The sequence below is a fragment of the Labrus bergylta genome, chromosome 14 (assembly GCF_963930695.1).
Source record: "Labrus bergylta chromosome 14, fLabBer1.1, whole genome shotgun sequence".
Lineage (NCBI taxonomy): Eukaryota > Metazoa > Chordata > Actinopteri > Labriformes > Labridae > Labrus > Labrus bergylta.
The window spans coordinates 24,117,910-24,361,702 of record NC_089208.1 but is presented as its reverse complement, the minus strand read 5'-3'; the positions used below and the strand labels follow the sequence as shown (position 1 = coordinate 24,361,702).

General features: G+C 41.2%; 11 protein-coding genes across 16 annotated transcripts; 8 read left to right on the top strand and 3 right to left on the bottom strand.

Moving 5' to 3' along the window:
• Positions 1-2,179: 2,179 nt before the first annotated feature.
• On the bottom strand, positions 2,180-17,829 carry mogat2 (monoacylglycerol O-acyltransferase 2). The gene is made up of 6 exons (XM_020631159.3): positions 17,630-17,829; positions 15,077-15,255; positions 5,234-5,438; positions 4,402-4,576; positions 3,956-4,155; positions 2,180-2,573 (listed from the first exon to the last, which is right to left on the bottom strand). Exons 1-6 carry the CDS (start codon positions 17,721-17,723, stop codon positions 2,419-2,421), a joined length of 1,008 nt encoding a protein of 335 aa, XP_020486815.2. The 5' UTR covers positions 17,724-17,829; the 3' UTR covers positions 2,180-2,418.
• Positions 17,830-21,765: 3,936 nt separating this feature from the next.
• Positions 21,766-46,863, top strand: map6a (microtubule-associated protein 6a). Of its 4 annotated transcripts, none has more exons than XR_010668655.1 (5): positions 21,766-22,783; positions 38,421-38,634; positions 38,801-38,978; positions 43,015-43,125; positions 46,357-46,374. XR_010668655.1 is itself a non-coding variant. In XM_020631190.3 (5 exons), the coding sequence occupies exons 1-5, from the start codon at positions 22,110-22,112 to the stop codon at positions 46,508-46,510; spliced, it is 1,368 nt and encodes a 455-aa protein (XP_020486846.3). In that variant the 5' UTR covers positions 21,769-22,109; the 3' UTR covers positions 46,511-46,863. The 4 variants fall into 4 exon arrangements, 3 of the variants coding, with proteins under 3 accessions (XP_065818857.1, XP_065818856.1, XP_020486846.3); XM_020631190.3 differs by having other exon boundaries at positions 21,769-22,783; positions 38,801-39,015; positions 46,357-46,863; XM_065962785.1 differs by lacking the exon at positions 43,015-43,125 and having other exon boundaries at positions 46,357-46,863.
• Positions 46,864-50,685: 3,822 nt separating this feature from the next.
• On the bottom strand, positions 50,686-68,168 carry umodl1 (uromodulin-like 1). Its single transcript, XM_020631220.2, has 17 exons — positions 67,855-68,168; positions 67,381-67,623; positions 66,955-67,116; positions 66,395-66,525; positions 66,065-66,248; positions 65,043-65,183; positions 63,537-63,797; positions 62,752-63,009; positions 60,899-61,011; positions 60,596-60,815; positions 59,298-59,435; positions 57,990-59,203; positions 57,679-57,839; positions 56,680-56,916; positions 55,379-55,535; positions 55,195-55,279; positions 50,686-52,846 (listed from the first exon to the last, which is right to left on the bottom strand). Exons 1-17 carry the CDS (start codon positions 67,928-67,930, stop codon positions 52,659-52,661), a joined length of 3,969 nt encoding a protein of 1,322 aa, XP_020486876.2. The 5' UTR covers positions 67,931-68,168; the 3' UTR covers positions 50,686-52,658.
• Positions 68,169-71,148: 2,980 nt separating this feature from the next.
• Positions 71,149-82,181, top strand: zbtb21 (zinc finger and BTB domain containing 21). The gene is made up of 2 exons (XM_020631170.3): positions 71,149-71,347; positions 75,493-82,181. The coding sequence occupies exon 2, from the start codon at positions 75,495-75,497 to the stop codon at positions 78,552-78,554; it is 3,060 nt and encodes a 1,019-aa protein (XP_020486826.1). The 5' UTR covers positions 71,149-71,347; positions 75,493-75,494; the 3' UTR covers positions 78,555-82,181.
• A 1,093-nt stretch (positions 82,182-83,274) lies between these two features.
• atg101 (autophagy related 101) lies at positions 83,275-85,406 on the bottom strand. Its single transcript, XM_020631181.3, has 2 exons — positions 84,689-85,406; positions 83,275-84,059 (listed from the first exon to the last, which is right to left on the bottom strand). The coding sequence occupies exons 1-2, from the start codon at positions 84,938-84,940 to the stop codon at positions 83,655-83,657; spliced, it is 657 nt and encodes a 218-aa protein (XP_020486837.1). The 5' UTR covers positions 84,941-85,406; the 3' UTR covers positions 83,275-83,654.
• A 322-nt stretch (positions 85,407-85,728) lies between these two features.
• Positions 85,729-107,794, top strand: LOC109982106 (C2 domain-containing protein 2). 2 transcript variants are annotated; one of them, XM_065963167.1, is made up of 14 exons: positions 85,729-86,958; positions 88,510-88,605; positions 91,511-91,630; positions 95,287-95,388; positions 95,945-96,061; positions 98,880-98,988; positions 101,637-101,745; positions 101,859-101,923; positions 102,006-102,121; positions 102,216-102,384; positions 103,268-103,509; positions 103,633-103,900; positions 104,134-104,170; positions 105,676-107,794. In XM_065963167.1, exons 1-14 carry the CDS (start codon positions 86,695-86,697, stop codon positions 105,860-105,862), a joined length of 2,001 nt encoding a protein of 666 aa, XP_065819239.1. In that variant the 5' UTR covers positions 85,729-86,694; the 3' UTR covers positions 105,863-107,794. The 2 variants fall into 2 exon arrangements, with proteins under 2 accessions (XP_065819239.1, XP_020486836.1); XM_020631180.3 differs by lacking the exon at positions 104,134-104,170 and having other exon boundaries at positions 85,746-86,958.
• A 1,276-nt stretch (positions 107,795-109,070) lies between these two features.
• Positions 109,071-127,255, top strand: prdm15 (PR domain containing 15). Of its 2 annotated transcripts, XM_020631160.3 has the most exons (24): positions 109,071-109,278; positions 109,901-109,940; positions 110,046-110,139; positions 111,933-112,086; positions 112,194-112,346; positions 113,057-113,165; positions 113,571-113,654; positions 113,806-113,997; positions 114,802-115,035; positions 115,996-116,090; positions 116,188-116,275; positions 116,376-116,543; positions 116,735-116,829; positions 117,743-117,874; positions 118,440-118,580; positions 118,723-118,886; positions 119,985-120,064; positions 120,454-120,573; positions 120,701-120,832; positions 121,797-121,880; positions 122,714-122,889; positions 122,963-123,043; positions 124,864-125,085; positions 126,206-127,255. In XM_020631160.3, the coding sequence occupies exons 1-24, from the start codon at positions 109,180-109,182 to the stop codon at positions 126,740-126,742; spliced, it is 3,474 nt and encodes a 1,157-aa protein (XP_020486816.2). In that variant the 5' UTR covers positions 109,071-109,179; the 3' UTR covers positions 126,743-127,255. The 2 variants fall into 2 exon arrangements, with proteins under 2 accessions (XP_020486816.2, XP_020486817.2); XM_020631161.3 differs by lacking the exon at positions 113,571-113,654 and having other exon boundaries at positions 109,072-109,278.
• A 4,765-nt stretch (positions 127,256-132,020) lies between these two features.
• Positions 132,021-145,538, top strand: ripk4 (receptor-interacting serine-threonine kinase 4). Its single transcript, XM_020631162.3, has 8 exons — positions 132,021-132,306; positions 135,517-135,808; positions 137,800-137,948; positions 138,705-138,754; positions 141,231-141,389; positions 141,634-141,749; positions 143,548-143,788; positions 143,872-145,538. The coding sequence occupies exons 1-8, from the start codon at positions 132,125-132,127 to the stop codon at positions 145,119-145,121; spliced, it is 2,439 nt and encodes an 812-aa protein (XP_020486818.1). The 5' UTR covers positions 132,021-132,124; the 3' UTR covers positions 145,122-145,538.
• An 8,751-nt stretch (positions 145,539-154,289) lies between these two features.
• Positions 154,290-176,051, top strand: c14h21orf91 (chromosome 14 C21orf91 homolog). The gene is made up of 5 exons (XM_020631237.3): positions 154,290-154,417; positions 156,537-156,670; positions 168,984-169,478; positions 170,874-170,936; positions 173,101-176,051. The coding sequence occupies exons 2-5, from the start codon at positions 156,544-156,546 to the stop codon at positions 173,274-173,276; spliced, it is 861 nt and encodes a 286-aa protein (XP_020486893.1). The 5' UTR covers positions 154,290-154,417; positions 156,537-156,543; the 3' UTR covers positions 173,277-176,051.
• A 2,441-nt stretch (positions 176,052-178,492) lies between these two features.
• btg3 (B-cell translocation gene 3) lies at positions 178,493-181,608 on the top strand. The gene is made up of 5 exons (XM_020631216.3): positions 178,493-178,603; positions 179,655-179,861; positions 179,964-180,101; positions 180,261-180,453; positions 180,703-181,608. Exons 2-5 carry the CDS (start codon positions 179,689-179,691, stop codon positions 180,898-180,900), a joined length of 702 nt encoding a protein of 233 aa, XP_020486872.1. The 5' UTR covers positions 178,493-178,603; positions 179,655-179,688; the 3' UTR covers positions 180,901-181,608.
• Positions 181,609-182,955: 1,347 nt separating this feature from the next.
• On the top strand, positions 182,956-235,589 carry cxadr (CXADR Ig-like cell adhesion molecule). Its single transcript, XM_020631208.3, has 7 exons — positions 182,956-183,119; positions 214,397-214,566; positions 221,741-221,945; positions 228,496-228,651; positions 228,742-228,864; positions 230,866-231,004; positions 232,678-235,589. The coding sequence occupies exons 1-7, from the start codon at positions 183,068-183,070 to the stop codon at positions 232,958-232,960; spliced, it is 1,128 nt and encodes a 375-aa protein (XP_020486864.1). The 5' UTR covers positions 182,956-183,067; the 3' UTR covers positions 232,961-235,589.
• The last annotated feature ends 8,204 nt before the right edge of the window (positions 235,590-243,793 follow it).

Below are 243,793 nucleotides of genomic sequence, written 5' to 3'. Positions count from 1 at the left end.
CCGGTTGACTTTGCTGTATTTTGGCTCCCACAGTTGCATGTCGAGGAATTTTATGTGGCATGTCTCTGTATCGGGCTTGTGTGTGTGGGTATGTGTGTGTGTAGGTCTGTGTGAGTGTGTGTGTAGGTCTGTGTGAGTGTGTGTGTAGGTCTGTGTGGATGTGTGTGTGTGTGGGTGTGTGTGTGTGTCTCATGGGATCAATAAAGTGTTTCTTTTATAGCTAACCTGAAATAACAATACAAATAATAACTGTCTTACCAGCACCTCTAAAACATCTTCTTTTTTTTTTTTTGCATCTAGTAAAACATCCAAAGCGTTAAACCTGCGTGCTTCTCCTTTGGGTCATTGTCTAGACGTGTTCTTGACCTCTTGGCTCCTCTCACTGTAAATGCTTGGCTCAGCTCACAGTCTATTGGCTCCAGTTTTATATTTAATCAGATATGAGGGTGGTATCAATATTTATCTATCTGTATTACATAAGGGAAGAAAATGCTCTATTGCACGTGAACGTCCTATATTCAAATACGAATAAATTATAATAGTAATACAGGCCCCCAATATGTTTAATATAAGGAAGTACTCCAGAACTTTACTGAAAGAAATTATTTGAATGAGCTAATTTGACTTTGAGAGAAAAGTACTGAAAAATGCTTCTTCTGCTGAGTGTATAATAACTGGATAATTTGACCTTTCTGAGGCTATTCGACCTTTTACTAATGATTCTGCAGAAGTCACGAGTCATATGATGACATAATATAATGCACCATTTAAATTCCATGCATTAAAATTAAATTACATGCACAAGAATGATGAATAACTTTTAGGGCTGTCAGCATTAACTAGTTAATGGTAATTAGTTATGGTCAAAAGTTAATGCATTGGGTTAGGGTTAGTTTATCTTGTGCTATTTTGTCCCTTTAGGCTCTCCATAGATAGTTGTCCTCAGTGTCTCTCTGTCATCACAATGATGTAAAAGAAGAACACTGCTGCATCTTTGAACGTCTCATTTAACAAACTCTCAGACAGCTCAGCTGACGAGTCCAAAGTAATATCCACCTTATGACATCACACATTGACCTGTGTTACCGTTCCTTTGAGGTGTCTGACGTCGGTTTTTGATCAGTAATGAGTTTTTTTTTGCCATGGTTAAGTTCATGTTGTCGTGGCTTCCAGATGATGGAACGATGGTTTTGATATTATTGATGATGTTGATGATGGTAATGACGATGGTTTTGTTTTAAGATGGTTTCTATACTGATCAGAGCTCTCAAGAACAGATGTTGATGTTGTGCTCTACCTCTGGTCACTTCCTGTCAGCACCTGAAGCTGATCGTTTGCACTTACTTGAGTTGTTTCCTCTTTTCTAGATCCTTGCTTGTATTGTTCTTATTTTCTAATGTATGTTGCTTTGATAAAAGTGTCTGCTAAGTGAATTGTAGAAGGTTCTTACTTTTTTTCAAAATAAAAGCAGGGTTGCAGGAGAAACAGCAAGTAAAGTACTCCCAGCTTAAGACTGTACAAAGAAAATTAAAAAAAAAAAAGCCTAACAATTTTTACTTTAAAATGCAAAATAAAGTGAACATGTGGTTAAAAATGTGATTAACTGGGGCGCTGGTGGTGCAGTGGTCAGAGCGAGCGCCCCATGTATGGAGGCTGTAGTCCTCCAAGCAGGGCGGCCCAGGTTCAAATCCGACCTGTGGCTCTTTTCCTGCATGTCATTCCCTACTCTTTTTCTCCCTGATTTCTGGCTCTATCCACTGTCCTGTCTCTCTAATAAAGGCACAAAATGCCCAAAAATCAATCTTAAAAAAAAAATGTGATTAACTGTTAAAAAATATAATCATTTGACAGCCCTAGTTAAAACCCATCAGATCATTTACTGAAAAACATAACACAATCTCAGAATGCTGGCATCCTAATCCTCCCTATCTTATATTACACTTTGATGTTGTTATAAACTACAATGCAGTACGATATCCCTAAATTGTGAGCTAGCGTTACATTTTGTTAGCTAACAGTTATGTGAGCTAGAAGTGCTTCGAATGCCAAGGTTAGCAGGTTGTTGTTTTTTTAGCCTTACGTTTGTATGTTTTATGAATCCTGCAACAAACGTGACTTTAACATGTACGAGCTTAACATCTGTAAAAAAAAAAAAAAAAAAAGATGGTGGCCATATGAATAGGGTGAATCTTGTTTATTTCCTCTCATACAGAAGTTACAGAAGTCATCTCATACCTTTTACAAACAGATACAACAGTGTGTCTTGTTGCAGAACCAATATCAGTTTATCTTCTTTAAGAAACCGGTCATCAGAGAGCAGAGTTTGGTGTACAGAGCTTCTCAGAAAGTAAAACTATTTGAGCCTGCAGCCCCAGAGCTTTACCAATAAATATGCATCCTTTCCATCTCGAGTCCACTTTAGACAAAGTTCAGGTGTGTGTCCTTGTCCACTCCGTAGTTTCCTTTGTGCTCATCAAACAGGTTGCTGAGCTCCTCCATGTAGAGCTGATGGAGGGCATCCAGTTCCTCTGCTGTCGGCTTCTCGTTCCTCTCCACCCTGATCGGCCGTCCGACTGCAGAGAGGTGACAAGGTGAAGGAAAACACACTCGGTCAGTTTACTTTATGATTTGCAATATTGTCTGTTTGATGCAATCTAAGGTGTGTGTTTATCCAAAGCGTGATAGCATTAGGGCTGCATGCTTGTCAGCTATTTGTGTAACTGTTGCTAAGGGCGTTTGCAGCAGACTGGGCATCATCTCTTTTTTCAGTTGACAAATCTTGTAACTTTCTCTGATTTTCTTAACGCTCCCTGAAACACTATTTGCCAACTCGGTGATATGGATGCCCTCTGCCAAAATCAACAGCTGCTTAGGAAATACATGAGCATGGATACTGTAGACATAAAAAGTGGACAAAGCCTTGAAGCCATTGCAGAAGGTCTTTAAACCTGCGTTCTTCAAATGGCCAGCAGGGGGGGACTACACTGATTACAAAAAGAAGTCAGATTATATAAAACCAGTATGTTCAGTACATTTATTATCTGAAGCAATATTTTCCTGATGACTTTATATTCTTAACTTGTAGTTTTCACGCAGCACAGACCTGAAATAATCTCCGAGCTGCGTTTAGACTCACCCCGACTCTGACCATCTTTAAATCTCTAAACATGACTTTGTTACTCTGCCTACTAGGGATGTAACGGTGTCGTCAATTTCACAATAATTAAGCTCAAAGGTGTCTTGATCCCGTCTTATAGCAGAGCAGAGGGAACTGTTTGAGCATACATTACCTGAAAAGTTGAGCAAGTAAAAGATGGAGAGGATGGACTTTTCTCATTATTTGGGGGGTTCGTAGACAGAATAGGAATACATATAAGAGTTCAAAAAACACGATTAAGTGTAGGCTATTTGTCGTAATATGTGACCTTAAAAGCTCACTGCCGGGGCGCTGGTAGCGTAGTGGTTAGCACACACCATGTATGAGGACTGTGGTCCTCCAGGTGGGCGGCACGGGTTCGAATCCACTATATCCACTGTCCTATCACGACAATAAAGGTTCTAAAAGCCCCCAAATGAATCTGTATTTTTAAAAGCTTGCTGCCTACAGACATAAATGGAGGGCCTCTTTTCTGTATCTAATCTCTAGCGTTTATTTTGTCTTATTTGACCTTTCATTCACTGACTGACAAAAAAACAATAAAACTAAAGTTGCAATTTGATCTGTTGTTGACAACTTTTGAGTTCTTCTGTGTTGCTTTAATTTGTGATTTGAAATACTCTGTGCAGCACGTTTGCATGAGAGGTGTTTTATAAGTCAAGTTTGGTGGAGTTGAATAGTTGACCCAGTTCCACGGCATCCTCAGATTAAATCGATCAGTAACATAAAATACAGACAGCTCACTTTAACCGCAGGATGTACTGTGCTGTGGTGATAAATAAGCATATGTTTACTGACCCACAGTGTGGATGGGTTTTCTGTAGGGCATCAGACCGAAGGAGTACTGGAACACACCACGTGCATGGAAGAGAGGCAGGGAGATACCCATGATGCTTTGTAGCTTCTCCTGAGTCCACCTCAGCCAGGTTCCTCGGGGGTTTCCTACTTGATCAAACACTTCGTTCTCTCCAAAAGAAAACACTGGCACCAGATGAGCACTGAAAACACATTTTTTTAATTAATGAACTATTTTGGTATCATCGTTAAATCCAAAGTTGATCCTGTGAGCGTTTCAGTGTTTTCACAGGAACTTCTACGTGACAGAGTTGAATGAGCCACTGTGTGAAGAGGATACGCTGAAACCTCAAATGAACAGATTGACACACAATCCTTTCAAACAGCTACAGACCTGAACCGAATGGAAAAAAACTGTCCTCTTTCCTCCGGGCAATCTTTGTTCTTACCCGTGCTCCATGGCCATTTTGATGAAGCCTTTCTTCTGGGCCAACAGGACATTAAAGGTACCGGGGTGGGCGTCCAGGGCCTCCGGGGCCCCACCAACAGCTATGACCACGGCGTTACCACCTTTCCTTTTGCTGAGAGGATATCGTGCACTCTCTTTGTCCGAAGGAATCAGACCTGTTGTAAAAAAAGTGTATGAGGGATTCAAATAAAAGACACAGATTGAAGTCGCTCATATACCAAAGATGCTACAAATTACCACAGTATCACAGCCCATCCTGAAAAAGTTACAAATATTTTATAGGGTTGTATACGTGTCAGAGTTTACAAATCCCAAATCCTTTCAATTGAAAAAATATGTTGTAACTCCAACCTGAGAGCTACATCACTACATGGGGGTGGCACAATATTGTGATGAGCTAGGATTACTGTTCTTCAGATATTTCTATTTTATTGAGGCTGTCTCTGCTGTTGGGCCATTTGAAGCCAGAGGTCAACATTAAGGGTAAGGTAAGATAAGGTAACTTTATTTGTACCCGTAGGTAGATATGGTTTGCAGCGTGAGTCTGCCTCTTTTTACACACAAAACAACAGCACAGGACATGATAAAACATGATAAAGTGACAACAGTGATGCTCAGTACTAAAGAGAAAAGCCTGTCAGTAAGGAAACACAGATAAAGTAACCCATCTTAAGAATAAGACAAATAAAAAAGGCATATTTTATTACAAACGCAGATCTCTTTCTCAGCCAAACCAGGAAGTTTTGGTGCAGACTCAAAAAAAGAATGTGTTACATGATTAAGCGGGATTAAGATTTTGTTCTGGCCCTCACCTGCACACATGATGTAGTCTCTGAAGAACGGGGCTCTGAACCAGAGGGGTAACATGAGCAGGTAGGTGGTGAGTCCAGGAAACAGCTGGGTGATGCCTGTGGCATAGGTGCAGAAGTTGGTGAAAGCTCCGGCCACCAAAACACCATGAGGATGGAAGCCCAGGACGTAGTTGTTCCTGGGGTCGAGGTCAGCAGTTTTCACCAACTGAGGGGAGAAAAGAAAAGAACAATGGGAACATTTTAAAGTGTTACGGCAGTCCATTTTCCTGTCAGTACATCATAATTGTAATCATTCTGGGTTTTTTTTGTAGAGAATGTTTTAGATCATCAGATCATGATATTGTTCCTGAAAGAGCTGAAGTTGCAGCATAATGGTGACCCAGCTGGCCGCAGCCCAAACATGTGCCCCAGTATCCCAATTTAAACTTCTGTCTTTGACCTCTGAATTCTCCCTCAGTCCTCCATGTCTGCAGCCTCTGCAAACTGTGTGGAAACATCATACTGTAATCTCCACTCATAAACCTGCAAAACCTTGAATGATCAATTTTGAAACATCTTAACGTTACTCTACTATTTTACATTTTTGCTACAGATTCTGGTATTTTGTCTGCCCAATCCTTTGCCATATAGGATCTCCCAAATAATGGATCAATACAGCATTGGTCACTCTGCCTCTACAGCAAACATCAAAAACACAAAAATAAAAGTCCATGTATGCAGACCGACTTGCAAAGTTTACCTTTGAGCTGCTATTGCGGCTCCCGTTGCTCATGTGAGCTTCTGAATGTCTAAAATATTCCTCCTCCCTGGTGTCAGTCTGCATAGTTCCAAATCATTCATGGCACACTTCAAATTTTTAAGAATAAAAAAAATCCTCCGGGAAATAATTTCACTCGTGATATATTTGGAGTCATGATGGTTTTAAAAGGATCAATTGGTGTGGCGCCGGTGGGTGTAATGTGCAGAGGCTTTGGCGTGCAGCTCTGGTTTGGATCCAGCCTGGGACTCCTTTTCCACATGTTATTCCCCTTTCTCTCTCTCTTAGCAGTGTCTGACTCTATCAGATGTCCTATCTCTAAATCAAGGCATAAAAGCCCCAAAATAGGGCCAAAAAGATTCAGCTGAGTCACAGATATAATCTTTATCACTTCATACATGCTTTAAGGACGGTCAACTTTCCCAAGTCTGATAGTGATTCCTCTGACTTTGGTGTTCTCACAAACTTTTTAAGGCCCGTTTCCACCAAGCGGTCCGGTTTGGTTCAGTACAGTTTGGTTCAGTTCGGTACGGTAAACTCTGATTTTGCTTGCATTTCCACAGCCAGCTGTTCCCTTATTTGGTAAGCGGAGTGTGAGCCAGATGGAGATACCCGCGTCAGCTCTGTAATAGTGTGACATCATAGCAGCCCGACACAGTGTAGCCCGCTATTAATTAACTTAAACGAAGAAGAAGAACCGGAGGCAGTAAACAAAAGGGACCCTTTAGGGTCAGATTGGTACCCTTGGCACCCCAACAGAAGGGTACCAAAAGCAGGACGGTAAGGATCCCTTATATTGGTATCATTCCCAACTTTAGACGGTGGAAATGCCAATAAGATACCGAACTGAACGGGACCGCTTGGTGGAAATGGGGCTTAAGTCCTAATATGTTAAACACATGAACACAATAAAATGGTAATGGTTTTCATTAAATCTCTCACTCTTTTATTGCCGTTTGTGTCTTCCTGTTACGGTATATTAAAAAAAGCAAGCTTCCCTGAGTGTTGACAAAGGGCTTCTGTCAGACATGTACTTGTAGGGATCACATGTATCATAAAAGCAATCAGCCTGACCTTTATGTTCTAAGAAGCAGGTCAAGATTTTTGACCTTTACAGAGAGTGTTGTTTTTGGTCCCCTGTGTTTGTGTAGCACACTGCCTCCGGCTCACAGAGTTAATCATTGTCTTGTTTCCCTCTTGTGGAGGCCGTAGCACTTTAAAAACAAAGGACCTGTCCACTCGTGACCAATCAGAGTCCTCCTGACAGGCTGTCAACACGAGGACTTTGGTCAGATTTGGCCTACTTACCTGTAAACTTTCTTCCACTTAGTCCTTTTACTAATTGCACTGAAACAGCTAATGTTAGCCAGTTATTAGCTCAAGGAAGGCTAAAAGAAAGATCTTCCCATTTCTTCCCTTTCTGATAACCTCGTCTTTATGCTAATATTGACCAACAGGCCAAAGCTCCTGATTTCTTCTACAGACCTGTTCACACTTGCACAAAACTTTTCTGGGTGGGCTGCATGTGTGAATACAAGCTGTCCAATTTTCTGTGGACTCTGTTGCTTCATCAGACTTGTGTAAATCAGTGTACTTCTAGTGATGAAAGATGCAACAGGAAACTCAAAGTACTTGGTCTTTTTCGATTCTCTCTTTTTTAAAATTTTCTAAATCCAAATCAAAAAACACCAACCAGAATTTACATTTTAAACACTTCACATCCATTATCACCCCTTTACCTTTTCTGAAAATTATTTCCTTTTTGTTATACTAGATAGTAATGGAAATAACAGGATCAAAATGTACTGTTTCATACTGAAGAATTTAGAAGTGACACAAAATATAGCAACCGGTATTCCCAGGATGAAGTGCAATAAAAAAGGCGACATTTTAGGAGAGGGGCATGTGTGAACGGCCAGGTCAGGAGGATTTCAGGGGCAGTCCTCCTGAAATTCTCCAAAAACTTCCAGGAGTGCTAAGGGAGTGATATCCATCTGTCACTACCCTTTGCGAGAGGATAAATGATGGTGAATAATGGTGATAGTGCAACAGCAACATGATGAAGATGCTAAAAAACTGTGTGGTCATGTTTGTGACTCACCTAAAAATAAGTGTTGTGGGCTACTGCATAATCTCTTCTTGCGTGGAGTAAACCAATATGTAACCAAGGCAGATGAATGTACTCTGTTAGTGTTTTACTTCTGTATAAATATCCATCCTCTCCCTGTCTAAATATGTTCTCTACTTCTCTTGATAAACAAGCGAGGACTCGTCAGCTGGTGACTTTTGAGTCTGAGCTGACGGTGGTGAGATTAGCAACGGTGGGAGAAGACTCACCAATGAAACAAATTCTCCTCTCTGAAGGACACTGCTCCTCTTTACTCTCACATTGACTCTTTGTTTCAGAGTTAATGCGACACACAGTCAGATGATCCTTGAGATGATTCACTTTGAGAGTGGTACATGAGAGCAGGAGAAACACTCAGAGGTTTAGAGGGTTTTTTTTATAATTCTTAGAAATGAGTCTACTTTTATTTTCATTATTAGTGGTATGTTCTGATATACTTCTGTCTGACATGTATTCACACAACAGCTCTAATTTGAGACTGACACAATTCCTAATTGCAATATGTCTGACCTTACTCTCTCTGATTAGTGCTGGATATTTACAGTGTTACTAACAATGTAAAGATTTCTCATCTCATTCAGTGTCTTTTATTTTAAGATCTTGTTCTGGCTGTTTTTGCCTTTATGAGCTAGAACAGCTAAAGACAGAGATGTTGGGAGGAGAGAGTAGAGGATGACATGCAGTAAAGGTCAGAGGTCAGATTCTAACCCACAGCCTCTGCGATGAGGACTACAGCCTTTGTACACGGGCTGCGTGCATAACCACAAGGCTATGCAGCGCCCCGTCTGATTCAGTTTCTAAGGGAGAGTTTACTTTCATGTCTGCTTCCTCTGTATCTTTCTATGAGAAAGGTTTCTGAATTTAAAATGTAAGGGAAGAGACTACATGAGTCTGCTTCAGAGCCTCAGTTGCATCATCTTGACCCTGACCGGATGCAGGGAATGAAGCTCAGCAAACAGCTCATAAGGATGTGTTTCTTTATCTGAACTTAGTCAGGAAGGTGTTGGATTTCTTAATTTGCAGTGTTGCAAACATTGTCATTTTTAGATGCAGTTTGTTTATTTTCGATATGGTCTGCATGTATCATCTCTCTAACATCTTTATGGTTGTTACGCCCCACCATTAGGCAGCCCTTTGGGGTTCACAACAACCCACAAATTGACCCAATGAAGTGACATCAAACACCTTAACCTTAAAACCCAAACCCAAGGATTCATTATTAACAGACAGCTAAATCATATGACAAAGATAAACTCAAAACTAGATGAACAAAACAGAACACACAATCCCTGACTGAGAGCCACAGCAGCCCCAACTCCAAAAGTCTCTCTGCTCCTGAACTGAGCGCTATAGGCTTTTAAACACTGAGTCCAGGTGCAGCTCATTGTGTAATCAGTGGGCAGAACTGGAGACTACGGAAGGGGAGAAGGGACAAACAGCACTTATAGTGTCATGTAAGTTCTATCGTGGACATTTTGTCAACACAACAAAGATAATCCTGCAGGCATCCATATTGCTTTTCTGAATTGTTGCCAAGCCGTTATTGGAACGTTACTCAGTGCGCCGTCATTTCTAGTTCCGACTTCTTGACCGGTCTTGATTAAAAATCCGGAGTCCGCCCAGTCTGAGACCGAGACAAGACGGTTCAGAGACGAGCCCGAGATATTCAAACTGAATACTGAAGTGAACTTCACACTAACTTTCAATCAACCTGGTATCAGGCCAAAGGGTGAAGCTGAGCCAGGCCTTAAAACACATTTTCTCCCCAAACAGTCAGTGCAGATAAAGACATGAGCTGTTCAGACTGAATCAGTTTTTGAACCAGGCTGTAAACATGTTTATTTCTGCTGTAAAGAAACAGACGCTTTTGAATAGGTGTGTATCTCACTTCCAGAGCTTTTGCAGCCAGCCTCAAGTGGACACTCGAAGAACTGCAGGATTTTGCACTTCCTCATCGGCTTCATTTTTCAAGTTCAGATGTTAGCGCTTGGTGTGTCTACAGGAGCAACCTGGGGTTTCATATTTTACCCAAAACAGTTTCAGCCTGCAGATATGAAGATCAAGGCCCAGGTGTTAAAAACATAATCCCTGAAAATCTTGTTATTGTTTTGTTATTGTGTTATTATCAGGCTTATTAGGCTGATTTACTATATTCTCTGCCTCTCTGGGTTATCTCATCTCGTCTTTATCTTTAATTTTACAGCTCATATGTTTACCCTCTCGTTCTAAATCTCCTGACAGATATGACAGATGGTTATAAAGCTGTTTGTAACATGTACAGAGATAAAGTATGATAAGGTGTAAGTAGTAACATATATCATATTTCTCTCTCATCTCATCTCTGATCTTTATTCTGATTTAAGAAGATTCAAGTGATTTACAGATATGGGTTACTATGTTACGTTCATTTCTGTGAAGACAAATATAATGAATATGTTGAGTCTTGTTTACAGAAATAAGAAATAACTTGCGGTATGTAAAGAGACAAATATATCTATGTCATGGATCAGCTTGTTTTGTACACTTTGACCTACTTTTCTTCTACTTTACCATACATAAAGAAAAAGAGAAATGATATTCAAGAGCGTGTTCTATTAAATGGTTCACACGAGTTAAAGGGCCACAAATGAGAAGGAGGAGCTTTTATTTTTTAGATCTCTAACAGAAAGTCGTTATGTTGAGAATAAAGTGGACATTGCATTGCTTTAGTGTGTGAGTAAAAATCAATCACAGGAGGATGATTTGTTTTCCATATTTCCTTTTCTTTTCAAAATTAAAGAACACATCTTCCTTTGCTGATTTTTTTAGCTTTAATTTCTTCTCCTAAGGAAGAAGTCTGAATTTTTGTATCAGTGCGAAATAATCATATTTAGAAAAGAGTTCAAAGTTAAGAAAAAAAAACATTTGTCTTTCACTTTATTTTTTCTTACACCTGGCTCTAATAATGAATGTTTCCCTCTTCTTCTTCTCTCTTCTCCCCCACTATACCTGGCACTTTTACTCCACCATATAAAAAATGTCCTCTAAATATTTAAAGATAACCTAAAGATAATTTACTCCAAGCAACAGAAATGTTGTATCTGTTGGTGTTGTTGTTGTTGCTCTCTGTTTTATCAGCCAGTCCACAGTCCAAAGGTGAAGTTTCGCCTAGAGGCGATCTGTAGACTCAGTCATGTTGTGTCACGTTTTTTGTATTTACTGTATGTTGTTTGTATTTACTGTATGTGTGTAATTTTCAGATGTGTTTTCTTTCTTCAGATTTTACAGTATTTTAAATGTCACCAGTCAAACACAGTTAAAGATTGAGCGGATGTTTGGGTTGTTTCATCATCCAAAGCAAAACGTCCAGAGCTGATATTGGTGCACTACTCATGCGTGGCCACTAGAGGGAGGCAGGCAGAAAGAGAGCAGTTAATACTGATACCAGTCCAGTGTTTTATAGGCCAAAAAATGATTAACTTTTTAGTCTACAACCCGCCCCGGCCCCTCAGGTCATCAGGTGGAGGTCTTTTAACCGTACCCAGAATTAGATCAATGTCCGGAGAGGTTCATCAGATATCTGTTCATACTTCGTCTGATTCATTCAGTGTGGAAGTGAAGTCATGAGCCCGCCTCATGTAGCAAGGTGGTTCAGTAAATAAAACAAAACTTCACATTGCATGTAAACAATTGAACAACTTAACATTTGAAAGGCGTGTTACCCGAATTGGACGCATCCATCCTCGTTTGATTTGATTTTGAGACGCATGTTAAGTGACGTTTTACATTTAATTTCGCACAGCATTGTGGGAGTTAAAACACGACTCCTGAAAGGATGTGTCCAAACTAAACTGCACAAAACACGGAAGTTAGCATCCATGCTGAAATGTTCAGTCTACTGAGGTGGAACAGAAAAATGACCACTGAATGACCACGAGGGTTCAGTGTACTGAAAAGTCTGCACTCCATACTAAACTGTGGCTTTTCAGAAAGGGCCGTGCATGTTGAGTTACTCTACATGTGGTTACCTCCACAGGTGCATCCAATCACTCATTAAAGCTCTGCAGGTGAAGAAGCTGCTGCACAAGTGGCAATGTGTTTGAAACATTACCAATCATCCCACAGAAAGGTTAATTTCATCGTGCTTCCTGTAATGAAATGTGCTTCATAAATATCATAGATTTTGCTTTTTCTCTGCAGCAAACTTATTACAAAACTAATTCTACGAAGTTGTTAAGTTTTGAAGTACTAGTATGTATTAATAATCAGTTATTCGTAGCTTCTCTGTATCCTTAGAAAATGATGAAACTTGTGATAGTAGCCTCTGGCAGAAGTTCATGTTCACTAAATTATCTGAGTCATCTTCAGCAGGAGGCAGGAATGGTTGATGCGTTCACAGACATGGCGCTAAAAAAATTAAACTCTCAGATTTTACAGCTCTCTTTTGTATTTTAATTATGAATATTGAATTTTTGCTTCGGTTTACAGGTGCATAAAGGAGACACCTGATGAGTCAGTGAGGCTTTACACAGAGACAAAACATTCACATTTTTGGTGAAAGAATTCCTGATATCTGCAATTGTGCATAATATTCTTATTCCTGGTGCAGCTAATAATCCCTTTGCTTTTTCCACTTCTCTGCAGCCGTGTTAGTAACCAACATAAGACACTAAAACTTGTAAAAAAAGGTCTTCTATGACAACTTCTCTCTTCCACTAAATGAACAGCTTGGTCTGTGTGATGTTTGTTCTGTGTTTGTTCTATGTTCAACCATTGAGATGTACGATGTACAAGTACACAACACAACTTAGACAAACCACACGCAGAACTGCTGTAACGAGAACATTCATAGAGACGCAACGAGTCAAAAGTACAATATTTGTCTTAAATGTAGACGTGTAACAGTCATACGTTCAGAACAGACCATTCATTCATCCATCCATTTTCTTTACCGCTTCTCCGCTACCGCAGAAAAAGGAGCACACTCAAACAGTCATAAGACTTCAGGTGCACGACGGCAAAAAGACTTCAAGAAAACTACTTCTGAGATAATAAAAAACTTTGAAGGACATTGAATGAGCTGACTTTTCTGTTTTCTTGCAGGAATATTTATCTGAAAAAAGCGATGACTCTCTGGACTTCTTGTGGTTCAGCAGTCCAGCAAACAGTGCTGTCGTAAGTCTTTATGCTAAGCTATGCTAACTGGGCAACGCAGTCTGGCGCTATAATGATCATTTTTTACTTTATATGCAAGTATACCAGTTCTACCTGTAGCTCAACATTTTCTCCATATGAAAAAAAGAGTGGAGAATATTTCCTGCTGTTACCTCACATCAGCTCACTCTGACTTCCACTGAAAATTTACTTCTGAGTAATTTCAGATTGAGGAATTCATCTGATTTGGTTTGGTTTCCTGGAGTTTTGTGCGGGTGTGAAATCACAACATTAGTCTTGTGTTGAAAATCAGAAAATGAAGTCAACAAAAAGCTTCAGTGTGATTTTTAGGAGGTTATGTGACCAGACTTTCATAACAACTTTGAAATCTTATCAATAATTTACATGGCTTTACAAGAGGAGGAAATAAAATACTTCCATAAACTTTTGACTTCTTATTGTCCAGAAAAAATCCTCTCAGACCTGCTGGATTAAAACCTGATTAGGACCTGCTGGATCAGGACCTGCTGGATCAGGATCTACTGGATCAGGACCTGCTGGCTGTCAGAGTCCAGGTTCAAGTAACGGGGAACTTTTCAACAATCTCACCTCGTATTCAATCAGCGAACACTGTTTCTGTTTTCAATCTTTTATTATTGAAACACATTTTTTACATAACTGCCCTTTTGCCTGACAACGAATCTCACTTGTTTCCAAGTTGAAGCGACCACCTGATTCTAAGTTTATGTAATCACTTTTGATTTCGTAACTTTGTTCTAAAAGGTTTTTGAAATTGTTTTTTTGTACTTCTGGCTTTGATTGATGCTGATTGCAATTAGTGCTCCTAGTATGTAAACATATAAATAAATAAATATATATATATATATATTTTTTTTATTATTATTCTAACATTTAAAAAATCAAAAAACCTTGAAACATGACTTTACAGTATGGTGGCCTCAAAGGTCAAAATACAACATTTTAATAATCATTTCATAAAACACAAAAAACTGAAATATTTCAAATTTGACATCTTTGTGTTTTCTGAAATTATTTTGTGTTTTGACCTTCAGGGCCACCGTAATCGATATGAAATGCGCTTTTCTAGTCTACTGACTACTCAAAGCACTTTTACACTGCAGGTCACACCTACACATTCACACACTGACTGAGTAAAGAGTCCATCAGTATTAGCTAAACCATTTTCATACGCTGCCAACTAAGTAGTGGGAGAAACTTGCACAAGGACACATTGGACAGCTGCAGGAACCCCCGAGCTTCCAGTTGAGAGACGACCGACTCTACCACTGAGCCATAGCCGTGCTGATTGAATTATAATGTACAAAGCAACCAGGGGCGTGTCCAGAGGGGGGCCTCCCTTGAAATCCAATCAGCCCCCCTGAGTGCAACCCCAAAATCCTTAAGAATGATTGACTTTTGCCTTGTCAGAGGCGGGACTCAAGTTAAAATAAATAATTTCAGCTGCAGGTGTAACCCCATAGAAAAAAAAATCACAACATTTGTGTGCTAAAATGTAGTTAGTAAATGTATTTTAGAGATTTAGACAGATAATTTCAATAATTTAAGTACTTAAAATAGTGACATTTTTCATCTTCTTTTTGAGTTTAAAATTAAGATAAGAAATCCTGTATGTCACAGTCTATCGTGTCACTTTTTAAAGTTCAGAAATGAAACATTAATGCTCTTCATTCATATCTTTGTGCACACAAACTTCATGCCAGCCCTGCATAATATTTCCACCCCAGTCCAATAAAGTCTGGACACGCCTCTAAAAAACACAACTTTCTCCATCCCTCCCTCTCACCTTGACAGGGAAGTAATCCCGCATGTGTTCCCATAATTTCAGACGACATAAGTATGGCACCCTGCGGCCTCCTCGCGACGGTGTGTCGTAGTCGAAGTACCACCAGACGGCATATAGCACGCTGATGAGCCAGAAACGAGTGAAGAGGAGGTAGAAGAAGAGGACGATGCAGGTCGGGGCTGAGGACACAGAGAAGCAGGGAGACAGGTAGAAGGAATATTATTCAAAACATAAATAAAACAACAAACACTTAAATAGATGCTTTATGCTTCATACATGATTTGTTTTCTGTTAAAACCAGATCCAGAACTGTGAATACACACATTATACAGAACAGACAAAAGTAAAAACATGTGATATGAATGGTTACTAGAGGGTCATGTGTTTGCTATAATGAGCTCTTTTATGAATGGAGGGCGTCGGCTCTGCATCACAGTGATCAGTTCTCCTGTGATGACATTGGAGGTGGTTTAAGTGGTGGCTGAAAGTGGAGTCATGCTGTGGGAGAACATGTTGGATTTATACCAGTAAACTTTTAATATTTCACACTTATCAGTGTTGCAGGTTTTATCTGAGCTCAGGTCATATTCATTTTTCTGCGTGCACACAGTCAGCTGCCAAATCACTTTTCAAAACAAACAGCACAATAAAAATCCACATTGATGCCCAAACAGTATTCAAAAGCTGAGAAATAATTTGTAGGCCTCATATGAACATTTCTGCAGATATGACAGGTGGAAAGGGTGACACTTCAATTACTCCCTGGGGTTTACTCGCTGATGACTTAAAAGATGCTTGAAAACAGTTCACTACACACTCCACTACAGTAGGGGGCAGCATGCACTTCTACAAATGACCCAAGAAAATGAAATGTGTAAATGAGCCCTGGCATCAGCTCAAGGCCTGGGTCCCCATGTTTAGATTATTTGCAGTAATTTTGGTTAAAAACCGAAAACTGATTCTGTCTCAATGGAATAAATGTGGCCTTACTAAATGAGTCGAGCTGAGTGTAGAGCAAATAAGATGTGACTTGTTAGTTTAACTTATTGTCTGAAAGGTCTGATTGTTTAAAACACAGTGATTCCCAGGACCCCCGGGTCAGCATGGGGAATCAGCTAAGATGATAAAATATGTGTCTTTATTCTGCATCAGGCTCCATCTGCCTGAGAGCTTCTGCAGTGACCGGAGATGTTAAAGGACACAATCTGGTCTCTTTTTAAATCATCTCTCTTCCACTTCTGATTTAGAGATTTTTAATGGTAAATGGACTTGAGCCTTAATGGTTTCTGCAGGTCAAAGTAAACTATTCAGACCACATTTACACGCTGATGATGCAACAACAGGGGCAATTTGAAATTTTGTATAATTCTTCCTTGCTGAATGTTGTGACAAAAAAATGGCGTTGAGCTGATGTTAAGTGTTTTGGACGACAATGAGGCGCTGCCTGTCATCAGGCAAGGCAGGCAACTGCTTGGGGCCCCAGACCAGAAGGGGGCCCCTAAGGGCTCACAAACTTAAACCAAAGCAATGGCCCAAAATGTGAACATTTTTGAAGGTACCAATGGACGTCCCTAAGGGGGCCCCATCTGATGGGACTCACTCTTGTTGCCCTGCAACCAGTGAAAACCAAAAATTGTCATTGAAAGTCAACAAAGAAAAAGGAAGAGGAATGATCTGTCTACAGGAGAGAAAAGTAAACAGGAAAAGGAGGAAGAGGATTAATTGTAGGAACACTGGCAGACATAAGACTTTAGACTTTATTGTCCCCAAGGGAAAATTATTTTTCTTTTTAATGGTGATGAACGCTGGTTGGAGGTCCCCCCCAATTGATTCTTGCTTAGGAGACTCTAAAATCGCATCAAGCTGACAACACACAGGACACGCCTCCCTCAGTCTCCAATCAGCTGTTACACCTGAACAAAACCTGTTGCTGTCTGACTTTATGGAAAATAATCAAGCAAGCAAAATGTCTAAAAAAAGAAAAGAAGTGATGGTTAAAGGCTGCTGTCCTATAGTAGGTATAAAGCCATGAACCAACCATCTTAAATATTTGTGAAATGTATAAGAACTCTGTCTTTTTTCTTAAATAAATGATGTAACATTATTTATGCTTTAGGGTCAAATTACATCCAGTTTGTAATCATTGCAATGCAAACATCTGGAGCCAGACAGTAACCATAAATGTACAACATCTGTATTTCAGAGTTTAACGAATACGAACTCTGCATTAGTTTGGGTTCATTAGCAATTGTTTCAAAGCATTTCAAAGGTAAATTGAGGTTAAATCAGAGGGCAGACTTTGTGCAGACTGCTGCACTGTTTGGCTCCCTCTTCTGGATGTTCAACAGCTTTGACACTTCTGAAAACACTTGTCTACTTCTTATTTTCCATCAAACCTCGCGAACAAGCAGCTAGAACAACATGTTAGAACATAAAGAAAACAAAGAATATCTTCAGATGTGTCCTTATTTATCCATTAATGTCTACACACAGAATCAGTATACTAATTTCTGGAGGTTTCCATTAGAGTGGTGTATAAACATGCACACTAACCCAGGGCCAGGAAGGAGTAGACCCACTGCAGCACCGAGGCCGTCTGCAGCCTCCTGTTGAGCGAGGTATCCAGAGGGGCAAAATCTATCTTCATGTTTCCACGAGAGAAGAGAGACAAACTGAGGCGCTGCAGCCGGCGGACAAGAAGAAGGAGAACGATTGAAAAAGAAGTGAAGTGAGTCCAAAGTCTTCATCTCTCACCTCTCTCCCCATCACCTCCTGCTGACTGTGTTATCTCAGAGACACAATCAAAGGTTTGATTAGTCAATCCATATCTACAACATCTGACCCTTGACCCTGCAAGGAGGGAGCTGCTGAAACACAGAACAACAGAACACTCAAACATGAAGCACAAGCCAGTGAAATACACAGATTTTAAAGACATGTGCATGTTGCTTTTAAATGTTTGTTTTCTCAACCTCCTGCACTGCAACAAAAGTAAGTATGAAGGTCAGCAAAATAATAAGTATGTCTTCATTCTTGTAAATGTAGCTCCATGTGGTTGAGCCACCATATTACAGCATCTCAGATATAGCTCAGTCTGAAGGGACTCGGATTGGGAACCAGCGGGACTTTAACTGGACCAAAAGTTGCTGGAGAGGTGCCAGGTCACATCCCGAGTACTGCCGAGATGCTCTTGAGCAAGGAACCGAACCCCTAACTTCTCTGAGACTCTCTCATGTGCAGCCCCTCACTCTGACATCGCTCCATTAAAACATGTCCACAGGTCCTGTTTGTGCATGTGTGTATTTCAGGCCTTTGTGTCTCTCAATAAGAGAGTGTAGACCAGAATTTACACTCTGGATTGATAAAGAGTGTAATATACATTTAAAAAAAAAACCTTTGTACAGATGTGACAAACTTTTTGTTGTCACATAAAACTAATACTGGGGTTGTTTTAAATGATTTAAATATTACTGAAAGCTCATGTGTAGAGTTCTTAGCTGGTCATGAAACAGACTGAAATGGATACTGGTGACCTAGAAAAACAAATCATAAGATCATAAGCAAGAAAATACATTTCTATACAGTTATTTTAACGCTTTTGTTACCACTGCTGCAGGGTAGTGGTCTGACGAGGTGATTAACAACACGCTTTAGAAACAGTGTTTTGTTATCTTTTATCAGCTTCATTGCCCCTGACCGTCGTACAGGACGGCTGCTTGGCTTGTTTATGCTGCTAACAAACGGTTCTCCTTTATCCTGCATACAAAGCAGGAGGAGAAGCAGAGTATATTTTCTGAACTGGGTCACTTTATTCACTGACACTGTAGACATTTACACACTCATACCATAGTGGGAACATCAACCACAACTCATCTCATAGCATACATTACCCATAAGCCACCTACCTAAAGGGACAGACTCAGGTCGGTAACAGCTTGTTTACATTTTATGAGGCAATACGTTTCAGAAGACATCAGATAACACTACACATGTACGGGACAAAATCAGCAAAGAAACAACAGGCAGAGTTTTGTCCACAGGGGGCGCCAGAATCGCTCAAAAAAAATCCCTCACAAGAACTTTTAAGGAGGAATGTGCGACTTTTTGTTCCAGTAGATGTCGCCCTGGAGCACCAGGATGAAACCAAAACAAACTGCTGTTTGACTACACCTCCTCCATACTGTAGCCTCCGCTCTCCTCCTTCCCCTCACACTTGCACAAAGGAGTCAAAATTCTCCTTTGCTCAAACTGCAAATGCCTGTGTCCTGCATTGTTGTGTTAGCACACTTTAGTTAGCTCGTAGCTTCACATTGCATTTAAATTGGTACAGAATGACTATGATCTAAAAACGCTTACGTGTCATTCAAATAATCAGTGAGTATGTTCATCTTCTTCTCTCTAGTCCTGAACAAAAACAGCTTTTACACACAAGGGGAGGAGCCGGCCGTCCCGTCCATGTAAACATGACTCTGACAACAACACAGCCAGCGGGACTCGAGCTTCTCCCTCATTGTAGACAGTCATGACTCAGAGACACATTTGCAGAGGATATATTCAATTTCTGCTTTTGTGTAAAATATCATACATTCTTCCTTTCAAGCAAAGTATTAGTTAGTAAAGCCTTATATAAGTCAACAATCACATTTTCTGATTAAAAAGTTGGATGCTCTTCAGAAGTATTGATAAAAAAAAGAACGATAACAGAAGATAGTGTAATAAAGCCACCCAGTCCTTGAAACACTGAGACACACACCTTTAATCTTCTTTATATCTGTTCCCCTCGTTAGCTTTTATTAGACTGACATTTACTCGAGCCGATGGGCATGACAGCCATGATTGTTTTGATTACATCTTCATTAATAATTGATTTATTCAAGGCCTATGTGATATAATTACCTCATTAACACAATGCTCAGTCTGCCTGTTAATGTTTACCTGCAACTTCTGACGAAACAATGTAAATATAACTGATATGTGACACAAATAAATAATAATAAATCCTAACAGCATTGGAGTGATCATTTCTTGTTAAACTGAGCCATCAGCCTTCATTGTGACAAAGCTTCACTCTGATTATGTGCTTGTCTTTTGATTGCTTAAAAATCATGGCTCAATATGACACCGAGCCTCAGGGTGTGTAATGAGTCGGCATTATTCATGTATTCTACTATTTGCTGGCACAGTCGGCCTCTAATGGAAAATCTTTGTCACAAAGGCAGTTCAGCATGAATCAGTAGTTTACACTTCAAAGTAGATCCATTTGTGGCTTTGGCAGGTTGTCCTATTTAAATAAGATTACTATTATCATAAGCAGCGTGCATGTCTTCCAATTAAAATATTTTTTTATATTCATGAATTTTACTTTGCAAAGAACTGCATTGCAATCCTAAATATCAGTGTTGTAGTCAAGACCACACTAACCGAGACCAGAGTGCTCTGAGACCAAGATAAGACAAAGACATTTAGGGATCAAGACCGAGTCAAGACAAAGGCCAAGATAAGGCGAGACCGAGTCAAGACCAAGACAGGGTGATCTTGATTAAAATCTGGAGTTTGACCAGTCCGAGACCGAGACAAGACCGAGTAAAAATGCTTTAGATTCCGAGACAAGACCTAGACCTCCAAAAAGTGGTCTCGAGACCAGACTGATTTCAAGTACTAGAACAACACTACCAAATATTAACTCTGTCTAGTATCATAACTCCTTATCCTTCTTTTTTATTAGGAATTATTGATAATAAAACAGGCATGACATAAATCACACAAACACTACATACTTATATAAAAGACAAATAAAAAAAATACAATATGTTCAGCGAAAAGAGGGGGGAGGGGAGGGGCATTAATAAATGCTTATTGACGAATGCTTGAAAAACTTCTAATTGGGTGTAGGTTGGTTTCTTTTGTTGATGTTTTTAAAGCTCATGTGAGGAACCTTTACGTTGTTTGATTTTTTGGCGCCCCCTTGTGGACAAAGCAGTAACTCATCCATTTCTGACTTTGTCCTGTGTAGTTTTTTTTAACAACAAATTCCTGCATGCTTTTAACTGTCAATCAGTCGCTGTAAATATTTGCTTTGGAAATGTAGACGAGCTGCGTGCTGTTAATCACTTTGTTTACAGGCAATTAAAACAACTATTGCAATTCATTATATTGCTGACACTTTATTAATGAGTTCGTTTCCTAACAAGATATTTTTTAAAACTCCTCACCATGAGCTTCAAGGTGACATAGGGATAGTCTGTTTCTTTTTCTGACCCGCATTTTGTTCTTGTTTTAAGACATTTTATTTAATATCAGTGTTCAGTGATGGATGGACTAAACGTCCCTCCTCCTTTGGACTACCTCTACGCACCGTACGTAAATGAAAAAAAAAAAGAAACATCACCTAGACCTATGTCAAGTTCTCTGTGGTAAATAGCCATACCGGAATTATTTAAACACTTCAAAATAAAAGCAGCAGAATCAATTGTGTGATTACTACAGATACTCATTGTTATGAGCCAGCCTATTATATATATAGGCTATTTTCTTTCTTGTACGTTGTCTTCTGGGTGTGTTTTAAAAAATCTGTGAGTTCTTGTCTGTTTGACAGGAGTGTTATACAGCTCTAAATGGATATTTTTAAACCGGAAGCGCTTTCATGTTGCGTCTGGCTTGTTGTTTTCCACCTCGGTGGCACCACTTTGGTGTCTCCGGGATGCTGAGCAGGAGGGCGGGGCTGTGATTCTTGCAGTGCCATGGAGTGATGAAGCAGGACGAAGCGGACACAGACAGGAGCAGAGCAAACGTCGCTACGGTTGTTTTATCGAAGTGAACTCGGTCAGATTTTAGTATTTTTTAGATGCACGATGGATTTACTCCGTAATTACCAAATTTAACGCATCGAAACGTCTCAAATATTGGAGGTATCCGTGCAGCCTGACACACGGACATCTTGGTTCCCTCACATCAGGAGTGTAGGGACATATTTTCCTTCACCTTGGACCCTGTGCAGGTTGTTGTGTGGTTGTGGAGCTCTCTTTAGCCCATCATGGCGTGGCCCTGTATCAGCAGGGCGTGCTGCATGTCCCGCTTCTGGAACCAGCTGGATAAGGCTGACATTGCGGTGCCTTTGGTCTTCACCAAGTACACGGACGTCTCTGAGATGCAGCACATCCAGCTGCAGCCTCCCCAGGCCCGGGTCGCCATAGAAACGCAGCCGTCTCGCGGACATTCCCGCACCCCGGCGGCGGGTCGCGCGCCGCGAAGGTGCGTCTCCGAGGAGCGCGTGTGCAGCTCGGTGATGCGCGAGGACTTTAAACACTGGAAAGTGCGACCGGAACCGAGCTGTAAACCCAAGAACGAGTACCACGGACCCGAAACACCGTTCAACGGCGAGACCCAGTACATGAAGGACTACAAGCCCTGGCCCATCCCGAAAAGGTGCGACCACCCCTGGATAAGCAAACCTGCAACCGACGACCGGCCCCGGCACGAGAAAAAACATCTGGCGGATGCGGACAGCGGCGTGGAGAAGAGCGCGATAGCTGACAAGGTCCAGGAGAAAGACCTGCTCCAGGGCCAGGAGAGGAAAAAGAAGTCCAGTAAACCGGAGGGGGTGAAGAAGGTGGTCGTGAAGGTGGAGGGAGAGGGCAAAGGGAGGGCAGCGGCGGATGCTGTGAACCGGCAGATCAAAGAGGAGATCACAGCCGGCAGCTCGTACAAGTGAGTTCAAACACTGACGGCCATTAAGGTCAACACTGAACAGGTGCAGAGGCAGCAGACACGAGGGGGTTTGAGAGGTCCAAATTGGTACCACAGCTAGCCTGCTTTACATGTCGAATCGTTTTTAATACCCAGAAAGACCTTTATGCCCATCATTGGTTTACACACTATTACACATTTAATCTGTTTTCAGGGACTTTTTTTTTTCAAATAATAGTGGTGGGGAAGAGAGCTGAACATTAGGCTAGTTTCCCCTTTTTCAAACAATAAAGCACTCTCTTGCATTATTGATATTTTCTCTGAAGCTCCTTCTAACAGTAAGAGACTTATAAGTAGTAATAAAAACAACATTTATGAACAATGCAAGAAGGATGATTTTATTTCAATTTAAACCCTTGATTTGTTTAGCCAACCGACTCTACATTACAAAACTTAGAAGGAATTTCAATGGCCCAAATTTTACTTAAAGGAGCAGTATGCAACTCTGACACCTAGTGTTTAAAATGTGTACTGCAGTCCAAATTCAAAACCTTGTAGAGAGCTGTTTGCCACCGCCCACTCCCCCATAGAGTCGAAGGACACACAGGTCACCATGTGGTGAACACTGAAGCTTCAGTGTTTATCCAGCTCTGCATCAGTCTGTAAACCTTTCTGTGTTCTAACCTCTCTCCATTTTTCAAAATCATCTCCAATATTGATCCTAGTTTGAGCACGTTTCTGCTCGTGGAGCTTATTAGAAACACACAGAGGCTTTTTAGGTCGGGTACAATCACTTCTATCTGAACCACTTCTCTTGCCCGCTTCCATCACTGCAACACCTGTTGACCTGATAACTGCTCTCATATCTGACAAACCGAGGGGCGTCCAAAACGGCTGTGTGGGGGGTGTCTTAAAACCGCCTAGCTTCTCTGGTCCAAATAAATCCAGAGCATTCAGGACCAGAATCTAAAGTTAGAAGGAGGACATACTGACTGCTGCATTGTTGTCAGAGAAGCCAGCACTTCAACATAGCATGTTTCCTTAATGTCTGATCAGATAGTAAGGTCACTTTATCATTCTATTCAGTAGTTATCTTACAGATTGCTCCTTTAACATGTCCTGTTTAGCGGATATAAAAGACACAGGAACACTCTCTGATTTGAGGACCATGGACAAGTTGGCCTTGGCTCAGATGAAATAAGAAGATGCTATTTAAAGGAAAACATCAGTTATTTGTTGCACTGCTAGCCTCTTTCCACTGTACAAGCGTTAATTGGGGGTGACTAATACACTTACTAATCTCAGGAAAACAGCTGTTTCACAAACTCATTGAAGGCTTGTTTTCTTAGCATAAGGCGGAGCGGTTCATTTCTATTTTCTACACAGCAGGTATGATGACATTTAAAAGGTTAAGGTGGATTTTGTTGCCAAATACTGTTGATGTTTACGTCCACGGGGCTAATCTCTGTGTGATTATGCAACGTTCCCCCGAGGATGATGGGAACTGGTGGATGAATGAGCATCGAGTCACGCACGTCACAATAACTGTACGCATGAGTCCTGAAGCTGTGCTTTGATATTATCTGTTGCATTTGTGCTTCGGAAAGACAGTGAGATTATGGGATAGTTGTGATCATATCACTACGTTCACATTAAAGGATACACATCAGAGTTTTTTTTGGGCTCCGTGTTAGATCTGTGCTCTTTGGGCTGATCTGTGATTGGCACTCTGTGAGTTCAGTGAGTGGGTCTTACAGATGTTTGGAGCCCTGCAGTCCTGTCTGGGTCGTTGAGCAGTCAGCAGGGTGCCGCCGGGGGCTCTCCCCCCCCCCCCCATGGCAAGAAATGGCTGCAACGTGACAAGCAGCATCCCTGGGAAGTCTGTGTCTTCATTTGCAGGCAGAGACTCAAAGCAGGTCAGCTGTGGGTTAATACCATGGGTGGTGGACACAGTGACGATGACAGGCACACACACGCACACACAGATGCACACATGAATATCCTGTATAGAGATGTCCTAATACTACTGTATGTCTTCTTTTGGCCCTACAGTACAAACCCTACATGATTACTATTATAAAACTAAATCCTTGCATACTTGTCACCTTGTTGTTTTACTGGTGGGACTTTGAGTTTCACACATTTTGCGAGTTTGTTTTTGTGCTTACACCTTTACTGGCTCTGTGTTGTCTGCTGTCTTGATGTGATAAATTACCTCAGTGGTCAGTTCTTCTTCTGTTGAAGACCTGATGTGTCCAGTGTCATGACTTGTTCAAAAGGCATGGCAAATAAAGGGAGACACACAAAAAACTGAGGTTTGGATGTCCGTAATGTAAGTGAGTGGGTGTGTGAAAAGTGTACTGTGCATGTGTTGGATGAAAATGGAAGCTGATGACACCGAACACAGTGCCTGCAGAAAGTCTCCCTGAGCAGGCTGAGGTGGCAGCTTTTATAAGGACTGTTAGGATTGGGCCCAGGTGCTCTCAGTCAGGCTCATTAAGCAGCCACACCTACTAATTACATGTACCTGCGACACAAGAGAATTGAAGACGCCTCCGAACAGGCCACAGGGCCGTTACCCCCGTGACAGGTTTAATGAATCAATGGAGGCAAAATAACCTGTGTAGGTTTCTGTTTTGAAACAGCGAGAGGACTAGATTTCTGTTGGAACAAGTTGAAAGATTTGTTTCGAGGGCCAAGGCTTATGAATAACTTTATTGCATTTATCAGTGTGTAGACTATCGACATCTTCCTCTTTCTGACTTTCCATTCTCAGGTGGAACAGCTGACCATCTATCTTTATCGAGGAGCTACAAAACTGATGGCAAAAAAAAATCATTTTAATATAAGTTTTGGTGTGGCATCGATAATCACTCACATCGAGTCAGTGCAGGTGTTTTCCAATGTGGTCCAGACACTGATGCATCAGATGCAGGACAAATTCCACACCAAGCTCTACGATCAGTTACACAAAGGTGGGAATTAAAACTTCTGTAAAAATGTAGAAGCAATTACATTTTTTAATGGTTTATTTTGAGGCTTTTTATGCCTTTATTTTGAGACAGGACAGTGGATGGATGCAGAAATTGGAGAGAGAGAGAGAGAGAGAGAGAGAGTGGGGAATGACATGTGGGAGGGGCCACAGGTCAGATTCAAATCTGTGCCGCTGGCTCCAAGTACTTTAGCCTCCGTACATGGAGCATGCACACTATCCACTAGGCTACCGGCAGCCCAAAGAGATGACATTTTTTACCCAAGAATATCTACAATTATACAATTCACTTAGCAGACGCTTTTATCCAAAGCAACGAAAAAAAACAAAAAAAAGCACTGTCTACAGTAGTCAACATGTTTGCTTGTAATGAAGTATTTGAGCTCAGTCCTGATGATGAATCTTGGGTTCACATTACTAATAACCTTCAGACATCAGAGCGGCAGAGTGTTTTCTGTCTTTAAGGGAATTGTTAAACAGACCGTAAAGTAAAAGTGATTTTAATACACAAAGACTTGCTCCCTTTGGCTTTTTATCCTGTTTAAATCGGGGCTATTTTAAGGTGACCTGGGCCAGCCTTGGGTCTTCATTTGCTGTATTCAGAGCGAAATTGATAAATCAGCCGGATAGAAGTGTATCAGCCCTTTAGGATCACTGCAGATATCAACAGCGGATCATCAAGACAACATATCGCAGCACAGAAAAGCAAGAGATATGTGAGAGTTAGTGAAAAACACTGCCATCACTTTAAAGTTCACAGTTTACTTTATCGATCCAGTGAGGGGAAATTCAATTTTTTACACACACATGCACAAACAGGATCCTGTGGACATGCACTAATGGAGAGATGACAGAGTGATGGGGGCTGCCCACAGCAAGCGCTTCTGAGCTGGTGGAAGAGTTTGGGGGGCAGGGGGTTCAGTGCCTTGCTCAAGGGCACGTTGGCAGTGCTTAGGAAGTTATCCCTTCAGCTACCAGACCAATTTCCAGATTTGGTCCGCACCAGGATTTGAACCAGCAACCCTTCAGTTCCCTACCCAAGTCCTTACAGACTCAGCTACTGCTGCAGTAACCCATAGAGATCCTGATGAATCTGTATGCTTATCTGAAACATTGTTTCTGTAATCAAAATCAGGGAGAAAAAGATCTATTTTTATCATAAAAAGTATGTTTTTTTTATACATGATCATGCTGTTTCATATGACTTTCAACTTAACTGACAAATCCATGTGTTTGTGAGCGCTCCATGTCAGTCTCAGACAGGTCCGCAGGTAGCTGTGAAGTCATCAGACATAAATTACTGAAGAGACATCAGGTGATCACAGTCGTCAGAATCCTCCCCTATAGCCAGCAAGGTTATCATATCATCAGTATAAGCAGATAATCTTTAGAGCTGAGAAATAAGGATTTCAGAAGTCAGAGCTGTGGAGAAGTCGGTCTGTCAGTGTGAGAAGTTAACTCAGGCAGAAACAGAAACTTTGGTGTCAGAGTCTGTCTGATCAAAACACTGTCAGACGTGACTTATCCGCAGTTTGTCACCGCTGCTATGACTGCCTCATGATGCAGCTCTTATCAATACATTTCAACAGTATCAAAAGTCTACCTGATGTATCTTGATGCATCAAAACGTGTTTCTTGTACACACTTAAGTTTCCTCAGAAATGACGAGTAGTACACAAAGATAAATCAGCTGCTTTCTATTACCCGCTTTTGTTTATTGACTCTGCTTTAAGTCATGCGTTGTACAGTCTTATAGCCTTTATTTAATAAGATAATCTCATTGAGATATAGATCTAATTTACAGAACAGACCTGAGAACAGTAGAGAAAAAAAGAAACAACAAACAACCAGACAAATAGAGGCAGGTACTAGGGCCCGAACAATATGGGATTTTGGAGCCAATACCAATATTGATATTGGAGAGGATACATATATCAGCCGATATCTTTCATAGATTTATTTCCAGTCTGTAGATATAGATATACACTGTCATTGCGTTGATCGTTTAAATGCGGATCAAACGCTTGTGGAAAAGATGAAGACAAGATGGTCACTCAACTGGAAAGTAGCTGTATGTACGTGCATCACCCCTTGACACTCTGGAGAGTGATAATGCTTTTTGTAAGCCATATAGCGCCCTCTTCTGGGAAAAAAAAACTGCTAGTGTGATATAATAAAGCTCAAATGAAATGCTGATGGTGAATAAAATATTGATGCATATCTGCTAGAAATTGGATATGCAAATATCAGCCGATTAATCGGTCGGACTCAAGCTATACAGCATCAGAGACAATATGAGAAAGATTGGAGTAGAAACGTTTGATATAGACTTGTTAGCATTTGACCTTCATGTTCTAAAATGATTTATTTAATACATTTCTGAGATTTAAAGTAGTGGAAGGCAGTCTCTCCACGTTCAGCATTTACCTGAGGAGTAACCAGAGTGAAGTAGACCTGAGATCTGCCCTGCTGTGGGGTGGTTTTTAAATCAGAGGAGACGTGATCATCATGTGCATGAACGAGTTTCCTGTGTCATATCATACACCAGAATGAGTACCATCTTGGATACACAATGGTAAAAGTTAATTTTGCGATGTATGGAGCTGACAAGTCAAATGAGACCATCAGCTGTTTCCCCCTCTGTGTGGGGCTGTTTTGCAGTCTGTTTTTGGTGGTTTCTGTTTGTTTTTAAGTGTAGTTCTAGTTAGTCAGAGTACAAATGGACTCTCCAGCGTCATGCAGCTTTGCTTAGGGAGCTATATTCAGTGTCCATTCAGAGCCAGTCTTCTTTATTTTGCAGTTGTTTTGCAGCAGGCAAATTAAACTCTTGAAGTCTTGCTCCCTCAGCTCTATTTTTCCCTTCTTATAAACTTTTTAGACTTGTATTTATGCACAGAGAGCTTTGCTGAACACAAAGACTCTTTTCTCCAGAGCACCTGGGAAATGCTAAAGGCAGCTAGAGTTCTTTCATGTGAACCTCTGTGTTGTGCTGTATACATTTGTGCAGAATTTTCAGTCAACAGCCTCGTAGTCACAAGTCTCCTGCAGCCTTCATTTCACTGCCAGCTCTTTGCTTCATGTTTGAAATGCCATTTTTCTGCATGACAATAAGTCTGAGACAGTAACTGCAGCAGCCTTTGTTTGTGTTTTCTTGTTGCTACCAGTGCTGCTGTAAGAGACAAAGGCCATCCTTCATCTTGTCAGCTTTATTTGTTCCATTATTCTTACATGTGGTGGCTAATAAAAGAGCAGATAGGAGGAAAAACTACCAGCAAATGACCGAGAAAGACAAATGAGAGCAGAGTTACAGGCAGGTTCACTGAGTTCAGGAGAGAAAAGAAACAAAAGAGGAGTGAATTTTTAATTTTAATTTGATTCACGTATCACAGCTCCACATTATTCACTCCTGAGGTGGTACAACATCCCGAGCTTCTGCTTTTTTTTTAATTCTCTCCTCTCAAGTTTCTCATTTGGGCACATCACATCCTGACTTTCTGAGTTGCCTTTTAGGTCACGTTTTTTTTTACAGGCCGTTCACTTGTGGTACCAGACACTAGACTGTAAAGAGGCCAGTGGATTCTGGTGGATTTAGAAATGATCCTCTTAGAGAGCCAGAAAAGCCTCGTGTTCCCACTGACGAGCGGTGAATGGAGAAACAGAGGCGAATCAGACACAGGCGGGTTCTTATCTCGCATGTCTGAAGCTCTCTCATCTGCATTTGATTTGATTTTTCTGAAAATAAAGCCGCCATGGTTCAGTTGAGGTGTGTTGTTGGGTGACTGTAGATCTGTGCTGATATCCAGAACTCATTTGTTGCATCAATTCAGATCTCTGCCAGCTAAAGCTTTCCGTCTTATGTAACAAATCTAATCTGCCTTAATCATATCTGATTACAGTTAATTTAATTCAAGGAAATGTCTCATTAGGATATGAATTAGGAGTTATGTAACCAACCTGCAGCTGAAAGAAAACTTTGACAAATGTTAGTGACAAACCTGCTCTCCGGTACAGAAAGGCTGCGTCATTGTTAAAAGCACACAACAACAAAGCAACAATCATCCACTGTGAGATTTTAAATGGTTGCTCAGGGTTTCCACCAGAAACGTTGTCAGAAGTCTCTTTTAATGGGGACAGCACGCGCCAGGTTAGGGTAGCCCCCCCCTCCACAGGCAGTGCAGATTATAGAGTCTGTTGGAGTCCTAGGCAAAAATCAATTGGGGGGCCGTCCAACCAGCGTTCATCACCATCATGTCTTCCAGTGTCCCGACTCTTAATCCTCTTCCTCTTTTTCCCCCGTTTCTTTTTTCTTTGGTGTCTTTCATCGACAAAATTTGGTTTTCACAGTGGGCAATGAGAGTGAGTGCTGTCAGATGGGGCCCCCTTAGGGAGGTTTCCGACTGTCCTTGCAAAATCTGCATAATTTGGGCCACTGCTTTGGTTTAAGTGTGTGAGCCCTCAGGGGCCCTCTACTGGTCTGGGGCCCTAAGCAGTTGCCTGCCTCGCCTGTTGACCAGCAGCGCCTCTGTCCACAGGGTCCTACATAACGTCAGCTCTAAAGTCTACTGGGGAGAGATCCAAGCTTTAACATACACAGGCACAATGAATGATCTGCTACTTTTGAATTACAGTCTAAGAACACTGGCTACATTATAAGACCTAATTAGGAAGGGTTTGATGCTGATTAGAGGCCCCGCTGGAGGACCTTATCCTCCTTACATGGGGCGTGCGCACTAACTACTAGGCTACCTGCACCATTCTTGTTTTTGAATATATATTTTGCCAGAGTTGCTCTGAGAGCATTGCCTTCTACACTGATTGCAGACCAAACCAAACGTTCATTTTAAAATGAAAAATACAACGATGAGGATCCCTGTAACACAGTAACATGCTTCTGCAGCTCACACTGTACTCTAGTCGTTTCCTTTGAGAGGCTGCAGAGCAGCTTCGAGATAAATATGAGGCCAGCGGATCCCAGAGGACGGAGGGAGTATTGACCAGCAGCCAGGCCCTGACACACCAGGAAGCATTGTCAGGAAGTGAGGCTACAGCAGTGTGCGTGGGCAGATTGATTCCCCGGGAAACTGTGAGAGAAGCAGGCTAGCCGTTTATCTCGGAGCAGCACGAGTGAAGAAGAAAAGAAAAGGAGCCCGGATCAGAGAAGTTTGTGCACAGATGTTATTTATGGCTCACAGAGTTTCAAAGCTTGCTCTAACAGAGATGGATTCCATTTTTAAACTGCAGCCAAATATAGACCGACTGGTTATGATGTTATACACGGTTTGGCCTCAAAATTCATACTTCATTTAAACATGTACAACACAAGATATTCTCTTTATCATTCTCCTTTTTTACGGTTTTGAAGATGATTTTATTTCAAGCCTACACACCCAATATCTGCCAGATCGAGAGCTTCTTTGAAAGAACATATTATGCAGAAAAACAAGGTTTGTAGGTTTAGAGACTGTCTTCATACAGCACGAGGTGTGGGTCGATGTTCAGACAATCCTCTCTGCACTCTCTGCAGCACATGTAGCAGATCATTACAGCTGAGCAGACAGGAATTATTTTACCTTATATACGACATGTAACAGGGTCCGATATGCAGCCTTATCTTTCATTGTCTTTGTTATTATTCCACAAACATTAGTAACTAAGAGGACCTCAGAACTACAAAGAGTACTAGCTTTGTAGTTCACAGTCTGCCTTCCTGCTTTTCTTCTTCTGTGATTATTTTAATATCTTTGTTTTGTCCTTGTGGGAGTGCTGGGTGTTATTTGATGACCCACCTCCTCTTTTCCTTTCTCTTAATATAATAAAGAACTGCCACAGGAAGATAGTCTGTTGGGTCTTGGGTTGGGAACAGGATGGTCGCAGGTTCGGGTTCCAGTACAGACCAAAGTATGGAAAAGTATCGCTCTGGTGGCTGGAGAGGTATCAGGTCACTTATACTGCTTATACAGGGTTCCCCCAAAACAACTCTGACATCTCTCTCCTGTTTGTGCATGTGTGTATTTTGAGAGTAAACCAGAAATGTATAGTTGAATTTAAAAAAGGAAACATTTTAAATATTCTGTAACAACCTTTCTTGTGCAGAAAAGCAGCTTCTGAGTACCTTTGAACAATCATGCATGTGTGAAATCGCTGCACAGTCCAATTGAATTTAGCTTCACTGGCATATCTCAGATTTCTATATTTATTGGGATTAGTTAAAAAAATATCCTTTAGTGAAAAAGAGAGAGACAACAGGAGTGCTGCTGGTATCCCTCAAACCACCGGTACTCATGGAAAGGAAGCGTGGAGGAAAACTGCACCCTGAAGAAGGCGCAGGCCGACACGCGTTGGTGTATTTGGTGAATGTTTCTAGCCCAATGATTTAAAGGACTTTTGTATTTTTCTAACCATCTGGAGTGCCTGGACCTGGATTATTTATACCTACAGTACGATTGTTTTGGTCTTAAATTGTCCTCGAGACCACATCACTCCTGTCCTGGCCTCCCTTCATTGGCTCCCTGTCAATTTTAGGATCCATTTAAAAAACTTTCTGTTTGCTTACAAAGCATTGAACGGGCTGGCTCATCCTACCTCTCTGACCTTTTACAGCCGTGTGTCCCATCACGGTCACTGAGGTCTGCTGATCAGTCACTTCTGGTTGAAGCATAGGGGAGACCTATGGGCCTTCTCAGTTGTAGCCCCTAAACTGTAGAACCAGTTGCCCCCCCAGGTTATGCCGGTTGCCAGGTTGCCCGTGTTTCAATGTCCTTTAAAAGCGTATCTGTTTGCTTTGGCGTTCCCAGACCCAGTATAAGAGTTTGTTTCTATGGTTTTTGCTTTTTCTATTGTCATTCTACTTGTTGTAAAGTTCTTTGGTCAACTCTGTTGTTTTTAAACGTGCTCTATAAATAAAGTTGGATTGGATTGGATTGGAAATTTTACTCCACTTTTTTTTTTTTTTAACTCCTTTAGGGTTGGGCTTCAGTAGTTTTTATTTGGTCATGATTCACTGCAGTATTTCTTCTTCATGTTTTTATAATGTTCCTGTATGTGATGTTCAGTTGAGCAGTATGTGTGTTTTATTTCTCGTCCTGTTTGTTGGAAGAGGTCAGCGTGCAGTAGAAGTCCTTTTCCACATTATTGATTTGTGGTTTTTAAACACCTTTTGTTTTATTCTTCTCAGAGGAAACATTTTACTGAAGTAGATTTTTTTTCCTCTGCTTTGTGGCTGGGTTTTTTTTCTGTGGCCGGCCAATAACCTGTCATCGTACTTGTAACTGTGATTATCAGTCTGGACAAGTCGCTCACTGCCTGACCCCAGAGCGCAGAGAAATTTGTCTTCATGATATTTTCTTGTATGACTCGTCCCCGGGTTGAGAGGTCCAGATTGTGCCGTGTTAAAGCAGGGCTGCGTGAAGCTCAGCGGTGCTGTACTCTGGCGCGCGTCCACCCTGTCAGTGCCAGTGTTTGGTGGTAGCGATGAGGCCTTTCTCTCCGCACATCCCCTCCACCACAGCGGGTCAGCGGGGTCAGCCCTCCAGAGCAGATTTAGTCACACAGCAAGAAATCTCGGCGCTTCCCGGGCCTCAGTGACTCATAGAAGGAAATGTTGTCCTACATAATAAAGCAGAGAAATGTTAATAATAAGAGAAGTAACCCCAGAGCTGATTTCAAATGTATGCAGAAAACTTTAATGTGGTTTTTCTTCAATGTTTTGTGCAGCATTGTTTTTGTCCCTCTAGACGATATTTTAGAATATTGTCACTCAAACAATACGTCCATTAATGAATCATTTAACAACACAAACTTCTAGAAAATGAGGGAATGCTTTTGATTTTCTCTCCTCGTCTTATGTGTGTAAATATATTTAGTCTTGAGTAGAACCAGACCGATAAATCAGCCAGCAGCAGAAGAAGATATATTTTATTAATCCAGCGAGAGGGAATTCAGTTTTACACTCTGTTATTGAGACATGCTGCACACACACAGGGTGAAATACACACACATGCACAAACATGATGCTATGGACTAATGCAGTAATGGAGAGGTGTCAGGGTGAGGGGGGCTGCCTACAGCGAGTGCACCTGAGCTGGTGGGGGGGTTCTTTGCCTTACTCAAGGGCAGCTTGGCAGTGCTCAGAAAGTGAACTGACACCTTTACAGCTACCAGAACAATATCCAGATTTAGTCCCCACCAGGACTTGAACCAGCAACCAGTCCCTACAGACTGGGCTACTGCCGCCCCTATTTATTAGTAAATATTAGCATATCATGTCTTGTATATGCTGATATGATTTATTCAAGTTAAGTTCATTATTTAGTTTCATTGGGCTTTCAGTGAGAACATGTTATTGAACTTTTGGATGTTACAGAATCAGTCGTATCCTGGATTTCTCTGTGTTCTCTGACTTTTGTTGCATTGTTTTTAATTTATGTTTTTACTGTTGTCGTGACTTGTGTAACATTCAGATATATTGGTGTGAATGTGCTAATTGTATTTGTTAGAATGTAAACGGTGCACAGAGGGAAGAGGAAACAAACAAACAAACAAACTCGTCAAACACAGTGAATGATGAAGGTTTAACCTGAACGTTTCACGGCCTCAGTGTCTATGAGGTCACATCTCTAGAACTGAAGGGAACAGCCTAACGTGAACGTCACTCTCCTGTTTTCACACTCCAGATGTGAAGCCTCGATGCAGCTCTGTGACATGACGAGCGCTGAACCAGGAGACATTGATTTAAACAAGTGCACCCAGAGCTCAGAGACACAGGCTTTATTGTTACACTGTATGTCCATGAATGGCAGTAATGTTACAGTACAGACCGGTGTTTCACACTGTGAACCCTGCAGCCACAATCTGTCTCTGTCTCTGCATTTTAAATATATACACACACACACACACACACACACACCCTTTGCTGTCATATGAGTGCTTTATACCCTCGGCCTCGGACGTCGTTGTGTAACCTGTCTTTGTGGCTTCTTGGCCCATTAGAGCATTAAGTGGACTTCAGACCTGTTACGTAAAGGGTCTCTCTGTGACTTTTCCCTCTTTACTCCACAACACTGGAGGGAATACTGTAAGCAGAGGCCGTGTCACCATCACAAGCCTTTATATCACTGATACTTTTCACAGTTTAGTGAGATGACATTTAATGCCTTCGTTTTGAACTGAACTGTTAACGCCTGGCAGCTCATCAAAGTTGAAGTCGAAGAGTATGAAGTGTGAAAATATGTTAAATCATTTGTAAATGTCAGATGTCGTTATTGATATTCACAAAGATTTGGAAGAAAAGACAGAAAGTAGCAGCATGCTAACAAGCTAAACTAAGATGGACAGAGTTTAATCATTCTCATCATTTGGACGGCACTACAGTCAATTCCCTGTGTACTACACAGTTAGGGCTTTGACACCTGCAGAAAACTCCTGAAAAACTCCTGATATTTGCAGAAGGAGCTGTATGTGTGAATGCAAACAGCCAAATTTTAGCCAAAAAGCAAGTCAGAGGAAGCTGATATGAGAACGCAGCAGGATATTCTGTGGAGAATTCACCTCGAGCCAATAGGAGGGGGAAGTGACATTTATTACTTGCATTCAGTGCACAGCCATAGACCGTAGGCTATGCACACGACCACTTCTGCCTCATGTTTTTAATGTCATGTTTTACCTCATGGAGACGCCACCGGCCCCCCTCCCATCTGACAGGGAAAGTCTCCAGCTGTTAGGAGCATATGTGAACAGCCAGGTCAGGAGAATATCCAGAGCTGTCCTCCTGAAATGATCTAGATATTTCCTTTTAAAAACGGCTAGTGAGTGGGACAGACAGACACAGCCTCTGTCTTAGGTTTATTCATCAGTTGTACCAACAGAAAAAAACCAGAGAGGAAGAAATTCATGGTAAAAACAAGACTCATAAGTCCTCTGAATATTTGCCTGTAGTTGTTCATCGTTTCACTCCCACATTCTCCTCCATGAGAACATTTGAGGTCAGAACACAGATGTCACTAATAAGCATCAGTCTATGTTCATGCTCTCAGTGTAACACATTATTAAAACATGTTAAATCAGTGGTCCTGTCCCTGCCTCATGCATTACATTTAACACCATCACAGGGTCTCACACTGTGTTTTAATGCTGCCAGTTATTGATTTGATGTCCGTCCATAAGACTTGGACTACACATTGTTCTAACGAGTCTGCGCTCTCACAGGCCGACCTCGTCTCCTCTGTCCACTCTAAGAGCTGTTTCCTAATATAGAGCTGTCCTGCACTAACAAACAGAACACAAAGTTTCTACTGAGCTCGGCTGCATTCGCATGTCTCTCTCGATGATGTCACTGAGTTGTGCTGTGTTATAAAGTTTACTTTGTTTGTGACTGAACTGGAGCCACAGGGGACACCCGATGGGTGTCATCTGACTGGCCCAAGCCAGAGAGCTGCCTGTTCTCCATCTGTAATCAGCTGCAGAATCACGACATGTTGTTGCAAAGGAGGGATGACAATGAACAAAATGTGACTCTTCAAATGCTCACATGTGATGTGTAGGGGTAAATATTTACATTTTCTTTTTTTTATATTAATGTGATACTAGTTATTCTTTTAAAGAATAAACTTGTTATGTTTTCATAAAGATTTACAAGCCAAGCGCTGCTGCCTCACAGCGAGAAGATTCCTGGTTTTATTCCCGTCTGACAGGAGCCTCTCTGTGTGGAGTTTGCATGTTCTCCCTGTGTATGTGTGGGTTCTCTCCGGGTATTCCAGCTTCCTCCCACAGTCCAAAGACATGCTCGTTAGGTTAACTAGTAACTCTAAATTGCTCATATGTGTGAATGTGAGTGTGTTTGTCTCTATATGTGTAAGATCTTTTACCTGTTCTTTTGTAAAGCGTCTCAAGGTAACATTTGTTATGAATTGGCGCTATAGGTGTGAATATGAACGCTAATCAAATAATGTTTGATTGAAGTCAGCCCTGTGATGACTGTCCAACAGTCCAGGGTGTACCCGGCCTCTCACCGGCCTCTCACCCAATGACAGCTGGGATCAGTGTCCTGCGACCCCAAATGGGAAAACAGAGGCGAAATGCAACTCATCTTTCCTCCAACATATGAATTATTCTTTGGTGAAGTCAGCTCAAACAAACATTTTTAAACATTTAAAATCTCACTTTAGAAAAACCTACAAAATGAGCTCTGTTTCTGGCTTTCCATTAAGATCTTTTTCTGCTTTTCTTTGTGTGATTTGTTTAGAAAACTCAGCATGTGTAGTCTGATATGTTGGAAAAAGACAAGAAATTGTCTCTTGTTAAAGGTTCGATGGAACAACTAACAGAATGATAAAGAAATGAATCATGAAATGTATTCATCTTTACAGTTTGTGTTAGTTGCAGCCTTCACACAGTGGAAATATCAGTGATCAGCAGTTTCTGTCGCTGGAACATATGGCTGTTTGCTGCACATTAATAAATGAGTAATGGGGAGGGACTTCAGGGAACTGCAGAGAAATAAGCAGTGTAAAGGAGGCAGGGAAAGTGAAGCAGTGTGATATATGATGTTAAAGGACTTTTTATATGTACCTGACATTAAGATTTGTGTTGTCGTCATGCATGCTGTTTGAACATGATCAGGCTGATACAGAGCTCACGCTGCAGGCACAGCCGTTCTGCTGACCTTCTTCAGAACTGCTGCGTGAGGACTTCTGAGTTTCACACCATCAGACTGTGGTGCAGACCTCCTCCCACCTACAGTACAACCCCCCCCCCCCCCCCCCCCGACATGCTCTGCTCTACTGTACTAATGCACCAATTCATTGTACATCTTCAAATCTGCCTAGATATTAACAAACAGACACACCACTGCTATGCAGTGACCCAAAGTGATCACTGATTTCTAAAGGAGTTGTCAGAGTTCGTCTGATATATCAGTCAGTCGATGTTATCAGCTGATAAAGGTTCTCAGAACAATAATACGGAGCAAAATGCTGAGGGGGAATGAAAAATACAATTTTACAAATTACAATGTTATAATAGCATTTAGCAGTCCAAATTGAGAGGTTTATTTTTGGGCTTTGTATGCCTTATTTAGAGAGAGGACAGTGAATAGAGTCAGGAATCAGTAGAGAGAGAGAGTGGGGTATGACAAGTGGAAAAGGAGCCCCACAGGTCAGATTTTAACCAGGGCGCCCCGCTTGGAGAACTGCAGCTGCAGTTCATGCACTTAGCACTACGCCACTGGCACCACGATAAATCGTTTTTTTGGGTGGCAGAGCAAGCATCACGGTGGACGAGTCTCTGGTCGCGCTGGCCAGAATCGGATGAGTGTTTAATAATGTTATTTTGTTATTTGTTTGAAAAAGCAGCTTCCTGAGTTCCAATATTCAAAACTCTGCAAAATTGGTGCACAAAGAAAGCTCAGCTCAGTTGGTAGAGCAGGTGCTCCATATAGGCTATAGTCCTCTGGTCCCCCGGCCCCTGCTCTTTGATGCAAGTCTAACCCACTCTCTCTCTCTCCCCATATATTCTGTCTCTCTTCAGCTGTCCTATCAATAAAGGCAATAAAGCAGGAAAAAAATCTTCTTTGAAATAAATATAAGACACTTAGATATATCTTCAATCTTTTCAATTAAGTATGTATGGATATATATAATTTTTTTTTTACATTTTCTTTTTTCCACACAGCTCCGAGTACAAAGCTTACAGAGATGTGAAGCCGGCGAAGATGATCCGGGCCAAGTCCCAGTACCTTCCCCCGGATGGAAAGACAAGTGGAGAGACTAGCTACAGCGCCACCTATAAGGGTCAGGCGCCACTGCGGTCTTCTGACAACAAAGCCCTAGAGAGGAGGAGGATACGCAGTCTGTACAGCGAGCCTTACATAGACCCCATCAAACAGGTGAGAACACACATTTCTCACTGTGCACAGATGAATCCAGGGAGGGAGAAAACAAATACTGTAATGTTGTGAGGGTCTGGCTCACACTCATCTCATCACAGTTTAACGACTGGATTAGAGGAGGTCTAAGTTCAGGAATCTCATTTCCACTGTCTGACATCCTTAGGTTGACAGGTATAGTGCCCTGCGCACAAAACCCAAAAAGCCTGGAGCCGCTGCGGCAGGCCCGGGCAAACCAGCGAAGAAATCCAAAGATAAGCAGAGTGCCGCGCTGAGGGGCTCCAAGAAGACGACCTCGGAGAACCAAGCGGAGAACCGGCCGGCGGTGGGGGACAAGGAGAAAAGTAAAGAGATGAACAACAAACTGGCTGAGGCAAAAGAGTAAAAACCATTTAGCACTACTTCTCCTTTTACTTATTATTTTGGGGGAAAAACAAACAGAGGCTGCAAAATTATTTCAGAGTCTTTTTTTTCCTCATCTTTCCCTCTGTTTCCCCTCCAGTCTCTTTCTTCTTCTTGTTCAGTCATTTCATTCTTCCTCTTCTGTCCTCTCTCACTACCTCTGCTGAGTTTGTACAATAACAATATGATAACAATAATAAAATGTTGGGGTTAAGACATGACATGCTCCGCCCACCTCATGCTTTATCATCTCTCTATAGTAACGAGTAGGCGGGAGCATCGTCTTCCTCAGCGACTTGATGCGGCCTACCACCCCCCCCCCCCCCCCCACTCTGCTCTGCTTGCCTCCATCTCCAGGTTGCCATGGCTACTGCCTTGTTAGCCAATGGATGGCTCTCGTTGCATGGGCTCAGAAGCCGAAAAAGCAATTCTGAAGTGTTGGCTTTGATCAACTGAGCAGATTGCTTTGTTGGCTTTATCAAGGTTTTTTTTTTTGTTTTTTTTTGTTTTTTGGAGAAAAGATGATCAGATTGGCTTTTTGGATGTGATTTCTACATGTGCAAAAAATGATCAGCAAATCTGAAAATCTTTGATAAATGCTCCGCTTGGTTTGTCCATGGCTTGTATTGTTCCTGCTTTCTCATCTCTGCTACTGATCTCTGTTCATGGAGGAGCTCAAAGTGTGTGTTGGGCAATGTCATTATGCTTTGTTAAATGTGATTTTGTTCTCCAGTGTCTCATTGCTAAACTCTGTTGTAGGCTGCAAAAAAAAAGGAAGATTTTGTCAATTCATCTAAAGGGAAACACCCTGCTGTCCCATCCATTCATACAATGGTACTTTAATTCACTCTAAGCTATTTTGTAACTAAATTTGTTGCCAGCTCCCCATCTGGGTCCCACTCAACTGATTATGCAGAAACACTAGTCATTTGCAAAGCAGATGAGTGTTCCCACTGAACGAGACAACGCTGCTGTGCAGTCGTAGTTTCAGTGTAACATCGGAGTAACAACATTTCTCAGAATCAGAGAGGGATGAGTTCACTGGAGCTGGACATGTTGTGTGGACCGGTTCAGGTTGTATCTAGTCTGCAGAGCTGTCAATCTGAATGACCATAATTCAGCATAATCACCCCCAACATAGTGAGAATTAACAACACTGAGCCCCCTGCAAAGCCTCACAGCAGTTATGCAATTTAAGGAGCTCGCACACAAACACAAACACACACATACAGACACACACACACACACGCTTTTGGCTTATTTTGAAATGCACTCTGCCGAGGGTGACCGTGACCGATGTGATTAGGCTGCAATGGGACGATAGCAGACGTCTGAAATGTCTGCTTAATGGCTGTCTTTGCATCATCTTTAAAGAAGGAGCTGTGTGGTTGTAGCACTGATCCAAAGAAATGATCAACAATTCTCAACCATTTATCACATTTATTTACAACCAAAAAGAGTTTTTGATGTTTTCTTTTTTAAGGCCTTATCTGTTAGAAATCATGATAATGTCACGTGTATTTTTTGGTTGTTTGCTTGAAAAAGGATGTTTGTCAATACACTATCAACTTAAAGTCACCACAGAATTAACGACGCTTTTGTCATTACATTAAATAAAAACAAATCAGCAGTACAATCCTGTATATGATGACAAAAAAACATGTTTTTAAATTACCTTAAAGTGCTTCTGTGGCTGAAAATAAAATCATTAACTCGCGTCTGAATGCAAACCCTGCAGTGACTTTCATCTCCTGAGAATTGAGTAAACAACATAAACTGTTTCATTCTCCAGGTGTCTGAAAAAGACCTCCTTCATCCATCACAACTGCTGACAGTTATCGACCACAGAGCTCTCTATCATCATACCACTGAGAGTTAAACCCCCCCCCCCCCCCCCCCAGTCTGCTAGCACCTCTTATTTCTTATTTTTTCACTCAGTCCAGCACTTCACTAAACTCCAACATCAGCCCAGATAAGTCTTGTATTTACCTGACTAGAGTTTAAATTCCTGCTTTTTATCCGCGTTGCAATAAAATGTAGATTTCCTCACCCATAGATGGAATAAAAACATGCAACCTGCAAATATTTAATAATGAAATCACAGCACAACACTGCGTCTCAAACGCTAACAGTGATACAGTGAGCTAAAAGAGACATAAACAGAAGCCATTTTCAAATGTGCACTCCTGAAAGTTTCAGGCAGGCTGCCCCTGAAATCTACCTGAGCAGGTTGTTCACACATGCACCTCACAGCAGGAGACTATCCCTGTCAGGAGAGGTGGGAGGCTAGACATTACGTAAAAAGAACGACAAGTATGTGGCTGAGTCCGTTATAAGACACTATCATGAGAACTTTTTGCCTTTATATTGATGACAAAAGCTTCTCTTGGTGTGCGCAGACGGCGTGCAACACAACCTCGAGGCCATCCGGCTCCCCACTGCCCTAAGTTCTGATGTCGTATCTTTGGTTTCAGCAGTAACTTTATTTCTTTTTTTCTTTATTTCCAAACCCTGTTGTTTACTTTATCCAGGCAGCAGTCACTAATAACCACAACCTAAATAGAAACTTAGTTTAGTTCTATACCAAACATAATTTATTTTTTAATATCTTTTAAACATGGCAATAAATCTGATTCTGATTTTGATTATTTGTACATCTTAGTATGGACACAGTGATGTCATAATCAGTGTAACTTTTTCTGTTTTGGACTCCACCATTCATCACTCTCTGTTTCTGAATCCATGTTGTTCTGTTTCTCTAAAAACCCTTGGGCTGGAAAAGTATGTTGGTTTGATATGTTGAAGAAAAAAAGGGAACATAAAGTAAGTTGTTTTGTATGTGTTTAAACCAATTATAAGCTCCCTTGTATATATAGCTTGTACCTGTCTATATGTCAAACAGGGCTACATCCAGTTATACTTTCTCTGAGTCTTGGCACATACATGTAGAAAGAGACGCCATATTCTCAAGCCTCTTCACCACTAGAAGAGCACTGTTCTGTCTTTTTATTTTTACATTGACTGTTTTCATGAGTTCTGCTTCTCAGCATCCGTCTCTCCATTTTGAATGGATGCCTAAACCTTCTCTATTTTCTGTGGTGTCTGAGAAAGCGAACATCTCCACAACCGCCATGTCTACCCAAGCTGAGCCCAATCAGGGATGCCTCAGTAGCATTTTGCAGCCTTTGGTCGGGGGACTCTTTGTCATATAACACGAGGGAGGAGGGGGCTTATAGGTGCAGTAAATGTAAACGGTGCTTAGCACACCACACACCCTGTGCTATCTTTGTGAGTAATAGGCCAATAAGGATAGAAAGTATGGTGAAGAAAGTTCTGTTTTGGGCAAAAAAAAAAAGAATTATTGACTGTGACGTGCTTGTGTTTCTATCTGCTTGCTCATATTTAATGAACAAATAAATGCAAAAAGCAGAAAAAGTGTCTACTTGCTTTTTTTTTTTTTTAAAGATTAGAGGTTGCAGGTATCTGTCAGCATTTCTCCTTCCTGTCCCAGTCTTTGTCCTTGTAAGACAAACATTAGAATGAATCCACATGGAAGAGAATTTGCTCTCACAAACTTCTTTCTATGCTTATCCTAGTTTGCGCCACATTCTGGCATGAGCTCTGGCATCCTCTGTAAAACTGCATGTTGTGTGAACTGAAGAATATATTAATTTTTTGCATCGTGTCTTTAATATATTCCAAGAAAAGTCATCTGATTTGTAAAGCAACATGCATGTGAAAGGATGTCCAGACACTTATTCCAGAATTGAATGTCTTGTGCTTCTTCAGCTTCTAGTAGTACAAACATTACACACAAAAAAAAGAAACTGCCACAAATGTGTGATATTACATTTGCTGAGATCACATTGTTCTTTCTCATACTGGTATCATGGTTAAAGTATTTGACGATGTCACATTTGGATGATGCTGTGTCCGATTTGTCGTGTGCTAATGAGTGACATTCTGATTCATTTGAAGGGTTGTGCTAAAACAGTACCACTACATACAACTCTGCCAGCCAATCCGAGATATTGGCTGGGTGCAGACTCTAAAGCAACACCTGTGGGGCTGTGCACTACCCAATCCCAGGTAATCGCTCACCAGAGCAACGAAAAGAAACAGAGCCACAATTGCCACTCATTTCCATTCATACATGCTCATGGAGATGTGATTTACTTTTGTTTTCTATTACAGTGGCACAGTTTTTGTTTTTCTGGTGAACCACCACATTATCTCTGGTCTACTCCTCAGGTCATAGCACCTCTGTTTTTCTCTTCCATATGGACACTAGAGTAGTGGGGTTGGATGGGGCTGTTTGACTGCCTGCCGTTTCATCCCACATGTAAGGTTCCTTAAGGTGCCTTTTCTTAAGGAGGCCTCAGGTTAAGTCCAGTCATCTCCAACCATCCCTGAACCTCCGCTGTTATGCACACACTCTTCTGCATGACTTTTGAATGATACATCTAGGCATTAGAGAAGGAGAATCCACCCATTTCTTAGACAGGTCACTCATGTAATCACTAGAGATGTTCCGATACCGTTTGTCCTTACCGATACAGATCCTTCAATTTGTGAAGGCTGATTCTAGGTACCAATCTGATACCAACAACCGTATACTCCTCTACCTTGAGGAGGACATGGTCAAATACATGCAGAGTTAGAATGCCGGAAAAATATCATCTTTGAACCAGTCGGTGCTGATAGGGATCAGCATGCCAAGGTCCAGACTTTTCCTTGATGCAGGCTTGCACTGTATCCAACTCCCTTTCCTGTAAGTGCCTGTGATGAGCCCCTCATTTTTCTGGCTTTGCCTTGCCAGGACCATTGGGTCATTGCCTGCTTAGGTCCAGCTTTAGGAGCCTCAAACACAGGAGAAACAATGTGAGTTGGTCCTGGCCATGCGGCAGTGGAGCAGCTCTCTTCTCTTGCATGTTTTCTTCAACAGTCTACATGTGTTTTAAAGAGACCATGTCCCATGGGCAGTCATGTTGGGGTTACTGTAGAATATGGGGTACTAGGCTGTTTCTATGGGCCATCCAGTCTTTGTATAATCAAAGTAAGATATGTGTTGTCATCTTAAGCACAGAGTCAAACAAGTATTGGGATGCTGCTGCTAGCTGTTGAGCCTCCCTGACGTGTCATGGGCCTTACTCCTCTGAACACGGGTGCAGGGAGGTGCCCACTTGATAACCGTGTTGATGTCTACATGTTTGGGTTATTGGGCCCATTGGTGCTATCTGTGTTGTCAAAACCTGGAGCTCACATGTATGGAGCCTGGGTTTGTTGAAAGTAGCAATGCTATTTGGGTTTTGGTATCCACAAGGGCCAGGTGGTTAAGTAACTTATCAGTTGACCATGAGTACTGGGAGGAAGGAACAATGGGAAGCGCTTATCCTTCTCATGAGGGCACAAGTATGTTTTGTGTATAACAAATTGTTCCCAGTGGGTGTCTGGCACAAACAGACTGTTCCCTTGTCTAGACTCTGTTTGTGATTAACATGGACAGGATTTTAAGGCTTCCAGTTTGGAGACAGAACTGCATTTTGCCTTATTGCAGATGATGTGGTTCTTTTAGCTTCATCAAAATTCAGTGAGTACCTTGCAGTCTGAGTCTGTGGGCCAGAAAAAAGACTGCTCCAAGACAGGGAGTAAAGTAGCATGGGTTCCTGTTGAAGAGAGAAAGTAAAATCAATGTTGAAGTCAACAGATGGGTTGGTGCAACCTCAGCAATAATTTCTTCATTGTACTTAATCTTCTTGTTGGAGAGGTAGCTGACCAGGGAAGGCAAAGCCATCGATTTACAGTTGATGTACTTCCAGAAGAACCTCTGCAGCTTCACCTCTAAATGATCCAGTTGAGCTTTGGGCATTCGATTAGAAAGCTTCCTGGGTGTCTTCCATTGGAGGTTTTTGAGACGCTATCAGGTGGGAGGACGCCCCCTTCACTAGAGGGATTATACGCCCCACCTTCATTAGATTTGCCTTTGACAAATACATTTCTGACCAATAAGCTTAGCCTTCTGCCACCTCAAGCAGGACTCGATAACAAAGTTTTATTTTGGAATATTAAATCATTACAAACCTAAAAACATGCAGATCTCTTTGATCCAAGCTGGGCTAACTTTCGGGGTAGCTCGACTCACAGCCACTCAAGGCATGCTACATCTGCTAAAGAGCTCATTCAAACTGCTTGATCCAGTGTAGCTCAAACTAAGACAAGATTTTAGTTATAAAGGCTTTGTTGTTGTTTCCTATTGTCTTATAATGAATGCCCTAAAATTGGTTCTTTTCTGTCGGTCTTAGCGAGCATGAGTGATTTGCTTCATGAGTGATGTTGTGGAGAGACGTTGATAATAAGTTGCGCCATTGGATCTGTGCTTAAACGGTCTTATTCTCTGATATACGATTAGTAGTATAGGCTGAATAACAAAGACTTCTTACAATCCTCATATCGGTATCGGAACAACTCTAGAAATCCCAACGTATGAACTGTTCCACAATGCATCTTAGCTCACTGGGTAAAAGTTTTCCACTATGTTTTTTATTTCCATTCAAAACCTGTCACTGAAGCATGCTGCCACTGTTTTCTGTTGGACCTGCAATCTGATGTTTAGACTCTGCACCTAATCTAGAGTATCTGAGTGTTAGCTTGGATGTAAGATGAGGGGTAAGTATGAGTGGAGTGAGAGAAGCCGATCTGCTTTGGAAAGACACATTTCAGAGGAAATTGTAAGTGCATGTTAATAACTTTTACTGACTATTTGAAATGCTAAATGATTACTAATCTGTGTGATTTGGATTTTCTTTTTTACATAGTGTACTGCAATTTGTGGCTTTAATTTCCCAGAGCACCCCGAGACCCTCATCGTGCTATCGGCATCCTGTCGTTTGTAATTTCACTGTGATTAATTGAATCAGTTAAACATAGATTTAAACCACTGGCTCGTATCGAGCTGAACGCAAAGCCGTCTAACGCAATGTTACAAATGGACGATAAGCTTTACTTTAAATGTGTATTCCCACAACACAAAGGGTCATGTCAGGTTTTTAGAGTTTTCTTTCACATGACTCATTGGCCACTTCATCCTATCAGGATCGCCTTGAAGCCATCTTTGTAATATTTCTGATAATCATCCAGACAAAGAAGCCCCAAAGTCATGTCGGAGCATTTTGGATTTATATTCTTGTCTGAAATGAGCGGTCACAGGGTGCTCAGCTCAACTCAACCCAATGACTTATCTCTGCCTGAGAGAAATGCCTCATTGTGTGTCTCTTTCTGTCTCTTTCCTCTCTGGTATCTTAACCATGTGCTGCCTCCTAGAGATGCTCAGGACGAGTCTCTCCGACTCGGTCATCATCATTCCCAGGGTGCTACTGGAGGAGAACTACCACCACCACCACTGCTGGAGAGACCTGAGCCCCGGAGGAGCGGAGGTGTCGTACGCTTTGCCCTAGACGGGAACCAGACTGACTAGGTCTGCCTGTGAGGACGGAGGCAGATACACCGTATACACAGACTAGAGCTCTGTGTTGTAAATATCTAGTTTTTGCAACTAAGATGGGTGCGGTGAAAGAGGGGAATCCCACAAAATAAGGAAGCACACACATTTGAAACGCATGTTTGAAACAGCCCTTGGCTGTTTGATCCACGGCATTATCACAAAGGTGCTACATCATTTTTTCAGGTTTCATGCAATTAAGTTGAAAATAATATGTCGATATTATTAGATATACCACACCATTAAGTGCTTATACAACATCTAAAAACACTGTACTGTACATTGATGGGTTTTAGTGTAAATAAATAACCAAAACTTGCAGATTGCAATTCTGTACTGTAGTTTTTGTTGTATGGTCAGTCATTTATCAAACAGGAGTCTGTGCGGCTTGAAATGATGATGACTTCAAGGTCATTACTGATGCCTTTTTATGACCTACAAAAGCAAATCAGACCATCACAGAAAGGAAACATTATTTCTATACAGGTTTGTGTCCAGACTTTTTTGACTGGGATGGCCCAACCCGGGAACAAACATAATGTAGAGCTGGTACAATTTCTTACTGTAACTGAAAGTGACACGATAGAGTAGCAACATGCAACTCTATCGTCTTAATTCTAGTCTCAAAAAGAAAATGAAAAAAAGTCACAATATAAAGTACTTAAAAAATTGCAATCATCTCTCTACATAAATTGTAGACAATTGACTAATTACATTGTAGTACAGAAATGTTGTGAATTTATTATTTTTTGTGAGGTTGCTCCCCTCTTCTTTGCACTTGTGTTATGATGTAAATAGTATTTTTCTACAATAGAAATTATAGCATAAAGAAGGTGGGATTTTAAACGCAAATAAATGACTGGCAGTCTGTCACACCTGCAGCTGAAATAGTTTATTTGAACTTAAGTCCCGCCTCTGACAAGGCAAAAAGCCAAGCGTTATTAAGAAATATGGGGATGGCACTCAGGGTGGCCAATTAGATTTCAAGGGGGGCCCATGACACCCATCTGGACACACCTCTGGACACGCCCCTGTTTCTATATCGTTATTTTTTATGCCTGTCCCCCTGGTAGATGTCAGAAGACAAAATGCGGCCCAAACAGCCTTTTCCCAACATTTCCACACCATCGAGTCATTTTAAGTTGCCTGTTAAGACATTTTAAATCTAGGTTTGTTTTTATTGATATGAAACACTACTTACACATGTACAGGACAGGACAAGCAAAGAGATCAATAGTACCGCTTTGTCCACCAAAATCTCCTCCCCTCCTTCAAAAAGAAAAAAAGATCCTGGGAATATTGTTCACCCAACAAAAAAAGGATGACCGATTCTTCTACACTGCACTCTGTCAGAAGTCCAAGTTGGCAAGAAAATGAAAGAGTGATGAATTACTACTCACCTACTTTCTTAGAAAAGCACAAGAAGCATTTCTGGATGAAATTTTTGGCAACTTTTTTTTTTTTGGTGCCCCATTAATGCAGGTTCTCATTTTTTATTCATGACAGTGCTTCAGTGCTTGCAGATTGTAGACAAAAGGATGCAGGACAGGAACAAACCAATCAGCTCGTTTGAGGTTCTCATGTAGAGAAATTGCTGTTTTATTTGTCCAAGTTAATTTTTCTTTCTTTCCCGCTGCGGTCATTACAAACTGTGAAAAAACAATGAATATGTTTGTATAGCAGATCCCCTCACACGCACTGGGATATAACACATATAGTGCATACGTGAGCGGGCTGCTTCAGATATTGTGTCTCGTGAAGATTTCTGTGATTCATGTAAGTGTGCACAGAGAGACTGCGGTCTTCAACGAGCACTGGGGGGGAGGGGGACAGACGTAACACTCAATCTGTCAGTCTCAATCAGGAAGTCAGCCATCTTCATCAAATACCCACAAATTATTCAAAACCCACACACACAGTACATGGCCAAGAGAGTCTATCACCATCACTTGTGTTGTGTTACACTGTTTGTATTTGTAAGTAAGAGAGATACACGTCACAGGCTGAATCCAAAACCTCTACTTTCTGTTTCTGCTCATTTCTCTGTCAGACTCTTAATTCAGTTTTCAGATTTGATAAGTGAAGACTCCCTGAAAGAAAAAAATCAGATAGGGAACATATGATACCTGCATCAACAGCAAATCCATCAGTGGTAAAGGTCGCTTGATGCTTATAAGTAAAATGGTGTAACTAGTGCAGAACGTGCTTGTTTGTAATGTGTTTGGTGAAAAAAAAAACAGCTAGGGGCAACGTGTAGTTCTGTGGTCAGCCAACGTGCCCAAATGAGCTTTGAAGCGAGGGATTTCATTCGCTTTTGTTAACGACGGTTAGCTAACATGTGCCTAAACACTGCATTGGGCGAGTCTCCTTCTGTGAGTCGTTTACAGAAAGGGGTAGAAGTACTGAAGATAGCCTCAATTTAGCAAAAATAAACGGTTAAACTTACATTGCAATCTCGAGTGTGTCCCGTTAAGTCCACTCAGCAACTTAAATAACATAACCTTCGGCGAGGCGTCTCCTGCGCGTGCACCGTTTGTGTTGTTACCTCTCGCCCCGTGTTTGCAAAACTATTTAAAATGTTTTAGAACCAATATGAGCTCATCTAAACTTCACAATCAGCACTGCACTTCCTCAGGTCGACAACAATACATCCGTCAAGTCTGACATCCACACACACACACGCACGCACGCACGCACGCACGCACACACACACACAGATTCCTGGATTGATAGAGAGATAATAATTTAAAAAAGCAGTACAGCACAGTAAAAAAACCTGCATCAAAATGGTGTTAAAAACTTCTGAGTGGAGGAGAAACAATTCTCTTTAATTGTATAGAATCAGATGAAGATATTGAAGTGAAGTAAAAGTGAGTAAATGTAGTGAAACCACCGACATGCCTGAATGAAACTGATGTAGCGACGAAGCATTTACAACCCTCCAGAGTCAGTGTAGTTACACTGATTGTAGGTTCAGAGCTGCTCTGTAAAAACACAATCAGGACGTTTAATTAGTAATGACCTAAGTGAGTGAGCTTACACACACACACACACACACACACACACACACACACACACACACACACGGTGTAGAGATGATGAATAAGTGTGTCTCCGTGCTCCCTGACCTGGATGAACACAGAGAGGTGGATGGGCGGAGGAGGAGAGGAGGACAGAGGAAGGAGACATAGATCATGTTGCAGACATTAAGAGGGATGTGTCTCAGCTGCTTTCCAGAATAAAGTCGTTCAAAATGGAAAACTCATCTCTCCTCTCGTGCACGCCCCCTAATCTCCTCTCCCTGATTTACTAATACAGGAATCACTCCCTGGATGCTTGTTCTGTGTATTTAACAATGGGATTATTGCTGGTTATGGCCTCTCTGTGAGCGAGAGTGAAGGCTATAAATAATGAAACAGACCGCAGACATCATTGCTTTTACAGAACAGTGCATCTGAATGCCGGCACAGCAGTGAAATAAAAACAGGAAACCTGGAAGTGAAAGTTTGAAAATGTTTTAGAGTTAATAGTAAAAGTAGATTTCAGCCAATTTCATGCTTTTAAACTGAAAATATTCCCTGCTCCCTCTCTCCCCTTTGATCCTGGTTACTCGCTCTCCCTCCCTCCATCCCTGCACTGTGCTGTTGCCATAGTGACGGGTTGCCAGGCCTCTTCAGACAGTGAGGCTGAATGGGTTAATGAGGAGGCGGAGCATCTGAAGCCCTCCAGATGGTTGTAAGCCCTCCTTGCCTGCAGGTCTCCAAGGACCACCACCTCTCAGAGAGACAAAAAGCCTCTCCTGTTTAGTATTCAGACCCTCGCCGTCAGTCCAGGAGCTGCTTTTATGACCCTACTGTCACCAGTGTGGGATTATGGGAAGTGTGGGGTAAAAGCCTCATTTTTAGCTCTGCTCGGCCGAGGAAGGCTTACTCCAGATCTGTTTTTAAAACTCTGATTAAAGAAGCAGCATGACCGCCCCCTCCCCTTTTTTTACAGCTCCCACCCTGTCAAAATAAAATGAAAAAAATCACCTTTAATGCAACTTTAGCTTTCTATTCCCCTGTAAAGATGTAAATATGGCATCTCTCTATACATGTAGGACGCCATCTTACCTTGTTTTTTTGTAAATGGAAAAAACATGTCAGCAGCGCCCCCTTGTGTCTCAACTCATACAAGACATGTATTTATTGTCACAACATTTACAACACAGTAAAAGTTTGAACAAGTAATAAAAACAGGAGATATTTCACATGCAGCACACATTACAAAGTACAAAAAACAACATTTATTTTATAAAAATAGCAGCTAAAAGAAAGTAAAGTGATAACTGTGCTTGAACAGTACTGCAGATTCTATATTTCACGACCATATTTGACCATACATACATCACTGTATATGCAAAAATATGCAAAACAAGCTGGTTTAGTGCAAACTCGTTCCTTTACAAATTCAAACGTCAAATATAGTGAGACATTCATCATAGTCAGCGGGTATTTATGAATGTGCTTTTTATAATCTGAGGTCAGTTTGGTACATTTACACTCAAGTGTTATAACAGCCCATGTTTCTGTAAACTGTTTTAGTCTCAGCTTTTAAAAAGTAAGGCTTTCTATGAAGACCATGTCTGTAGTGCTTTCTGGTTTACTGTTGGTAGAAAGTAAAGTGAGATACGTTTTCATACACAAGCGTCCTTCTCTCATGTACATGGGCACAAGTGTGTAAAGCGGCTGGTGATGAATTTAACTTGTGCAGAGGCTCAAAATGTTGTTGGTTGAATGTTGTTAAACACACATTTTATCCTATAGTGGAAATAAAGCCTGAAATAAACAATGAAGATTTATTATTTAATTTAAGTTTTATTCTCTTTTATTTACGGGAGAGGATTAGGGCCATGGGCGTGAGGTAGGAATAAAGAGAGGAGGAAGATTGTTAATTGTTTAGCACCAATACACCAAGTCAAATTCCTGTCCTGTGTAAATGTACTTGGCAATAAACCTCGATTCTGATTCTGTTTTGTTTCAATTCTTAACCTCGAGAATAAAGTTTAAATGTCAGAAAAAAAAATTGAAATGACGCAAATTAAATTGCAATACAATTTAGAGAATGAAGTCAACATTTCACAGAATCTAGATTCTCTTGATTTTGACTTTTTCTCAATATTTTAAATTAAATTCTGAAGTTGTGTTTCGACTTATTCTCGATATCTTTTTATTTCTTCATAGTTTTACTTTTTTCTCTCCATTTTAAATTTATTTCCGGAAAGTATTTTGACTTAATCTAAATATATCTAACATTTCAGAATGATTTTCAATACTTTTCTACATTTTGACTTTTTTCCTCTTGATTTCTAGTTTCTGTTCTCAATACTTAAAAATTATTTTGAAAATTATTTTGGACTTGATATGTCGACTTTTTCCTCTCTAAATTTCAACATAACGGTGTATAAAATATTCCTCCTCTCATTATTTATTTTTCATCATTTTTGGCCCTAAAACTGATTTTTCATAAATGCATCTTCATTCACTTTACTTACACACACAGTTAAACCTTATGTTACTGCATGCTTTACAATGCACACTTTACGTGAGTCCTTTCTGATGTTTGTCGAGGTCAGTCATGAACCATCATGAGTACCATCAGACGGTCTCTAAAACAAGTCAACAGCTTCAATAAGATACCTGAACTCACGATATTATGAGTAATATCTAAAATATTAAATCACTGTTGATGAAGTCATCCAAACAGCTTTATGCATGTAGTCATTCAACTTTAAGAATGCACTACAAATCCCACAATGCACCACAGATATGGTCTTCATTTTTTTATGAATAGAAAAAATAAAACTTCTACAAAGTGTTTGCATTTCATCCTTATTGATCTCTTAACTATTTAGGAAAAATCAAAGACTCCATATTCTATAGTCCAGTGTACATCTACTATATTATTTTAATATATTATGTATATGAAGAGTGAAGGTGAAATGTGAATATAATCTCTATTAAATGTAGAATGTGCAAAGATTTGCAATGTTTGATATTTAATAAATAAATGATGCAACAGCGACACCCAGTGGTAACTAGAAGGTATCAGCCTACCAAATGTCCTCTCGTTGCAGCCAGCCACTCTAGGTGTTGAAGACCAGGTAGGTGAAGTTCTCCTGTTTGGGTTTGACGCTGAAGTTGTAGTGTCCGATTCGGTTCCTTTGGTAGTAGAAGAGGCAGACGAAACCAATGATGAAGATGAGCGAAACGCCGATTCCAATGCAGGCGAGCCCGGCCACGTACAAAGTGTTGAACTCCTCCTCCAGGGACTCTGCAAGAATAATGTCCAGTTTAAAGACTAGAAGAGAAAGCAGGCATGGTGTGGGTGATGGATCAACACCAACTGGTTACAACTAACATTTAAAGTCAAAGATCAGTACAAAAGCAGACAGTTTAGATCATAGGTGGAAAAATTAGCTCAAAAGTACAACTTGTGGGCGTACATGGACTAGTGGGTTTGTTTTACACACCCCATGCAGAGGCTTTAGTCCTTCAAGCGGCCAACCCAGGCTTCCAATCCAACCTGTGGCTCCTTTCCTGCATGTCATTCCCCACTCTGATTTCTTACTCTATATCCACTGTCCTGTCTCTAAATACAAGCATAAGAGCCTTAAAATGAACCCAAAGAAAGTCATAACTTCATGTGATATCTATGTAGCATTCAAACCAGAGCACACACTTTTAAAGTTGCTTTTTTTTATTTGCTTGAAATCCAAGAAACAGGCAGGTTAAATCTGAGTGCAGGAAGACACCTCAGATCTCTAAAATATATGAACCAGCTGGGAAGAAAGTAGAGGACCTGCTACCGTTAGATAAGATAAGAAGGTATCTTTAATTAACCCCACAGGGGGGAAATTCACTTTTACACTATGTTATTGAGACATGCTAACACATACTAAAATACACACACAAGCACAAACAGGATCCAGACATGCACTACTGGAGAGATGTCACATGACAGAGCGCCTGAGCAATTGGGGGTTCGGTGCCTTGGGATTGGATGGGTTTTTTCACATGTTGTGGGTCATTGGACACTCAGGTTACCCAAAAATATGTTCAAAAACACTGAAGAAGTGGATTTTATATAATATGTCCCCTTGAAAAACTAACATTTATAACTAAATCTTCCATTCAGCACACTTTAAAACAGCTCAAACTTTAATATCAACTCCATCACAAAGATTAATCATTTGTTTCAAATGTGAATACTGATTCTTTTATTATGTGAGCTTTTCAAACTCTCCTCTCCACCACACTAATGGTAGAGATGGCTCTGCTTTCAAAAGATAGATGGCCTGTTCAGATTTTAAAATGTACTCAAGTTCATAATGGATCCTGAAAAGCGTGACATCTGCTCTACTTCAGTCCGCCTGTTAGTAGCAGAGTGTGGAAACTGAAGTGTCATCACGGCTTTAGCTGGAATCACATTTTAGATTCAAATTCTAACGCAGAGGCGCCCAGACTCTGGACTCCTCACTGCAGATATCTTTATTCTACAGGTAAATAGGTTTTTTTTGTCTGCTCACAACCATTGTGACTGTTCTCTGGTCTTTATAATAAAATATTTGTATGGCACTTTTCAGTACAGGTAACAAAGTGCTTCACAGCAGAAAATAAAAGCAAACAGACAAATATAAGATTCAAGATTACAAAACAAAATAAAATCACAGAGTTAAAGGTTTTTTGTGTCTTGAGTAGAGAAATAAAACAAGGGATGGACGCTGCAGGTCTGATCTCCTCTGGCAGGCTGTTCCACAGTCTGGGGGCTCTGACAGTTTAGTCCTGTCCCCCCTTTAGTTTTCAGCCTGGACATTCAAACAGCCAGCAGAGCTCAGGATCTCAGACTGAGTCCTGGTTCATGGAGAGATAAAAGGGAGGGACCAGCCCATGTTGTACCTAAAAAGCACAGTACAGAATCTCGAGCCCGTTTCAAACATGCACTCCTGAAAATTGACTCGTGTGGGTGCATGTGTGAACACAAACTGCCAAATCTGCACACCGCATACATTTTGGCCATTTAAGACTATTTGTACCAGAAAAAAAGTTAAACTATTGATAAATGCGGGGATACGGCAGGAAGATGGTCTGTACATTAGAGCTGAAGGTGAGCAGTTGTTATGCTTCCTTCTTCAGGCACCTCGCTTCCCAATTGGCTATTGATTCGTTCTACATGATTATTCACAGAGTGTGCGGATACCCTCGGGTCTCCTGTCACAGGAGGTCCTGAATATTGATGTTAAATGTTTATGATTTTAAATCCGGGTACCTCGTATGTCCTTCTGATCAGACCAGATCTCTCTTAACACACCTCTGTAGAATCTAAAAAAAGAGATTCTGTGGAACCATTAAAAAATCAGGACTTAGATTTGTTGGAAGGGGCCTAGACTGGTTAACTAGTCTGAGTTTGAATACGGTTTAATCGACAGTGAAATTAGTCAAGAACATCTCCCACTCTGAGGTGAATTCATGAAAGATGGATCTGGGAAAAATAAGGACCTGGATTTCCTGAAATCATCTTGAACATGTCCGGAGTTCATGTGTATCAGGGCCTATCAGAGGTACTCATCTCAGCAGGAGAGTGATGGTGTATATTTTCTTATTCTGTTTAAAAGTACTCACCTTCGTCTGACCTCAGTATCGGCCCGAATGTGCCCAAAGCTGTCCCTATTGTGTTTGAAGACCGAGCTGCTCTTTGAAGACAATCCTGACAGAAAAATAAAATTTTAACACCACACCTGATGCTTCAGACATTCTCACCGAAACTGCAAAGTTGATTTTGACTATTTTACATAGATGTACTCACGGGCACACAGGTATCTGATCCCATCTGCACACAGATCTGGACCTGGCAGTGCAGATAGATGACGTCCAGGTCGACGATGGAGAAAATCTTGACAGACAAACGTGATGTGCTGGAGTTCCCGTTTGTCAGCACTTTGGTGAAAGAGTTCAGGGAGCAGCTGAGGAGACGGAGATCAAGGAAGTGAGAAACCTGAAACAGCAGTTTTTTGTCTCTAGTCTTTGTTTAGAGCTAATGTGGTCGTAGACTACACTGACACCTACAATAATCCCAAACCATGTTCAAGGTTACATTTTCATGTCATGATGAAAAATGTCTGACTCAGCTGCTGTTTATAACCAGCAACCAACACTGAGTTACCTATAACATGAACTAGCTGAATTGTCTAGTCATGGTCATCACTTTTCTCAGTTGCTTATTTCATTTAGAATTTAAAGGATCAGAAACTATCTTTCGACCATTAAGGATGCAGAGATAGGACCATGGAAAAAGTGTCCATGAATTGATTAGTTAAACACTTTCTCTCATCCTAAAGTACCTGCTCATCTTCAGACCAAAGGCTGACTGACAACAACACCAATAGGGTCAAATAGCAACAATAGGAAGAGCATGGAGGTGGCAGTAGCTCAGTCTGTAGGGACCGAGGTTGAGGACCAGAGGATTGCAGGCTCAAGCCCCAGTGTGGGCCAAAATATGGAAGCCAGGTCTGGCAGCTGGAGAGGCACCAGGGCACCTCCTGAGCACTGCTGATGTGCCCTTGAGCAAAGCACTGGTGCACTATCCTCATGTTTCTCTTTTCCCTTTGTGTACATTTCCCTAGATTAGTCTTTAGTGTTTTATTTTGTAGTTCTTGTCCCCAGTGCTTCTTGACTTCCTCCCTTTGTCTGGTTTCCCTCCTTTTTGATTGCCCTGATTCCTGATCGTCTTCACCTGTGTTGTTGGTCTCACCTGTGTCTGATTACCCCAGTGTGTACTTAGCTTCAGTGTACCTTCCCTCTTGTTGGACGTTCATACGTCTATCTACCAGTGTGGCTTAGTCTAACATGTCTGCACATGTTCTGCCATGAAGGTGATGGAGAGGACTGAAGACCTCTCCCTACAGTCAATACGGGAACAGTCTGTTCTCAGACTTACACAGAAAGTGTTGTCTGACCCGTCTCACATCCTCCACTCTAAGTATGAGCTTCTACCTTTTGGTAGATGATACAGAGTCCCAAATGTAAACTGAACCGTTTTTGTAATACACCAAGTTTGAAATATTAATGGTATCATAAATAGATACAGAGCATCAGGTAGAAGCAGACCTGTTCTCCAGGAAGGTGTGGCTGTAGGTGTCTCCAGGGTTTGGGGTGGGAGTGGCCCAGCATTTGCTGATGACTATTTTAATCTGCTCGGAGGAGGTGTTTAGGCTGACCTCCACCACCACATCCTCCTCTGACGACATGCTGTAGTTGTGGGGCAGAGGTATTGTGCCGTTCATCAGCTGCACTGTCACCTGGAACACCCCAGAGCCCGTGATGACATCTTTGATCATGTCATACCTGAGGAGAGGTGAGAAAAAACACATCTATTCAACAGGAACACTCTGATGAAAAGTAAAATAAAAAAAATCTTCCTGTGTGTTTTACGGGGAAATGTTCTAGCCTATTTCTTGGGGGGGGAAACCAGTTGCCAGGCAACTAGCAGAGACTGTAGATAATGGTGAGCAACTGGTTACTAATGGAGCTCAAATGTGCTGAAAGGCTGATTTTTTTTTTTATCTTTCAATACAGTCGTAGATACACTTGGGCTTTTTGTCACTTTTCACTGTCCATTGGCTATAAATGGTTGAGCGTCCAGGTCTAAACTTGCCTTCTGTTAAATTCACACATCTGGCCTCTCACATCACAAACAGGGTTGGAAATCATGCTGTTGTGTTCCAACTCATAAATTGCAATGCAGAGTATCTGACAAAGGAATAGGTCAACTTTAAGAATCTATTACCTATTTGCATTGTGAGGTGCAGGAGCTTAAATATGCTGATATTAAAGGGAAAACACCATGAAATGATATTTTATGTGTGTGTTTTAACCAAATGATTGATGTCTCTTAAAAGGATTTGGAAAATAACAAGTCATTTCAAATGCATTTTTTATAAAGAAGTATCTGTCACATATCTGCAGTGCAGATTATTCCCAATAACAACTTGTTTATTGTGAAAATTGGCAAGGACAAAGCTCTATATGTCATTCTCCCCGACTCATTTCAACAGCTTCAACTGCTCTGAGGCTATCCAGGAAAGCATGACATAAAGTAAATCATACCCTGTTGAACCAAAGTCAGCGGAGATAAGCATGCTCTTCATGTAGGTACACACGATGGGAACCTCCAGTCGTAACTTTGGAGCCTCCACTGCTCCACTGGGTAAGACGTATGGATCCATGGAGTTAAACAAAGTCACAGATGCTGTGAAGAATGTTTCATTCTAAAATACCAAATGTTGAAGGCCGTTTTGGGTTAATTCAGAAAAAATACAAAGTTCCTGAGACCAAATACATGCAAGCATAGTGTCGTTAAAACATGTCAAAGCATAGCATAAAATGCTGCATGATCCCAGTTGCAAGAGAAAACTTACTTGCACAAGCCTGGTGGCACACTCATTCCAAGCCACGGTTAGCTCTGCATGGGTGGTATTCCTTACATTTAGACCACATTCAGGCAGTCCCAAGTAAAGAGTGCTTTCCCTGATGTTGGCGCTCTGAAGGAAACCTTTGGCGACAGTCACTGTGATGGCAGCAGCCCTACACTGGGCCGAGATGGCTCCAAGTATAGAGACATTGGTGGTAGTACTCGGGGCAGGAGATATGGTTGTAGTGATGATGGTGGTTTTAGGGATAGAAGTAGTGGATGCCATTGGAATAGCGGAGGTTGTTGAGACAGTTTTGGAAGTTTTATGGGGAGTAGCGGGTTTTCTAGGGGCAGTAGTCGTTTTATGAGCAGTAGTTGTTGTTGGGACTTTAGTGGTTTTGATTTGGGTCTGTGTTGTCATCACTGGAGTACTGGTTAGAGGAGGAGTAGTTTTTGGGGTAGTAGTAGTGGTTGAAGAGGCAGTTGTTGCGACAGTAGTGGGGGGTTTGGGGGTAGAAGTGGTCGCTGTAGGTGCAGGAGTGGTGGTCTGAGTTATAGGAGTGGTGGTTTTAGGAGCAGTTGTGGTTGTTAATGCAGGGGTGGCAGTTGTTGATTCGAGTGTTGGGGAAGTCATGGTGGTTTTAAGCATAGGAGTAGTGGTTATTGATGCTGTGGTTGTGGTTGCAGGAGAGGTAGTTTTACGCGCAGTAGTGGCCATTGTTGGAGCAGGAGTGGTTTTATGTGCAGGAGTGGTGGGCGTTGATGCAGGAATGGTAGTTGCAGGTGCAGGAGTGCTGGTTTTTGATGTAGGAGTGGTGGGCATTGATGCAGGAGTGCTGGTTTTTGATGTAGGAGTGGTGGGCATTGATGCAGGAGTGGTGGTTTCAGTGGTCAAAAAGGCGGTACTAGGAGGAGTAGTGGTTGTTGCTGGGGTAGAACTTGTGGTTATAAGGATAGGGGTGGTCACAGTCATAGCGGTGGTCACTTGCACATGGATCACAACTGGAACAGCTGTTTCTTTGACTGGACCAGTGGTTGAAACTAGTGTTGTAGATGTGTCTGTGTCACTTGTTGATTTAATGACAGTGGTTTCCCCTGGAGTGGTGGTTCCAGGGGTTAAAGCTACAACACTGGCCTGGGTTGTTAATTGAGAGAAAGGGATCGTACTAACTGTAGAGAATATTGTGGGTGTCACAGATGTCGTTGTCCCCGTAGTTTTGACTGCAGCACAAAACAAAACACTCTTAGTATTATTCAGTGACAGTAATCTTAGCAAAGTCAATATTACCTTTACAAGTACATTGTGAAAGTGTACCTTGGCAGGCTCTCCCTGGCCTTTCTGTGCTCTGGTCTATAAATCCATCCAGGCAGACACATGTGTAGGAGGCCCATGTGTTTGTGCATGTAGCCCATTGGGAACAGTCATTTTCCCCTGAAGCACATTCATCAAAATCTATGAAAAGTAGAATGTTTGGCTCAGTAAGGGACGTTTTATGTTGTTCTTTAGAATTGTATGCGCGGTATCTTGCTTTAAGATTATTTATACTTAATAACCAGACACCAACAAGTTCTCTGAATAAGATATGATTAAGAATGACACCTGTGAATTCAGCATTTCTTGATTGCTTTTTCATACAAAAACGTATGTTGCTGTATGACACAAAACATAGAGGAATGTCAACACAAAGAGTCGACTCTCTCTACTTCATTTAATACTTTTTGTTTCAAACGAATAAATGTGCCATACGTGCTTTCCATCTAGCAATATGTTAATGAAAATATCAGAAGACCAACAAACCGACTAATATCTTGTTTTTGGGGCTGTCAAACGTTTTTTTTCTTAATCACGATTAATCACTAAATTTCAGTCGACAATCTTGTTTAAACACGTTTTAATCACATGTTTGAAATGCCATTATTTCACATTAAAGAATAGAAAATGTTAGGCTTTTATTTTGAAATTTCTGTTTGAGAGTCTTTCACTGGCTCTTTGAAATAATAATAAATACCTTCAGGTAGATCGAAGACAACAACATAAACTCGTTCCGGATCAAAAAGTAAACTAAAAATCAGCTCAAGAGGACGGTCAAAAAGTAAAAAGGTTTGATTTCATAAGGTGGATATTACTTTGGATGAGTTTGTTAAAGTGAAGTGAGACGTTCAAAGACGCAGAAGTGTCCTACTTTTACATCACTGTGACTACAGGGAGACACTGAGGACGAATATCTAAGGTGACCCCGAAGGGACAAAATAGCATACGATTAATCGGGATAAAAAAAAGTATGCATTAACTTCAGACTTAATTAATTGCAATAACTAGTTAATGCTGACAGCCCTATAAGTGTTCACTGCACCTGTGAATAATGTACCTTAGCCACTGGTATAAGTCATGATTTAGAAACTCTGCATCCTGGAATTACCAAAATACCAACATACAGAATCACTTTATACCCTCAAAATCTGATCGAAACTGTCTTTCAAACTCCAGCCTTATTGTGTAACAGGGGATTTGTTGCACAGTTGGATGACACCAGCCCTTCTTACATTAAATTTGACACACAATAAAGACAAAGAGGAAATAGGAAAGAGCCGAGAAAGAATAGAGAGACCTACCATTAATGCTTGTGTTGTTTATATCCACGGTGTATTTGGTGCTGTTTTTTAGGGAGTTTAGCACAGCTGCAGACACATTACTGATGTCCTGGCTCTGACTCGGGGTGACAATGAGGGTGAAGTTGACCACCACACTCCCCGGAGAGAAGCCTTTGATCACTATTCTCACCAGGCCTGAATCCACCATGGCCTTCATCTCTGCAGAGAGCGACTGGTAGATCTGTTGGTGACGAAACACAACATCATGTCAGACATGTTTACAGTGTGTAAAATCTCACTGGATAATCCTCGTGACAAACGCACCTCATCTGTGAAACTCTCAGTGAGGTTTCTGAACGCCTGGCTGCTGGTGTTTTGCAGATCAGCAGTGAAATTGATGTTGGTCAGTCGTGCTGTAGCGTCAAGAGTCTGAGCATCTAAGGAGAAAAACAAAGTTACTGGGTTCAGTAAATACAATTTTTGCAATTAATTATCAGCACTGGGCAAACAGGTTCATCATGAAGTATTGTCCTGTCACACACTAGATATTAAGTGAATGTTATTACTGTACTTACTGTGTCTATTTACTCATTCTTAATCTTAATCAATGGCATCATTGTATTTTCTTTAAAAAAAAAAAAAAAAAATCATTTTTACTTTGAGATCAAGACATACCCGAGACCAGAGTGCTCCGAGACCAAGACAAGACCCAGACCAAGGCAGGGCAAGACAGAGACTGGACCCAGACAATAAATATCACTGAAAACTGAACATCTTGTGTGCAGCGGGCGTGTCACTCACTTAGACCATAACAGTGGGAAACATTGGTATCGACTGTTCTTGATTAAAAAGTCCACCCAGTCTGAGACAGAGACAAGACCAAGTAAAAATGCTTTCATTCCAAGACCCAAACCTTCAAAAAGTGGTCTCGAGACCGGTCTTGAGGCCAAGACTGATTTCGAGTACTACAACACCGATAACGATATTAAGAGAAAAAATTCTGATTCCCTCAAATACTGTTATCAAACACCTGTGGAAAAATATTTATATTAAAGGTCCCATATTATGCTTTTTATGGTTTTATATGCCCTTCAGTGTGTTTTCCAAGTGTCCTGTGCATGTTTAGGCACATCAACAAAATTCAAAGTCTGCGGAAACACGGCTTCTCCTACCTCCTCCTGTTAGCTGTAGCATTAGCTGCATGTAACACTCGGTTCGAGCCCCCCTCGATAAAAAATTTGTCAGTGCGACGTCATTGTCAGTGTGAGATCACTGATCTAAGCTCATTGGCTCGTTGTGGCAAGCCCTGCAGCTCATGTTGAAATTTCCGAGAAGCGTGCTGAGCAACTGACCAATAACGACAGAGCAGATTGGCAGACCAATCAGAGCAGACTTGGCCCACGTGGGGTTTAACAGTGTGGGCTCAACAGAGTGCAGCTGATGGACTCAGAGCGTAGAGGGAGCAAGGAGGAGCAGTACATGAAAACAGACACTTTTTTCAAACTTTAGCTATTGTGAACGTACAAAAGTAGGTGCACAGATTAAATATACAAACCCCAAAAAGGGCAGAATATGGACTCTTTAAAACAAGATTTATTTTTTACAGTTGAACCAAAGCCTTTACTCTCCAGAATAACAACAGTTCACTGAAACTCTCATTTTAACTTTTCACTAACCCTAACCCTTACCCTATGAAAATAAATAATAAACCTCAATTGAATGAACCTAGTTTTATCGGCACATATCGGAGATAAAATGAGCTGATAACGATAGTCACTTGATATGATAATATCGGCCGATGTTATCGGCTGGCCGATTAATCGGTCATCCTCTACAAAGTAGGAATACTTCTGCAAAGGGAAAGTTAGGATTTTCAGCCATATAGTTATTTTAAAAATCCTAAAATTTAAGTTTGATTATAAAACCTTATACAACCGTAATAACACCTTAATAGGCTGTATTTTATATTAAACAAGTAATACAATTAAAGCAGAAGTGCTGTACCATGTTCGTCTCATGATGTGTAAAAGTAAAAAAGAAAACTTCTGTTAGATATGAGCTTGGACCACACAAACATTCAATGCACAATCTTAAACTTGAAGACAGTATTGAGTATCTATATTGAAAGAAATATATACTTAATTATCAACCTCGTTTTTTGTGTGCACATGTCTTACCAGTCTTGACAGATATCGAAAATGTTCCCCCTTGGCTTCCACAGGCACAAGGTGTGACGGTTACATTGTAGAGCACCCCAGGCTTCAGTCCCTGCACCTCCATCATTGTGTCACTGGTTCCATGAAAATGAACGACGTCCGACCCCCTGCTTACAACAACCTGGAAAGTCTGGTTCGTCTGAGACTGGCTGGACCAGTAGACGGAAAAGGAAGTTCCAGTAACTTCAGCCGACCATACGCTGGAGACGCTTGAAGGAGCTGGAAGGTGGTGGTGGTGGAGGGAAGGGCAGGGACAGAAAAGAGGGTAATTATTTATTAATTGTTGGGTAATACATTGATTAGACTCTTCTCCTCTGTCGCCCCCTGGTGGTGGAACAAACAACTGAACTCCAGTCAGTCTGCAGAGTCCCTATGCACCTCTAAGAAAAAGCTAAAGACCCAGCTCTTTCATGAACACCTACTGTACACACATGATGATATTGATGATGACGATGATGATGATATTTAGGATGGTTTTGTTGTATTTACTCTGTGTTGTTTGTCACTTGGCTAAATAATTTGTAAAATTGTACAATTTGCCTCGTTGACAAAGATTACATAAAGAAATAAACCACTCTATGTTCGTGTTAAATAAAAGGCTATATAGCTAGCTGCTCTGCCACACGTTTGCAAACTTCTGATTGACTTAGATGTCAGAGTCATTAGCACCTCTGACACTGTTTTTTAACACCTTTCAAAACATTTGTGGGGATTAAAAGCTTGAGATAAATTAAAATATTTCATACAGCACGTGGTTGTTGGGGGGGTTGACTCCACGGTTGACCTCATGGTGGTTTGAGGTGCAGGACTTGTCCACTGTGGAGCATGTGAGGAACTGGAGGAGACGCTGCTCATACTCAGATCTGCAGTCACGATGATCTCTGTGGAGGAGACAAAACCTACAGTGCTGCTCTTCAGAGGCTCCTGTGTGGTGTCGGAGGCCGGGGTGTAGGTTGTGTTCATGGGTGGAACGTAGGAATGTGTGGGCTCCATGGTCGTCGACTCATCTTGAGAGAAAAAAAAGAAGCCAATGTTGGAATGAAAGCCAAAATATTTAGCATTTAATGTTTGATGAGAGCTGGTTTAGTCTGTTTATTTATCATCTGTCTTTATAGCAGAATATCAATTAGAAACTTCTCATGTGTTCTTGTTGAGTTATATTTAGAATCCGATTTTGGTTGTTCTTTATGTTTCCTGTTTTATTTGGTCGTTTCCTTCCTCGTGCCTGGTTTGAATTTCCCTTAGTGTGCATTTTTGTATTCCCACGTCTTCTCTTTAGTGTTTCCTGTTTTACTTAGTCATTCTTGCCTTTAGTGTTATCTCTCTGTTAACCTGGTGCCCTTGTACTGGTTTGTATCTGAGTTGAGTCTTTTGTGTTTCCTGTTGTATTTTGTAGGTCTTCCACTAGTGTTTATTTTCACCTGTGTATCTAGTCACACCTGCCTTGATGAACCCAGTGTCTGTTTAGTCTCTGGCTGTTTTTAAAAAGTCACCTTCTAGTAAAATGTACTGATTTAGCCAAACTGCAGTATGCGAACAAATGCGAGATCAGCAGTTTGTCCAAAAACACCCGGCTGTGTACTACTAAAGGAAAAATCAACAGTATGCATCAGAATGGTCTTCCTCGCGTACTGTTTCCCACAATGCAAAGCGCCAGGTCAGAGATCAAAATGTTGGATGGAAACAGATATCATCATAACAGGGGAAATCATCACAGTCCGACCAAACCACAAAAAGATACCACCAATAATATTTTGGGATTCTCAAAATCATGAAAATCTAAAAGAATATTTTTTCCAGGCTATAAGTGGACGCTCCATTTGCTGTCAGTCGGGCTCAGAGGTGCTGCTAGTCAACAGGCAAGGCAGGCAACTGCTTGGAGCCCCCCTCCCCCCCCGCGAGGACTGACAAACTTGAAGCCACTGCAGAGCATGTGCAAATTGTAAAATGAATTTTGCTCAGGGCCCCAACAGACTCTAGAATCGCCACATGCCGGGCTCATTCTAAGACCAGAAACCAGATTAGCTGTGCCTAGCATCCTGCAAAATAACCACCGACTGGCAGTCAGACTACATACTGTCGAACGCAGTAAGCAGTACATTCTTTTGTTTCGGGAAATGTTTTTGTGTTTGAAAAACGTTTTTGCGCTTAATTAAATATTTTTATATTCTATGAAATGTTTTTGCATTTGAAGGCCACAGTCGGTTAATGACCACTTCTTTCACCACATGCTAACTCATACTCAGCCTGACCTCTGCAATGAGCTCCAGGGTTGCTGGGGTCCTCGTCTGTGTATCCTTGGAGGCAGGTACAGTGATAGGAGCCCTCTGTGTTGGTACAGTTTGCATGAAGGGAGCACTGATGCAGAGCAGGATGTGAGCACTCGTTTATATCTGTAAATAAATGTACAAAAATATGAAGAGGTAACAGGCAGAGGAAGGAAGGCTGTGATTACAAACAAGGACTGATAACAACAGTTCATATTTAGAACTGGAACAAGTATGTACCTGATAATACAAACCTAAAAACATGAATTATATGGAAAGGCATAGGGTGTTATAATTACAGACAAACGTTTTGTTTCAAGTTAGAAAAATGATTCAGGAAAATAAATAACAAGTTGTTTTTGAAACATCACAGTCTGCTTTTCCAAAAAATGCCAGACTCTCTTCTTTCAGCCTCTGCTCCTCTTATTGTTTTCGGTCTGTCCCTAACATGTTGAAATTTTAGACACCACTCTTACGGTTTCAGGTTTGACTTAAATACAAACAGCAAGTTGTCTTTGATGAACTTTTCTTCTTGTTTCCTCTCTTTAAAAGTCATTCAGAGGAAAATAATAAAAGTCTGCTTTCCCGCTGGAAGAGAGTGATGAATTATAATTTTGCTGTTTGAATGTATGCATGACGGCTACACTGCTGTTTTGTCTTTCACGCAAATGTAGCAAGTATGTCAGATTTATGATTCATATCTGTGTGTGTGTGTGTGTGTGTTTGTGTGTGGGATCGTGTGAGTTGGTGCACGTGTGTGTATGCACATGCTCTCATGTTATTTTCCGCTATTGCAGGAAACAGCCCACAGATGACTGTCACTCAAATAGAAGTGGTGGGAGAAGGAAACTGTGGTGCGGCTGAGTCATTTTTTCCCTCACAACGTGTTCTCTGCAACGTGAATCATTCTCAAAAACTCAACGAGAATGTCATTTCTCTACAGAAGAAAGAGTAGCCTCACTGAGAAACTGAGTGAATGCTGTTCAGCTCAAACAGGCCCCCCTCACCTTCCACTGTAACAGATGACACCTCCTGTATGTACACAAGGAGAAGGTGCAGCGCAGCCGTGACATTGTGCAGGGAAAGAGTGCTGTTGCATTCGATGAGCAGGGAGGTGGCAGTTCTGTAGGGATGAACAGGCCGGGAGCCCAGGTAATAAACAGAAACATCCACCTGCAGGGCTCCAGTTACCTTTGAATGAGACACAAATAATATGAACAATTTTGTTCTCTGCATATCTTTGTTTTTTATCATTTCAAATGAACAGACCTATCTCAGCTGCACAGTTGTTACATAAGCAGCAGTGTCACTAGCAGCAGTGTTAGCAGCAGTGTTACCATGGCTTGTAGTAATCTGATGTGATTCAGATGTCCGTCTCCGTCTTTGGACATCACTTGTTGGTAATCTGCCTTCACTGTCACTGTGGCATTAAAATGGCGTCCTTCACTCTCAGAGTTATTAGCTGGACCTGAAAGGGTTAAAAAAAATAATAATAATATCTATATATTCTTTACTACACCGAGTGCAATCCATCCCATGAGGGGCTGTATGAGCAGAATGTCCCTATATTTGCTGAAAATCCAAGTAGCATTTGACTCTCCACCATGCAGGAGGTGACATCATTTACTCAGGTTTTAGTTTTGTGATTTTTTTTTACTGTGATTGTAATTATTAGCCACAGTTGTACAGTTCTTTCATATAGTGCACTCAATGTGAGTGTCAGTGTTTTGAAGATGACAACCAAATAATAATCTTCAAATCTGCTGTACTGTGAAGTGTGTTATTTTAAATTTGTGTTAAAAAAAAAAAACGCTTTGGCAAGGGAATGACTTCACTTAAGAAACAATTTTAGTTCATAACAACCCAAAAAAAAAAAACAATAAGAATGCATACTAACGTGCAGGATTGGTGCAGAGATAATGATCCAATCTGTGGCAGCATTTCTGCCAGCCTGGACAGTCCATGTCCCACTCACAGGCCTCCTCAGATCCAGCATCCAATCCATCTGCAGTTGGACAAATTCCTGGCTTGGCAGTAAACTCCCCGCTCCTGTTTACAGCTTTGTTTGAAAGAAATAACACGTTACAGGCCATATATTAGCAGCAGAGATGTTTGCAGCAGTGTGGTTGCTGTGCTTCTATCTGGTGTCTTGCACACAGCATCACACACTGAAAGGTCAGGCGGATTACTCGTCAGTCACCTCACCACATTTACAAACACTGATGCAGAGACACTTCAAATCTAACCTAAGAAACCAAAAAAAAATGTGATCTGTTTCTGTGATTGTTTTGATAAAGAATATGATAATGTGCAGCTAACTCACGCAGGGCACAGTAACGTCCAACTTGCTCGTATCCATCGCAGCACCTGGTCACCTCCTCCATCACTGACCTGTACTCGGTCTGATGGAGCATCCTGTAAAGTTTGACCGTACATGTCTTCAGCAGGAGCCAGTCTCCACACTGCTTTGTCACGGTGTAGGGGACCTTGTGAATCGTCAGGAAACTCACATTCCTCGTCTCGTTGTGGTTACACAGATGGAAGCCGGACACAGGCTGGCTCATTCCTGAAATAAAAAAAAAAATACATCCAGTAAATAAAATGTTACTGTTGGCTGTAGTCTCTGGCTGCAAATAAACATCAGATTCTACACTCTGAATTAGTCATTAGCACATAAAAAAAACCTTACATAACTGTCATTCAAATGAGGACATGTAATTCCTCATAAATGCTTTTTTTTCCTGCTCTGAAAAGGCATAAATTTTCATGCTAATCCATCATCTGCGTAGAGGCCTACCTTCAAGCACTGTGCTTTCTCCCATGCACAGAGCCAGCAGGGCTGCGGCCACCCACATGGAGAGAATCCAACTCATTTTTCACAGATCAAAATCCACCACATTGTAGGTGCATGTTTCTCTTTGAAATGATGCTAACTCACTGTTCAGAGTGTGTGCTCTCAAAGACCAACTCCTCTGTGGCTCTGTCTTTCTCCTCCCCTCGCAGCAACATCAGTCCCTGATAGACCAAACAAATAATGGCAGCCAGATGGTAGATTCTTAGCTTAATCCATGTGATATTTGTGATAAGATTGGTGAGCGTGCAGAAGGAGCATTTGTTTAAAAAAAAAAGAAAAAAAAAGAAAGAATCTCTAGTGTTGTGATGAGGTATGGGGGGGGCATGACAAGCTGATGAGTCAGTGCATAAAAAAACACAGGAGCAACTTTATCCAACATGACTTTCACTTACAAAAACTCAGGCCTTTATTCAATTTCTGTTGAGTAAATCCTTTTGCATTTCACTCATTCTCTGCTGCCGCAGTCAGGGTCTGTAAACATGTTTGTGATGCCAGGCAGAGAGACGTGGGATGGGAGGAGTCCGTGTCCCTAATGACTATGGTTTCCACACAGGTAACCATAGCAGTGCTCGCTATGCTGCCGGCTTTAACAGCCTGTGTCAGCCATTAGTGTCGAATAAAAAGGAGGAGTGAGAACTTCCCTGCCATTTTCCCACATGTCTTCATTCTCATTATAAGGAGGAGCAGCGGGACGCTGAGGCTGTCACAGCTTTGTGCTAAAAACGGACTACATCAGGAGTCTGTCATCATCACTTTGACATTATAAATCATTTTCAGCTTGATGAGAAATTCCTCTGTTTTTTTAGTATTCTTCTAAATCTGTGCATGCATTGCACAACATAAATGTAGTCATTCATAAAATGGTGTCCCTTCATAGTAATGAGGTGTGAAAATGTGCCTGATTACACTTCATTAAGTCATTAAGAGATAATGGATGGTTACACGCTGGAGCATGCAGATGCAGGGAGGCTGCAGGGCAACAGGCTGAGTCAACCAAGGTAATGTTCAACACATCAACACTATAACATAAAGTAATTAACTCAAACAACATGATCTCATGCTGTCTTTCATGTTTTTTGAGTGCTTTCACACCCAGTGCCACGCCTGAGTTCTAATACAGGTACTGCTCCTGATAAAGTGTTCCAGGAAGAAGCCTGCAGGCAAAATAATCGTAGCAACAAAGTCCCCAGTGGATGCCAGTAATGACACAAACCTACGGCTGTACCTGACTTGTACTCAGCCTCACAACTAATTAGTTTCATTGGGGCTCAGGGGGTGCATGCAGTTACATGTATCTTAAATCTGTAACTCATTTAACAAATCGAAAACAATCTCTTCAAGGTGAAATACATGAAATTGGATTTGAACACTTCCAAAAAGACAATATTTGACTCTGATTTAAAATTATTTTGGTGCTTTTTCTTTTACATTTTTTAATGAGATAACATGACTCAAAACATTGTGTGAGGGGCGAATGAAGAGTAACATAATAATCAGACATGGAAATATTACATTTACAAGCAATACTTTGAAATGTATAGACTTATTGATATTGGGAAAAAAAATTACATTAAACATTGTACTTTATAAACCCATGTCTTGTCTTTTTAATCAAGATGGTAGGACTTTTGTAAGCAGAGGTGTCAAGCGAGCCAAAATGCTGGGGGGGCTAGAGAGGGGTCAAGGGATCCTTCTTTGAAAAGAATGGGAAGAATGCTACGTGCTGACATTAAACAAAACAAGCCTTGAAATAATTCTCTAGAAATCTACAGAATATTTAATAATGGCATGTTTTGTGTTTGTCCTTGATTACCAGTGATATACTTTCGTCCAATCAACAGACTGCAGTGTGTCTAGCTGCAGCCTTTCATGTCCGATCGGTTTGCGTTGCACCCCGACAGAAGGAAAGCTGAAAAGTAGGACAGTGCCGATCGGGTATTTTGGTACCATTCCCAACTTTTGACGGTGGAAAAACCAATAAATGCAGACCATACTTTACTCTACTATATACTCTCAGCTTTTTAGATACCATGGGGGGCTCCAAGCAACAAGTTTGGGAACCATTGATTGTATGCACACATAAGCCCCGTTTCCACCAAGCAGTCCAGTTCAGTTCGGTACAGTGCCCATTTGTTGGCATTTCTGCCGTCAAAAGTTGGGAATGGTACCAAAATAAGGAATCCGGTACGTTCTACTGCTGTTAGGGTGCCAAGGGTATACCAATCCGACCAAAAGGGTCCTTTTTGTTTACTGTGTCCCTGTTTTTCTTCTTTGTTGAACTTAATTAATAGCGGGCTACACTGTGGTGGGCTGCTATGATGTCACACTATTACATGGCTGACACAGGTATCTCCATCTGGCTTACACTCCGCTTACCAAAAATGGAAATGCAAACAAGATCAGGGTTTACCGTACCGAACTGTACCAAACTGTACTGAACCAAACCAGACTGCTTGGTGGAAACGGGGCTATAGGAACCTACTACTTTTAAGTGAATTATAAAAATCAGAAGTAGCCGGCAACTGAACAAAGAGCCTTTTTTAAGCTGAGAGAGCCAACTCGTACTGTTTTGTTTATTAACATTTTTGATTGAGTATTTCAAAGGCTTGCTACATGGTTTACACACACTCTTGTTTCATGGCATACATGTATCATGGAGGCAGAGTACACAAGTCCAGCGAACATAAACGCCTAAAGCAGCAGAAGAAAGAGACAAAATAAATATATCAGGCATCAAAACAAGTAATAAATAGCCTAATGCATGTCACAGCAAGGACAAATCATGTCACACACATATGAGTGATAGCCTACTACAGGATCCCTTCAGGGATTAATCTAAATGTAATTGGATTTATCGTCCACTTTCATATAAATTTCAGGAACAGGGAGACCCCTTCTCCACCTGACTATCATTATACTGTATGTACTCAGCTTACAGTCATAAGATGCTGTTTCAGTCATTGCATTGGTCCAGTCTTTCACCTGTGGAGCCTTTGATGTCTACTTGTGTCTTAAAATAGCCTGTAACTCAACAGGCTGTTATTCTACCCATAAATATACAGTGCATGCACACTTGGATGTATTAGGCATTTGCAAACTCTCTAACTTGATGTCTGAAATAGATTTGAAATGTCCATCAAAATTTGCCACAATAAATAATTAAAAACTACATAAGTATTACCAGCTGAAACGAAAATATGACCTATCCCTTTAAATTAGCCTGTGTCAGGTCTTCCGTTGGCCCCGCCTCCTGGTCCTTTATTAGCCTATCAGTGCGCGGTGCACGTGACGAGCGTTCTTTGCGATGACCTCATCCCTGGTGTGGGATGACGTCAAATTCAAGATGGATGGAATCACGACCAGCGCGCAGAAATCCACACAACAGTGAATAAAGTCCCGGCTGTGTGGAGGAAAGAGCATATTGACGACGGGCAGGGTAAGTGTGGACAGAATACCAAACTTAAGAGTGAGAAAGAATGAGCAGGGTGGGTGAAATGCAGTTGGTAAGAGTGCAGTTAAGGAGACGCTTTTTCCTTTTCCTCCCTGACGTAACTCGAAAGGGGGGGGGGGGGGGGGATTGTGCTGTCTGTGAAACCGGACCAGCTACGACCTGTTTCTGCAGCCAGAACCCGCGCCGTGTCAGGCTGGGTTTAAACGTTTCAATAGAGGAGAAAAACAAAACACGTCTACCGGGGGTAGCGGCGGGGAAATTGACTCCCCCCCCCCCGCACGCACACACGCACACACACACACACACACACACACACACACACACACTCCTTACAGCCTCTCTGTCTGTACTGTGTTTTCATTCCGGGATTACCGCGGGGGAGTCCATTGAACGGCGATCAACTTTTCCTCACTTGATTTAGTAGAAAGCTTTGAATGTTATCTGGTAACGGAGGTAGCCTCGGTTCTTCCCGCACAGAGAGAGAAGCTGCATGACTAATATCATAACCGAAAGCGGGTGTCTGTCTCTGAGAAGTTATCTGACACGTCTTTGCGGGTTGATCACATGCTGCAGTCTTTACCTCCTCAGAGAAACAAGACGCTAACAAGAAAACCTTACAGCTCTGTGAACGCTTTCTGAAAGTTTGGACAAAGACGTAAGCAAGCGGTGTTTAGTTTTTGATGAATGAATGAAGCTTCAAGCGAATAACCGACAGTAACAAGTGTCAATGAAGGCAACATGGCAGCGTCCCTTCCGGTTAAGATTTTCGAAATAAATGTCTCAAAGTGCAACGTGTCGAGTATGATTATTTTACACTTGGCTTTGGAAAAAATGAGTAAACCTTATAGCTTATGCAACTGATACTAGGCCTAAGAAATGTATCGAACAATTACAAATTTAATAAGCCGACAATTAAGGCTTTGCACAATCATGAACACATGATAATGCTGTGTGTCATGTGTGCTTAATGTTTCAAAGTGTTTGTTTGTATGTGTTGGCTTTAGCCCCTACCTCAAAAACATAGTTTATTAATATGTATTTATTATACTGTATATTAGGGTTGTATTTTTAGAGCCTAACTGGTTAATCAGTCGATAATATCGGCTGATTTTAACAGATTGTTACATGGATTACAACAAGCATTATCATCCTCCAGAGTTCAAGTGGTGATACACATACATGCTGCTTTCCTGTCAAGTGACCATCATGTCTTCATTGTCTTTTCCACAAGTGTTTGATAAGTGCATTTGAGGGATCACCTGTGTGTTTATGTTTATGTGATTAATGCATGTAATGATGCAGAAGTTGTAAAATCAACGAGTAATCGTGTTTAATAATTGTGATCTGAATATCAATCAAAATCATTGTGATTAGAATGTTTTACATAATCAAGCAGCCATACACAGAACTGTGCAAAGGCATTAGGACACTACTAGCTTTGTTGTTGTAGCAACTTTTTAATGACCATATGCCAATGTGCCACAGACTTTTGAGTTATATTTAATTATCAGTTAATTTGTCAGAGACAATACATATATCTATTAGCATGTTGGACTTTTAACCATGGCTATTTAGTTGTCCCTGGTTAGGCTGTGAGATAATGACACACATGGTACCACACTGTGAAATAGAAATAAAAACTGACATTTACAGCCCACATAAGTGCACAACATTAAAAAAACAAACTTTTTCACAAAGGCCTCTACAGGCTGAAGTCAGTATTTACCTCCCTCTGACCCACGGCGGCCACTGTAGCCTTCGTACATGGGGCACACAACATAACCACTAGGCCATCCCGCGCTCTAGGAGAGACTGTCTTTAAGATAGAAGTAATCTTCTGGTATATTATCCCAAGCTTTCTTTTGGATTTAGGCTGTCTTTTATTTATCTATATAATCCCACGCTGCCACTATCATATTGATATGTTAACTCTGCAGAGGCCAGTCCATGACCGACATTGTTTCATCAGCTGTTTTTCTCTCATACTGTAACATGATTTTAGTGCTTTGTTCAGCAGTGTGCTTGGGATGGTCGTGATGTGATGCTGAAAAATACACAGTTCTCAATCAGCTGCTTTCCAGAAGAATCAGCTTGATTAATGACGATCACATTCCTAGAAAACAGGTGTCATGGCGGCCTATATTGCACAGAAATGTAGCTTCAGAGTAAATAATAGAGGCCTTTCATATCATACTGTAATGCATGTTCTCACAGTAATTGCTACTCTCCAAACAGTAATTATGTCTTGACATGTATACATGAGAACAGTGTAAACCAGTGAATGAACAAGAGTGTAATTACTGTGTAAGGATGTCAACATTTTCAATACTGTGATACTTATGGTGCACAACCATCTCAGATTTGTTTCAATGATGAAACGTATCAAAAGTACTGAAGCTAAAAAAAAAAAAACATCCTCTGTCACATTTTTTAACCCAACGTTGCAGTGAGAAGTAAAGGGAGACCTCCATTGGTCCGTTCAGATTTACAGATCGGTAAATACTGACTCTTCTTGAGTCTGTTTGTTGTCTCATAAAGATATAAAAGGCATGTCTCCTACAAACAGAGAGACAGCAGAGGAGCTGACGCTGTCTAAATTGCATCAATACATCGGTAACTAATATGCGTTTGGACAGTTTCAGCAGGAGTTGAAATGTTTGGTACTTAAAAACAAGAAATGTGTTGTTCCAAGGTCTTTTATTTTTGTTGCCATGGCATCTATATGGTTTGATTTTTGTTAGTATCATATCAAAGGTTTAACATTCTGGTACTATAGTCTGTCCTTTCAATCAACTAAACTAAACATGATGCTAACATGGTTGTTAACCTCTGTTGTTCTGTAACTTCTCCAGAGTATTTCCTTTTTTAATACGCTCGTAAAAATATATTGAGTGCAATAGCCTTTTTATCTTTATTTCTTAACTGTTAGATTGATTTAAGTGTCTAGAAACCTTAAAATACAGGCTCATATAGATGTTTAAATAAGTTGGAGGTTGTTTTCATGTGAAACTGTTCCCCAGTAAAAAAAGATTTTCCCAGGAAATTGTTTGGGGTTTGTGGTAAACCTGCCAAATCCTGACATAGCCTGTCTCACAGTTCACTGAATAAGCAGACGATTATAGTCAGAGTCTAACATCACTCTTTTCTCTGAAGTAAATGTATCATGAGAGGAATATTAGAAGTAGAAGTTAAATTCCAGCCTGGTTCTAATTTTCTGTGGGGAATGAGTTTTATTTTTAAAGCAGACTTTTCAAGCTTCCTGTTTCAGTCTGTGTCACTGACGGTGACTTGATCGAGCTGCATTTTTTATAACTTCTGACTAACATGATGTAATGCTGAAGAATTTGTTGTGTGTCCTTTAGTATGTGTTTACAGTGTACATCAAACGGTAAAACTTAAAGGGATCATTGTTAGAGGAAACAAGATATTAATCCTTCAACCTACAGTAACTCAAGTGTTACACAACTTTAAGTCTTTTTTGTCATTATTTAAGATTTATTTTTTGGCTTTTTGTGCTTTTAATGGAGAGATAGGACAGTGGATAGAGTTGGAAATCAGGGAGAGAGCGAGTAGGGAATGACATGAGGGAAGAGAGCCACAGGTGGGATTTGAACCTGGGCCGCATGCTTGGAGGACCATAGCCTCATTAATCACTGCGCCACCAGCGCCCCAATTTTTATCATTATTTAAATAAAAAAGTCATCATGAAACCCGGCATTTAGTAAGCCTTTAACTAGTGATGTCAGCAACATGTGAATTAAGTCTTTTAATGTGTTCATTTTCATTAAGATGCTTATAGGGTAATGATATTTGTTCTTTTTTATTACATATTTAAAATAAGAAACAGACTTTTTTGCTGAGGTAAATTGAAGACAAGAACTAAGTCTCTTAAAGAAATAACAAAGGAAGCTCACAGGGGATGCTTTCTCTGACACTGATGACACAGGTGTGAAAAAAAGAAGTGTGTGGGGTGGGTAACACAACTCCAGCAGGCTGTGATTGTTTGTGTGTGTGTGTGTGTCTGTACATGCTCATGTCTCTAAGCAAAGCAGCCATGTGCAAAAATAATTATCACATTTTTATTAACATTCATTTAGTGTTTACATTCCTCCTCTTGTCCTGTCTTTCAGCCATGGAGAGCCTTGTGCATTACAGCAACCCCTCCCATGCCCTGTCGGTGCTGGGGGTCCTCAATGAGCAGCGCCTGCGGGGTCAGATGTGTGACGTAGTCCTTGTTGTAGCTGACCAGAGGTACCAGGCTCATAAGAGTGTTCTGGCTGCCAGCAGTGAGTATTTCCAGACCCTGTTCACACGGAGAGACGCAGAGTCCCTGAAAGTTGTAAACCTGGACTTCTGTGAGCCTGACGCCTTCGAGATCGTTCTGAATTACATCTACTCCTCCTCACTGTTTGTGGACAAAGGCAGCCTGGCAGCCATTCAAGAGCTGGGCTACAGTCTTGGAATCCCTTTCCTCACCAACATTGTGTCCACAAGGCCACATGCATCCTACTGTGTGTCCAGAAAAAGACTTTCGTTTTCTGAAGGGGAAGAGAATGATGTCCAGACAAGAAGCGTCATTGTGTGTCGGGTCCGGAATGAGACAGCCCAGCCATCTCGCTCAAGTTATCCCAGAAAGACATCAGAGAGAGCCTCGCCTCCACACTCTACACAGGATTCAACGCAGCCTCCTTCAGAACGAATCTCATATGAATCAGTCAGAAACTCTGAATCCATCAGCAGGAAATCTTCTGAACAGTCTGAAGCTGCTGACAGGAAGTACACCTATCCATATGCCTCTATATTAAAAGGGAATTCATCGCACATCGCATCTGTAAGGCCCCAGCTGACTTCCTCGGTGTCCTTCAGTGATGCAGAAGTGCAGCACATCAGACTGCAGTCTGCCATTGACCAGGACCCTAAAGAGGAAGAAGAGGAGCAGGGGCACCACTATCACTCCAAAGTGTCCTTTCAAGGTCAGGCCAGTGAGCCAAGCCCGACCATTGACCGGAGCGGACCACTCATAAAAAGCCTCCTCCGAAGATCTTTATCCATGGACAGCCCCGTTCCAGTTTTCTCGCCCACACTGGAGCTCAAGGATTTGCAAAACCGTGAACAGTCAGTTGTTAAAATGGCATCCAAAGCACGTGGGCCGGAAACATCTGCTCACAACGGCAGTTCAAAAAGAGTATCTCCCTTGGTTCTCGGGTCAAAGTACCACAGCAGGTATGATGTAGAAACTCAGGTAGAAAGAGAGCTCAGTGTGAAAGCCGAGCCCAGCAGTCCACTGGCGGACCCCATGGACATTATTAGGATAACAGTCGGAGATGTGTTGCCTGTCAATCTTAAAAACATGCAAGCAAATTACGACCAAGGTCCAAGGCAGGATTTCAATTCTGGGAAAAGAAGGGACCGGCCGGATAACAGGCGGTACCCGTTCAAGAAGAGCAAAATATTCAAAGAAGACCCCCTGACACTTGATGAGAACCTGACAGTACCTCAGAGCGCCTGTGACGACTTGAACGAGAACAATGTAGAGCCGCCTCAGAACAAAATCTTCAAATGCTGGAACTGTTTAAAGGTTTTCAGGTCCAGTGCTGGCTTACATCGTCATGTAAATATGTATCACAACCCTGAAAAGCCATATGCTTGCGACATCTGCCATAAACGCTTCCATACCAACTTCAAAGTGTGGACTCACTGCCAAACTCAGCATGGTGTGGTACAAAACCCAGCCTCGTCCTCCAGCTCCTCTGTACTGGATGAGAAATTTCAAAAGAAGCTGATAGATATGGTGCGAGAGAGGGAAATAAAGAAAGCATTGCTTTGGAAGTTAAAGAGGAATAAACAGAGTTTGCAATCTCCTGCGCTTCCCAAAAAGAGATCGAGGCCCAGCTATATATGTCCGTACTGTGGGAAAGTATTTGTGTTCCAGTCTCAATACAGACAGCATTTAAGGACACATCCTGCTGAAAAAGCTGACGAGGAGGCAGCAGACGAGAGCATCCTCTATCAGAAACAGGATGAAATCAGTCAGCAGAAGGACTCCGACGCTGGTGTTTACTCCTGTAGACTTTGTAACATGAAGCTCTCTTCCCTCTTCGAACAAGGTGACCATGAGAGGGGCTGTCGACATGCAACTGTTTGTCCCTACTGTGGCCTCCGTTTCTCCAGTCCAACGGTCAAGAGGGACCATGAAGCACATTGTAAATACAAGAAACTGACGTGCCTGGAGTGCATGCGGACCTTCAAGTCGTCCTTCAGCATATGGCGTCACCAGGTTGAGGTCCACAACCAAAACATGATGACTGTTAAAGACCAGATTCACCTGCAGCAACAAGAAAACAACGAAGAGTCTTCTGAAATGCTCCAAGTGGATCACTACCAAGACGAGCCGCTGGTGACCGGGGGTTCAAGAGAGACCATCAGCTTCAGTGACTCCTCAGGTCCACCAATGTACGACTCAGAAGACTCCTCCTCTTATGTGCCTGAGGACCTGAGCATTGGGCACCATGGCAAGCTGGTAGTGAAGGAAGAGCCATTAGAAGAGGCTGTGTGTGAGATGGAAAACGCTGATGCAGAAAATGCTGGGCTTGAGGAACCCGGCGTGTGGCCATGCGAGAAATGCGGGAATCTTTTTAGCTCTCGCAAAGACCTGGAACGACACCAGGAGCTGCTCTGCCACATAAAACCATTCATCTGTCACATCTGCAACAAAGCCTTCAGGACCAACTTTCGCCTTTGGAGCCACTTTCAGTCTCACATGTCGACTGCTAACGAACCTGGAGCCAAAGAGATCGACAGACAACCCTCGCCTCCATCTCCATCCCCTCCAACGACCCCTCAGGACTCTGAACACCACTCGCCACAGGCCTCCGTGCTCAAGTCCACCCAGGCAGTGCCAGTGGCTGCAGCAGTGGCAGAGGAGTCCAGCAGCCCAGAGCCCTGTAGCTCATCAGTAAACAAGACGAAGAGGCCCGAACTTGAACGTCAATCCAGCAGCCGAAGCCCTCTGTCAAGGTCAAACAGCATGGAGAATCCAGTAGGCCCTCAGGAATCAGACACCCTCTTTTACCACGCTCCATCTCTCTCTGCCCTGACGTTTAAGAGGCAGTACATGTGCAAACTCTGCCACAGGACCTTCAAGACGGCCTTCAGTCTCTGGAGCCACGAGCAGAGTCACAGCCACATGTAAGCATCAGACAAGCAGTAGTTCCTTTTGAGAGACAATGTAAGAATTAACACACCTCAGCCTACAAAACGAAGACTTTGAATGTATAGCTTATTTGCTTGCCTCCAATGTCATATATTAAAGTGGCCATGTTCAGTAGAGGTGTAAACGTGAATGTGCAATCAAGTGCTAGATTCCTCCGTGAGATGAGATGATTATAAATGGTTTATTTTTTTTCCAAATGAGATATAAGCATTGACCTATTTTAAATCTTTTGGTTGTCTACTTGTACTTCTGTGTGTAGGTGATGTTGAGAAAACAAGGTACAGAGTTGCATCTTTTCATTTTTCAGCTGTACCACTTTGTACAAGAGTTGTTCCAATACTGATACCAATACAAATTCCGATACTGATACCTGTGCCAGTATTGGATTTGCCTTAGATGCAATCTGAAATGTAGTATTAAGTAAAGACAGGTACACCAGTCAATGCATTGAGCAAATTCTGTTATTAAAGGTCACATATTCTCCTCCTCTTCAACCAGTTTAAATAAGTCTCAGAGCTCCTTAAAACATATCTGTGAAGTTTCTTGTAGTAAATCCACTCTGATCCTGTATTTGATGATGTTTATAAACCCCTCTATTTCAGCCCTGCTCAGAACAGGCTGTTTCTGTGTCTGTACCTTTAAATGTAAACGAGCTGTGTCTGACCACGCCCCCTCTCTGGAAGGGCTCGGGTGGCTTGGGCTTTCTTGCACCATGCTTTAATGTTTACGGTGAGAAGGCAGACTCAGAGGGCAGAACAAATACCTAGCTGTGGGAGTGTCACCCACCTGGGGGAGGGGTTACTGCCCTTTGTGATGTCATGAAGGGAAAATCACCAAACGGCCTGTTTGAGTACACATTTTCTGAAAAGTGGAGCAAGGGAAAGACGGACAGGATGGACTTTTATAATCGGGGGTTCTTCAGGCAAACTAGAGACACATATTAGTGTTAGAGAAACATAGTAAAGGGTATTTTGCATAATATGTGACCTTTAAAATCAAGTTATTTATCTGGATATTAGTTCTTATTTGGCACTTAAAAACACTTGTCTATATTTAGCAATGATGTGTATAGTTCAATGGCTGCTAAAAAAAATTGTAATATCCAATTGTCTCTCATTTGTATTGGATTTGTGCTTGTACAGAAACAGATACAGAAGTTTAGGTGTTGGAAAAATTGGTATGGGAACATCTTTGTGTCTGAAGTAACGGTACACTGAAAACAGGAACAACTTAAAACATTGTTTTCTCTGATTGTTGGTGAAGTGCTTTAAAAATTTCAGAGGTTGGTGGTGAATTAACAAGTAGTGCTTTCGCTTTTGTATCAGATCTATCTCTTTGTGAGTGACATCCCTTAAAATAATATTGGTGGCCTGAATATTGTATTCAATATGCACTTTGTGTAACAGTTTGATTCTGTTATAGAGGGACAAAGTACAGAGTGTTGGCTTGCAGATGTAGAAATTACAAAAGTGGCCCAACATTTTTTTTTTCCAAATAATATTACGCAGTCTTTGCATTTGTTCTCTCATGTTTTGCCTTTTGTAATTTTGCTAAATGGTTGAATAAGACCTAAAAGTTACTTCTTGTAAAGTACATCAAACACATCCCAGGCAACCATTGTTTAAGCATTGCATCTCGTGTTGTAGCCTTCTTAGGTTGCTTCATTCAGCACTTAACATTTAGCTTCCTTATTGTTAGACCGGTTTATCAATTCAAGTATGTGTATACAAATGAACGAGGCAGTGCAATTATATGCCAGAAGATAAAAGGTTATATTTTCTTTCACGGGGAAATTATTGTTGAAAGTGTAAAAGGTGCTTTAAACAGATTACAAGTGAAATTTGGGAAACTGTATGTGGAAATAGGAGCCTGAGTTGACTTGATAGTTGATACCCTCCTAAATGAAATATTTGGCTTCTAACAGCAAATAGAAATAAATCTAAATCTCTGTGAAGTTTCTCTCAGTCATCCAGGTCGTAGTCATTCAAAGTGTGATCTGACAGACAAGTGGACATGGTTGAAAGTATTAAAGGTCACATATTCTCCTCCTCCTCAACCAGTTTAAATAAGTCTCAGAGCTCCACAAAACATATCTGTGAAGTTTCTTGTTCTAAATCCACTCTGATCCTGTATTTTACCATGTCTATAAACCCCTCTATTTCAGCCCTGCTCAGAACAGGCTGTTTCTGTGTCTGTACCTTTAAATGTAAATGAGCTGTGTCTGACCACACCCCCTCTCTGGAAGAGGATGCGGCTCTGACTTTCTCGCTCCATGACCTATTGTTTACGGTGAGAAGGCAGACTAAGAGGGCAGAACAAACACCTAGCTGTGGGAGTGTCACCCATCTGGGGGAGGGGTTACTGCCCTTTGTGATGTCATGAAGGGAAAACTCTAAACGACCTGTTTGAGCACACATTTTCTGAGAAGTGGAGCAGGGGAAAGACGGAGAGGATGGACTTTTTGATTTGTAGACAGACTAGGGACACATATTAGTGTTAGAAAAACATGGTGAGGTGTCTCTTGCATAATATGTGACCTTTTAAATATCGTATTTATCTTATAGGTGCTTGTCAGAACTCTTGAGTGTTTCATACGAACTTCAGCGATGTCCTGCTGCCTTTTGGATCAAGCTCTAAATTATCCTAAAATACTCATAACAGGCTTTTTTTTAAAGCACACTGCAGCATAGTATATCATTTCATAATCTAGGCTTTAACTCAAATCATGAAAATGAAAAGTACATGATCAATTGGTGTATCATTTAAGTTTTTACAATGCGATGCATCACAAGTCTGCCACCAAAGTGCAGCACCAGTGTTGTATGTACATATACTGGTTTGTGCAGTCAAACGAATAGAGTAATATACCGACCTTTACAATGAGGCCTTATGCAACATTTGACATATTTAGTCTCTCTTATTTCACATATAAAAAGCACAATAAAGTTTCAGATGACTTATGACTCAGGCTTTTCAAAGGTGGTGGAGTGAAGAGAAAGGAGGCGCGAGGAAGCAAACGTTTTATTCTACCAATGAGCAGAGTGTTCCTGCTTCCTAAGATTTATTATAACGAATGTGTTTTGATTGTATTCCAGCTGTTTCACAATTGTATTCTTGTATAGTATATACTTAACTGCTTTCAGCTTGATGGATTAGGACTTTGTCATAAATTATTACGATTGTGATGTATTTGGGAGAAGCTGCATTCAAAGAGTGCTCCACACAAACATTGGGGATTTGTTGTTCCTCTCATCGATGAGCTGTATTGTGATGTTTTGATTCTTTGGAGAACTTCTGTAATGATGATAGTGCTCTTATTTTCTTGTGATGAAAAACTTCCTGAAAGTTTCACAGAAATGATTACAATTATGTATATGGAAGTGTTTGTATCTTCGATTTTGTACCGATTTTGTTAGAAAACAAAAGTTTGATCTTTTTAGTATTCTGTGCTCTCACTGCAATAATGAATATTTGTATCTGCATCAGTTGCTTTATTGTTGCTTTTGGAGACTTGCAGCTGTTTTGTGTTTAGGGTTTTCTACAGTTTTTGTGCTTAATTTCTGTAATAAAGAGTAACAATGGAGTATATATATATATATACAACCATCTGTAGTATTTGCCTTTTATTTTTCAGCACAAAAACAAACCACCGCTGATTCAAGTCTTTATTAACTTTAAGATTTCCATTAACCCTCATTAAGCTTGTTTGGTGCTACTTATGTGAAACTTACATATTGATGTTCTGAATGCAATATTTCCTCTGTTACACTTCTACTTAAAGGTGGAGTCAGTAGAGATGTTGGTAAACACAACATTCAACCTGGGCCCCTCCTCCCAGGCTCATTGTCAGCAGAAGTGCACACACTTACTGCAGGGTTAGCGTACGTTTACTGCTCGTATCTGCACTGCAAGCTACTTGTGAATATCACATTTATTGTGATGGAAAAGCCGATAATTTAGCATGCTAGCACAAGCTAACAGCTGTGTCTTGCACCTGCCTGTCCAACAGAAAGCAGGGCAACTCTTAAGTCTGCAGGTGAAAGCCAACCCGAAAGTACACCCTCATTTTGGAACGAGCTTTAAATGCGTAACTTTTACCTCTGATTATATTTCCTCTTCTTTTGCTGCATTCATGTTCTCCTAGAAGGGTCCCAGTTTCCGAGTTGTGAAGTCGTTCTTGCGACTTCATAATCATAAAAGTATCTAGCTGGTTTCCCTGAAGTTGCCAACCCCGAGTTTAAATATTTGTGTTACAAAAGTATTGCATACATTCTGGTTAAGCACTGTTAACTAGCAGCCAGTCATCAAAGTGAGTGCTGTGTGCGGACGCACAAGTCATCCTGTTGGCAAACGACCCCGAGCCGAGGGGGAGATCGGGGGGTGTTTTTCAAGCTGAGAGCTGGAAACTAAGGAGTGAACTCGGGAGGCGTTTGTTTTAATTTGGAAAAATTGCAAACTGGAAATCCTGTCCTGCCCATAAGTGAGGTCACGATCCCTGAAAATGTGTGCAGGGAGGAAATTGAGGAAACTGTGTTTTTTCAAACATCCACAGCATTTTCATTAAAAGAAATGAGATTTCTTTTTCTTACATGGTGATGTCCTGTGACTTCCTCTTTGCCAGCAGTTTTTTTCTCATCTCAAATGTGATGATACAAGTGTGAATGTTTGAAGGAGCTATGGTTGTCAACTAAATACCCCATTATTTACAATTAAAACATTTATTGCTTAAGATGAACAATAAGTTACACATTTGACATCAGCAACGCAGGTTCTTAAAGAATTTAAAAGATAAAAATTGTTAATAATTTCCCTGTCATAGTTGCATTCCTAGATGGTTGGAGGAATCCATAATGATGAAGAGAATACTAAAAAATCAAAATATATGTAAAATCAACATTACATAATCAAGAATCTTAAGGTGCAAACAAAAACCGAACTATAGCAGATATATCAGAAGCAACAGATGCGTTTGCTTTGCTGACGCTGCGATGTTTTTCCATGTTTTAAAAGGAGACTGCATGACTACAGAGGCAGTTATGAATCATCCAGATCTTTTTTTCTCTCTGTCCTCGAGCATCCTCACAGTGCCAGAGTGTCTTTGATCAGCCTTCTCATGGTTGTGCTCACAGAGGTGCCCAGAGAGTCAGTGATCTGAAATGTGATTTTGTAGAGATAGGGCTGCACATCCTTGAGACTGGTGTCAAACACGTTGTCCACTTCGGACTGGGTGGGCATCTTTGGCAGGTACTCGTGGCGGTTAATAACCTCGACAACGTTGATGACCTTCTCGCCCAGCTTCTCGCCCACTTTCTCCCTGCAGATCTGTCTCTCCTGCTCGTTGGCCAGGTTCACAACGTTGACCTTGATGCTCCACACTTCCCAGGGGATACACTCGTCAGAAAAGGGCCAGCGGGACTTCTTCTTCTGGTAAAACTCGAGTGAGATTTGCCCCATGCCATCACTGCCTGAGATGCTTAAGGCATCCTGCAACCAAGGACATGTTATTTTAATTCACAACAGTCTTAAAAATAAAAGACAGGACGATGCATAGGATCAATACAAAACCACAATTTACTGAATTGCAAAAAATATACATAAATGCTTTGCTAAAGAGAGGCAAATGTAAGTATATGCACATTTCAAGTTTACTTTTACTTTAAATTTTATTTACCATTTTGTTTTGTACCTTTTGCACTATTTAGAATTTATTACTGTAAATATTATTTATCTTATTTTACCTTATTTTATTATTTTGGTGGGACGGAGACAAACGCAATTTCGATTCCACTGTATGTGTGGCATATTTTGAAATTGACAATAAAGTTGACTTTGACTATATCTCCAGAGCTAGAATAGGTACTGTTAATAATTTGATTAAACCAAGACTATTCCATTTTCAGACACATCAAGTAACTTTAGACTGTAGAAACTAGGCTTGTGAAGCCTCAAAGATTTCACCAGCACTACTCCAGCTAGTTTGCTTTAAGTATTGTTTTCATAGCATCATAATAAGCTACGTGAAATCTCTGCAGGCTTCCTTATAATGCACTCGTCAAATTACAGGCCTGCAAAAGCATTACAGTCAACAATCACAGACCGAAACCAACAATTACCTTGAACTCAGACACAGCTTTCCTGATCACTCTGTCCAGCTCTTCCGAGGACACCCTGACGAAGCTAAAGTCGATGAAGTCGCAGTCGATGTCCAGTGTCCCCACCGTCCCGATGGAGTAGGTGCCTTCCTTCTTGTAGTGAAACTTCCCGGTGCTTCGATGCAGTAAAATGGTGTGCAGCAGGGCCAGCATCGATTCTTCGACCTGCCTCGCCTCCACGGTCACCTCGAGCACTTCTGAGCGGCAATTCATGGCAAAATTATGATTATGTCCATTTACAGGCGACGACACAGGCAGGGAGATATGGCTACTGTAGCCTCGATCGTTTGTTTACCTCTCCGAAGGGGCGGAGCCTTATCCACACTGTGTGTTCAAGTACTTACATACATAAAATACTCTCTTTTTTCACCAAGACTCCCCTACCTCCAGGTGTAATGTGTACGGAATAAGTAAAGAGGCATTGTAACATGAGCTAGCCCTCTAACTAGCTAGCTAGCAAGCTCAGTGTTTGGTAGAAAAATCACGATGACGCGGTGTAATCTACGGCAAGTAGTGTAGTTCAAACCAACCCGTTTGAGTTTTTTTTATCTAATTGTGTTAATAAGGTTTACTTTCATGACAAAGCAAGCAATAGTATTACTGGTTTTATGATACTTTCTGAGAATCATAATTAGCCTAAATGGAATTGGACAAACGCTGGTTGCAAGAAAACAACAATAAAAGTTTCGCATTTTTCGTGGTGCATTCTGGGATACGTTGTTTTTTTTGCCACATATCCGTTTCAACAAGGCAACTTTTTACAGTAACCCTGCATTCATGTGCAACTCTGATGCTCGGAGTTCCCAAGTTAAAAAGTCGTTCTTTTGATTTCAGTGTGTTTATGAGCTTTAAGTCGTAATATTAATTGAACTGGTGGTATAATAAAAAAAAGTTTTGATTTTAATAGCCCCGATTACAATCCGACGACAAATAAATCAAAATTATCTGAAATATAGAATCCATTAAAAGTTCATTACCATCTAAATTTAATCTATTTTCGTCTTTGATAATTTTCATAATATGACATCAAGCTCATCAAGTCTGCGAGATGGGTAACAACATTTTCTCCTACTTTCCGAGTTGTTTTTCCAACTTAAGGGTGCGTTAACTGGTCATTCCCAGTGAGCAACTAATTTTTCCGATTATTTTGACAGCCCATGAATGCATGGTGAGCTGAACCTGACGATCTACGGTAAGTCGCGGGGCACAAAACAGCCGTTTTAGATAATATGGCAATAACTGTGGATTGTTAACGGGATTCCCGTTATCTACTGTAGAACTAGAGTGTATCTCTGATTAAATTAATCTCCACTGGGTACAAAAGTACACAAATCAAGTGTCAGTTTTGGAAATTCGCCTTGTTTTTCGCGGCCGTAGGACACCAACTTTGCCGCAGTGCATTCTGGGAGATACAGTCTGTGCCACATATCCGTTTCGAGAAGGCAAGTTTGAGCAGTCCGACAAGTCGAGCCGTAAAGGACTCCACTCCTCACTTCCAGGATGTTTCCCCGGGACTCGTACTCAAAAAACTGGATATTATTTGAAGGAGCTTAACAGCAGACTGTGGAGAATGATCACCTTCGGGACACTTTGGTGGCGCTTTAGCTAACGAAGAATAGCTACTTAATAAGCGAGCCGTGGAGAAGATTAGCTAACTAAGCTAACGACCATATTCAATGAGGGGAGGGAAGATATTGACCTTTTCTGCAGGTTAAGAGAATACAGTTTGATCATGTGTTTGGTCTGTTTAACCAACTTTGGTAATACGACACCTCTGTGTGGCGTTTAAAGGCTGCAGCGGAGTTCTGCATTATGGATAACAATAAACATAGTTTACATTGGGGGTTGAGATTAGTGCAAATATCAGATTCATTGATTTAGCCGATCCCTGGACAAATACATACTATGCGGTAGCCAGGTCATTTCTCAGAGGAGGTGTGTTAAGCCGTGATCATCATCTGCGAAGAATGTCCGACTTAGAAAGTTCATATTTTGGTTTGGAGGATCCGCAGTGGCTGTGTATGGTCACACTTTTCCTCGCATCCGTCGTTACTCTACTGCTGTATTTCATACAGTATTTCCAGCATCGCCGCGTAGGAGACGAGCGGGGAGCAGGAGAGGACAATGAAGCCGCCTCTCTGCTGGGATGGGCTCTGTCACTGAGGAGCTGGAAGAGTCAGTGGAGAGGGGTCTGGTGCAGGGCTCTGAACCAAGAGTCCAGGAAGCGTGGGGTAAGTCTCATGACCACAATGAACTCTGTGAGCTGTGGCAGCCAGGCCAGGTGACTCCAATAAAGACAGCGCACCTTGTCATGTGATGTAAACTGGAGAACGCAATATTGTTTTCTGCATAGGAATAACAAAAACAAAGTCAAATCAACATGAGCCAGCTGCACACTGTCAACATGCACATGAAAAGTTACATAAAAATACACCACCTGTACCTGTTTGTGAAATAATCTCGACTGCTTAATTTGTGATAGTGGGGGACTGCGTTCGCGCTCTCCCTTGATTTTCTTTAATTTTTTAATGTTTTTAATTATTTTTATTTATTTAATTTTAATTATTTTTTGGGCGGCAGTAGCTCAGTCTGTAGGGACTTGGGTTGGGAATTGGAGGGTCGCCGGTTCAAGTCCCGGTACGGACCAAAAATGGAAGTTGGTCTGGTAGCTGGAGAAGTGCTAGATCACTTCCTGAGCACTGCCGAGGTGCCCTTGAGCAAGGCACCAAACCCCCTCCCCACCATCAGCTTAGGAGCGCCTGCTGTGGGCTGCTCTGTCACTCTGACATCTCTCCATTAGTGCATGTCCACAGGATCCTGTTTGTGTGCATGTGTGTGTATTTCAGCCTATGTGTGTGGTGCATGACTTACAAAGTGTAAAAACTGAAATTTCCCCTTGCGGGGATCAATAAAGTAAATCTTAAAAAGGAATAATATGAAATAAATGCTCCTTTAATGAAGTAAGAAAAATAGAAAGTGTTCCTTTCCTGCGTCATGCCGTGTATTTTGCAGGAAGTTTTTTGAGTTTTTCACAAGGCGGAGCAGGGTGAAGAGGGACAGAGAGTGAGAGGGGATAAAAGCAGACTGGAGGCTGTACAGAAGAAACCTATAATACAATACTACTGTCCCCCAGGGGAACATTAGTTGTCACAGCCTCGCACAGTTGGTACACAGGTATACATTTATAAACACGAAGCAACACATGGACAAAGAGAGAGACTAGTCAGCGGGGAGGCTTTTTAAGTTAATGTTATTTTAACAAGCCATAAACTATATGATGGATATATATATATGAACATATATGGATATTTATTAAAAACTTGATACTCCCAGCCTTATCGTCTCTTTTGTAAACATTAGTCACATTTTGACTCAATCAATCTTTACTTGTATAGTGCCAGTTCATAACAGATGTTATCTAAGACACTTTACAAAAGAGCAGGTAAAAGACCTTCCTCTTTGTTCTATTATCTACACCCAACATTTATCCAATCATGAGCACTGAGCAACACTTAGCGAAGTTAAAGTTACAAGGAAAAAGGTCCGTTCAGGGTGACTGTTTGCACTCAACAGAAACACTCTTGCACCACATCCGATCCATCTGCATCACATTTCTCGCTTGCTTGGAATTTTCAAGTCCGAACATCTGCACTGTTGTTGCCAATGTGACGGCTCATTGCTCATTCATTGGCAGCTTTACTTTCCCTTTTTCCCTGCCTTGTGTTAGAGGGTTTATTTTCCATTTTGCTTTATTATTTCTGTCTTGTGTTCTTCCTCCTCAGGGTCCTGTTTTGTTAACTTTTGAAGAAGATGATGTTGAGGCCACTGAGCTCGTTGTCAGAAAAGTGTCCAGCTTTCAAAAGTCTGCCAGGAACAAGGTACACACTCAACATATCTTCTAACTTCTTTTTGATAATAAAGTGGAAGAGTTTTCCTTCACAGCAAAATTCCCTTTTTTCTTGATCTGCACAGTATCATAACATTTCCTATAAGTAGATAGTTGTTTTAGTGTAAATATCAGCTGTGTCTGTATGTGTTGGGGTACAAAGCAGGGGCAAGCTGACGTCTAACTGGGGCTCCATATGATTGGTTTAATGTTTGCATGCTCAGTGAGGTGATTGGTCAATTTGGACAAACTCAGACTTCAAATTGCTCTTCGAAACGTGTTTTTAGCTCGTGTCTCCAAGGTCATGACAGTACCATTTTTGGTCCACACTACGTTTACTGTATCTTTAACGCTGTTTCGGTTTCTGTCTTGCCAACAATCAATGATTATTTTCCGGGAGACTTCTCGATCAATCGCCCTCTTGTTGAGCTCTGGCGCTTCCTCTGCCTCTTCCCAAAATAATATACTTTGTTCTCCACGGCAGCTTCAGCATTCGTCTTTTTTTGCAGTGGACACCTATAGATTTCTAATCTCCTTGTTTATGTTCTCCTCTGACCGAGCCTGTCCTACAAATCAATCTCATCCCTCCTTAATTTAGTGCAGAGGAAACTACTCTACGACCAGTGCTGCATAGAGCCGCAGGGTACAAGAACTGACTCATCAACTCACTGTCTGCTATAGCATGTCTCCACTTTAATTAGATTTGTTGAATCAGTGTGCTCGGCATCTTGGTCCACATGCTTTTTTATTTAAAGTGAAACAACACAAAAAAAAAGGACACTGTACACTTCTGCGATGCTTCTTTTTTTTTATCTGTCATGCAGGTTACGTGCCAACCTGCTGCAGACTTTGTAAACAAACTGGCATCACAGGGCTTTTTTTTTTAGAGAGGTCAGATAGGGGCGGATTGCTTTCTGGGTTGCTGTTGTCGGCTTTGTAGTGCTCCATTTGCAAACTCAGCCCTTTCTTTGTGATCATCACGATATGTTCTGAAAAACCAGGTGCTATGTTGTCGAGTGCAGGGAGTTTAATGAACAGAGGCTTATTTTTACCCCCATGGAGGGAACGTGTGTGCGCGTGCGTGCTCTAAGAGGCTTACATAGCTGTCAGGCTCAGCACTGAGAAGAAGCAGGCAGGCAGGAATGTACTAACACCTATGTTTATGTTAAGGTTTCCCCTCAGAGCCAGCTACACACACACACACACACACACACACACACACACACACACACACACACACACACACACACACACACACACACACACACACACACACACACACACACTCTGATTGGTAGGGGATGAAAATGTTTCTGGTTGGAGACAGTTCCCCATCCTGTGATGATTCTCTCTTCCAGATGCATTCCAGTGCAGTGAAGGTGATTTATTGGACTCACAGATGATTGAATGTGCTCATAATGTCGTTGGAAGCACATGTTTTTCACTTTTCACAGTTCAGTTCAGTGTGAGCTGCTGCTGAGGCACATCGTTTTCTCTTTGTTTTGTGATGAGTTTTAGCAACAGTCAGGGGTGTCACATCTCACTTGTTTTTATTTCCGTTTTTGTTTGTGCCAAGCTTTTTGTTGCTTAAGACTCCACACACACACACACACACACACACACACACACACACACACACACACGTATGAGCAGTTAATTTGACACATGTATGGACATACGCTGTTTTCACACATGCACTCCTGAACATTTCAGGACAGTCTGCCTCTGAAATCTTTCTGAGATGCTTTTTCACACATTTCTCTCACAGTGTCATGTTTCCTGTCTGATGGGTGTTGAGAGGGGATTTCTGACAAGGCAAGAAATTACATAAAAAGACGCAGCAGAAATCTAAGACGGGGGATGAAGTCCGACAGTCCGACACTATATAAACAGTTTTGTTTTTCTGTATATCGATGCTTTGTGTACTTGGACGTATCCACAAAGTATGAAGCCGCTTCTTTACATGCACAAAGTTCCCTCAGGTTGCTAAACAGTTGCTTGACATAAATCTAATCATCCCCGCCCACTCACTAGAAGTAAATTTTTCTGAAAATTCCCCGCTGCTTTCACACACTGGCTCAGCCCGATGTCACGCAGAAATGACACCAGGGGGGCTTGCAAATTAACACCTGGGTAAAGCCGGTAGTTCACATTTGCAGCTCACACTGAATATCTGGGGACATTTTCAAGAGTTTAGTAAAGCTGTGAAAAAAAGTTCTTATTTGTTTATCTAGTTTAAAGTACGGAGGGATTCATCTTAAGCTAATCGTTAATATTTCAAAGCAAAAACATTCATCCAAATCTTCATCTTTATAACTGATTTAAAGCCCTGTGTGCAGTAAAGATGTACCCATAGATTTGAAAGATTAGAGGTCATAAAATATCTTAAAGTCTTCTTTACATGTGAGCCTGTGAGTCTTAAACTTTGAATGTCACATGGCCTGAGACATGTGATAAGATGTTTTTAATTTTAGTGGATCTGCTTGTTCTCGTGATAATTCACGGCATTAATGTCAGCGTCATCAAAAACTGTGAACACAAGAGAGAAGATGGGGAAATGCAAGTTGAAGGAAATTTGGCTTCAGTATGAAAAAAAAAAAATGGAGGATGGTTGCCAGGGGCGATTATGAACGTTTGAGGCGATTTGCAAGATGTGCAAACTGCAGGACATTGAAAGTCAAAGCTGCTGAGTCCATCATGAAGTCTGAAAACACTGATGCCATGGTTTCAACAAATTGTTTCCATTTTCTTTGTTGGGGTCTTTAACAAATCTAAACCTTTGTTTAAATAGTGTGCAGCAGCCACTCTGTATTAGTGAGCTGTGAGTGTTTCCCTCTGTAAAGTGCTCTTGTCGTTTAGGCTCATAAGACTAATGCCTCGCTCTGTCTTCCCATCAGGCCGCTTCCTGCAGTGTGGTTGGAGAGCAGCTTCAGTTCTCCGTCAGCGCAGCGTCGTCATCCATGTCTCCAACCAATCCTCGGAGATACACAGTGTGTGTATCCCCGCTGGAGCTGCAGGTAAATGCTCTGCAGCTTGTAAAGTGAATGACAATGAAACAATACTCATTTGTTCTCTGTGAGTATCCCTTTAACAAAGTTACACCTTCTGTAAGTCACTGTGGTTCAGTTTAATGAGCGGTTTTATTGAACAGGATGTGCTGCCCGGCATTAGATCACTGCTGGCTGGAGGCTTAGATTAAATGGTCGGGATATCTTTCTGTGCTTGGCAAACGTCCCGAAGACCTCATTAAAATCACTGTCAGGCCCTTTCCCTGTATGCCTGCCATGCTTTGGCTACATTCACTTTGAAGAGGGCCGCTCATGATTGATGGAACTCTGAAGTTATGACTAACAGCTACTTGTTCCCGACTGGAAATTACACAGATTCATTTCATTTACAATACTTGAATCTGACAGGGTGATTTTTTTCACTCCTCCTTGTTAAAGCTAGCGGTGTTTAAAGGAAGCAGAGTCATGGGTGATGTGTACTGTATGTTTTAAAGGGAAGCGTGCATTAAGCCGAGCTTAGCTTTCACTCTGTCCTTAGCTCAGTGTTAATTCTTCACCCGTGTGTTTGGATAAAAGCAGCTATACAGGCTAACCCAATTGTATTAAAGGCTATTTATAAACCAATAAGGTGCTTCTCATCCTTCCTGAGCTCATTGTACCATAAATACAAGCTGCAGCGAGAGGCCGTAAGGCTAAAGTCAGGATTAGGGCCGGGGGGAGGTTTTGTTTTGGTTGTGGATCAGCTGTTGTTGCAGGAACATAAAGGAAGCCTCTCGTCTCCTTTTCACTCTGATGATGGCAGCTTTAGTCTGGAACGGTCAGAGAGCCTCTTTAAAACGTCTCCATCCATCCATCCACTGGATCATTTGTTTGCTCTTTACAGAGATCCGTGCTAGAATAGCCCCGTCTAATGATGTCCTGATGTAATGCGAGGGGACAGGAGCTCTGGGCAGTTACTGTACGTGACAGTACACTGTGGTGGTGGTGGTGTGCTGCTGCTTAGTGTACTTTGCCTTTGAACACACTGCTGCACCGCATGGCCTGCTTACATGTCATCAGGGACGTTCATGTGACTTTGCAGTTTTCATCTTTGAAATGCAAACACAATATTTACATGAGTTTGTGTGGTTTCACAACAGGCAGGACTCAAGCTCAAGTCCATTCACCATTTGTGATAATTGTGGAGGACGTCTGGTGTTTTTTGATCCAGTGAGAATCTACGATGTCTTTAATTTGTAATGTACAACATCCAGGGCAATTTACCCCCCTTATGTCAGCACACACAGAGGTCCTCTTATAGTCGTGATCCCGTCTGAAACGGGGTGGTTTTTGTTGTTTTTTAAAGAAGGTTTCTGCTGACCCTCTGTTTAATGCTTTTCAAACCTTTACATCATCATTTTGCACAAGACCTTCCTTTAACATGCTCTCCCCCCAGCACCACTCCTCACCTAAACCAGTATTTCCAGTAGTTCAAAACAGGCCTGACAATGAGTCTCTCCCACTCTGTTACAATGAAGAAGAAGATATTGTTGTCTGGATGTTATCAGGAGTTTATCTGTGAGATCTGGCTCAGAGAGAGAGAGAGAAAGCCTCTTTCATCCTCATGTTGAATTACAAGTCAGTTTGTAGACGACGATGTTCCAGCTTCCCCTTTCTGTTTGACAGGAAGAAGGGGAGGAAGCGGGTACCTTAGTCAGCACTAGGTGTTGTGGCTGGGAGTCTTTTCCTATGGGCCCAGTTGTCCCGTACCGTACTTAAGTACTTAAGAACGATTGCGCCCCCCCCCCCCCAATCACACTGACTAGCCAGTTATGATCACGGTTACCTCTTGTATATAACGTTGTAACTTGTAATACAACACATTACATATTTATGAAGTGTGCTTATGTTACAAGACAGACAGACTAGGAAACAAATTTAAAAAAGGATGTGCGGTCGAGTCTGCATCCGCACATCGGAGAACAACACAGAGAACATGACCGCTACTCTACTGACTTTGAGTCATGTTAGTCAGATACAGACAGAACACTCCGGATGTCTTCCTAATAAAGGCTGTTTACGTTGTTTACCCACTTGCTTGTTCTTGTGCATGAACTGTACCGTGCTGAAGCACACCTCGTCCAAGCGTTCAGAGGAAGTGCACGGATTGGAGCGCTCACAGTAGTCAAACGAGCGGGACTTTGGGGTTGAAGCGGGCTTAGGCATGGTACTGATTGCCTTGTGTAAATGCACTTTGAGTGTCAAACAAGGAGAGGAGTCCATTAAATTATATTCTGAACGTCTAAGGTCCTTCTCTGAGAGCTCCGACCTCCATTTGTGGAGCATTTGAAGCGCAACAGTTTCCTTCTTCTTTACCATTACAACTATCATCTGTTCATAAAGCCTGATGAAACGGTGTATTAGTCTGCTGTATGAACTACACTGCACTCTGGAGTTTGTTTATTGTAGCAAACAGAGTGACAACTGTCTGCTTCATTAATCATCAGTGAGTTCCTAATGCACCTGGTAGATCTGCATATTACATTTACATTTTTAGATCAGTTGAAGGGAAAGAGACCGACCCAATACGACAGGTAAATACAAGCTCGATTTAAAGACAACTGGACATAGTTGCAGACTTTGAAGACATTTCACCTCCTCTCTAAGGCTTCTTCACTTCTAAACTAACTGGCTGTGGATCATTAGCATGCTGATGATCAAGGGGGGGGGGGGGTCACATGAGAGTCGTGAGCTGAGTCGTTGATTGCCTAGAGTAGTAAACATCCTAGATCATCTGTGGGACGTTAGGGTCACATGCTCCAAGGTAGCGCCGGGGCTTCAGTGGAGAGAATTCACAACAGCATTGTAGGTTGATGATAGACGGTGTCTCAGACCAGAGGCCGACCGGAGCGCCTTGTTCCTCTGATGAGGCCTTTGTTTGGCATCACAGAGGCGGCTGTTCAGTGTAACGCTGGATTCCAGGCATGCTGGGACAGGATGGCCCGCTCTGTTTTCTGCCTTTCTCTCGTTTCCTGTCAGCTCTCTCTCTCATATTTTCTCTCTCTCTCTGTCAGCTGAGCGAGGTGTTGACGTACACCTTTGTGACCTCTTCTACTTAACCCTTGTCCTGTTTGTCAGGCTGAGCTGAGAGCCGTTGCGTAAATCTGCTGTGGGATGTAAGGACGGTGTTAAAAGCCTTGGCACCAGTTTTTGTCTTTTGAAGATTTAAAACAGAAGCAAGGAAGTTTCAGGGTTTTATTATGCTGTTGAGTAAACAGGCAGTGGTTTAAATGAGAGTATAGAGCTACACTAAAAAATGAAAATCAACTAAATATATACATAATAACCGATAAGACCCACAGATTTCAGCAGGCACACAGTCTCTTATTGTACTTCATTCCTCACAACTGTTCTCCCATCAGATCACACAGAAGACTAATTGTATGCTCAATAAAATCAGCATGCTACTGGTTTCAGCCAATTAAAGCTTTCAATTTAATCTGGGATTGGTCCTAATTAACGTTTCTTGTGATCCTGATGAGATGAAAGTATTCTTAAACTGCCTGAGCTGGTGACTTTTTGGATGGTATACAGACGTGTATTTATGTATCTGTAGGAGCTATTTATTTGTGCCACTACAGTCTCCTTGTAAACTGTTCTGATTTTCTCTCCTCTGTGTTCATCAGCTTGATCTGCAGATGCAAGAAGCTGAGGATGAGGTGAAGGTGAGCTGGGGAGTGTCTCACCAAGAGGCAGGAGAGCTGCGAGTCACGCCCAATTTCCCACAGGTAAATGTAGGACCTCAGATAATGTCATTGACTAGAGGTGGGGAAAAAAAATCGAAGTACAGTATGTAAAAATGAAGATTTTTCTCTTCTAAGATTTAAAATCGGGTGCCAAAAATCGATTTACAAAAAACAAAACTTTTTGTTTTTTGGGGCTAATCAGTCACTTCTGCTAAATAGACAAATAGAGCAACAAGAAATTCAGCCAGTCTCCAGATGACTGGAGTAGATCCTGATGTACCAATTCAAAAATAGACTTTGAATCCAGAATCATTCTGAAACGAAAATCGATTCTGAATTGAATCGTGACTCCAAGAGTCGAAATCAAATCAAATCATGAGACACCCAAAGATTCCCAGCCATATCTTTCACCTGCTGTCTGTTTAAATGCACCTTCAGCTAAGATTTCAAGAAGTAACAGTTCAGTTAATGATCAGTACAACATTAACATTTAAGTTGAGGTGCACATTGTTTCTTTTAACCTACAGACAAAGAGGTCTTTTTTTGTTGAATCCAATAAATAAGGTTGATATATGTTGATGATTTTCCTCTCTGTCAGGACAATGCAAACACGGTCAGTGTAGCGGCAGTAAAGGAGCAGTTGAAGCAGCTGCTGTGTGCGACGCGTCCCTCTGTGCTGCTGAGCTGCAGGCCTGCTCAGGCCTCAGAGGTCCAGGTGAGTGCATGACTCATTTCTGATGTATGACATCTTCACTGCTGCAACACAAGAACGCCACGCAGACAAGTGTGTGCAAGTCCATCATGTCAAGTCACGAAATGAAAATTGAACAGATAGACCTTAAAGTAGCCTATTCTGTATCAGTTTCATTTTTACTTGTTCCCCTTATGTTAATGTTCAAACTTTCCAAGTCAATGAGTCAACATTTCAACACATTCTTTTGCACACACTTACTAAACCTGACCACATTCTCGTACCGTTTGGAGTGTCCCATCAGTTTTATTTAAAGTTTCAACCACAACTGCTATGCTAGGCTCTTATCATGGCAAAGTAACTTATTGTTAAGATCACATATTCTCCTCCTCTTCAACCAGTTTGAATAAGTCTCAGAGCTCTTCAAAACATGTGTGTGAAGTGTCTTGTTCTAAATCCACTCTGATCCTGTATTTTACCATGTCTATAAACCCCTCTATTTCAGCCCTGCTCAGAACAGGCTGTTTCTGTGTCTGTACCTTTAAATATGTAAATGAGCTGTGTCTGACCACGCCCCCTCTCTGGAAGGACTTGGGTGTCTCGGGCTTTCTCGCTCCATGTCCTATTGTTTAGCCTTGACATAATGACATTGATAGCCTCCTCCGGCTGTTTTGAACTCACTTGTAAACAAAGCAAAGCAGTAAGCTGCTGTCTAAATTGAGTGAATGTTAGACTAAATTCTGATGTTAAGTTCTTGATGTGTAAATAAACAGCTTTTTGCTAAAAGTTCCCTTTGAAAATGTAAAAGGTCTTTCGGACTTTACGTCTATGCCGTGTTCAAAACAGTTTTTGACTGCCCCCTAGTGGCATATAAATCAGATTTTGCAGGTTGAATCGGTTCTTTCATATCTCAGCCTTTAAAGAGCATTATGGGTAATTCTGTCTCAAGGGTTATTGTCCTCATGTTTGACTTTGTGATCGACTGTGTCGCTGTGAAATATGAATCAACTTGAGCGTGTAATCCTGCTCACCGCACAGTTTACTAAAGTCTAACTGATGTATAAAGGCTTTATTATGCTGATGTGCTTTTACAGACATGATTTCACTGAGGCGCCCTTTACCCAGACATCACGCCATGTCATGTGTTTTTTATCTGATAATAATGTCGTCACATTTTTAGTAAAGTGTCGTTTGGATCCTGGGAGTTAAAGACAGAGTCAGTAGCTCTTTCCTAAAAAGTAAAAATACAGAATGATACAAAAGTAATGCCACTCACTCATCACTTCTGAGGCTCCATACAAGTGTGGTGGTGACTGTGTCTGCAGAGACCCTGTCCTCTAACTGGATTTTCATGTTTTGTCTTTCTTGACTCGTGGCGTTTGGAGCGGGGGTGTTTCCCTCAGCCAATGACAGCACACAGGTGTGTTTAGACGTGGATACAAATCAGTGACTGGACAAAATTCAAACCAGCAAAGAAGAGAAAATATAGTCACAGTGAGGCGAAATGACAAAGCAGACAAAGTTCATTTGAACCTTCGGTTGGCTTTCACTCACGGGCTTGGAGTTGGTCTGCTTTGGGTTGGACAGACAGGTGTCAAACACCGGCGGTTAGCTTGTGCTGACTTGCTAAGTTATCACTTTTACATTAAAACAAATATAATATTCTCAGGTAGCCTTCAGTGTAGGTACCAGCAGTGAACGTAGAGCCTGCAGTGAGTGTGTGTTTCTGTTTTTGATGACCCCGGGAGGAGAGGCCTAGTTTGAATGTTGTGTTTACAAGCTGAAACCGATAATGCTACTGACTCCTCCTTTAAAGCCCTGCAGGAAACATGACAAGTTCTGTTGAGTGCATTGTCAATACATCCCTCCTAAAATGTTTACCAGACTTTAGGCTTGACCGTCCCTCCCACTGAGACACAACAGAGTCTCAGGTTTCAACTAATTCTATTCTTTATTCAATTATAGATTATTTCCTGACTGACCAAAAGTGATCTCTTGAAATGTTTGAATTTTCCTTCATCTCAGGAAATGTTTAATGATTGGCCGTCCATTTACTTATCATCTAATAGTTACATCAGCAGCTGAGATTACCCCACTGTCACCTCAATCCCTGTAATTACAAGGTTGAAAATAATCAGGCCGATCGGTCTTCAGGTTTATTAACAGTGAAGTCCGAATGTGGGAGCCTTTCCGTACTATTAATACCAGTAAGCCTTCAGGTCAAACCTGGCCTCTTATTACCAGGAAATCAATCCCAGCTTTTTATCTGGACCTTCAAAGTAAAACAGACGACTTGTAATGCAAATTCAGCTGAGTGATAACGAGAACCACATGCAAATCACAGGGAGGCTCACCGTCTGTCCCCGGGGATGGTTTCATAGCACCTTACTTTCATGTACCTAGGGTTAATAATATGTTTCATCACACAGAATATTATGGATAACACAGTTTAATTCCCCTCTACATTGTCCCCCATCAGCATGACCCTTTTGTAAACAATGCTATTCCAACATGCAAAGTATGTTTAGATTTCTTTCTGGGTTTATCACAAATTATAACACCAACATAAACTATAAAAACAACAACATGGAAACATATACTTACAAAAATGACAATTAGAATAGGAAAAACAAAACCTCACCATTACCATTAAAACACTGTCAGTAACTTCTGAATGTAAATAAATGATCTGACTGATTGATGGTTTGTACGGTCATGTCTTTGCATTGTGTCCCCTCTTTCAGAAAAAGTTGGAACAGGGTACTTTGTTTACATTTTTGCTGTTAATGTTGCACCCAACAGATCAACATTCATTTACTTTTACTTTCTTTTTTTTCAACAGGCAGCGCACAACAACGTGGTTTCACCCCCCAAACCCCCCCGCGCCCACGACTGGAAGCTGCTGGTGAAGAACATCAGGGTGACACTGAATCAGGAGGACGATGCTGCAGGTTGGACTCTGACATTTAGAGTCACTAAAGTTCTTATGAAACAGATTTAACCAACGTCTTACATGTTTTTGTTTGTTTAACTCTAAAACCTGACCTCACTCACAAGTCGTCAGTTCCCATCATCACAGATATTGCTTCTTTAAAATAATAGGAGAAATACAGTATATGTAACTCTGACACCTAGAGTTTAAAATGGGTACTACAGTCAGAATTCAAAATATTGTAGAGAGCTGTCTCTTCCCCCCCCTGCTCTCCTCCTCTCTAGAGTCGATGCTCATGCAGGTTGCCATGTGGTGAACACTGAAGCTTCAGTGTTTAGCCAGCTCTGTAGCTCTTCAGTAACTCATCTTCTTCCAGAAGATTATCGAGTACAGAAGGCGACTTTAAAGCAAAAGTAAAGAGTTTCTATTTTGATGTTTTCTGAACCAAAGAGAATTAATTAGCTGAGTGATTTCCATGTTTCTAAACTCCACCCATAACCCTATTCCAAAAAAATCACATCACCTGAGGTCCAGAACAGTTGTCTGAGGTTACTTTTATTCCAATAGGATTAATTTTTTGTTCAATTCAAAAGATCTTTTTCTCAGACTTTTGGGACTCATCTCAAATAACTGACATAAATTCTGTCTTATCTGATCAACTTTAAGTTTATTAGTTTTTCCTCATATCCCTTCTATATGTATTGCTTTAGAGACTCCCTCGGCCTCTCCTTTGTCTGCTTTGTCTTCTTTTGTCCAGAGACTGTGCTGATAGAAAGGCTGCTTGTTTGCCAGTTGGCTGTTCAAGGTGCTAATCTGTTGGTCAAAGCTGAACAACGTTGGCAGTGCAGTCGTAGAACACCCACATGAGTATCGCTACACCACTCGCACATTAGTGAGATTCCCCTATGTTGAGAGTGAAAACAAATCACCAGGGTGTTGTCAGACATGAAACTTGTGTTGATGATTTCCTGTTAAACATGCTGACAAGTGATGAAGTCTCTGATCTTCTTCAACTACTGTGTTTGGTTAATGTCAGCGTTGAGTCATTCTCTAGTTGTGACGCGTCTGTTCTCAGGACTCCAGACATCCTCTTTAAGTACCCTGCACAACACTTGATATGGTTCAGCAGAGACATGACACAGCGTTCAACACTTTAATATCTGTTTTCCTTCCTTCAAGTGGAGAACAGTTATACTTAGCTGAGTTTCACTTGTGAGACTTCCTGTGAGCGCCAGAAGCCAGAGCTGATGCAGCGATGATCCCTCTTTAAAAATATTACAATACTGATTTTAAAAATGGAGGAACTCATACGTCTATGTTTTGATCAAGTTAGTTATTTTATTGACTTTTTTTTAAACTGAAACTGTATTTATTTAGAACCTTTTCAAACAAAGTCACAAACTGCATCACAACAACAAATACAACAGAAGTGGATACATTGACAAGATAAAGGCATTAAAAGAACTTTCTGGCAAGACAAAACTGAAATAGAGCAATATGTAACTCTGACACCTAGTGTTTAAAATGGGTGCTGCAGTCCAAATTCGAAACATTGTAGAGAGCTGTTTGCCACCGCCCACTCCCCCATAGAGTCGAAGGTCACACAGGTCACCATGTGGTGGACACAGAAGCTTCAGTGTTTATCCAGCTCTCCATCAGTCTGTAAACCTTTCTGTGTTCTAACCTCTCTCCATTTTTCAAAAGCATCTCCAACATTGATCCTAGTTTGAGCACGTTTCTGCTCGTGGAGCTTATTAGAAACATGCAGAGGCTTTTTACGGTACAATCACTTCTATCTGAACTTAGAGATGCACCGATCCACTTTTTATCAGTTCCGACCCGATTCCAATACATGTACATGTACCATTACGGATAATGATTCTGATATTTTTACATCATAACTAATAATGTTATTGTTGTTGTTGGTATCATGTGTAAGGCTACACAAAGCTGTAGTAAACCAGGCATTGCATTGTGCTGGCTTCACAAACAAACAGTAAGCAGCAACAACTGTCATGTTTTCAAATTAAAAGTTTGTAAGAAATGTACTTTTGATCATATAGAAGGAGCTGTTTTATCTCATCTTAATGTCGTCATGGAGACAATTTCTGGGCACTTCTTACAGTTCAGTCTGAACGTCTTCAAAGTGAATCACTTTGGCCTTTTAAAGTAATATTTTAGACCGTAAAACCATTACTCAAGCGCAGAATTAGCCAGTGTAATTAATCATGAAAGAATGAAGATTCAAATATGTCGTCAGCCATTTTTGCACCAATATGACTACCTCAAGTTAATCAGAAGGCTACTTTTACATTATTGCATGTATTATACCTTTATAAATCAACATATAAGTCTGATAGCTGGCTCTGGCTCTAGTCTTTAAGCTTCCTGCTGATGTAGTAATCACTAAGACGAGGTGCTTTCACAGCAGTAGAGTCTGGCTCGGGGCTCCATAAGACCGGATTTATCTCTTGTGCTGAGGAAGAGCTCTCACCCGTTACTTTAGGAGTGTCCTCTAACCTCTGCATAATTCATCATTCCTACAGCGTAAGCTAAACCTCCTCTTTGGCCACTACACTGAAGCAGTTGAATTGACCGAGCATAATTAACCTTGCAGCAGTAGATTAGATTTTTGTGTCTCTGACAGTGTTTGTGCTGTGTTTGCAGGCAGCATGAATCCTCTTTGTGTACTGAAGTTAGATGATCCTCCACAGAAGTTTAACACCTCAGTTTTAAAGAACACAACCAATCCTGCCTGGGACCAGCCCTTTATCTTGTAAGTGTTTACTTCAGAGATGTGTATGGTTATTTATCTGTGTGTCATCCACAGCTATAATACATGCTCTCTCTTTGTCCTGAAAATTATTCAAATTTTTTTTGTCTCACCAGTGAATTAAATGGACTTTCAAAAGAGCTCAATATTCAGCTGATGAATGATGGACAACCTCAAGAGAGTAAGGAAACCGCTTGCTTATTTTGATCTCTAGCTGTGCGGCCACATGATGATGTGATCGTGAGTGTTTTCTCCTCTTTCAGATTCCTTACTTGGTCAGGTGTCGGTGCCTTTCGATCTCGTAAAGAAGCATCCCAAAGGACAGCAAACATTTGCACTCATGACCAAAGACACAGTGACTGGATCACTTACTACTGACGTAAGGATTGTTACCTTAGCATCAACAGATCAAGTCTAATTCTTCTCATGTATATACGACCAGTGTATAATATTAAGTGATTTGTGTCCTTCAGTTTACCTTCCTGGAGCCCAGTGAGGTGAGGTCCTGGCACCCTCCTACCCCCGCCTCCAATAAGAGGGTGGAGATGGATCGTACCGTCATGCCCTGCGGCACCGTGGTCACCACCATCACCGCGGTGAAGAGCAAGCCCGGTCGCCCGCTCCCTCCAGGCCTAACCATAGGTACAGCCACTCAAACTAGTGATGTAAAAGAAGGACACTGCTGCATCTTTGAATGTCTCATTTCACTTTAACAAACTCTCAGACAGCTCAGCTGACGAGTCCAAAGTAATATCCACCTTATGACATCACACATTTACCTCTGAGCTGTTTGACTTTAGTTTGTGATCCCTAACCACTTCCTGTTTCTGTGCTTAAGCTATTGTTTAACCTACTATCTACCAGAAGTTCCTTACTTTTTTTCAAAATAAAAGCAGGGTTAAATTAAAAACAGCAAGTAAAGTACTCTCAGTTTAAGACTGTACAAAAATTCAAACTAAAAGCCCAACTATTATTTTTAAATGTGAAATAATGAAATTTAGAATTTATTGCAATGAACTATGGAAATTCCCCAATTATTTTTTAAATAAAAAAATGTAAAGGTTTGACGGCCCTAGTTAAAATGGTGTACTGGACTCATTTCAGCTTTAAGTCTAGAGATGAAAACACATGAAACTTTGAATTAAAATGACATGAGTGAAACTTGTAAAAATACTTTTTAAACTGAACACAACAAAAGTAAATGACACATCAGATGTTTAATTAATCAAACGTTAAATTAATGGAAGAATGTATTATATGTTGATGGCTCTTCTTCGTGGAAAACATTTTGACACAGGTTAAAAAAAACAAACGTGGATGCAGGTTTGATTCTGTTCAGCTCCTTTGGTTTTAAGCTCCTTGTATTTTATAAGGACAGTTAAATAGAAATGATCCATCAGCCATGTTAAGAGTAGGGCTGCATGTTGTCAGTCATACACATGTTTGTCATATTCTAACAACTGATATTTTGAACTTCCATATTACCTGTTAAGAAGTTAATTCAGGAAACTTTGTTCTCCCTCAGATCCTGCCGTTAAATCTGCGTCCATCAAGCCCAAGCTGTCGGGTCGTCGAGTGTCAGAGCAGCCGTGTGTGCTGGGGCTCACGGTCAATAAGGCTCTGTCCTCTTCTGATACTGAGCTGCTGATGCTCAACGGCACCGACCCGGTGGCCGAGGCGGCCATCAGACAACTGCACCAGTCTGCCAAACAGAAGCTCAAATCACCGGTGAAAAAGAGTACCATCATCATCTCTGGCATTGCAAAGGTAAGGAGGTGGCTCACGAAGGAACTGGTCACTGAGACACAGTACGGTTTAATTTGTATCTCTGTTTAACCAGATGAAACAATCACTGTACAAGGAATTGATTTAAAAAATTGGACTTCCCAGACACCATTGTCTCAGGACGATGAGCTCGCTCTGATGGCGGGCTACGCTGCAGCGATGGACGCCTCGATGTCAGAGGGCAGCTCCACTCAGGATGTAACCACGGCGATAGCGACGGGGGCCAGCAGCCCTCCAGATGAGTCTGAGCCCCAGGAGGGCCCCAGTGGAATCGGCCGGCCTCCAGACGACTGGGAGAGCCAAACCGGGGAGACTCTTGACCATACCTCGCTGTCCATGTGTGTGTCTGAGGCCAGCTGCAAGAAGACCCGAGGTGAGTGCTCACGGGGCGGAGTTACTAACCACCTGAAGCCACAAGTACCTGTGGATAACAATGTTTTATTTCATAAAGCTACGCTTTAAATGCTCCCACAACACATTGTCTCAAAGGCAGAACTTGATACGTTTTCTTCTTCTGGATGTTTGAATTGTAACCTGTTGCTCCTTCGTCTGTTTTCTTTTCTCTTTGTTTGAACTTTCTCTTTGTGAACATCACTGCCATCTTAGAGGAAAGCAGTGATAAGCTCACATTAAGTCCAGAAGAGTAAGTCATTACCTTGTCCTCTATGTGTAGTCTCCTGTAGCTATCAGTAGACTAGATAACAAGTGGAAGTTGTTTAGATATTAGCACATCATGTAGTAGTTATATTTTAAAACATTTACAAGAACTCAGGGTTTTACAAAACATTTAAGTACCTGCAATATAATAAACTGACTAGTAGGACATTTTATGCACTTTGAACAGATTACATTTTATAGGGCTTTCACACTCGCAGAAAACTCCAGAAAAACTCCTGATACTTCCAGGAGGAGCTGCATGTGTGAACGCAAACAGACAGACTTTTCACTCAGACTTCACCCGGAGTTCCTCCTGCCTACCCTTTAGTATTTTTTTCTGCATTAAGTCCAAGTGAGCTGACATAAGAACGCAGCAGGATATCATAGTGAGAGGTGGGAGTGACGTTTGTATCCTGTGACTGCTGCACGGTGCACAGACTGTCTGCACGCCACTGCTACGATAATTAAACGGCTGCGTTGTGTTTTCTGTTCTCCAGTTTGTTCTCCTCTGCTCCTTTGCTCACATTGTTGTTCCATTGAACTACACGTAGCATTGACATAAAGTCAACTTTCTCATTATAGCATCATATACCAGAATCTGTTGCTTCAGCGCTACTTCCACTTTGTTTCTTTTACGTCACGTCTTCTTAAGGAGACCCCCCCTTCCCCCATCACATCAGTGTCACTTTACACATTATGCTCTTTAAATTCAGGGGCTGCAAGCCCAAAATATCTGATGTTTTCCTCCTTTAATGTGATCAAAACAGTATGATGCCATCAACTGATACAGCCGTTACAAAGGGAAGATTAATACTCAATCAGTCAATTTTCTTTTGTATAGTGCCAATTCATAACAAATCTTATCTCAAGTAACTTTACCAACTGAGCCACAGCCACCCCGTAAGGTCTTTTGTAGAGGTGGTCTTCTTACAACTGGAGGGTTGGTGGTTCGGTCCCCAGCTCCTGCAGCCACATGTCTGATGTGTCCTTGGGCAAGACACTTAACACCAAGTTGCTCCCGTGTATGAATGTGATTAGTAACTTCTGATGGTGACTTTACAGAGCAGCTTCTGCAGCGTGTGAATGTGAAGGTGTGACCTGCGGTGTGAAAGCACTTTACAATCTCAAGTTCATTTACCATGTACATACTTTTTGTAATATGTTACAAAAGAGCAGGTAAAGACCTTACTCTTTGTTATACAATCTACAAAGACCCAACGTTAATCCATCATTAGCACTTTAGCAAAGTTGCAGCAGCAAGGCTCGAGCAAAACCAATCTAAAGTGAGATCGCTATAATATTTTCCTCCAACACTTCCTGTCCTTTTTTCACGATCAATAACCAACAATTTGCATTCTACACAATTTCTGTGCCATAGCTGCTTCAGCTGTTTTTAACCCGCTGCTACTTCAGAAACTGATATGAGTGAATGTTGCCAGAAGTCTTATTTGAAGTCATCACTCTCAATATTTACTGTAAACTCTCTTACAGGCAGCTTCCTGCAGAAGAGTGCCAAGCTCTTCTTCCGGCGGCGTCACCAGCGCAAGGAGCCGGGGATGAGCCAGTCGCACAACGACCTGGTCTACCTGGAGTCTCCGGCTGCGGTGGAGCGAGCCAGCCGAACAGCCACGATCAGCCGCATGCTCAGCCGCAAGAGCAAGAACAAGAGCAAAGCTAACGGCTCTACCTCCACGGGGGAACCACACGAGTGAACCCTACCCTGCTCACCCATCAGTCCCTCCTACAGCAGCTACCACCTCCACCTCAAACATGCACTGGCAAACCTCCTGGCTCACCTGCTCCCCCTACTGGCCGGCCTGCATACTGCGGCTCATGCATTGTGAATGGGAAAGCTTTGCAGACGTAAAAAAATAAATCCTCTTTTACTGCCGTTTCCTTCCACTACAAAGGAAGTGTGTGCATGTGTAGATGAAGGTCTCCACTCTTGGATTAATGGCTTCCAGAGGATATTATATAGCATGTTTGTTTTATTTGATTTTATGCAATGTTTTGAACTTTTTATTTTTATTTTATTTTTTTAATCGCTTTGTGGCCTTGTTACCGACAGAAGAGACTGCCGGTGTGGGCTGTAACTCTTTACCTCACTGAGTGTGACGAGGAAACTCTCCCTGCTGTAAACCGTACGTTTCCTTACGGTGGACTGACAGGACCAAAGATGAAGAGAAGAGTGGTGTTTGTATGATTTGCACACTTGTAGTACCTTTAATTTAAAGTGCAATGACAGGAGCTACTCATGTGATCGAGATTTAAAAAAAAAAAAAAAACATTCACAAAGGGAGATGATCTTTTCACTCCAAGTGGGAGATAGTAACACGACTACTTTTTTTGACACTAATACTATGAAATATAGTATTTATATCCATTCATTTGAAATGCTTCTAATTGTATTCTAATTACGCCAGACATGAGAAACAGCTGTATGAAATGTGCATAAAATAGGGGAAACAGGAATAAAAACGTCAGCCTTATGTCTAACAAAGATTTCAGAAACGGTAGATTCTGATTGTCATGCAAACCCCCGCTACAAACTGAAGTTAACGACCACCCGAAAAGTAGGAGAGAAGTAGTGACACTGTGGCTAAAAGTTCAGCTATATGTGAGTGTTTTGTTTACTTCTCTGCAGTGTTTTTCAAAGATATGCAACCGTCTTCCTCGTCTTCCTTCCTGCACACTACTGTTATCAGCAGGGTTGTTAATGTGTCAAAAGGGAAATGAATGAAACTTTCTAATCCAGGGACTGTGACGTTACACTCAGCCATACTTGTCGCTTTACGCACTAATGAAATTTGTTCTGTATTCTTGTGTCAACCCTGCAACTCTCCAGTCTTTTTCTTAAAAGATGTAGCTTTGGACACATGAGCAAGAGAAAGTGTGAATGCATTTAGGAGTAAACAAATAACCCTGGCTGCTTTTTTTTTTATCCAGCTAATGATTGTATTTCCTTTTTTTTAAGCAGCTTGTTGCAGACATGTCTGTACATCATTTTAACTACTGTTTCTAAGAGAAATGATGCTTCACAGTGACGGACAGATCGCCTTACAGTCATTCTGAGGACGTCACCAGCTCTCTTCTTCCTTGACTTGATGTGACTTTTGGCCACTGTGTTCCTGCAACATCTGCATAAGACCATAATCTAGAAGCCTATGCACATAACATATCTGATAACAGAGTGTTTACATTGTGAGACTATCAGAAATAAAAATAAAAAAACACTCACTTGCTGTTCATGGCCGCGCTCTCATGCACCATCATTGTCTGTTTTAAGAGCATATTCACACCAGGAAGAAGAATTCTGTCACCATCCAAACCCTGAGAGAAGGAGGGAAACACGAGTTGTTTTAAATATTCTCAGCGTCAGATTGTTGCTCATGAAATGAAGCCTGCAGGCATCAGGCATACTGAATGCCTTCAGTAAGCAGTAGGGCTCTATGTGATTAATAAACTGCTTCCTGATGTGTTTTTATTAGCATCTGCTCTGTGTGCAGACACATTTGTTGCAGGAAGTCGGTCATTTTCCCTACAGGGATTGTAACTAATCTGCATATATTATTTCATTTCCAGTAATAAACTATTGATTGAGTAACAGAGATTGTGGTGCCACTCTAAATATCCACGCTATAGTAAACTCTTCCGGGTGATCCTTTAACTCCATGTGCTGTTTCACTGCTTTTATTTTACACTTGTATTTTACACTATTTTACAGATTGTATTCTGATGCACGGTTGGTTCACATTATAGCATTATTCTGTCTTTGTTTGACAGATGTTGAAGTTCATCTTTATTTTTCTTGACTTGTTGCTTTTTCTCCCCATGTTTGATCCGCAAACTGTTTCAACACTAAATGCATCAGGCCTCTAACCTGCCTTTATTTGTCACTACATATGGCAACATCAGGCCAGTAACAGGGAATGGGGCTCTTAAAGGTCACATATTGTCCAAAATCCACTTAAACATTTGTTCGTAACACTAACGTGTCCCTGGTCTGTCTACAAACCCCCCAATGATGAGAAAAGTCCATCCTCTCCGTCTTTCCCCTGCTCCACTTTTCAGAAAATGTGTGCTCAAACAGGCCGTTTGGAGATTTTCCCTTCATGACATCACAAAGGGCAGTAACCCCTCCCCCAGGAGGGTGACACTCCTACAGCTAGGTGTTTGTTCTGCCTTCTGAGTCTGCCTCCTCACCGTAAACAATAGAGCGAGAAAGGTACAGACACAGAAACAGCCTGTTCTGAGCAGGGCTGAAATAGAGGGGTTTATAGACATGATCAAATACAGGATCAGAGTGGATTTAGAACAAGACACTTCACAGACATGTTTTGTGGAGCTCTGAGACTTATTTAAACTGGTTGAGATTTTACGTTGTATCCGCTTCTAGCATTATTGTGCATTGTCCACGTAATTCAGTATCTGTGTTATGAAATATTTAACTCTGAATTTCAATTCTCTTCTGGTTTGTTTCAGCATGCTTTTATTTTATTTAGCATTAGAACTGTTTTCTTAAAAGTTTATCTGAATGGAATTAAGTGGATATATTTTCAATGCCCCGTTTTTAGGACCGGATTACTAAGAAAGAGACTTATATAAATGGGAATTCAGTTTAAACTTTAAAATGCTCAGTCACTGATTATTAACTAAGTAAATGATTACACTGTGAAAGGGGCCTTACTTATATAAATTCTGCAGATATTTTTTTCTGCTCTGTTACTTTTACATTTAGTAAAATCTGTAGACTTCATGAATAAGTAGGTGTTACGTGGATAAGCCAAATGAGTAGCCTACTACTAATTCTGTATTCTACTTAAATAAGTAACGTTTAAACGTTTAGACATTTTTGTAGTAATTACCTTGAAACAATAAGGAGACGTTAATGATGTTAATTTTGGTATATCTAACTTCAGTGCAGCGTTTAATTGTCTAATTATTGCCTGGTAAGGCCATATTTGAGCCATTCCAACGACGCCTACATTTCCCATAATGCACTTGGCTTGGTTCGTTTCCGGTCCTGCGCCGTTTCTGGAGCGGATTGGAACCCGGAGTCAGGATTCGATAAATGAAGGGTCTTTTGCAGAAAAGGTAACGTGTTTTCCTTCTACTGTACGTCGCTTATCGACTAAATAGCGACGCAGTTTTGTAGCGAAAGTGCAGACGGTTGGTCCGGGACACTCCGGGGTTTCCTGAGCCGCCTCCCAGGCCGACTGCGAGGCGTTCAAGAGCGTCGACTCCGGTTTGGTGGTTAGCGTCTCCGGTCCATCCGCCATGCCGACTGTTCTTTGTTACATTGTACAGAAGAGGAGCCGCTCAGATCGGAGTTAAAACCCGGCTGGAGTTTGGGAGCGACTCAAATCCTGGATCCCTTTTCCTGCCCGGACTGCATTTGATAATATGCACGTCCACATTGTATCTTTTACACCAGAAACCAGTTATTGTTGTTATAAAACACTGCTGTGTTGATCCCGGAGGTCTGATGCATTCAGGGAACCTGGACTGTCCCGGGTTAACTGTGAAGATACAGCCTCTGAAGTTCAGTCACACGCAAACACACTCTTACAAGTAGTTCCTTTGTAAAAATGCACATTTCTGTAATGTATTATCACTGCATAACACATGTTACTAACTTACAACATAACAGTGTTGCTAAGCAACCACAATGATATGCTGTGAGAATATTACACTTACCTTTCCCTCCATGTTTTAGGTTGTCATAATGGCTGAGCAGACATCAGATGAGCTGATCTGTGAGTATGGATTTAGCTCTGTCTGTAAGTTTCTGACACATCGTGTGGGGGGGGGGGGGGGGGGCTTTGTTTTGTTGACAGGTGTGCTGTGTGTGTGTGTTTCAGGGTGTGAGGACTGTGGGCAGTACCATGACTCTGAGTGTCCTGAACTGGGACCACTGGTGACCGTCCAGGACTCCTTCGTCCTCAGCCGGGCCAGGTGAATGAAAAGTCATGGTGCAGTCTGAACTTCACTCAAAGTAGTCTTTTTATTCATCTGTTTTCGAGCCCGGACAATATTAAATATATGCCTCTGACAAATATGTATCAGAGTACATGATTTCTGATAAGCGCTTGTTATTACATTTCTAATAGAACATATATCTCAGGAGTGATTTAAAAACAGTGTGATCACACAGTATGTCTAACAGAGCACACCACAGTGACACCATGGTTTACATTACCCTCAGCCACCCTCAGCACATGTTGCTGAACATCTCACCTAATTGTCACCACAAAAATGATCGACAGTGTGTAATAATTTGTGACACACCGTCGACCACTTCTTACTTTATAGTGAATTATTATAATGTTACATATTGTAGAGATGATCTGAAATGATTGTTTTCATTTTACAATAACATTGTGTCACACAAAGTTCAATAGGAAAGAACGCCATATTAAATAATTGATAATATTGATAATATTGGTTATTATTAGAGACAAATAAGGACGACAAGTTTGACAAAGGTACAGCCACCTGAACTTTAGATTTAAAAGTAAACTCTTTAAGATTGTATCAACAGCAGGGGAAATAGTGGGCAAACCACAGAAACCTGTCTCAACTATTCACTGATAGGATAAGGAAGTATGCGAGGAGTCTCCTAGAAGATAATTCCCAGTCCTCTGGGTTAGGGTTAGGGCAACTTTAAAAGTATCTAAGAAGTAATTTATTCCAAGTGAGATAAGCATTCTTAACCTTACAAAATGTCTGATGAGATCTAAACAATGGCATGATGTTTTTAAAGTAGCAGTATGTAACTCTGACACCTAGTGTTTAAAATGTGTACTGCAGTCCAAATTCAAAACATTGCAAAGAGCTGTCTCCCCCCGCCCCCTCCTCTCTAGAGTCGATGCTCACGCAGGTTGCCATGTGGTGAACACTGAAGCTTCAGTGTTTATCCAGCTCTGCATCAGTCTGTAAACCTTTCTGTGTTCTAACCTCTCTCCATTTTTCAAAATCATCTCCAATATTGATCCTAGTTTGAGCACGTTTCTGCTCGTGGAGCTTATTAGAAACACACAGAGGCTTTTTAGGTCGAGTACAATCACTTCTATCTGAACCACTTCTCTTGCCCTCTTCCATCACTGCAACACCTGTTGGTTTGACCTGATAACTGCTCTCATATCTGACAAACCGAGGGGCGTCCAAAACGGCCGTGTGGGGGTGTCTTAAAACCGCCTACCTTCTCTGGTCCAAACAAATCCAGAGCATTCAGGACCAGAATCTAAAGTTAGAAGGAGGACATACTGGCTGCTGCATTGTTGTCAGAGAAGCCAGCACTTCAACATAGCATGTTTCCTTAATGTCTGATCATACAGTAAGATACCTTTATCATTTAATTCAGCAGAGATCTTACATATCTCTGCTCTGTTTTTAGATCGTATTGCCCTCCTGAATGTTTTTATACTACTATATGTATCTGGAGAGCTAAAGGCAAATGTGCACCCGTGGTGGACAATAAAGTTTTGTTTTCGTCTACATAAAAAAACAGAGCTACATGTGCGGTACTAGAGAGCACTGTAGCGACTCGCAAGGCTCCCATCTTCATTTTGGGCCAATCATAAAAATAATAAAAGTGGACCATCTGTATCTGATAGGTTAAAAATATCATGAGTCATGAATTACCTGACAGACTTCCACAATGGTAACACTTGTGCATCACAGGATGAAGATCAATGATCAAAGTCTTTGTTGTATATAAATTTAAAATCCTTATTCCTCTGTTTCAGGTCGTCTTTACCAAACAGCCTGGAGATCAGACAGGCGGCTGATGGAGGGGAGGGGGTGTTTGTCATGCGCCGGCTGGTCAAGAGGACCCGGTTCGGCCCGTTTGAGGCGAAGAGGGTCCCCCACCTGGAGAGAGAGGGAGCGTTTCCTCTAAAGGTGCAGACTTAAGAATCCTGATAAGACACTGTTGAAGCTGTATTCTGTTTTTTTTTTTTAAAAGGCTCGTTGTGTTTTACTTCCTCTGTTGATCCTTCAACACTCAGATCTTCCAAAAGGATGGGCTGGTGGTTTGTTTTGACTCCAGCAGTGAAGAAGACTGTAACTGGATGATGCTGGTGCGACCTGCCAGAGACCACAAACACCAGAATCTGACGGCCTACCAGCAGGACGATGACGTGTACTTCAACACCTCACAGGTACGGCCAACTGTCGTAAATGTGACGCTGTCAGAGCTGCTGATGATGGCCTGGAACGAAATGGACTCATTTTGTCATTCAGCTCGTTCCTCATTTTATGGAAGCTATTTATTTTACATTAAAACATATCAGTAAATAAAGTAAGTAAAGTGTGTTTTCAGCCTGGCTCGTCTTGAGTCTTTCCTCAATAATATTACTTATATACAATAATTATTTACATTTAAACATAGGAAGCATTCCTCTTACATGCTACAAAGGATATTCAAAAATAAAGTAATTACCGTAAAATCTGGTGTATAAGAGGCACTTAAATTACTTATTTTTCATCCAAAAAGTTGGCTGCGTCCTGTACACTGGAGCGACCAATATACAAGTGTAAAAAGCTGACACACGTGCAGTCACCATCATCCACTGTCGCTCCCATTCATTGTGTATTACAAGCTGAACTGGGATACATAGCAACGCAGACCAGGCTGACAGCGCCACTTTTTAACTGATTTTCTCTGTCATGAGGTCATAATCCTGCATTTAAATCAAATAAAAGGTGGTATGTTGTTCAGTAAATGAACCTTGTGTTGTGCTGGTTTGATTGAAAAGACTCCACAATTAGAGCATAAAGGTTCTAATGACTACTAACTTGTCCCGATGTCTCATTTTGAAAGGGCCTCATTGTTTTCTAATAGAAGATTCTTCTTTATTTTTGTCTTCAGGATGTGCTGCCAGGATCAGAGCTGAGGGTTTGGTATGGAGCGTTCTACGCCAAGAAGATGGAGAGGCCCATGCTGAAGCCTCCACTTCCACCTCCACCAGTTCAAGCAGGTAGTTAACATTACAGCACGGGTTGACACAGCCAGTCACTACATCTTCTTCCTGTCATAATGCATCACTCTATCAAACTGTAAACACTAGCTAGAAAAGGGGTTGTATGCTAACTTTAGCATGTGTCTAACAGCTAAGAAGATATTAGACATGTTACTTTATTTTGAGATACGGCTGCGTTTCCATCACCCATTGTTCTGATTATGTTCCTGATCAATCTAGAGTAACTGAAATGATCCTTTATTGGTCAGATTTGGGGTTTTTAAATGGCTTGCATAAACAGAACTACAGTGCAACATCATATCAGCTTCAAGCTTCACACTCTGAGTTTGATGTCTCCTCTGAGGGTAAGAAAAAAGGCACCAGAGTCCATTTTATTAATTAGTTTTCTCTCTCTTATTTTAGAAGAGACGCCTTCGTCAGCTATATCAGAGACTTCAGATAAAACCAGAGCCCACATGCTATCAGCAGCTAAAGAAAACAATGCAGGTAGGATGATTAAAAACATCCAGCAAAACTTCTTAGTAATGTTTCTGATCTAATGGGGGGGGGGGGGGGTCAGTCCTTTCAAACATCTCAGCAGAGGTAATGCTGTGTCATGGTAACACACTCTGATTCATCTTCTTCCCTCTGATCGCAGGCAGCACGCTGAGTCATCTCGATGAGGTACAGACAGTAACGATGTCTCCAGTCGAAGAGAGTCTGGGCCCTGTTGAGGAGGAGGGAGACCCGCCTCCTGCAGCTCCATCAGGGCCCAGGAGAGGACCGGGCCGGGGGAGGAGAGCGAAGGGACGCAGGCTTGGAGCTGCAGCCGCCGCAAGCAAAAACAAAGGTGAGAGAGAGACAGGAAGAATAGCTTCTCTCTCGCTATGCTGAAGCTAATGTGGATCCAAATAAACAAACGAACAAAACAGGCAGACGAACAGGGGAAGAGTAGTTTTGTGATAGGAGCCTGTTTGTGAGGAGGCAAAGTCTTTTACCAAGATGACATAATGAGTTTATATTTCTTCCATCAATCACATCATCCTGTGATGGAACAGTAAAAGAACAGTGAGACATTTATCCCAGGAAACAGGAGACACTTGTTTTTCCACTGTTCTTATATTTCATAATAAAATGCAGGAAACTTGACCATTGAGACTTCATATGAAGGAAAAACTGGGATTTTTTTTCCATCAAATCAAATAAACCAAATATGTCATTTTGTTTATTTGAGTGCAAGCCTGATATTCCTGACATTGATGCTAATGTTAGTTTCTTTTTAGCGGGTGTTTACAGTCATCTGCCGTCTGCTGCAGCTCACAGTGGAGCACATTTCTCACACGTGGCCGAGTACTATGGTTTGAAAAGTGAGGATAAACACCACACTCACTCTACTGCTCATTTTGTGGCCAGTGACTTAAAGGTCACGTGGAACCGAACTTCAAGAGTGTCTAACAGCGTTTCACTAAGTGAAACACAAGACAGAAGGTGGGACATAACGTTAGGATGAACTTGATTGGATCATTAGCTTCGACAAAGCTTTTAATTGGTTGAAAATGAGTTCAGAGACCCATCATCAGTTGGATCCAAACTTCCATAAAATCTAGCACAAAGCACAGATTCCTCTCTGACCTTGGATTCCTGATGTGTTTAGATGTGAAGCCTCCAGTGCGGAGCTCGGAGCAGAAGGTGTCACGGTCGGCAGCAACATTAACAACAACAACAACAGCAGCCGCAGCAGAGAGCAGCAGCACGTCGAGTGCCGCAGACAACCCGGCCGTCCTGAAGAGACACAAAGTCAGAGAGCACAAGAGGGTGTACCGCTGCTCGCTCTGCAACAAGGTCTTCCAGAACAGCAGCAACCTCAACAGACACATCCGATCTCATGGTACGTGTGTGCAGATCACTTTGAGGGTTCATCATCTCCTTCTCTGTTAGGTGGGGGTTGTTGCTGCTGTATAAACTCAATGATGAAACAGACTGTGGATTATTCTACAGTTTAATCGGCCGAGGTCAGACAGTTACAACAGATCACAAGTTTAACAATCATGAACTGACTAAGTACTGACAAAGTTTCTATGTTCACAGACTTGCTTATATTCTGCTAGAAGGTACATCCTACACATTCTTGGCTACTTTGGTACATCTCTATAAGGCAAGAAGACCTCAGCTTGACTCGTAAATATCAGACATATATATTTCATTCTCAGCAAACCTTCGCTTACAACAGACAGTTGGCTCCAATCCAAATATAACTCTGAAGCTAGAGATGTTTTACATAGATATGGTTACAGCTTCAACCTAAGAGTTACTCTTAGATGGTAGAAAGATTTAAAGGGTTAATTCACAAAGTTACCAAAATGTATGAATTCATGAAAATTCGTACTAACATTCTCAGACTGCAAGGTGTGACGTAATGGCTGCAACATAATCACTAAGACATCCTCTTCAGGAGTTTCTTTAAGGCTCATGTGTTAAACTGTCTGATAACTTTGCAGACAGGATCCCTATAGAGATGGACAGAAAGGCTCTTAAATTATTTTCCAACACCAACCTCAATTCATAAAACTTTATTTTTCTACACAACACAAGTTGCACTTCAATGAATGCCTTCAGCAGTTACTTTGTGTTTTTCTCTTGTTTTATGCCTTGTTAGGGTTAAGGGTTATTCAAGCACACCCTCTGGAAAACACCAAAATCACTTCACTATAAAAACAAACAAACTGAATAAAGTAACACTAGACGAGCAGCTTGCATGGTCTGTATATAAAGATGGATGACACGCCTCCAACTCCTCGTTGTACGAGATTGTTCAGTATCATGGACACGATCCTGTTTGTCCTCTCAGGTGATAAGCTGTTCAAATGTGATGAATGTGACAAGTTGTTCAGCCGCAAGGAGAGTCTAAAGCAGCACATCTCTTACAAGCACAGCAAGACCATGGTGAGTAAGAATCCCCGACTGTTACCTCAGGAGGGTTCTGTTACTCTGCTTGTTAAATGTTTGTTAAACAATATGACATTTCTATTCGCTCCCACAGCCCGACATGGAGTACAAATATAAATGCAACACATGCGACAAATCCTTCCGCCTGGAAAATGCCTTAAAGTTTCACAACTGCCGCACAGGTAGGATGATGCTCTTTCTTTGTGTTTGTTGTGAAGTTTATCTGATTTTCAAAGTAAAATGTTACTTTTCTCATGAATGTCTTCTTCTTCTTCTCTCCAGATGACAAGACGTTCCAGTGTGACATCTGCTCGCGGTTCTTCTCCACAAACAGTAATCTGTCCAAGCACAAGAAGAAGCACGGTGAGAAGCTCTACTCCTGTGAAATCTGCAACAAGATGTTCTACCGCAAAGACGTCATGCAGGAGCACCACAGGAGGCACGGAGTGGGTGAGTCCCACACGGAGCAGAGCACACCGCTTTGTTTTTGTTCTTGTTTGGGCTGTTAATTTCATTTTCAGAAGAGAGATTTTTCATGTCGTGTGGGGAATTATACTTCCAGATTCAGGTGCATCTTTAAAAGGTTTTATTTTGTGAGATGTTAAAGCTCTCTGAACTACAAACATGTGTCATCTGTACAGGATCAAAGCACATGAAGAGAGAGGAGTTGGAGGCTAACGGAGAAGAAGGGACCAAGTACAGGAAAGAGCCGTCACCCTGTCCAATCTGTGGCAAGGTGAGCACATACTGGGGCTGTCTGCATTAACCCGTTCATTGCCATTAGTTAAGGTCCCTGTTACCCCTTCAGGCTCACCATAGATAGTGGTCCTCAGTGTCTCCCTGTAGTCTCAGTGATGGAAAAGAAGGACACTGCTGCTTCTCTGAATGTCTCATTTCACTTTAACAAACTCTCAGACAGCTCAGCTGACGAGTCCAAAGTCATATACACCTTATGACATCACACATTTACCTTTGTTAACGTTCCTTGGAGCTGTTTGACTTTAGTTTGATCAGTAACCAGTTCCTTTTTCCTGTGGCTGAGTTTATGGTGTAACCTTCGATCTGGAAGTTCATTATTTTATTTCAAAATAAAAGCAGGTTTGTGGGGCCCTGGTAGCCTAGTGGTTAGTGAGTGTGGCCCATGTACAGGGACAGAAGACCTCTGTAGTGGGCGGCCTGGGTTCAAGTCTGACCTGTGGCTCCTCCCCCGCATGTCATTCCCCACTTTCTCTCTCTCTCTCTCTCTCTCTCTCTCTCTCTGACTCTATCCACTGTCCTGTCTCTAAAATAAAGGCATAAAAAGCCTTCACCCGAAAAAGGGAGGTTTATATTATACTGCGACAGTATAATATTTCGAAATAAAAGCCTAACAAAAACTGTTTTTAATTTCAAAATATTGGAATTTCTAACATGCGATTAAAACAGTGATTAATCATGATTAACTTTTGAAATTGAGCGATTAATCCATATTAAAACGTTAATCATTTGACAGCCCAAATGCAGACACACAGCAGAAACCAAAAATAAAATGGTTTCCTTATGACAGCAGCTCCAACTGTGCATGAATCCTAGAGGTAGAAAAACAAACATGTTGAGTATGTGAGCAGAAGTATTTCATCATTTTAAAAATGTTTTGTGTGTGTGTACAGGTGTTCTCCTGCAGGAGTAACATGAACAAGCACTTGTTGACTCACGGTGATAAGAAGTACACCTGTGAGATCTGCGCTCGCAAGTTCTTCCGTGTGGACGTCCTGAGAGATCACATACATGTCCACTTTAAGGTAAGACGCACAATAGAGGAATTCACTTTTTATAATTTATAATGAAGAAAAACTCAACACGTAATATGTCTATATTCCTTAAAGGTCACATATTCTCCTCCTCTTCAAAAGTTTAAATAAGTCTCAGAGCTCCTCAAAACATGTCTGTGAAGTTTCTTGTTCTAAGTCCACTCTGATCCTGTATTTGATCATGTCCATAATCCCCTCTATTTCAGCCCTGCTCAGAACAGGCTGTTTCTGTGTCTGTACCTTTAAATATGTAAATGAGCCGTGTCTGACCACGCCCCCTCTCTGGAAGGGCTTGGGTTTCTTGGTCTTTCTCGCTCCATGTCCTATTGTTTATGGTGAGAAGGCAGACTCAGCGGGCAGAACAAACACCTAGCTGTGGGAGTGTCACCCACCTGGGGGAGGGGTTACTGCCCTTTGTGATGTCATGAAGGGAAAATCACCAAACGGCCTGTTTGAGCACACATTTTCTGAAAAGTGGAGCAGGGAAAAGACGGAGCGGATGGACTTGGATGTTGGATGCTATTAATAAGGCTTCATCACCATCTTTGAATTCCAGGACATCGCTCTGATGGATGAGCAGGAGAGAGAGAGCTTCATCAAGAAGATCGGCATCTCGGCAGATGACAGCGACGAAACCGACGATGATGAAGAGGAAGACGACCCAGAACACCACAAGTACAACTGCAAGAAATGTCAAGTAAGATTTGCCCTGATAGGCCTGACTTCAACACATAAACATTTACTTTATCTGAATATTCAAAGAGTTCTAAGAGTCCTGTTCAATAAACCAGACTATAGCCACATCATATTCATCATCATCCCACTTCTCCTGTCTGCAGCTGTCGTTTGCAAAAGGCAGAGAGTACCTGAAGCACATCATGGAGCAGCACAAGGAGAGGGGCTACGGCTGTGGGATCTGTAACCGACGCTTCGCTCTGAAGGCCACCTACAACGCTCACCTGGTCATCCACAGAGAGCAGCTGCCTGACCCTGCAGTGCAGAAGTAAGACCCTCCAGACTCTATTTTGATGGTTTTTACGATGTGGTTTTCAAGTTAGTTAGTGTCCTTTCAAAATAAGATAAAAGATTAGGATTGGGATAAGCCGACATCCCATATAGACTTATTGTTCAAAATATTAAAGAGACTTTTTTAAAATTGTTCTTAAGAGAGGAGTAACAAAAGAGGAGATTGGGAAAAAATGTATTCTAATCCATGAAACACGTGCAAAGGGTTAAATGGCATCTCTGTTCTCTGGTGCTGTTTGTTCAAATTTCAATGATACATTAAGCATCAGTCCTTTTTTGGAGAAATTTGCTCCTGTTCTGGCCTTACTGCAATAAGTGTCTAATTTACAACCACACAAAAATGAAGGTCAGCTGAGAGTTGGTGGTAACTGCACCGCACTATTTATAAGAGATGTCACACTCAGACTTTCCAGTGATCAGGAAAACGATTGTGCTTCTGCATAATGTAAAAATAAATTATCTGTAAGTAGAATCTGTAAATATGACTTTGACCTGACTATTATTAATAAAGTCAGCTGTTAAATCACTCTGGGGATGTCAGCTGCTCGACACTTCATCCAAACGTGGAGCTGTCCCGCAGGACGAGGATACACCTGTTGTTGTTTTTCTTCGAGTTGTCCTTTCTCGCTTAATCCAGGGAGGAAGCTTTGTTTTAAAAAGTGAATATTGCAGCTTCATTTTTGAAGTCTGGCCTGACAATTAACTTCCCCTGGCCTCAAAGCTCATCTTCTTTATTTGGAGAAAATTGTGCTGCGTCAGCATCAGCACTCAGCTCGGTGCAGAGTAAAGGTGTAAATAGCTTCTCCTCACATTTGGATGCAAAACAAGAGCAAACTGCGCCGAGCAGGACAACCTTTTTTTTTAGCATGTTTGTGCCTGAGTACCGAGAGAGTAGGAGCAAATGATGCAGAATTTTTGGATCCATTCTTAGTGAATGAGGCCCTCAGTGTGTCACTACAAAGCAGTTTAATGTCAGGACGCATTCAAGCTCAGGTGACTGCGGTAATATAGAAGAAGTGAAAGGTCTCCTTTTAACAGAAAATAAAGCAGTAAAGAATAATCCTCTGTTTTACAGATACATCCATCCATGTGAAGTCTGTGGACGAATCTTCAACAGTATCGGTAACCTTGAAAGGCACAAGATCATCCACACAGGTGAGCATCGGCCTGGAAGCTCTCAGTTATGACTCATCATCACATCATCATTTTAAACTGTTTGAATATTCACTTTAAAACACACAAAACATTTTTACAGTTCCTACTCACACAGTCTTCAGAGTTTTGTACAACTTACACTTGTTTTAGTTTATGCCTTTAACTCCCCGTGTTTTCATAGTACAGCAGATATCTCAATATGACAGCGACATGACGATGAGATATTTTGGGACTTAGTGAAAGAAGAGCGCGATATTTTGATGTTTTGACTTGTTAACATACATACATGTAACAGTTAAATAAGTCACATACAGACACACAATGACGATAAAGAAAACTGTTTTTAATTCCATGTGGTAATCGTGTGACTGCTTTGTCTGATCACACAGGGGTGAAGAGCCACAGCTGTGATAAGTGTAACAAATCATTCGCGAGGAAGGACATGCTGAAGGAGCACCTCAGGGTCCACGATGACATCAGAGACTTCCTGTGTGCAGAGTGTGGAAAAGGTCAGGACCTGGCTGCTGTATCAGACACCTCATAATGTCCTTTCACTGTGTAAATCTCCTGCACCATGAGCTGACATCACTTCATGTTTGGATTGTTGTCTTATGGAGTCCATGTTTTGGTGTGCAGGCATGAAGACAAAGCATGCTCTGAGGCACCACATGAAGCTTCACAAGGGCATCAAAGAGTACGAGTGTAAGGAGTGTAACCGCAAGTTTGCCCAGAAGGTCAACATGCTGAAACACTACAAGAGACACACGGGTGAGATGAAATGAGTTACAGATTGAAATGTAAGAGGTGAGAAGCTCGAGCATTCAGAGGATGTCCTCAGAAATCTCCTTTACAACCTAAGTGACTTATAGGGCTTTAACACTCCTGTAATATTTGCAGGAGGAGCTGTATGTGTGAACGCAAACAGCAGAGTTTTTCGCTCAGACTTTACCCAGAGTTTCTCCTGACAGAATCCTAGGATTTTTTCTGCAGAAATTCAGAGTGAGCTGAATAGAGAACACATTATCAGGAGAATTCAGCTCGAGCCAATAGGAGGGGGGAGTGAGGTTTGTATCCTGTATCTAGAGTCAGTGCATAGACTGCACGCCACCGCTATGATCTCTCTGTACACGTAATTAAATGGCTGCATTATGTTTCCTGTTCTCCAGTATGTTGTTCTCCACTCTTAGTTCAGATTGTGATTCTGTTGGACTACACATAGAATTGATATAAACACAAATATTGTCATTATAGCATTGTATAGCTGATTCTGCTGCTTCCTCCACTACTTTTGCATTGTTTTTTTACGTCATGTCTTACCTCGGGACTCTCTCTTTCTATTGGCTCGAGTTGAAATCTCCTGAGTATATGCTGCCGTGTTCAGACATCAGCTCACTCAGACTTTCTGCGGAAAGAATACTAGGGGTCTGGACGGAGAAACTCCAGGTAAAGTCTGTGCGCAAAATGCGGCTGTTTGCGTTCACACATAGACTAAAGCACCCCCAGGTTGGCCTAATCGCCGGAGTTTTTCAGGAGATTTCCGTATGTGTAAAAAAGGGTTTAAGTGAACATCCAGGTCAGGAGAATCTCCGAAGCAGTCCTCCTGAAATCATCCAGATATTTTCAGGAGTGCATGTGTGAAAACAGCTAATGAGTACAAAGTTTGAAGTGTGAGTGTGTCGTACTTCTGTTTGTCCTGCTTTATGTGTTTATTCTCTCGACCGTCTGCCTGCAGGTATAAAGGACTTCATGTGTGAGCTGTGTGGAAAGACGTTCAGTGAGAGGACGACGCTAGAAACACACAAACTCATCCACACAGGCAAGTGTCTCATGCTCGGAGGAGATCACAGCAGCAGGCTGAAACAAACATTCAGTCCTGTACACTGACTAAAACAAGACGAGCTAATTATGGGAGCCTGTAATTAAGCTCATAATTTAAAGCCAGAAGAGTTTCTGCTCAGACAAGAACCACCACCGCAAGATCCTGCAGCTAGAATTAAAAAGAAGCCACTTAGGACATGAAAGGACATGGAACCATAAAACACAAAGGGGGGGGGGGGCATCCAAACAAAGATGGACAAAAGAGGTTTAATAGAAATGTGTGTGTGTGATTGTGTAAGTAGATTTCCAAGTGTTTTAGATTTGACATGAACAACTGGATCTATTTAGACAGCTGATAAAGTATTTGCTCAGTTTGTTTGGCCGCCGGTGTTTCGAGATAAGCCTGCTAGAAACTCATGTCAGAAAGAGAAGAAACTAAAGTTCTTCTAATCTTTCACATGCAAATGAAGTCCTTCAAATCGTTAACTATCAACTGGTTGGAGGTTGAAGGAAATCCAGGGTAAAATAAAAAAATACTTAGCATCATCACTTTAAGCAGAGTTTTCTGAGACAACTTCACCAAGTACCAAGGTGCATAGAGAGGGAAAGGCTTGAAGGGGTCAAAAAGATCCAGCAGCACCTGAAGAATGAAAATCAACTTAATTAGACCGACATGTTTCAGCTCGCGGTCTTCATCAGGGTCTGAAGAAGGCCACTAGCCGAAACGCGTCAGTGTTGGGAGGTTGTTTCAAACATTACTGAGTTCTAAAGGTTAAACTGACCTGGTTTGCCTCTCTCTCTCTCTCTCTCTCTCTCTCTCTCTCCTTGCAGTGGGTAAGACTTGGACGTGTGCGACATGTGATAAGAAGTACCTGACGGAGTACATGCTGCAGAAACACGTCCACCTGACCCACGAGAAGGTGGAGGCTCAGTCCTGTCATCTCTGTGGGACCAAAGTGTCCACAAGGGCCTCCATGAACCGCCACCTGAGACGCAAACACCCCGAGGTGAGTGAAGACAGAAATCCTAAATCCCTACAGTCAACACGTTGAGATGCCATTGTTCACCTTTTGTGTTCAGGTGGTGTCTGTAAGGATGGATGAGTTTGACGATCTTCAGGAACCATCGACGATCAACGATTCATCCATCTGCATAGTGCAGGTGAGATAACTTCACACTACCTTCAAATATAAGTGAACCTTGTGAAGTCTAAACTCTGCATGCAGAGGGTGCTGAGGGTCTTCCAGGACGGCCTCTGCCTTGTGAGTGGCTCTTATTTTAAAAACATGGCAGAGAGGAAAGGGGTCTCACTCTGAAGGGTTTCCTCCGCAATAACAAACCCGCTCGCTAAACATAATCCTGCTTATTACAGAGATATTACTTATGAAATCAGTCTTTAGAAACACATTTTTTATTTATTTAAAAATGATTTATTTCTCCAGCTAAACAAATAGTCAGTTGAAATCTACAGATAGAGCTGTTTCCATAGCAACAGCTAACTCTGTAGCCTTCATAAAAATCGCTAAACTAGCTTTTGTTGCTCACATTAAACCGAACATTTTCACTGATGGGGAAAGTGAGACGAGGTGAACAGATCCAGGAGTCAGAGCAGCACTTGATTGAGTGTTTCTTCCTCGTCATGTCGGAGTCTGTCAACATTTTTCTGTTCCATTCAGCCGTCTTTAGACACCAGCGTATCCCGTTACATGTTCTGTTAAGTGTTCACTTCGTGTGCCCTCTTCAGTTCTGCAGCTTGTTATGCATGTTATGCTCTCAGCACTTCCCCCTAAAAATACCTAAAAGAAAAAGACCTATGAGAGCAAAAATGGGGTTTTCTCCAGCCCCAAACTGAAACAAGAAAGCCCAACAATCTAAACATTTATAGGACAAACAAATACCTGGATTTGGGAAGAAGATCACAAAATGGAGAAACAAAAGCTCCTCACCACATGCTGCCCAGAGAGTGTGTGTCAGCGTTTCTTCCTACCTGCTCCTTTTAAATCCCCCTCCTCCTCCCTGAGTGCAGCAAGCAGGAGGAGGGAGAACCAGAGAGACAACAGGGCCTCATGCAACAGTCCTGAAATTTGACTTTCATCACATAATGAAAGAATCAGAGGCTAAAATGATGCTAATGCCTGGCATCACAGTGTCTCATGTTCCTTATACAGTGTTCTTAACTTCCTTGTGAAGCGCTGCAGTAAGCTTGATGATCAATAAATCATGAACGGTCATATTGGAACATGAAGAGTTCCTGTTTATTCACAGTATGCGACGTCACTCGTGTACAATCACCCTGTATAAAGCTATCAATACGTGCGTTTCTCTGTTTCCCTTTGAACCTTCAATTAATACAACCGGTGTGATGGGTTTGAGTTTGTAGAAACAAAACATTTATTAAAGGGGACATATTATGAAGAATCCACTTGTACAGTGTTTTTGAACATATATTTGGGTAACCTGAGTGTCTACCGACCCACAAAATGTAAAATAAACCCATCCAGTCCTTTGTTTGTGGTCTGCATAAGTCTTACAAACAGAGAAAAATGCTCCGCTTCAAATGTGCTCTCCTTGCGATGTCACAGTTGGATTCTGGTAAAAAAAAAATCCCCCTCCCCTGGTATCTCCACCCACAAACTCCACTATAGCAAAACTTTAGCACAGGTCCCCCATTTTTATTCTTGCTAGCAAAGGAGTGATGTCTACGGGGAAAACTCAGTGGGGCTCATTGCATTTAAAGAGACACACACACCAAAACGGAGCGTTCTGAGAGAGCTGGTTTCTACAGGATCACAAACCTCCTCTGGTGCTTGATTCATGTTATATTTTGACCAAAGAACAGCACAGATGTTTCATTTAGACCACAGGGGACTGTTTGAAAAGGTGGAGAAGGGGGATAATATGTCATCTTTAAGATCTCAGTTTACAGAGGACTCTCATCCTGGTCTCTGTTCTCATTAAATATATTTGTCCTTCCTCCTCAGCCCTCTCTGACTCTGGAGAAAGACGGCCTGGCTCACGAGAGGCTCAGCCGACCTTCTCGACACCCGAAGAAGAAGCAGAGAGTCCAGGTGGAACCAGAGCTTTCCGAGTCAGATGAGTACGTCGATTTCACCGAGCCGAGGGCCGAGTCCATGACTGAATTCAACGCCGTCATCGTTGGAGACGAGACAGAGACCAGCTCTGCTGTGCAGAGTATCCAACAGGTACATACGAAGTGTTTCACAACACTATTGTCCTCTAGTCGTCATAACGTGTCTGATCTGCTTTTTCTCAAAGAGCAGAAGAAATCAGCCCAAAGTTTGCTTGCTGAGTTACCAGATGCCTCGAGACAGCAGCTGACCTCAACCTGCTGATGGCAAACCCAATTTAAAAAAAAAAAAAAAAAAAAAGGGAGCAGTGAATCGTTTCGTTGTTAAATTATGTTAACACAGTCCTGTTCTGTTTTCAGGGGGACTGGTTTACTTTTTTGTTGTGTATGAACAGATCTTGTTTTCATTTATTATAATATCTTAAGTTATCGAGGTGTAATAAAATGTCTCCCTTAAACAGAAATGATCCAATAAAATTTAACTGGGTTAAATTATAATGAAACGGATTAATTGACAGACGGTTTCTAAACATCACAGCATCAAGTTCACCAGAGGTTATAAAGGATGTTACACATTAAACTGAAGATTCAACAATAAATGATAACACACTGAATACATTAGAAGGAAATACAGTCAACTCCAAGTGGAGACAAATTTAAAGGTCACATATTCTCCTCCTTTTTAAAAAGTTTAACTAAGTCTCAGAGCTCCTCAAAACATGTGTGTGAAGTGTCTTGTTCTAAATCCACTCTGATCCTGTATTTGATCATGTTCATAAACCCCTCTATTTCAGTCCTGTTCAGAACAGGCTGTTTCTGTGTCTGTACCTTTAAATGTAAATGAGCTGTGTCTGACCACGCCCCCTCTCTGGAAGGGCTCGGGTGTTTCGGTCTTTCTCGCTCCATGCCCTATTGTTTACAGTGAGAAGGCAGACTCAGAGGGCAGAACAAACACCTAGCTGTGGGAGTGTCACCCACCTGGGGGAGGGGTTACTGCCCTTTGTGATGTCATGAAGGGAAAATCTCCAAATGGCCTGTTTGAGCACACATTTTCTGAAAAGTGGAACAGGCAGAAGACGAAGAGGATGGCCTGCTCTTATAATTGGGGGGTTTGTAGACGGACAAGAGACACATATTAGTGTTTGTTGTAATTATCTGAAATGGCTTAGTAAAATGATGGATGATGTATTTCTTCTTCTGCTTTGATAACCAATAAATATTTGTTTATTTTTCAGGTGGTGGTCCTGGCGGATCCCAACGCTCCATCATCCTCCTCCCCCAACAGCTCCGTGGGTCTGACCAACATCACCGTCACACCCATCACAAGCCACACCCCTGCACAGTTCACCAGCCTGCAGCCCGTCGCCGTAGGTCACCTCACCGCCAGCGACCGGCCCCTCACCCTCGACAACTCCATCCTCACCGTCACCTTCGACGCCGTCAGCGGCTCCGCCATGATCCACAACCGGCCCGCCGAGCTCGTCCCGGAGACGGTGGGACCGGGCGGAGGGGCGACGCAGCAGTCCGTCGCCCACTTTATCAACGTCACCACGCTCGTCAATCCCCTGAGCCACCAGCTGGAGGCCCCCACGTTGGCCTGGAGGTCTGTAGCTGCAGCTGAGGGGGGCCAGGTGACCCCCGTCCTGGAGGGGGGTCAAGTGGAGGGTCAGGAGGGCCAGAATCAGGGACCAGAGCCAGGTCGGTCCGTCCAGAGCCAACCGCCCACCACGCAGCAGCAGAGTGGCTCGGCACAGCAGATGTTCAGCTACTGACACAGAGAGGGAGGTGCAGGTCACCTCACACACACACACACACACTGTAACATAGTAGACTTTATTGAACTGTACAAAGCGTCACACGGATGCCTCTCCGCCCCATGAAATGAATGAACACGTTTGTTATTCAGAAAAACAAAGTGGCTTTTATTCATCGACATGAAATTTAAAAAACGAGCCTGAACCCTCTCCTCTGGAAGATTTCCATTTTAAACCAAAGCTACACGATGAACATCAAACTGCCTTATTATCACTTTTCAAAACCTGCATGAACACAAATCTGCTGCTTCGAAAATCAGATCTGAAAATGTACCGACCTGTAAAAAAAAGAAGTGAAAGTGAAACCTCGTGTGTGAAGTCACGCTCAGCATATCCGTTTCAAGAGTCTCACGTATGAAATGTTATTTTCAAACGCTGTAAAACTGTAATTATTGTCTATGAACTGTCTGGAAGAATACTGGAAACCTTTTTCTACTGTTATTTTTTTATACAAATACCTTTTTGAAAACACCGGCTGTTTTTATTTGTGTCACTTTAACCTTTGTTTGTGTTGAATGTTGACGAATAGTCACGAGGGGAACATTTCAATCATTAAATGATGAGCATGATCTCATAACTAATGAACCTGTCACAGGGTAAAGAATGTCCTGCAAAGTCTAAATAAGGGCGTGTGTCACATACAGTCAGTTTTGATTTTAACTGTAGGTTTCAACTTTCTTCAAATCAATAAAAATAACAAGCGCGACAAACAACCCTTTTCAAGTTAAAGAAAAAGTGCACCACAAAACAAAAAGCAATAGGGTCGTCTCTGGATTGTCAGGGGTTTGATCCCCAGCTCCTGCAGCAACTTGTCTGATGTGTCCTTGGGCAAGACACTGAACCCTAAGCTGCTTCGTCAGCGACGTATGAATGGGATTAGTTGTGACCTGCGGAGTAAACGCGCGCTGAGTAGTCAGAAGACTAGAAAAGAAATATAGAAGCTCAAGTCCATTTACCATTTATTACTTTGTGTAGTTAGCTGCAAAACGAACGCAAATCGCTAAAGCAGTTCAAATTATTCTTTAATCAAAGCAGGTCATTTGAGTTTAAGATCTCGTTCATAAGGCTGACCTGTCCCAGAGGGCAGCAGCACACGTCCACTGAATAGGGTTCTCATATCCTCTAGAAGAGATTTAAGGAACCTTTCAGAGAGACCCTGGTCCTCTCCAGTGTAATGCAGCGCTGTGTCTTTATTTCTTTTATTAAAACGGTGGAAAAAAAGCAACAAAAAAAACCTTGAGTAGCTTACGAAAAAGACAAACAGACGCTAAGGTCCTCATAATCCTCATATCTGTTCCTTTCTTTACGATAGTGAGCCCAAACACAGCTGGTATAGAGACACAGTAACCCAGCTCTGACCTCCACAGGAAATAGAAATATTACACTTTAACCTGTGACACATTCAGGAACGTTTCTCAAATGAGATTCAGCACTCCTGGTCCTGGATGTTTCGGCCTCGTGCTGTTTGAGCACTCTTATGTTTAACACATGGTTCAATACTTTCAAAACAAAACACCAGCAGAGGGCGATAAAGACTGGCAACATCTTTTCACAGAGGGTCAAAAAACAGCATGAACAGATATATAAATACACCTGACTGAAACAATACAGCCAAGCAGTGATATGGCCACCAAACTCCTCCATTACAGAATAAACATCCCTGATTTAGGAGCTGGTGTCAGTGATACAGAAACAATAAATATATAAAACTAAACAGTAGTTGATAAACAGCATCATATTCTGCAGCTGCACTTTTCATTTGTCAGCAAACATACGTTCTTTAAAGTCGCCATGAAACAGAACTGTGAGAGTATCGATGTATCGTCACGTCGTGAACACCTGCTCAAGCACAACAACACGAGAAAAGAGTTAGGTGCCCGACTTGCCGACTTCACGTCATATTCGTCGTCCGACCTGTAACAGAGACCTTCCACACATTTGTTTTTCTCTTCGAGTTGAAAGCACAGAAGAACAACTTCCCGACTCTGAAACAGGGAGAATAGAAAGAGAATATGAATGCAGAAGTATTTCCAACTGAAACGTGATTGAACCAATAACACGATAGAAGGCGGGACATAACGGGGATGAATTTGATTGGATCGTTAGCTTTGATAAAGCTTTTTAATTGGTCTCGTAAACGTCCCAGAGTGCAGGATGAGTCATCAGACATTTCAAAGAGTTACAGGAAGATAAAATACAGTTATAAATACTCCGATAATGACTTAAAAAATGACTTAAAAAAACAGGAATGCTGGATTACAATCAGGAAAATGCATTTTGTCATTTAACAAGGGCTTCAAAAAGAAAAAACCAGAGAGGTTCACATTAAATGGAAACGGTTGCACAACAAATAATATATCAGAATATCTGAGCTGACATCACCTTTAACGATGAATCCTGACGTGCCTCCTCATGTGACGAACTGTCCAAAGCCGTGAAAGTGTCCTCCTGCTCCTCCTGCGTCATCAGTCAAGAGAACCACTACGTTATGATCCTACCCCTGATGATGTCGATGAAACGCTGTTTGCTCTTACAGCTTTTTTTAATTTCCTGAAATCAGTTTTTCTTTGCTGCTCTCTAAAACAGCTACAGGTGGAAGCCGTTACACGTTCAAGGTGGCAGCAAAGATCTGAGCGATTCTCTTGTTACAAGAAACACATCCTTCTCTTTGGGCTGTTTTTTGTGTTTTTCTTGGAGAGGTAGAAATGTTTCCTATGAGCGCTGGTGTCATTATTGTTTTGGTAATTTTTGTTATCGATTTGAACTCCAACACGTGCCGACTAATGAACTCAAACCAGTAAAACTCACTCGACTCAGATCTAAAGAAGGGGTTTTCCATCACACTGGGTAGAAAGTGGACTATCCTGATTTATTTTCCTGCAGATGAAAAGAGCCGATTTGATTAACACACCAATGACAGCCCCTGTTTCTTAATGATCAAGAGGCGTGATGCCACCCGAGAGAACACATTTACACTTTAAACGAGGGGTGGACGCGATCTTTAAAGGCCCTCTCGCTCTCACATGCAGAACACCTTTCACCTTCTAGCTGCAGCCTCGAGGGACAAACACTTAGCCAGCAGCCTGACATGAAGCCTGACCTCGTCTCAGACCCTCAAGATCTGCATTTTGTCTCAACGACATCCAAGATGAAGAATTTACACTCGGTCTTTATACCTCATCGTCCTGGTAACCTGATTAAAACGAGAGAGAGAGAGTCCTGTCGTCAAAAGAAGAGCTAAATTGTTTTTATCATCGAATGCGCCTGAAGTACACACACAGACACGCACAAGGCCATCAGGGACCCAGAGGCAACCGTTTTCATTGCAATACATTTCATTAAAATATAGTGACATACAGGCAAGACACAATTAGTTTCAGGGATAAAGGTTTTTATTTGAGTTTTCTTGTCGAGGGTTTGAATCCATGAAAACGTCTATGGGGATGTTTTTGTGAGGAGATTATTCCGATTTAGCTTTGATATGACATCACACTGACTTTACATAGAGAGTAAAAGTCAAATTTGTATTAAAACTATGAGTGGAAGCTGACGTGCTCACTGTGTGTCAGGGCCTTATGGTACTCTGTAATGGGGACATATTACTGGAAAAACCTACAGTGGACCAGCTTACCTTTGTGTGGTAGGGGAGTGGTGTCTGATGCGTACACACACAAGTAATTTAACTTCGGTGAACTGTGCTCTCTTATGTACAGGTACAACATTAAATATCAACAATAAACATAATAAGAAAAGACTAATATTTACATGATAAATATGAAACAGTGCGGTGGTGAATAGTGCAAAAGATGCTTAAGTAACATGATAATAAGTAAAATGCAGTTATGTGGCAGATGAGTCAATTAAGATGTCAATTACAGTATTTACATAAATAAGTGCATAGATTGATCATTTAAATTTAATAATATATATATATATATATATATATATTCAAAGTGACGGTTGATTTAGAAGCAGTTACAGATGTGTGGGAGAGGTTACGCTGCAAAGGTTAAAAAGAGTGGAAAACGCAGACTCGTTTCAGCCTCATTGGGTTAAAATGTGTCGTTTTAGGAGCAACATCAGGAGCAACGTACCTCCTCTGAAGTAGAATCTACTGCAGGCTGTGAAACGAAAATATATTTGTAGAGATGCACCGATTCTGGAAAATCCCGATGCGATGATCGACATAACAATTTAGCCGATTTTAATATTGATGTTTGTTTCATGACTTCTTGTGATGTCAGACTCCCACAATGACGACATTTTCTCTCATGTTAGAACATGAAAACAAGTCAGAGTTTGTTCAACAGGTGACTTCATCGTCTGCCCCCCAAAAATATTAGTTAGGTGAACTAGATGCCAGCATTAAATTAATTAGATCACAACAGATAAACATCGGCTCCTTCATCAGTTCAAGACGCATTATCTGCCGATGTGACGATGTCTGTCAGCAGGGACAATATCGTCCGATAACGATGTATCCCTATATATTTTAAATAACTGCAATTAAAAGTATAATATTGAACTGAATTAGTACAAAGCTCAAACTGAAGTCTCTCTTCACCCTCATCCAGAACAACTCTTTTAACCTGTGAGGGTCAGCGCTTCTTACAAACATTAAGACTTTGGTGTTTTTGAAATGTAGCGCTGTACTCACATTCAGTCGGTCACATATTCAAATTTAAAAATGATTACCTTCATCATCATCGTAGTGTACTTAAGCACCTACAGGAGACACGACTTAACTAAACCTGCTTGACCTAACACACACTCACACACAAAACACACACATAATGACGACCCCCAGCTACATAACAGAACATGGTGATCCTCTCTGTGCTGAAAAGATGAATCCACACATTCCCAAACAACCTGTTCAATATCACATACCCCCCCCCCCCCTCCCCCATTGTCACAAATGTCCCCCTCTTCTTACCTCAGGTGTTTTAGCTGCATAATGCTCTACAGTGGAACAAAGGTGTGTTTATGAAACGACACATTCCTCCGGATCATGACACACATTATCGTCTCCTCTTCACCGCAGATATGTGAGAAAGTTTAGCACTTAAGGGCAAACTGTAGCAGCATGGCTTCCTGAGTGGACTTTTCCACTTCTTCTGTGTTTTTCAAAAACCAGAAAGTGATGTCACAGCAGCAGGCACCTCCTCTCTTTTCACCTGAGCAGAGGGAGGGGCCTGGCTCTGAGCTTGTCAGGGGGAAAAACAAGGAAGAGCTCACATACGGGAAGGTCGGTGTGTGTGTGTGTTCACTTACCCAGATTGTGTCCTGGAGACAGATAGGAAAGGATTTCGCCCAGCCGCTGGGTCTCCCAACACGGATATGGACGTCCCGGATTCTCCTCACGGGAAAATGGGGCTTCTGAGGACCTTTGATTGCTCTGAGTTTGGCAGCTGGGAGAAAATAGGCTCAGGTGGATTTGGACAAGTATACAAAGTCCGGCACGTACAGTGGAAAACATGGCTGGCTATCAAGTGCCCTCCCTGCCTTCATATGGATGACAAGTAAGTTACACACACACACAGATAAACTCTGAATTCATATTGGTGAAAGGGAAGTGTGAAGGATTTTATCTAAACCTGCTCCTGTTAAAGCTCTAAAACAGTTAAGATCACTCTTCTTTTCCTCTCTTTTTTCATTTCCAGCTGTACACATTTGTCCTTCTCAAGCTCTTTTCTTTCAGATTTCTAAGTTTTAATGCCGTAAAAACGGACAGACAGCAGCTTAAATCATCCGGGGGGAAAAGTCATTGCCTCTGAGTCGTTGAAAGGTGAACACTATATGAAGTGTGTGTGAGTCACTCCCTCACTGCCAGTCTGGAGCCATAAAGTTAGTCTCAGCAGCCAACAAGAGAGACATTAAACCGCAGATATAAGGAGTCGCAGAGAGCATTGATATGCTGATTCATCCTCAGGGGTAAAGTGAGTCCACATTGCTCAGGGCCACATTTATTAAGTTATTCAAACACGACCCCAACATGAAAGGTTCACCTGTGACTTTCCCCCCAATCTGCTCTGTTGTTTTTATATGTCGGCCTCAGGGAGGGGCTGATTTAAATGGATGTACATGTGAATCAGGGGAGCAAGGTGGTCTTATACCCTCAAGGCAACACCAGAAATTACACAATCCCTTTAAAGTCCTCTCAAATGTTGCATAAATCTAATTTTTTGCTCTGCATGAATCTGCAAAAAAAAAAAGAAGAAATAGGCGTTTTATGAGTTTTTTCTGTGTGTTTGTCATCCGTCTTGATCGGTATGTAACTAGTCTGAACTTCTATGTGTCTTCTTTGAGTGTTGATCCTTGTGGCAGGGCAGAAATGGAAGTTTCCACTCTTTCTGCCTGTGTTATATAATGATTCCTCTGTGAAAAGTGTTAAAAAATTGAGGTTAAGCCAAGAGACAGAGCTACCTAACTTTGTAATTTGCTAATTGATCATTCTTTGGATTGCTTGGTATCAGAAAACAATCTCTCATCCAGTCACAACAACATATAAAACATTATCACCAACAAACAGGAAGTGGTGTTTTCAAAATAGAAGAGGCCGGACATCCTCTCTAGAACCTGTGTGTGCAGCTTGAAGCATCCGCTGACCCTGAATTGAAATCTAATCATCCATAAACACCTCGAAATACACAAACGTGTTCTCCAAAGAGTTTTAAAAACATCAAACTAACAAACATGAAGAGGTGATTTCATCATTTCCAATAAAAGGAAAAAGCCGCCTGACATCCTCTTAAACCTGCCAGGCAACTTAAAGCATCCGCTGACCCTGAACCGAAGATGTTATCGTCCTCAAACATCTGCAGAGTACATAAACAGCCATTAGACCGCAGCCTTCATTGACCCGCGCATAACATCCAGCAGCAGGGACTCAAAGCTGCCTTTGTGTGTCTGGGCTGCAGGCTGCAGGCTGCAGGCAGAGGGCTGTCGCTGTGTGGCACAGACAATGAGAGAAGCTGTCAGACCGGTCTGACCGGGCATCGCTCTCAGAGCAGGGACATTGTTGTTTGGTTCTGAGGAGCTGCTCAGGAGCACTTTGGATTAGATGGAGGGTTTAGCAAACAAGTGCTCGCCCTGTCTCCTAATCAGGTTTGATTATTGCTGCCCAGAAGATTGAGCCTCCTTCATTTGTGCAAACATCTAAAGAACAACTACAGAAGCTACAACTTAAAGACTTGACACTATAACAAACCTGATACACTTTGCATATAGTAGAGTATTTTCTGTTCTATATGATTTCACCTTATTAATGGTGGGAAAATCATTTGAGTTTTTCTTTTGAAGCTCATTTTTGATCTCTTTCATCCGTCCTCATTAAGAGTTTTTATGTTTAAAGCTGCAGATATGTGCTCTGAGGTCATGACTGACCTGCAGGCTTGTGTTTGAGGTATGTCAGCAGACCCGGAGGACTGATAAAGAGTTGTGCAAAGGTTGAGCAACAGAGAACAAGAGCTCTGTTTAACCCTCTCCCCATGCATGCCAGGTCGGCCTGGAATGTCCTTAAGGCCTTAAAAAAAACAAAAAAGCTGTGGACAGTTAAGAAAAGTGCAATACACATACTTTGGATGAGTGCTGGTAAATTAATGATAGATCTCTGCCTAGGAGGCCTCATTTGTAGCTAATTTGCATAGCTGGGAGCTCAGTTAGGATGACATGAAGTGTGCTGCTGGAATTTGGGTCAGGACAAATATTTCAGCTTCAAGGGAAAAGCATGACTTCAGAATAATTTGGTGAATGTTTGATAAAAATCTGTGAGCCTGTGAATGTAGAAGGACTTCTTAAAAACATAGACCGTCTATATGAAGCCTTCAGTTTGGAATTGAGGTCATCTCCATCTTGTTTTTGGAACTATAAGTGATGTTTGGATGCATGTATGCATTGTTACAGCTCTACGCTGGTTGACGGGCCAGCGTAGTGGCAGCTTTTTAGAAAATATCCGTCTGTGTTGTCCATTTTTCTCTAAAGAGGCCACAATGTAAACAATATACTCTATATACTTTAAACTAGTGCTTTAGATTATTGATTCATGAGGAAAAGAACTACTGACGTAATAATTCATAAATCTGACGACTTCTTTTTTTCAACCAATGAAGTCGCCCCCTGCTGTCCTTTGGAAGAATAGAGGTTTAAGTCACTTCAGTGTGTGCTGCACTTGGAATTAGAGCCGTTTTCACACATGCTCTCCTGAAAACTTATAGAAAATGTCAAACAGCTTATCCCTGAAATCTAGTGAATGAAGCAACAAAGTCTAGTGCTATGATGACAGTATTCAAAATGCTACGTGAAACTGAAATTACTCAGTGTAACCAAAAGAGCGGTGAACAACATAGCGAGTAGGAAGAGTACGAAGCTGCTTCATTACGCGCATGACGATTGCACCGGTTGTGAGCAGGATGCAGGAAGCTTCATAACCATAACCTTGCTCACTCACTCGCAGTACATGTTCCTGAATTTTTGGATGCATTGACTTGACATGGCTAACTAGGAAGTTTTACTAGAGGGCTGGCATGAACCTGGGCAGGTTGAAAAACTCTGCTGTTTGTGCATGTGTGAAAAGTGCTTTGTCTATGGTTAAAAACAAGCAAATACCTTTTTAAGAGGGGTTTGTTTGCACTTCTTTAAATTCCTTTACAACTGCAGCAAAAGAGTCTGCTTCTAAATTCCAATCAAATGTAACATAAAAATCCTCTAATCATTAACTCTGTAAACCACAGGGAGCGCTCCGAGCTGCTGGAGGAGGCTAAGAAGATGGAAGCAGCCAAGTTCAGATACATCCTGCCCGTGTACGGGATCTGTGAAGACCCTCAGGGCCTGGTCATGGAGTACATGGAGACCGGCTCCCTGGAGACCCTGCTGGCCACCGAAATGCTGCCCTGGGAGCTTCGCTTCCGCATCATCCACGAGACCGCCGTGGGGATGAACTTCCTGCACTGCATGAACCCTCCGCTGCTCCACCTGGACCTGAAGCCCGCCAACATCCTGCTGGATGCTCACTACCATGTCAAGGTAAGGAGTTCTCTGCGCATAGCTCTAACAAGTAAAGTCCAAACCAGTGGGTCTTCTTTTTTCAGTAACATATCCCCTCTGAAACATCCACAGCCAGTTAGATTAAATGAGGAAATCAGTGCCTCTAGAAACCACTTTAATACAGCCCTGCACCAAACAACAACCTGCAAACTGAACAGACACTTCATGAGATGCACTTTTTCATGCAGCTGTTTTTTTTTTACTAAGTTTCCTCCTCATATTCAGGCTATTGGTCGGCTCTGTTTAAGCTTTCTCTTTGTTGTCAGACTGTGATGCTGCAATGTTTCTGCCACAAACCAATATCCCTGTTGTTTTGTTTGTAACTCACAGGTAAAACTATCATTGCCCAACCAAACAGAGAAAAACAAACGCACATAAAGTTGAATGTGACTGCTTTCGTAGCACGATTTTAAAGTCTTTGTCAGCTATGGATTGTAATGAAAGAAGAAACAATTAAATTGCAGTTAATCGAGATTATTAAAGTAAAATTACAGTCAGTTTTTTTCAGTTGGTTAAAGTTTATATTTTGCTGCTTTAATACAGGAAATGCTTCATCTTAGTGTCCATTGTTTATCAGAGACGTGTGGTTAAAGGTCGTGGTGACCCAAGAATATATTTAGATTTCAGTTAAAGCCGATGTCCTGTTCTTAAGTTAGAGGAAAGGCTGCTGTCATCATATTGACTCAGATATACACTATAAAGTGTAAAATAAGGAAAATACATCTTTATTAATAATCTAACTGAAGGCAAAGTAAATTTATTTTAAAGCACCTTCTATACATAGATCAACTCAAAATGTTCTACAGAGTTAAAAACAGAACTTTGAAATCATTTAGAGCCTGGACAGAGATATGAGCAGAGAGCTGTCATTGGACTGTTCCCCCGGCAATTTAGAGTCACCAGTTAACCAAACGAGCATGTCTTTGGACTTCAGGAGGAAGAGAGAACATGCAAACTCCACACAGAAAGGCTCCTGTCAGACAGGGATTCGAACCAGGATCCTCCTCAGCGCTAACCACTGAACCACCATGTAGCCCTGAGATGTCGATATACAAAAGATTTGACATCATGCTTTAAGTAGTGATAAAAACATGAAGCGAAGCAGTAAAAAGAAGACGTCTCATCACTTATAAAGGAATAAATAGCAAATAATTAAGAAGGAACTTATGAATAAAATACTTTATTTCAAACCAAAAACTAAAATAAGATTAAAAATCAATTTAAAACAAAAGTAACAGTGTCCTAAAGGAGTAGGTAGAAGTAAAACGCATATGTCCCCTCCACCCCTTTCTCACTTTTCTTCTAGTAGTTCATAAATTATTCCAGAAATTTCTCTCATTTATTTACAACTAATATACAAACGTATCCCAAGTTTGTTTGCCACCTACAATAAATTAATTAAGAATGAACTTGAACGAGAGAAGAAGGGAGCGAACGTTCGAGAAGGCAGCAATAAAAATGTTTTTTGGCGTTTTATAGCTTCTATAGTGTTTGAATGATTTATGCTGTTAAAAGTTCGTTAAACAGTTCTGAGTGTTTCAGCCATGAGGAGGATTGTCTGGTCTCTGACTGTAAAAGCTGACAGCCTATCAGGCGCTCTGGGCAGACAGGTGTCTCTCTGCGGCCCTCGCTCTCAGCGCCTCGTCTGTTCTGAGAGCGAGGGCTGGGAACGCTCAATACCAGGATGTAAACACCTCACCTGGGCCTGTCTGGACAGGATGAATTCAGCTCCTGTTAAATCTCCCTCCTGTCACCGTGTGTGTGGGTGTGTGCGCTCTTTAACACTAACGTGGAGGCCTCTCCTCTGCTGCAGGCTCAGACACGGCTGTGCTGCCCTCATCACAGCACTAATAAGAGCTTAGTGTCACACTCACAGGGCAGAGTTGAGTCATCAGTGTCACGCTGCTTCATGAGAAAAGAAGTGTGCTTTGATGTGTTTGATGGTCTTATCTGTTCCCTCTCTGTCCCAGATTTCCGATTTTGGCCTGGCCCGCTGGAACGGTCTGTCACGGGCTGATGACATCAGCAGAGACGGCTTCTGCGGCACCATCGCCTACCTGCCGCCTGAGAGCATCATCCAGAAGGACCGAGTGTCAGACACCAAGCATGACGTCTACAGGTGAGGGCTTTGTTGTTCTTTTTAAAAAAGTTTGAATGCAACAGTTTTGAGGATGAATGTCGGTTTTTGTTGTGGGAAAGATGTTTGCTTCTTCCCTTCTGATGCATCAGAAAGTCTGACTCATACCAATCAACGTCATTGATCACATGTTGGATTTAAACGTGTTGCACCATGTATTCCACCTTAAATAGAAGCTCAATCTATCTTGATCAACTTTCTCAAAATGAGTAAATAAAGGTTGTGTGGCTCAGTGGTGGAGTCGGTCTTCTCTCAACTGGAAGGTCGAGGGTTCAATCCCCAGCTCCTGCAGCCACATGTCCAATGTGTTCTCGGACAAGACGCTCAACCCCAAGTTGCTCCCACTGCTTCGTCAGCGGTGTATGAATGTGTATGAATGGGATTAGTTAGTTTAGTTCTGATGGTCACTTTAAACAACAGCCTCTACCATCAGTGTGTGAATGTGTAGGTGTGACCTGCGGAGTAAAATCACTTTGAGTAGTCAGAAGACTAGAAAAGCGTTTTACAAGCTCAAAAAGGAGTAACTTTACCATTTACGATGTGTAAATATATTTACAACCACACCTCCATTTAATTGAATGCACTATAAGATTCATTCATGTGTTTTGTTTATAAATTAAACTATTTAAACAGTTAAGGAATTTCTGCTTGAAACTTAAAATGGTGTAATTTTCTTTTGTATATTTTTTGATATTCCTTCCTTCCACCTTTATAATTACATTTTTTTCTCTATTCCAGTTTCGCCATTGTAATATGGGGGATCCTGACGCAGAAGAAACCGTACCAAGGTGAGTTAAAACAAATTGAATGAATTCATTTACTGATGAGAAAGAGAAGAAAATACTGAGACTAAATTTAATGATACTTCATCATCTAGATAATTAGAAATAATAAGTCAAAATGAATGTTTCTAATCTTTACAGTTATAGCATATCATGTAGTGGCATTGTGTTTTTCTGAAAGACCGATTTAAAGCAACATGTTTTAACAATGAGAGCAAAATGGGACTCAAGAAAACATTTAAAGAAAAACCAAAATCAATACGAGCAAATTCATTCTTTAACTTGACCACAGGTGTGGTGCAGAATTTAGAAAACTCATCAAGCTGCAAATACAACAAAACACACCAACCAGGAAGAGATTCAAGATCTGAGATTTTATTGTACATGCTCGCAGTGAGGCAATGACTTACGCTTAACCATGATTCTCATCTGGTGGGTCGGGACTCAAAAGTGGGTTGCACTTCCAGATGTCTGCCAGGTGTTAAAAAAGTTGTGGCAAAAAGTCTTCACTGTGCTTTTATTTTGAAAAACATGTTTAGTAGGGTTGTTTATACATACACAGTAGGTGACGGTAATGCACCTTGATGCTGGTCATCTGCCGATAAACGACAAGAGAAGCATGACAAAATGCAAATATGATTCTGTAGAAATATGGGTTTCCTTCCATCGAGGACAAAAGGAACAACAAAGACCTCAGAGTGTTGTGAGCAGTTTCCGGTTTCTGACTCAGAAACCAGGGAGAGAGCAGTGGAGAATGACGTACTAACCGCTAGGCCACCGATGCTTTCTTAACATTTTTATTTTGTTCCATTTCTATGGAAAGGTTAGGTCCTGAGGCCGGACCATTTATTAGGAATTGTCTTAAATAATAACTCACAGCCAGCGTTAGACAGAGTTATGAGGTAATGTTACACATTCCTCTTGTGTTTCATAAATGTGATTTACATTGAACTTTGGCTTCTATTCCTCTTATAATTCATCTATTTTTAGCATTTTCCTGGCAGAGATGGCCTTTCATAATTTCCAGTAAAGGAGTAACTTTAGGTGAACACTCCGAGGTGTTTGTGTGTCTTTGTGTGTGTGCGTGTACAGGTGCTTTACTGTATTTGTTTACTCTGTGAATTCCTGAGCGTGCAGCTGAACAGGGCCAGACTGGCAAACACGGTTGTCTTTTTTTTCCCAGGCATATCAGATAGCAGTTCTTTTTTTTTTTTTTTAAGGGCCATGAGCCTGGATGAGGGTTATCCATGTTGGCACAGGCCCCGCCTATGTTGATCCAGACATAATTAAAAAGCGAGGAATGACCTGGCAACCACCCCTTTCCATCTTCCTCCTCCACCTTGCAGAGGGTATTAAGGCCACAATAGGAGATGAAGTACCTGTGATTAAGGCCTCTACCTGTTTGTTCTGAATCACTGACTGGGCCGATCCCACACGCTGATACAAAGAGGTCACAGCAGGAATTGTTAAGAGCTTTTACCTGCTGCTCCCATGGGAAACGACAGCACCCACTCCCTTATCAGAGCACACAGGAAGGTGGTGATAAATTGTGCATAACTGACTCGCTATACGGGCACTGGCGCCTACCAACACCATCGATTAAGTTGTCATGTTTAAGTATGTAACATTATGGATTATTTTAAAGTCATTTGTACTCCAAACTACAAGAAGATAAACCTTCAAATCAGATGTATGGACCCCACAAACATGAAACAACTTAACGTACTTATTGCATTTTATTTTTTAGGTATTTTTTGTAAAATATTTGGATTATTACATTGTAAAATGGATTGATGGCGGTATGGACCGAATTTATTCCAAACACTAAAATGATTGTGTTACAGCTGCAAATTTATCCAAACTCTGCACCGGAACAATAAATAATCATACCATGAGGAGAGAGACATGTAGTATACATTTATGGAAAAACAACAACTAAACATTGAGGAAGATTTAAACACATTAATGAGTATTTATGAAAAAAAACGTCATCTTCAATAAATATCATAAGATAAATGTCTATTTAATAACAGAAGAGCAAAAGGGAAGTCGACATGCAGTAATGCTGTGTGGCTCAGTTGGTAGAGTCAGTCGTCTCTAAACCAGAAGGTCGGAGGTTCGACCTCGAGCTCCTGCAGCCACATGTCCGATGAGTCAGGGGGCAAGGCACTTAACCCCAAATTGCTCCGGCTGCTTCGTGGGCGGCGTTTAAATGCAGATGTGTCCAGCTTTGTGATTAAATATAAAATGACTTGAAACTCGCAGATCTCTTTTCGCTTGAAGACTTTGGCTCGATCTTAAAGGACGTGTCAGGTCATCCTTGGGAAAGTGATCTTGATCTCAATGGGTTAATTAACTAGTTTAATAAAGGTTAAATAAAAACATAAACATTGAAAATGGAGTGATGAATATTGGATTTACAAGTGTTAAAACATGGTGTGCAGTTTCATAACTGAAGTATGTGACTTTTTTCTTCCTGCAGGAGAGAATAACATCCTTCAGATCATGGTGAAGGTGGTGAAGGGGGTCCGTCCAGACCTGGGTGCAGTGCCTCGCTCTAGACCGTCAGCCTGTACAGGCTTCCTGAGTCTCATGATGCGCTGCTGGGCCACAAAACCTGATGCCAGACCCAGCTTCCAGGGTAAATCACGCCTCTCCATTACAACAAATGCCAACCTTTTTTTCCTCTCATGATTAGAACAAGTAATCGGATCCTTTAACGAGAAGCTGTGAGTTGAACATGTATTTAGAATCTGATCGCAGGGGGTCGGTTAAATAACGGCTTTTTGTCTCCTGCTTTTAGTGCAGCTTTTCTTCCCTTTTGTTTTTCTCTAATCCTTTCCTTGTTGGTCCTGAAACCTGACCCAGAGCTGTTGTCCTTTCAGAAATCACGTCTGAAGCTGAGGAACTGTGCTCTAAACCTCAAGAGGAGCCCAAGATGCCATCTTTATCCACATCTGAGCCCGAGCCAATGTCCCCCAAAGCACTCACTAGTGACCAGGTACGAAAAAGAGCTGTGTCTTTAAGATGTTATGTTCTTACTTTTGAACTAAATTGATGGTGTAAACCAAATGACAATTTCCAGCGCTGTAAAAGGAAGCCAATGCGGAAGTGCAAAATCTGCAGTTTCTACAGCAGAAATTAACATGTTTAGAGCCTGGTTAAAAAAACGGTCAAAAAATGGTCATATCTTGATGACTCATCAGTTTTGATTTGCTGAAGGATATGTGTTATCAACAGACAGGCAGGCGCGATGTAACGGTTTGTCAGGAGGTTTAAAACCCACCTCAGCTCCAGCTCTCAGCCTGTCGTTAGGTTGACTGAAAGTTAGTTTGACTGAAAGTTAGTTTGAGACAGGATTTCCAGCATGGAGACCGCCATCAATGGGACTCCAGAGCCCCCTGCAGTAACAGACGGGTGACGTCACTCAGGCATTGTCCATTAATATTTACAGTCTGTGGTGTAAACCTGTTTTCTAATAATGATAAAGCAATGAAGATGTTCTTTTTAGTTTCTTACACACACACACAGCAGTGACCCACTTGTGTTTTTTGTTGCTTTGCTCGACCGTCATTCTTCCTTAAAGTGTGAAAAGTGACTCTTAAGTTGTTTCAAATAATATGTAACTAAACTCTCAGACAAGATGGAGGCTTATCTCTTTAAGCGCTCCAGACATGGTAATGACTTTTGAAGTCATATGTTGGTAAATATTTGATCAAGAGGAACAGTTGCATCACAAAGGAGGAATGTTGACTGATGGGTTTAACCTGTGTGCTGCTGTGTCATTTCCGTCCTCGCCTTTTGTGTACGTGACTAGAAACAAACATCCTGCTCATCACAGGTGACGGATGTTTGTGTGTTCAACTTATGTCTTATGTCAAGTGGATTTCACTGGACATAACTTATGTTCACCAGATAATTGCCATACCAACATTCAACGTGCCGTTTCCCTTTCGCTTCTGTGGAGAGCAGCAGTGACATTGCAGACATTTTCTTCTCATGACGTCATGCTCAGGCTAGCTAGCTAAATAGTTTTTGTGATCTAACACTACTTTGTAAAGTATAAATGAAAGGAGATCTGACAAAATAGATTGATAGTGAACATTTGGAAGTAGGTTAGTAGGTACCAACAGGAAATTTACATCAGCTAACATTAGCCTTTCACTACACGTGTTTTATCTGATTTCAGCACCCGTTTTTATAATTTGTATGCATATTTTATCAACTTACATGCAAGTCTTCATTTAAAGAAATAAATCTTATATTGAACATATTCCCAAGAGGGTCCATGTTGCTGTGACGTCACACTCAGGGTGGGAAGCCTAAATGTTGTTGTTGTTTTGTTACCGTTATGCTCCAGGTTTAATTCATGTTAGCGTTGTAAATCTGAGCAACTGTTTTCTGTTCAAAGCTTCCCGATTGATGAGAAAGTACACTGACAATAGATACTGAAACTCAGAGACACTCCAGCCATATTATAAGTTAAAAAACATATTTAATAACCTGTTATCTACCGCTAACGTTAGCATTCAGCCACTTCCTAGTTAACATTTTTGTTTAAGAATCACTGACACGATAGGAAAGGCGTTTAATAATATGGCAAAATTATTTGAGTCTGAGGTCAAACTTTATTTTTTTTATACCCAGCTCCCTCTTTGTACTGGAATACATTTGTGCTTCCCTCACTGAGCGAGTCACCAGAGCAAAATGGCGGCTATGTGAATTCACTGCATACCTCACCTTAAACCTAATGTGCAGCGCTCAAGTGTGCTTATCACCTGTGGCTATTTGTTTCACAGGTTAAAGACAACAAGCCTGTGCGTCCAAAGTCAGCCATGTTGCCAGATAAAGACTACAGCCTGTCTGAGCTGCTGAGCCAGGTGGATTCTGGGATTTCCAGGAGTTTTGATCGAGTGAAAGAGGAGAGCTGCCACAGCAAAGAGAACACCTGCAAGAGACTGTCGGGCATCTCTTCAGCCGACTCCGCCTTCTCCTCCCAAGACTCCATCACTCTGTCATTTGAGAAAGAAAACACATGTGGTAAGAGCTGATCGAAGACCGACACCTGGAACGATTTCAGTTAAATGTACGATTGACTCAAGTTTCTTTGTTTCACGTTCTAGATTCTGCTGAGGTCCAGAAGAGAAAGCTGTGTGAGGCCATCAGAATCAAAGACACCGCCAAGCTAATGAAGATCCTCCAGCCTCAGGATGTCGATCTCCTTCTCGACGGCGGAGGTAGCCTGCTCCATCATGCCATCACCATGACCAATGAAGAGGCTGTCAAGTTCCTCCTCCTGAACAACGCCAATCCCAACCTTGCCAACACCCGTGGCTCCACCCCTCTGCACCTGGCCACGGAGCGGCACCTGAAGCCGCTGGCAGAACTCCTGCTGGGCCGCCGCAGCACCAACGTCAACGCCAAGGACGAGGACCAGTACACCGCTCTGCACTGGGCTGCACAGAACGGGGACGAGGCCATCACGCGCCTGCTGCTGGACCGCGGGGCAAACATCAACGAGGCCGACGGTCAGGGACGCACGCCGGCTCACGTGGCCTGCCAGCACGGCCAGGAGAACGTGATCCGAGTGCTGCTGAGCCGCGGCGCTGATGTTCGAATCAAAGGGAAGGACAACTGGACGGCACTCCACCTGGCGGCCTGGCAGGGTCACCTGGGCATCGTGAAGCTGCTTGTGAAGCAAGCAGGTGCAGACGTGGACGGGCAGACGACAGACGGACGCACGCCGCTACACCTAGCATCCCAAAGGGGGCAGTACAGAGTGGCGAGGATCCTGATTGAACTAGGAGCAGATATCCACACGACATCTGCCGGGTTAAACACACAGCTGCATGTGGCGGCAGAGACAGGTCACACCAGCACCTCTCGCCTTCTGATCAAACACAAGGCGGACATCCACGCCCAGAACGCCAAGGGATTCACCCCTCTCCATGTGGCCTCCCAACGAGGTCACCTCGCCACCGTGAAGATGTTAATAGAAGAAGGAGCAGACCCCCAGAGATCCAACCAGGCCCTCCGCACCCCTGGCCACCTGGCAGCGGAGAACGGACACTGTGAAGTCCTGAAAGAGCTGCTCCTCCACTGCCCAGAAGGTGGTGCTCTGTTAGACGAGCAGGGGCTCAGTCCGTTACACCTGGCTGTGCAGGGCGGATACTCGAACATCATCACCATGCTGCTGCCACAGGACTGCAAGGACTTAATCACTGACAGCTCGGTGACACCAGCAGCTGAAGAGCCCGCACAGCCCTCAGAGGTAAAGCCGCTCCAGAGGAAAGTCGTGATCCTCAAACTGACCGAGCACCACGACGACTGTCCACAACCGAGTGGATCACAGTGTGCCACAGCACCCTGCTAACGAAAACAGAGACCCTGCGAGAACTATCTTTTGTGCCATTTTGATACTCCTCTTTTCTCGTGTCACTCAGACCTTAAGAGACTCTTTTAGGACTTAAATGCCCTTTCCTTTAATGTAAATATGTACACTGTAAATAGAAAGTATAAATACTCTGTTGTGTTTTTTATTCAGACTTTGTTTACTTTTTTACTTAACAAGCACCGTTTTTTTTTTTTTTTTACTCAACAAGCACACAATTATCATGAGGACAGCTGAGACCTGTGGGGACTTCTTAATACACTGAACTGCAGCTGGTTTTCCTGTAGGTTATATTTAATAGAGCACAAACTTTGGTCATCAGAGAAAAAGTTTGACATTCAGTGTTCTGTACCTGTTACATATCAGTGCTTCATCATCCATTAAACCGTTTAAAACCTTTTCAAGTTTGACCTGGTTGCCTTTTTCTTTTTTTTTTTTTATCTTCATGAATAGGAAATTGATCTGCCAATTTCCAAAAGTCAAGGTAAATGAGAAGACAGTATAAGCCAGTTCAATTTGATGTAACTACTTCCTTATAGTTGATTCAAACACATTTGAAGCTGACATTAAACATCGTCATTTTAGAGAAGATTCCAGGAGAGAAAAATGTCTTTATTTTCTACCAAACTGGCCTCTTTTTTTCTTCTTTTTTTCCCATCCATCCATCCATTATCTTTCCCGCTTTTTCCCGCTCTGGGTCGCAGGGGGGCTGGAGCTGATCCCCGCTGTCATTGGGCGAGAGACAGGGTACACAGGGCTGACATGTAATGTAATAGAATGTAATTTAGGGTGACCAATTAACCTAACGTGTCTTTGGACTGTGGGAGGAAGATGGAAAACCCTTGCATGCACAGGGAGAAGATCCAAACTCCACACAGAGAGGTCCTGTCCGACGGGGATTCGAACCAGGAACCCCCTCGCTGTGAGGAAACCACTGCACCACTGTGGGAGTCTCTCTAAAGGCCACTATCATGTTATTGCCTTTTTGCAATACCCTGCCCTTGTGAGATTGTTTATTTATTAAATTTCATTTGTTTACAGGTACACATGCAATAAATATTGCTTCAGATGTCAAATACAAAGTCGATGCCATGCATGTGGCTAATATGCATTCCCTGACTCTGGCTCAGCTTTAAGGTTTAAAACAGAGGTATGTTTGACGTGTAGTTGAGAAATATGTTTCTGTCATTTTGAGCTCTGCATTTGAGTTTGAACCAAATCTAAGCCTATGGTCACTGAAAAGGGGGGATATGTATCAACCTTTCAAAACGTAAGTAACACTAAGAAAGGAAAAAGGACACTTACAACTACTTACCACAAACAAATGTAAGACAACTTTGAAACAAATTTGTTGTTATTCAATGTCATACTATCTTTCTGTTCCTGCAGGCGTTGTCTCATTTTAGTCGATGTTTCTCAGAGGGAGTGTGTAGCTCCACCTGTGTGTGTAGCTCCACCTGTGTGTGCACATGAATTATCAGCCCTTGATGTCAGGCAGAGGCAGCGTGTCTGCATCTGCAGCCTCACCTGTAGTATTATCATTATTGTTATTATGATGGTGATGATATCTCAGCTCCAGACCCCACAGAGCATGCTCAGGTTGGCACAGACCATGGGAACTGCCCCTGAGGGGGATCACAGGCTGCAGGATGATGGATGGGGGGGAGAAGGGGTAGCTGATGATCTACCTGCAAACCCAGCCTGTTGGCTAATTCCTTCAAGACCACTTTAATTTTTCATCACTCAACATGCCATCGCCAACGCCTCAAGGGCTCGGCTTTTTGGAATCGGAGAGCCTGAGTGTGTGTGGCTGGTGATTGTAATAGTCCTGTTTTTATAGCACGTGTTTGCAGAGAGGGAAGAAAATGACTGGTGAAACATGTACAATCTGAGCCCTGTGTTTTGTGTGCACAGTGCTCCATGCTGTGTGTTGCTCGGTGATGTGTCAGCTCGAGTTTTGAGGAAGATAAAGGCTGTACTGTTGCCCAATCTCATTGTCTATCTCCTGTCAAGACTGCTGTTATGTTTGATGGACTGGTAGGTTTGGTTTGTGTTTTACAGAGACAATATCCAGCATTGTGTTCTGGGCTGCAGTTATCTCATCTATTCACAAAAACAGGAACCTTCATCCTGATATGATTTAAATCACAACTCTTCAAATGTTGTTTGATTCAAACAGTTCCCCACATTCTGAAACTTAGAAAGGCTGCCAAACATTTTTACTTTCACTTTACTTTAAACAGTGGCCTAGTGGTTTCTTGTTAAGTTGTGTTTAAGTGTTGGTACTCTCCTGTACATAGTTGATATAGTCATTAAAATGTCAATAAAAAAACCTTAAAATTCACAATTTTAAAAAATGTATCTCAGTTGGGGCGCCGACGGCCTATGTGGTTAGTGCAAGCGCCCCAATGTACTGACGCTTCAGTCCTCCAGGCTGGTGGCTCGGTTCAGGTTTGACCTGTGGCTCCTTTCCCCGCATGTCCTTCTCTACTCTCTCTGTCCCCGATTGCTGACCCTATCCACTGTCCTATCTCTCAGATAGCGACCCAAATAGCCCAAAAATAAACCTTCCAAAAAAACTGTATCCTAGTTGTTCTGTCCCTTTTCCAATCTTTGGTTTTATCGCTCATTATCAACATTTTGTTCCAAAGAGTCAAAAAAGCCTTCCCAGATATATTTTAAAAACTCTTCCCTTTTCTTTGGTGATGTACTAGCTATTCAGTGGCATCACAATATATCATCCTGAATTTATTAATTTATACTTTGGTTTGGACACATTTTAAGAGACTGGAGTGGATCAATATACTCCTCTCAGTGATGTCTTGGGTAAATGCAGAGAATTATAATTTATTACAAACCAGGTATATTCACTTTGGCTATTTACTCACATGTACAGTGAACCGTGTTCCTTCATCTCTTTATTATAACTCTGTTTTGAAGTATGGGAATTTTTATTTGTTCTCCCACAAGCCTAAAAAGTACCCAAAAAGTATTTTTATGTCCACGTCACTGACATGCAGCTGAATGCATTATTTATATTTGCTCTTAAAATTTTGGTTTGAGACACTATTTAAAAGTCTGTATCATTTTTATTTTTGTTGATTTGTTTGTTGGTTATCAAAGAATATCACTGCAGCCATGCTTTATTTCAGAGATAGTTGTCTAAAATATTCACACCAGAACTTTAGAGGTTTCAATTCTACTCTGTTGTTGAAATGTTGCTTGAAATTCTTACTACAAATAATTCAATGTGTTCCTTTCTTCTACAACAACAACAACAAACATGTTTTGGCATTTTAGTAACCGGTTGTAAGATTGATGTTTAAGGAGGAAAAATAATGGGCCCAACAGTGAGCCTTGAGGAACCCCACAAGAAACTTTTGATTCAGCTGTATTGAGATGATATATCTCGGCATACTTGACTATAACCAGGTTGACCAAGAGTTCTCAACCTGTCTGCCAGTGAGGCAAACAAGCAAATATGCCAACATACACATTGTGTAAGTTTGTACATAAAGACAACTGTAGTGTCTACTGCATTGTTCACTCCTTAAGAGTATTAGTTATTCCTATGTAATCTTGTCCTCTTGTGTGTGTAGTCATCATTTGTTTTCGTGTTGTTTTAGCAATAAAGGAACATGACTCAACACGTGGACTGCATTTCATTTGTCTGTACCTTTGACATAGTTATTCATTTACTTTGCTGACTGTTCATCTCTCGTCAGTTTGTAGTTTACTCTGTGTAGTACAGCTCGAGGAAACGTGGATTAGGTCAGTCCCCACCAACGTATTAGTCACCTGCAGAAGGCCTCAGGTGAAGGAAAGCAGCCCGGGGGAAACACTGCAGACAATTATGAGAAACAGAATCAGGTGGGGGGGGGATTTTTTACAAGCAGGAGCTTTGTTTCACCTACCATGTTTAGATGGTCAAACTTGATTCTTCTTTCCTTTGTACACTCCGCTGCACATTGTTGCTAACCACAATGTTGTGTTCAACATAGGAAGTAACAAAGAAGTACTGCTATTAGGTACCATTTCATGCAACTTTAACTTTCAACAACAAACTGTACATCTCTGAAACATTGCACCTTTTAGATCACTACATTTACTCAGGGTCAATGGTTCTTCTTGTAACAAAACTTCATAGATGTCAATAGATTTCCTAAAAAACTGCAGATAAACAGATATTTTTAGAGTTGTAAAGTATGAAAGAAAGACACAAGAAAATACACTCTTACAAAAACAAGACAGATTTGAAAACTGAGAACAGGGCAAGATATAAATTGAACAGGGCTGTGAGTATTTCTGCCCTGAGTTGAGGATTTGTTTTCTTGGGATGCTTTACCTAAACACCCTTCACACCCTTTTTCACTTCACATTATGATAAGGTAAAATACCTTCTATTTGTTATATTATCTACAAAGACCCACCATGAATCCATCATGAGCACTAAGCAACATTTAGAAAAGTTAGAGTGGAGAGGAGAAATGTCCTTTAAGAGGCAGAAACCTCGATCAGAACCAGACTCATGATGAGCATCGATCTGATGAGACTGTGTTGGGCTTGTAGAGTGGGATAGAGGGAGATGCAGGAAGAAGGGTTAAGACAAACAGAGCAACAATAATAATGAACGAGACAAATTTCTTGCATGTTTAAATCTACTTAAATACATAAATCAGATGTTGATTGTGATTCTGATCAATCCAGCATTCAACAACAACTATTACTTTGACCGATGATTTAAAAGCTTTGAAATGAAAATACAGCCAATGACTTGGTTGTTGTCGTTGTCGTCAATATGTGGGTGACATTATTAAGACAGTCATGAGATTGATGAATAACCATGGTTACTTAATCTAAAGTATTTTAACAGAAGCAGCTTATTAAGAAAACTACAACCAAGGGATATTCAATATGAAGCGTCTATAACACACCACATTAAATACATTCTAATATATGTATATGTAGTTTCATGAAAAAAATAGCCACTAAACTTTATTACAGGAAGAGTCGTAATCCTGAAGTGTCTGGAGGATTGCAAGACGTCCTTCTTGTCAGACCAGGTGTCTGATTACTTCTTTGTTTGACTGATGGGGACTTTTCCATTTGGCTGAGTCACACCTCAGCTCTGACGGACTAACGACTGAGCCCTTGGTTACCACACAACCATTACTGATGTGATGCAAGACCCTTGTCAGGATTGAGGGGTGAATAAAAATGCCACTTTAAGGGCTTTAATCGGGATTTTCACAACGAAAATCAAATTGAAATATTTCTGGAAAGCACTGATTTATTCTTTTTCCTCAATTACTCTTCAGCTGCAGCCTCTAAGAAAACAAAAGCAGCAGCCAAAGGAAACATCTGTTAAAGGCTGTGTGACTGGTTGCCAGCTGAATAGAGCTCATACTGAGTGCTGTTGGCTGTTTTTTTGTCTTATTTTAACCTCACAGAACTCGCTGAACGAGATCTGACACTCATAAAACGCAAAACAAGCTGCAACATGTGGCTGCAGAGTCAGAGTGGAAACATGGATGTGGGCGCACATAGCAGGGACAGATAAGAAGATTTATTGCCGCTAAGTGACGGGTGAATGCACCATTGTAATTGTCACATAAAGAAAATCAATAATAAACATGAGAGGCATATTGTTTAGGTTCATTAATCAGAGGGGAGCATTTCTTTGTGTTAGTTATTGAGGAGCTCGTTTGTAAGCTTAGCTCTGCAATCTACCAATTCACACTAACAGAAGTCGAACCGTAATGGAGGAAGCTACATGAAGTCAGGTTACAAATAAAATGTAATGAAGTAAATGCTCAAAATTGCCAAAGGTGTTTGTTTCTGTTACAGGTCAACATAAATCACGACTTTAATCAACTCCATTTTTTATGGAAGAGTGTAAGGAATATCAGGTTTTGTATGGTACAAAATGTCATCAGTGTCACACACACACACACACACACACACACACACTCTGTCCAGACACTAGAGTGCAGTCGCGGGTGCCAGGTAAGCCAGGTAAGAGTGTCGTCCAACTGTTCCATGTTTGGGCGGCTGTGGCTCAGTTGGTAGAGTCGGTTGTAGGGTTCCATCCCCGGCCCCTGCAGCCACATGTCTGATGTGTCCTTGGGCAAGACACTTAACCCCAAGTTGCTCCATCAGCAACAGAATTAGCAAATACTGATGGACACTTTTACAAAGCAGCCTCTACCGTGTCAAAGGGCTTTGAGAGTTCAGAAGACTGGAAAAGTGCTTTACAAGCTGAAGTCCATTTAACATTTAAACCTATCCTACCTGTACAAGACAATCCCTTTAGGATTTTTCAGTCGGATATAAAAGGAATGATGCATAGATTGTTGTTTTATTGACACAACTGTTTGTTGTTTAATTACAGAACAACTTAATTTCACTTCTTGAATCACCATTCATAAATGAATTAAACATTTGGCAAGCCTGTTAAAGTCCACTTTTCCATCACATGCAGATTGTTCCTCTACTCTGGTTACGAACTACTCTGAGGCCAATTTGGGCTTTTGACTCTGTAACCTGGTACCTCGGTCAAAATTGTTTGCCAAGATTGGAAAAGAAGTTATCTGAAGAGGTTAAATCTGCTGAATCATCACTACGCATGAAAAAGGTTAAAGTCCACAGTGACCGGGTAATAATCTCTAGCAGTATGCTGCCTCTTTGTCACCCTCCTGTCCTGTGTGTTCATCGAGCAGCGTGTCAGGATCTGTACACATGACATCAGTCTTGGCACCATTGATGCCAGCTTTGCAAATAATAGATGTGTTCATGATTTCAAATCAAGTCTGACCTGTAGAAGCACTATCATGATGCATTATGCTGTCTGCTTATTTTGACGGAAGTAGGGCTCATGTTTACATTTTTAATACAGAGTTTTAGTCCTCAAATATATTCATCTAGGTTGTCCTGTTTATTCAGGATGTCAGAGAATGTCTTTGATAACAGCTTCATTCTGCCTGCCTGCAAACACGAGGCCTCCCTGTAATTGTATGATTCAGATACACAAAGAAGTTTGCTGCAGGGGCCAGAGGGCCACACAAAGGGAGCCTTGACTGAACACAAGCAGCACAATATGAAGGGCTAGCCTATGAATTGGCAGTTTTTTCTGCTCTCTGGTCAATGACATGAAGAGAGCAGTTATGGACCAAGGATTTAGAGTGTGTAGCCTGTTTTATTTCTCGCTTCATTTTGCAATTATCTTCATAGATGTAGAAATAGGTTACATATCTAGGACAGGGCGGCGCACACAAAAATGACTGTGACCTTTGACCATGCACTATTAGTGTTGCAATCATTATAATTAAACTTTACTTCCTGGCATCTAAAACTTGAGGCAGTTTTGGTGGAAGTTGTGATGCTACTCTTTGGCCAGAAGATGGCGCAAACTCTTTCTGAGAGCACCGGCTCTGTATATCTCAGAGGATCATTACACAGCCACAGTCCAGGGCATGATGATGACTTTTTTTTTTTTTTTTTTTTACTGCAGTCAAGATGCAGAGTGGCCTCTGACATTATTACCTGCTTAAGCCCTGAAATACAACAGCACACGAAGCACACAGAACATAGGAAGTGTAAACTACCACAGGACAGGACACACAGCTGCACCTTACAGCAGACCACCATTACAGAGGATAATGGCTTCCGGATGCTAAGGCCTGGTATGAGATATCACGGCATTTCATTACTTTACACAGGACTCTTTTTTAAAGGACAAGCTTGAACTATTTAAACTGGTTTTTCACCTCCACAAAAGATTGTGCAAGACACACACAAAACAAACAGCTAAATTGTCAATACAGAATCACAGCGTTTCTCTTTCTGTGGTTTCATTTGGACCGAGCTTTTCAGCCAGAGTAAATTCTCAGTGGATGAATGACAACACTATAGGATGTATATTTGTTGCTGTGCAGATGTGACAATGAATCCGAGTTTTACTGACAGACATTTTAGCATCACAAACATTAATCACTAGGCTTAAATCAACTCTGTTTTGTATAGTGCCAATTCATAACAAATGTTATCTCAAGACACTTTACAAAGATGCAGGTAAAGGACCTTACCTTTTGAACATTATCTACAAAGAACCAACATTATTCCATCATGACCATTAAATAACATTTAGCAAAGTTACAGTAGAGAGGAAAAACCTCCTTCAAGAGGCAGAACCAGACTGGTTTTGAACAGCAATCTGATGAGACTGTGCTGGGCTTGGAAAATGGGATAGAGGGAGATGCAGGAAGAAGGAGAAGGACAGAGACAAACAGAGCAACAACAATTAACAAGATAGACGTACAGCTTCACAATACTATTTTAATAGTATGTGTAGAATTAGCAGCAACAACTAAGTAATTCAAAAACATCAGGAATCAACGCTTCTGAAACAAAATAAATTTCAAAGAATTCATAATCAGGATGTTAACAGAAAGTTTTTATTTAGTTTTTGGACAGGCTATTTATTTGTTTATGGATTTGAATTTCATGTATTTGATTGTGGATGGGTTGCCTATGGGAGCCACGTTTATTCCCAACCTGTATAGATAACCTCCTACTCCACCACTATTAAAGTAGACTTTGTCTAACAGTTACAACTTTTAAGGATGTGGGCCTAAATTAACCCGATAGGGCAAAGGAAACAATTATCGGTCAGAGCCATTACGATGGCTGTTCCTCTCCATCTGTCGCGGGAATTCCCCACGTGTCACTTCGTCTGAAGAATGAAAACAAAAACAAAAAGCTGACAATGGTAGATTCCTTTTCATTAAATTTGCACAACCACAGTTAATACATTTAACACGGAGTAAATGTTCAAAATAGGATACTTTGTGCCTATTGCTTACGAGAGTTTAAAGCCCAAACACCATGTTATGGAAATGTTTTGATGACATTCGGAATACTTCACTTTTTAACACATTTAACCGTAGGGGTGTACTCACGGCAAGTGCTGTCAGAGGAGGCTTATAAAATTACAAGAATCTATTTTTATTCAGAAACTTCAACTACGTATTTCACAACTATTAACAACGATTTTTGTGTTTAGCAAAAGGGAACGTAAGTGATTTAATAAAGTGGTGATTGATGTCGTCCACCCCTTTGTATAAACTAGTGGTACATTCCGCTGTGAGTGGAGAGAAGCTCCTGTAGCTTCTGAGGCTTTGCCGTGACGCGCGGAGGTTCGTGTGCTCGCTGAGGCGAAGAAGAAACTAAGGTGTCCACGCCAAGGGATAAGCGGGTTAAAGACACCGTTTAAGACAAAGGTTAGTTTCATAAAGTATTGTTTTTATAAAGTAGCGACTCGGTCTTTTCTTTTAACGGGATACCTCGCTGTATTACAGCGGAGAATAACGGTCACGAATCAGCCTGAGCAGTAACTCGGAGGATGCTGCTAGCTTCACTTCTGGTTAGCATGTGTTTAACTGTGTGCGTAGAGAGATAAACAAGTTATGTTTGGCGAAGTAACATTCAACATGCATGAAATACTTTGAGCTGTTATCATCAAAAAGAAAAACACGATAGCGACGGTTAACCTCCGTGTCTGTGTGTGTAAATGAAGCGGGGAAAAGTTGAGCCTTGTGTTGTTTTCTTTATGTCCACTAACAAAGATGTGTAGTACTAAAGTGTTTTAACTTAAACGACCTGGAGTCAATGCAGTCAAAGCGATAAAATGCAGATTATTTCACCTTAACTAGCATTAAAGAGCAACTGAATAAGTCTTTGAAATGTTAACTCTGCTTCCTCAGACCTTCATGGTTTCTTTATTATGTGGTCAAACACTGCAGGAAGCAGACTCTTGCCATGCTAATGACCTATAGCATCCTTAGCCGCTTAATGTAAATACAACAAAGGGTATATAGCTTCAACATGTCTTTATATACATTTTGCTTTTCAGGTTTTTGGCAAATCTTTGTCCTTAAACATTTGTCTTCAAGGTGAATTGATAGCCTACCATAAAACTTAAATTAATTGCCTGTGCCTTTATTTACTTTATTCTATGAAACGATGACCCTGCCTGTTTTTGGGACAGGCCTCAATACCAGACAGACCTTCAACTATTTTCAAACAAAATTTGGGATGACCCTGATGAAGACCACAAGCCGAAACGCATCTTAAATTAAATGAATAAAGTTGATCTGTTGCTGGAGCTTTTTGACCTTTTCAAACAAAAATTGTACACAACAAAGATGGGACAGACTATGCAATTGTGATATTACACCAGTAAGAAAAAAATAAAATTAACTTAGCAAAAAGTTAGGATATCCACAAACAAAACAAGTTAAAAAAAAAAAAATCTATAATTTGATCTTGCTTTTTAAATGCCAAAGTGCTGCATGGCTGGTACACATGCCAGCGTCATTATTTCCTTCATGGACAGATGTTGAAGAATTGTTTTGTATCTTCTGGCTTTTTCTCCATATTTGTAATCTGCTAACCAATCAACACTAAATGCATAGGGGCCTCTAATTGTGACCTGCCTTTATTTGTCAATACGTGCTGCTACATCAGACTAGTGAAAGGGACTGGGCCTTAAATTGGGATGGAGTTTTATTTGTTTTTGATTGTTTCTTTTGGCATAAGTAGGAAAATATATTCAATTTAGAAAGGTGTCTGATTTTCCAGATACAAATGATAATAGAGCATGTCTGACATATTTTGGCATCAGTTTTGAGTATTTACCTCAAAAACTTGTTATTGGTCATACTGGTGTGCACATGATTAATGATGACCCATAAATGAAAAGATGAATGACACAGCTGAGCTACCACCTTATGGTCTCTTGCAATATGATTTCCACACTGTCACCAATATTACCAAATGTGTTGTGGGGAAAGACACCAGGGCAGATGTTTATCTTTCCTTTTCGCTCTGAAAAGTTTGTACTTTCTGACAGTTGAGACTTTATGGACGTTACACAGCTGAACAAATGTCTGTACCACAGCTTGTTGAACATATTTCAGTCCACACATTCGTACTAAAATAACTTTCACTGCAAAGAAGTTCTCGAAAGCAAAGCAGTCACACCCAGAGGAAGCGGAGTCGAGAAGCATTACATCTTTTAATATGCTCTAAATGTTTTGAGGTTAACCCTTCCGTTTTTACTTCAAATCATCATACCATCTTAAGTGTTGCGTTGTTTCTTTGTAGCTGACATCAGATTTCAGTCCCCAAACTAGCCCTGGCTAGAAATTTTAAAATGTAGACTTCCTCTTTTACTGTATTGTGTATAAACCAAAAATATCCCCTCCCCCTTACATCATCCAAAAATGCATTTTTAATAAGTTTATTTGAAAGTGTGACCTAAATAGAAAATTTCAGCCTGGTGGTTTTGAATTGATATTTAGCCATGTTCTCCTTTTTAACTGGTTGTTTTTCTCCCAGAGGCAGCATGGATGAAGAGGAGAAGTTTGTGAACATTGATCTGAACGACGACAATATCTGCAGTGTCTGCAAGCTAGAGACGGACACGGGAACCTTATCTTTCTGCCATGTCTGCTTTGAACTGAGCATTGAAGGTAAGAAACATAAGAGGGGGAGCGACTATTTGTTCACCATAGTGAAGAGCAAACACAGCGATGTTGAGATGGAAATTAGCTCTTCATATAAAGTTTATTTGTGCTGTCTGAGGTTCCAAAGTAACCTGCAGGATATAGTATGCAGTCTGACTTCTTAATTATGTTTTTCTAACCACAGTGTGACCTCTTCATGCCTTTTAACTACCAAACATGCACACACTTACTTGAATGAAAATTCACCTTCATCCCAAGTGTTTTCATGGGCTAGCTTCGTATAGAAACAGTCTTATGTGGGTAGATTAGCTGCCAAGCGTCTTCAGTATTTAGATCACACAATAAATGACTTTTGCAGAAAAATCTGAGCTGTAATATAGCCTCAGAAGCTTTCATATTTGTTGACGTCTCATATGATTGCCTGGCTCCACACACACACACACACACACACTCTTCTTTTATCCTCTTCACGAACATTGTATGGAATATATGTGTGGGGTAATGGGCCTGTTGGACCAAAGCCCTCTCGAAAGCAGGCCACTATGATTCTGCTGTTTGATGTGCCACTCCAACTCAAGAGCATGTGTTTGAAGTTTTTTCATCTCTTAATTAACGAGTGGCCTATTTGAAGAAGAATGGGAAATCAGAAGAGGATTAGATATGCCTCTCATTCAGCCCTCGTCTCACAGATCTCACAAAGGCTGTCTAATACGATGGTGAATTGTGTGTGTGTGTATGTGTGCACAGCATGGTTGTGTACGATTTGTACATCAGCATCATAAAGCTGACTAAGAACTCCTAGAGTGGTATATCATTCTGTTGACAGGGGGAGGAAATGCATATGCATAAAGATTTATAGCTCTTTTCTATGCTGGTATAAGAGAACTGGATACGGGGGGTATTGATTAATCACCCTGTTCTTTGTGCGCAGTAAAATAGTCTTTATTCTTCAGTCTCAGACGAGCACAAATAGAAAGTTACTCAACTGAAAGTTGTGTTTTTAGTGCTTTCAAGCACATTAATCTTCATTCAACATAAAATTATCCAAACATGGCAGAATGAGGCAGTCTGTCTTTCTTGGCATGTACATCCATCAACGCCAGAAGCCTGAATACAGCTTCTATTAAACACTTTACTACTTATTTAACAAACATGCGTAATGTGGGAACAGGCCGTGGACTTTATATATAGATGTCTTAACCTCCTACCGTTGTAGAAATGTGAAGCCAAAACACCCTCGCCAAGATGCTGGCATATTACGCATTTGGAGCCAGAGTATGTGCATTAGGGATCAACTAGTGGAGCCACGGTATTGACATCCCAGCAGCTCCTTTAACCAAAAAGTGAAAACCTACAAAAAGAAGTTCAGTGCCTCAAGGGTTAACTTGAGGCTGGCTGCAAAAACCAAGGAATTCTGATAAGGTCCCAGATAAAAACGTCCATATTCACAGCTGAAATAAACATGTTTACTGCCTGTTGCAAAGAATGATTATGGTGTGGGGGGCATATTGTAGATGTTTTCCAGGCCGCCTCAGCTTCACCTACTACTACATGGAATGTAAGGTTGAGATAGCATTTTCAATAGCCAGCATTGGACTTCATAGCACTTATTTTGAAATGAATTGGTGAGGTCACTAAGATGATATGCACATATTATAAATTATAATAAAATGTCAAAGATCCCTAAGGTCAATACAGTCCAAAGCAGAACAGATGAGTGTGTAGGTTTTAAGCATCACTCATGGTGATAGAAATATCAAAGAGTCTTTTGTTAGTGTGTTTTATTTATTTTGTTTCTTTTTATATCAACACATTACAAATTAAAACTAATGTTAATGACCATTGGGGCATTAACAGCACAATAAGCGCTAACCTGAATTAAATACCAAGAAAGGTTAGTTTTTTTATAGTTTGAATCATGTCCCATTTGTTGACATGGGGGAGGTGGGCTTTATGACTTGCACTGCAGCAAACCAATAGAGGGAACTCCAAATGCTTTGGCTTCACTTTCAGGGACTGTCATGTTGTCCATCTCTTTATACTGTCTTTGATTGAAACCAAAAGTGTAGATGATCACTCGCCTTGTTTTACTCCTGAAAGTATGACAATGGAGCTTGTTTTCTGTTTTTTTGTTTGTTGAACATGACCTGCATCATCCCCCTTGTAGTTGTTCTGAATGGAGGGTCAATCAATTTTGTTTTTTTAATTAGCTTGCACAGATTAGGAAATACATGAATTTGTTTGGCAAGAAAGAATGTCTTCATCCTGACTCTGTACGTCATCAAGCCATGCTGAACAATTGCTTCGTGTTTCTTCTAAACGCTCCTTATGTAACTGGTTATCTGTATAATATGTAGCGTAGTGCCTCTATCTATAACTTAAATACTCATTGCTCCCTCAGCAGTAGGATGTTGTGCACACTTTGGCATGTTAAAAAACTTAATGTCTTAGAGGTAATAATCCAACAAAGACGGGATGCTTTTTGGGCTAATTTAGGGTGCCCTTGATTGCTCCATTTAGTTTTCCAGCCAGGATGAAAACAAGCATCCTTGGTACTGTTAGTAACAGACAAGACCCCTCAAACATTAAAACCATTGTGAAATCTTCAGTTTTTATGATAAAGCCTATGTGTGGCTGTGAAGTGGCTGTTATGTAACTGTGGGGTCTGGGGGGAGAAGTGGAGCATTTGCAGACATGCACGTGTTTCTGATGCAGCTGAGCGAATCATGGTGGGAGGGGAGCTTGCCAAGCTGAATGTGGTCACTTTAGACACGGCTGGTTGGACACTAAGGCCGAGCCGTGTGCCTGCTGACTGCTCATGTACACATAAAAGCGATACCAGTCATTTGTCCTATGCCATCCCTCATTAAAGTAGAGGAGAGCAAAAATCCGATCAGCACAAATGCAGATAGAGTGTGCATAAAGTATAAAAAGGTAAGAATGCTTACAAAAAATAACCCTCCCAGATTCTTTCTGTCCTAAAGATATCATGCAATCTCAAGGGTGAAATATAGCTGCTGAATATTCATTGCTGTCTAGATCTATGCTGCTGGTTTTGAATATTTATAAGAAGCAATTGATGCAGAATGGCTTCTTGTGTTGTTTTTTTAAACCGGGAGGGTATATTGCACCAGACAAATCAAAATGGTGTCACGGATAAAGGCCCTCAGTTTTTATTGCTCTATACACCAACTGAGTATCAACAGAATTATAGAGTATTTTTATGAGGATTGTTAAGGGAAATGTCTCGTCACCCTGAAGAATATCTACACAGCTTTTAACCTGCATTGACTATTCAAAAGGAAGTCTTTTGTAGAGACCCTGCTCGAGTCAGAATTTATATCCTGCTGTAATCACTGCTGTTACTCGAGCACGAGTTACTGTTCACAAATTGTTGAGAAACATTTAACACATAAATACACAGTAAATAAATATAACAATAAACATGTGAATACCTCTATACGTAGTGATGCTGTTTACATTAGTCATTGCACGGTTATCAGAAAAAGTCTGTGTAAGAAAAGGTTGCTGGTGAAGGAAGTTTAAAGGGACATAGCAGCTAACGTGGTTACTTTAAATTAACTGGTTATTATTTGACATTATTTATTCGCCCAACATATTTGATGGGCTGTTAATTTGTATTAAATCGCCCTAATTCTGAATTATTCTTATTTCATTTCATTTCATTTTACACCAAAGATAGATTACAAAAAAGAATGGTGAAAATCAAAGCCGCTGAAGCCAAAATATCCTGGTTTTAATCCTCATAAAGCTTCCTAAATCGCCACTTCTTTGAAAACTGACCTAGAGGTTAGGTCACGCCCATTAGGGCTGAAGTCCTCTAAGCGGACAACATGGGTTCAAGTCCGACCTGTGGCTCCTTTGCGGCTTCGTCATTCCCAATTTCCTTCTCTAGCCACTATTTTATCGAATAAAGGCAGAAAAGCCCAAAAACAAATTTTAAGAAGAGAGGATCACGATAAAATCCATGTAGACAAAAGTTCTAAGCATTGGACATTGTTGCTTGATATGGATGGATAAAACACAAAAGTCACAATAGCCAGTTAGTCTAGGGATATCGCTGTCAGTGAAGAAAGTGGGTGTCCTCTTTAGAGCAGAGTAAAATGAGTACAATCAGTTGGCATGAAAGCACAACTGAAATTAAACTACCTTCAAAAGATGAGGAAATTGTTGGCAAAAAAACTGTAATATGTTGTTGTCAGTTACATAGCAGTCAGCGGCAGCTCGACTAGAAGACTTTGTCTGCAGAGCTTGGAAAGACACAGCTTTTTGGGAGTAACTGGTTCATTTAGTGTTTTTAATGGTTTTAATTACTTTGTTAGTTTGTGTTGTGGTGGAAGAGACCCAAGCGGATAATTCAGCTCTCGTTAAAAACCCTGTGAATTCTTACCACTGAAGGAATCTTAAAATCAGAGAAGCCAAGCTCCTTCCAAAATGTTATCAGCATCACAGCTTGCAGCCATATATATATATATATATATATATATATGTATATGTATGTGTGTGTTTTTATCTCCAAACTTTACCTCCTCCAGAGTCACAAACAACATTATAAAGATGTATTCGCAGATTAAGTAGTACCCCTCATGATGATTCAATTAAACTTCATGTGTAAAACCAGTGGAGTGTCCCTTCTAATGTCTGAAATAACATTTTATTGGAACCACACATTGCTGTTGTGGTATTGCTCAGCTCTAACAGACGGCAGCTGTGTAGTTTTGTCACAGCAGAGAGCAAACCCATTATGAGTTAACTGCTTATACTTAGATATTCATTCTACCCACCACTTCGCCCAAGCTCTGCTCAGAGATTTGCAAGTAAACGGGGATGTTCAGACTTGTCTCTGTCAACGTCAGCTGCTGACACACACAGGACTCTCAGATAAAAGTAGACAGAGCTGTATGCTAACTTGTGCACCAACTCAACTTCTATTGAACTAAACTATTTATCATCTTCAGATTTCAATAGGTTGAATATGAAGGCAAGGCGCTTATGTTGACGGTACAGAGTTGTTCCCTATCGAGGCTTCAGCCCACAGAAGCACCAGGTGCAGAATGTGAAGGCTGTCTGTAGAGAAAAATCGTTGAGAGCAGTTTGAGGCACGATAAGTGTTCAGGAAGCGCAGCCTTTGTTCTACCTCCAAGTGGTTGTTTCCTGAGGAAACTGCTTTGGCCTGTGTGCTGGTTCCATCCAGAAAGTACCCAACAGAAGTTGTCTATTTGTATGTTGCACAATCTCTTCAGAACTGGGCATTTCTTACTTACAGACCTTTCTTTTCTTTGTTCTTGTTTTACCATCTGAGCTTTGTACCACACATGGTTACACAGCCTTGAGCGTCAACACAACAGTATATAGCAGAGAACAACAGAGCTGCTGCAGTTAACACACCAAATCACCAAGAGCCTCTCCAGCTAGTCTCCTGTTATTGTACTTCTTCCCTGGAAGTGATGAAGCAGTTTCATGCTCTAGGAATCCATGGGTTTCTAACAAAAATGTAATCTTCTTAATGACTGTCTAACCTCACACAAAACCAGACCTTTATTATACATGTGACACCAAAGATCTTAAGATAGCGGTTAAGTAAGGCACAAGAGGCAGCCCTCCCATCCAGCCAAAGATGAAACCAACCTGTTTTTTAAAATGTGTCCTGGCTGATCTGAGAACAAGTGGACAGCTCTTCAGTGATAAGTTAGTTAATACTTGACATACTGTACACATTGCATCTCCAGTAATCACATGTAATTGGATATCACATCCCTGCCATAGGCAAATATACATATTCGACATTGTCATTATATAAAAGGGGAGGAGCTTGGCAATATTGACAGGTGTGTGGATGTAAAATAAAACAGTTCTTTGATCATGAAGCCTGATGGTACTCTACAGTTTTGTGGTTTTTAAGTCAGGTCTAAAACCTTAACTGCAGATTTCTAATAAAATTGAGAACTAGTGTCCTCCAAAAGGCTGCACTATTATAGGCTTTACTAAACTTAACATTAGGACTCACCCTGTTTATGTAAACAGATAATATAAATCTCTTGAATAACAACTAGATGCTGTATCTTTTGGTAACATTAGGTTTCCATCATAGCAACAGAGCAGGAATACATTTGTACATGGGGGAGATAAACATGAAAACAAAACAAATTCAACGCGTTGATAATCAGAAAGTATCATGCTTGTTTGGAGCAGAAAGTGAACAGGAGGGACTTGATGCTGCTGTTATTGAACAAAGTGCTCCGGGATCTTTTTGCATCAAATTTTCCTGTCCTTGTGATGACACATTTACAAATTTACACAGCTTACAGAGCACCTCGTAGTTCGGCCTCTATGTAAAATGTTTCCAACCCTTATAAGCAGCTTACTCTCTGGGGATTGCTTGGACAAATAAGCATTGATGTATTTTCTGAATCGATGTCCTTGATATGTTGCTCAAGTCCTAGGTCATGTCTTTCAGGTAGGCACAGGAGCTGCCTAGGCCTCTTTCCTCAGCCCTGCACAGGATTGTTCATTATTTAAATCAGCTGACCCCTATTGAATAAATATTTGACCCATTTTTTGTGTGAACACTCCTCTCTAATTTATAGATTGAGTCTTCACGTCCTGTGAATGACACAAGAAAGGCTTAAAACTCAAGAAATGTAATGAAACAAAACAGAAAAGAGTTAAACCCGGCAGGTTAGGTGCATTATCAACACTCCTGTGTGGGGACTAGACATTATTATGTTGTCCAGGACACATTTCACATTTGTTTGCACACTGCTGAAAGAATGTGACCACGACGTGCAGCACTTACCACCTCCACATGTGGTGTGAGCATTAGCCTCTGTCTTGGGTGGATTCACACATGCACTTTCTTTAAGCCATCTGTCGGATCAGCCATACTACTTAAATGTCAGGTGTAAATGTGGACCCAAAAAACCGCAGTGGGTTGACAATTGCACAGTATATATGCATGTATATTTAATGTGCAATACACATTGTGTCTCTGTTACTTGAATGCATGTTGTCTGTGGATGTCTGTATGTTTGTGCACTTTAAGGTAAAGCCTTTCTTATTTTGTTGTCAAAATGTATAATAATTATCAATGCTTTCTAGTTTCTTTTCTATTTAGGACATGCTAGACAGTTGTGCATTTTATTCTTCCATTGACATTAATAAACATTAAAAGTTTGTATTTTAGGAAAATATTCACCAAGTAAATTGGCACATTGAGGGGATGGCGCTCTTTCTTAGCCTGTAAACACCAACAGTATCGAAATGTGAGATTGATGACAGTATAATATATTAATCTGACTTTTACTCTTCAGGAATGAGTGTTGAGTGCAGCATATATCAATCTAGAGAGCTTCTTTTTTTTTTTTTCTATGTACTGGCCTTACTGGATGTGACAAGCTGTGCTTCCTAAAACCCTGAGAGATCTGAAGCTGGTGTGTAAGTTTTCAGTGTTTCAACCTTCGTTTTTGTACACAGATATTTTCCTCCAATGGTCTTCTGGTCTCCTCTGACACTGCGTCAGAGGCCAGACGTCTGTTCAGCTGCCAGGTTAAGCTAATTCCCGCACCACCATTCCTTTATTTTCTTACATAGTACAGGCAGAGTTTTGCTGAAGTCTTGGAGATACTAGCAGGAGTACATGCAGAAAATTCTTGCAGCAGGAGTTAGGAATGATTCAGTTAGAGCTGATTCTGGTTGCTGCTCGACAGAGGCTATTGTAGCGTGTTCTCATAAACAGCTCATTCATTGAGGCTGAACTCTTCACCCCAGGGTGCAGAGAGGCCTAATTATGTTGACTGTGGTAGCTATATGTTTGAACACAGTAGGGGTCCAGAGGTTTTCTGAACGTTCTGCTCTTCTGTGCCCACTGGTTCCTTTCTTATTTGGCTGTTGAACTCGTGTGAATAAGTAACATTTATCATAATCTACTTTATCTACTCAAATAGAAATAATAGTTTTTTTGTTTTTTTTACCGCCTTAAACTCTGACATTAATTACTTTTTCTCTGTTTGTTTTTTGAAGCCCTAAACTAACATATTTACATTGTAAGCTGCTGACAGACACCAGCGTCATTTACTTTTGGGTAAAGGTAGTTATCGTCTTCCCTCCTCGAGTGGTGAGTGGTAAGACCGCACAGCCGCCACAGCTCAGGTTGCCCTGTATCTCTGTTACACTCTCTATTAACTTTTAATTGTGGTATCTGTTGTTGATGTCATTTTGTTTTTTTTAAATCCCCATTTGGCATAAGAAAGCTGATGTGTGTGTGCAACTGTGAAGAGAGTCTTGTTTTTATGTTTCAGTGATCTTTGGGTAAAATAACCGAAACAGATGGTATAGCTATCAGGTTCATTCAATTTACATGTTCAATTCTAACTCAGCATGTTAATTAATCAGGTGTTATGTATAATTTGGGATCTTGTTGTTTTCTAACACTTTTATTTGTTTAAATATTTTAATGGTACAAAATGCCAAAGACAAAAAAAGGAACAGGAAGATGAAGGTTTCATCCCCTAGAGCTCATAGTCCGTCTCTTCCAGTTTTTTTGTATAATTTTCCAATCGCAGTCTGAGGGAAAATAACAGTTTCTGTGTATGTGTTATTCAGTGCAGTTATGTCTGTTATGCTGCTGAAAATGTGTGTTGGTTAAAAGGTGGTTAGAGTTCACATGTCATTGAGTTCACTCTTGTTTTCATGAGCTGCCTGTTGGTGTCCAAGCTGTCCAATGCAGCTGCTGACTACACATTCCTCCAGGCTGTGCCATGTAGCCCTATTTGACACCTTTCCACAAGTGACCTCTACTCCACTTGTCCCAGCTCCTCTGAAGTGTGTCATGGATCCTATGTCCATGCTCAGCACACACACTTAGGGTTTAGGGCATGATTCTCCAGGGCAAGAGAAAAGGAACGTGTCCGCATAACTCTGTACTCTGATAGTATTGAAACTTGTTTAACATTACGTCTGACACTTTCCTTAACTAGAGCTACTGTATTTCTGTTTTGATTGAAGCTCTGGCTCCTCTGATTCTTGTGGTGTTTTAATGTATTTGATTTCTGGAACCACTGATAATTATAGGACATACCATGTCTTTGTATTGTACTTTTTTTTATGAGGGTCTTTGATTTTGTTAGTATTCACTGAACAGATTAACCTTGACTCCCTACTCACAAAAGGGCAGAAAGAACAAGCCTCTCACTCATCAATGTTGTTGTATTCAGTTTCTCTAGCTGTTACAGCCGAACAATGTTAATTCACCTCCAGTGAGTGGGGTGTGTGTGGGGGGGTGTGTGCGGCTGCAGGCGGGCGCGTGCGGGGGTCCGTGCTTATGTGTGCAGCCATGAAAGACAGTAGCGCTAAGCTGCTTATAGCTGGAGTGAGGTCTTTGGCTGGTGGTGCACCGGCCTGTATGTGGGCCAATGATTTCTCTACTCTGCAAAGTGGTAGTCAGTGTGTTTTTGTGGTAGTCCAAAGACTGGGACTGATCGGATTATAACATGGCTGATGGAGAGACAGAAAGCTTCTGCAGCTACTAGTGAAGACATTTATTGGCCGCTCAGTAGGCTAAAATCTCTCACAAAAATCCACATTCCTTTACACACACACTGGTTCCTTCCATCCCAAATATAATCCATGTTAAGTCTTTCTTTGCACTAGGGTCAATATATGCATATGCTAAGAATAGCTCTCTGCAAATACAGTTGTGTAATGAGCTAATACCTTCCTATGTACTGAGGCATATAAGATCCATTAGTGCTGACTGTCCCACAGAATTGTTATATGATTAGAATGATATGTTATTTGCCCAGATCCTGCAGGCATAAAGCATCATTTCAAAGACATTCAAGGGAATGACCAGGGATCGAAACAATTGGAGGATATATTTCTGTCAAAACAACTGTCTCAGAAGATGATTTAACACTAAGAAAGAGTGACATTGTCTGTTATCTGTATTTAACAATAGGGCTTGGTAATGGTGGTGTGTGTCTGTACAAATGTACATATTCATGTTGTAGTCATGACTTATTGCTTCTTATGCTCATCTGTCTGCTGAGAGAGAGGCCTGTTGTGAACGTACCCAAGTGAGCTCTAAAATCTATACAGACAATAAGTGACTAATCCTTTCACCTCCGCCTCTGACACATACGCCTGTCTGCTGAGAAATGTAGGCCGTTAAAGGAAGGCCATCGCACAAACAAACACCTGTGCACACACTCTCACTAAAGCCTCATCTATTATCTCCTGCACAAACACAGTTTTCACTCTATTTCACCTCCACTTTCACTTTGTTTATCAAGCTCTGCTCCAGTTTCCTAGAGGTTATTTTTGATTTTGGTCCACTTGCTGCTTGTTAATTTCCTCTGTGCATTTTAAAATGGTAAGAGTGTGACCTGTTTTTAGTGGATCCAGGAAACATTATTTTCTCACCATTTGAATTATTCAACACAGGTCCATATATGCAGAACTTTTGTGCTTGGCAAAATATAAACACCATAATTTTTACTGTATTGATTCGTTTTTATTTATTTTTCTGTGTGTGGCTTTATTTAGATAGGACAGTTGATAGAGCAGGGAGAATGGGGAATGACATGTGGGAAAGGAGCCAAGGGTCAGAGTTGAACAGAGTTGATCCGGATATTTTAACACGCCGAAGTCGGACTGTTTTTGCTTCATGCGCCACTTAGCAGCTTTCATCGGAATGAACGGGACTCCGCCTTCAATGCGTTAACCATTTCTATCATACATCCATGCTCTGTACATAGGGCAAACAAATTACCCCCCCCCCCCCCCCCCCCCCCCATTTTTTTTTTTATAAAAAATTATAAAAAACTAAAGGAATCACTGCTGTGTGTGTCTGAGTCTGTGTGTTTGTGACGCTCCTGTTGCTTATTTACATGTCTTGGTTGGTAATGCAGTGTAAAATCACACACTTGGACACCAATATAAGGCTAGGGTGGCATACAGTGGCAAAGCATGGTTGCGATGCTGTTGCAGCCATACAATGGAAAAAGGTTACTCAGTTATATTAAAGTGTCCCTCCACCGTCTCTACAAGGCACAGGATGTCCAGTGAGGGGGATTGCTAGCTGAGCTGCAACTTCTATCCACATGATTTACATCATGTTACCATTTATGGTAGTTTTATTTTGGTTCACTCTTACCCTGGCTTCCAAACACTTTAACTTTTGTCTGTTTCAGAAGACATCCACTTTCCTCTCTGACAGCTCAAACAATGTTTTACAGTATGAAGTGGTCATGGTCTTTACATGCAATCAGAACACTGCGGATTAACTGGCTGTTGTTGCTATTCCTGTGTGTGATAGGCTGTTGGATTTTTTCATGTCCACAAAAAAAGATTTTATGACTGCTATCAACGGACGTTTTATTATGATCCCCAATCGAGGTATTTTATAGCCTTACTCTACTTCTGCTTTCTTTGATGAGAAGCTGAGAATGTTTGGTTTGTGGGCTCAAGGTTCACTGTCTGTTTAAACTGGCTTTGATATGGACTTAGACATATTTGTTATGTTTTCCCACAGTGTCATTCTTTTGAAAGAGTGGAGCTTGTCTCTGCATCTTCCTTATTGCTTGACAAGGACAAGTAGATAAAAAAATATATATATATATATTAATGAAGTGCTACTTCTTGCAGACTGAGACCTCTGTTCACCTCCTAAAATTTCCAAATATGCTTTATGTGTATGCATGGAGACAGGGTTAATCTATTATCCCTGCTATCTCAACGCTCCACTGGCTAATCCACTGCTCACTAAGCGGCTTTCCCTCAGGGATCGCTGCAGGTCAATCTGCCAGTTTAAGCTCGATTTCATACTCATTTACTTTTAGTTGCTGTGGCAAGTTCAATGGGTCAGTATTGCATTTCTCATTAGCTGCCTGGATAATTTGTTTATTTCTTACTATTTTATTTATCTTATTGATAAAGGTTTGAAACACTGACTCTTTGGAATCCAGGTAAAGATCATACATGATGACATTATTTATGAAGCTTATTTTGAAGTCCACATTACAAAGTGCTATAAAAAGGTGAATTACAATTGAGGGATAACATTAGCAGATTAGCAGAAGAAAGTGAAAACCCACACAGTGTATTGAGAAATTGATTATTTTATTGAGAAAAGAAATAAATCAAAGCTTAAAGGAAATGAATCTCAATTAAATCCGAGCAGGCTCTCTGATAAAAGTATGTGAGTTGATAGTGATTAGAATAAATGGTTTTGTTTGAGTGTCTATAGCCTTCAGTCATATTTCACTTGTTGACTCATTGCTTTCTGTCTGTGTGATTGCAGGCATCTCTTCTGCCACCTTGTTGCACTCAAAGTCCCTGCGAGGCCACAGAGACTGCTTTGAGAAATGTCACCTCATTGCCAACCAGAAGCTGTCGCGTTCCAAGGTGTCCAGAAGTGCCTACGAGGGCATGAAGCTGGCCTTCAGCCAGAAACTGAACCGCATCATCCAGTATGCCCAGAACAAAGACTCAGTCCCCTCTAATTGCCCCAGCAGACGGGGGGCCAAGCTGCTTTGTCAAGGTGACTGCAAGCTGCTACCACAGTCAGATGCCCAGGTTCCCAGGTACACGCCCCGCTGGGACACATGCAAAGCTACAGGGCTGCCAGATTACGCCATGGGAATGTTGGAGTGTCACACGGCGGAGGAGTTTGGGCTGCTGCAGGAGTCGTCGTCTGATGTTTGGTCCAGTGATGGCAGGAATGGTCTGCACAGCCGAATACCGTCGTCAGGAGGACAGACGCAGCTCAGACACCAGGGACACAGCAGAGATGAATGTAAGCACTAAGACGTTTTTTACTTTAGTAACTGACTCTGTGGTAAATTGAAGTAGTAATAGAAGTTACTGCCACAATCTGACCCACAGTCTCTATACCACAACAGCATCACTAACCCCCTGTTTGAAATACATCCAAACTGTTTGACCGTTGTTGTTAGCATCCTCCACACTATATTGGCTCCGCATAGCAAAATGCATAGGTCTACCAGCGAACTGTCGACAATGACGTGGCACACACAGGTGCTGCTGTAAACACAGAATATCAGTATAGAACTGGGTTGTATAGATCAGCCTTGAGGATCAGCTCCATGGATCAGTCTAATGTCACAGATACCCGATCTACCTATTTGGTTTAGTATCGGACCAATATCCATTACCAGGATTGAATCGCTGTCTGTCATCCTTAATCTCTGAACTCTCTCTGAAGAATTCAGAAACCTCCGAGCATTTATGTGTCAGAAGTCAGAAGACGAAACAGTAACACATTCCTAATCGCTCTGCCCTTCGTCCTCTTCTGTGTTGATCGGTGCTGAGAAAAGTTGTTTTTCTTATAACCCTGAGACACAGATTGTTCTTGGCTCCCTCGTATCACATCAGTACTAAAAGCTGATTATGAGTACAGTCTTCTCTAAAGGTGCCTACTATAAATTCTAATATTGTAAATGAGACATGACAGGCATTTGACAAGGTACACATTGCTTTTATTTTTGTGCATGTTTTTACTAAAGCTTGTCATCAACCTGCATTACTCAGTGCTCTGAATACTTTAAGCCTGCATATTTACAGACACAAGTGCATTTACATACATACAGGGGGTGTGGATGGGTGCTGCAGCATTTGTTTACTGGACCTGCTTGTGTCTCCGTCTATAGTTTAGTCATGGATGTATAGAAATGTATTCATTTGCCGTTGACTTAAACAGTACTATTTGCTCGATGATTGAGTTGATTTTTCTTAAGAAGCCCCCTGCTTTGAGGACTAAAGCCTCCGTACATGAGGGGCTACCTAAACATTAGGTCATCAGTGCCTCGTGATTGAGTTAATTTGCCAAACCCAAACAACTTAATTTTACAATTTGCGGTGGAAAAATGCTTGTATTCAAACTTACTCCTTGGAAAATGCTCAATTTGAATTATAATCTAGTGTTTACTTCACACTATCACTTGTGAAACACACATTAAAATACTAGAAAAGAATCGTAGGCCATACAGAACTAAATCTACAGACAGTGTTGATGCTTACAAACATCAAAACAACTCTTAGATAAGTGTTCGCTGAAGAGCAGATGTTTCTGAAACCTTTCCAGTACACATAGTGACCATGACGGAGCTGTGACTGAGCCAAATGCTGTGTACACTGGAGGTAAATAATCCCAACTGTTTTTTTCTTTTAGTGACCAAAATGAGTGTGGACGATCTCCATCAGCTGAACGGCCAGCTACTGATGCAGTTACAGAGTAAGTGGTCTTCACTTTATGTGTGTGAAGTTGTTCATTACGGCAGCGTAACACAGGCTTTGATATAAAGTTTGAATGATGAAGGTTTTAAAAGGAACGCCGTCGGTCGCCCTCGATCTGTAACGCTCATGTTTATAAATGCCCTTCATAGAGACTTGTTGCCTTCAGGTAAAAGCAGATTTAGTACTGAGTGTTCACACGCCATATTACAAATTCAGAACAGAAGACTTAATACAGCAGGCCTGATAAACACTGGAGGCCTTCTCTAGTCAACACATCATCTCCTCTCATGTGACAAGCTGTGTTGAATCGGCCACAGTGGAGTGTTCTCTGACGCACACCCTGCCTGTCTGTTCACTTCAGTCTGCAACACTTAGACTCATTGTTTTCTACACACAGTGACAGCTAAGAAACTCACATCAGGTCTCAGGCAAGTTACTTTTTTTTTACATCTGTAATTCAAGTACCCAGCAGATCCTGGGGTGGCGGCTTTAGCAGGGCAAGTATAAGATCCCAATCATCATGGAGCCGCATAGTTATTTTCTTTTTCACAGGGATCAGATTAACCAAACTGTCACTCTGGTTCATGTCAAGAGTGAAATAATGCAAGCCACTATAAATTCTCCTCTGACAAGTGAAGTCCTGTGGCGTACACATTCTTAGTCACCCTTCAGGAGCAACCGGGTCCATAAATAATCATAATATTACTCATGACAGAATGGGATAATATAGCTCTAAAATATTTAGGAAGACAACACATGACCTAGTTTTATGATCTACAGCAGAGATTTCCAAACTGTGCTGGATTACCACTGGTGATTCGATTGAGTGTTTTAATAAAGCCTGACAGTTTCACTCCCATTGTTCACAACCTGACAAAAACTGTCATTAATGGGTGTCAGTATTCTAGCCCCTAGAAGTCCTCCAGAGAAGCCTGCCCAACTTCAAATCTGACCTGTGGCTCCTTTCCTGAATGTCGTTCCCCACTCTCTCTCTCTCTCTCTCTCTCACACCCCGATTTCTGACTCTATCCTGTCTCTAAAAATAAAAGGTGTGAAAAGTCAAAAAAAAAAATAGAAATCTTCAAAAAGAAACGTCATTAATTTTGATTAACTAGAGAGAAAAATGATTGTACATTTTTGATATAATACAAGGGGTTAACAAAAGTTGTTGTTCATTTAAATATTACAGAAAATAAATGTGCTTGTCCAAACAGCACGCGATGCGAGCGTCAGCGTCAAAATTAGCCTGATTCTATTGTTACCTTTTGCAGAAAGAACGAGGAAAGAGGGTGCTCTTAAAAGCACTGACGCTCACTTTTCTTTCCCAACAGAGCTTGTTAGCTTGTTGTACAAAGGGGAGATAGTAATGCATTGAAAATATCCACATCATGATTGAAATTTTTGAGCTTTGACTTCAACACCAGAGACGTATCTGTCACTGAGTCAGCGGAATTTGATTAGACTACAAGGGCCAAAAAGCAGACTGGGAGCTCCACATATATAGACACACAATCACACGCTTCTGTTACGACCTCCTAAGGCCGTACAGAGAGGGGGAATCACTTTGTCCCCCATTGCGCCTCTCATTCAGATTGAAGGCGAAACGTCAAAGGGGTGTAAATATCGCTGCTTGAAACAGCAGTCTGAACAGGGTTATGTCTTCTTCTTCTTGTCCTCCTTCTTTGTCATCTTTTTCTTCATAGTCATTTTTTTGTCCTCCTTGCCCTTATTATTTTTTTGATATTGTTACTGCTGCTTTTACATTATTGTTGTTATTGTTTAGAAGTGTTGAGTGTCGTTTTATTTGTCACTGTGTTGGTATCTGTGTGGAAGGTGGTTCTTCAGAGGTTTGGTGGTAAATGGTCTGAAAATGTATATAACCTTTGACTTCTAGAACTGTCTCGTCAGAAAAAAACTACGTCCATGACTGTTTTGGTACACAAGCTGAGATCCCTGTCTAAAGTTTGATTAGTTCCTATCTCACACTGATGCATTGTCTGCCATGTTGTCTTTGCTTTCTGCTCCTTCATTAATCTTTGTTATTGCTTCTCTTAATCTAGTTTGTCTCTTTTGTTTGTTTGCCTGTGTAAAAGTTGACCTTGTGTCTGAATGAAAACAGCTGATTCTCATTCCTCTCTCTCTTTCTCTCTCTCTCCACACAGAGGTCTTTGAGGAGCTGACCGTCGCCGTGCAGGAAAAAGACTCGTTGGCGTCAGAGCTGCACGTGCGTCACATCGCCATCGAGCAGCTATTCAAGAACTGTGCCAAGCTGCCGTGGCTGCAGATCAGCCGCGCCGGAGTCAAAGCTAGCAGCAACAGCAGCGGCCCTGTAGAGTGAAGAGTGATCTGAAGGCTGACGAACACTTGAACTAACTGTCTGGAAGAGCCTTCATGTGCCCTGTGTGACTCTAAAGCACCATGGTGACATGTAGGTGTTTGATCCTCATTACAGCAGCATTAAGGGCTGAGTGGACATGGCCTCTCCTCTCGTGGTTGCAGTGATGATGCAAGGATTAATGAGGAATTGCTGTTTAAAACAGACTGCTGGTATGAACTGATTTACAATTCATGTACCCAGAATGCACGCTGATAGCAGCTGGAGACGAGTCCTAGCACAAGAGGAAGTTCTTTTTTGGACATCACCCTAAAAGAATATTTCAAAGATTCACTGCGTATAGACTGAAAACAGAATCTGACTTCATTTGGTTTCATAGTTTCTTTGGTTTTACTTTGCTGTCCAACATTTTTGAGTGTGTGGTCATGTCACACATGGCTGTTTGAATATTGGTTTTAACACCTCTTCATACACCTCCATGTGCTATCTGATGGTGTGTGCAGTGTTTGACAACACAGCCTAGATGAATACTTGCTGCTGATTACAGGGGCAGCGGTCGTATGAGCATTTCAAAGTGCATTGCAACTAAAAATAGATGTGTGTGAATTGTAAACTGTATTAAGAAGCACATGTGCTCCTTTGGGGAGGGGGGGGGGGGTAACCTAAAGCCTTGGATAAGCTGTCCGATGTCTATCATGTTCAAGCACTGCCGAGTGTAGTGTTTGATTGCTCTCCTTAACACCGTTTTATATTTTCCTCTAAGCTGCTCAAAGAAACATAATGTCTTCAAAAAAGAGTTTTATCCTTTCCTTGAAAAGACCCTGATTAGAGGAGACGTCTGAGTACATGTTTAACATTTTGATGTCTTAATCGGAGAGACTGAACTGACGTGGAACACATCTGCAAAAAGTGAATCATCCTTACAAATACAGGTGTCTTTTAAATATCAGAAATGTTGAAGTATTAAAGAATTTGAGTGCAAAACAACTTCTGAGCATTCAGAGCTAATTCGGGCTAATTTTGAGCCCCAAACAAGAGTTAGCTAGATTTAGATATGTGTGTTTAAAAAAAGCCAAAGCCACTCCCCTGAAACACACAAACACTGAAAAGTGCAAAACGAGTCCAGCAGGTGGACTGTGACATCATCGCATCTGTCCAAATGAATTCATGCGAGCAGTCAGAGATTTAAATATATATATCTTCAGGGTTTTATTTGTCAGAGCGTTTGATTTAAATATTTCCATGGAGATCTAAAGAGAATTTTTTAACAGATTTAACAAAATAAACTTTAAATAAACGGCACTCCTTTATGTTGAATATAAAGACAAAATAATCTAAAGAAACAAAAGACCAATCAAAGTGTTCAAGCTAACGAAGCTTTACCGGCTGTGTTTATGAAGTCATACTTTGTAGGAGCAGTTTATCAAGCAGCACGTGGATATATCCGCTAACAAAGCCTCTGAATGTTTAGAGAGCTGCTACAAGGGAACGTTTCTGTTTATCTCAGCTTTTGGTTTTATCATAGCTTTTAATGCCGCTGACATTTACTTGATACTTGTTTTCTGTCCTCAAGCTTTCAAGCACAAGTCGTACGCAAGGCTCTAGACTAAAACGAGCGCTATCAGAAGAAGAGAGTTTAATGTGATGGAAGAGAAATCCAGCTGCCAAACCAAAGCCTGAATAGTTTCTGTTCACATGTGAACATCTAGCATTTGACTTGGGTTGAATTAAAGAGAGGTCGTTGCAATACCAAACCGATTTCAAACACACGTGGCTTAGTGATTTTAAACATTTGTCTTTTTCTTCTCAAAGTGTCGGACATCATTCGTTCTCAAGCACATGTGGCGTATCTGTGTTTTATTTATCTTTTATATTGTTCTAGGATGGGCTCGCCCTCTCTCCTGTGTGAGAGCTAAAGCGAGATGACGCAGCAATACGAACACGATGGTTTAGAGTGTGCTGTGCCTCTGGAGGTCCCTGAGTTTTAGAGCAAAAGGAGACAAAGAAGGATTTAAGGGATAGTATTAACAGTCAGTGTTGCAGAAAGCCTGCAGTCTTTTATTCAGGAACCCTATGCAAGACAGAGAGAAATAAATCAGAAGCCTTATCGAGTAGAAATATCTCTAAGAATATTGGTCCATCTGAGTTCGCCTCAGGAGTCGCAGAGCGAGTCGAGTATTATGCGCTGGTGAAGGACGAGGTTAAAAACCAGAAAGACGCTTTAGAAAAAGTCTGCTTTGTCAGTGTATCTCTTTTCAGCTCTCTTTGTAAGAGATTTAATGTATTTGACCCCTTTTTAGGGTTAAAGGTTTTAGCTTCATTTTAAACTTTAATCTTGGTTTGTATCTGTCTTCAGTGTGTTGGATATTTGAGAGTATTCAGATTACTTCTCCTTAGAGCAACTTTCCACTCATTTGATCCTCAGTTGTGTGTTTTTTTTAATGTGTGTTTTTATGAATGCTGTGTTCTTGCATACTGTGGAAACATGCCTGGGCTTGTGCTGCAGGCTGCCTAGCTTTGGTTTTTCTCTATTGATGGTTTTTCTTTTTCTTTTACTGGAGATGTAAGTAAACCTGTTACACTTCCACCTCCCTCCTTTTTTAGACTTGACTCTTTGTTCGTTTGTTTTCTGATGTTAAAGAGGCTGCATTTGTGTCGTGTGATGCATTTCTATTTATTCTGTGTGTTCAAGGACCGAAAACAGGCTGTGTGATTCGTGCTTAAGTGACAGGTTGTATTTTGTAAAATATTTCAATTAAACAAAAATATTTTTTACTACATTTTGTGGTTTCTTCTGGATTGTGACCCTGCTGTAAGGATGTGAAAGATCTGATACTGCAGTATTACGCGTGTGTCTGTGTGTGGGTGTGTATATGTGGGCGGGGGCATTAATATTAATGCAAACTATTAAGACTTGTGTAAATCAGTGTGATGAAAGATACAACAGAAAACTCAAAGTACTTGGTCTTTTTCGATTCTCTGATTTTTTTTGAAATTTTCCAAATCCAAAACAAAAAACGGCACCAGAATTTACATTTTTAGACCCTTCAAATCCATTATTACCCCTTTACCTTTTCTGAAGATTATTTCCTTTTTAATAGAGATTGCAAATGTTGCATACCTAGTCCACACTCTGAAAAACCTTTTCAATGTTACTGCATGTCTTTATTACACACTTTTTTAGAGCTCTGATGAAGGTGAGAGTCTGAAACACTTCCGTCTAATTTGTTAATAAAGTTGATCTTCATGCTACAGGTGCTGCTGGAGCCTTACGACCTCTTCAAGCCTTTCTCATGCACCTTGATAGTTGAAGTTGTGCCTCTGCATCTTTTATGACATATTTTAAAAACGTTCTTCGGTCTTCAGTTAATTTGTGACTGCATGATTAAAAGAACCCCGGCCTGTTTAATTCCACCTTTAATTCATCCAGAAAAACAAATAGTTCTGCAGTATTGTCCCAACATACTTTACATTATAGGAATGTATGAGAAAAAACACAAAGGCTGAAATATTAAAGTTTGAGTCAAACATCAATGACTAAATACAATAAAGAGAAATAAATAAATAAAATAAGTGCATTAAAAACGTCCCACCTGCTTATCATGCCTCAGTGGACTTCCTTAGTTTCCCTGCAAAAGAAAAATGTAACAGACAGCCTGTTGCATCGTGTGGTACATGAACCTTTGCTGCCCCCTTGTGGATAAAAGACACACTACAACGACCCAGGTGTAGATAAAGAGGATCATTTCCGGGAAATACGATAACTTCATAGTAACTGAACAGCACGTGTTGTTATCATAGACTGTAAATATTAGGTTGTTATATATATATATGTATATATATATATATATATACATATATATATACACATACTTATAACAGACAGACAAAAGACGGTTGCCTCCAGCATTCAGCGCTTTCTGATAAAATGTATTTTTATGTGATTTTTTGGTGTTGAGAAAACCCTCACGTTTTCACGTTTCCAGGCAACTATTTTGATTGTGTTGTCTTGATGATTGTTTTACATGCTTCTTCACAGTCTTCTTCCAAAACTGTTATTTCCATTTCCATTTCCCATGTCTCTTTTGGTATTTTCTCATATTTGTTTCTCGTAAGATCTTACACAGTTTTGAGATCCAACTGCTTCCACTTATTTTAGTTTTGTAGATTATTTATATTAATTAACCCATGCACTCTCCTGGGGAAGAACAATGCTAGAGAACGCATGTTGAGAAATCTTGATAATGTGGAGCTAATAACAACAAAAAGCACACATTTTTAAAAAAGGCTGAGAAGAAATTAGTCGGTCGTCTCCCAACTGGAAGGTCAGGGGTTCGATCCCCAGCTCCTGCAGCCACATCTCCGATATGGGCAAGACACTTTACCCCGAGTTGCTCCCGCTGCTTCGTCAACAGCGTGTAAGTGTGTGGTTTAGTTACTTCTTATGGTCACTTTACACAGCGGCTTCTACCATCAGTGTGTGAATGTGTAGGTGTGACCTGCAGTGTAAAAGCACTTTGAGTAGTCTGAAGACTAGAAAAGAAATAAACAAGCTCAAGTCTATTTACCATTTCAAAAAAAGTAACTTAAGAGAGTCACTTCAATTTCAAAAAGGTTTCAGTAAAAACCTCTTGATTTATTTTATTTATTATTTTAGTATAAATCTTAAAAAGGGTAAAGCTTGAATTTAATTCACTCAGAAAAAAGGGGAGGAGAGATGTGCAGATCCCAAATAAAAGAAATAAAATAATTTACTGCATAGTTAATTATATGTTTATTATTTAGAGTGTGTGAACATAACTGGTTTTGAAAAACATAAGAATCTTAATCCCATTAACTTTCAAAATTAATTTAAATGACTTGATAAATGTTTCATCAACATTTGCAAAGAACGAAAATACGATGATCAAAAATCATTTTCATGTGTTGAGTAGAGGAATTGAGTAGAGTAGTTGTGTATTTCTTCCAAATATAAATACTTCCATTATATTTGAGCCTTTAGGAGGAACGCTTGTTTTCATATTTTCGCATTTTACGATAAATTACATCACTACAAGCAACCATTGTAACAAACAAAAAAAACACATGCCTGACGCTGTGAGTCATGATAGTAAACCAGTATGACTCACCCCTGGACTCACCCTACAGGCAAACACTCGACCAATGAATGTGCAGCATTGCTTTGTTTACAACCAATGGGAGCGATCGGGGGGCGGGACTTCTGATGTAGCGCGCTAGAGCTACAACTGTATCTCAGGGCTACTTATGTTGGCCAACTTCCTTCACCATTCATTCTCACCCACATGCTGGAGGGACCACTTTATGGAAGGGTAGGTCGGCCGTGTGCCTCACTGTATTTGTCATGTGCGTCCTAACGTGAACGGACTATTGAAAAAACAACTCAATATGATAATTTCTAACTTTTTCCACTAAATATATGGTCCAGTTGTTGTGTTTGTTGCTCACATGTAGCTATGCTATCTTCAGAGCTAATGCTAATACGCCAATATTGACTTCAGGAAACTCGCTTAATACTCATACAAGTGGAAAGGGGGGAATTTAAATTTATTACGTTGCGAATGATGGGACTTTGATGGTTTTAAGTCATCCACGGTCACGCTATGTTAGCAGCGTTAGCACAACTAGCTCGCTAGCATCAGTCCTTATTTTGGTGTATGTCGCGTGGCTAACCGGAACTTCTACGTCACAGCCCGCCTTCTGAGACGGACCGTTAGCTCCTGGAATAATCCCCATGGCAACATGAGTTGGGCAGTGATGTGGGCTCGCTGGAACAAACATTTCATGTTTTAACAATTTGCTATCTAAAGAAAAGCAAAAATAATGATATTCCTTAATATTTTTTGTATTGTCAAACATTGATTGATAAAATAAGAAAGCTTTGAAAAAATTTAAATGAAGTAAAAAGATTTCAAGCGAAGCCATACTACAATACATTGTTTTAAGAAAAATGAATCTCTAAAATCGATGTTTTAACTTTTCTGTAAGTAAACAATATCCTCTTGAGTGCTTGTTCGTGTGATTACAAATGAGTCTTCTTGAAGCTTTTCCCCACACATTTAGCTTAATCTTCTTTTTAAATGAGCTGTCTGTACTTTTGATGTGCAAGAAACCCATTGTGTATGAAAAGTTATGTAATGATAGTGCTATCTGTTATCAGATGTAAGGAGGTTTATTGCAAATGAGAACAAGACAATCTCATCAAATGTGTGAAGAGACTCCTCATACGAAACTCGCCATCTCCATAATCGTCTTAAATCTTACCATGAGCAAATCCCCAAAATTAATTTAAATGTCATAAACACTGGGTTACAGCTGTCATTGAGCTGCTGCTCATCTGATATAATGTTGTTCTGCTTACAGAGGCTGTATGGACGTAATGAAACGCATGTGAAATATGAGGAGAGAAATCGCAGCTGTGGTGTTTTTCCTGAAGAGGCTTGTGAAGCGAGGGGAGAAGTTGGAGGCAGAGAAGGTGGAGCTGTTTGTTGAGAGGCTGGCTGTTGCTCTTCAGGAGAAGTTCAAGGGACACTGGTACCCTGAAAACCCCAGTAAAGGCCAGGCCTACAGGTGCTGCTCTCTGTCTTTTCACATTTTTAACTTGCAGGCAGCTTCTGTAAACCTCCCACATAATTTATATCTGTACCTGAATTTTTTTTCTGTGTGCTTCAGGTGTATCAGAGTGAACAGGTTGCACAGGCAGGATCCAGAGCTCCTTCGGGCCTGCCATGAAAGCGGGATTCAGTACAGGGACCTGGGTCTGCCACATGAACTCACATTATGGGTGGACCCTGGGGAGGTGTGCTGCAGGTGCGATTTAGTTATGTTAATGTTGTAATACTTGTTCAAGCTTTATACACTTATCACAGTATAGAACAATGTTATTGCACGTTTTCCACATATGGTGCATGTTTAGTATGCACATAAATCCTGCTCAGACTGTAATTGTTGTTTGTTTTTTGTTTTCAGATATGCAGAACAAAATCCCTTCTTCTCAGTGGCCAGTTTCTCAAATGATAACGAGGAGGACAAAGATGTCGCAAAGAAGGTGACGAGTGCTTTGGAGAGGGTGACGTCAGACTATCACTCAGGTTCTTCATCAGATGAGGAAGGCATGCGCACTTCCCCCCTTACTGTCCCCAACAGCCGCTCTACTAAACAGGTATGGTCTAATAGATTTTAATATTACCGTGCTAAGAAATGTCATGCTGCTATTGAGAGGAATGGATATGTAGGTTTTATCTTTCTGTAACATTGCTTTGTTCTGTTACTGTTTGTGTTATTTTGTTCAACGCTAATAACTTCTATCTGCTGACAGTTTATCGGGAGTCAGACCCTGAGTGGTGTCTAGAATAAGGATTTCCTGTGTTTCAGTCAATGGCAGCCTCTTACTTGTTGTTTTCTTTTTCAGACAATGAATCCTGCCGCTCCTACGTGGCACCCTAAGAAGATGACACCAGGGAAAGTTCCTATGTTTCCACAGCCACACAACATTTTCCGTCCTCGCAGCAGAGCTCCTCACACTCCAAGGCACACGCTGTGGGTCCCTCCAGGCTACAGAGGAGGATACTGGGATACTAACCAACATCTGGCACATTGTTACAGTTAGAATCATGGTGCTTATTGATCACAATAGACTGAAGACAAGTTGACCCAACTGACCAATGTTTTTTAAACAGGAATTTTTATAGCTGAAATAATGTTTGTGACTGAAGTCCTTTTTGCACTTTAGACCATTTGTTATAGTCTAAATCTATCACTTGTATTAAATTAGATATTGGAAGTGGAATACTACACATGTAGACTTAACGTAATGTGTTTTTTACAATGGGGGACGTCCACCTAGTGTCCTTTTTTTGTAATGAAATGTTTTATTTATTCATAGTGAAGAATTGTCCGATGTATAGGCTCAAAATTTATGGAGTTTTATTAAACCCAATTTCCAAGCATCATAATGCTTTATTTATTCTGATGGTATTTCTAGGAGTTCCTTAATGGTTGCGGTTGAAGGTTCTTGGTTTTCTTCTTCAGGTAGTTTTGTTGTTTAATCTTTAACTTCATGCTGACGTGTTGAGAAGAGAAAAGAGTAAAATGTCAGCGCTTTATGTGGGTGTTTGTGACCCACTGTTCAGATGGAAAATGTTTGTGAAGAAGTTCTGTAGCACTACTCAGATGGTTTTACATTGTGATAATGTTTAGGCTCACGATAATATTATTTAGGCATAGTCCTTAAATACTTTCGGCACATTAGTAATATTCCATACACATTTCTTTATGTGGCACCAGTGATCATGTCAAATAAAACTTTTTAACTATCTTTATGGTTTGGTTGCATCATGGACAATTCTAAAGTCAGTGTCCCTGTAGTGGCAGTATTACCGTATATATATATATATATATATATATATATATTACAACCTGTGGACAGTACTCCAGATCATTAAGAGTGTGGTTGGAGAAAAACATGAGCTTTTGACACTCTTGTGGCAACTAAAGTCAAAAGAGTAAGAGTTTTTTAATAATAAAATGACTGCCCAGTGCCCACCAACTTACCCTAGCTTCACATATTTTGTTTGTTGCATTGTACTATGGCTGAAATAAAGTATTGTACAGAACAATAGCACAGTATAATAAACTGTATTTTATAACCATGATATTTCAAAATAAAAAAAAAAAATCCAATACAAAGGCTTTACTGGGCTGAAAGGTTTGGAAAAATCTGCAAAGACCCAACATCCGGTATTAGCACTAAGCAACTTTTAGCATTATAGCAAGTTACAGTTGTAAGGAAGAATAAAGTGCCTACCCTCAAAATGTTGCAGTCGTTTTTGAATGCGGGTTGTTATTTCTTCTTTGGAGGCAGGGAGAGCCACTGACCTGGATGAGATTTACACACACACATATGTATAAGGCACCTTGGGGACGGTGCAGCTTCTCTCCACCTATGGCAAGCACTTTGAACATTTAAATATTAGCGGTAATAGTTAGACTATTAGAATTCCAAGGCGACATATCCACAATGTAATTTTCACTAGTAACAATTCTAATTATATTATATCTACAATTCATTTTTCACTAGTGGAACTGGTCATTGTAGATATCTGTAACTTAATTACAACTAGTCAACTTGTGCCATTGACTTCTATTCAAATTGAATTACAGATATCTGTTATTCAATTTTGACATGTTGTAATTCAAAGTCGACAAATCCACAATGACATTTTGACATGTCGCAATTCTAATTCATGATATCTACAACTCAATTCTCACTAGTAAAAATGTTAATTCTTGATATCAACAATTCTATTCTTACTAGTGACAAAGTTCATTTATGATATCTACAATTGTTCTAACTTTACAGATATGATAAATTAATTCTACATCTCTAAAATGCAATTCTTACTTGTCGAAATTACATTATTGATATCTTAACCTGGAATTATTACATGTAAGAATGTAATTACAGATATCTTGAATTTACATTTCTAGTGGAAATGTTATTTCCACTAGTGAAAACTAAATTGCTACTTGTCAGCCAGACTGTTTTAATGTTAAAGGGCTTGCCATACTCCACCGGCAGAGGGCGATACTGACTTGTTTTGGAGCGCCGTTACAGTCTATGGTCACATGACGCTGTGCACCTGCAGAGAGAGAGAGGAGGAGTGGAGGAGTTTGGATGCTTCGGTCGAGCTAGTCTGCCGCTTCTCACTCGAATTCAGCACAAGTTCTTGGAGCAACTTTCAGCGGACGAAGTAGTTGGAATATCTGGACCAGGAATGGAGCTGTCGATAGTCAGGGTCTGCTGTGTTCTGCTGAGCCTGTTTACAGGTAAGTTTAATTAATTAAAACCACACAGTCTTTAGCTACTTTGATTCTAATGAGACGGCGGCGAGTGTGGTCAGCCATGCACTCTAACGTTAGCCACAAAGCGTTGACATGGCAACTCGCCTTTTCGACAAGTTAGAAATACTCTTAACTTTAATTTACCTTTTACCTAAAAGTTAGTGCGACTTACCTGTTCAACAATCAAACAAACCGCATTTAAAAAACACGTAACACATTTCTCACTGGGGAGAAACTCTGACGCAAGGTCAGTTTAACAGTTGTGTAGCGTCTCTACACATTTTGAATTTCTGAGGTAACCCGAAACTGTTACCTGGTTATGAATCACTCATGTTGTTTTTCAGGGGAAACAGGCATACTGGAGGACTACATTAAATTAATGAATCAAAGTTGGCTTTTTGTGCTCAAATTTGTGAATGGGGTTTTGGTTAAGCTTCATTTTTCATGATTATGTGTCGGTTAACGGAATAAGGTGGATTTATCACTTAAATCGAGTGAATGGTTACTATAATGTTTTGCAGATTAGGTTTTACCACATTAATTAGACGGTGGATGATTTTTTTTTAAGACTTTTCCTGCCCGGTATTTCTTCGTCCGTGTGAAGTCTGTGCGGTGAACACAATAGCTTGATCCGCTTTTTAAAACCTGTGGCTGCAGGACTTCAAAGTGCTGCCCTTTTTTTTGTCTGCCATCTGCTGACCCCCATCCCTCCCCCCTCCATCCTCCACTAAATCTAATGCCATCGCATCTAACTTTAAGCACATGTTTGCTCCTGTTCACAGCTTTGTTTTGGTTCATTTACATATTCACACGTTCTAGTTTCAACACCATTATTTGATGCAGGTTTTGACCCTGATCTAAGAAGGGTTCTGTTTGTTCATGCTGCAGGTGGGTAGATTACAGCGTGGGAAGAGAAACCTTTGATCAGCATAGTTATTTTTAAACCTTCTTTGCTTGTGCTCATTTATAGTCGGGGATTTAAAGTTGAAATTGAGGTACTCTTCCTCTTAAAGGACACCCAAAATCTAGTTTGGGCACATCTCATTTATTTTTATGTAGCTGCTTCACACAAGAAATCAATCAGGATTTATTCAAATAACACAAATCTAGGTGTTTTTGATATGGAAAAGGACAGGACAGGTAAAATATTCTATTTTCTGATTTAAATTCAAATCTCGTGGTTGTTCTGACAGTGAGCCATCAGGGCAACACATGTTGAAACGTAGCAGAATGTTTTTTTTAATCGTATTTATTCCTGTAATTATAAATTCCTGAAACTATCTCTCATAATGATGCTGATTAATTTCCCACTGTTGTTTTGTTCATTGTAGTTCATTAATCTGAATGCACGTGGGCGTGGCTGTTTGGTGTCCTGGTATTTACACTGAAACCAGCAGATCACTCCTCCTCCCACTCAGAACAATAATGTGAAACTTTTGCAACAGGATTGTCCTTTGGCTTCGATCTGTAGCTGAGTTATTGAAATATTTTCTGAGGTTTTAATGGGAAGCCACAGAAGCCACAGGTCAGGGAAATGACATTCCAGTATGCTGATTAGTGGAAAAACCACATGTCATAAAGTGCTTCTTTGTTAGGGATCATCCAGCACATCTCTCCATGCAAAAAGCTGGGGCACCGTAATATAAGGTTTACATAGTGTGTGTGTGTGTGTGTGTGTGTGTGTGTGTGTGTGTGTGTGTTGTGTGTGTTGTGTGTGTGTTGTTTAAACCTTCTTTTGTCTCATGACTCACATTGTTGTGTCCACTAGTTTGGGCTCATTACCATCTTAATGGCATCACGGCCTCGTCATTTGGGCACTGTTCCACTTCAGCTGACAATAACAGTATCTGCCAGACTCGGCGCATTCTTTTAACATGCCCGAGAAGTACACAACAATGTGCTCTTGAAAGATAACAAGTAGGATCTTTCTGCTCCATTTTCTTTGCTCCATTTGACCATGCTGCATAGCATATCATATCAAATAATGACAAAAGAAGTTGAAAAAAGGTTAACTGAATTTTTTTACATCATGGTCATCTTTGGTCAGTGTTAACTGTCGTCATTAGATGTTATTTTTATGGTTATTGTGAAACCAATTTAAATGTGTGTCCATGTTCCCATGCTTTAGGTTAATTTACTGCAGACTTCCCAACAGTTGTAAACCTTTTGACTCTGCAATACAAACGGTCCACCAGTTCCTCCATAGGTGTTTTTACACACAGTGATGTCATTTCCTGGAGATTTGTTTAAGACTTATTTGTGGGCTTTTTATGCCTGTATTGTAGAGAAAGGACAGTTGATAGTGTCGGAAACCGAGGAGAAAGGGTGGGGTATGACATGCTGTAAAAGAGTCATGGTCAGAATTGAACCCGGGCCGCATGCTTTGAGGACTAAAGCCTCTGTACACAGGGCGCTCACACTAACCACTAGGCTACTGGCACCCCCATTTTCTGGATATTTTTAAAAACTTTTATTTCCCTGGTATCTTAACACCCTAAACTTGTGTAAGTTACTTCAAGTTAAACTCAGACTCTTATGGATTTCACTTCAAATTCATTTGAATGGGGTTATGCAAACAGTAATCTTCCACAGCCAGTCTATGGTCGCCTATGTGCCATGTGTCATTCCTCTGTTAAACTGCATGATACATGTAATGACATCATCACTGTGGACTTACAAGGCGATGACCCAAAAGTCTAGTCATTCTGCTTTCTGCTGCTGCAAAACGTTTGAAGTCTTTAGCGAAAACAGTACTTGAATATTCATTTTAGGAAAAGATAATGCAAGTGGGAAAGTCTTAGAAAGATAGAAAAATAGATTGTGGTATGCTACTTGGTTATTTTTTTTTATTGTTAAAAGTCAAGCTAACCAAACATTTTAATACCAAGAAATGAAAAGAAGACTTAGTATGAGTATAGGTGTAAAAGACTTAACAGGGCTCCCTTTTAGATTCCCTCTGGTGAGGTTTTTTTTTTTTTAAAAAGACGTTGTTATAGGAGACCACCTGCTAATGTGGGTTTGGCTCTCACTTTCATCATTGACATCAGATGCTCTAACTTACTCTGCTCAATTCAAAGGCTGACACATGACAGTAAGTCTGCTTTAATATTTGCAAGTTCACTTCATCAGACTTTAAACACTTAAAAAAGATGCTGTTACTCCCCACTCGAGTGTTTCTGGTGCCATCTTATCTGTTTCTTATGTCTGTCATCAAAGAGCTCGTCCAGGAAATACTGTGTTTGTCAGTTTGCCCTGCCTGGTATGCCTGTCCTCTCCTTGCCTTTTATTAGCAGACACCAATTGATGTTCTTTTGGCAGCAAGTCCATATTGTACAGTTATTTTCTGTGCTACATTGCTGTTTGACCTGCCCTGGTGCTCTTTCCAGTCTCAAACACCCCCCCCCCCCCCACCACTCCTTTCTGTTTGGGTCAGGAGTGAAGCCACTGACCTTGGGTAAACAAAAACCTGGTGAGCCTCGGAGCAGGCGCAAAACAGTTACCTGATAAGCCGACAACCAGGAGCTCGTTGCTTGGTTACCTTTTGAAAACAGATCCAGGGATTGTACGCGTGTGTGTGTGTGTGTGTGTGTGTGTGTGTGTGTGTGTGTGTGCGCGCGCGCGCATGTGCGCTCCGGTTTCTTTCGAAATTTACCCTCCCCCTTACTTGTATTCAGTCATCTTCTTTTCCCTTTTAGTTTGTTACAATAGCTGCTGCAGATGTATTGAATATCTAAACACTGAAGTGGTTTTTGTGAGTAACTCCTCTTAAGGGAACAACTCTTTTCACCCTTGCAGCATTGTGCAAATATAAAAGACCTGTGGAGAGAGTTACAACCGGAGAAGATGGGTGGAGACACGAACTAAACCATTGTCATTGGCCCCATGCAGACAGTAATGACTTCAGGTCACAGTCAGTTGTCATGACCCAGCAGTCAAACCCCTTTACCTCCTGTTGTCTGAAGCATGTTGCAGCCAGCGTTTCACCCCAACCAAGCAGCCACCCACTCCGCCTGCAGCCACTTGTCCTTGGAAATTAAACAGGAACAAGTAGAATCCGATCACACTCCCGGGACACTGCTTCTGTCCTCCACAATTTCATGAAGGGGAACAAGCAGGCATGAATATTCACAGCCCCTGACGTTAATATTTTAGCATGCCGGTCCTGTGCCAACTCCTGTACACTTACACAGGAGTGTGAAGTGCTCATACCCCCCTCCATTTCATATGTGAATACTTGAATGAACAAATTGCTGCCTTCCAGAGAATCGGTGAAAATGATTAATAGTGGTGCTTGTTTCTGAGTCCTGTTAATGGCCGTGCAGCCACTCTGTATTCAGAGCTCATTTTCTTTTCACAGGTATGGGGTAAAAATGCATGCTGGGCTGCTGCCAAAGCATTCTTACGGAAAGATATATTGGCAAGAATATGCTTAAATCCTGCTGGCCATAAAGTCAATGTTACATTGACAGATTTTTATGTCTTCTAACTTCTATGACACTTGACACGCTGCAGTATTGACCCACTCACTGAACCAGGTGACAAGAAGCATTCAAATGATGTCCAGTGATAGCCAATAAACTTTTCTCTGGAGGAATATGTTTAAGGGACACTAATTAGTGGTTGATCACTTCTTAAAGGTCATGCTTTAGTGTGTATGTGTGGACTAAGTGACCATGATTTATTGCTTCGGCCTGGTGCTTGGTCAATTTGTTTTGTTTTTCCGATGAACCATCCTAAAATCAAAGATAATATTAGAATTATACGCTGACATGAAAACCAAAAAAGCTGCAACATTTCTAGTTCTTTGATACGATTAAATCCATTGTAATTTTGTGGTTTCGAAACTTTTTTTGATACCCAAATAAAGTTGAAAGGTTCTTCTTCATCGCCTTAAAACAGTTGGGACTGCACATTATACACCCATGGTGGCAGATCAGTGCAGCTCGCTGTTTAGGTATCTGCTTTGGAGCGGTTAAGAAGAATTGTTTTTGGTGAATACATTGATTTGTGATGAATAGACTGACACCAGGTGGTATGTGGCCACCAATTAAACATAATATAATCTTTTACACAGTTCTCAACCAGTCAACCAAAAACATTGAGAAGTCAGACAGAGACTTTAACACACTTTGTTTTTCATTTGAGTGCCGATGATTTTTAATTTGTTTACTTAGTATGTGTCCAAGTGACCCAGATCTGATAATGTGGGCTGGTGAGAGCGAGACTAAAGATAAAGAGAAGATAGTAACCCTCGTATCTTTAGTATGACTGTTGAAATTCTCAGATGTGTGTTGAACGGTGACAGTATCGAGGGAGAGACATTTCCTCTGTATTCATGTAACCTATCAGTTAAAACAAGGTCACTGCAGCGCTGATTCTCCCCGCTCTCCTGAGTCCATCGGTCATCATCATGGCGTCGCACTGATAGGGCGATAAACAGCCCAACAGCACATTCGTCACTTATCCACTTGATGCCTAGCTCTGCAGCACCCACAATGCCCTCTGCTCCTAATGAGGAATAATGGGCTCTGTGACAAATAAGCTGTTCACTGTGATGATAATAATGGTTTTTACATACCTCATATCTCAAATGAACATCACCAGAATACCATTTTTCTGCAGATAATCGGCACAGAAGCAGAGCAGGTGCTGCACACCAGGCAGGGAAGGAGATTTGAAGGAGTTTGTTACAAATGCATTATAATTATCATGAAAAATGATGCTGAAAACCATTGAGCTTTTAAAATGAAGAATGTGTTATAACTATTTATCAACCAGACTTACCGATAAGTATGAAAGAAAGTAAGTTTAAAATGTGTTCCCTGTTTTTTCATGGTTTCTTAATTGTAAATGAATTCATTCATTCAACCCAATGTCACCTATTTCAGTTAGCCAACTAGCTTTTATCCTGCTGTTGTCAAAGCTGTATAACTATTTTAAACTAACGGGACTTGCTACAAAGTTTGGTTGCGCTTATCACGGCTGCTTTGAGTTGTGGTGGATGATTGTCCCACAGCCAGTATTATGTGTCTGTGTACTAGTCGCACCACAAGCAGGAGTTGACAAAGTTTTACAACCTGCAGATTGTCGAAGGTGATGTATTTTGGTTTAATTGGACTCATAATGCAGACGTGCTTGTGCGCTGTCTATACAGTTTTGTTCAAGAACCTAATCAGACAGTCAATGTTTGTTTGAGCATTCGTGATTTGATCTAGAAGACGTGACTTGACTTAAGATACAACATTACGTCACAGGACTTAAGCATTGTAGCATTTAAAGCTCATTTTGTTGATTTTTAGGTTTTGAAAAATACTGAACCAGAAAGGTTTCAATCCCCATCCCTAAACGTGACAGGAAGAATGACAACCGGCAGGCATTAAAATGATGTTTTTAAGTATTTTGACAAACTACATAATATGCATTTGCTGTGCAAGTCATGTAGAGTTAATCTTGGGGATCATAAAACAACTAACTAGTTTGTTGAATGACTACCTTCAACCAAAGGAAAATAACAATGGAAGGAGGCAATCACTCATCATGTCATCTGCTAGAAGTGTTAGCATATGCCACCTTAGTGCCACCATAAGATAAGGGTGTATGAGGTTAACGCGGTGAGATTTAGGACTGAACTTCAAAGTGCTAACTAGGTAACCATTATTACCTGCATGAGGCAAGGGGTTGTTACAGACTCATGTGCAACCATCACAGCCATTTTATTCAAAGCTTAGTTGAAGACCCTCTGATGTACATAGTGGCTGAATAATGGTGCATGTTTTAGAAAGTAAGTGCCTGTATCCATGACAACACTAGTTTGCGAACCATCAGCTCCTTTTTGCCTGTACTGGAGAGCTCTATAGTAATTTATTCTGACTACTTAAATATGGGAATTAGTTCAAATGCCCATCTCTGCTTTGTTGAATTAGCATTCACTCCTAAGTTAGTGTTCATCTCTCTAATGCATTACTTGACCTCTGGTTCTTGCTTGAACTTTTGTTTATTTCCACTCTTTTTGACTGTGTTGTTTTGCATAATATTCTCACGGCATATGAGCGACTCATCTCTGTGGGAAGATATGCAGTGTGGCAGGCAGGTCCCCAGGGTGCTGCATCTGCAGGCGCTGGTGTGCAGACTGCTGCTGCTTACCTGCTAGGTAGGGGTCAGCTCAGCTCTACACACGTCTGAGCCTCTGTTAGATTATCCTTGTGCACTGTTAAAGCACTGGGCTTAGTAGTAGCGCAGTGGGGAAAAAAACACGTTATCATGTACAAAACAGACCTGACAATTTATTCTGACAGCACATCTTTTATTGCCGGTTGTGACATCCATTGACAGCATCACTCTGCAGATAAGCATTGTGTATTGTATTGTGTATGTCACATTATTATCAGCGAATGTCCAGGCATTGTCTTACACAGAACCGAGTTGTGGAAAGATGATTATATTTTCTCCTCCAGCAGTAAGCCCCCACTCTCGCCGCTAAGAACATTAGAGTTAATTGTGTGTCTAATCTTGAAAAATACTACGGCTCAGAAAATAAGCGACAGAAGCAGAAGGTGGGGTGAATTTTGGGAGGAGGAGGAGGGGGTAAAGCAGCTGTTGAAGGAGCCATTTATAGCACCTCTATCTCATTGAAAAACATTACACATTGTCGACGACTGTGAAAGAGGAAAATAAGTGTTGTGTATAGAAAGCCTCTTCCTTGATTCAGTCCCACTTGATTTGTCTCCCTGCAGGGTTGACATTCAAGTCGGTCTCTGTCTCTGTCTGATGTTTGATCATCATGTCGAATTAGAAAGGTATGCTAATAACTACTGTCCATAGAAAACAGGGATTTGTGATGTAAAATGCCTGTTGCCATGCACAAAATCCTCGCCTGAACAATTTTTACAGCTTTATCATCGCTTGTATTATAGATTCAAGAATTATATTACAGCGGTTGTGTAGGGAAATTTTATGATGCGGGCTGAATCTTGTTAGGAGCGTTAAGGGGGTTTTGATACCAGCGGACACACAATTAGACCAAGAAAATCCAATTTCTTGTGACATTTGTTGCCTTCTAATCAAGCTGTTACAAAACCGTAGCCACAGACTACAAATCCTTGCAATTTAAATCTGTAAAGAGGTCAAATATAAATGTAGGTTTTAATGCTAACCCAGAGAGGCTCTGCGGCTGTATATCTGTTACAACATCTGTGCATTGTTTGTATGGCAGGGAAGGGAACTAGGACTGCACAGTTAATCCAAATGGTGTCAAAGATCACATCATAGCCAAGTGCAATATCCAAATCCCAGTAGCTGCAATGTTCTGATAGACGTAAAATGTGTTACACCTTTGTTGTAAAGAATTGTGTTCATGCATATTGCTCTAAAGCTGCAAGATTTGTTTTTATTTATTTTAGACCCCAACAAATGTAACACGCTCATGATTCCAAAAGTTTCACTCCTGCAAATAAGTTTATTCCCAGTAATAGTAAATCATACTGCAATCATAATATTGGTCAAAATGCTGTTTTGACTTAATTGCCTTTCATGCAGCCCAATGCAAACTGCACTATTCCACTTATTACAAAACATTGCATTGTTGGATATTATAAGATGCTGCTATTTTTGCAGGAAGATGTGAAGAAAGGAGCACAACTGCAAGACCAAGCTGGTGCGTTTTGGCAAAATGTCTCTAATCTCCTATGAAATTTAAATTCAAGGAAACACTTTGTTTCACGCAAGAGCATTACATGAGATTAGATCTGATGAAACTTTTACCCATGGGGAAAATGGGGTCATTGCAGTAACAGTAAACAGAAATTACAGAAATTACATTCATAACTACAGCTTAGGTCTTTGGGTTATGTAAAATGTGGAAATGGTGGACCGTGAGTGACCCTGAGTGGCCGTGAGCGGCCCTTTTGTAAATCACCTGCGAGAGAGTGTACTGTAAAGGCTGAGTTCTTTAAGACGGGGACCTGAGTTTTGATTTTGTGTCTCGCCCTTTCCCGGATGTCATACATATTTTAACGGAATTTTCATTTTAGAAGGACTGTGAGAAATGCAAATGCAGATCCAACAGTTCTGATTCAAAACGTGAGCTTCTTTTAAATTTCAGATTTTATGCAGAAAGTGTTAGTAATAAAGTACTATAAAACTTTAACCCCTTGTGTAAAAGGTCACAGTGAATTGTATTGTAACCCCTCCATTGTGATCAAAAAGTGCAGTTAAAATTTTTATTGCAGAATGAATTTGAATGACTTCTATTTCATCACTTTGGGTTTTACAACCAGGTGTTCAAAACGAGTGTGGCGATCTGCCACTTCCCTCTCCTCCATTAACATTCATTAAAATGTTCTTTCTCTCATCCTCTGCTTATTACTCCTGGGTCTGGGTTGGCTCTTTAGGTATGACATACCAGGACGTCTGCTATGCTATAGAGTATTGAAAAGGCTCAGCGCCTGAACCTAAGCAAGGTCAGCAAGCCACAACAGATGTTTAATTGCCGCCGTGCATCTCGCCGCCATGTGAGGAAATCAGCAGCTGACTCAGTCGTCCTCCCCAGAGATCAGATCAAACTGAAAATAGCTCTGTGACTGTCCGGTTTATGATGGTCAAACCGCACATTACCACACAACCTTAATGACGGGTGCTGCTGTTTTAATAAGCAGGTTCACAGTGACCCCAAGGCTGCAGTTGTTGCTGCTAAGTTCCTCAGGAAACCAACTGTTAAGTGTCTTAATGGAGCTCATGCATAATTCATGAGCACAGCTGCGTGGCTGGCTCGCCTTCTCAGAGAGGCCGCTAATTGGAATGAGAAGAGGAAAGCCCTTACTGTTTTTTACAATGTGTAGGAGGAAATCTCTTCTACAATGAATCCCTCTGTGTCAGGACATTTATCTCATGACATGAGACAGAGGATTGTTGATTTATTAACCACAGCTAGAACTGTGACACAACTCCAAAGCTAGTGTTGATTAATGAAAAGTGGATTTGGAAAAAGAACCTGTAACTTCCTTCAATGTCATCTGATTTCATCAACTAAAAAGTTCTCCTTCTTTGAACTCTTAAAAATTTGCCTTGGGTGAATGAAGCAGTTGAACCTTCAGATAAATCAGTGTTTCTTCAATAATAAGGGGCTGAGAGCTGAGCTGCCACTAACGTGATCAGGTTGTTTCTCTTAACTTCCAACAACTAAAATCTTTCATCCTGATAAAGATTAAAAAAACACCTTGATCTGGAAGGTTACAGTTATCTGAGTTACACAGGATGCTGCTAATACAGACTATCGCCCCGCCATTCTTTGGACACATAAAAAGCTTTAGACTGCCTCCAAAGTCACCTGACATTTAAAAGATCAACTGCGTCTTACTTTTTTGATCAGCCATTGAAGGGATGGGTAACATTTAAAAAGCTTTAAACACATTTTCAAAGTATATGTGTATTTAGTTTTGACTTAAACCCCTCTCATAGTCCCTCTGCTGTAAGAAAAGGTGTTGGGAAATTTTGCTTGCTAGCCTTTTTCTTGGATTTAGGTGAACAGATGTCAGTGCACTATCCTGTGGTTTCTGCTTTATCCAGTGGACAAGAAATCTTTAACTGCTGTCAATACAACCATCACCACAGCGCACATACTGTCAGCCAAGTGTCAAGCAGTTTTAACCCATATCATCTTCAAATCAATTTAGTCTTTTACACGTTCCTCGGTGTACGTTTAGCAGTTATCGATGTGCTGCTCCTCAGTCACTTTCTCTGATCTCATGCACATGTCAGCCTGGTCCAGGATGTCCTACAAACAGTGTTTGGCTGCCCGTCTAGACTGCTCAGAGGTCAGACCTTTTTTAGATGTCAGGTGAGCCATCAGGGAGTTGACTCGTATGGCAGGTTTCAGGCAGAAGCTCTTCATTACATCCACTAAACAGACAGACGTCCTTGCACAATCTTTGACAGTTTCTGTTAGTGACTGTTGTTTACTTTCCGTCACAAATTTTGATTCAAACAAGATATTGGTTTGATGCTATGAAGTCAGTTTCATACATAGAAGGTGAAGTAGTCATGCAGGTATTAATTTACCTTGACTGACATAATGTTTCCAGTGAAAACTGTGGTCAAACCTGACTTTCCTGTTTGTCCTGAAAGACGGCATTTACATTTTTTAACTCAATGTTGTGACTCTTTGAACTTTCACAAAGCAACATTAATGAAATTTGAAGAACAAACCTTCACAACTCCAGTGTTTCCAACACATAGACGGTACTTGGAGGGCCGCTCAGGTTTATAAGGACCTTTTAAAATACGTATAAACTCTATTGTAAGCACCAGAGAGAGAGAGTAGTCTGCTGAAACGTTTCTGTAAATTCACCAACCTGAGGTGCGATGTTTCATGTTAAAACTGAAGCCTCGTTTTAATATTTTTCTGCAGCTGCTGTCATGCTGTCCGGGGATATCGAGAGAAACATTTCAAAACACTGGCGATGTTTTTGAGCGTCTTAAATGCACTGTAGAGGAATTTTGTTAAAATAGCAGATAAATACAAAACAAAGCTATATGGAATAAAGCCGGGCCGAACGAGACACTGTTAGAGGAGAGGTTCAGGTGTGTGTGTCTGTGTGTAGATAAGAGAATTGGAAGGAAGTAACATAAGTAGCTTGTGACACAAATTAAAAAATGTTAGAGAATAATGCACAACTAGTAAAAACCCAAGATGTAAATATAACATAACCTAATATAAATAGGGTACAGAGTAGACCCCCTGCCTCCAACTCAAACGCCCAGGCACAGCGTCAGTCTGTGGGAAACACTCTACGCAATTCAATTTATTAACATTTATTTGACTTCATGTGTTTCAGGAAAAATGAAGTGCTCCTTCTTCCTTTTGCGTCTATGAACTTCCCTCTACACCCAATGTGAAAATCTAATAAGTTGCATAGATTGACATTTGTTGCCTGTGATCACTCTGTGTCTATTTTTGAGCAAACACCTGACTATTCTTGAGTGGTAACAGACGTCATGATGGAAAGAAAGCCTTTCTTTTACAGCAATGTGAAAAACAAATGCTATTTCCATGGATGCACTAACTAGATCAGATCTCCCACACAGGTCGGAGATCAGCCAGTCTTGAAGTTGTAACTGATATAGTCATGGCAACTAGTCAGAGTGTGTTACTATTTCTGTTTTAATTATAAGAAAACAACAAAATGTTATAATATATCAGAAGCTACAGGGCAGTGTAATATAGTTAGGTACACAAGTGAAAACAGTGCAGCTTTTAAGGTCAAGGTTTAATTATTGTGCTATCTTGTTATTCAAATAACATCAACAACGATAAAAATGTATTTAAAATATGTTTAATTCATGATGATAAATCTGGTTTCAGAGGGTTAAAGCAGAAACCAGATTGTTAAGTGGTTGTTGTGGAAAAAAAAGGAAATAATATAAGTCATTTGACAACTTGTGTCACCGTTCTGGAAAGTAAGAATTAGAGAGCTTTTGAGCTGCAAACAGAGACAGAGCTGCTTTCTAAGCTCGTCATAGACAAATGTGACTTTGCCATGAAGGTCTTTGTCATCTGATATCTGTTATGGGTGTGGTTTTGTGCCTTTGTATGTCCTCATCTAAAATGTGGATGTGTTTTCTCGACTCTCTACAATTCTCACGCTCGATGCAGATTGTATAAGTGAGCATGAGGATTTTACAGGAGAGCGATGCAGCATGTAATTCAGCTCAATTTTATCCTGTTGATGTCACACTTCCTGTTTAATCTGTTGAGACTGCAGATGAGGGTTAGTATTAAAGCACAATAACTACAAGTAACCCCATATCAATCAGGGACTGAAATTATAAAGATAAATTGTAGATTTTTTTGTATTAATTTAAAACTATTTGATTATTATAAATTAATAGTATGTATAGTAATATATTTCTTGTTGCATTAAAAACTGAATTAGATTAGGGAAGATGTTTGTGCAATTCCTTAAAGCATGGCTGGTTGGGCTCTTCATTGCCTCCTTATTTTAAGCTCTACTTTGCTGTTTATTACATCCAGCATATAGCACAGCGACTGCTCTTTGATTCAAAAGCAATTTCATGCTCTGGAGATCGATTTAATGTGGTGGTATCCTATATGTCGATGTACACTGGGCTTTATGTTTTCTAAATCTGTTTGTGTCCAGTTTGCAGTAATCATCTCTCTAAGGTTTCTGGGTTTTTTTTTAGCAGATGCTCGAGTTGTTTGGAAGTTTAATTAGCCTGTGAAGAATATGAGGGTCAGAATAACAAACTGTTAACAGGCTGTAGCTCGCTGTGCATTTTGAATCGGAGTTGTGCGCCTTTAAAGGGCTTACTGCATTTATTTCTTCTGCTCAGGCTCTCCACTCTTCTTCTTCTTGAGTCTGACAAGCCTCATCTCATGCACAGTTTAAGAACACCACAAAATGGAGAAGAGATACCGCCATGACCAAAATAGTAGGATTGTGTCTTTCTGTAGGGAAGCTAAACTAGTGCAGAGGAGTTATTTTTAACCTTCCCAATCGCATCTTGTCATTTAATGTGGTATGTAGAGAAGGGTGGTTGTTTTGCTCCTCATGTCGGGGTTGAGAGTGCGAGCTAGAGGCATGAATAAACCCAGCGGTCTTGCTTAAGCTGTAACAACAACTGACAGTCTTTGCCTGCAGCTTCCTACAGGGCTCAACACTCAGGTGCATTTACTACACCTGCCTTCAAGAGTCCTCGGAGTGGAGAAGAGACTCCAGCCTGGAAACATCAGGACTGTTTCACTGCCTGAGCATAGAAAAAGAAAAGAGAAGGGATTATCCATCTTGTGATCTTTTAACAGCAGCCTTATCTTGATGTCCTGCTGGAGCGTCTCCCTCACACACAGAGGACAGGAAGGGACTGTCTGTGTTGTTACACTTTTCACAAAGACCTCATTCTGCCGTGTCGGGAGCGCTCTGGACAGGATGAGTGGGTTTAGAGAGCAGGGATGTTATAAATGCATTTGAAAAGGAATTGATGTTCAAGCACTTATTACAAAGTACTCTGTCAGTACGCTGTTTTTATGCACAAGTCCTCGGGGTGCTTTCAGCTGCAGTCAGATATCTTTTTAATAAAATAGGCTCTGTTGGTCCTTTAGCCTTTGACAGCACACTCTGGGCGTACAATCCACATATAGGACTCTGTATTTTTGAACCAACGTCCAAAAGACCAACATCATGCAATAACCTTCAGGCTGGGGACCTAATTTTAGATGAGAACCTGGAGGAAAAAGCGTGAGCAAGGCAGACTCATTGACTTCCTCCCGGCCAATCTAGCTGACAGCCATACATGCATCTGCACTGCATGGAAAATAGGTTACTGTGTAAATCTACCACAGGCAGAGGTGATGCCTCAATCTGCAGGAAAACATGAGAAAAGCAGGGGAACCAAGGTACTTGAATCGCTTCATAGCAATTTTAACCAGATTCAAGGGGATTTTGGAGATGAAATAAGTTACTTTCAAGTCGTTTATTTTTCATCCTGAAAGCAGGTGTGGAGATACTTTCATGTGATGCTGAGTGACTTTGGTTGAATCTGTGAGGGCGTTATGTGTGGTGTCTTAAAATCTTGGTCTGGTTTGTAAGCACGTTTATCTAGGTAGCGAGTGGAAACCAGACTGCTTCATTACTGTTATGTAATCCTTTTGAGTTTTTGTGTGCTTTTATTGTAGAGGAGGACAGTGGATAGAGTCATTAATGGGGATGAGATAGTGGGGAATGACATGCGGTAAAGTGCCCAGGGTCAAAGTTGAACCCGGGCTTCAAGGACTGTAGCCTTTGTACATTGGGCACGCAAACTAACCGCTGGGCTATCAGGCGCCCTGCTTCATTACTTTTTAATGATATTTTTATTTTTTAATCACATCCGTATGCAGAATTGGTAGCAATGAGTTAATACAGTAGCTTGTTTATAGTTATTCTTTGGATAAACCTGGTAATGGTATTACTTTGAATGATGAAAGCGAACTTTTTCAAACTTATATTTGGCAATACTGACCTGTCACTGTACATTATCTCTTGGTAGCCTCTACAATGTACACACAATGTTAAGTAATGTTTTTATTGAGTAAAATATTTCTTTGAGAGACATGCCAAATTCAGGAGCAGTTTTGAAGCCATTCAAATGTCCAATTCTCTCCATCTGTTTAACACCGACTAGAAATAGTCTGACTTCATCTGAGTTCATCTTTCTTATTCCTCAGTCATTTCTTTGCCCTTTGTCTTTTTGCAGATCCTATCCCCATATCTGTGCATGTGTAGTATCTCTCTTGAAATATATCTCTGGCTTCATTTTGATCATCAAATATACTACTCTCTGTGATTCTTTGCTCAGGCAAATGTAAACAAATGCTGTCAGATCTATGCTCTATAAATCACTCCCTCAGATTACAGTGGAGACGAGGGCTGTGCTCCAAAATATATCGTCATGTGCTCCTTGCAAATACATGTATGCAGGGTCCGAAATTAACTTTTTGACTCACCGGCCAAGGTGGCAGGTGGATGAAATAATTCACCGGCCAAACATATTTTTTTACTGGCCAAAATAACAAATTTTGTTTTTGCGTCCTATACACATCTGTTACACTACATTTAATTGAGAAGGCATTATGTTTTGTTTAATCAATAATACATTTAAGTCACAGACTTCATCAATTCGATGTCATCTGATCAGGAAATTGAAAAAAACACATATTTGCTGGCCTTTATTTTTTTCTTAATGTATTATTTGTAGGTAGTAGTTCCAACCCCCCCCCCCCCCCGCTCCCCTCTGAACCGCCCCCTGCATTACAACATTACAGACTAAAAACAAAAATCCATCAGAGAAAAAAAAAATATTAATACTCAAAACAAGTTTAATCCTGATTTAGCTTTGTCAATATTAGACACTTAATATAATCAGCCTGCTCATTAGTGGACGTGTGTTTATCTCTGACTGCTCCTGCTGCACGTGATGGAAGGGAAAAGTGGAGCGTGCATTTAGCGTCTGCTAGGATGTCTAAAGTGTTTGTAACACAGCGCTGTTTCACAGAGTCTGTGTGGAGATGTTCACACACTTATTACGATGCTATCGGTAAGTTAGCTGCAGACACGGAGAGAGTGAACGGAGAAAAACCTGAATTGAAGAGTTTTAAGATGTAGGATCATTACGCCTTTGCTGTTATTCTCAACAATAAAGAAGTAATTGTAGTGAATTCTGTTTAGGACATGGTCATTATCCAAAATCAATATCACAATATGTTACGTATCGTGACACGTATTTTATCGTGGGGTTGTGGGAAATACCAACCCTATCATATATCCAGTCTTTATGTTAGTGATATGTTGTGTTAGTTTGTTTCTTTAGGTCATATAGAACAATTAGTGTTGAATTGAGATTCACAGCTTGTTAAAAACAACTACCCACAGTAGGTTTAAAGATTTTTTAATTGTGTTTTGATGAAGTTATTTTCATCAGTGTTCAGACTTCAAGTTTTAAAGCTAGCTGCACAACCAAGGAATTCAGTCAGACTGAGTCATTCATTTTTGAATTCTTTCTTTTTCATTTTCTTCTCCTCCCAAGCCAGGCCTCCCACCTTAATCCCTGTGGTGGTTTGGCAGCCATCCATAAGAGCCTTTACCTCTGCGTAGGTGTTTACATTACCTACATTTTATATCTGAGTGGATTTGCTGCCTGAGCACTTTTCCCCCCCGTGAAAATAAAAGTCCTCAAGCGACTGAACCAACATACCAGAACTGTGAGTGTCCGTGATGGTATGAGTGGTACAGATAATGGATGGATGGTATGAGGAAGGACTTTCTTATCAGTGAGTGAGACAAAACTGGCTAAACCTGCCCCGTTCATTCTCACGTTCTACATTCATTCAAGGGAACGCTGGTGCTGGGAAACATTCAGACCACCTCTCACTGAGCAGATGAAATCGCTGAGCTTGGGAAATTCCTGAAATGTGAAATTGTTTCCCTTCCTGAGGAGTTTGAGAGCTTTCAGCAAATTCCATCTCATGTTGTTGAAAACCTGGTTTGTTAGGAGCTCATGAAAGGTTTTTAATCCTTAATTCTGCCCTGTGTTTCACTGGGAACGTTCTAGTTTAATATTCACGCTCTACTGCTTTAATCCCACTTTGTGTGTGCTCACCTCTCTGATATAATTAAGCACATTGGTGGGAAACCATTGTTTGCTTCTGTAGACACAAACAATTTCCTTGCTAATGTAAGTTACTGTGTCCTCTAAAAACTGCACTTTCTAACACCGCTCTTCTACATATCCTGTCCAACATTTTAAACCTTTAGAGTCCATCAGCGGTCTGAATGAAGTAGCTGCACTCTGCTGCACTTGTGGCTCAGTGTTTGATCAGTGATCCTGTCTCCTGATCACTGTTGGCATTGTGCCCCGGGACCTGGACAAAGGCTGGGGCTGGGGCGCCGGCAGGGGTCTGGTTTGTATCAGACACTTTATTTGTTTAGGCGGATGGGGGGTTAGGATAGGCAGTAGTATGGCTGCCCCCCTCCTGATTGCAGAGAAACTACTGTGTCAGGAGAGAGAGACGCCCTGTGTGTACACCCTGCTGAGACATTTGGCTTTCATTTTGAGGTTCACAGTAAACTGCTGGAAGCTTACAGCACAAATACTTTCTTTTGATACACATCATTACTTTCAACAGCCTTACACAACTCTCATCTGTTTTGTATTTATCAAAAATAAAAGAGGGAAAATCAAAGTCACTTCTGGCAGACTTGTATGTGCATCCTTGGTGGTGAGAGATGCCACAAAGAAGAAATGTTCCAACTAGTTACTACAACGGTGGCAACACCAGTTTAACTAATTAATCCAGACAATTTTTGAGACCACCCGAAACGCACAATATCCTGGCACTTATTCTGCATTGACTTGGATTCAGTCAGAGTAGACGGTAATCCAGAAGTCATTTTCGAGAAACAGCAAAACACAAAATGAAACTTTTTAATGTTGTTTGGAGCCATCGGACATCAGGAGGGCCTGCACGCTAAACTGCTACTGGCTAGTTTCTTTTTATTTAGCTTTGGTCATTAGGTAAATATTTTGTCATTGTTAATCAGGTCTTTTAATGTGAGCTCATTTATCTGCAGAGGTCTCCTCCTAGCAAACTATATTGATTAACTGGTAAAACCACTGAATGAAGCGTTTCATATAAGGTTTGTCCAAATTATTATTTGCTTGACACTTTTCGACAGCTTGTTTTTTTTGACAGCATGTTGTTTTGTTTTTTTACAGCGATACAATCTCCTTTATTTGAATAATCAATCGTACAGATTAGAAGCTTTAAAAATGATCCAGCTCCTCAGTCATATTTCAACCCAACGACAGAGAAGATGTATGGCATTATTTCCTCAGCGCAACGTTACCAATGTGTGTTTGCCAACAGTGTGCAGAAGTTTAAAACAATTACCCAATAATGGTTGCCCAGGACTTGAATTTGTTTTGCAGTAGTAATAAAATATTTATCAATATCTAGATTTGAACTAGTATCGTATGCATGGTTAAAATTCAGGTATCATGACAACTATAGTTTCATGTCAAAAAGTGTGAAACAAAGATCATTTGTGTTTGGTGTTCAGGGTCTGTGATACAACCTAACCAGCCTCAAACTTCGACTCAGTAGCTGACTAAAATCCTCCAATAAGATCATTTTATAAAACAATGATGATGTTACCTGAAACACTTAGAAAGTTTCAATAGAAAATGTTTTTTGAAGTTTGGCATATTAAACATTCATCTTACAGGTTTGGCAATACACTCATGCAGACAGGAGCTTAGTGTGGCTCTAAACTCAAAAAAAGTCACGAGTAGTTGAATTTTTATCATCAGCCAACAATAAAAAATTGCGAGTTGGATGTAGCACTAGATGTTATATAACTCCCACACACGTGGAGACAACATCAGCGATTTATCAAAAAGCTAAAAATCTGCTTTCCAGCCAATTTATTCCGACTGTTTGTGTATTTATCCTGTTATGTCCAGAAGGTGTTTTCTGCCTGCCGTCTGTCGTCTGCCTGAATCAGTGTGAGTGCAGCGTGACTTTTATCTATAATGTCAGATCCTCTGCCATCGTCTTGATGGTCAGCTTCCTCTTTCCATGGCTGTGAGTCAACTCTCCTCACTGTCTTCACGTGATTAGTGAAATCAGACTCCTGCTGCTCTGTGCTGTGACTCCTCTGCTGCTGTAGGAGCAGACACATTCGGGATATAATTGTACCGTCTGTTGTCCGACTTAGAAATTATAACATGCTCTAAAGGAAAGGCATTACGTCATTTGGGAGCAATGATCAAGTAATGTAATTGGTGTAAATCTACCACTGCAAGCCTAATCCTGTTACAAGTAGATGAAATAAAAATGTAGGAAAAGCCACTGTTCTCTGTGCACATGTTTTTGGCTTTTATTTCCCAAGCCACCTGGGATGTGATCAGACATGCATTTCATCACATCACTAACATGTGATTGCAGCCTGCCTCTGATCCCCTGTCCAGATTATGTGAATAAAAGCTTTTTGTGAGCACCGTCAACCAGGATTTTCTACCAAGTAAGATGTAATGACATCTGGTCTGACGTCGACATGAAAAGTCAGGTGAAAGTCTCATGCAACATTTAGCTATATATTGTTTCCTGTCCTGCACGAGGCATGGTCCAACAAATACCTGACTGTTGTCTCACAACTCGAATACACATTCTCTGTTTATGTCTGGTTAATGATTGATTTAAATCTCTACAGCCTTCCTCCCTTTTGTAATAATGATCAACTGGCTGCAAATACAGACAAAGGGTTGGGACAAAATATCGATTTGGCAATATATAATCATCCTGGCCTATATAATCCAATCATTGATGCACTGGTGCCAAATATCAATATTTTAATTTAAAAAAAGAATGCGACAGTTTTACTCCCACGTGATTTGTCATGACTCCTTGCGGTGGTGCGTGTAGCATATTGGTTGGAAGTTAACTGGCAGAAGAAGAAGATGACAGAAAGGGTTAAAAAAGAAGAAACGGCAGTCTAAAGTTGGACATTAGTGAAATTAGCTAAGTAATGTGCTAGCAGATTACAAACCCCATAAAAGGAAGAAAAAGCCATCCTAGCTCTTTATTCTGCGACCGACAGGACAGGTGACATATGCACTCCGGTCAGCAGAGTTGCTCTCACCTGCAATGGGTGGACTTCACCGTCCAAGGAGACCTACATGACAACCACTGCACTCACTACCGTGCTCATATGGAAGGAGTTTTAAGGCTAGGGAGGAATGGAAGCTGACTGAAAAAATACCTGCTGTTCTGCCGAGATGGGCTATTTTGACCTCGTAAAGAATCACTTTATATCACTCAAATACTCACACCCTTTGCACTCAAAGGAAAGAGGAACATGGGGAAGTAAGGTATTGGCATAATGACAAGCATCCAGCATTATGACAAATAGAAAAATTATTGTTTCATGGCAGTTTTTTTAAAGATTTTGTGAAACACTTATTCGCTGAGGATAAATACATTATCCTGCACTTAACCTATTTTAAAGACATTTTGTAGTCTTCAGTTAGTCACTTGTCATGATGTATCATTATATGATGTGTCAGTTACTGCAGAATTGCTGTATCGTCATAACCGTTTTTTCTTCTTAAATGTTTTATACATCATAGTGTGGAGGACATGATTTTGTAATTACTCTTCTGGCATCTCTGGGTGCACAAAATACTCAAGCTGTTACAAGTTTAATTCTCATCTGTGTCCCATCTACAGACAGGCATTTTAATAAACAAGGCACACTAGAGTGTATCTGATACACGTCTCATACAGCACACTCATGTCCCCCTGCCTCTGTTTTGGTTGAATTTCCTGCTCACATGGGCACATTTTCTGTTGTTTTCCATGAGGCTGATATCAGCCAACTATCTCTGTGCTGCTCCTTGGGCTGGCGTCTGGCCTATCAGCTTTACGGCACAGCCAGCCCCCCATATTGTCACCATCTCAGTCTGTCCCTAGGCTTCAACAAATCTTAAAGGACACTGTGTGTGTGTGTGTGTGTGTGTGTGTGTGTGTGTGTGTGTGTGTGTGTGTGTGTGTGTGTGTGTGTGTGTGTGTGTGTGTGTGTGTGTGTGTGTGTGTGTGTGTGTGTGTGTGTGTGTGTGTGTGTGTGTGTGTGTGTGTGTGTGTGTGTGTGTGTGTGTGTGTGAGACTGGGGGTTCTTATCTGACTCTTCAGGGTTCTTTAGATAAATTTCCCTTTTCTCACAGGGGGATGGGGGGGTAGAGGGAGGAAGGAAAGTCTGGGGAGGCTATTAGTGGTTATTCATGGTGGCAAAGGGGCTTGACAAGCAGCATCTACTTTAATTCAACATCCTACATATGGTCAAATGCTATCGTTTTCTATAAATAAGAAGCACAACTCTTAAAGCAGTAATTGAGAGTCCATATAAAGAGCACTAATTTGTACATTATTCACTTCAGTCTTAAGATCTGCTGTAAAAGGTTGTTGCATAGATGGTTGCCATCTTGATTTTAAAGTGGAGAATGTTTTGCTACAAAGTTTGCACAAAGAAGTGTCTAAGTTAGGTAGAATGAAATATTAGTGTGTTAAAATGTAATGTCTCTATGTAAGGACACAGGGTTGTGAGGTTGCAAACAAGCCGGTGTGAATTTATGACTCCCTTCCCCTTTCCCTGTGTCAGTCCCTCCATCCTGTTTTTCCTTTATTCCCTCAGTTGCTCTGAGACATCACTGTTAACCAACCTAATTGTGAATACCAAATCTAACTTCAATGTATATGAATAAAAATAACAATGTCCTCCCAGAGTCTGCAGGGATTCATTTATATAGAGAACTAAAAGGATTACTGGTAAGCCCTGGCTTTCATATAAAAAGTAATTAAATCAGAATTATTGTCACTGTCAGTGTTGATAGGAATGGATGTGTGCAGAAATTGGTCGCTGTGGACATCCGTTGCAATAGCATCAGCCACATCCCCCACAGGCTCGTCTAAAAGCTGTCAAATGCTCAGCCAGTTGGGTAAAGTGCCTGTCATTCGTCACCCCTTCATCATTTAATGTTCAATTATGTCAAAACAGCCTTTAGGTCATCGGGCTGGGAATTGATGGCAGCTCTGTGTTGCAAGTGGAGCTTTCAGGCTGCATTACAGCACAATCACTACGGCTCAACAGCCCCAGACCTCTGCAACACTAAATAAACCAGGGCCCAGCTCGCCAGCTCTCAGGCCGCCCACATTGCATCAAATTGAATAGTTCCAGCGGGGGCACTGGGGCTAGCATTCACAGCCTTCTTTTTGAGCAGCGACCACGTTATGAAGTTATCCTCTGCTGTGCCCGAAATAATTGATGTTCCTCGGTACGGTCACAGGGGATTGGCCCGACTGTTTGTGATGAACAGAGCGTCTGTGCCTTTTAATTTCCCCATTTCATAAGCCCCCCAGACTGTAATTTTACCATGAATTGCTCATACTCATCCCACCATCACTGCCAATCAAGGCGAAAAATGTCGACACTCTTCAAATGGTTTTGTTCACACTGGTGAGAGGCTTTGTTTTCACTTGGCTGGAAATAGTTTTGGTTTTCAAGACTCTTTATGTGTTGTTTTCAAGGAGCATAGAACAATAAATATTTCGGCTTAATATATTTTTTTTTTTGATGAGAAAAAGATTCAAATTCAGATCAAACTCTAAATATAGTATTCTGGGTGCAATGTGCATAAATATAAGAATCTAAGAAAGTATTAGAAATTTGAATATTTAAAATATTTTCAACTAAGGAATCAATCATAGTATTCAGACAAAAACCACAAGGCCATTTATAACCAGTGTATGTGTTTTCCCTTCGTGGTTTTTGAGATCCATATGGTGTTCATTGTTGACCTAGGTTGTCTGTTTATAGCTGTAGGTGTTGGCAGCTGATTATTTCTGTTTGTGAAGGGAGTTTATTTCTCTAATCATAAAGCGCTTAAGATTCAGAGCCATCAATCAGCATTGACTTCATAGCTTTTAGAGGAAACGGGTATCTCAAATGTTACGTAGGTGTGCTAACAGATTACCATAATATGAATAGCAAAGCATTTTTAATTACCGTTGAGTGACTGGTAGAAATGAATATTTTTGGATGTCAGTCCTTTCCTTTCCACCTCTGATTCTGACTCAGACAACACATTAAAATAATATTTAGGGCTGCACTACACTGATTGTCACATCCACAACAATCTCTGTGCAGGAAGTTTATAATCAAACATAACTCACAATTTCCTTTAAGGAGTTTGGAGAGATGTTTTTTTTAAGATTTATTTTGGGCTTTTTCGTGCCTTTAATACAGAGATAGGACAGTGGATAGAGATGGAAACCAGGGAGAGAGAGCGGGGAATGACATGTGGAAAGGGGCCACAGGTGGAAGCGAACCCGGGCCTACCGCTCGAGACGAGAGTCTCAACACATGGGACGCGCGCCCTGCCACTGCGCCACCAGCGCGCCCCTGGAGAGATGGTTTTTAACAGTGAAATCATCTTTCTTTTCACTTTTCAGCGTTTTTTGGACGCTTAACAGGATGCTCAACTATGATATCAAACTTGCATTTATACTCTTAAAAACCACACACACAAAGTGAAATATCTTTTTGGCTTACATGTTAAACCATTGGTTTCATAGCCACTCAGGTCAAACGTATGAGTAAGTGCTGTAAGAATAGCTAACCTTGAAGAAGGTAAACAAAGGTAAATCCTGTCTCGCCTTCATTGACCTCTTTCAAGCAGCCAATTTTTTTTCTTGTCACTGTTGTGTTGTGAGCCAGAAATAGCTGTCACCCTTTATCTCCCCATGGTAAGACTTGGCTTTTCAGTCTTTACTCCCAAGGATGCTCTCTAAGGTCAGAGGCTGGAGAAAGAGGCTTATGAGCCGCCGTGGTCCCTGCCAAGACTCTGAGGGTCTTTAGCTTGGGTCAGGAGAGGTTTGCCTGTCAAACTGTCTCCTGGTTTCAGGGTTTATTGTTGTCTGCTGAAGCGGCTCCTTACAGCACACAGCTTAACCTCATGTCTGCCTTGAAGACCTCTGACAAACTCTTCTGAGTAAATGGTATCCATGCTTTGAAATCCATGTACGTACATGTCACTGAGAAACTAATCTCTTGTGGCTGCAAACAAGAGCTACAATAGGCTCATGGATTGGTCAGGCCAGTGTTAGCTCATTGCACATATATTTGTAGCTCTATAAATGTCAGCAGATAAGAAACAAGGAACTGCAGCATAGATATGCCAGCCTAGGTTTAAAGTGATTAAGCAACACTGTCCCCATCACATACACAAGAGAGCAAGGCGACTGTTTCAACTGTTTATGTTGCACTAAAACTTGATGGCGTCAATGAATGCAGCAACGATAATAAAGTTAAGACATTATACTTCTTTTGGAGGGATCACACAGTGAAAAATGCTGCAGAAAAAGCAAGTCTGTCTGCATTTTCTTTGCTTCAGCGTCAGAAACATTACAGGTTATATTCTTACCTACTTAACAGCTCTGTAAAATTGCAAAGAAACAAGTGTGGAACAGAAGGGCATGTATAAGTACATACACATGCGACAAAAGTAAGCTCTCATTCTCCAAACATTGTTAACAAAAAAATCAATTGATGTTAATCATCAGCACTAACTGTAAGTGGCAGCTCAGCTGGCAGCCCCCTCGCCATACATGATATTATCCTGAAACACTTTTAATTAAAATTTTAACAGTTCTCCTTACATAATGTCCTTGGTTGAAGTAGAACAACAATAGGAGACCTCTGCAGATAATTGTGCTCCTGGTCAGCAGCAAAAAGTAACCTATAAAAAAAACCATGCTTTGCTACAAAAGAAAAAAAAGCAGCTAATGTTAGTAGCTCGACTAGCAGCACCTCCTAATGTGTCTTCTCCAGATGGTTGGAGGCATGCAGACCGCTTTATGAAATCTTTTCACTTGTTTAAATGATCTTCCAGTGCTTGTTAATAAACCATATACTAAAGTTGAATTCATAAAATGTCCACCTTTATCAGCAGTCTTTCATTCTCAGCATAGTCTACTGAAACTGCTTGTATTATTAAGTTATTTATATTGAATATTGCCCTGCCCAAAAACTGGCTTTGGCTACACTAAAGACATAACATGCTTCAGTTTTATAAGTTGTTGCTAAAGTGCAGGTGAAATCAATAAATGACTTGAGAGTTATCATTTGTCAAAAAAGACACTTGTCCAACTTTCATCGTTGCCATTGATGAATTTTATTTTTAATTGACAATAGCATCTATCAGTTCCTCTTTTCATCAGTATGATAAGGTCTGTTAAAACCAAGTCAGTGTCTCTTTTTAATGTGTACATGGCTATTTATAGAGACGCTTCACTATGACAGGGTTGAGCTCCCGTTTGTTGACTTTCATAATGCTTTTCTTGAGCAGCGAGGTAACGTTAACTTTCCTTTTCATTACTCGCTATTCTGTCCTCACCTACTTAACCTCTCTCTCTCTACCCCTCATGCCGTCTCTTAAGCACCACGGCAACCTTCTCCAAGGGATTGGTTGCCAGGAGACAGGATTCGCTCCCCATTGTATGCCGACAAAGGTGGAGAGAGGGTGGGTGGGTGTAGGGGGTTACAATCAGCAGGACGGGGGAGAATTGGAAGTCTAGAGGGACTGGCACCACACAATCAGGGGTGTGTTAGTGAAGAGGAGGACAGGCAGGCGGGAATGAAGAGGAGTAAGAGTAGGAGGGGGAATGAACGGGAGTGGGGGGTATTGGGTGGAGCACGCTGACACCCTAAATTCCTCGTGTTCATTCCCGGTCACCCAGATAACCACGCTGGGATGTGCTGTGTCAAACAGTGTGGTGGAGACTAGAGGGAATGAGACACTCACAGAGACACAAGCAGCCGTGAATGGTTATTAAGACAGCGTTTTTAATTAGCCAGTAGGCCTCCAACCCACACTGCTTTGCTCCCCTACCATGCAGATATGACATGTTAAAAAGGAATGCACTCACAGTTAAGAATAAAACACAGAGTTAATGATCTGTTACAGGGTTAAATAATTGATTGTGGATAAAAACATTGCATAGTCGCAAGAAGTTATACAGAGAGTGAATAAAAAGTATAAATAAGTTAAAATGCTTAAATATCAGTTTTATGTTAAAAGAAAAGGTTAAAGATGCTGAAATATTTAATAGACATGATTTAGTTCATTCTTTATTGTTAAAAGTAAGATTTGTTGACATGTATCTGTGATCTACTGACTTGTCTGAGTTAGATTATCTGGGAGCGATTGCTTTTGTCTCCGCCCACATACCAGGAGAAATCGCTGTGTTTTCCTCATTACACTAAACGCTCTTGATGAGGAAACACAACTGAATCACTCTCGTGATTATTTCTCTCCTTATTCAGGGGTGTAACACAGACACACAAACGTACACACACAGAGCTGGACACACATTCAGCAGACAGTGCGCTCAAAAAAATAGTGTGTCTGGTGTCCATGCATGGCTGCATTTACCTACAGTCCATTTTTCATGGTTTCCTTAGACTGTAATGATTGTCTCAGTTATCATCCCATTACAGTACCTTCAAGGAAGAAGGCCAGTTTACTTTAGCTCTGCTGCCATTACTCTAAATAAAGACTGACGGTCACACCAAATAAGGCAGTCATTATGTGGAGCGCTGTCTCACCAAAGCAGACTTTGAGCTCAGTGAAGTCATTTCTGCTCTGAGTCACATGCGAGTGAGTTCACACACTGTGTACAGTATTCGTTGAAAGCTGAAAGTTATAGATTAACTCTGAGCTGCCCTTTTTTCAAGCACACTAACAGGCTTGTTTGTGTGTTATTTCACTATGAGTGGCTAGTGGTTATGGCCAAAAACAGCATCAATTATTGTGTCTATTCAAACCAACCGTTTCGGTTAGTTTTGTAAAGGGTTGTTATTTTTGTAATAAATGTAATGAAAACCAGTTTTCTTAATCATGGTTTCGCTGTGAGTAACGTTGTCCGACATGTACTCAAAATGTTGTGCCAAAGGTCAAACAGTTTCGGTTTTGACTTAGAGCTTTGGTGAACTTTGATGGTTTCTTTACACTTTACAGATACTTTAAATTAAATTTATGTGAGGGTTTTATGTGGATCAATCAGTTTTACGTCCTGTAATCTTTATCTTTTTTCCCCCCTGACGTTACATTGTTGTTTAGATGTGACCGGGCTCAGCTGGACACATAATCTTTATCTCCTGTCTTCCTGTGCTTACAGAGCACGTTCATTTCACTTTTCATTAAAATGATTAAAATGATGGCTTGTATGTCCATTATCATGATTTGCATTTTGTGGAAAGGACGGCCATCTGGATGTTTGTACACCAAGTGTAAAAATGTTTCACTGCCCCCCCCCAACCCCCACCCGCCCCCCCTTTACACACGACGGCTGCAGATAATGATCATCCATAAAATTATACCTCTGCGACATGTTTTTAATTGATCTAAGTGAAATCTTTGCTGACAGTTTAATGCTTCGATTTTAAAGCATGTAGCTAGTTTGCATATTTCTCTATAACATTCATGATAACGACAAAGTGAGCAATAATCAGAGCTGCCTAATCAGGACCGTGTGTCGTTTGATACACTCGAACAGAAATCCCATTGTTCCAATTGAAAATCTGATCACAGTCCCTGTAACATTAAACATCAGAGCATTACTTTCTGTCCCATCTGAGCGAATTAATTGACATTTTCTCTTTCATTGGAAAATCAAATCTTTGCATGTGTGCAATTAAAAATGTACACAACGCTGAGCGACCTCCACCTCAGCGGCAAGGAAGTGAGGACAACGGGAACGCGAGGAATACAAATCCTTCCTGCATCTTATCCCATCTCCCCTTATCCCATATTAATTTTTTTTACATAACAATGAGCAAGGTCTTTTACCTGCTTTTAGTAAAGCATCTTGAGATAACATTGGCGCTATACAGATAAAGATTGATTGGCACTTATAAACATAATAACATTATTAATGTTGTACCCTTAAATCAGAGTGGAGAAAGTGCTGCAGTATATATACACATTTTCTGTCAGCTATACTATTTCAACTTGCAGTGTTTGGTTAAAGCCAGCTTATAAATTCCTGCCTGATGATTTCATCTGGAGTTGACCTTAAAAGTACTCTCATTGTGTTTTTGTTCCTCTTGTCACCTGAGCCACCAGACAGGCGAGTTCATAAGTAAACCAGTGGAAGAGATGACATCCTGAAATGTAGCTTTTTTTTCCTCTATTCGTGCACTGCTGAATAAAAGAGGCCTGTGGCTGAGCAGTTATTCAAACAAATGCTTCCTAAAGCCTCTGCGGTCCGTCATTTATTTAACAGGTACATCAGACAGTCAGAGAAACCCATCCCCGAGACATACAGTTCCAGCTGAGTACTTTTCTTTTTCTCCCAGAATGCAATTTTCCTCCGCTCTCTATCCAAACAACTTTGAAAAATGGCCCTGCTTCTTGAAGTGCTTGATGAATTGACACTGCTTTTCATCATGCAGATGCCAAGCTGTGTTTACTGTTCTGACAGTGATGGACACATATCTCAGTTCTCTCTATATTTCCCCCCGTCTCCGGTGCCTCTGCTGGAGGCAACGAATCGCTCCCATCAAGGGTGTCTGTCAGAATCTGTGGGCTGAAACGACCAGCTGCAGCACCGGAAGCCTGGGAATAAAAACTATGCTTTTGCTTTGCAACCGTATCAAATGTTTACAGGCTGTGAGCTTCAACAATAGTGGGTGTGACTGAGACGGTCACTCCTCTATGTCTGTGTGTGTGAAAGCTGCCGTTGTGTCTTTTCAATCAGCTACCTACCACAGCCCAGAGGGAAGTCAGGTTCCTCAACCTGTAGATCACAGCCTCCTCACCCTGAGAAGCAGGTCCAGAAGGTTTCCTCATACAGTCAGCTGGTTACATCCTCTTTGTCACAAAAATCCAATCCCAACAAGAAGCATAGTTGAAGCTGCATACTTGATTTTCTTTACTGTTTCCTTAAATTACTGCATGCTACTGATGTTCTGCAGAATGCCGTCTCTCGTATCTGCTGTCCTGGTAACCTGTATGCATTTTGCCTAGCAGGTATGCATTTCAAATCAACGCACACAATTGTTGCTAATTGTCACTCTTAAGTACGCAAAACACCTTGTGACGTCGATCATTTGTGCAGTAAAAATGGCAAGAGGCAGGATTCATTGGATAACATCCTACATGTCAAAGATGAACAGCTGAGCCAATCATAGCACAGGATTGTCCTCACACACATTGTAAGCAGGGTTGAATAATGGGAAAGTAGCTGAGCTGACATTATAGTTCCAAATTTTAATGGCAACAGACTTGACGTTTATTTTACTCCTCCTGTTCTCTCTCCTCACTCTCTCTGGCTGGTTATTCAAGGAAGGACCGTTCTTTGAACTCCTTTACAAAGTAAACAGCATGAGGGGTGAAAAGTTCAGATTGTATTGTTTGTCTGATGTTTCTCATATTTGCACACCAGCTTGCTAGTTTTATTCTACTGAATGGATCATGACATGCCAGGCTAAAAAAAAAAAGCAAAAATTGCAAGTCTGACCTCCCAGACATGCAATCTGCACAGTCCGACGTAGGCATACATAACTGGGGATCCACGCTGTAATTTTTTGTATGATATTCACGTTCACATTTAAATTGGTGTATTGCCAAGCGCTGGGAATTGAATGGGGATTAAAGTCCAACAAAAATGCAAATACTAGCTGTATATTCAGGTAACCCCAGAGTGAGAAAAACATAAAAGATGCCTGTTGGCACTAGATGTTATGAGAGAGAGATGTGTTTTGTGGATGATGGTTTCCTTTCCCAGAGAACTGACGAGGCTTGGAGAGAATTGAGTCTGATGGCAACAGGAGGAGGAAAGCTTTTAGCAAACCTTTCTACTCTCATTCTGGATGTCCTTGTCTTTTTTCACTGAAGTGCAGACTGGGAAATACACTCCAGCTTTGTGGCCAAATCAAAGTCCAATATTGTGCCAACCCTGAGCCCACATATGTTCCAAATATATTATTTTTTATCATACGTCTGAACTTAAGTACATGTGAAGACACTTCATTCTCCATATAGGTAGTGTCCAGTTGGGTTGGACTATAAGAATGTTTCTGAGTTTAAAGGGTGATTTCAGCTGTGTGGGAGTACAACAAACAAAGCGCATTGTGAACAGTAGTTTAAACACTCTCTTTGTCTTTTATGGAAACCTGTAATAAAAAAGAAACCTTTCCTGGAAGAGAAGGAGGTTAAGTGTTTACAGTTGCAGTGTTTGGCCCGCTGTTTCAACAATTATCTTTGCACATTAGAGTCTGCTCCATCTGTCAGTGAAAAGCAGGTAAATGAGATGCAGATGTAGCCGAAGACAATTCTCTTTCATTATGAGCACAACATTTCCCTTACATGTGTTTGGTGTCGTTTGTGCGCTGTGATAAGTGTAACACATTTGCAGCGCCTTTTAGCAGCAGCATATTGTGGTGATTTCTCTCTTTTTAAAAGCTGTTCTCCCTCCCCGCTCGCCGAGTGGAAGGTGGCAAGCTGTCAGAAGGATTTTAATGTGTCGAGGCAGCATGTGACAACTCCATTCTCTATGGACTGTGTTCCTCGCCGCGGCTTAAATCTCTCACTGAATGGAGAATCTTAACCCAGTTGATGTCACCAGGAATTTATGTTTATTCGTTTCTAAGAATAAATGCTGAAGAATCTGCTCTAGTTTGGTGATGGGCTGCATTTTCTCTTTATCATTATTACCATACCTTCAACAAGACTGCCTTCTGCTCTTTTAGTCTTACACTTTGAGATTTACATCATGTATATTTAACACAAGTTACTTATCAGACAAGATGTAGCCATATTTCTTTTATGAGTGACACATTTCCTGTATCAAAACATTGGACAGTGGCTCCTGTAAAGTAAGTCGCTACAACATTTTGCAATTTGTGGTCTTCTGTCGGACACAATGTTTAAAAAATGAACATTGTCATACACCTAAAAATTGTAGTAAACATGTGATGTTTTAAGCAATTATTTATCACAGCACTTCTTTCAGAAGGATTGTTGTCTTGTGTGTTTTAGTGCAGGTTGTTCTCTCTGCAGCTCCCTGACGTTCGGCTTGTTAAGTTTCAAGATGAACAAACTAATATGAATGAGAAAAACACTTACAACACTCTCTCTCTCTTTATGTCTCTGTGCAGGTTTGACCTCTGGTCTGGACATTACATCTACAGGGCCGACGTCTATAGAGAAGGCCAGTGGTCAGAGTGTGAAGCTGGACTGTCAGTTTGCTCTGGCCGCTGATGACGCTGGCCCGCTGGACATCGAATGGAGCATATTATCCTCCGACAACCAGAAAGAGGACAAAGTGGTACGTCTAAATGTTCCCTTGCCAACATTGAAAATACACTTTTATTCAAAGATAGCATATGAAAGTACATTTAACAGTTATGTGATCTCTGCCCGACTTTAATATAGCACACACATTAATCTGTGTTCATAGAATTTAAGCTTTGTTCTTGTCTTTTTGTTCATAGTTGATGGAATATTTTTCAGCTTGATCCTCTGTTTTTAGCTTTAGCTTTAGATATTCTTTCATTGCCAGACAATGCGTCAAAAACTGAAATTATGTTGAAAGACTTTGATTATCCTCAATTATTTTAGTGTGTGTGTACGTATGTGTTGTTTGATAGTAATCAGCTATGTTGTGATTTTGCTGCAAAAGTTTGGTACGTTGTGCAAGAGGAGAAATTTTTAATCCAAGAATACTGTGGACGTACACACCACAACAGCCAATGAAGTTTTTTGCTTGAATGCATAGCATTTTCATCAAAATGACACTTGATTGATTCCTGACCTTACAACTGAGGTTTCGGTGCGCCAGTGTCCTGGTGGTTGGTGTGCATGCCCTGTGTACCTGTGGTCCTTAGGGCGGGTGGCCTAGGTAGGGGTCCAATCTGTGGCTTCTTTCCGGCATGTCATTCCCCACTCTCTCGCTCTCTGTCTCTCTCCCCCCTATTTCTGCCCTGTCCACTGTCTCTCCAATTAAGGCATAAAAAGCCCCCAAAAACACCTTAAAAAAACAAAACTGAAACTAACAATGTTATCTGCAGCTCAGCTCACAGCCCCTCCTAACACCATGTCCTATGAAAAGCTTCAAAAGAAACACAGATTTTTAACATGAAACGGTTTTATTGATTTTTTTTTAACTTGTTTTATGTACTAAGTCTGTTTGTTTTTCGAGAGGAGGGTACCTCTGTGTATACAGTTATTAGGCTACAGGTAGAAACCTTTTAAACAATAAAGGAAAACTGAGCTAACTTCATTTGAGCAGCTCGGCTCAGAGAATCTCCTGAAGTCCTGAGTCTGCTGAAGACTGACAGAGAAACTTTAATTTAAAAAAAAGAAGAAAAATCGCTTCAAAAACTATATTCAGTAGGTCAACTAAGTCAGAATACTCGCCAGTTTCAACATATTGCAAAGCACTGTTTGCAAGAGGTGAAATCCAATACACCCACTGAGCTAGGTGTGAGTGTATTCTCGAGCTGTTGCAGTGTAACACAGGAAGAGTGGAGTAAAAAAGACAAATGAAATTAGAGCCACATGTACCTCTATTGAGCATTTGTTCCCTGCACTGCTCTCACAGTCACACAGTGGGAGGGATGGGAGCTCTCTGTATCGCAGCCAGAGTCTTTCTTTTCCAGCATGGCCCTCAGCCATGGAAAAGGAGGACTGCACCACTCTACAGGATCTCCTCGTTCCCTCAGGCGGTTCATAGCCTCAGAGTCAGATTCTTGCCACAGATAGTGGTGTGGTCCTCCCCCATGGTTCTCTACTCCCCCATCTCCCACTTGTCATAAAGCCTTTCCATCCTTCTCCTCCACTCTTTTTCACCCGTATCCTTTACTTTTTCTCTGGCCAAATGTTAGAAATAGGTCACAGGCTCATCATTAGTCTTCTTTGTTTCTGTCATCCACACACTGTCCTTTCTGACCACATAGCCAACCAGCCGTCCTCTCACCCAGGTCAACCTACTCCAATTATCTCCATCTATTTCTCCCTCTGACCACTTTGTTTTTACACTGACACGTACATACTGCAGAAGGGAAGAAAGGGAGTTGGAATATCTTAAATTGTTGTTATTTAGCAGCAACAAAAAGTGTGAAGTTAAACTTTCAATCTAAAGCAGTTTTCACATATGCACTCTTGAAAATATCTAGATAATTTCAGGAGGACTGCTCTGGAGATTCTCCTGACCTGGTTTTTCACATATGCTCTTCACAGCAGGAGACTATCCCTGTCAGACGGCAGGGGGGACGGGGGGTCTCCTGAGGGAAGACATGAGGTATAAAAAAAAGTAGAAGTAGTGGACGAAGTAAGAGAGTCCGCTAAATGATGCTATAATGAGAATATTTGCCTTTAAATCAATGCTACGTGTAGTTGAACAGAATCATAATAGGAACGAAAGAGCGGAGAAGCACATACTGATGAAGAGAAAACATGCAGCCGGCTAATCACATGGAGGAAGAGCGTAGCGGTTGCGTGCAGACACTCTATGCTGTCTATCAATAAGTCACAGGATATAAACGTCACCACCCTTTCCTACGGACTCGAGGTGAACTCTCCTGACCATATCCTGCTGCGTTCTCACGTCAGGTCACTGGAACTTTCTGTGGAAAAATACTAGAAAAAAATTCAGCTGTTTGCGTTCACATGCAGCTCCTTTCATTAGTTTTCTGCGAGTGTGAAAGCCATAAAAGAGGCACAACTAAAAGAAAATCAGGAAAAGTTTTTTGATTGTGCATGTTGAGAAATGTAAAGTAAATCTTCTCGTTATTCGTCTCCACTTGCCTGGCCCTAATACTTGTCTGTATATCAATGATGCAACACGGATTAAGGGAATTCAGCTTGGGTGGTTCCCTACTCGGGCCTCTTCTCTCTCTTCAATGATTGCAGCTGTAGAAATATATCAAATGTCGTCTGCTTCTACAGTTTGTTGTCTTTATTACATGACATTTTGCTGAGTTCTGTCCACACGCCCATGAATTATGCCAGACCTTTGTTGGGAATTTAAACAGACCAGACATCTCTCTCTGAACGTATTTGTTCTCCTTGACCTATCACATTTATTCTCTATATTCAAACAGGCTCACATTAGTATAGCCTTTAACCAGTATGAATCATGGTCAGAGTAAATTCTCTGTAATTAGCTGCATGTTAATTCAAAGGGGCTGCTTTAATATATGTGACAGTGTTAAATGGGATTAGGCCGATCTGCCAGGACCAGAGCTACGAGGTCAGGCAAGCAAATGAGAATGAGGGCTTAAGTGTATAGCCAGAGGCTCCGAAATGCTCAGAAAGCATGGAGGACCTCTGCTCCCTTGGCCCGAGATGAGAAAATTCTGTCTGCTGAAGGAACAACCAAGATCAGATAAAAACTTTTAACCAGGGAACTGGGCTGGGGGATCAGTCAGCAGGGTCATGTAAGTGGGAACTTGAAGCCCTGTTTGTGCAAGCCAAGAGATGGGTGGTGTGGTGTGCATAACATCTATGGTTATGCAGTGTGTTGTTAAAAAGGTGCTGATAGGGGCGCGCTGGTGGCGCAATGGTTAGGGCGCGTGTCACATGTATTGAGACTCTCGTCTCGAGCAGGAGGCCCGGGTTCGCTTCCACCCGTGGCCCCCTTCCGCATATCATTCCCCACTCTCTCTCTCCCTGGTTTCCGACTCTATCCACTGTCCTATCTCTGCATTAAAGGCACGAAAAGCCCAAAAATATATCTTTAAAAAAAAAAAAAGTGCTGATACACTTCTGATATTCGTCTATGAAACAATGTATTCTCCAACCAACAGCAAATGTAGTAAACTGTGGTTACAAAAACACAAATAATTCTGTATTCCTGGAGTGATAAAGAAGCAAACATTCACAGGTTTTCTCTTCATGCTCTCAGCATCTGTGTAACATCAAAAGTCACTGCATTTCACATGAACATGCTGAGCCCAACCGGGTCGGCTGTGGCTCAGTTGGTAGAGTAGGTCGTCTTTTAACTGGAAGGTTTGGGGGTTCGATCCCCAGCTCCTGCAGCCACATGTCCGATGTGTCCTTGGGCAAGACACTTAACTGCTAAATTGCTCCCGCTGCTTAATCGGCGGTGTATGAATGTGTGTGAATGTATTAGTTACTTCTGATGGTCTCTTTACTCAGCAGCCTCTACCATCAGTGTGTGAATGTGTAGGTGTGACATGAAGTGTAAAAGCACTTTGTGTAGTCAAAGGACTAGAAAAGGGTTATACAAGCTCAAGTCCATTTACCATTTTATATGCCAGCTAACACATTTTCAACAGCATGCAGCAGCTCTAGGATACAAAAAACCTCATGAAATTGAAATACCGTAATCTTGACAAATGCAACTATTAAACCTGGCAAGGACAATACAATGACCTTACACAAATGTGAAATGACTAAAACTCACATGAATAGCTACACACTGTGTAAAGTGCAGCAAACTGGGATAATGTGTGTATTCCCAGGATTAATTACACAGACATAGAGAAATACTGAAATTTCTGGAAATGGAAAAGTGCGTTTGTGAAGAGCGCTTTAGTAAAGCTATGAGAAGTGCTGCAAATGAAGTACGTAAAATAAAAGATTGCAGCTCTTTCACGATAAACCCTACATTATCCTCTAGGGGAAGATATCTAACCAGTATATATCACTCGGTCAAGAATATTTAAATAAGGTTTAATAAAAAAGTATGACTACTGGACCATCGAAAAGGTAAAAAAAAAAAAAAGCTTAGTCAGGCTAGCAGAAAGCGCAGCCTGCCCCTTTAAGGTAAAGGTGCTTGCTTCAAAGCCTAGAGAACTCTTTCAAATTGACTATTTCCAGCTAATAATAAAGCTCAACAACATCACAATTCTTCACAATGAACCTTCACTTTTAACATTTTATTCATGCTTATGAACTGTATATTCTATCTGTGTTTCCTTTGCATTGATGCAATCAACTGTAATGCCACAGGAAAGTGATAATCTGTTCTGTCAAGTATCTGTTGGGAAATATGGCCTCCTTCATCTGACACAGATCCAGGGCACATCATCAGAGCCTTTTTGAGGGTGGGGAAGCATAGCTAATACATGTTGCTTTGTTGGTATTGAATGAGAGATGCCAGTCATGCCTACAGTAACAGTCATTTGCATTTTGCTCTCACTGCCAGGCTACAGAGCGGAAAGGAGGGTGTGCCCCTGAGTGTTAACCACCACTGTTGGAACAATGAAGAAAACAATTATGAAAACAGAATCTGAATGGTGTGAATAGAAAAGGAAAAACACATAGCTCTATCCCATTTGATATAAAGTGTATCTTTTGTCCTTGAATGCAGCAGCAGAGCCGTTTGTTTACTCATGATTTTGCTGCAGGAATGTGTGCGTGTTGAGAAATAATGGGAGGATTTTAGAGGTAAAGTCATGACACTGTTTGCTGAAATTGGAGTTTTTGTTTGTATCTGAGTGATGATCATGAATCCTTATCAGCAGGTGTCTTTGTTGGAAGGACACTTCATCCTTATTCTTGTGGTTATTATTTTTTGACCTTGCAATCAGGGTTGGCTCAATTAAAGACACAGTTCTGCATTTTTCAAAACCCGATAATCCTGATCACGTCATTTAAAGAATAAGTCTCAGAGCTCCCCAAAACAAGTGTGTGAAGTGTCTTGTTCTAAATCCACTCTGATCCTTTATTTGATCATGCCTATAAACCCCTCTATTTCAGCCCTGCTCAGAACAGACTGTCAAAGGCACTATTCAGATTGCAATATGTCATTAAAACTACTGATGCCACGTTTTTCAAAGCAAATATTTACTTCTTTTTTTTTTTTTAATTATTCATTTCCTTATCAGGAAATATTGTTGTCTTGTCTTTAAACCAAATAATAGAAAAGTATCAGTAGTGGTATCAATAATGGTATGAATATATAAAATGAATGACCCCCTATCCCTACTTGCAAGAGAGATCTTTTCCTGTGAAAGTGTGCATTAGGCAGTCGTTCAGGTGAAAAGCCTCTGTGGGAGCAGAGGATTGTTGCAGCTCTGCAGGTTGTTTAGAGTACACAGGTATCACCACGCTCTGCTTTGCATCTCAAATCATGTGCAGCTCTTCCTTCTCCCTCCCTGAACAACAGCATCACATGACAATGACCTCATCTTTACATGTGTCTGATTATTTAACCTCTAGAGCACCATCCTTCGACAAGGAAACAGCCCTGCCAGGTGGCGATGGTATCATTGAATGTCCCTACCTGTTATGAAACGCAGACAGCTGCGATGCTCGTCTGTCCTTTCCAGCCCCAGCCGGCTTGTCTAGTCATTTGCCCTTTTCATTTTCAGTCCCCCGGCTCTTTATGGGATTTTTTTTTTCATTGGATCATGAATCTCAAGGTTATTGTGCTGTTCAGTGTTTTTTTTTTGGTTTTTTTTCAGGGGGCTAGAGGTGTGCATGTGTTGTAAGCACTCCCATCTGTGCTCCTGTGAAGTGGTTGAGCCCTAGTGAGAGTTCTTGTCTGGCTGAGCTCGAGGCAATTTAATTTCCTCTCCTGCATGGTCTGATCTCACAGACTGCTGTTATTACTGCTGATGTTCTGATCCCCCGGTGGAGTTAGAAGTTTTTCCTCCCCTGAGAGACACGAGGAATTTTAACTGCATTACCTGTTTATGTGGCTAATATGTACAAGATGAACATGCCGCCCATTTCAACACACTCCAGGAAAAAGTCTTTACGCTGAAAGTGGGGCAGAAAGGCAACTTGCTGAACTGTATTCCTTTGTTTCGCTCCTCACATGCTTCCTTTGAGTGCTCTGCCTCCTCTGATGGGTTCATTATTCTCACTCTACCCCTGCCATGTTTAGTCTTTCCCCTCATTCCTCCTCCTCTCCACCCTGGGGTATTACTGTGTGTATGCCGGGTGTTGATGGTGGCACAGAAAAGCCTGTTGATGACAGTCTCAGAGGAAATGTGGAAGAATAAGCCAGTGTTTCTGAAAGAGAATGAGAACTCTTTTCATTGTTGTTTGCTTTTCTTTCACCTTGTTCTGTTTTTTTCTCTTGTGTTTCTTGTTTTTACCCTCCTCCATCAACCCCCGACTACTTGCAGAATGGATGGGTTTCTTTTTAGCTTCACCTGGCCTTTATTTCGAGGCTGTGTGTGTGTGTGTGTTGAATTGGGGTCTCTTTGTTGACACAGCAGCTGTTGATTTGGCTCCACAGTGGACGCTTTGTTTGTTCCACCTTCTTTCCTCTTAAGCACAGAAAGGGCAGAAACAGCACTGGCTGCCAGACTGAAGGGCACAGCACAGATAAAAGAGAGGGGGCTCTCTCTCTAGCTTGGTTCACTGAGCATAGCCTTTGCTTTCAGAAAGCTCAAAACTGTCATTTCAAGGCCTTTTGGTTTTTATGTGTTTTCCGGAAGCACTTTTCTTTTATAAGCAGATTTGTCATTCTAAGTAGGGTTAAGTTCTTAACTCTCTTTTCTTCACCTCTTCTCCAATTCCAGGTGATCTTTTACTCAGGTGACAGGGCCTATGTAGACTACTACCCCCCTATGAAGGGCCGAGTCCACTTCAACTCAGCCGACCCCAAGAATGGTGATGCCTCCATCATTCTGACGGGGCTGATGTCGTCGGATTCTGGCACCTACCAATGTAAGGTGAAGAAGGCTCCTGGGATCCGCAGCAAGAAGATGCTGCTCATCGTCATGGGTGAGTGGAACAAACCACCGTACACACTTTGGTGTTCAGTTAGGACTCTCTTTTTCCCCCCTCCCTTAGAGGCTAAATTCTCTCTGTGGACACAGTGAAAATGCAGCAAATTACACGGCCTTTGGCCTCCTTGGCTGTTTTGATGTAATCACTTCTAAAACGGAGCGTGTAACCTTCCTAGAGGCTGTCCAGCAAAGCCCCCGCCGTGATACTACTGCTTTCACCCGAGATACTCTGTCATTGTCTAAAACAATAATCCTGGTTCTCCCTGCATTAAATATCGTTGTCATTATTTCCATTCTGTAAAGTATTAGACTTGATGAAAACATTTTTTTAATGCTCTTTTTTTTTTTTTAAATTACAGCTTCCATTTTTAACCCGTAGAAATCTGCAATAAGACGCCATCTGATCGGGCCTACATGGGAATTTAACTCATTGTGGTGTCCTTTCTTTGAATACTTAAATGATTCATATCTCTCTAATAACTACAATCAGACAAAAGGTTTATAGGTTAATAAACCATGTTGTATATTAAAAGCATTAATGTTTTGTCCTAAATAAACAAACAATGATCAGCCCTTTAATGTTATATTTCTAAACACTTATTATGATTATTTTAAAGGTAGATTAGGCTAGAGCCCGACCAATATTAGCATATCCAGTCACTATTGGTATCCACTTGTTTTATTGCAGATTTGCGCAGATACTACCAGATTTATTCACCAGTCATATAGCATTTAATTTGAGTCTTGCTGTTTTACAATAGCATTACTTTTTCCCTAGCAGAGTATGCAGTACAAGCATTATCCCTCTCCATAGTGTCAAGCAGTGACGCACGCACATGCAAAGTTTCTTTCCAGTTGATTAACCATCTTTTATACGCTTTATTGTTTATCTTTTCCTCAAGTCTTTGATAACTGCATTTGAGGGATTGTTTGATTTAGCTCAGTTTTAACCGGATTATGCAGAGACGTGTCTCCTGCAGCTCCCCGTTGCCACCATGTGCATTACGAGGTCATAAACAAACGTGTTGTAATAATGCAAAAGATTAGAGTCTAAGTTTTTCTAAGACCTACTAATTGAGACTTTATCCATATAAGGTTTTATTTGATTGATTTGACTTTAGATTGTTTTGAAAAAGGTTATGCATGTAAGCAAATACATTTACCAATAAAAATATCAATAATGACCTCTGTGAAAACTTCAGAATTCTCAATCATAATTCTTCTGTTGTATTAATAAGCATCTTAGAAAGTACAGCCAAAGATGATTAAATAAATGATATGAATCTGTGATATCATTGTCGGTGTGCACAATGTCATCCCGTCTTTATAAAATGAAAGTAAGACCTCAGATATGGAGTTGATACACTCAGCTGTTTTTTTTATTGCATGGGGTGAGATGGGTGACACGTCATGTAAAATTCACATGAATTACTCCCTAGGCAAACACACACAAACACATTCTCTCTCTCTCTCTCTCTCTCTCTCTGTCTCTCTCTCTCTCTCTCTCTGTCTCTCTCTCTCTCTCTCTCTCTCTCTCTCTCTCTCTCTCTCTCTCTCTCTCTCTCTCTGTCTCTCTCTCTCTCTCTCTCTCTCTCTCTGTCTCTGTCTCACTCTCTCTCTCTCTCTCTCTCTCTCTCTCTCTCTCTCTCTCTCTCACTCTCTCTCTCTCTCTCACACACACACACACACACAGTGGCCTCACTGATCGGTCAACTGACTAAATGCTGTCGAGAGTGAATCGCCTCCCGAAACCCGGCTGGTATTTGCATATGGGATAAAACAACCCACGTGTGCTGCACCAGTCTGTGCTGTGGGATAAGCTGCATATTAGGCTGTTATCGCAACGCTCTTATCTCTTTTTCTAAAGATAGGGCAGCCTTCAGAAAATGGCTGCTGTGCTTGTTGACATGATATCATGTGTGTAGAAGCGGCTGAAGTGCACCGACCAGCTCAACCAGAAACACATGGTGCATAAAAGGAAAACAAACAAGTTTCACAGTATGTGTGTCATGAACCATGAAGCAGCTCTGATTAAAAAAAAAAAGATACATAGATACAGAAACTCTTATCATTAACTGTGGCTACAGCTGACCTAAGAACCTCTAATAGATCCTGTGGGAGGCTATTTTACATACAAATTGATCCGTGCAGAAGCAACAGGAAACAGTGAATCCCCTCACTGAAACATGTGCTTGAACATAAATAGTTTCAGCTCTACCTCCTGGCAGTAGCTCCACATTCCTCACTGTGAGAAAGTTGGCAAACCTGCTGATGTATCAGTTGTTTTCAAGCTTGCTTCTAAAGCTAGATTTCCAGAAAACAAAATAATTCTTGAATCATTTCCCTCCATGCACCTGTTGCGCTCATCAGTAAGATGTAATGGCTCGTCACTGTGTTTGTGTTTGAATGCTCTCCCACTCAGGGCTGTTGGTTACTGTAAACAACAATCAATATCCACAACAAGTACCTCCCTAACTTCCTGCTTTTTAATATACACAATTATATGCAGGATCCGATAGGGCTGTTGTTACTCTAACTTAACTTTCATTGCCAAGTCGGTGATCACAGGTAAAGTCATGATACAATGGTAAATACCTGGCCCACTATTACAATAATCACAATACAATGTTTCTGCAATAGTTGATATATTGCAAGACATTTGTATCATGACACATTACAATCTGATTAATTAAATAATATAAAAGGTATAAAAGGTAAATTTAGAGTTTAGTTTCAGTTTCACCGCTAATGACAATTCCCCCTTTAACATAATTCCCCACTGCCTGACATTATCCCACTGTTTTCTCTTCTTTTATCTCACTGTCAAATAAGTGGCACCATATTGAATAATAAAGTAGTGATACGCTGAGTCAAATAGGCAGAGAAATGTGTTGAGTGATATTTTTAAAATCTAAAAAATTATACTTGGCATGATCGTTTCATTGATTCTATCACGTGTCATATTAACATCTCAATATTTTGCCCAACCCCTAAATCTGATGTGATGCAGATACCAGTTAATAGTGTAATGCCATTGCTCGCACATTTGTATTTCGTTGTTCAAATTCAGGCAAAGTATGTATCCCTCTCCCCAAGAAATATCTATCTGAAGATGTACGTCTCAAATATAACCATTGCGGGGTTTTGTTACTCTTGTTCTAAATTTGAAGTCAAGATAGAATCTGAAGTCAAGTTATTTAGATTTCTTGTTGAGTATTGATTGTATCCTCCTCTAGATGTCTACACCAGCTCAGTGTCTACAATGTATGCAGATGTATTTGGCTACAGTATGGATAGTGTGTGTGTGTGTGAGATGATAGCTGGAGGCTACGAGAGATGAAAGACTGCTAGCTATTGACCCCAGGGGCAGAGGTGTTCTTAGCAAGGAAACGTTGACAAGGAGAGGCAAGGACATGTTGCCTGCTCTGCATTTTACCTTCAGGTTGATCTTGTCACAAGGAGGATGGTCTCCCGAACACGGAGAGACGTGCATGCATGTGTGTGCACAGGCATAAACACACCTGAAATTATACACATGGGTATTGCTTAGGCTTGTCACAAACACTGCCTCATGCAGGTACACACACACTTACTGACCCCTGCAGTGCACGTGTTGTGCCGTTGCATCTTTTGTTGTGTATTCTCCTCTTGTTGCTTCAGGACATTGAAGTTAACAGAAGGAGAGTATCTACTAGCAGTTACGCTCTGTACGTCAGCAACTCTCACAACTGTTCCTGAATAGAGCCCATCTGTACTACTATCAAAAGGCTTAATGTTTTATTAAGAACCTTTTTAGTAATTATCAGTAAATTACTAAAAAATAAAGTCTCGCTAACTGTTTGATCTTGCGACAAATTTCCAGTTTTTGTGTTAGAAAAAATCTATCTGAAGGTTGCAGCAGCAGCAAATATGACTAAAAACCAGGAATGCAGGGTGCCGATAGCCTAACAGTTATGTTGCACACCATGTGTAAAGAGGCTATAGTCCTCATGGCAGCAGCCGTGGGTTTGAATTGGCCCTTTGCCGTATGTCATGCCCCATTCTCTCCTCCAACATTTCCTGTCTCTCTTCAGCTGTCCTGTCAATAAAGGCAAAAAGGCCCCAAAATAACCCTAAAAACATGTCTGCTGCGGGACATCTGGGTTACCTCAAGGACTTCATTGGTTTTGGGTTTTGTGACATTTAAATGCCAAAAAAGTCTCATCTAGAAGGATTATGCTGCATAAACAAAGATATGAAATAAATAATGTGATGTTCATTGAGGCAACAGTAGTGATGCTGGTAATGATGATAAAAATAGAAAATGTTAAATGGACTTTAGCTTTTCTAGTCTTCTGACTACTCAAAGTGTTTTTACACCGCATGTCACACCCACCCATTCACACACTGATGGTAGAGTCTGCTGTGTAAAGTGACCAGAAGTAACTAATCCCATTCATACACCGCTAACTATGCAGTGTTTTGCTCAAGGACACATTGGACATTGAGCTGGGGATCACCCCAAAAATAAATTCTGCAAAGTTCATTTGATAGCGACATTATTAAATTTTATATTTTTGGAGATTAATGAAATGTCATGATGAAAACATAGCCTAGTCATGCTTTTCTGCAGCAACCTTTGAGGATGTCCTCTGTCCCCATTATATCTCTCACCATTTAACCTGTAGTGGAACGATTCTGTGACGCTTTAAGTATGACTGTATTTGAGGCTGTGTCTCAAAGTGCTCCCTGTATGCAGACGACTTTCTGCTTTATATCTCTAATCCGACATTATCAGCCTCGTAATATAACAGTCCTGAGGAATTAAGAAAACCTGCTGGTAAAACTTAACCCCCAGAAACCTGAATATGTTCCTCTAAATTACCTCCTTTAAAAATCTTCCCCAGGCACTCTCTCCTTTTAGAGCAGACACAAAAGAATTAAGGTACCTAGGAATCGTTATAAAGATAGCCTCATGAATACTATAACCAATTGGCTGGTAATTTAAAACTTTTTAGAGCCATTTTTAGTTTCTCAGTTATACCTTTCCATAATTACTCAACAGACAATCAGTTAGCTCTGCCCCTGCCTGAGACCTCATCCTGTTCAAGCTCTCTCTGCAAAGCTCAGCAGAAATCTCTTTTATCCTGTCCGCCTGGCTTTAATGCGGCCAGTGATGGATATTTTACTTCACCGTTCAACAATCAGTCGTCACTCTTTGAAGTTTTGGCCTCATGACCGAAATGAATCCTGCAATATAGCAATCCCTCTCTGCTTATCTCTTCCACAAGACAGCCTTGTGCAACTCATAAATCAGATTTCATTGTTCGTTTAACAGATCCAGGTCGGCTGCATCGCTCTGCCCTTTATCGCTCTGTGCTCCTCCAGCCTCCGTCACCTTCCTCTTTGACCTCATCTCTCAAACAAATAAATCTGCTCATCTGGCATCAGTCCTGTTATGACCAGCTGTGTGTAACAGCGTCAGGTTGACTTTCACCTTTTAAAAGATGTCTTCAAAATGTCATAGCTCGCTAACATTTACTGTGTGGCATGTGTAGGTGTAACATGGAGCGCAAACTGAGTTAGGAGCTGCACAGCCTTGGCCCCCATCTCTCCACCATCTGTCCATCAGCGCTCGCTTAATTTTTGCCCTCCCGCTCTCTGTGCTGCCCCCACCATCCTGATCCTGTGTGTGTTTATTAGATTAGCAGCAGCACTCAGTCCTGTCCGTCTACTGTTAATCCCAAATCCCCCGCCTCCAGTCTGACACCTGGTTTAGATCTGCAGAGCGCCACTCCAGAGTTTTTGTTGTTACAGAGCCCATTATTACCACATCATGATGTCAGCTTTCTGCCAGGGATCTCTAAGCACACACTTAGATTTTTGTCTATTCAAAAATCCCCCCACTAGTCTCTTTACTCTTTTCTTTCTCCCTCCTTTTCCTCCTCTCTTGAGCATGTCTGGGTTTCACTGGTCGCAGTCTGTTTTTAATTTGAAGCTCTGTTTGTTTTTGAACCCACCCTCACCTCCCACCTCCCCATCTCCCCATCTCCCCATCTCATCTCCTGCCAACACTCTGACTGACCGAGGAGTGTTTGCACACGCTCGGCTTTAAGATTGAGTTTTTGCCTCCTTCCTTAACCCTGAACGTGCACGTGTGTGCATGCGTGTGTGTTTGTCTGTCCAATAAGCACACTGCACACATCTTCCCTCACAATTATCCTGAGTGACAGCTCCTGTAATGACAGCAGCTGTATCAATTACTCTGATTACTGCTCTCATTATGCTGATGACTGCTGCTTTGAGCAAGAGAGGGAAATCAACTTCAGGGAATACAGAAAACACACAAACTTGTCCACAACATGAAAGAATGAGATTGTCTGTGGTGATAAATTATTGAAAAATGATGAGTCTACTGTTCTGAGCTAATGCAGCCGCCTCGTTATGTTTGCTGTTCTGTTCTGTTCTGTTCTGTACTTCTCGCAATCAATTGTAAGATTAATCCTTACACCTATACATTTGAAGTGAAGACGTCAATTAACCAATCTTCCTTCTTCTCTCCACAGTGAAGCCTTCCAAGCCCAGGTGCTACGCTGAAGGCCCAACACAGGAAGGCAAAGACGTCGTTCTGAGGTGCACATCCAACGAGGGCACCAACCCGCTGCAGTACAGCTGGGAGAAGACCAGTCCCAACAAGCTGCTTCCTGCCACCGCTGTGTTGGGTAATGCACCCTTTCACAAGCACTCCCAAAGCATTTGGGCCTACATAAGTCTCATCTTTCTGTTTAACACTGTCTCCTCTCTCACTTCAGATCCTGTTGGAGGAACAGTGAACGTGAGGAACGCATCTGCCAGCGCATCTGGTACCTACCGCTGCACCGTCGCTAACCGCGTCGGCACTGAGGACTGTATACTGCATCTGAACGTAACGCCTCGTGAGTACCTAAACACCTATAAATTACTGTTTTTGGCCAGGTATATATTCAGACCATTGACTGGATGTAAAGTAGACGTTCAATGGCGTATATGAAGCTAATCAGAACACACAGCGAACTAACCATGGACTGCAAAAATCCGTCAGATCCATAAAATCCACAGCAGAACTGATTCTTGTGTTGACACTCGCTTATGGGAAGTTTGATGTTTGTCATGTTTCCTCATGCTGTTCCTCTTCTACTCTGGTGCACACAGCACAGCAGGATCAACATTTGTCAACAGAGCTGTCAATCATGGTGTTTTATGTGTTTTTATAGCATCAATATACACTAAAACTAAACATCTGCGAAAAATAAACACTCAGACATACAGTAAATAGCCCATTTAGAAATCATGTTTGGGGAAAAATTATTTAACATGCATTTAGATTTTGTAGTTTCTGCAGCCAAGTCAGTCAGGCGACCTCCAAATGTGTACTATGTTATACATTTATTTATACAGTCGATTGTTTAGACCTGTTGCTCTGCTGGATTTGTAATCAATTTAAGAGTAAAGTTATATTTCCAATTTACTAACATAATCATATTTATAACAATAAAAAATAGGAAATATTGAGGACAAGACATAGTCGTGCTGGAAGCTTGTGAGGCTTTTCATGCACATGGTGACTAAGTTAACACCATGAGGTATAATAGATCACTGGAGTAATGTTACAATTCATCCTGAGAGGGATATTAAATATATGTGGCAGAGTTCATGGAAACTCACTAAAGATGCCATGCAAACCTGTTTTTACAAACTGTAACCATCAAATGCATTATAGATGTTATGTTGACTGACCATCTCTGTCGTCCATGAAGCCATTTCCGATGCATATATCCAAATCTCCATATGTGCTAATTCAGTAGCTGTGCATAACCAAAAGCTAAACAAGCACCATTTTGACCTTCTGAACTTCTATAAGTCAGAGTTGTGATTGTTGGGATCACTAGGTTATTGTTCAAAAATCACTTATAAATGCAAAAACATACTTTTCCTGTATATGTAAAGGTGTTAGATCTATCAGTTCCAGCACATGTAGAGCTCAAACTCGGTTATCTTGGATATTTCCTGAACAACAAATGAGCCGAAGCTGTGAAGCTGGAAGCTTCAGTAGCACGCTGTCACCGCACTGTCATCTCGGAGCACAGCAGCATGGGGCGGCTGGAGCCGAGTGCTGCAGCATGAAAACGCTTTAATACAAGAACATTGACACTTCAGTGTGTTTTTTAGTAACTTTGGCTACGCCTGTCATTGTTTGGTCTTGTTACTGAGTTTGGATTTAATACACTCAGGACCACTATCTTGTTAGCGTCCCTGTAATCTGCAGAATGTGTCAGAGAAGTGCTCGAGCTTGCCCTGACTCTTTGACACTCCTCTTTGATCCAACTTCTGCTCAAAACTCATAACAAAGGGCCAAACATAGTCCAAAATCCACTTTGTTTCTTTTTGGACCAGTGTATTCAGCAGATAATAAACTTTACATCACATCGTTTGTTCTGTTGGTGCATCAAAACCTCAGATAAAGAACTTAAAATGTTAACTTTTTTTATTTTCTCCCTCGCGTTATACTTTGCAATGCTCTTTCATTACCCCTTCAGGGAATTATAAATCCAATCCATTTGCATATTTTCTACATTTTCTACAAGTTTAATTAAACAAAACCGATAAATGAGACTCGTAAAAACCAAAAGCAAACAAAAACAAACAAAAAAAAATCAGGACATTTGGGATTAGGATAGAGGAATGTGAGCATTGCAGAAGATCATCAAAGGATTAAATATGTGTTCAACTTCTCTCAGTGTAATAAACTGACAAACGTACTAGATGGTAATGTTTTCTCATTTGTTGCTTCACAAACAACCAGATATCAGGGTCCAAGCATCCCCCTTTTCTCCATAAGTCTTTGTAATGTATCCACACTAACATTTACCAAATCTGTCCCTCCCTGTTTTGTCCAGCTCCCAACACTGGCGGCATCATCGCAGGAGCCATAATTGCAGTTCTCCTGATCCTCCTCATTATTGCTATCATCCTCTTCTGCTGCTGCCGCGCCCGTCACAGGAAGAAGTATGAGAAGGAGATCTGCAATGAGATCAGGTACGCTCTCTAAAAACATCAATGAGACTCTGCTCACAGATAAAGAAAAGCTTTCTTTGATGGAGGAATATTTAGACTCTTCGCTCCGTGGTGAGAAATGTGTCTCAGATTTTTAAAACTGGATTGTATGTGACAATAAAACATTCTTACACTGTTGAGCAATAAATACTCTAAAGCTGCACACGTAGAATAGGCTGTGGTCATCTCAGACACACACACACGTATGCACACACAAAAACACATCTCCAAAAGCTTCAACAGCCGTGAAAATGTTTTTTTCTCCATCAGCGTTTCTCTTTTTTCACCGCTCCTCAAATAAACAGCTGTGGTAATCAGTTTGAAAGCTTTGTTTGCTCTGTGGATCCCGACATGTCTGCTTGCTGGCTGCCCCCCCATCCCACCTCCACCACCATCTAACCCCCCAGCACTCCATCCGGCCCTGCGAGCTCTGTACAACCAGCGGGCTTACTATCACTCTGCTGTGGGCTGAATCTGTCTGACACCACAATGTGACACTGCTCTCGCTGTAGGACAAAGAGGATTAGACCACTGGTGCTGTCTCGTACACACAGACACACTCATTCTGTGAAACACACAAAAAAAAGAACACTACGAAGCTGTGGACTAAACAAGCTGCTGGCCCCTCGGGCTCTCTTTGATTGAGCATTTAACTGGATTATTGCTGCTTATTAGTTGATAATGTGGTGGCAGAGGGAGAGGAGGGCATAACTGTGTTTGGTTGCAATTGCTACAGGCTATTACACAGTCTGTGTGGTGCAGCCCTGTCCAATCAAATGGGCCGATTCCAATTATCTATGCCTCTTTATTGAGTCCAATCATGTTTCGCTCTTGAAATGACTCTTGCAGACTCCTTCTGTATTCATTGTTTTCCTCAGTGTGCAGCAAGTGCTCTACACTGCAGTCTTTTCTACCAGAGTGTCATCCAACTTTATCATGGTTTAAAGCACCTGAGAAAGTCTCTGTCCACGTTTATTTCCCCAAAATGTCCAGTGCCTAATATTATAACTGACTCGCTTGAAAAACCCCAGGCCAGCTGATACCCCTGATTAATATCCTGCCTAAACACAGAAACATGATTTATATTATTTCACATGATTTTCATATGATACTAGTGTTTTGTGAGTCATTCTTGTAAAATCATCTCGTTAACTTCTGCTACAGCGGCAACATTTCATAGGTGCCCTCACACAAGTCTGTGTCATAGTTGAAAGGCAGCGGCCGCCAACACTGTACAATCCTAGTGAGCCCGCTCGTGGAAATGAGAGCACTCTGTCATGGATTGTAGCGCGGGTTCTGTTAGTATTTATCTGCTGATCAATGCTAACATAAAAAGATGTAGTGTAGAATAGATACGTTTTTATCGGGTATTATTGTCTTCATATTGTTTTCTAACAAATACTTTGACTGTTGTATGGTAAAGTTCCTGGGCCAGGGGTTTTAATGACAGGATTATTGTTTGTGAACTTCTTTAGTAATCCACGTGTTGGCTGATGGTTATTAGGAAGAAAACAGGTTTAAGAAGCTCTTGAATTGGCTTCCCTTTTTACCACGAGGTTACATCCTTCCTCTTTTGTTCAGTCCTTGTTGAGGTAAGCTCATGAAAGTGAGTGAAGTCTTTGTCTAAATATTCCTCTTTCTCTGTTTCCCCACAGAGAGGACGTCCCTCCTCCGAAGAGTCGTGTTTCCACGGCACGCAGCTTCACCGTCGGCAGCCAGCGCTCCTCCCTGGGCTCCATGTCGCCTTCCAACCTGCACGAGTATGCCCTGAAGCCCCAGTACGACAAGATCCCCTCATCGGAGGAGTACGAGAGGCCTCCGAGCCACGTACCTCTGCCCCCGCCCACTGCACCCAAGATGGCAGGCCCCAACCTCAGCCGCATGGGGGGCATCCCCGTTATGATCCCGGCGCAGAACAGGGACGGCTCCATCGTCTAGCCTAAGGGGAGCGTGATACGAGGGGAGGGATGGGAGGAAAGGAGTGGGACTTAAACAAATGAAGATGGGCTGCCTCGGCTGACTTTTAGCTCTTCATTATTTACACAATGGGAGTTTTGTCCTCTTATGAAGACCGGCTCTGCTGTGGTGCTGGGAAGAGATGAGATGAGTTTTACTGGAATCACAACAGAGCACATTAACTTTTTATCAAATACAAATACGAAGGAAAAAAAAAAAGAACTTTTATGAATTTTACTTAATGGACTTTGTCACAGAAAGATGAGTTAGTGTGGATATAAAGCAGAATGGTCAATATACAAATTATATTGTACATAGATGAATGCATGTTTTTCTGTTTTCATATAGATGGCCCTTGCTGTAGAGAAACTGTATGTTTAAAAATGATCCAGGATTCTTATTGGCCAGCTGTGCAGCCGTATGCATGCATGTTTGTATAGTCCTGCAGATGTATGTGTGTGCGTGGATTTAAATGTGTGTGTGTGTGAGCGGGAGATGGGAACTGTAGCTCATTGTCGTCTTTTAATGCCTACATAACAATATGATCATTTTTCAGGCCTGACACTCTCAACTTGTTTCAGACAGATTTTTAATTCTACAAATTGAACCTAAAATGATTCCTTACGTTTTAGATTTTTTATAAATTCTTTGACGGAGTTGAAGAATTTAGGTCAGCCGTTTTCTGTCGAGCTGTTTGAATCGTCCAGTCCGGCTGCAGTTTGGGGTTGGAGTCGTTAGGATTGGCTGGTGATTAGGGGGAGGTTCAAGCCGCCTTATCTTGTGATTGGGTGGATTACTGCTTCTTGACCACGCTTAATAAACAATAAAAGATCCCCGTCCCCCACCCCATCCCCCTGCAGATCTCAGAGGAGGTAGTGTACTTGGAACTAAGGGGGGCAGCTGGACAGCAAGGTTCACCGAGCAATCTACTTTGATTAGGTTTGACTGTGAACAGACCCCCCCGACCCCCGTGACCAGCAGAACATGCTGCCCTACCACACGCCATGTTAGGAAAAAAACAGCAAGTCTTAATCATCATCTCAAGTATCAGTCCCCCCCCCCCTTCAGATCTGCATCGTGTGTAATCCCCCTTATTTGCATTACAAGGAGCCAATATCTTGATTAACCTTCTCTCTCTGTGGTCAAAAGGAAACCTTGCACGGCTCTCGGGGTGTTAATTGGACTTTTTAATGAAGGTGATTTTGAGATGATGTCGAGCCTACGTTCATGAAGGAAGAGCCCACAAAGAGGAAGGAATGTGAAATGCCTTAGAGAGCGGCATGACACGGCTCTGAAGCTGCTTTAAAACCACTGTGAAGGACTTCTCTGAGTTCTGAATAATATTAGAGACTTTTTAATGCCATATATTCATTTAACTCTCAGTACCTGGAAGTACCAATCTGATACCCGTGAATAATAAATAGATGAATATGACTCAGCATTTTTAATACATGAAGAAATGCATGCAGATAATGACTGCTCAACAACTTCATTTTAATTCATGTTCATCCGTATAAGGACCCCAAGGACCCAAGACAAACACTTCACATTTAACACCTTGGATTATTTGCTAAACCGATCCCTAACCGAGTGTTCAAATACTTAAAAAAAAAGTTTTTTAAATTAGGCTGAAAAATGAACTGAGAAATACAAATTCTATTAGTAGAGGATTTTTCTGACTCCTCGTTTGAAACTTTTTTTTTTTTGCGTGTTTGAACTCATTTTAAGTTCATTTTCTTTTTTTAACGTAGTAAATAATCAACGCAGGATGACTCATTACATCTAAGATGACTCATAACGTAACTCATCTAAAAACAACCTGAGCGAATGTAAGCAGCAGCAAAGAGCACTCGGTCAGCCGGAGCATGGGAGGAGGATCTCATTGAAGGATTTGATAGTGACATTGCAACCCTTCCTGTTTTTGAGGGTGGGGGCTGCAGAATTTTCTCCTACAGCTACTTGATATTTTTCAGGGCTAATTCTGGTACTTGATTGATTTATGGTCTTGCATATTGCTCGTACAGAATCCCTCGTTTTAGACCGTATTGGTGGGATTTCTGATAACGTAGTGGACCTGGAACAACTCTTGAAAATTTGTTTGTTCAGTCTGTCCATGTTCATTGCTTTTAGATGTTTCTTCCACTGTGCGGGTTATTTAACTCTCAAATCATCCCCCATCATTTATCGTTTGCTTTCATAGTTAGAAGCCCAACATCTCATCTTGTCTGCAGCAAAATCGCTATGAGTACTCTTGAGTTTGTAAAGTTTTTTTTCTCTGAAGCCTTATTCTACTCCTTATTTGAGCCTTATACATACCTCCCCCTCAGTGCACCTCTGTACAGCCCCTCACAGCTGGACTCGTACTAGCTTCTATTGTGCCTTGTTGCCCCGGATGAGTCGTATCATAGCAACCAACAGATGTGCGCTGGAGCTATGTGTAGTAGCATCGACCTGAGCAGCCGTCTCAGCCTCTAGAACGATATACTTATCAGCACACGGCGGGAGTATCAATCGTTTTCTGTTGGACTTCACACACACACACACACACACACACACACACACACACACACACACACACACACACACACACACACACACACACCTCAAACACTTCTCATAGCTTAAAAAAACCCTCTATCACTGTCTTAAAGCTTTTGTTTTTATATTTCAAAACATGACTTCATGCTTTGTTTTTTTTAAACTTTATTTAAAATGAAGTAAATTGGTGTTTTTTTTTTTTTTTAAAGGTTCTGACTGTTTGTATAGATAACCTGTCGAAGTAACCCTATCTAATCACTACACAGTGGAATGACATAAGATGAAGATGTTTGTATGTAAATGTGATGCTCTGCCGTGCTGTGCTTGGCAAATTATGTCTTTTAAAAAACCAGACGAGGAGGGGCAGAGTGTGTGTCTCTTGTGTGAGTGTGACTTGTACTGTAGGATGTGAGAGGAGGTGACAGTCGTAGAAACATCTCGGCCTCTGAGCGTTGTGGTAGATTGAATTCTGCACCTGTTTTCTAACGCCAAGGAAACTAAGAGCCAGGCAGAGGAATTACACCTGAATTACCTCCTCCTGTGTGTGAGAGAGCGAGAGAAGGGAGTGTGTGTTCAGGACGGGCCCCTGTAGGATTCTAGTTAGACTCTCACCTGCTGACAAACTGTACAGAGCTGTGAGGGCGACGGCGTCCCTCTGTGTGCTCACATTAACTACTAACAATATTAACTGTAGCTTTGAAATCAGCATACTAATACTCTATGAAGATCTCCTTCGAGGTTTCACAGTGTGGAAACCGTTTTTCTTTTTCTTTGTGTGTATTTTTGTGCTGTATTTTTGAATAATAAAAGTCCATGAAATGTAAAAAAAAAAACACAGCAGCTAGGTTTGTTTATTTGTTTGTTTACAGTGTGGCGTTCGCATCTGTGGACCCGAGAATGAATAAAACTCAATTTCCCTTCCTCACCAGCACTGCTTGCTCCCCAGGGACTCGGCCTCCTGCAGCTTTTTGACTGTGATTAATTTTAATCAGGCGGGAAATTCCTCCCCTAACACCAGGTGAGGTGACTTTCTAACCACCTAATGACTGTAATTAATCAATGGCAAAACTGCTGCCTGCCGCCTCCATTGCCCGTCGCTCAGCAGCAGTATAAACATGCTTGTGACCTGGCTCGCCTGGAAGAACTGTTGGGCCTCTTGCTTTCATCCCCTGCTGCACTTTTTATAATTATAGTGGCTACAGACTTCATTTAGACGGCTAACTTTAACATCCAACTGTTTGTGGCTACTTAGTGCCACAAAAAGGCAGCAAATAAATAAAATATAAATCTATACAGAGCAGTTGAAAACGAATTGAATGAAAATATTTATGAAAGAACGTACATAGTAAAGTCAGGAAAGGCTCTCCAGTATACGTTTTAGAGAAGGTACCTATAACATAATCCACGCATGCATCACTTCCAGATTGGACTCCTTCAACAGTCTCATCTAAGGTTCATCGTCCAAAACACTCCAGAAACTACTCTCCATCTATTGCTTCTCCCACCCTCTGTAAGTCACTCCCAAAAACCATCAGAGACCCCCCCCCCCACTCCACCTTTAAGGAATCCCTAAAAACTTATTCCTTCAACATTGCCTACAACCTCTATTCCCCATCCTCCTTCTCTTACATTACTTCTTCTTTGTCTTTATTTAGAGAAAGGACAGTGGCTAGAGTCAGAAATCAGTGACCGAGAGAGACAGAGATAAAGAGGGTAATGACATGTGGGAGAGGAGCCACAGGTCGGATTCAAACCCAGGTCCCCATCTTGTGGGACTACAGCCTCTGCACCAGCTATAAGGCTACTGGCGCCCCTGACTCCATATTAATATTTCATCTTCTTTCTCTAAAAACTTAAGTCTGGAAATATTATTTTCTTTAATGTGGCCCTAACACGTGGTCATAAAAAGTAGTCACAGTATAAAAGTGCTAGTAGCTCTCTCAAGCACATTTCTGTGCAACAATATACTTTAAAAAATGTACATGCACTCATATGTGTAAATCAGTTAAACTGGGAAAGTCGTCACAATGAATCTGCTCTGACGTCGTCGGCCATTTTGTTGGGTTTTCTTCTCTCCATGGCTCTGAAAGCTCTCCTCTCTCATTCATTTGAAGCCTCTGCTCAGTTGTTACGTTTTCCCTTTATGGTCCATTTTGTCTTGATGGTCATTTCACAGTTTTTATCACATTATGACTTTGTGTGATATGCAGGAATCATCTTTTAGAACGGTCTGATCCATTCAGGTTGATGTTGGGAAGCTGCAGTGATGCAAAATAAATGAAACATTTTTTAGCATGATTTAAACATGTTTGCACACGCTCTGTGGTGTGCTGCTTAAAGCTGAACGGATGTCAAAACCAGATGCTGAGGTTATTTACAAGACTGTTTGTTTATCTTGGCGTCATGGCTGTTCCTTTCAGCATCTTCTTTGCTTTTATTCAATTACACCCTACCCCCCCTGTAGCTAATGTGTTGTGTAATTACTTTCATTGCAAGCCAGCGCTAATCAAAGATGTACAAAATTAGCTCTCTAATTAACATGCTGAATGATGGGAAATGCCTTGTAGATGAGTGAGGGACGAGTTGTGCACATGTTGTAACATCTCTCTCTGCTGTATCGCCCTCGTCACATTTTTTATACACTCAACAACACGCTGGTGATCTGACATGCCGTTAGATCGATTGCTGATTATCAGCCAATAGCTGGGCTGTGTGCAGGCTGCTGACAGGTAGTCAATAAAAAGACTAAAGCACTTAGTAGCGGTGTTAAGCGGACGTCCATTGCTATAATTGGATGTCAGTAATAGATAGGGCCCTGGAGCATTGATCTGCGGCTCGTCGAAGTCACTCACGGAGCCTAATGGCTCCCCGGCAGTTCCTGCACGTCAGGCCCTCCTCTTCCACGCCGGGGTTTATTCAGCTGCGGCCATATCTGCACAATCACAGCCGTCCTACAAATGGATGTGTCGGGATGTAATGGCACTTTTATGGCCATGCATTCAAAAACATTCATTAAAAGGACATTAGTGATGTGTGCTGCAGATTAGATTTATGGACTAAACGCTGTTCTCTCATTGAATTAATTTACAATAAGTCATACATCATCCCTCAGTGTCTCTCTGTGCAATATCCATTTGTGACATTTTTTTTTTTAACCTCTAACATAGCTGAGGAGAAAGAGTCGAGTTCTGTTAAGCACCTGGGGATTTGTGCCTTCCTCCCACCTCCCCCCTCTCCCTTCCTACCTCCTAGCTGGGTGAGGTATTAATTGTTTGCACAGATCAAGGAGACAGGTATAGCAAAAAAAATCTCATTGGTTCCTCGGCAGGGTTTCCTTGGCAACCTTATCTGGTTGTACACAGTCTAAGCCGGCTGCTGGCGGGATGATTTATCTTGTAAAGCGTAATTCTCTCCCTGCTAACAAAAGAGGCCTCTAAAAGCTCGGGTCTCCTCCACCGTGACGTCTGCTGTCACAAGCGTTAAGCCCTCTGCTGTTTTTAGACAGTCAGGTTGGGAGAGGGTTGCAGGGGGACTTCTGGGTAGGATGGAGGAGTATGCATATGCATGAAGTGCGAGCTCCATCAGCTCCATTGGCACAGCAGTGCATTAACATTTTGGCTCGTCGCTCCCAGCACTTTGGATGTAAAATGACACAGATTATGATGTGAACGTACAGGCGGCTTTTATGGCCTCGTCGGATGAATGAATGAGGAGCTACTTTTTTGGATTTGGTCCCTGTTGTTTCCTGTCGCAGCTGTATTTAGATGTTGAACACATTTGATATTTTAAGTGAAGAATCTTGGTTCTACTTTGCAGAGAAACTCACAGACACTGAAGTCCTACCTCTTAAGTGTTAAATTCTCTTTTCCTTTCTATTCAAGTTACTTTTAGGGGCACTAAGGTTCTCCTCTGTCATCTTCTGTCATCTAACTATGTATTTTGTTGTCTAATGGGAATGATGGGAAGCAGAGGAGCTTTCAGTTGAAACCTGGCCGCCTGCTTCTAGAACTACCAACAATGCATTTTGGGGGAGTCTCATGAGAAATGGGGGATGTGCAAACCAACCGCCAGTGATGTAGTGGTGCCTGAAGAAGTGGGTTTACTCTTAATTTTTCCCGAAAATGTTTTTTTTTAAGTGGCCCAGAGTATTAACGTCCTCTGTTATAAAAGGTGACAGACCTCAGTAGTGAGGGTCACCCATTCACCATCCTAGGAAAAAAAAATTGCAGAATACTACTGACTTTTGTCGATTAATCAATGGTGTGAATCAGAGGAGATTTAGAAGTGGGTACCGTATAGAGACTGAAAAATAAGTGGGTATACTCTGTATACCTGCGTATACCCTGCACTATACCACTGCCAACCATCAGGTCACCAGCACCCTAAAACTTTTATTATTTAAAGCCAAAGTTCCAGCGCCTTCAGTATCAGACACGTGGGACGGTACTCAAGCACCAGTAGTTATCTAAACAACCAAACCAGTCCGTCTGAGACTGGCCTTAAATCAGAGCTGACAGCCTGAACTTTAAATGCACAGTCATTGTGGCATGTCAAATGAGAAGCAATCGGAAAGGGAGGCACAGCATCAATGTGTCAGCATGGAAACACTTACTTCACTCAACCGTACGTCACCTTGAACAACCCGTATGTTGTGGCTGCAGACGGTGGAGGTTACTCTGCGGAGAGGGAGTTCAGTCCAAACCTCGGTCCAATCATCCCACTGTCTGCTCTGCCTGCAGACTGCCCAGATTTCTCACGGGGCTCACCCAGCTGCTGCGTACTCATTTTTCAGCCTTCCTCTTCTCCCAGTCTGGGAGGAGGAGAGCACTGGTGCACCATCCAGTATCCCCCCCCCCCCCCCCTCCTACCCTCGATATGGAGTCATTTGTTGAGGGCCGACCTCTACACTTGCTGCATCTTAGCATGCTATTGGGTCACCGTTTCGACCTCGCTCCACTCACATTTCGATGACTAATATGTGACTTTTGATGGATGACCTTCCCCTTCTTGCTCCGGGGAGAGGAGCGGAGCAGCAGAGGATGCACGCTGAGTCCAAGAACATCGTGTTCACGTTTCATTATCTCCAGATCCCCGTCGCTCTCTGGGGAAATGTTGTCTGCTGAGCTTCATGGATCAGTGAGGTGGCACTCATCAACAGATGTGACATTTCATTCGCTGTCAGGAACATCGCATGTGGCATGAGGGAAGGAATGAGCTGCACTTAGTCCTTCGCTCAGGAGACGCCCCATGTTTGGGCAAATTATCGCCACCAGAGGTTCACCTTCATCTGCTTCCACAAGAGACCGGTGAAGAAAAGAGAAACCAGAAGGCTCACATACAGCTTCATGGGCTTAGAGCATAGACGGCTTATACTAAGTCTTGTAGAATTAAGGGTTTCAAAAGTGAAGCCAATGTGGAGTTGCCTTTAGCATGCATTGTTTCAAATCTTGCGACTCCACTGATTGCAAGTCAACATGTAATGACCCACCTTCTCTGTTGAGTTATTACCTCCATGAACATTTCCTTAATGATGAGTTCATGTTGTTCTTCAAAACAGCATGATGCTCTTAATGATGGTCCCAGTGATAATAGTTGTAAAATAGAGGATATACAGCATTTTTGTCATAACCACATTTGTTATTTGGAGCATGTTTGGATGGAAGGGTGCGATGGAGACGAGCAAGGGGGTGGCAACCTCAATTTTTATCACAACTACAAAAAGTCTTCTTGGTAACCTGTTGGTACAATAACCCTGACAGGTTGCCATATTGACTTTATATTTGCACCATTATATTTGCATTTAAAAATCCATAAACGGCACCAGTTGCACAAAACCAATCAAGGAAGTGACCAGCTAATGGATTATGAATTAATATTCACATTTCTTATTAGCGCCGTCCTTCAAATGGTAGTCTAATGACCCCCATGCAAAAATTACAGATAGAGAAGTTGTATTCTTCATTTTGAAGTTGGATGATATGTGTATAAAACATGGACATAATCACAGTGACGTCACCCTTTGTGTTCTGAAGCGGCGTATTGCTTGTCATCTAGCTTCAGTGGAGCTTACCCCCCTGTCAGTCAAATCAGCCAAACCTCTTAAAATACCTAATTATGCCTAACCCTTTGTATTTTAGTCTTACAGATGAGTTATTAATAAAATCACCCCTGTGTTAAAATAAAGATATAGAGACCCAGAAAAATGTTGTACTAGGATGTAAACATGTTTGTTGTTAAAATGCTCAAGCGGGCACTCGAGGAACTGCAGTTTTTTGCAAAGCTGAATCAAAGCCAGATCCCAAGAAGATGCCCCTTGATTTCCACTTTCAAGTCAACAAACAGTAATTCCTGGCCACAAAAAGCAAGGTGGCAACTGCAAAAATGCCAAACTTGAGGCTCAAACCCAGAGTCTACAAACGACTGAGAGACGTTATAGAGTGTATGTTGACTTTTGACTTTGTTCCTGGTTTAATTTCCCCTCTCAGTGTTCTGCTTTTGTTGCTTCCTTTAATCTTTATGCTCTTTTATCTCTGTGTTATCACTCGTAGTCGAGCTGAGAGATTGGATCAAGGGGAGCGCTGTGGTTTACACCTCACAGTCCAAGATGGAGGTTACCCACAGCACCTCGGCTCAGTCGTTTACAATGTGATTTGTACTTTTAATCTGCACCCTGGCTGGACTCTATTATAGGTGATCAACCTCCAATGCCATGTCATCAGGAGGCCGGCAATAAAACGCAGCCTTGGTGAGGAAACGCGGCTCAGTTTCCCTTTTTCCTTCCTCTGATGATTGGGGTCATCTCTATTATTGCCTCAGTCATGTCAGTGATGTATCATGTGTGTGTCTCCACATGTATGTGTTCATATGAGAGCCACCCCGGTGTGTCCATGTGCAGTCGTATCACCATGAGTGGCCACAGCAAGGTCAAAGATCAGGGTGCTGATTTAACAGGATGGGGTAATCCCTTTTCCCTCCACACAGGCAGCGTAGCCACACCCCCACCTACACCACCCAGCTCATGCTATTTCCAGCGAAGCAATTAGACGATGTCTTTTCTCCATGCTGGACACGTAGCTCGACCACCTTCACAGTCTGAATCCTCCCCTCCATGCTGCAGTCCGGCCAGCACAGGTGCTCAACGAGACAGAGGCTCTGGACTGGTTTGTTGGGAAGGATTCAGTGGGATTACTGGGAGAGAGTTAGGATGTAGATTTACCAAAAAGAGATTAAAAAAAGCAGAAAGAAAAGAAGATCATTGTCCTTTAAAAGTGTCCACAGACTGTATGAAGGATGCTTCTTGTTTTCATTGTCGTCCTTCCATGTGTGTCTAAAAACACACACACACAAACACACACACACACACACACACACACACACACACACACACACACACTGACCGATTTGTCACTGTCTGTTCAATGCCGTTAAACTCAATTACTTTGTTTTTTTTGTTTTACTTCACAAACACAGACGTTCTAGTTTGTGGGGACACGTACAGATGATTAGCATTTTCCCCCCTTTCTCTCTTACCTCATCTCTTTCACCTTGGTTGGTAATTTTCAAAAACTAGCATGATTTTGAAAGTAGCATTCCCTCAGTGCTACGTCTGCACACACAAAGTTTTTACAGACTTACAACTGATGATACAGATGACAGATTCTCTTCATTCCCTTTTCAGAGAACGTTAAGTTAAGTTATTAATTTCTGTCAGGACCTAAAGACAATTTCAACCAACATCTTAAAAAAATGAATCTGGAGGAAATGACAAACCCTGCCTTGAATATATCTAAAAGATGTTACATCCTTGTGCTTTTTAACTTGGCAAAAAAAACAACCACACCAAATTGGATGTCCTGGTTCTGGCCGCCCATCAGTCTACATGGTTGAGGTGTGGAGGCCAGAAGGCGAAATGTGGAAGGGTAGGTGGTATCGGCACTGTCACTACCAGGCTAACTTGCATAAATGGAGGTTGGGCCTGTTCAAGGTTGCATGACTGTTTTGGTTGCGGTGGCAACTAAGGGCCATAAGGTAGGTCACGTCACTCATCAGTAGGGCACAAGGGCATAACTGGGATGAGGGGTCTCTTCACTGAGCGCTCATCCTTTCATTAGGACACATGTAGTGTTTATTTAAAAAAATCTAAGCAGGGGCACTGGTGGCACAGTGGTAATGGAGGCTGTAGTCTTCCAAGCGGGCGGCCAGGGTTCAAATCCAGCCTGTGGCTCCTTTCCTGCATGTGATTCCCCACTCTCTCTCTCCCTGATTTCTGACTCTATC

What these genes read in the sequence shown, in the direction of transcription:
- mogat2 (XM_020631159.3), bottom strand. Translation starts at nt 17,723, where the DNA reads ATGAAGATAGATTTTGCCCCTCTGGATACCTCGCTCAACAGGAGGCTG. An exon ending in AGACTACATCATGTGTGCAG is followed by an intron (nt 4,577 to 5,233) that starts GTGAGGGCCAGA and finishes TTTTTACAACAG; the next exon opens with GTCTGATTCCTTCGGACAAA. An exon ending in AAAATGGCCATGGAGCACGG is followed by an intron (nt 4,156 to 4,401) that starts GTAAGAACAAAG and finishes ATGTGTTTTCAG; the next exon opens with TGCTCATCTGGTGCCAGTGT.
- map6a (XM_020631190.3), top strand. Translation starts at nt 22,110, where the DNA reads ATGGCGTGGCCCTGTATCAGCAGGGCGTGCTGCATGTCCCGCTTCTGG. An exon ending in AAACTGGCTGAGGCAAAAGA is followed by an intron (nt 39,016 to 43,014) that starts GTAAAAACCATT and finishes ATTCATTTGAAG; the next exon opens with GGTTGTGCTAAAACAGTACC. An exon ending in TGTGCACTACCCAATCCCAG is followed by an intron (nt 43,126 to 46,356) that starts GTAATCGCTCAC and finishes GCTGCCTCCTAG; the next exon opens with AGATGCTCAGGACGAGTCTC.
- umodl1 (XM_020631220.2), bottom strand. Translation starts at nt 67,930, where the DNA reads ATGAGTTGGATTCTCTCCATGTGGGTGGCCGCAGCCCTGCTGGCTCTG. An exon ending in CTGAGAGTTTCACAGATGAG is followed by an intron (nt 60,816 to 60,898) that starts GTGCGTTTGTCA and finishes CGTCACCAACAG; the next exon opens with ATCTACCAGTCGCTCTCTGC. An exon ending in GCTGACTTTGGTTCAACAGG is followed by an intron (nt 56,917 to 57,678) that starts GTATGATTTACT and finishes ACCTCTCCTCAG; the next exon opens with GTATGACATGATCAAAGATG.
- zbtb21 (XM_020631170.3), top strand. Translation starts at nt 75,495, where the DNA reads ATGGAGAGCCTTGTGCATTACAGCAACCCCTCCCATGCCCTGTCGGTG.
- atg101 (XM_020631181.3), bottom strand. Translation starts at nt 84,940, where the DNA reads ATGAATTGCCGCTCAGAAGTGCTCGAGGTGACCGTGGAGGCGAGGCAG. An exon ending in AAGCTGTGTCTGAGTTCAAG is followed by an intron (nt 84,060 to 84,688) that starts GTAATTGTTGGT and finishes CCTTGGTTGCAG; the next exon opens with GATGCCTTAAGCATCTCAGG.
- LOC109982106 (XM_065963167.1), top strand. Translation starts at nt 86,695, where the DNA reads ATGTCCGACTTAGAAAGTTCATATTTTGGTTTGGAGGATCCGCAGTGG. An exon ending in TCATCTCTGGCATTGCAAAG is followed by an intron (nt 103,510 to 103,632) that starts GTAAGGAGGTGG and finishes TGGACTTCCCAG; the next exon opens with ACACCATTGTCTCAGGACGA. An exon ending in CAGCTGCAAGAAGACCCGAG is followed by an intron (nt 103,901 to 104,133) that starts GTGAGTGCTCAC and finishes CTGCCATCTTAG; the next exon opens with AGGAAAGCAGTGATAAGCTC.
- prdm15 (XM_020631160.3), top strand. Translation starts at nt 109,180, where the DNA reads ATGCACTTGGCTTGGTTCGTTTCCGGTCCTGCGCCGTTTCTGGAGCGG. An exon ending in ACATACATGTCCACTTTAAG is followed by an intron (nt 117,875 to 118,439) that starts GTAAGACGCACA and finishes TTTGAATTCCAG; the next exon opens with GACATCGCTCTGATGGATGA. An exon ending in GCACAAGATCATCCACACAG is followed by an intron (nt 120,065 to 120,453) that starts GTGAGCATCGGC and finishes CTGATCACACAG; the next exon opens with GGGTGAAGAGCCACAGCTGT.
- ripk4 (XM_020631162.3), top strand. Translation starts at nt 132,125, where the DNA reads ATGGACGTCCCGGATTCTCCTCACGGGAAAATGGGGCTTCTGAGGACC. An exon ending in ATGCTCACTACCATGTCAAG is followed by an intron (nt 135,809 to 137,799) that starts GTAAGGAGTTCT and finishes TCTCTGTCCCAG; the next exon opens with ATTTCCGATTTTGGCCTGGC. An exon ending in GCAGAAGAAACCGTACCAAG is followed by an intron (nt 138,755 to 141,230) that starts GTGAGTTAAAAC and finishes TTCTTCCTGCAG; the next exon opens with GAGAGAATAACATCCTTCAG.
- c14h21orf91 (XM_020631237.3), top strand. Translation starts at nt 156,544, where the DNA reads ATGGATGAAGAGGAGAAGTTTGTGAACATTGATCTGAACGACGACAAT. An exon ending in CTTTGAACTGAGCATTGAAG is followed by an intron (nt 156,671 to 168,983) that starts GTAAGAAACATA and finishes GTGTGATTGCAG; the next exon opens with GCATCTCTTCTGCCACCTTG. An exon ending in GGGACACAGCAGAGATGAAT is followed by an intron (nt 169,479 to 170,873) that starts GTAAGCACTAAG and finishes TTTTTCTTTTAG; the next exon opens with TGACCAAAATGAGTGTGGAC.
- btg3 (XM_020631216.3), top strand. Translation starts at nt 179,689, where the DNA reads ATGAGGAGAGAAATCGCAGCTGTGGTGTTTTTCCTGAAGAGGCTTGTG. An exon ending in AGTAAAGGCCAGGCCTACAG is followed by an intron (nt 179,862 to 179,963) that starts GTGCTGCTCTCT and finishes TGTGTGCTTCAG; the next exon opens with GTGTATCAGAGTGAACAGGT. An exon ending in ACAGCCGCTCTACTAAACAG is followed by an intron (nt 180,454 to 180,702) that starts GTATGGTCTAAT and finishes TTTCTTTTTCAG; the next exon opens with ACAATGAATCCTGCCGCTCC.
- cxadr (XM_020631208.3), top strand. Translation starts at nt 183,068, where the DNA reads ATGGAGCTGTCGATAGTCAGGGTCTGCTGTGTTCTGCTGAGCCTGTTT. An exon ending in TCCTGCCACCGCTGTGTTGG is followed by an intron (nt 228,652 to 228,741) that starts GTAATGCACCCT and finishes CTCTCACTTCAG; the next exon opens with ATCCTGTTGGAGGAACAGTG. An exon ending in GAGATCTGCAATGAGATCAG is followed by an intron (nt 231,005 to 232,677) that starts GTACGCTCTCTA and finishes GTTTCCCCACAG; the next exon opens with AGAGGACGTCCCTCCTCCGA.